This window comes from Homo sapiens, chromosome 7 (assembly GCF_000001405.40).
Source record: "Homo sapiens chromosome 7, GRCh38.p14 Primary Assembly".
Classification (NCBI taxonomy): Eukaryota; Metazoa; Chordata; class Mammalia; order Primates; family Hominidae; genus Homo; species Homo sapiens.
In genome coordinates, this window is record NC_000007.14 from 74,860,303 (window position 1) to 75,074,775 (window position 214,473).

Below are 214,473 nucleotides of genomic sequence, written 5' to 3' on the forward strand. Positions count from 1 at the left end.
GTCTCCTGAGTAGCTGGGACCACAGGCATGTGCCACCACACTCAGATAGTTCTATATTTTCAGTAGAGACAGGGTTTCACCATGTTGGCCAGGCTGGTCTCAAACTCCTGACCTCAGGTGATCCACCTGCCTTGGCCTTCCAAAGTGCTGGGATTACAGGCGTTAGCCACCATGCCCAGCCACCGCTACTGTTCTTAATGAGAGCAAATGGATTAAAAATGAAAATAAAATATTTGCTTTAAAACTGTTGTTTCCTATAAACATTTAAAATAAAAATGCTTTTAAAAGAAAAAATAAAACATTTATTTAATCTTTATCTTATTTAAAATATTCCTTTGTATATTTTATAAAGTATATATTAGTATAATAGTATATGTAAATAATTTATATGTATTTTTTCATGCTCACAAATTTTACTCATAAGAATCAATTTGGCCAGGCACAGTGGTTCACGCCTGTAATCCTAACACTTTGGGAGGCTGAGGTAGGCGGATCACAAGGTCAGGAGTTCAAGACCAGCCTGGCCAACATAGTGAAACCCTGTCTCCACTACAAATACAAAAAATTAGCTGGGTGTGGTGGCAGGTGCCTGTAATCCCAGCTACTTGGGAGGTTGAGGCAGGAGAATTGCTTGAACCCAGGAGGCAGAGGTGGCAGTGAGCGGAGATCGCACCACTGCACTCCAGCCTGGGTGACAGAGTGAGACGCCATCTCAAGAAAAAAAAAATCAATTTAAGCTCCTTTTTTTTTTTTTTTTTTTTTTGAGACAGGGTCTCATTCTGTTGCTCAGGCTGGAGTGCAGTGGCACAATCTTGGCTCACTGCAACCTCCACATCCTGGGCTCAAGCGATCCTCCCACCTCAGCCTTCCGAGTAGCTGGGATTATAGGCTAATTTTTGTATTTTTCTGTAGAGACAGGATTTTGCTATGCTGCCCAGGCTAGCCTCAAACTCCAGGGTTCAAGGTATCCACCTGCCTTGGCCTCCCAAAGTGCTGGGATTACAAGTGTGAGCCACCACGCCTGGCCAGGAATGTGTAATCAAAATAATTTGGAGACCACTGGCCTAAAAAATAGGCAGATTATGTTCTCAGGAAATGGAAGTAATTTATCTACAAGCAGAGAGTTGAATCCACTGAAGTAGATGACTGAAGCCAATCGTAACATGAGTAGTACCATGTTACGTTTCTTTTTTCTTTTCTTTTTTTTTTTTTTTTTTTTTGAGTCAGAGTCTCTCTCTGTCACCCAGGCTGTAGTGCAGTGGTGCAATCTTGGCTCATGCAATCTCCTCCTTCCGGGTTCAAGTGATTCTCCTGCCTCAGCCTGCCGAGTGGCTGTGATTACAGGTGCGCCCCACCACGCCTGGCTAATTTTTTTGTATTTTTAGTAGAAACAGGGTTTCACCATGTTGGCCAGGCTGGTCTCGAACTCCTGATCTCAAGTTGTCCACCCACCTCGGCCTCCCAAAGTGCTGGGATTACAGGCAGAGCCACCACGCTGGGCCAGTAGATACCACATTTCTGAACAGGAAGACTGAAGATTGTAAAATGAGATATCTCCTAGTTAATTTATCGCAACGAGCCTGGGAATTTAATGTAATTTCAACCAAAATCCTAGTGGGATTTTTAATGTAGCTTGTCAAGATGATTTTAAAATTTATATGAAAGTAAATGTTATGAATCGCAAAGGCATTTTTGTAAAAGAATAGACAAGAACAAAGAAGACATTTGACTAAATAAAAACCAGAACATATTATAAAGTTGCAGCCATTGAAACCTCGTCACATTAATATAAGAATAAAGCAGTAGAAATAAATAGTTTCCATAAAATTGACCTATGTATTTTTGGAAATTAACCATATGTTATAAATGGCATCTTGAATCTTCAGATAAAGCCCTTACTAGCCAATAAATTATTTTGGACAATCAGACATGCCTTTGGAAAAAATATTAATAAGTATGCTGCCTGGCATCATGCCATTCATAAAAGTCAACTCTAAACCTGAATATAGCCGGGTGCAGTGGCTCACGCCTGTAATCCCAGCACTTTGGGAAGCCGACGCGGGCAGATCACAAGGTCAGGAGTTCGAGACCAGCCTGGCCAACATGGTGAAACCCCTTCTCTACTAAAACTACAAAAATTAGCTGGGTGTGGTGGTGGGCGCCTGTAGTTCCAGCTACTCGGGAGGCTAAGGCATGAGAATCACTTGAACCCAGGCGTCGGAGGTTGCAGTGAGCCAAGATCGCGCCATTGTGCTCTAGCCTGGGTGACAAAGCGAGACTCTGTCTCAAAATAAACAAACAAATGAAACCCTGAATATAAAAAATGAAAGTAGGTCAGCCACAGTGGCTCAGGCCTGTACACTTTGGGTGGCCAAGATGGGAGGATTGCTTGAGCCCAGGAGTTTGAGACCAGACTGAACAACATGACAAAACCCTGTCTCTACAAAAAATACAAAAATTATCTTTATACCTTGGGTAATAGACATTCTTCGTTAACATGATACAGAAAACCAAAACGCTAATGAATAGGATTAATAACGCTGACTACATCAAGATAAAATTTTCTATGACAAGAGACACCATGAATTAAGTAAAAGGGGCTGGGCGTAGTGGCTTACATCTGTAATCCCAGCACTTTGGGAGGCCAAGGTGGGCAGATCACTTGAGGTCAGGAGTTCAAGACCAGCCTGGCCAACATGGTGAAACCCCATCTCTACTAAAAATACCAAAAAAATTAGCCAGGTGTGGTGGCAGGCGCCTGTGAACCCAGCTACTTGGAAGGCTGAAGCAGGAGAATCACTTGAACCTGGAAGGCGGAGGTTGCAGTGAGCCGAGGTTGAGCCACTGCACTCTAGTCCGGGCAACAGAGTGAGACTCCATCTCAAAAAAAAAAAAAAATTAAGAAAAAAGACAAGAGGCCAGGTGCAGTGGCTCATGCCTGTGGTCCCAGCACTTTGGGAGGTCAAGGTGGGCGGATCACCTGGGATCAGGAGTTCAAGACCAGCCTCAACATGGAGAAACCCCGTCTCTACTGAAAATACAAAAAAAAAAAAAATTAGCTAGGCGTGGTGGTGCATACCTGTGGTCCCAGCTACTCGGGAGGCTGAGGCAGGAGAATTGCTTCAATCTGGGAGGTGGAGGTTGCAGTGGGCCAAGATCGTGCCATTGCACTCCAGCCTGGACAACAAGAGCAAAACTCAGTCTCAAAAAAAAAAAAAAAAAGACAAGAGAAAATATTTAGACAGGTAACGAAGGGTTTTATGCAAATATATCAAGTACTCCTACAAAGTAATAAGAGACAAACAATCCAGTATGGGTGCGGTGGTGGCTCACGCCTGTAATCCCAGCACTTTGGGAGGCTGAGACGGGCGGATCACCTGAGGTCAGGAGTTCGAGACCAGCCTGGCCAACATGGTGAAACCCCGTCTCTGCTAAAAATACTAAAATTAGCCAGGCATGGTGGTGCACGCCTGCAGTCTCAGGTACTTGGGAGACTGGGACATGAGAATCACTTGAACCCATCAGGCAGAGGTTGTGGTGAGCCGAGATCGGACCACTGCACTTCAGCCTGGGCGCTGGGCCACAGAGTGAGACTCTGTCTCAAAAAAAAAAAAAAAGAGACAACCCAATAGAAACGTCACCAAGGATATGAGTAGATTTGCAATTCTCAGTAGAGGAGACGTGAAACTGTAAGATGTTCAACTCTTCCAGAGATTACAGAAATATAAAGTAAATAAAAAATGAGATATGTTTCAAGTAGCAGATTGGCAAACATTTAAAAAACGTGGGCGGGGCACAGTGGCTTATGCCTATAATCCCAGCACTTGGGGAAGCTGAGGCAGGAGGATTGCTTGAGCCCAGGAGCTGGAGTCCAGCCTGAGCAACATAGAGAGACCCCCGTCTCTGCAAAAAATTTTAGAAATGTCCAGGTGTGGTGAGGTGTGCCTGTAGTCCTAGCTACTTGGGAGGCTGAGGTAGGAGTATCACGAGAGCTGGCAAGATTGAATCTGCAGAGGCTGCAGTGAGCTACGATGGCACCACTGTACTCCAGCCTGGTTGATAGAGTGAGACCTTGTCTGGGAAAAAAAAAACCAAGTCGTGTAGCAGGGGGATACGTAAAAGCAAATCCCACTCATAATATTGAAGCACAACTTATGAAAAACAAATGGAAAACATCTATTAACATTTTAAAAATTATTTTTATTTTTTGGTCATCTCTTAGAATATGTATATTAACATGTTTATTTATTATTATTTTTTAAAATTTTTTATTTATTTTACTTTATTTTTTGAGATGGGAGTCTTGCTATGTTGCCCAAGCTGGTCTTGAACTCCTAGGCTCAAGCAATCCTCCTGCCTGGGCTTCCCAAGTAGCTACTGGCACACACCATCACACTCGGCTGATTTTTAAAAAAATTTTTTAGGGACAGAGTTTCACTATTGCCCAGGTTGGTTTCAAACTCCTGGCCTCAAGCAATCCTCCGGCCTTGACCTCCCAAAGTGTTGGGATTACAGATGTGAGCCATGACACCTGGCCAAAATAATGTTTTTTATATGGCAAGATGTATATGTGAGACTGTGGTTAAAGGAGCCTTTAGCCATACCCATATATAATATTTTTAAATTTATTATTATTATTTTTTGAGACGGAGTCTTGCTCTGTCACCCAGGCTGGAGTGCAGTGGCACAATCTTGGCTCACTGCAACCTCCACCTCCCAGGTTCAAGTGACTCTCCTGCCTCAGCCTCCCAAGTAGCTGAGATTATAGGCGCCCACCGCCACGCCCAGCTAATTATTGTATTTTTATTAGAGACTGGGTTTCACCATGTTGGCCAGGCGGGTCTCGAACTCCTGATGTAGGGTGATCTGCCCGCCTCAGCCTCCCAGAGTGTTGGGATTACAGACATAAGCCACTGCTCCCGGCCGATTTATTATTATTTTTTAACAAGGAACTGCATGATACATTAATTGTATAATTAAAGTTAATAATAATACAAATAAAAACATGTAAGTTTAGTCTGGGCACCGTGGCTCATGCCTGTTATCCCAGCACTTTGGGAGGCCAAGGCGGGTAGATCACTTGAGGTCAAGAGTTCAAGACTACCCTGGCCAACACGGTGAAACCCCCGACTCTACTAAAAATACAAAAATTAGCCGGTCGTGGTGGCAGGTCACTGTAATCCTAGCTACTTGGGAGGCTGAGGCAGGAGAATTGCTTGAATCCGGGAGGAGGAAGTTGCAGTAAGCCAAGATCCTGCCACCGCACTCCAGCCTGGCAACAGAGTGAGACTCTGTCTCAAAAACAGACAAACAAACAAATGTAAGGTTAGTTAAGTTCACTCTTTCCCAGACTAGAGAATTTCAGCTACATCAAACGTCAAAATAATTAGAATGTGTACAGGAAAATGTCATCATAGGTGGCAAAGAAATTAGCTTGGCTAACGTTAGCAGACATTTGGATACTCTGAGATAGCTGATAGTTTGACAGTAGTACCATCTTTTCCAAGCAAAAATTTGGACAGAAATGTAAGTATTTTCTAGCATAGAACCAGTCTACAAAACCAGCCAAGTTTTTTTCATGTTTGTTTGTTTGTTTGTTTGTTTTTGAGCCAGAGTCTCTCTCTGTCGCCCAGGCTGGAGAGCAGTGGCGCAATCTCGGCTCACTGCAACCTCTGTCTCCTGGGTTCAAGCATTTCTCATGCCTCAGCCTCCTGTGTACCTAGGATTAAAGGCACCTGCCACCACGACCGGCTAATTTTTTTTTGTATTTTTAGTAGAGATAGCATTTCACCGTGTTGGCCAGGCTTGTCTTGAACTCCTGACCTCAGGTGATCTACCTGCCTCGACCTCCCAAAGTGCTGGGATTACAGGCGTGAGCCACCACGCCCAGCCAGAAAAGTAAGTATTTTCTAGCACAGAAGCAGTCTACAAAACCAACCAAGTTTTGATAGCAAAATAGAAAAGCCCAGTTGTGGCTACAAATCCAGCTCTTTATTGGCCAAATAGACGTTTAGGATGTTTTAGCCTTTCATAGGAGACAGAATTGGTGGGTAAGTATTGCCACCCCGTGGCTACGATTCACATTGCAGTTTGTCCTTTTGTCTTCAAAATACTAAACCAAGGCTTGTGTCCTTTGGATATCCCCTAATAGTAAAATGTTTTAGAAATTTGAGAAACTCACATAGGGTTATTAAAATATTGACAAGTAAAAAAAATTTTAAAACCTACTATCCTATTGTCATTATGAGTTTGTAAAAGACCAGACGTTGAGCCAGGTGGGATGGCTCACGCCTGTAATTCCAGCACTTACAGAGGCCAAGGCAGGTGGATCACCTGAGGTCAGGAGGTGGATCACCTGAGGTCAGGAGTTCGAGACCAGCCGGGCCAATATAGTGAAACCCCGTCTCTACTAAAAATACAAAAATTAGCCAGGCATTGTGGTGGGTGCCTGTAATCCTAGCTATTTGGGAGGCTGAGGTAGGAGAATCACTTAGAACCCAGGAGGCAGAGGTTGTAGTGAGCCGAGACTGTGCCACTGCACTCCAGCCTTGATGAAAAAGCCAGACTTTGAAAAAACAAAAAAATCAGATGTTGAAAACCAAAAAACTAGAAAGGACATAAACTCAGATAAAAGGACAGTCCTGCTTATGAAAGGTCAGTTCAAAATTTTTCTTTTCTTTCTTTCTTTTTTTTTTTTTTTGAGACAGGGTTTGTTCTGTCACCCAGGCCGGAGTGCAGTGGTGCAAATGCAGCTCACTACAGCCTCGACCTCCCAGGCTCAAGAATCCTCCCACCTCAGTCTCCCAAGTAGCTGGGACCACAGGTGGGCTCCAACATGCCAGGCTAATTCTTAAATTTTGTATACAGACAAGGTCTTGTTATGTTGCCCAGGCTGGTCTCGAACTCCTGGGCTCAAGCAGTCCTCCTGCCTTAGCCTCCCAAAGTGCTGGGATTATAGGCATGAGCCACTCCACCCAGCTGAACTGTGTATGCATTTCGTAAATATATAAATATTCCCTATATTAACTATTAATATTAACTATATTTATAATATTTACATAATTGTCCTTTATCAATATATGTCTCAGATTTATCAACTCAAGTGCAGCCAAATTCTGTCTCTAAAAAATGAGTAAATAAATGAATAAATAGGCCGGGCACGGTGGCTCATGCCTGTAATCCCAGCACTTTGGGAGGCCGAGGCGGGTGGATCACCTGAGTTCAGGAGTTCGAGACCAGCCTGGCCAATAGGGTGGAGCCCCGTCTCTACTAAAAATACAAAACAAAATTAGCCGGGCGTGGTGGTGGGCGCCTGTAATTCCAGCTACTCAGGAGGCTGAGGCAGGAGAATCGCTTGAGCCAGGAGGTGGAGGATGCAGTGAGCTGAGGTCACGCCACTGTACTCCAGCCTGGGCAACAAAAGTGAAACTCCGTCTCAAAAAAATAAAAAATAAGGGAATAAAGACGGAGATAAGGAATAAAGGAATAGAAACGGAGATAAGTTTTTTTTGTTTTTTTGTTTTGAGATGGAGTCTCGTTCTGTCGCCCAGGCTGGAGTGCAGGGGCACGATCTCGGCTCACTGCAACCTCCGCCTCCCGGTTTCACGTGATTTTCCTGCCTCAGCCTCCTGAGTAGCTGGGATTACAGGCACACACCACCACACCCAGCTAATTTTTTGCGTATTTCTAGTAGAGACAGGGTTTCACTATGTTGGCCAGACTGGTCTCAAACTTCTGACCTCGTGATCCGCCCACCTCAGCCTTCCAAAGTGCTGGGATTACAGGCATGAGCCACCGCGCCCGGCTGGAGACAAGGTCTTGTAACAGATACTTAATGTGGGTGGTGTCGGGAGTGAGACAGTGGGAGAGTTCATGAGTAATGCTTTCCTTCACGCAGAGGCAAACTGTTTTTGGTCCTCTTTTCTGTTAGGGATTGAAAAGAACCCACTCACCAGATCAGTGTCCTGTATCATGTTTCAGAGGGTGTGTTGATCTCTTCTGGTAAAACAGATGCCATGGCTGGGCGCGGTGGCTCAGGCCTGTAATCTCAGCACTTTGGGAGGTGGAGGCGGGCAGATCACCTGAGGTCAGGAGTTGGGGACCAGTCATGGCCACCATGGTGAAATTCCGTCTCTACTAAAAATACAAAAAATTAACGGGGTGTGGTTGTGCACGCCTGTAATCCCAACTACTTGGGAGGCTGAGGCAGGAGAATTGCTTGAACCCAGGAGGCGGAGGTTGCAGTGAGTCGAGATCATGCCACCGTACTCAAGCCTGGGTGATAGAGTGAGACTCTGTCTCAAAAGACAAACAAACGAACAAAAAAACAGACGGCACGCTTGACACAGCAGCTATGAGTTGGACCATGCACTTGCCTAAATGTATGGTGGTCCCCTGTCCCCTACCACAGTCCATCTTTTTTTATTTTTTGAGACGGAGCCTCGCTCTGTCGCCAGGCTGGAGTGCAGTGGTGCGATCTCGGCTCACTGCAACCTCCGCCTCCCGGGTTCAAGCTATTCTCCTGCCTCAGCCTCCCAAGTAGCTGAGACTACAGTGCGTTCCACCACGCCCAGCTAATTTTTGTATTTTCAGTAGAAATGGGGTTTTACTATGTTGGCCAGGATGGTCTCCATCTCTTGACCTCGTGATGTGCCTGCCTTGCCCTCCCAAAATGCTGGGATTACAGGTGTGAGCCACTATGCCTGGCCAATCCATCAGTTTTTTTAGGAGCCAAACAGGTGAACTCAATGGGGAGCTACCCATTGGATAGGAATCACCACCCCTCTGAATCTTTTACATCTTTGAAGGTGGCACTAGCATCTACAATTCCATGTGGCAAACAGTGTGTGTTCTGATTGAATACTGGCTGGGTCGAGACAGGGTAAGGGGACCGATGTGAATGGCTAAGTTTATCTATCCCAAATGTGTCCTTGGGTGGCAGGGAACTTACTACCAGGCGGGTCCATAGACACATTTATTTTTACTTTTATATTTACATTTAATTTAATTTTTTTTTTTTCAGAGACAGGGTCTCACTCTGCTGTCCTGGCTGGAGTGCAGTGGTGCAATCATGGCTCACTGCAGCCTCGAACTCCTGGGCTTAAGCCATCCACCTGCCTCAGTCTCCTAAGTAGCTGGCACCACAGGTGCACACCATCACGCCGAGCTAATTTTTAAATTTTTTTGTAGAGAAAGGGTCCCACTATTTGCCCAGGCTGGTCTCGAACTCTCAAGTGATTCTCCCACCTTTGTCTTCCAAAGTGCTGGAAGACTGGGTCCGCCGCAGAGAATACATTTCATAGCCCGGCAGACTGGTGGTTTCAGTGCCTTCATGAATTTTACTCCCTGTAGTAAGAGGCTTTCCATGAGCAGTCTTGTGGTCACCACATTTTATTAGTGGGTTTTCCCCAGTCACCTTCCATAAAACAGGCCTGCACAGGCTGGGGGCGGTGGCTTATGCCTGTAATCCCAGCACTTTGGGAGGCCGAGGTGGGTGGATCACTGGAGGTCAGGAGTTCAAAACCAACCTGGCCAACATCGTGAAACCCTGTCTCTACTAAAAATACAAAAATTAGCTGGGCGTGGTGGCGTACGCCTGTGGTCCCAGCTACTCGGGAGGCTGAGACATGAGAGTCACTTGAACCCAGGCCAGAAAACAAATTTCGGTTTGTTTGTTGGTTTGTTTGTTTGTTTGTTTTTGAAATGGAGTCTTGCTCTGTCGCCCAGGCTGGAGCGCAGTGGCACGATCTCGGCTCACTGCAACCTCCACCTCCCGGGTTCAGGTGATTCTCCTGCCTCAGCCTCCCTGAGTAGCTGAGATTACAGGCATGCACCACCACGCCCAGCTAATTTTTGTTTTTTGGTGGTTTTTTTTTGGAGACTAAGTTTCGCTTTTGTTGCCCAGGCTGGAGTGCAATGGCGCAATCTCCAGGCACCGCAACCTCTGCCTCCCGGGTTCAAGCAATTCTCCTGCTTCAGCCTCCCAAGTAGCTGGGATGACAGGTATGCGCCACCATGCCTGACTAATTTTGTATTTTTAGTAGAGACAGGGTTTCACCATGTTGGTCAGGCTGGTTGCGAACTCCCAACCTCTGGCGATCTGCCCGCCTCGGCCTCCCAAAGTGCTGGGATTACAGGTGTGAGCCACTGCACCTGGCCACCTTTTTCTTTTTTTTTTTTTTTGAGACAGAGTCTTGCTCTGTCGCCAGGCTGGAGTACAGTGGCACGATCTCGGCTCACTGCAACCTCCACCTCCTGGGTTCAAGCAATTCTCCTGCCTCAGCCTCCCAAGTAGCTGGGACTAAAGGCATGCGCCACCACGCTCAGCTAATTTTTGTACTTTTAGTAGAGACGGGGTTTCACCATGTTGGCCAGAATGGTCTTGATCTCTTGACCTCGTGATCCACCCACCTTGGTCTCCCAAAGCACTCAGATTATGGGCCTGAGCCACCGTGCCCGGCCAATCTCTTTTATCTTGTTTCCAAACCAAATCATACCTGAAGACAACTTCATTCTCTTGGACAAAAGAGCACCGACCTCCAGCTGATCCTAACTCACACCTCCCACCTTCTCCATGGCTCCTGCTTAGACACCAGGACACTCAAAGCTGTGGATGCCTCGGGCCTTCCCCCATCTGCCTTTCCTGAGACTTTCAGAACCCCCAGGTCAAATTGACACCCTTACCCCCACCCCAACATAGCCCACTGGCATCAGACATGCTTTGCTGTAGTGTACACTTCTTTTTTTTCTTTTTTTTTTTTTGAGACAGAGCCTGGCTCTGTCGCCCAGGCTTGAGTGCAGTGGCACAATCTCATCTCACTGCCACCTCTGCCACCCAGGTTCAAGTGGTTCTCCTGCCTCAGCCTCCCGAGTAGCAGGAGGGATTACAGGCGTCCACCACCACGCTCGGCTAACTTTTTGTATTTTTAGTAGAGATGGGGTTTCACCATGTTGGTCAGGCTGGTCTCAAACTCCTGACCTCAAATGATCCACCTGCCTTGGCCTCCCAAAGTGCTGGGATTACAGGAGTGAGCCACTGTGCCCACCTGTACACTTCTTTTAAAGAAATAAAAATGATCAGAAACCATAAATAGGCCTGGCTTGGTGGCTCATGCTTGTAATCCCAGCACTTTGGGAGGCTGACGAGGGAGAATCCCTTGAGGCCAAGAGTCTGAGACCAGCCTGGGCAACATAGTGAGACCCTGTCTCTACAAAAAATAATAACGATAAACTAGCTAGGCATGATGGCACATGCCTGTAGTCCCAGCTACTCAGGCATGGAAGGAGGATCGCTTGAGCCCAGAAGTTCGGGCTGCAGTGAGCTATGACTAAACTGCTGCACTCTAGACTGGGCAACAGAGTGAGACCTCATCTCAAAAAAAAAAAAAAAAATTAAAGCCTTAGTTTACAGGCATATATTATCATTGCAAAGGATGACTGCAAAAGAGAGTTCTCACTGTGACCAGTCATGGGATCTTTAAAAGTTGTCATTGATAAAAGATGACAGAGTGGGAGGAAAGAAAAAGGAAAGGAGGCTGGGCGCAGTGGCTCATGCCTGTAACCCCAGCACTTTTGGAGGCCGAGGTGGGTGGATCACTTGAGGTCAGGAATTGGAGACCAGCCTGACCAACATGGTCAAACCCCCTCTCTACTAAAAATACAAAAATTAGCTGGGCGGCGTGGTGGCTGGTACCTGTAATCCCAGCTACCTCAGAGGCTGAGGCAGAAGAATCACTTGAACCTGGGAGGCAGATGTTGCAGTGAGCCGAGATTATGCCACTGCACTCCAGCCTGGCGAAAGAGCGAGACTCTGTATCAAAAAAAAATATATATATATATATTATATATATATACATATATACACATATATATATACATATCATGAAAGAAAAGAAAAAGGAGCAGCGGGGTAGGCAGTGGGGGGGTTGGCGGGGGGTTCACCATGTTAGCCAGGCTGGTCTCGAACTCCTGACCTCAGGAGATCCACCTGCCTCGGCCTCTCAAAGTGCTGGGATTACAGGCATGAGCCACCGCGCCTGGCTGAACAAGTTATTGTTGAAATAAAAATGAAAATTTCAAATCCTCAAGGAATTTGAAGATCTCTCCAAATGCATTTTCACGTCCCTGTTTTGAGAGCCATCCCTGGGAAATCACCCCCGCCCACACACAGCAAGACCCCAGGGTCCAGGACCACCTCATTGTATAACGTCCAGGACAGAGCAAGCACTTGGTAAATGCTAACAGGTGATTAAGTGAAGGAAGGAAAGATCTGGAGTGCAAGCAGGGGATGAAGACACATGCAAAACGTTGGTTCAGAAGGTGCCCCTTCCCACAGTGGAGTGGAGGAATCTCAAAGGCAGGGGTCCATGGTCCCCAGCTGGTCCGTGACTTGTTACAAATCAGGTTGTGCAGCAGGAGGTGAGTGGCAGGTGAGGGAGCATTACCGCTGGAGCTCCGTCTCTTGTCAGATCAGCGGTGGCATCAGATTCTCACGGGAGCGTGAACTCTATTGTGAACTGCGCACGTGAGGGATCTAGGTTGCATGTTCCTAATGAGAATCTAATGCCTGATGATCTGACATGGAACAGTTTCATCCCCAGACCATCTGGCTAACTCCTACCCCCAACCCCATCCCCATTCGTTGAAAAATTGTCTTTTTTGAAACTGATCCCTGGTGTCAAAAAGGTTGGGGGTGCTGGGCACAGTGGCTCACACCTGTAATCCCAGCACTTTGGGAGGCTGAGGTGGGTAGATCACTTGAGGTCAGGAGTTCAAGATTAGCCTGGCAAATATGGCAAAACCCTGTCTCTACTAAAAATACAAAAATTGGCCGGGCATGGTGGCTCACGCTTGTAATCCCAGCACTTTGGGAGGCCGAGGCAGGCGGATCACGAGGTCAGGAGATCGAGACCATCCTGGCTAACACGGTGAAGCCCTGTCTCTACTAAAAATACAAAAAATTAGCCAGGCGTGGCAGCGGGTGCCTGTAGTCCCAGCTACTCGGGAGGCTGAGGCAGGAGAATGGCGTGAACCTGGGAGGCGGAGCTTGCAGTGAGCCGAGATCTCGCCACTGCACTCCAGCCTGGGAGACAGCAAGACTCTGTCTCAAAATAAAAAAAAAAAAAAATAATAATAATAATAAAATTAGCTGGGCGTGGTGGCACATGCCTGTAATTCCAGCTACTCAGGAGGCTGAGGCAGGAGAATCACTTGAACCTCAGAGGCAGAGGCTGCAGTTAGTTGAGACTGCGCCACTGCACTCCAGCCTAGGCAAGACAGCACGACTCCATCTAAAAGAAAAAAAAAAGAAAAAAAAATGGGGACCACTGTTCTACGGGATAGAGGACAGGGAGGTGGAAGAAAGAAAGGGAGAAGTGTGAGGGGCGTTTTGTCTGCCCTGAGCTCTCTCATACTCGCAGCCCAGGGCAGGCAGGGCTGGGCTTGGAGGGTGGAATGGTCTGGGCAGAGGTCAGTCCGAAACTTCAGCCCTGGAGGGAGCTGGAGCTGGGGCTTTATCTTGCTCTCTTTCCTTACTTTAACTTAATCTTGTCTTTATTAGTTTTATAGAGATAGGGTCTCACTATGTTGCCCAGGCTGGTCTTGAACTCTTGGGCTCAGGAAATCCTTTCACCTCAGCCTCACAAAGTGCTGTGATTACAGGTATGAGCCTCTGCACCCAGCTCTTTCCTCCTTTTAAAAACAAGAAACCTGGCCAGGCACGGTGGCTCATGCCTATAATCTCAATACCTTGGGAAGCTGAGGCAGGCCGATCACTTGAGGCCAGGAGTTCGAGACCAGCCTGGCCAACATGGTGAAACCCTGTCTCTACTAAAAATTCAAAAATTAGCTGGGCATAGTGGCACATGCCTGTAATCACAGCTACTCAGGAGGCTGAGGCAGAAGAATCGCTTGAATCCAGGAGGTGGAGATTGCAGTGAGTCAGGGTCATGCCACTGCACTCCAGCCTGGGTGACAGACTGAGACCCTGTCTCAAAAAAAAAAAAAAAAAAAAAAAGCAAGCAAGCAAGCCTGAGTCACAGGGAGAGGCTTCTCCCCAGCCCCTGGGAAGCCGAAGAAGCCCTGGCCAGGCCGGCTCCCAAACTCAGGGGTCCTGCTAGGCACCTGCTGTCACTCTCACTACCGACCTGGGAGAAGGCAATGGCCCATTTATGACACTGGAGGCGAGGGCCATGCACCCCCTAAGCAGGCAGCACCTCTGGAGCCATTCTGCAGCTGGAGGTTCATTTCCTTCCTGATGTCATAGTGCTCCAAGGTGGCACAGCCAGGACGGGAGCCTAGGGAATTGTCATCCACCCTGGAGCCCTTTCCGTCTCTCAGCGGCTGTCCCAGCCCTGCACTCAGGCAATTCCTGCAGGAATCGGTGGCCCCTGGGCGTCCTGGATGGGGAACCACAGCCCCTGAGGCAGAGCAGCACAAACCCTCCAGTGGATCCCGTTCTCTTCTCCCAGGGATCAATGAAGCCCAGGGTGTGGGAGCTCAGCCTTGGTGTCCCGGCCCCTGTGGTCACACAGCAGCTATTGCTATGGGGTTGGGATGCAGGGAGGAAAAGCCCAGCGTACCCCTTTCCACCCCAGGCCCCAACTTCTCTGTATTTGTTTATTTACCTTGGAAAAGGCCCCACGGCCCAGGCAGGAAATGGGCCAATTCCAGGAGGCCGAGGCGGGGAACAAGGAGCTACATTGTGCTCGGGCGGTGGCTCCCCACCCGGGCCTGCCGGGAGCCCAGAGGTGGGGGGGTCTGCATGGGGACCGGGCGGGAAGGAGGCGTGGGGCTGAGGGGCTGCCAGTGCTCCCAGCCAGCCGGCCGGCCTGTCAAAAGGCTTCTGTGCAGGGGGTGGGATGGGGGCTGTGGCTCCCTGTCCCACCTGGGAATGAACAGAGGCTGGGCAGTGGGGGAGGCAGACGCTGGGCTGGGGCTGGCCCCCAGTGGCGACCCAGGGCCCACCTGGCACCGATCTGCCTGCCCAAGGCAGACCCTGCCCTGGGAACCCCATCTCCTTGGGCTGAGATCCCACCCTGGGGCTGGGGAATGTTCCCGCCCTCCACCTTCCTTCTGGGGTCTCAACTCCTGCCAGGCAGCTGGCCTGACCTCAGATTTCCCCTAGCCCAAGGCTATGTCATCATGGGGGCGGCCTGAGGAGGGCTGAGCTCTCCCTGACCCTAGACTCTTCTTTACTGACAGGCTAGTGTCCATATGGATGGATCATTCATTCACTCATTCATTTATTTAATACACTCCCTGTCTGTTCGATGCACACTCCCCTTCTCTCCACTTCTGGCCCCGTTTCCTCTAATCCTTCATTCCTTGGTTCCCAGAGGGTTAAATGTAGATCGATATGTCACCTCTGGCTCCAAAGGTCTCTGAAGGGCCAGGTGCGGTGGCTCAAGCCTATAATCCTAGCACTTTGGGAGGCCGAGGTGGGTGGATCACCTGAGGTAAGGAGTTCGAGACCAGCCTGGCCAACAAGGTGAAACCCCATCTCTACTAAAAACACAAAAATTAGCCAGACTTGGTGGTGGGCGCCTGTAATCCCAGCTACTCAGGAGGCTGAGGCAGGAGAATCACTTGAACCTGGGAGGCAGAGGTTGCAGTGAGCCAAGATCACACCACTGCACTCCAGCCTGGGCAACAAGAGGGAAACAAAAAAACAAAACAAACAAAAATAAATAATTTAAAAATAAGGGTCTCTGAAGACTTCCTGCTACTTTCTGGGTCCATGCCCCTCCTCTCCGTCCTCCACTTCCCACCGGGCTCTTCAGGCTCCAGCCTAGATAACACCAGGTTAAATTTTGATCTCCCGGGGACTGGGTGTCGGGAGGGAAAGGCGGGGGGAGTGTCAGAGAGGGGATGGATTTCTCCCACCACACTTGGGGAGGCCTCCGGATGGATATGTCCTTCCAGCTGATGGACCTCAGGATTGGGAGAAAGATCGGGGACAAGAGACGGGCACAACAGTCACCTGGTTTCTTTTTCTTCCTTTATTTTTTGAGACTGAGTCTCGCTGTATCACCTAGGCTAGAGTGCAGTGACACGATCTTGGCTCACTGCAACCTCCACTTCCCAGGTTCAAATGATTCTCCTGCCTCAGCCTTCTGAGTATCTGGGATTACAGGCGTGCACTGCCATACCCGACTAATTTTTGGATTTTAGTAGAGATGGGGTTTTGCCATGTTGGCCAGGCTGGTCTTGAACTCCTGACCTCAAGTGATCTGCCCACCTTGGCCTCCCAACGTGTTGGGATTACAGGTGTGAGCCACCGTGCCCAGCCACATGGTGTCTTCCGTGACAGCTCCCTCTCTGCTGAAATAGCATTTCCCACCCCCACCCATGGCATCACTCTTCTGCTGCCATTTTCATCAAAGACTGATGTCACTTGGCATGTTTTTAGGTTTTTTTCTGGTGGCTTTTATTTTTTTAATTTTAGAGATGAGGTCTCACTATGTTGCCCAGCCTAGTCTCAAATTCCTAAGCTCAAGGGATCCACCTGCCTCTATCTCCCAAAGTGCTGGGGTTACAGGCATGCACCACCACGCCTGGACCACATTGCATGCATTTTATTTAAATTTTTTTTTTTTTTTTTTAAGACGGAGTCTCATTCTGTCACCCAGGCTGAAGTGTAGTGGTGCGATCTTGGCTCACTGCAATCCCGGGTTCAAGCAATTCTCCTACCTCAGCCTCCCGAGTAGCTGGGATTACAGGCGTGAGCCACTGTGCCCGGCCTTTATTTAAGATTTGCCTCCTTAACCATTACACCTGTAATCCCAGCCCTTTGGGAGGCTGAGGTGGGCAGATCACCTGAGTTCAGGTGTTCAAGACCAGCCAGGCCAAGATGGTGAAACCACATCTCTACTAAAAATTCCAAAATTAGCCAGGCGTGGTAGCAGGCACCTGTAGTCCCAGCTAATCAGAAGGCTGAGGCAGGGGAATTGCTTGAACCTGGGAGGTGGAGGTTGCAGTGAGCCAAGATTGCACCACTGCACTCCAGCCTGGGCAGCAGAGTGAGACTGTCTCACAAAAAAAAAAAAAAGAAGTGTCAGGTGCTGGCAGAGACACTGCTTTTCCCTAATTGACCTGTTTGGTCCTCACATTAACCATATTTTACAGCTACTCTCATTTACAGATAAGGAAACTGGGCCAATGAGGAGGTGAGAAATCGCTCAAGGCTGCCAGGTACAGTGGCTCATCCCTGTAATCCCAGCACTTTGGGAGGCCAAGGGAGGAGGATTAATTGAGGCCAGGAGTTTGAGACCAGCCTAGGCAACATAATGAGACTCTGTCTCTACAAAAAATTTAAAAATTAGTGGGGTGTGGTGATGCATGTGTAGTCCCAGCTACTCCGGAGGCTGAGGTGGGAGGATCGCTTGATCCCAGGTGTCTGAGACAGTAGTGAGCTACGATTGCACCACTGCACTACAACCTCGGTGATGCAATGAGACGCTGTCTCAAAAAAAAAAAACCACACACACACAAAACAACAAAAAAACAAATTGTTCAAGGCGAGCCTGGTGTGCCAAGCCCTTGTTCTGGGCACTTGGCTTATATTATCTCCCTTAATCCTTCCCACCACCCCAAGTGCTAGATACTGGGATTAATTTAGTTGAGCTGTAATACATCAATACTGTGTGAAATGCTATGCAACATCTAAAAGGAAGACAGGTGGAGCTTTTATTTATTTTTTATTTTATTTATTTTTTGAGACGCAGTCTCGCTGCATTACCCAACCTGGAGTGCAGTGGCACAATCACAGCTCACTGTAGCCTCAACCTCCTGGGTTCAAACAATCCTCCCACCTCAGCCTCTCAAGTAGCTGGGACTACAGGCTTACACCACCAAGCTTGGCTAATTTTTTTTTTTTTTTTTTTTAGAGATGGTGTTTTGCTAAGTTGTCCACACTGATCTCAAAATCCTTTTGTTTTTGCTTTGGAATGGTCTGGAACTCCTGAGCTCAAGTGATCCTCCCACCTTGGCCTCCCAAAGGCCTGGGATTACACGTATGAGCCACCGCACCAAGCCCATGTTGAGCTTTTAAGGTATTAAAGATCCACTAGGTGAAAAAAAAGAGTGAAAGATACATATGCCATTTAAGGGAAGCACAGGAAAACTCCTATTTTGTTTATATGTGAATAGAGGCACATAGATGCCTAGAAAAGTGTCTGGGAGGGAATGAAACCAGATTGGCCACAAAAATCACCTCTGGAAAAAGGAAAAGAATGGGGACTTTCACTTTTTGCTTCATATGTTTCATGTACCTTTTTTTTTTTTTTTTTGAGATGGAGTTTCACTCTTATTGCCCAGGCTGGGGTGCAGTGGTGCGATCTCAGCTCACTGCAACCTCTGCCTCCTAGGTTCAAGCGATTCTCCTGCCTCAGCCTCCCAAGTAGCTGGGATTACAGGCATGCGCCACCACGCCCGGCTAATTTTTTGTGTTTTTAGTAGAGACGAGGTTTCTCCATGTTGGTCAGGCTGGTCTCGAACTCCTGACATCAGGTGATCTACCCACTTTGGCCTCCCAAAGTGCTGGGATTACAGGCGTGAGCCACCGCGCCCAGCTGCTTTTTCTTTTTAAAAAGTAAAATATAACAGAGAAAACTGCACAAAACAGAAGTGTTCAAATTAAATTTTTTTTTTTTTGAGACAGGGTCTTGCCCTGTTGCCCAGGCTGGAGTGCAGTGGCTCATTCATAGCTCACTGCAGCCTCAAACTCCTGGGTTCAAGCGATCCTCCCACCCCAGCCTCCTGAGTGGCTGGAAGGCCAAGGGAGGATCGCTTGAGCCCAGGAGTTTGAGGCTGTGCCACCACACGCAGCTGGTTTTTTTTTTTTTTTTTAATTTTTTGTAGAGACAGGGTCTCGCTATGTCACCCACGCTGGTCTCAAACTCACGGGCTCAAGCAATCCTCCCATCTTTGGCCTCCCAAAGTACTGAGACTACAAACATGAGCCATCTTGCCCAGCCCCTAGAACGTGTTATCAAATAAACACCGATGCAACCCTCACTCAGCTGAGAAGTAAAACATTGCCAGCCAATCCCTAAATGCTTCTGCTTGCCGCTTCCCAATCCTAACCAATGCCTTCTCCTGACAATTATGATGGTCATGTCTTTGCATTTCTCTAATGTTTCCCATCACGATCAAACTAGTTTTGTTTTGCCTGTGTCCAAACTTTGCATAAATGAGCAGCATGTGTCTGGTGGACCTGGCTTCTTCCACTCAACATTATGATAAGAAGATTGACCATTTGGTGCCCATAGCTATTGCTCTTGCATTTTCATTGCTCTATAGATTCTTACTCAACATACCTTAAAAATTTTTTTATTCTGAAATAAGAGCGGGATGCTATTAAAAAAAGAAAAAAGAAGAGAACAAAAAAGTCCTCCAGTAAATTTAAAATATGGTAGTCAAGGCCGGGCACGGTGGCTCACACCTGTAATCCCAGCACTTTGGGAGGCTGAGGTGGGTGGATCACCCGAGGTCAGGAGTTCGAGACCAGCCCGGCCAACATGGCAAAACCCTGTCTCTACGAAAAAAATACATAAATCAGCCAGGTGTGGTGGTGTGCACCCGTAATCCCAGCTACTCGGGAGGCTGAGACATGAGAATTGCTTGAGCCCGGGAGGCAGAGGTTTCGGTGAGCTGAGAACTGCCACTGCACTCCAGCCTGGGTGACAGAATGAGACTATAAAAGAAAGAAAGAGAGAAAGAGAGAGAGAAAGGAAGGAGGGAAGGGAAGGGAGGGGAGGGGAGGGGAAGGGAGGGGAGGGGAGGGGAGAGAAGGGGAAGGGAAGGGAAGGAGAAGGGAAAGGGAAGGGAAGAAAATTAGAGATTAATTCAGGAGATTCAACATCCGCCTAATAGAAATTCTAGAAAGAGGAAGTAGAGAATAGAGAGGCCAGGTGCAGTGGCTCACACCTATAATCTCAGCACTTTGGGAGGCTGAAGTAGGAGGATTGCTTAAGGCCAGGAGTTTGAGGCTGCAGTGAGCTATGATTGAGCCACTGTACTCCAGCCTGGAAAACAAAGCAAGACCTCGTCTCTAAAAGTAATAATATGCCGGGACAGTGGCTCCCCACACTTTGGGAGGCTAAGGTGGGCGGATCACTTGAGGTCAGGCTTTCGAGACCAGCCTGGCCAACATGATGAAACCCAATCTCCACTAAAAATAAAAAAATTAGCCAGGTGTGGTGCTGCACACCTGTAACCCCAGCTACCTGGGAGGAGACAGGAGAATCGCTTGAACCCGGGAGATGGAGGTTGCATGAGGTGAGATCGCCTCATTGCACTCCAGCCTGGGTGATAGAATGAGACTCTGTCTCAAAATAATAATAATAATAATAAAGTTAAATATAAATAAATAAAAGCAAATGAATATAATGAGTTTTATTCATTTGTTTTGCTGTTGTTATTGTTTTGGAGACAGAGTTTTGTTCTTGTCGCCCAGGCTGGAGTACAATGATGCGATCTGGTCTCACTGCAACCTTCGCTTCCTGGGTTCAAGCGATTCTCCTGCCTTAGTCTCCTGAGTAGCTGGGATTAGAGGCGTGTGACACCACGCCCGGGTAATTTTTGTATTTTTAGTAGAGACGGGGTTTCACCATGTTGGCCAGGCTGGTCTCGAACTCCTGACCTCAGGTGATCCACCAACCTGGGCCTCCCAAAGTGCTGGGATTACAGGTATGAGCTATCATGCCTGGCCTCATTTCTTTTAAAATCAGAAGGAAAAAATATATATAACTTTTAGGCCAAAAATGTCTTCACATATATTAATAGATTGATCTTTTCCCAATGCAACCATAAATATCATTTTTTAAAATTATTATTATTTTAGAAACAGGGTCTCACTCTGACGCCCAGGCTGAAGTGCAGTGGTATGATCTTAGCTCACTGTAGCCTCCAATTCCTGGGCTCAAGCGATCCTCCCACATCAGCTTCTTGAATGTGACCTCAGGCAGACGTCACCGTGCCCAGCTAATTTTTAATGTAATTTTATTTTTTTGGTAAAGATGGGTTCTCATTATGTTGCCCAGGCCGGTCTTGAACTCCTGGCCTCAAGTGATCCTCCTGCCTTGGCCTCCTAAGGTGCTGGTATTATAGGATTGAGCCACCAAGCCCGGCCCGAATATAATTTTTAAATTTTTTTTTTTAAGACAGAGTTTCACTCTTGTTGCCTAGGCTGGAGTGCAGTGGCACGATCTCGGCTGACCGCAACCTCCACCTCCCGGGTTCAAGCGATTCTCCTGCCTCAGCCTCCTGAGTAGCTGGGATTACAGGCATGCACCACCACACCCAAATAATTTTCTATTTTTAGTAGAGACAGGGTTTCTCCACATTGGTCAGGCTGGTCTTGAACTCCCGACCTCAGGTGATCCTCCCACCTCGGCCTCATAAAGTGCTGGGATTACAGGCATATGCCACCACGCCCGGCCTAATTTTCTAATTTTTTTTTTTAACTGAAGAAGGACCCCAGGAAGTCAAAAGTGCCTATAACCCAGGAAAGTCTAAATGAGGACAACGGAGGCTGGGCGTGGTGGCTCACTCCTGTAATCCCAGCACTTTGGGAGGCCAAGGTGGGCGGATCACCTGAGGTCAGGAGTTCGAGACCAGCCTGGCCAACATAGTGAAACCCTGTCTCTACTAAAAAACACAAAAATTAGTCGGGTGTGGTGGCGGGCACCTATGATCACAGCTTCTCAGGAGGGTGAGGCAGGAGAATCGCTTGAACCTAGGAGGCAGAGGCTGCAGTGGGCTGAGATCGCACCACTGCACTCCAGCCTGGGGGACAGAGCGAGACCCCGTCTCAAACAAACAAAACAAAACAAAATGAGGACAATGGGGCTTCCAATGGCAACTCGAGACGTTAGTTTACTCCAGAGTCATGGAGACAGTGAATGGAGTGTGTGTGTGTGTGTGTGCGTGTGCGTGAGTGAGAGAGAGAGGAAGAAGGGAGGGAGGGACGGTTACAGGAGTGTGGGAAAGTCAACAGGAAAAGGAGGGAAGGTTCGCTGTGAACTGACAGTAACTGTGACATCACAGGCATGTGCGGAGTCCCCGCCCCCCCAGGCACTGTGCCAAGGCCAGTACCTTCATGTCATGAGACCCTCTCAGCAACTCTGTAACCTTGTCCCCACCAGAATATTCCTTTCACAGCTGAGAAAACAACAGCACAGAGAGGATGAATTAAAAATTGTCTAACATGCTGGGCGCAGTGGCTCACGCCTGTAATCCCAGCACTTTGGGATGATGAGGCAGGTGGATCACAAGGTCAAGAGATCAAGACCATCCTGGCTAACACGGTGAAAACCCGTCTCTACTAAAAATACAAAAAAGTTAGCCGGGCGTGGTGGCGGGCACCTGTAGTCCCAGCTGCTCGGGAGGCTGAGGCAGGAGTTGCTGGGCACTGGACACAAGGATTTCTATCAGTGTGCTCTCCTGCACATCACCCAGGTCTGGAGTGCCAGGAGGATCAAAAACATAGAATCAAAGATTAGCCACCTTCCAACTCCAAGTTTCCCCCACCCCATGCCACCGTTCCTGCCTTGTACAAGTGAAGCAAGCAATCTCTCCTGGTTTCACCCTAGGAGGTGGAAGGTCCCTGGCCCTGGCTCCATGTGGCACGTGCTCTGGTCCTTCTCCAGCAGCAGGCTTGTCAGACCCTCCCAGTCCTTCAGCTGAGTCCCTGCACAGTCCCACAGGTTGTCTACTAAGTAAGCAGCGTGGTCGTGGAGCTGGGGAAGGAGGTGCATGGGGATTTAGTGATGGCATGTTAAAATACCCTAGGAAGTGGTTACTGATTAAATATCGCTCTCCTTCCTACAGTGTACACCCCCATCCTTCTCCATTTGTCTTTTTTTTTTTTTTTTTTGGTAGAGACAGGGTCTCACTATGTTGCCCAAGCTGGTCTCAAACTCCTGGGCTCAAAGGATCCTCCCACCTCAGCCTCCCAAAGTGCTGGGCTTACAGGCGTGAGCCACCAACCCCAGCCCACTTGTAGGTCCTATGCACAACAGCCAGAGTTCTCTCTGTGTATGTCACCTTGCTCTCCACAAAGAAGGACAGCAGAAGCTGGAAGAAAGTCCTCTGGGCGCCTGGGCTCTGGCGTTGCTCTCTTCCACCCATCGTTCTTATCTCGCACTCAGGGTAGAAAAGTCTGGTGGAATGGACACAAGGAAAGGGCTCAGCACAGGAGGAAACAAGGAGGTGTAATCATGACCACAGACGGAGGAGATGGCCCAAGGAGATGATAAAGGAAAAGGAGGTGCAGAGCTAAGGAAAGCCCCAAGGAGCTGAGAGAGGAAAAGAGACAGCAGAGAGACTTCCACGGAGATGGGGAGGCCTTAAGTAGGGCAGCAGCACATGTGGGAGAGAAACCGAGAGGGTGGTGTTAAAGAAACGTAAAAGGAGCCCCACTCACTTCCAGTACAGAAATTCACCCACAGCAGAGGCCAGGCCTCAATTAGAGGCCTACACAATGGGGTAGACGCTCTCACAGTCCACGTCCATCAGCACCCCTTCCATGTTCCTGCCCACAGAAAAGCAGAAAGAGTGTGTGAATAGGGACATTGTCTTCTGGCACAATCAAGGCTAGAAAGAAAAAGAGGCAAAAGCAACAAGGACATAACTCACAAAAAACTCCTAAGTGGAGAGTGGAAGACAAGGGAGTATGGGGAGTTAGAGAAGACAGAAATATTACCCTCTCAACATACTGCAACTCAGGAATGACCTCAGTCAACCTGCACAGATGGAAGAGTCAGCTGTGACAGGTGGAGGGAGATGACCCTGGAAGGGCAAAGGTCTGAGACACTGGCCTCCCCTCTTCCCAGGACTCACTTAAGGATAAGTATCAGTAATCTGACGGCCTCCACTGCCACACTGTACTCTCTGTCCACGATCATGGAAACCATCCAGTCCTGCAGAAAGGAGAAAGTCACTCAATATCTCATTACGCCCATTCCAAATATTCTGTTCTCTTAGAATCAGAGCCTCCTAAAGAGAGTGCCTACGTAGAGGCAGATGCTGGGATAGCCAAGACATCTTAGAGCATGAAGGGTAGAAAGATACAAGGTGGGGAAACGGGAACCACGACAAAGAGCCAAGCCAAGGAGCACCACCCGTCTCACCTTGAAGCGGCCAGTGAAGGCGTGCGGTCAGGTCCCGGTTACCGTACAGCCCTTTCAGAGCCTTCACGCACTTCACGCGGACTTCTCGGTGCTGGTGAGGAGGGAAAACCAAGAGAATGGAAATAAGACCAACCACACTCTACTCGCCCCTACTGAGCGTCCAGACTCCCCTCTCCGATCCCTCATTCTAGCTTGGGTGTCCCCTCTACTGAGGACTCTGAGATGTCAGAAACAATGAACAGCTGTCTTCATACTTAAAAAAAAAAAAGGATCACAGCAGTACTCATGATGAGAAGGATCCTTTGGCTGCCCCTTAGCACCTGCATTACCATCCATCAATAACTCTCTTCCATTGGAAAGTCTCTCTCCCCGTACCTCATGTTTTGAGTCATTTCATCTCCTGGGTATGTCTCTCTCTACCTTATCCTACCCTCCCCAGTGCTAGCGGAGTTTCAAGGTTCAGCGCCTTGATGGGTTAATCATTGGTCACTAGGTAAAATATCTCAGTGGCAGGCCCAGGAAAAGGTGAAGTGTCCTAGGACAGGAAAAAGATGAAGGAAACGGAAAGGGAAACTGACTCGAATCCCACCTTATCATGCAGAGTCCAACCAATATATTTTAAATAGCTGTCGGTGAGGAAAGACGTGCTGTAGCTTTGCATCCAACACCCAATTTCCTCAATGCAGATAGCACGGATCTCAGGAAGGACATCCCTAGACACAGACAGATAAGTCGACTCTTAGAGCCACCCTCTCTCCAAACTCACTTTCCATCCTACCAGTTAACTCCCTCTCATGGAAGAATTTATTTTCTTGAAATGCCATGTACCCCATGCCTTTCATTTCTTCCTCCCGATGTAAATACTATATATATAGTAAAATACATGTAAATATTTTTTCTCTTTTTTTTAAGGGATGGGGTCTCTTGCTGTGTTGCCCAAGCTGGCCTTGAACTCCTGGGTTCAAGTCATCTTCCCACTTTGGCCTCTCAAGTAGCTAGGACTACAAAAATGTGCCATACCCAGTTAGTAAATATTTTCTTTCTGTTACCAAACCATAAAATAGTTAAACACCAGCCTTGTACAGCCTAATTCTCCACTCCACCTGTTGCCCAGGCTGGAGTGCAGCGGCACAATCTCAGCTCACTGCAACCTCTACCTCTCGGGTTCAAGTGATTCTCCTGCCTCAGCCTCCTGAGTAGCTGGGATTACAGGTGCACCACCACGCCCAGCTACCTTTTTGTATTTTTAGTAGAGATGGGGTTTCACCATGTTGGCCAGGCTGGTCTCGAACTCCTGACCTCAAGTGATCTGCCCGTCTTGGCCTCCCAAAGTGCTGGAGTTACAGGTGTGAGCCACTGCACCCGGCCTCCATACCTCTTTTAAAAACCAATTTTGAAAGTTCATTCAGGCTGGGCATGGTGGCCAAAAATTAGCCAAGCATGGTGGCGGGTGCCTGTAGTCCCAGCTACTTGGCAGGCTGAGGCAGGAGAATCGCCTGAACCCGGGAGGCGGAGGTGCAGTGAGCCAAGATCGCGTCACTGCACTCCAGCCTGGTGACAGAGCAAGACTCCGTTTCAAATAAAAAACTAACACACTGTACTACTGCATGTAAGGTGGAAAAGACAACTGGAATTAAAATGTGCTCAGGTCCTTGTAGAAGATAAGAAATCCAGAGGAAAGCAAGCAAAGGGGGAAAAAGAAACAGAAAAGATAAAACGATTGTGCCAACTCAATACTAGGCCATAAGGCTAAGTCTCCATAAATGTCTTTTTTTTTTTTTTTTTTTTTTTTGAGACAGAGTATCACTCTGTCACCCAGGCTGGAGTGCCGTGGCACAATCTCAGCTCACTGCAACCTCCACCTCCTGGGTTCAAGCAATTCTCATGCCTCAGCCTCCCAAGTGGCTGGGATTACAGACAAATGCCACCACATGCAGCTAATTTTTGTATTTTTAGTAGAGATGGGGTTTCGCCATGTTGGCCAGGCTGGTCTCGAACTCCTGGCCTCAAGTGATCTGCCTGCCTCAGCCTCCCCAAGTGCTGGGATCACAGATGTGAGCCACTGTGCCTAGCCCCTACATAAATTTCAAACACCACATTCCCTGACTACAACACAATAAAGTTAGAAATCAAATAACGAAAATATAACTAGCAAAATTCTGTATGTTTGAAAATTTTAAATATTTTCCCAGAAACTATAAAACTACATGTTAATGTGGATAAATCTCAAACAATCTTAACTGAAATAATTAAATCACAGAAGCCTGAATAATGGATTCATTTACATAATTAAAGAACACATTCATAGTGGTAACACTATAATGAAAGATGAGAAAGATTAACGCAAAGTTCACCCTAGTGTTTACCTATGGGTAATAAGGGGACTGTGAGGTAGGGTAGAAAGAAGGTACACAAAGGATCTCTACAGCACTATTAATGTTTCATTTCTTGAGCTGGGGCTAGAGATCTGGGTGATATCTCATTTTTATTTTTTAAACTACATATACGCTTTGTACACTTCCAGATATTAGAACTTCAATAAAATTATAAAAAAAGAAACAGAGAGGGAAAAAATAATTAAGTATAATTGTCAAGATGGAGCTAAAAAATAACATGGGTGAACAAGGTGCCACCCACATCTAAGCTTCCTTCCCATGTCATGCAATGCCTCTCCTCATCTGCTCCATCAATCAATAAAGGCATAATCACTCCTGTGATACCTTTAAGAAAAGAACACGCTTTAAGAAAAGAAACGCTCTCTCGAAGCCGGGTGCGGTGGCTCACACCTGTAATCCCAGCACTTTGGGAGGCCGAGGCAGGCGGATCACCTGAGGTCAGGAGTTGGAGACCAGCCTGGCCGACATGGTGAAACCCCATCTCTACTAAAAATACAAAAATTAGCTAGGCATGGTGGCACATGCCTGTAAGCCCAGCTACTTGGGAGGCCTCAGCCTCCCAAGACCATGAGAATCGCTTGAACCCAGGAGGCAGAGGCTGCAGTGAGCTGAGACTGTGCCACTGCACTCCAGCCTGGGCAACTGTCTCAAAAAAAAAAAAAAAAAAAAAAAAGAACATGCTCTCTTATTCAAGGTTACCTTCTATCACTCCAAGGATTCACCCCATAATCTTATCTTTCTTGATATGTTACACTCACTAAAATGTTCACATCAAATCAAGTTTGTAGACACTTGTCCTTACCACCTTACAAAAAGTGAGATGGTATCAACAGAGGTAAGACACTGCTTTTACCTGCATGTCACTTTTGGCAGCTTTCGCAGCATTGAAAATATCATTGGCTGGTGGCTCTGACTGTTTCCGGCTATGACGATGTACCGCTTGGGACCCTTTCTTTGGATATTTTGCCACCTGATACACATAAAAAGATCAGAAATATGAAAAAAAGGTAACAGTGACATTAACACTTGGTTTCATCATTATCACACAAGTAGGCTTATGCTGCCAATTCCACAGCAGTCTGAGTTAGACTCAGTCCTGAAATAATTGATTTTTATATTATGAAGTTTATTAACTTTTTTCCCTTTAAAAAAAAAATTCCTTGAGTCTCCTTCCCGTATCTCTATAACCAAACATCCTTTTCTTTTCTTTTCTCTTCGAAATTTCTCTTCTTCCTATTTCCGTCCCTTAATACTTTGTAAATCTTGTCCTTTTTTGAACCATATCACCTGAACCTCTTAGGTTTTCTCTTTTTTTTGAGACGGAGTCTCGCTCTGTCGCCCAGGCTGGCGTGCAGTGGCGTGATCTCGGCTCACTGCCAGCTCTGCCCCCAGGGTTCGTGCCATTCTCCTGCCTCAGCCTCCCGAATAACTGGGCTGATTCCCCCACAAGATTCAAAAACAAAAGAAAACTGGCTGACTCACCGGCGTTGTTTTCAGTGGTCGTTTTGCTGCTTTCTTCTTCACACCGCGATTGAAGCTGTCCTCAAATCATTTTCTTGTCTTCTTGTCTATTTGTATGAATTACTGAGTTACATTCTCATTGCTACTTATTTAAGCAAAGTATTCTTAGTTTGTTAAGAACAAAGAACTACAAATTGTGTTCATTTTCTGTCCTTTCCTGTTCTTAGACTAAATTACCTGAAATACATCAAAATATATGCTGTATGCTTACCTATATCAAAACTATGTTGTTTAGGTGCCGGGCACGGTGGCTCACACCTGTAATCCAGCACTTTGGGAGTTCAAGGCGGGCGGATCGCCTGAGGTCAGGAGTTCAAGACCAGCCTGGTCAACATGGCAAAACCCCGTCTCTACTAAAAATACAAAAATTAGCCAGGTGCAGTGGACAGTGCCTGTAATCTCAGCTACTCATGAGGCTGAGGCCTGAGAATTGCTTGAACCCAGGAGGCCAAGGTGGCAGTGAGCTGAGATCATGCCACTGCACTCCAGCCTGGGTGACAGAGTGAAACTCCGTCTGAAAAAAACAAAAAAAACAAACAAACAAAAAACCTGACCATATTGTTTAGGGATACTTAGCTGACAAAATAATAGAGACAAGCATGACATAATTACCACAAAAATCAGGCCCTGGGGTGCTGGTGGGGAAGGTTTAAGTGGAAAGAATGGAGCGGTGACAATGTGTGTCAACCTAGGAGGTGGTGACCCTGGGGTTCGCTTTGTAATTCCTCAAAATGAGCATTTATGTGCTATTCACTTTTCAGAGGATAGAATTCTGAACTAAAATGTTTAAGCAGCCATACGCAAAAAAAAAAAAAAATATGGATAGATTTTTATTTTAATTAAAACATTTAAAAAATAGAGACAAGGCAGCTGGGCGTGGTGGCTCACGCCTGTAATCCCAGCAATTTGGGAGGCCGAGGCAGGCGAATCACGAGGTCAAGAGATCGAGACCATCCTGGCTAACACGGTGAAACCATGTCTCTACTAAAAATACAAAATAAAGTTAGCCAGGCGTGGTGGCGGGCGCCTGTAGTCCCAGCTACTGGGGAGGCTGAGGCAGGAGAATGGCGTGAACCCGGGAGGTGGAGCTTGCAGTGAGCCGAGATCAGGCCACTGCATTCCAGCCTGGGCGACAGAGCAAGACTCCAACTCAAAAAAAAAAAAAAAACATAGAGACAAGGGTCTTGCTATGTTGCTCAGGGTGGTCTCAAACTCTCCGGGCTCAAGCAATCCTCCCGCTTCGGTCTCCCAAGCAATCCTCCCGCTTCGGTCTCCCAAAGCGCTGAGATTCCAGGCGTGAACCACCGCGCTCGACCAGGAAAAAAAATATATATATATATAATATATAATATATTTTATAATATATTATGTCATATATTACACATAATATACAATATGTATAATACGCATAATAAAGGTATATTTAATATATATAAAGATATATATGTATATAATAATTTTTTTTTTTGAGACGGAGTTTCACTCTTGCTGCCCAGGCTCGAGTGCAATGGCTCGATCTCAGCTCACTGCAAGCTCCGCCTCCAGGGTTCAAACCATTCTCCTGCCTCAGCCTCCCGAGTAGCTGCGATTACAGGCGCCCGACACACGCCCGGCTAATTTTTGCATTTTTAGTAGACACGGGGTTTCACCATGTTGGCCAGACTGGTCTCGAACTCCTGATCTCAGGTGATCCGCCCGCCTCGGCCTCCCAAAGTGCCGGGATTACAGGCGTGAGCCACGGCGCCCGGCCTGAATAAATCTTTTAAAACATAAAAATCTGGGTGAGCCCCTGGCCGGCCGGCACAGATGCCGGGGTGGGGCCGCGAATCGGTTGGGACGCACTCTATCCGGCCTAGGGGCACCCGGGCCAGCACCCGGCCGCCGCGCGTGCGCAGTGGGCGGGGGGCCCCGCGCTCCTACCTGCAAGTGGCCAGTGCCAAGTGCTGGGCCGCCGCTCCTGCCGTGCATGTTGGGGAGCCAGTACATGCAGGTGGGCTCCACACGGAGAGGGGCGCAGACCCCGTGATAGGGCTTTACCTGGTACATCGGCATGGCGCAACCAAAGCAAGAGAGGGTGGCGCGTGCCAGACACCAACGGTCGGAAACCGCCAGACACCAACGGTCAGAAACCGCCAGACACCAACGCTCGGAAACCGCCAGACACCAACGCTCGGAATACACGCCAGACCACGACGGAGGGCGACCACCTCCCTTCTGACCCTGCTGCGGGCGTTCGGAAAAAAAAAACGCAGTCCGGTGTGCTCTGATTGGTCCAGGCTCTTTGACGTCACGGACTCGACCTTTGACAGAGCCACTAGGCGAAAAGGAGAGACGGGAAGTATTTTTTCCGCCCCGCCCGGAAAGGGTGGAGCACAACGTCGAAAGCAGCCAATGGGAGCCCAGGAGGCGGGGCGCCTGTGGGAGCCGTGGAGGGCACTTTCCCAGTCCCCGAGGCGGATCCGGTGTTGCATCCTTGGAGAGAGCTGAGAGCTGGAGGTGAGCTGGGCTCGCGGTCGCCCCTCTCGCGCGCCCTCTTTGAGAACCACGGCTTCCAACCTCCCTGGAAATGGGGGGAACATGGCCGAGGCGCGTGGCGAGGTCACCTCGTGGAGGCCCCGGAGCGGCATCCTCAGCGCCCCAGCGATCCGGTGCCCATTAGGTGCGCCTTGAAGCCGAGGCAAGCTCCTTCGGGGTGCTGGGCTGCGGGCAAAGAATTCGGCCCTGTGAAGAGTTGGGTTCGGCCTGTCTCAGGCCCTGCCCACATCCCATCACAGGGCCGTGGACTTGAAGCCGGAACGTGAAATCCCCATAGACTGAATGCATTTCCTTTCTACCTGTTCTCCCTCCCCTTTTATTTTTATTTTTATATTATTTTATTTTTAATTTTTATTTTATTTTTTTGTAGAGACGGGGATTTCGCTATGTTGCCCAAGCTGGTCTGGAACTCCGGAGCTCAAGCAGTCCGCCCGCCTTGGCCCCCCAAAGCGCTGGAATTACAGGCGTAATGCACTGTGCCTGGCCTTTTAAAAAAAAATTGAGGTTATTTTGGGGACAGTAGAGCATCCAGACATATCCTAATTTGCGTAGCTGCTCAGTTTTAAAAAATGCAATGCATTTTTACCTGTTAGGGTATGTGATTTCTGGCTGGTAAGCTACACCGAATCTTGGCTAGCACAGTTGAATTCCATGTCAGATTTGTAAACGCAAATTTGCTCTCTGCATTTAAATATATTAGATATATTTAGGTAACTACATTTAAATGTATTGAGACATTTAAATAAATTTGCCGTCTGTATCTAAATATCTGAAGTGGACCAGGTGCGGTGGCTCACACCTATAATCCCATCACTTTGGGAGGCCAAGGCAAGTGGATCATGAGGTCAGGAGTTCACGACCAGCCTGGCCAACATGGTGAAATCCCATTTCTACTAAAAATACAAAAATTAGCTGGGCGTGGTGGCAGGCGCCTGTAATCCTAGCTACTTGGGAGGCTGAGGCAGGAGAATCGCTGGAACCCAGGAGACAGAGATTGCAGTGAGCTGAGATTGCACCACTGCAGTCTAGCCTGGGTGACACAGCAAGACTCCATCTCAAAAAAAAAAAGAAAAAAAATCAGAAGTGAACCTGTAGCCTGTAGTGTGTTGCCAAATAAACTTATTTTTAGAGATACTTCTTTCCATTTTCTGTGAGGTCATCTGCAGTTTCACATGGTAGACAGACTTAGGTGAGATTCTTAGCAACATAGAATGAAGAGTAAAGAGGTTTGTTTATTTCACAAGGGTTTATTGAAGGCCTACGATGTGTTAAATGCTGTAGGAAATACCCACTGATTTCTCTTTTCATGGAGGTTTCCCGCCTTCTCTTAACGAGTGATCAATTAAACTGTTTACTGGGAACTTGCTAAGTTAATGAACACACGGGATACATTCTTTGGATGAGCAGACATTGGTTGGGCAGAGGGGCAAGAGGAGAGCAGTTTAGACAGAGACCTGCTTATACACTGTAGTGTCTAAGAGAGCTTGTGATGTTCAGGAAACAGTTGTTCACTGTGCTGCAATATAGGGGACGGCCAGTTGCGGTGGCTCACACCTGTAATCCTAGTGCTTTGGAAGGCCAAGGCGGGCAGATCACCTGAGGTCAGGAGTTAGAAACCAGCCTGGCCAACATGGTGAAACCCCATCTCTACTAAAAACACAAAAATTAGCTGAGTGTAATGGTGGATGCCTATAATCCCAGCAACTTGGGAGGCTGAGACAGGAGAATCACTTGAACTTGGGAGGTGGAGGTTGCAGTGAGCCGAGATCATGCCATTGCACTCTAGCCCAGGTGACAGGGTGAGACTCTGTCTCAAATAATAATAATAATAATAATAATAATAATAATAATAATAATAATGTAGGGGACTTGATGAAGGGAAAGGATCGGAGAGATTCTGAAAAGAAGGTAGTTTGGGGCCCAGTGATGACTAGATTTTAAGTTTCATATAGTAGGAAGTGGGGCACTAGTAATTTTTCAAGCAGAAAAATTATTTGACCAGATTCGTGATTTCAAAAATAGCTCTGGTGATAGAGTGGAGGATGGGTTGGAGCAGGGAATAAGGGGAAATGAAACCGTTATAAAACTCTTAAAGTGGGCTGGGCGTGGTGGCTCACGCCTGTAATCCCAGCACTTTGGGAGGCTGAGGCGGGCGGATCACGAAGTCAGGAGATCGAGACCATCCTGGCTAAAACGGTGAAACCCTGTCTCTACAAAAAATACAAAAAATTAGCTGGGCATGGTGGTGGGCGCCTGTAGTCCCAGCCACTCAGGAGGCTGAGGCAGGAGAATGGTGTGAACCCGGGAGGCAGAGCTTGCAGTGAGCTAAGATCGTGCCACTGCACTCCAGCCTGGGCGACAGGGCGACAGAGCAAGAATCCGTCTCAAAAAAACAAAAACAAAAAAAAAAAAACTCTTAAAACAAGTACAGCAAGAACTTTGAGGGTCTTTGCTAAGACAGCAGCTGGCAGCTTCAATTTGGAGTAGGGTATCAAAGGCAACTGTGTATAAGGAATAGTTATATAACTGGTATCCAATTTCTGAGATGATTTTGACTTAAACATTGTGTATTTCCCAGCATACTGTTGGTTTTTCTAATTATGTGGGAAATTATGTTGCTTTTACTTTTTTTTTTGCTCATTGCCCAGCCTAGCGTGCAATGCTGCAATCTCAGCTCACTGCAACCTCCGCCTCCCAGGTTTAAGTGATTCTTCTGCCTCAGCCTCCCAAATAGCTGGGATTACAGGCGCCCACCACCATGCCTGGCTAATTTTTTGTATTTTTGGTAGAGACAGGGTTTCACGACGTTGGCCAGGCTGGTCTCAAACTCCTGATCTCAAGTGATCCGCCTGCCTCTGTGTCCCAAATTGCTGGGATTACAGGCATGAGCCACCACACCGGCCATGCTTTCAGTTTTCAAGAAAGAAGACACCATTATTGCCAAAGATTTTGGTAATTTGAGAGATACAATGTATGTTTTCTCCATGTGGATACTAGATAGTAAGGATGTGTTGAATTTGAAGTGTCTATCCAGAAGTATTTTGGGTACTTGTTTAAGGATTGTAAAACAATGTTTCCATTTCTGGATATAATAAATGTATTTGTTAATATAATAAATGAATAGATTAGAACCATAAACTATTTGCAGTGTTGAGTCATTTCCCACAGTTAAAATCAGGATGAAAATATATAGCTGAATACTTGCTTTGTTTCTTGTAACTGATTTCTTTAGTACAGAACCTGCTAAGGCCATCAAACCTATTGATCGGAAGTCAGTCCATCAGATTTGCTCTGGGCAGGTGGTACTGAGTCTAAGCACTGCGGTGAAGAAGATAGTAGAAAACAGTCTGGATGCTGGTGCCACTAATATTGGTAAGTTTGGGAGAGTTTTAAGCCACAAGAAATGATCAGTGAATGTTGTTGTAGTCAAGAAACATTTGTTATTGAAATAAGACTATCAAGTGTTGATGTAGTAATAAACTATTATTTTTAAGTTAAAGTTAGCACCTATTATGTGCCTAGTACTTAGCTAGGTAGTAATAATAATAACGACAGCTTTTCTTGTGTTCTTATGGTGTGCCAGGCAGGTGTTATGCTAAGAATTGCACAGAAATATCTCATTTAATTTGCAGAATAGCTGGGCGTGGTGTCTGACGCCTGTAATCCTAGCCCTTTGAGAGGCTGAGGTGGGGGGATTGCTTGAAGCCAAGAGTTCAAGACCAACCTGGCCAACATGGGGAGACCTCGTCTCTATTAAAAAATAAAGCAGGCCGGGTGTGGTGGCTCACGCCTGTAATCCCAGCACTTTGGGAGGCCAAGGCGGGTGGATACCTGAGGTCAGGAATTCGAGACCAGCCTGTCCAAAATGGTGAAACTCTGTCTCTACTAAAAATACAAAAATTAGCCAGACCTGGTGGCAGAAGCCTGTAATCCCAGCTACTGGGGAGGCTCAGGAATGAGAATTGTTTAAATTTGGGAGGTGGAGGTTGCAGTGAACCGAGATTGTGCCACTGCACGCCAGCCTGGGGACAGAGCAAGACTCTGTCTCAAAAAAATAAAATAAAATAAAATAAAATAAATCCTGGAGTAGTGGCTCACATCTGTAATCCCAGCACTTTGGGAGGCTGAGGGGGGCTGATGCTTTGAGGTCCGGAGTTCAAGACCAGCCTAACCAACGTGGTAAAACCCTGTCTCTACTAAAAATACAAAAATTAGCCAGATGTGATGGTGCATGGCCGTAATCTCAGCTCCTCAGAAGGCTGAGGGAGGAGAATTGCTTAAACCTGGGAGGTGGAGGTTGCAGTGAGCCAAGATCGATTGTGCCACTGCATTCCAGCCTGGGTGACAAGAGCAAAAGTCCATCTCAAAAAATTAAAAAAAAAAAAAAAAGGAAAGAAAAAAAAGAAAATGACAAAATTAAAAAAAAAATTATTAATCTGCCAAATAACTTTATGAGATAGAACTTATTACCTCCATTTTACAGTTGAGGAAATTAAGGGACAGTAAATTTCCTTTTTTTGAGATTATAAAGCTAATAAAATAGAATCTAGGAAGTCTGATTCCAGAACCAGTTCTGTTTTTTTTTCTTTTTTTTTTTTTTGAGATAGAGTTTTGCTCTTGTTGCCGAGGCTGCGGTGCAATGGCACGATCTCAACTCACTGCAACCTCCACCTCCCAGGTTCAAGCGATTCTCCTGCCTCAGCCTCACAAGTAGCTGGGATTACAGGCATGCACCACCACGCCTGGCTAATTTTGTATTTTTAGTAGAGATAGAGTTTCTCTACGTTGGTCAGGCTGGTCTCGAACTACTGACCTCAGGTGATCCGCTCGCTTTGGTCTCCCAAAGTGCTGGGATTACAGGCATGAACCACTGTGCCCGGCCCCCGTTCTCCTTACTGGGTATGTTAAAATTATTTCTTTCAAAGGAAAAGGCTGGTCAAAGTGCAACGGTCTTTACAACTAATTGATCACAACCAGTTACAGATTTTTTTGTTCCTTCTCCACTCCAACTGCTTCACTTGACTAGTGTAAGGAAAAAAAAAAAAAAAGAGGAAAGAAAGAAAATGCTAAACTATTTAATCTGGGCTAGTAAATGGTCAGAAAGAACTTTATAAAAATGAAATATACAAAATGACACTAGTATGTTTAACTAAAGGTATAGTTACGACACTTAAATTTGCACGTTATAAATAATATCAATATAAAAACTGATAGCGTGGGTCCATTTTTAATAAATATATAAATATTTTAAACTTTCTAGATCTAAAGCTTAAGGACTATGGAATGGATCTCATTGAAGTTTCAGGCAATGGATGTGGGGTAGAAGAAGAAAACTTTAAAGGCTTAAGTAAGTTAACTTTCTAATCCTATTATAAAATAATTGGGCCACATGTCTTAGAATTTTGAGTAACACTGTCTTGGGAAACACAAAAACAGTTTTCTAAAGCCAGTTACTAGATATCATGTATATTTGTTGTTATAGCACTTGAGATGTCTTAGTCCTTACTTTACAGTCTCTTTCAGCTCTGAAACATCACACATCTAAGATTCAAGAGTTTGCCGACCTAACTCGGGTTGAAACTTTTGGCTTTCGGGGGGAAGCTCTGAGCTCACTTTGTGCACTGAGGTGATAAAATATTTTTATCCATTCACTTGACCCCTTAGAAAAACCTCTCTGAAAATTAATTGGAATCATTATTATTTACAATTTTCTATCTCAATATCTCAGCTTCTAGCTTCTGAATTCTGTTTTGTCTCACTGCCAATCTAAGTCCTAGTACTTCTGAAATGTGAGCAATAAATGAATGAAATGAAGCAAATAGTATTGTTTAAAAAATTGGTTACCCTTATTAAAACAGTAACTTCTCAATTTGAACAGAACATATAGATAATAAATGATAGTTACCATTGGTTTTCATTATCAATTTTTAGGGAAACATTTCACCAAAGCACTATTTAATTATAGCACAGATACTAAATTTTTATAAATGATTACATGCACACACACACACACACATATATATATACATATATATATATATATATATATATTTTTTTTTTTTTTTAGACAGAGTCGCACTCTGTCACCCAGGCTGGAGTGCAGTGGCACAGTCTCAGCTCACTGCAGTCTCTGCCTCCCAGGTTCAAGTGACTTTCGTGACTCAGCCTCCTGAAGAGCTGGGACTATAGCGTGCACCACCACTCCTGGCTAATTTTTGTATTTTTAGTAGAGATGGGGTTTTGCCATGTTGCCCAGGCTGGTCTGGAACTCCAGGCCTCAAGTGATCTGCCCTCCTTGGCCTCCCAAAGTGCTGGAATTACAGGCACGAGCCACCGCACCCTGCCCTACATATACATTTTAATTATAATATCTTTTGGATTCTTTAAAAAAATTTTTTAAAATTTTAAAAAATTCTTTAAAAAAATTCTTTTAAAAAATTTTGTTTGAAGAGTAATAACAAAACAAATCTCTATTTGAGAATCAATAAATCTTGAGATCATTTATGGTTTTGCAATTCAACCTGAAAAATGAAGTCAAAGCTTTTATCAAAACAAAGCATGTTTAGTGCTCTCTGTCTCACTGTCTTTTAGATGCCAGACCTTAGATTTTGTGATGACTCCTCAACCGTTTAGATCTCGGTTATCTCAGAGGGATCATCAGCTTTTTAAGAAAATTTTGAGAGAAAAGCAAGTGAAGAAAAGAGTAGTCAGTGCCCAACATCATGGATCTCTCACTGAACACACCATGCCTGGTATTCTCTCACAGTGATGTCACCATTTCTACCTGCCACGTATCGGCGAAGGTTGGGACTCGACTGGTGTTTGATCACGATGGGAAAATCATCCAGAAAACCCCCTACCCCCACCCCAGAGGGACCACAGTCAGCGTGAAGCAGTTATTTTCTACGCTACCTGTGCGCCATAAGGAATTTCAAAGGAATATTAAGAAGGTACAGTAAATTAATCCTGGTTTTCAAGAGTATTGGTTAATGCACATGAGCAAAAGATTTACTAAAGATGTTTATTCTTCAGTTGATTCTCTTCCCATAATTTATTGAGAAATGCTTTATTTGCATTTCTCATTAAAGACTTAACTTCAGGATGATTTACTTTTTTCTTTTTATCACATAATGTTTATTAGGACTGGGAAACATAGTGAGACTCTGTCTCTATGAAAAATTAAAAAAAAAAATTGACTGGGCATGGTGGCATGCACCTGTAGTTCCAGCTACTTGGGAGGCTGAAGTGGGAGGATCACCTGAGCTCAGGAACTTGAGACTGCAGTGAGCTATGATTGCGTCACTACACTTCAGACTGTGAGACAGAGTAAGACCCTGTCTGGAAAAATATATATACATATATATACATTTTTTTTATTTTTTATTTTTATCTTTTTTTGAGATGGAGTCTCACTTTGGCGCCCTGGCTGCAGTGCAGTGGCGCGATCTCAGTTCACTGCAACCTCCACCTGCCAAGTTCAAGCGATTCTCCTGCTTCAGCCTTCTGAGTAGCTACCATTACAGGCGCGCGCCACCACGCCCGGCTAATTTTTGTATTTTCAGTGGAGACGGGGTTCCACCATGTTGTCCAGGCTGGCCAGGCTGGTCTTGAATTCCTGCCCTCAGGTGATCCGCCCACCTCGGCCTCTCAAAGTGCTGGGATTACAGGCGTGAGCCACCATGCCTGACCTTATGTACTTATATTTTTATGAGAATATTTCTCTTGGTTTTCTGATAAATGAGTTACTGGAACCCTTATGAATTTGAATGCAAATGAAACAGCTAAATGTTATATAATTGTTGTGTTTAAAAAGCAGATTATAAAACTGTCTGTATTATATGATTACAGTTTTATAAAAACAAAACAGGCCTAAATGTGTATAGTATAAAGACTGAAGAGTCAGCACTTCCATGTTCTCAGCGGTTATCCTTGGATGTGAGATCTCATGCACTTTTTGCTCTCTTCTTTGTGCCTTTCCATTTTGCATGCGTATTTCTTATAATCTAAAAAGTTACTTAAACATATGCAGCTAAAAACTTTTTTTACTTGTAAAGCGTTTGGTGCTAATTTTAACTTTTTTTTTTAGACGGAGTCTTCTCACTCTGTCGCCCAGGCTGGAGTGCAGTGGTGTGATCTTGGCTCACTGCAACCTCCGCCTCCTGGGTTCAAGTGATTCTCCTACCTCAGCCTCCCAAGTAGCTGGGATTATAGGTGTGTGTCACCACACCCAGCTAATTTTTGTATTTTTAGTAGAGATGGGGTTTCACCATGTTGGCCAGGCTGGTCTTGCACCCCTGACCTCAAGTGATCTGCCCACCTCAGCCTCCCAAAGTGCTGGGATTACAGGCGTGAGCCACCACGCCTGGCTTTTTTTTTTAAAGCTTTTTTGTAAGTCAGCCAGCAAGAACACAGGAGGAAGTACTCAAATCTCCCTTACACAGCTGGGGGCTGTGTCAGGTTTTATAAGCATAGGGTAATGAGGTGTGATTTGATTGGATCTTGCAATAAAGTAATGCTGGGAGGTGTGATCTGACTGGATCCTGCCATGGGGTGACACCAAAACTCAATCTGATTGGATCCTGGCTCCTGCCTGGGGGTGTCTGGTTCTTAAATCGGTCCGAGCTCTTCAGGCTGAGCTCTTAGGTTCCACTCCACGGTGGCACGCGTGGTTAACCTGGGCATGCACAGGGTACATGACCTTCAACCTGCAGGTCGATGGCAATTGGAAAACAACTGACAACTTCATTACATAAAAGTTGAACTGATTCGGGTGCGGTGACTCACGCCTGTAATCCCAGCACTTTGGGAGGCCAAGGCAGGTGGATCACCTGAGGTCGAGGAGTTCAAGACCAGCCTGGCCAAAATGGTGAAACCCCGTCTCTACTAAAAATATAAATATTAGCCAGGCGTGGTGGCGCACCCTTGTAATCCCAGCTACCCCAGAGGCTGAGGCAGCAGAATGCTTGAACCTAGGACGTGGAGGTTGCAGTGAGCTGAGATCGTGCCATTGCACTCCAGCCTGGGTGACAAGAGTGAAACTCCATCAAAAAAAAAAAAAGTTGAACTAGATTTGGTCTGATGCAGTTACAGATTTACAAACCGCGTCCCACCCTCCTGCCAACACCTTCCACTCCTCATTCTTGAGGGATTAGGGATGGAGGTCATGCTTCTGTATCGACTTCATGCTGACCAGGGGCACTTAGTCCCCTAAAGTGAGAGGAATGAAACTCTTGGGCTTCTGAGTTCAGATGAGTTCTGGGGTCACCCGGAGTAGCTTGAAAGGCTGGTATTGTTGTAATACAAGCTGAAGGTGGAAGTGTTGGATCCTGGAGGACAAACAGCTCACCATCCATTTAAATAAATAGGACCAAAAAGTAACAGAACAGTGGCCACGAGGGGCCCCAACAGAGGAAGAAACCAGGTGAGGTGTGGTATAGTGGACTCGACTGCCTTCTAAATCTCAGTGGTTGTCCGGGTGCGGTGGCTCACGCCTGTAATTCCAGCAAAAGAAGAGCCGAGGCAGGGTGATCACGAGGTCAGGAGTTCAAGACCAGCCGGGCAAACATGGTGAAACCCCGTCTCTACTGAAAATACAAAAATTAGCCAGGTGTGGTGGCGTGTGCTGTAGTCCCAGCTACTAGGGAGGCTGAGGCAGGAGAATTGCTTGAACCTGGGAGGCGGAGGTTGCAGTGAGCCGAGATTGTGCCACTGCACTCCAGCCTAGGTAACAGAGCAGGACCCCATCTCAGTCAATCAATCAATCTCAGTGGTTGAACTACCCTTGATATGGTTCAGCTCTGTATCCCCAACCAAATCTCATGTCCAATTGCAATTCCCAGTGTTGAGGGAGGGACCTGGTGGGAGATGATTGGCTCATGGCGGCTGACGTCCCCCTTGCTGGTCTCGTGATAGTGAGTGAGCGCTCATGGGATCTGGTTGTTTAGAAGCATGCAGCACCTCCTGCTTCACTCTCTCTGTCTCTCCTGCTCCACCATGGCCAGAAACGTGCCTGCTTCCCCTTCGCCTTCTGCCGTGATTGTCAGTTTCTTGAGGGCTCCCCAGCCATGCTTCCTGTACAGCCTGCAAAACTGTGAGTCAATTAAACCTCTTTTCTTCATAAATTCCCCAGTTTCCAGTAGTTCTTTATAGCAGTGTGAAAACAGACTAATGGACCCTTCTGGTTGAAGGAATGTAGCCATTCTGCTTGTTTAAGTATTTCCTTTCTATTCATCTCTATTTCCCGGGAGGTGTTTATCCAAGTGCAATAGGAGATATTGGTGACTGCAGAGTCCCCTCAGTGTTCTGCTAGTAAATAGTTGAAGGTTGATCAGTGATCTCCAGCATTTTCAGTCTGGCATGGAAAAGCCCCCATGTAACTGGTAAAGGTATCAGTAAGCACCAGGAGGTATCTAAATCCACCAGGAGCCATAGGCATCATGTTGATGTCCATTTACCAGTCTTCCCTGGCAAGATTCTCTGAATTGTACTGCCTTGGCCAAAAGAGGTATGGGAGGGGCTGGGCACAGTGGCTCACGCCTGTAATCCCAGCATTTTGGGAGACCAATTCGGGTAGATCATTAGAGGTCAGGGGTTCAAGACCATCCTGGCCAACATGGTGACATTCCATCTCTACTAAAAATACAAAAAGTCAGCGGGGTTTGGTGTTGGGTGCCTGTAATCCCAGCTACTCGGGAGGCTGAGGCAGGATAATCACTTGAACCTGGGAGGAGGAGGAGGTGGCAGTGAGCTGAGATCTCGCCATTGCACTCCAGCCTGGGCAACAAGAGCGAAACTTCATCTCAAAAAATAAAACAAGAAGTCTGGGTGTGGTGGCTCGTGCCTGTAATCCCAGGACTTTGGGAGGCCAAGATGGGTGGATCATGAGGTCAGGAGTTCAAGACCAGCCTGGCCTAGATGGTGAAACCCTGTCTCGAGTAAAAATACAAATATTAGCTGGGCATGGTGGCACACACCTGTAATCTCAGCTACTCAGAAGTCTGAGACAGAAGAATTGCCAAAACCCGGGAGGGAGAGGTTGCAGTGAGCCGAGATCGCGCCACTGCACTCTAGCCTGGGCGACAGAGCAAGACTCCGTCTCGAAAGAAAGAAAGAGAAAGGAAATTCCCCAGGGAAGTACCTCGGCTTATTTCATGAAGAGGTACTGAAGGAAGCAGAGGCATGTGGAGGACTTCCCCACCTCGTGCAGCTATTTGGGCCGTGGCGTCTGAAATTTCTTATTTCAGAGTCACCCCTTTGATGACCTTGGCAGTGGACTGCAGTCATCTGTTTAGGCCTCTCCATGGCCCGTGTCAATGCCGATATTTCTGTCTGTTGCACATTTGATTTCCTTGTTGTTGGCATTTAGAAGGCCCCCTGTTTCCCAGATCACACCACGGGCATGGACCGCAGAGATTGCATCTTGTGAGTCTGTAGAAACAGTCAAGGCCTTGTCCTCTCTTAGGTCCAGAGCTCAGGTGAATGCAGATTTTCCCGGCCATCTGTGCTGAAGTCCCTGTGGGGAGGCTCCTGGCTGGTTTCCTGTAGGTAGACAGCTACACATCCTGCCCTTCATTGGCTTCTTTTCATGAAGCTCCTGCTGTCTACAAAACATGTCTCCCTTTTCTTCTTGAACCACATCTCTGTTATTGAAACTCTAGAAGTCAGCCAGGCACAGTGGCTATGCCTGTAATCCCAGCACTTTGGGAGGCCAAGGTGGGTGGATCACCTGAGGTCAGGAGTTCAAGACCAGCCTGGCCCACATGGCGAAACCCTGTCTCTAATACAAATACTAAAATTAGCCAAGCATGGTGGCCACTGCACTCCAGCCTGGGTGACAGAGCAAGACTCTGTCTCAAATAAAGAAAGAGAAAGTATCATGCTTTTCAGAGTTCTGTGGGTTGTTATGGTGAATTATCAAACCTGAGGACGTGGTGGGAACCTCCAAATTTGCAGCCAGTTGGTGAGAAGTACATGCGGTCTGTGGACACCCAAGCTTGCAGCTGCATCTGAAGCGAGGGCAGCCTAGCGGGGGCTGGTGGCCTTAACCTGTGGCATTTGATGTAACATCAGGGAGTTGACATCAGAATTACGTCACACAGGCCAGGTGCAGTGGCTCATGCTTATAATCCCAGCAATTAGAAAGGCAAGATAAGAAGATTGCTTGAGCTTGAGTCTGAGCCCACAGTGAGCTATGACCGCACCACTGCACCCCAGTCTGGGTGACAGCACAAGACCCCGACTCCAAAAATAAAAAAGAAAAATCACAAAGAATTGCATGGCAGAGTGCCTGTCTTTCACAGCTTGAACTGTTGCAGGAACTTTCTTTTTTTCTTTCTTTTTTTTTTTTTTTTTTTGTGATGGAGTCTCGCGCTTTCACCCAGGCTGGAGTGCAGTGGCGCGATCTCTGCTCACTGCAGGCTCCGCCTCCTGGGTTCACACCATTCTCCTGCCTCAGCCTCCGGAGTAGCTGGGACTACAGGCGCCTGCCACCGCGCCCAGCTAATTTTTTGTATTTTTAGCAGAGATGGGGTTTCACCGTATTAGCCAGGATGGTCTTGATCTCCTGACCTCATGATCCGCCCACCTCAGCCTCCCAAAGTGCTGGGATTACAGTCCTGAGCCACCGCGCCTGGACTTTTTTTTTTTTTTTTTTTTTTTGAGAGGGGTTGGGGAGACATATTCTCTGCTAGTGATTCTCCTGCCTGGTCTCGAACTCCTGCTGGGATCACAGGCGTGAGCCACCACGCCCAGCCACCTTTAGAGTTTTCTTACCACCTGGTTTTCCTCTCTCAATATCTTTCTCTCATTTCCTGCTTTAAAACTCTAGCTTGGGGTCTGGGCACAGTAGCTCATGCCTATAATCCCAGCACTTTGGGAGACTGAGGCGGGTGGATCACTTGAGGTCAGGAGTTTGAGACCAGCCTGGCCAACATGGTGAAACCTTGTCTCTACTATTTTTACAAAAGTTAGTCAGACGTACAGGCGGATGCCTGTAGTCCCAGCTACTTGGGAGGCTGAGGCAGGAGAATTTGCTTGAACGCGGAGGTGAAAGTTGCAGGGAGCCGAGGTTGTGCCACTGCACTCCAGCCTGGGAGACAGAGCGAGACTGTCTCCAAAACAAACAAACAAACAAAAAAACCCTGTAGCTTGGGATCAGCCTTCTCTTCTGTTGTTTTTCTTTAAAAAATAAAAATTAAAAATAGGCTTCAAGTGATCCTCCCGCCATGACCTCCAAAACTGCTGGGATTGTAGGTGTGAGCACTGCACCCAGCCGTATGTTTTTTTCTACATAAAAAACAGCACAGGATTATCTTCCAAAGCTAATAAATATGTTCAAATAAGCACAACCCCATTAAGGAAAAATGTCACTTGACAGCAAATAATCAATCCAGACCACAATATGATCACACTCACTGTGAAGGTGAGAAAAGTTCATCTTTATTATGTTTCCCCAAGAGATGCACTGCACTGTTCTCTTGAAAACACACAGCTCATGTCCTCCTTTAGAACACACATCCTCTTTAAAGTAACATACAAACATGCCAAAACAAGATAAAAAATTCCATCTGAATTCTCACATTTCAAACATACACTAAATATCAAATAAAAATTTATTTTTACAAGAATTTAGGGGAACTACCACATAGCTATAAATGTAATATATATGTTAACTAAGTATCATAGATAAAAACCATGCTCCCCTTCAGCAGCACGTGTAATAATAGATACAAAGATTGAAAGGTAAAAGATTTAGGATGAAAAGAATCCTCTCTTAAAAAGGAAAACAAAATTATATGTATGTGTATACAACAGTTATAACACCCATCACACAGCTTTGTAGAAACAGCATCTATTCAAAAATACCAGTATTTCCAAAATATTTAAAATAATATTTAAAGTAATAATAATATTTAAATAAATAAACATATTTAATAAATATTTCAATAAATAAAATAATATTTAAATAATTCTATACCCATGTTTTTCAAAATAAACCAATAAAATAGATAGTATATATTAGACGTGTTAGTATATATATCTGAGACATGTTAAAAATCACAACTGAATTCTCACAATTCAGTCACAAACCTAAACAGCAAATAAAAATTTCTATCACCAGAATTATGTTTTTTTCTGGTGGGGAACTACCAATAGCTATAAATAGAAGAGATTATTATGGAAGTATCATAGATAAAAAGAGTGCTCGCTTCAGGAGCACATATAATAATACAGAAAAAAATTTAAAGATAATAAAAGATTTAGGATAAAAAGAATTCTCACTTAAAAATGAAAAGAAAATTATCTTTAGGTATATATAACAACTATAACTCTCATCAAAAAACTCTACAGGAACAGCATGTTTTCAAAAGTACAACAATTTCCAAACTATTTGAAATAAACCTATTAATAATTCAATGGCCAACATTTTCCAAACAAACCAATAAAATGCATAGTGTGCATGAAGCTATCTGTTACAGTCTGTGGCACTCATATTTCACAAAGAATTCTGTGCCAATCTGAGCCCCTGCACTGTGCCTTCAAATGCTCCTGGACTGTGGCAACCAAGTCCATAAGAAATAGGACCTCCAGGTTCCGCCCCAGGGAGGTTGGCATTCAGCAATATAAAAAGGGAGGTGGTGCCGCAGGAAAGGGTGGAACTGGAAACACTCCTGGTTTCTTACTTTTCTCCAAGGACTCCTAGAAGTACCCCACCCCACCCCTGCTCCTTGGAGGACAACGTGATCACTGTATTCAGCTCTGTCAAGAATGGTCCAGGTTCTTCTAGATGATCTGCACAAATGGTTCCTCTCCTCCTTCCTGATGTCTGCCATTAGCATTGGAATAAAGTTCCTGCTGAAAATCCACATCTCCCCTGGGTCCGGTGTTCTGGAAGTGAGAGAGACAATGTCACACTTCAAGGAGGCAGCTCTCTAGACAGGAAGGTTATTCACGTCCCATGTCAAGTCTAGCTAGAGTTCAGAGCAATTGAGAAGTGCAATTTTATCTCCTGCCTTTCATTCTATACCCTGCTTCTGAACCATCGTGTTCAACTGTGAAACTCACACTTTGGTGACCCTGACTCCAAAACTTAATACACCCAAGGTCAGCCCCAGTGATCTGCTTCATAGCAAGGACTTTGGGTGGGTCTTCCCAGGGAGTAGGGCACCCTCAGAGAATGTGGCTTTGGACTTCATCACAGCTGGGGCCTTTTGTGTCACTTCAGATCTAAACTTGTAACCGTGCTAGATCTGTTTCTAATGTGACAACATCACGAACCACGAGTCCAGAAGCCTAATCCATAATCCTCCCTCCTCATGACAAAGTCTCATGCTCTGTGCTCAACATGGTTAGCTGCACAAGATGTAAACCAAAGCTTCACTGAACCCTCGACCCAGATCGGTAACTCAAGTGCATCAATCATAATGAACCTCCCCGAACTCAGTATTTATGATTATTTTTGAGGCAGGGTCTCACTCTGTCGCCTGGGCTGGAGTGCAGTGGCAGGATCAGGGCTCCCTGCAGCCCCGACCTCCCAGGCTCCAGCGATCCTCCCGCCTCAGCCTCCTGAGTAGTTGGGAGTAGAGATGCCTCCCACATCGCCTGGCTAATTTTTGTATTTTTGTGGAGAGGGGATCTCGCCACGTTGCCCAGGCTTGAAGCCAGATCAAGCAATTGGGTTCCTTGGATTTCCGAAATAGACCCCAATATTCTGCCTTTACCCCGGAGGATGCAGATGTACCTTCTCTCAGGCCGATGACCTCAGGCCTCCACGGTCCCTGGAGCTCTAGGAAAGGTGGGCGCGATCTCGCGCCCACACCCAGTGCTCTGGGTCATAAGCCTGGATCTGGAAAAACAAACGCGCTTTGAGAAGACGGGGACTCCCCAGGATACCCCTCTCTCCCCTCGTCCAGCCTCCAGCCCACCCGATTCCTCCCCACATCCTCCACGTCCCCAGGCCCCACCCACCTCTTCCAACTCCTCCAGGGAAACCCAAGCCCTGCAGCGCATGGAACAAAAGAAGTGGAACCGATACTTCCGGAACAAGGCTATCTGAGAGCAGTTCTTCCTGGCCCTCGGGTTCATGTAACGGCATAACTGGAACCAAAGCTCACGGAGCAAGGGTATATGAGAGCGGGTCTCCTCGTACAGGAAGTAGAAGATGTTTTGTTTGGGGGCCTCATCGTCCTCCTCCATGTCATTGGCCAGATAGCTGAGGACAGAAATCAGGTTGCTGCTCAGGGGCACCACCAGGAGAGACCTCCGGCTGAGGTCAGCTTCTCAGAGAGGAAGGTAAGGGACCGTCCCTAGCTCAGGACTGGCACCCACCCTGCAGAGAGCCATGCCTTCCTCAGGAGGGCTCTGCTGGACAGAGACCTGATCAAGGGCGTCTCCCACTCCTTCAGGATGGAGACAAAAACCCAACTGGTGACCAAGAGTGGTGGCTTATGCCTGGAATCCCAGCACACTGGGAGGCCGAAGCAGGAGGATCACTTGAGGCCAGGAGTTTGAGACAGGCCTGGGCAACATAGCAAGACCCTCGTCTCTATTAAAAATATAAAAAATACACCAGACGCGGTGGCTCATGCCTGTAATCCCAGCGCTTTGGAAGGCTGAAGCAGGTGGATTGCTTGAGACCAGGAGTTTGAGACCAGCCTGGTCAACACAGAGAAACCCCATCTATACTAAAAATACAAAAATCAGCCTGGTGCGGTGGCACACCCATTAGTCCTAGCTACTCAAGAGGCTGAAGCATAAGAATTGTGTGAACCCAGGAGGCGGAGGTTGCAGTGAGCCAAGATTGGGCCCCTCCATTCCAGCCTGAGAGACACAGCAACACTCTTGTCTTGATAAATAAATAAATAAATAAATAAATAAATAAATAAATAACTGTCCAGGTGTGGTGGTACAGCCCTGTAGTCGGAGCTAATCAAGAGGCTGAGGTGGGAGGATCGCTTGAGCCCAGGATATGGAGGCTGCGGTGAGCTATGATCTCACCACTGCACTCCAGCTTAGGGGACAGGGCAAGTCTGTCTCAAAAAAAAAAAAAGCAATTGAATACACTGATATTTTGCCAGGACCCTGCCTTCTACAGGCATCTAGTCTAATGGGACTGGGAGTAATCAGGGGAGATGACCTAATCCCAATGTCACGTTATAATAGGATGTAACTGGAGAGCTACGGGCATGCAGAAGTTGGAAGATGAGGGAAGGCATCACAGAGGCTGTGGGGTGAACCGACTTCAAGGAATGGGTCCTTCCCTTCAGAACCACATGTGTGCGGGACACCCAGACAGAAAACACAAATGCAAAGTCAAGTGGAGGGCATTTGGAAGGAGCAGTGAAGCCAAGCCAGGAAACACCAAGATGGCGAGCCAGTGTGGTTGTAGAGATTGTAGAGAGGGTGGAATTGGCACTGTGGACCCTGGCCTCGATAGAGAAAGACATCAGCTAAGGAAGTTGTTCAGGTGGGCAGTGAGGTTGTCGTGCTTTGGAAAGATGTTCAGGCTGCACTAGGAAGCCCCCTGGCTTGGGGAGAGACTCCAGGAAACCCCAGCAGGGAGCATTTGACAGTGGATTCGAGTGATGCAAGGGGGACCTGAACTGTGGCCTCTGTCATGGGAACCCGGAGGAGGCTGATGGCTTTTGCGGTTGATGTGGGAAGGAGAGAGAGAGAAGAACCGGAAACGTCTGCTTGCTGGGGGAAGTGTCATGTCCGCTCCTCCGCTCCTTTTCTTCTCCCCTTAGGAGCGGTTCATGGTTCCTTTTGTTTTTTGTTCTTTTTTTTTTTTTTTTTTTTTTTTTTTTTTGAGACGGAGTCTCATTCTGTCGCCCAGGCTGGAGTGCAGTGGTGCGATCTCGGCTCACTGCAAGCTCCGCCTCCCAGGTTCACGCCATTCTCCTCCCTCAGTCCTCAGAGTAGCTGGGACTACAGGCGCCCGCCACCACACCCGGCTAATTTTTGTATTTTTTTTTTTTTAAGTGGAGACAGGGTTTCACCATGTTAGCCAGGATGGTCTTGCTCTCCTGACCTTGTGATCCGCCCACCTCGGCCTCCCAAACTGTTGAGATTACAGGCGTGAGCCACCGCACCTGGCCTGTTTTACTCTTGTATTTGTACACTGGCATTGGAGTTTGGTTTTTTTGCCTGGTTTTTTTTTTTTTTTTTGGCTTTTTTTTTTTTTTTTTTGAGAAAAAGTCTCACTCTGTTGCCCAGGCTGGAGTGCAGTGGCTCAACCTTAGCATACTGCAACCTCCACCTCCTGGGTTCAAGGGGTTCTCTTGCCTCAGCCTCCCAAGTAGCTTGGATTACAGGTGCACACCAACATGCCCGACTGATTTTTCTATTTTTAGTAGAGACGGGGTTTTGCCATGTTGGCCAGGCTGGTCTCAAACTCCTGACCTCAGGTGATCCGCTTGCCTCAGCCTCCCAAAGTGCTGGGATTACAGGCCTGAGCCACCATGCACAGCCTGAGTTTCTTTTTAGAAATAACAGTCTAAGATACTATAATCCTGTCTTTTTTGTACACAGAGTAAAGAGGACAAATAGGTGAAAGAATAAATGAAAGGCTGGAATCCCACTTCCCCCGCTGTCCCAGGGCATTGGATATTGATGGATAGGAGGCAGCAAACCACTCACAGAGCCAGGAAGAAATGAATGCGTTGGTATTGCCAGGAGGGGAGGCCGGCCCGGCTGAAATACGCTATGACCATAGCCAGGAGATACTGATGGAGAGAAAGGAACACAGAGAGGGAGAGGTCACATCTTGGGAGAGGAAGATTGTGGAGATAGTGGAATGGGGGTCTGGGGAGGGGCTGCCCATCAGAGAAGGGACCTCAGCATTGGGGTGACTGTGCTCATGTGGAAATTGCGGGGTGGAGGGGTATTCGAAGGTCGGATGCAAATCCGAGAAGCCGGAGGAAGGGTTTTCGGTGATGCTCCCAGGATGGTGGGCTCCGATGGGATCTTTGGAGGGGGTGTGTCTAGGTCGGCTGGTGTCAGGAGGGTCTTTTGTGTGCCAGGCAGAGAACTGTCCCAAGGAGCTGAGAGTAGAGGGCCCAGGAGCTTCAGGGCTGCAGCCAGACTGTGGCCCAGGGCTCAGATCCCAAAGGACTCATAGGGGAGGCAGGGGCCACTCATTCACTCTGCAAGAGACCAGCAGAATCCTGACGGAGATGCTGACAAATCATAAAAAGACAAAGAATAGCCGGGAGTGGCAGCTCAAGCCTGTGATCCCAGTACTTTTTGAGAGGTGGAGACAGGAGGATCATGTGAGCCCAACAGTTGGAGAACAACCTGGGCAACACAGCGAGACCCTGTTTCTACGAAGGTTTCAAAAATTAGTTGAGCATGGTAGCATGTGCCTAGTCCCAGCTCCTCAGGAGGCTAAGGAAAGAGGATTGCTTGAGCCCAGGAATTAGAGTGAGCTATGATCATGCCACTGTACTCCATCCTGGGGAGCAGAGCTGGACTCTTGTCTCAGAAAAAAAAATGTGTGGGTGCCAAGACTCAAGACCATGGGAGCTGGTCAGACACAGTGCTGACGTCTGTAATCTCAGCACTTTGGGAGGCCAAGGCGGGTGGATCACCTGAGGTCAGGTGTTCGGGACCAATCTGGCCAACATGGCAAAACCCCGTCTCTACTAAAAACACAAAAATTAGCCAGGCGTGGTGGTTCATGTTTGTAATCCCAGCTGCTTGGAGGCTGAGGTGGGAGAATCGCTTGAACCCAGGAGGCATCAGCTGCAGTGAGTCAAGATCGAGACACTGCCCTTCAGCCTGGGCAACAGAGCAAGACTGTGTCTCACAAAACAAAAACAAAAACAAAAACAAAAAAAAACTGTAGGAGCATCTGGTGGGAGGTGGTGGAGGGAGAACTGTGGGTTTGGAAGCTGCGCCCTCCCCCTGGCCGTGCGTTAGAACAGGAACACAGTTACATAGAGAACAACCTTACCTTGTCCGACACCCTCAGATCTTTGTCCCAGGCCAGGAGTCTTTTAATGACAGGATCCTCTGTGATTAGAGAGCAGATGTCAGTGTGAGAAGCAGGACAGGGTTTCCGTGAGAGCAGCAGGGCAGTGAGGAGAAGTGTGCCTCCCGGGGGAAAGTCTCAGGATTGTGGCTGCGGGTGAGGTGGATGGGAGAGGGGAGAATGACTTTCACTGGGCAAGGGAGAGAGGCTCCTGCTCTGAGACTCCCCTGAGAAGAGGCCGAAGGAGGCCCTGGGTGTGAGAATCTACAGGATGTAGAGCTGGGAATCAGCCAGGACCCCCTCCAGCAGACACGGAGGGACCACTGCAGAGTCATAAAGGAATTCCCATCATTTCCTCATGAGACAGTCACACATCAGGGTGTGACCATGGCCTTGGGATCCCTCACTATGGATGGAGACACTTAGGTTTAGAAAAGTCAGTAAGAAACATTAAGTTTCAGAGGGCACAGCTGAAACCACTTTTTTGATTTTTGATTTTGTTTTTCTTTATTTGATTTTTATTTTTATTTATTTATTAATTTATTTTGAGACAGAGTCTTGCTCTGTGGGCCAGGCTGGAATGCATTGGCCTGATCTTGGCTCACTGCAACCTCTGCCTCCTGGGTTTAAGCAGTTCTCCTGTCTCAGCCTCCCGAGTAGCTGGAACTACAGGGATGAGCTACTGTGCCCAGCCTTGGTTTTTCTTTTGACGCAGAGTTTTGCTCTGTCACCCAGGCTGGAGTGCAGTGGTGCAGTCATAGCTCACTGCAGCCTCAAAGTCCTGAGTTCAAGCAATCCTCTTGCCTCAGCCTCCCAACGTGCTGGGATCTCAGGCGGGAGCCACAGCGCCTGGCCCAAAACCAAGCTTTCTTATCCCAAGCACCGACCTTTATCAAGTCTACCTAATCCTCTGTTGTCTCCTTAAGTGTCCCTCATGAGTGATCACTTCAGAGTCCTCCCGCATGGAGAGCTCACCCACTGGGGCATATTTTTCCCATTGGAAAAGTGTGGTTATTGGAAGTTTCCTCTTTAGAAAGAACAGGATTGGAGGTGCTCTCTGGGGTGTCCTCCTACCAAGCAGCCTGTTGAAGGCCTCGTAGTACTCAGGGAGCACGAGCGACACTCGCCGTCGCTTCGCCTTCATCTTGAGGCCACACAGCGTCTCCGCCACCCAGGTCTCCTCAGGCTCAGGGGCGAGCTCCTTCTCTGGCTCATCATCAGATTCATCCAAACATTCCCTCTTCCTTTTCCAGCCAAGGGACCTACGTGGGGGGCTGGGATCTACCCCAGGGGCTGAGTAAAGAAACCAGGCCACCGTGTAATGCTTCTGCAACTGATCACGTTAGACCCCGACCCCAAACCCCAAACCACTCTCCATCCTCCCCAGCCTCGCAGACTGCTGGCTTCTCCAAGCCACCTTTCTGACTTTCTCCTCTGCTCAACCCCATGTGCCACTCCTTCCCCTCCCCATTCTTCCCTCTCTCTGTCCTCAGAACACTGCCTCATATCCTTCCCTGGTCCCTGGCTCTCTGAGTCCCTCTTTTTTTTTTTTTTTGTTTCGAGACAGAATCTTGCTTTGTCACCCAGGCTGGAGTGTAGTGGTGCAATCTCAGCTCACTGCAACATGCATCTCCCGGATTCCAGTTATTCTCCTGCCTCAGCCTCTCAGGTAGCTGGGATTACAGGTGCCTGCCATAATGCCCAGCTCCATTTTGTACTTTTAATAGAGACAGGGTTTCACCATGTTGGCCAGGCTGGTCTCAAACTCCTGGCCTCAAGTGATCCGCCTGCCTTGGCTTCCCAAAGTGCTGGGATTACAAGTGTGAGCCACTGCACCCAGCCTGAATTTCTCCATTCTTCCCACACACCCTCCCCAGGTTCTCCTTCCTGACCTCTGACCCTTCTTTTTTTTCTTCTTTTTTTTTTTTTTTTTTTTTTTTTTTTTTTTTTTTTTTTTGAGATAGCATCTCACGCTGTCACCCAGACTGGAGTGCAGTAGCACGATCTCGGCTCACTGCAACCTCTTCCTCCCAGGCTCAAGTGATTCTCCTGTCTTAGCCTCCCAAGTAGCTGGGATTATAGGCACACACCACTACCGCCTGGCTAATTTTTGTACTTTTAGTAGAGATGGGGTTTCACCATGTTGGCCAGGCTGGTCTTGAACTCCTGACCTCAGGTGATCTGCCCGCCTCAGCCTCCCAAAGTGTTGGGGTTACAGGGGTGAGCCACCACGCCTGGCCCCCTTCCTTCATCTTAGTCAATCCTATGCCACCTCTTCTTCCTCCAGTCCCCTCACCTGATGGTCCCGACACTTCATCATCCACCACCTCCTGGAGGGGGTACCCTGAGGTGCTCCGCTGGGGGCTCTGCTCTTCCTGGGGCTGCGGTTGATGGCTCATCATGATCTTTCCCAAAATCTGTCCCATCTCACCAAACCTAGTCTCTGTTCTGTCCTTGGTCTTCTTCTGGACACTGCTGGGATCCAGAAGAGTGTGTTATCAATTCTCGAGGCTGGGAGAAGTCAGGAGTGGAGAACAGCTCTGAGAAGTTACTGTTGTCCAACTGAACTCCCAGGTGCCGACAGAGTCCGGTCCCTCCAATCAGGAAGGTCGGAATCTCTGATGTCATCGCTCATGCCAACCTGGCAACCAGTTTGAAAAAAAACACATGTAACTGCCAGGCTGATCTCTTGTCCTGGAGATCCTGGGTGAATGGTATCTCCTGCCACTGTCCCAACCTCAGACCACTGTCCAAAAGCATCTTCAGGGTCTCCGCATCCCTCTGTTCCCTGTCCCAGCAGAGGCTGTGTCCTCTCCACTCAAAGCTTGAAGCGTGTTGGGGTCTCCTCTTCTCTGTACATGCCCGTTTCAGAGTCCAGTCTGGTGGGAGAGGGATCAGGATGGGAAAGAAAAGTAGGGTAAGCAGAAACGATGAAACCTTACAAGAGTGAGATTATCATGTACAAGAGATCCCAGGAACATTGACTTGATGAAAAAGTCACATCAGAGCACTCAATTTGGCAGAGGTTTTCTGCCGAATGTCTACTGACATTCACTGTCCGAGATTCTGTACTGGGGGTACACGCGTCCTCTGCCCTAAGGCATCTTTGAGTCCAAGAGATACTTTGAGGACTGGAAATCATAGGAAACTGCCCATGAGTTCACACATATTTCCAATGGTGTCCCCAATTTCAGGGAGTCCACGGATCACCTAAAGCCAGCCCCTCCAGTTTGGCTAAGAAACTCTATATATCAAGTTTTGTATCATATGTATTGCTCTTAACTCAGAAAATTCCACCATTTATAGCAGTGGTTTATTTATTTATACCATTGAAGGAAATGGTTTATTTATGAATCTATATTACGGATATTCTATAAGATACTGGGTGTACAAAAAGACTAAGTCGAAAAATCTCAGCTGTGCACAGTGGCTCATGCTTGTAATCCCATCTCTTTGGGTGGCCAAGGGAGGAAGACTGCCTGAGGCCAGCAGTTCAAGACCAGTATAGGCAACATAGCAAGAGCCCATCTCTAAAACAAAACAAAACAAAACAAAACAAAATTAGCCAGGTGTCGTGGCTGGCACCTGTGTTCCAACAACTTGAGAGACTGAGGTGGCAGGAGGATTGCTTGAGCCTAGGAGTTAGGGGCTGCAGTGAGCTGTGATCGTGACACCGCACTCCAGTCTGGGCAACACAGCAAGACCTTGTGTCAAAAAAATTTTTTTAATTAAATATAAAAGAGTTTCATGACATTCAGAGACCATCCAAAGAACCTGTGGGTTCTGGCCAGGCACAGTGGCTCACGCCTGTAATCCCAGCGCTTTGGGAGGCCATAGCAGGTGGATCGCTTGAGGTCAGGAGTTTAAGAGCAGCCTGGCCAACATGGTGAAACCCCATCTCTTCTAAAAATACAAAAAATTAGTCAGGCATGGTGGTGGGTGCCTGTAATCCCAGCCACTCAGGAGGCGGGGACAGCAGAATGGCTTAAACTTGGGAGGCGGAGGTTGCAGTGAGCCAAGGTCGCACCATTGCACTCCAGCCTGGGCAACAAGAGCAAAACTACATCTCAAAAAAAAAAAACAAAAAAAAAACAAAAAGAACCTGTGGATGAGTTCCCACATGGCTTCCTAACGGGCTGCGGCTCTCCTAGGAGTCTCTCGCTCATGGGAAAGGCATAAACTGAATGCGGAAGGAAATCCCATTGCTGTGGAAGTCCCATTGTTAGGAAGCTCTGCTTTTCTGGAGTTCAAATTTGCATTCATGACGCTTTAAACCGTCAGAGCTGGGTGTGTCCTCCTACAACAAATCACTTTACTCTCTCTCTCTCCTAGTTAACAGGCTTTCAACTATTAGAACATCCATGTTCTGACCTCATTAAAATTGCTCTTTTGTGGAATGAAAAGCTCTGATTTAACCCGTCTTTAAGCCTGGTATGCATATTCCTCTCTGTTCCGGCCACCTTGTCTAGACACACTACACTGAGGCAGTGCCCATCTTAGATGATGTTGATACATTGTCAGAAAATGGGCAAACCAGGTGCGGTGGCTCACACTTGTAATCCCAGCACTTTTGGAAGCCGATGCCGACAGATAACCAGAGGTGAGGAGGTTGAGATCAGCCTGGCCAACATGGTGAAACCTGTCTGTTTTTCTGTAAAAATACAGAAACAATGAGCTGGGCGTGGGAGTGCACTTCTGTAATCCCAGCTACTTGTGGGGCTGAGGCAGGAGAATCACTTGAACCGGGAAGGTGGAGGTTCCAGTGAGCCGAGATCACGACACTACACTCCAGCCTGGGCGACAGAGTGAGACTCCGACTCAAAAAAAAAAAAAAAAAAGTGCCAGACAGCCCTGGTTTGGTCTGATATGTTCAGAAAAAAGCAAAACAGTCACCTCTCACCTTTTCTTTTCCTGCAATGATGCCGTTTAATACAACAATGGCTGTAGGTCTGCGGCAGAAATATCATTCAAGTGAAACAGAAGGGCTTTCCTGGCTGGACACAGTGGTCACTCCTGCAATCCCAACACTTTGGTTGGCTAAGGTGGGAGGATTTCTTGCGGCCAGGAGTTCGAGGCTGCAGTGAGCTGTGATCCACCACTGCATTCCAGGCTGGGCATCAGAGTGAGACCTGTCTCTAAAAAAACCCTTCACTCCCCAAATAAAGGGATTTTCAAATACCAGCCTTTCAGCATGAGGATCACATGGAGGAACATTAAGACACAGATGCTGGGACCCAGCCCTATTGATTGTAATTAAAAAACTGAGGTGAGGCCTGATTTAGCTCCATCATTGGAATCCATTCAGATTTGAAATTCTCTGAGTTGGACAGTGCAAGAGAGATCCTAAAGAAAGCAAAGTCACTGTGGACTGAAATGAGCTGACAAGGTTTTCTGAGCGTGGTGAAATATGATCTGGGCCTCGTTTGGGAGGGCTGTGGCCAGGCCTTGAGTCCGTGGCTCAGTGGGACCTTCTGAAACAGCCTCCAATCCGTGCCCCCACTTCATTTGCTAGTGGATGACCCCCTCCAGCGGCTTTGGTGCTGATGGGAATAAGTCAACCTGCAGCGGAAGTTCAGCCCAAGTTTCAGCCCAGCAGCTTCTACACACCTGTCCGTGGTCTGGTCATGCTGCCATCTCTGCGGTTCTCTGCGGAGTCGTGGTTTCTGTACCTTGAAGAGAACTTCCCCTCTGGGACCCAGAAACCCAGTGAATCCTCAGGAAAGAAGGGAATGAAATTACTGAAGACAACTCTGTGGCGGGGAGATGGAAAAGAGGCTCTCTCTCTTTTTTTTTTCCTAATATTTTGAGACAGAGTTTCGCTCTTGTCACCCAGGCTGCAGTGCAGTGGCTCCATCTCGGCTCACTGCAACCTCTGCCTCCCAGGTTCAAGCGATTCTCCTGCCTCAGCCTCCCGAGTAGCTGAGATTACAGGCACCCACCACCACTCCCGGCTAATTTTTGTATTTTAGGGTTTCGTCATGTTTGCCGGGCTGGTCTTGAACACCTGACTTCAAATGATCCACCCGCCTCTGCCTCTCAAAGTGCTGGGAATACAGGCATAAGACACTGCACCCGGCCTGTTTTTGTTTTTTAGAGACAAGGTCTCTGTTGCCTTGGCTGGGGTGCAGTGGTACAATCAGCTCTCTGTTGCCTCCTGGGCTCAAGCAATCCTCTTCTCTCAGCCTCCCAAGTAGCTGAGACTACAGGTGCATGCCTGTAGTAGATATAGCATCTTGCTCTGTTGCCCAGACTGGTCTTGAACTCTTGGTCACAAGCGATCCTCTTGCCTTGGCCTCTCAAAGTGCTGGAATTACACGCGTGAGCCATTGAGCCCAACCAGATAAGATGATCTTTAAGGGCCCTTCCCATGGTACCATATCCAAGTCAGCGAGACTGTGGCTATAGCAAGTTTAACATAACCAGATACGCTAGTATTATGGGCTGCATGGTGTGCCCCCCACCCCTAATTCATGTATTGAAGCCATGACCCTCCAGACCTTAGAGGTGACCTTATTGGAACCAGAGTCTTTACAGAGGTGATCAAGTTAAAATGAGGTCACTAGAGGCCAGGCACGGTGGCTCACACCTGTAATGCCAGCACTTCGGGAGGCCGAGGCAGGCAGATAATGAGCCCAAGAGACCGAGACCATGATGTCCAACATGGTGAAACCCTGTCTCTACTAAAAATACAAAAATTAGCCAGGCGTGGTGGTGTGGGCCTGTAGTCCCAGCTACTCAGGAGGCTGAGGCAAGAGAATCGCTTGAACCCGGAAGGCAGAGATTACAGTCAGCCAAGATCATGCCACTACACTCCAGCCTGGGTGACAGAGTGAGACTCTATCTCAAAAAAATAAAAATTAAAAAACTAAAAACCTACAGTACCGCCTTTTACATAATGCAATGGTTTGGTAAGCACATGCACCCCAGGGAGGTAGTGGCAGATTCAGTCAACCTTCCCAGCAGCGTGGAGACGCAGTCAGGCATAGCAGGTGTTGATGTGGTTTGAACCCACAGCTTGGCTCAAATCCACACTCCCCTACTTAGTACCGAGTGAAGCCACTTACCCTCTAAGTGCCTTACTTTTCTTTTCTTTTCTTTTTTCTTTTTTCGAGACAGAGTCTCGCTCTGTCACCCAGGCTGGAGTGCAGTGGCATGATCTTGGCTCACTGCAAACTTCGCCTTCCAGGTTCAAGCAATTCTCCTGCCTCAGCCTCCCAAGTAGCTGGGATTACAGGCGCCCACCACCATGCCGGGCTAATATTTGTATTTTTGATAGAGATGGGGTTTCACCGTATTGCCCAGGCTGGTCTCGAACTCCTGACCTCAAGTGATCTGTCTGCCTCGGCCTCCCAAAGTACTAGGATTAGAGGCGTGAGCCACCACACCTGGCCACTTTTCTTATCTATATTTGTTATGTGGATGACTTGTGTTAACGCAAATAAGATGCTGCTCGTCATCTTTAAAGAAAATAGGTGGCAACCTGTTATAGCAAGTCCTGTTTTTATTTGTACTTATGAGGCTTTAGTTAAACGCTAAGAATTAAAATGCACATAATAATAGACTTTACCTCACAAACTGGCTTCAATTATTCGATGAGACTTATATGTATTACTTAAATGAGGTTAAATTTAACCTTTAAAAAATGATTTATTGTGGCTGGGCACAGTGGCTCACACCTGTAATCCCAGCACTTTGGGAGGCCAAGGCAGACGGATCACTTGAGGCCAGGAGTTGAAGACCAGCCTGACCAACACGGCAAAACCCCATCTCCGCTAAAAATACAAAAATTAGCCAGGCATGGTGGTGCACACCTGTAATCCTAGCTACTCAGGAGGCTGAGACACAAGAATCGCTTGAACCCGGGAGGCAGAGGTTGCAAGGAGGTGAGATCACACCACTGCACTCCAGCCTGGGCAATAGAGTGAGGCTCTGCCTTAAAACAAAGAAAAATGATTTTGGGGGATGATGGGGTGTCACTATGTTGACCAGGCTTGTCTCAAACTCCTTGCCTCAAGCAATCCACCCACCTCAGCCTCCCAAGTAGCTGGAACTACAGGCGCATGCCACCACGCCTGGCTAATTGTGTGTGTGTGTGTGTGTGTGTGTGTGTGTGTGTGTGTGTGTGTGTGTGTGTGTGTAGAAACAAGGTCTTACTGTGTTGTTTAAGCTGCTCTCAAACTCCTGGCTGGGCTCAAGTGATCCTCCCACCTTGGCCTCCCAAAGCATTGGAATTACAGGTGTGAGCCACCTCACTGAGCCCTCCACCTTTCAGCTGAACGCAGAAAAGTACAATCTTTTAACCCAAAGCGTTCCTCACACTTAGGGTCAGGAAGAGCCCTTCATGCCCTGGAGGCAACTACTAACCCTCTGCTAAACACTCTGACTCTGGGTGTGAGAAACACACCTACTGTGCCCCACATATTTTTCCAAATACAACTTAATTTAGCCTTCACGACAACCCTGGAGTGAAGGATCATTAACTTTATTTCATAGATGTGGAAACTGAGACTCAGAGGCAGGAAATGACCTCCTTCTGGAGGCTGCAAATTCTTTGATGCTCCTTTGATCAACAGGTGGGAGCTGGCCAGAGGTGGTGGCTCACACCTATAATCCCAGCACTTTGGGAGGCCAAGGTGGGAGGATTGACTGAGGCCAGGAGTTTGAAACTAGCCTGGGCAACATAGCAAGACCTCATCTCTACAAAAAATACACAAATTAGCAGGGTGTGGTGGTGCACACCTGTAGTCGCAGCCACTCGGGAGGCTGAAGTGGTAGCATTGCTTGAGCCCAGGAGGTTGAGGCTGGAGTGAGCCATGATCAAGCCACTGCACTCCAGCCGAGGAGATGGAGATAGACCCTGTCTCAAACAACAACAAAAAAATAGGTGAGGATCAGCCAGGCATGGTGGCTCACGCCTGTAATCCTAGAACTTTGGGAGGCCAAGGTGGGAGGATTGCTTGAGGCCAGGACTTCAAGACCAGCCTGGGCAGCCTAGCAAGATCCCATCCCTTAAAAAAAAGTTTTTAGGCTGGGCATGGTCACTCATGCCTGTAATCCTAGCACTTTGGGAGGCCAAGGCAGGCGGGTTGCCTGAGCTGAGGAGTTTGAGACCAGCCTGGGCAACATGGTGAAATCCTGTCTCTACTAAAATACAAAAAATTAGCCAGGTGTGGTGTTGGGCACCTGTAATCCCAGGTACTCAGGAGGCTGAGGCAGGAGAATTGCTTGAACCCAGGAGGCAGAGGTTGCAGTGAGCCGAGAGCGCGCCACTCCACTCCAGCCTGGACAACAGAGCGAGACTCCGTCTCAAAAAAAAAATGTTTTTAATTAGCCAGCTGTGATGATGCATGCCCATGTCCCAGCTACTTGGGAGGCTGAAGCAGGAGGATTGCTTGATCCTGGGAGGTCAAGGCTGCAGTGAGCTATGATTGCGCCCCTGCACTCCAGCCTGGGCAGCGGAGGGAGACCCTGTCTGAAAATAAAAAAAGAGGTGGGGGCCTATGACCCCCCCTTTAATTTTGGCCCAACCTTAGTAACAGGATAGTCATTGAGTAGGGCAAAAGTGATGTTATGATGTTTTTCAGCCTCCAATTTACAGTCTAAAACATGTACGCGGTGGCCCTGAGCTGTTGTGTAAATGGACTCACTGCCCTGAGGCCACCATGCTGCAAGGAAGCCCAAGCTAACCCTAGGATGTGCCCTGAGACGACATGAAGACGCATCCCCAGCCAGCCTTCCACTACCCCATCCTTCACTGCCCCATTCTCACCCCCGCCCACCTCCTTACTCCCTCCACCCCTCCACCTGCCTCCAGCCAGAATTGCACAGCCAGCTACTTCCAGAATCGCTGGTCCAAAGAAATCACGACAGGCGCTAAGTTTGGGGCAATCCATTTAATGCTACTAAGTTGTGGGATGGTTTGTTTGAGCAGCCCCAGATAACAAACATTCCTTGAGGTCACATGCTAACCAAGCTGTGATTCGAACACTGCCTCTCAAATTCACGAGCAAAAGAGGGGGAATTCTGTTTGAAATGCCAAAAAGAACTCTTTCTTGCTTTTATTATTTTTAATTTATGTATAATAATTGTATGTTTATATAATAATTGTAATAATTTACGGGATACAGGTGATATTTCAATATATGTATGCAATGTGTAATGATCACATCAGGGTGATTAGCGGATTCATTTCCTCAGTTATCATTTCTTTGTGTTGGGAACATTCAAAATCTGCTCTTCTACCTATTTGAATATAGAAAATAAATTGTTTTGTTTTGTTTTTGAGAAAGAGTCTCCCTCTATTGCCCAGGCTGGAGTGCAGTGGCGCAATCTCGGCTCACTGCAACCTCTGCCTCCCAGGTTCAAGCTATTCTCCTGCCTCCGCCTCCCGAGTAGATGAGATTACAGGCACGTGCCTCCACTCCCAGCTAATTTTTGTATTCTTGGTAGAGACGGGGTTTCACCCTGTTGGCCAGCCTGGTCTAGAACTCCTGACCTCAGGTGATCCGCCTGCCTTGGCCTCCCAAGGTGCTGAGATTACACACGTGAGCCACCGTACCTGGCCTCTCCTCTCTAATTCTGAGATTAACTTTTTTAGCTACCACATGTTAACACAATCATGCGGCATTTGTCTTCTTTTTTTTTTTCATTGAGACAGGGTCTCATTCTGTCACCCAGGTTGGAGTGCAGTGATGCAATCATAGCTCACTGCAGCCTCAACCTTCTGGGCTCAAGCAATCCTTCTGCCTCAGCCTTCCTGGTAACTAGGACTGTAGGGGCACACCATCACGCCTAGCTAATTTCTTATTTTTATTTTGTGTAGGCATGGGGTTTCTCTCTGTTACCAAAGCTGGTGTCGAACTCCTGGGCTCAAGCAATCCCCCCACCTCCACAAAGTACTGGGATTACAGGCACGAGCCACCACACCCAGCCCATTTGTCTTGCTGTGCCTGACTTATTTCACTTAACATAATGGTCTCCAAGCTCACCCGTGTTCCTGCAAATGACAGAATTTCACTCTTCCAAAGATAATTTTTTTTTTTGAGATGGAGTCTTGCTCTGTCACCCAGGCTGGACTGCAGTGGCACAGTCTCAGCTCACTGCACCCTCCACCTCCCAGGTTCAAGCGATTCTCCTGCCTCAGCCTCCTGAGTAGCTGGGATTACAGACCTGCGCCACCACCCCCCGCTACTTTTTGTATTTTGTAGAGACGGGGTTTCACCATGTGGCCAGGCTGGTCTGAACCCCTGATCTCAAGCAATCCACCCGCCTCGCCCTCCCAAAGTACCAGGATTACAGATGTGAGCCACCATGTCCGGCCCCAGAGAGAATTTTTAAATCACATGGGTTGTGGGATCATGTGCCTTGGAGAGAGAAAAACCGTTAGGAAAAAAGAGTAGAAAACCAACCAACCAAACAAACAAAAAATAGCAGGAAGACAAAGGGCGTGCAGTGTGCTTTCAGTGAGGATTTACACAGGACAGAAACGGTAGGAATGGCTGTGTGGCTTTGGAATGAAAAGTAGGTTAATAGAGCTGATCAATGCACGGCGAGTCTGGATGCAGGATGCCATGAAGGATGGCTGTTTTAATGATGAGAGAGGCTGGGAGAAGGGCCGATAGGGAAACCCAGCTTTCGGGCCCAGACACTGGAGCAGCCTCCACGCTGCCATGGTCTGGAGAAAGCTATGGCAGGGTCAAGGTCTTTGACCCGTGTGCTCATCATCGGTGCCTCTGTTGGGAAGGTGGCTGCATGCTGCCAGGATAGTAGCAGGTGAGTGGCAGGCTCTGGGGTCTGCAGACCTGATTAGAAGGAGGACAGGGCAGGCCTGCTGGCTGTGCCATGACAAGGCAAATTTATAACTCTCTGACCACAAAGGAGAGTTCCACGGGGCTGAAGCCTGCGAGGGCTGAGGAGTTCATGAGATTCCCATTCAGCCAGCCCCATGGAGGGGAAGGAGGGGATGAGGGAGGCAGGGAGTGTCCTTGGCTTTTCCTCTTTTTCTTTGGGGCTGAGACTCAGCCTTCCTGGGAGGGGCTGGGAGCTGGCATTTACATTCACGGGTCTGGTCTGTTTAAAAGGACAGACTTACTGTATTGACCTCAAAATTATACCCTTGAACTTGCAGGTTCTCCACAGTTTCTTTCTTAGGGTGGGAATGGAGTTGGGTTAGAGGCATCTTTGAGATGCTGTATTAGTTTGCTCAGGCTGCTCTAACAAAATACCACAGACCAGGTGGCTTAAACAATAGAAATTTATTTTCTCATAGCTCTGGAGGCTGGAAGTCCAATATCAAGATGTTGGCAGGGGTGGTTTCTCCTGAAGCCTCTCTCCTTGGCTTGCAGATGGCCGCCTTCTTGCTGGGTTCTCACATGGTCTTTCCTCTGTGCACACACCCCTGGTGTCTCTATCTGAATATCTTAATATCCCCTTCTTCTTTTTTTTTTTTTTTTTTTTTTTTTTTTTTTTTTTTTTTGTGATGGAGTCTTACTCTGCCACCCAGGCTGGAGTGCAGAGTGTTGCAGTGGCACAATCTCAGCTCACTGCAACCTCCGCCTCCCAGGTTCAAGCGATTCTCCTGCCTCAGCCTCCCGAGTAGCTGGGATTACAGACTTGCGCCACCACCTCCCTCTAATTTTTGTATTTTTAGTAGAGACGAGGTTTCACCATCTTGGCCAGGCTGGTCTCAAACTCCTGAGCTCAAGTGATCTGCCCACCTCGGCCTCCCAAAGTGCTGGGATTACAGGCATGAGCACCATGTCCACCCATGCCTCCTCTTTTTTTAAGAGACAGTCTCACTCTGTTACCCAGGCTGGAGTGCAGTGGTGCAATCATAGCTCACTGCATCCTTGAACTCCTGGGCTCAAACAATCCTCCTGCCTCAGCCCCCTGAGTAGCTGAAACTACATGTGAATGCCACCACACCCAGCTAATTTCTTCATTGTTTGTAGAGATGTAGAGATATAGAGACAAGGATCTTGCTATGTTGCCCAGGCTGGTCTTGAACACCTGACTTCCAGCCCTCCTCCTGCCTCAACCTCCCAAATTGCTGGGATTACCAGAGTGAGCCACCTCGCCCAGCCTCCAGACCTTTTTGAATTCCAGAATTGAAGAGCAATTTTAGATCTATAATATGGTTTTTGGAGGATTGCTGAGGGACTCAGTAAGAAACAATAGTAGGGAGAGGAGAGCTTGAACTAACACTTACTGGAAGAAGACAAAGAAATCCTAGGCTGGGCGCAGTGGCTCACACCTGTAAACCCTGCACTTTGGGAGACTGAGGCAGGCAGATCACTTGAGGTCAAGAGTTCGAGACCAGCCTGGCCAACATGGTGAAACTCCATCTCTCCTAAAAATACAAAAATTATCCAGGTACAGCAGTGCATACCTGTAGTCCTAGCTACTTGGGAGGCTGAGGCAGGAGAATTGCTTGAACCCAAGAGGTGGAGGTTGCAGTGAGCCAAGATCATGCCGCTGCAATCCAGACTGGGTGACAGAGTGGTATTTTGGTATTTTGGTATTTTAGATACCAAAAAGTAAAAATTAAAATTAAATTTAAAATAAAAACATAAAAATCTGCCCAGAGGCCAGGTGTGGTGGGTATGCCGGTAATCCCAGCACTTTGGGAGGCCAAGGCAGGAAGATCACTTGAGCCCAGGCATTAGAGACCAGCCTAGGCAACATGGCGAAACCTCATCTCTACAAAAAATACAAAAATTAGCCAGGCATGGTGGCAGGCACCTGTAGTCCCAGCTACTCAGGAGGCTGAAGTGGGAGGGTGGTTTGAGCCCAGGAAGCAGAGGTTGCAGTGAGCCGAGATCTTGCCACTGCACTCCAACCTGGGCAAGAGAGCCAGACTCCATCTCACAAATACATGAATACATAATAAAATAAATAAAATATATTTTTTAAATGCCTAGAACATTCTGTTCTTCTTAGTGAGGACCGCCCTCTATTGAAACTATTTTTCCAGAGCCTAATTGGCCTGCGGAAAAGAAAATATCCAACCTCACCCACCTCCTTCCACAACTGGATAAGAGAAATACCTATTCCAGCTCCCCCAGCCTTCCTATGTAGCCTAAAGGGCAGTGGGGATGGAACTGAGAGAAATGTGTAAAAGGCACAACCCTGGGGCATAGGCTCACTGCAGACTGAGACCTGGTCTGGCTTGGTGGCTTGTGAATTATAGGTACTATTTTGACAGCAGATCTCTAGAATTTATTCACCTTATATAACAGAAACTTTGCACCCATTGAAGAACAATTCTCCATTTCCCCTCCTCCCAGCCCCTGGCAACCACCAGCCTATTCTCTGCTTCTGTGAGTTTGACTCTTTTTTTTTTTATGAGACAGAGTCTCACTCTATCTCCCAGGCTGGAGTGCAGTGGCACAATCTCGGCTCACTGCAACCACCACCTCCCAGGTTCAAGCAGTTCTCCTGCCTCAGCCTCCCAAGTAGCTGGAAATATAGGTGTGCCCCACCACGACTGGCTAATTTTTGTATTTTTAGTAGAGACAGGGTTTCACCATGTTGGCCAGGCTGGTCTCGAACTCCAGGCCTCATGTAATCCGCCCACCTTGGCCTTTCACTTAGCATAACATCCCCAAGTTCAATCATGGTGTTGCAAATGACAGGATCTCCTTATTTTTAAGGCTGAATTAAATACTCCATTGTATGTATATATCACATTTTCTTTATCCATTCATGTGCTGATGGACATTTTTTCTTGCTCCTTTAAAATAAATTCACTATCTATTAGCCTGGGCAACGTGGCAAGACCCCATGTCCACAAACAATAAAAAAGATTAGCTGGGTGTGGTGGTCTGTGCCCCATAGTCCCAGCTACTCGGGAGGCTGAGGCAGGAGGAGCACTTGAGCCTGGAAGGTGGAGGCTACAGTGAGCCATGATCACACCACTGCACTCCAGCCTGCGTGGCAGTGGTGTCTTCAAGAAAGAAATAATAAAATAAAATAATTTCATCATTTATCCCATCTAAATATGTATTCTTGAATACTATTGTTTTGCCTGGTTTTTTTTTTTTTTTTTTTTTTTTTTGAGACGGAGTCTTGCTCTGTCGCCCAGGCGGGAGTGCAGTGGTGCGATCTCGGCTTACTGCAAGCTCCGTCTCCTGGGTTCACGCCATTCTCCTGCCTCAGCCTCCTGAGTAGCTGGGACTACAGGTGCCCGCCACCACGTCCAGCTAATTTTTTGTATTTTTAGTAGAGACAGGGTTTCACCATGTTAGCCAGGATGGTCTCAATCTCCTGACCTCTTGATCCACCCACCTCGGCCTCCCAAAGTGCTGGGATTACAGGTGTGAGCCACTGCGCCCGGCCTAATTTTTGTATTTTTAATAGAGACAGGGTTTCACCATGTTGGCCAGGCTGGTCTTGAACTCCTGACCTCATGTGATCTGCCCCTGCTTAGCCTCCCAAAGTGCTGGGATTACAGGCATGAGCCACCACGCCTGGCCAGATCTTATTTGGAAATGGTATTCTGCATTGTAATTTTTGTTCTGTTTTATTTTTACATTTTCTTTTTATGACATATCTAGGATTTGCTTTAAAACATCCCAGCCAAGAAAAAGAGGGGAAGGGGAGGACAGTTTGGAGCACATTGGCAAAATCCTGATTGCTATTTAAGCTGGGCAGTGGGTCCATGGGGGTTCACTGTACTCTTCTGTCTACTTTTGTAAATGTTTAAAAATGTTTGTTGTAAAAAGTTCCTTGGTTTTCCTTATGTTTCTCCAGAGAGGAAAAAAGATGTTCAGTTTTATATCTTAAAATGTACAAGCTACCTTGTTAGAATAAAACTAAATGTGTATGCTGCTGGGCACCAGGGCTCATGCCTGTAATACCAGCACTTTGGGAGGCCAAGACAGGTGGATCACCTGAGGTCAGGAGTTCGAGACCAACCTGGCCAGCATGGTGAAACCCCCGTCTGTACTAAAAATACAAAAATTAGTCGGGAGTGGTGGTGCACTCCTGTAATCCCAGCTGCTCAGGAGGCTGAGGCAGGAAGATCACTTTAACCCGGGAGGAGAAGGTTGCAGTGAGCTGAAATCCCACCACTGCACTCCAGCCTGGGCGACACAGCAAGACTCTCTGTCAAAAAAAAAAAAAAAAAAAAAAAGCCAGGACTAGTTCATCAAGAAGCAAAATAATATGACAAACCCTACTTAAATGATTTCATCTGGTTTCAACCACTGCCAGCTGGTTTGATCCAGTTTCAGCTGGTTTCAAATGACTTCATCCAGTTTCAGCCAGGTTAATTCAGCTTCAGCTGGTTGTGAACAGTTTGTGGCTCCTTTCAACCAGTTTCAGGTGGTTTCAGCCAAAGTCATCCAATGTTGGCTGGCTCCAACTGGTTTAACTCCTGTTTCAACTGGATTCAGCTGATTTCCACTCTCCTTAAGGCTGTGCTGTCCAATTCAGTAGCTCCTAGCTACATGCAGCTCTTTACATTTAAATTGATTAAAATTAAAGGAAGGCCAAGTTCGCTGGCTCACCCTGTAATCCCAGCACTTTGGGAGGCCGAGGTGGGAGGATCACTTGAGGTCAGGAGTTCGAGACCAGCCTGGCCAACATGGTGAAACCTTGTCTCTACTAAAAATACAAAAAACATTAGCCAGGCATGGTGGTGGGTGCCCATAGTCCCAACTATTCAGGAGGCTGAGTCAGGAGAATCATTTGAACCTGGGAGGTGGAGGTTGCAGTGAGCCGAGATCACGCCACTGCACTGCAGCCTGGGCAACAGAGCAAGACTCTGTCTCAAACAAATAGATAAAATGAAATCAAAATTTCTTTTCTAGTGTTACAGGCAGAATGTTTGTGGACTCTCCAAAATTCATATGTCAAACTCCTAACTCCCAATGTGTTGGTATTTGGAGGCGAGAAGTTTGGGAGGTGATCACGTTGAGAGGAGGTTATAAGGGTGGAATTCACTTGATGGGATTAGCAGCCTTTTGAGAAGAGTCATCAGAGAGCTTGCTTCCTCTCTCCCTGTCTTGGTCCATTCTGGCACTGCTATAAAGAAAAACCTGAGACTGGGTAATTTATAAAGAAAAGAGGGGTGTTTTGTTTTGTTTTGTTTTTGGAGATGGAGTTTCGCTGTCATCACCCAGGCAAGAGTGCAATGGCACGATCTTGGCTCACTGCCACCTCCATCTCCTGGGTTCAAGCCATTCTCCTGCCTCAGCCTCCTGAGTAGCTGGATTACAGGCGTCTGCCACCACGCCCAGCAAATTTTTGTATTTTTAGTAGAGACGGGGTTTCACCATGTTGCCCAGGCTGGTCTCGAACTCATGACCTCAGGTTATCCACCCACCTTGGCCTCCCAAAGTGCTGGGATTACAGGTGCAAGCCACCACACCCAGCCAAGAAAAGAGTTTTAATTGGCTTACATTCCATGGGCTGTACAGGACGCATGATTCTGACATCTGCTCAGCTTCTGGGGAGGTCTTAGGAAACTTACAATCATGGCAGAAGGTGAAGGGGAAGCACGCACATTTCACATGGTCAGAGCAAGAAGATGAGAGAGAGGTGGGGAGGTGCTACTCACTTTTAAACAAGCAGAGCTCATGATAACCTTCTACCATGAAAACAGTACGGAGGGGATGGTGCCAGCCCATTCATGAGAAATCCGCCCCGTGATTTAATCACCTCCTACCAGGCCCCACCTCCAACACTGGGGATTACAATTTGACATGAAACCTCTTTTTTTTTCTTTTTTTGTTTTTTTTTTTTTTTGAGACACAGTTTCACTCTGTCGCCCAGGCTGGAGTGCAGTGGTGCCATCTGGGCTCACTGCAACTTCTGCCTCCCAGGTTCAAACGATTCTCCTGCTTCAGCCTCCCGAGTAACTGGGATTACAGGTGCCCACCACCACACCCAGCTAATTTTGTATTTTTAGTGGAGACAGGGTTTCACCATGTGGTCCAGGCTAATCTCGAACTCCTGGCCTCAGGTGATCCGCCCGCCTTGGCCTCTCAAAGTGCTGGGATTACAGGTGTGAGCCACTGTGCCCGGTCTCGGCATGAGATTTAAGCAGGGGACACAGAGCCAAACTATATCACTCCCCATCATGTGAGGATACAGGGAGAAGACAGCCATCCACAAACCAGGAAGTGGGCCCTCACCAGACACCAATCTGCTGGTTCCTCAATCTTGGAATTGTGAGAGAGAAATGTATGTTGTTTAAGCCACCCAGCCTATGGTTTTCTGTAACAGAAGCCCAAGTAGACTAAGATACTCAGTCACGCTGCTCACAATTCCAGTGCCTACAAGGGCCAGGACCACATGTGTTCAAGTGGCCAGCATATTGGATGGTGCATTCATAGAACATTTCCATCACCACAGATGGTCCTTCTGGGCAGCTCTGCTCTCGGGAGGAGTTCAGATGTAGAGATCATGGCAGCAAAAGTCTCTCAGAGTCAGGTGAGAGGCAAAAAGATAAGTCTGTTATTGGCTGGGTGCGGTGGTTCACACCTATAATCCCAGCACTCTGGGAGGCCGAGGCGGGCAGATCACAAGGTCAGGAGATCGAGACCATCCTGGCTAACATGGTGAAACCCTGTCTCTACTAAAAATACAAAAAATTAGCTGGACGTGGTGGCAGGCACCTGTAGTCCCAGCTATTCAGGAGGCTGAGGCAGGAGAATGGCGTGAACCCAGGAGGCGGAGCTTGCAGTGAGCCAAGATCGTGTCTCTGCACTCCAGCCTGGGCAACAGAGGGAGATTCTGTCTCAAAAAAAAAAAAAAAAAAAAAAAAGGAAGTCTGTTATTAACACCAGGAATGATCATTGTCACTTTTTTTTGAGACAGAGTTTCACTGTTGTTGCCCAGGCTGGAGTGCAGTGGCCCACTGCAACCTCCACCTCCTGGGTTCAAGTTGTTCTCCTGCCTCAGCTTCCTGTGTAGCTACAGGTGCCCACAACCACACCCAGCTAATTTTTGTATTTTTAGTAGAGATGGGGTTTCACCATGTTGGCCAGGCTGGTCTCGAACTCCTGACCTCAGGTGATCCACCCGCCTCAGCCTCCCAAAGTGCTGGGATTACAGGCGTGAGTCACGGTGTCCAGCCCATTGTCACTTTTTACTGAGCACCTGCTATCTACCAGGGAGTGTCAAATGTGTAAAAATGCTATCAGTATGCCTTCCAACAACTCTATAGGGTGGGCATTATCACCCATATTAACAGAGAAGGAAAATGAGGGTTTTTTCCTTTTTTGTTTGGTTGGTTGGTTTTGGTTTTGGTTACTGAGACAGGGTCATACTCTGTCTCCCAGGCTGGAGTACAGTGGCAAGCCTCATAGCTCACTGCAGCCTCAACCTCCCAGGCTCAAGTAATCCCCCCAAGGAGCTGGGACTACAGGCATGCACCACCATGCCTGGCTTTTTTTTTTTTTTTTTTTTAGAGGTGGAGTCTCACTATGTTGCCCAGGCTGGTCTCAAACTCCTGTTCTCAAGCGATCCTCCTGCCTCAGCCTCCCAAAGTGCTGAGGTTACAGGCGTGAGCCACTGCACCTGGCTAGGAAACTGAGTTTTTTCAGTGGTAGAGGCTCCTAGCCAGTGGCCAAGGGAAAGAGAGAGTTCTGGGTTCAGGGGCTGGCAGGAAGTTAGCAAGACACCAGGGACTCAGCTACACTGGCTGGATCTCAGAGAAGAGCAACTGCCACAGTGGGGACCTGGAGCACAAGGGGAAACTGGGGCAGCAGCTGCACCACAGGGTTGGCGGTACCTGATAAGGGAAGAGGATGACTTCCATAAGTAGGCCCACAGGTGCCCAGGGCTCCCCATACCCACTGGGTGCCAGGTCTAAAACCATGAGACCAGTACCAGCACCAACCACTCAAGGAGCTGAGACGGCTGACCCACTCTCTGCCCTGGCTAGGACTGGCCCCAGCACCCCCAGTGGGGAGGCCTCAATGATCCCAGCTGCCAGGGGCCCAGGAACACTAGCAACAGAAGAATGGCCAAAGTGACAGGGAACCCTTGAGACCCTAGAGCAGCAATGCCTGGGCCGGGCCTGATCCTTCCCACCAGCCCCCAGCCATTCCTGGCCTTCTGCCATGCTTCCTGGTTGGTCTGCAAAGTGCCTGGGGCAAATACCTTCTGGGAGAAGAGTAGAGAGGGTATCCAGGCTCCATGGGCCTCAGGATTCCTGAAGTAGGAGGCTCTGATGGGGCCACCCTGCTCTGGACAGAAATTCCCTAGCCTCAGGGACATGTTGAATCTTGTCACCCAGAGGAACCAAGTGGCTGGGTGGTAGCCCAGTGCAGTGGCTCATGCCTGTAACCTCAACACTTTGGGAGGCCAAGACAGGCAGATCACGAGGTCAAGAGATTGAGACCATCCTGGCTAATATGGTGAAACCCCGTCTCTACTAAAAATACAAAAATTAGCTGGGTGCGGTGGTGGCAGGCACCTGTAATCCCAGCTACTCGGGAGGCTGAGGCAGGAGAATCGCTTGAACCTGGGAGGCACAGGTTGCAGTGAGCTGAGATAGCGCCACTGCACTCCAGCCCGGGCAACAGAGTGAGACTCCATCTGAAAAAAAAGAAAAAGAAAAAAAAAAGAAAGAGGCTGGACAGCAAAATAAAATGGTTCCCCAGTTCAGCCTTTGGAGGTACCAACCGTCTGTTAGCAGAGCTCTAAGACCAAATGGGCTCCCACTCCAGGAACGTCCCCCTTCCCACAGGGGCTGGGGAGATGGAGTCCGGGGCTGTGCTGCCCTCTGGAGCAGCAGGTGGAGGCCAAGGCAGCCTCACTGTTCTCCGGGGCCCTGGGAAGCCATGCAGAGAGGCAGAGGTCCTTTATGTGCCAGATGAGGCTGCTGTCAAGGGACTGCAAATCTGCTTGAGGTGTGACATATCTGTTTTTAGAACAAGAACATCACATCAGGAGGAGCCGGTGGCCAGAGCTTGGGGGAAGGGGGGATCCAGGTCCAATTCCCATGTATCTAGGGCACATGTGCACAGCACTGAGGGCCACTCCAGCCCCTCCCCAGCTCTCAGAGGACCCTGCTCCCACCTGCCTTTTGCTCTGCTATCGGGCAGATGGCATTGTCTCTGCTTTGCAACTGATGAAATAGGAACTCTGGCTTCTGGGCTAGGCTGAGAGGGTGCTTGCTGCTGCCATTCCGGGCCCAGGTGAGACATTCGGTCATGAGCATCTGTAGCTCTTGCCTGAGCCTCTGAGCCTGCCAGGGCAGAGCAGAAGCAAATGCATGAAGGCCCCTCCCCCAGGGGCTGCTCTTAGCCAGTGACTGATGAAAATGGGTGTGTAAACAGCTTAGCCACATGACCCCACACAGGTGGGACAACCATGGGTTTCCACATTCTGTACTGCCTCCCAGAGGTCCCCACCAGGTTTAAGCTCAATTGCCCACACTGGTAACTGGTAACTTCCTTGATAGCACTCATTTCTTTTTTCATTCTTTTGGTGTTTTTTTAGATGGAGTTTTGCTCTTGTCACCCAAGCTGGAGTGCAGTGGTGCGATCTCAGCTCACTGCAACCTCCGCCTCCCAGATTCAAGCAATTCTCCTGCCTCACCCTCCTGGGATTACAGGCATGTGCCACCACACCTGGCTAATTTTATGTTTTTAGTAGAGAGGGAGTTTCCCCATGTTGGCCAGGCTGGTTTTGAACTCCTGACCTCAAGTGGTCTGCCCACCTCAGCTTCCCAAAGTGCTGGGATTACAGGCATGAGCCACTGCGCCTGGCCATTTCCTCTCTCTCTCTCTCTCTCTCTCTCTCTCTCTCTCTCTCTGGCTGGAGTGCAATGGTGCGATCTGGGCTTACTACAACCTCTGCCTCAAGAGTCCCTCTGCTGGGACTACAGGTGCACACCACCACGTCCAGCTAATTTTTGTGGGTTTTTTTTTGTTTTTTTGTTTTTTGTAGAGATAGGGTTTCGCCGTGTTGCCCAGGCTGGTCTCAAGCAGTCCTCCTAGGTTCAAGCAATCTTCCGGCCTCAGCCTCCCAAAGTTCTGGGCTTACAGACCTGAGCCATTGTGCCTGACTAACACCCCTTTCTTGGCAGCCTTCCTGTCCATATCTGGCCTCTCTACTCCCCTACCTGGGTTTCTGGGATGACTTGCACTTAAGTCCTTGGAGGGAACTTTAAGCAGAAGGATAGAGGAGAAAACTCAGAAATGGTGTGGGACCAGCAGCTTCCCCATTGTCTGGTCTGGAGTGGAGGTGGTCCAGGGATCCGGGGAGCCTGGCTCAAGCAGGATAGAAGTGACATCCAGGCTGGCCATCAGGGGGTGCAGTTCAGCAGCAGAGTCTCCAGGCCTGCTCACACTTGGACTGGTGCAGGATTCTCTTCTGGATAGCCTGTTTAGATTGCAGTAGGACCTGAAGACTTGAAATTGGTGTTCAGCCCTGGGAGAGGGGTCTGGCCAGGCTTGCACAGCTGGGTCCAGGCTCAGGACTGAGGTAGAAGCATAGTGTTCATCACAGCTGGAGCAAAAGTCCAGAAGAATGGACTTAACACTCCCAGTGGGTCAGAGGAGAGGCTAGCACGGGGTACAGACAAGATTCTGCAGACAGAGGCCAGAAGATTTTGTAGGCTACAAGATTCCGTAGACAGAGGCTCATGCCTATAATCCCAGCACTTTAGGAGGCCAAGGCAGGTGGATCACTTGAGGCCAGGAGTTCAAGACCAGCCTGGCCAACATGGTGAAACCCTGTCTCTACTAAAAATACAAAAATTAACCAGATGTGGTGGCGCATGCCTGTAATCCCAGCTACTCAGGAGGCTGAATCAGGAGGATCGCTTGAACCCAGGAGGCGGAGGTTGCAGTGAGCCGAGATCACAACACTGCACTGCAGCCTGGGTAACAGAGCAAGACTCTGTCTAAATAAATAAATAAATAAATAAATAAAATCATGCAGACCTCATCCCCAGGAGGCAGTCTGAAATGGCTCAGGAAAAAAAAAAAAAGCAGGTGAAATTTGTGCAGGGGGATCTCACCTGAACAAGGATCAGAAAGACAAGGGGTTGTCCCCAAACCTACCCACCCTCCTAGTGGCAGCTGGACCCTGGACCCCCTCACCACCACCAGCCTACCCCATGCTATCCATCACCGGCCAGCTCATGTCCTAAACATCTCTGCATCCCTCCTCTCTCTCCATCCACGCTGCTGCCTCACTGGTCCTGGCCACCACGGCTCTCTCAGCTAGGCTGCAGTCACTTCCAGGCTGGATTCCCCACCCCTGCCCTTGACCTTCTCCTGTCCTCTACTCCACAAGGCAGCCAGAAGAATCTGCCAATGTATCCAGTCTTCTCTTGGGCTAGAGCCTTCTGGTGGCTTCCAATCTGCACCCATCCAAGCCCTTTGTGTCAGGCACCATCTCATCTTCATAAATCCTGTTTCTATTGCCTGGAGGACTCCCCCAGCCCTAACTTCCCCTGTTCCTAAATGACATTTCACCACCCTTCAGATCTCAATGTCACTTTTGACAGAAACCTTAGCCAGGCATGATAGCACACACCTGTGGTCCCAGCTACTCTGAAGACTGAGGAGAAATGATCTCTTGAAGTCAGGAGCTGGGGGTTGCAGTGAGCTAGGATTGCACCACTGCACTCCAACCTGGACAACAGAGCAAGACCCTGTCTCTAGGCCAGGTGCAGTGGCTCACACCTGTAATCCCAGCACTTTGGGAGGCTAAGGCAGACAGATCACCTGAGGTCAGAAGTTCGAGACCAGCCTGGCCAACATTGTGAAACTCCATCTTTACTAAAAATACAAAAATTAGCCGGGTGTGGTGGCATGCACCTGTAATCCCAGCTACTTGGGAGGCTGAGGCGGGAGAATTGCTTGAACCTGGGAGGCAGAGGTTGCAGTGAGCCAAGATTGCACCACTGCACTCCAGCATAGACAATGAAGCAAGAAAAAAAAGAAAAGACCTTGTCTCTAAAAAGAGAGAGAGAGAAACCCTGCATGGACCTCCATTCATATGGCCGTTCTGTTACTAGAAGGGTCCAGACCAACACAAGAGCACTAGGAGCCAAAGATGAAATTCACAAAAGAGCAATTATGAGAAATGGGAGAAAGATGGAGGGACTGCAACATAGGGCTAATGGAAGTTTTAGAAAAACAGCAGAAAATCACAGAGAAGCAATATATGATGGACAATCAATGAGAATTTTCAAAAACTAGGCTGGGCGTTTTGGCTCATGCCTATAAACCCAGCACTTTGGGAGGCTGAAGCAAGTGGATCAACTGAGGTCAGGAGTTCCAGACCAGCCTGGCCAATATGGTGAAACCTCGTCTCTACTAAAAATACAAAAATTAGCCTGGCGTGGTGGCGTGCACCTGTAGTCCCACCTACTCAGGAGGCTAAGGCAGGAGAATCACTTGAACCCGGGAGGCAGAGGTTGCAGTGAGCCAATATTGTGCCACTGCACTCCAGACTGGATGACAGAGCAAGACTCCATCTCAAAAAAAAAAAAAAAAAAGGAAAAGAAAGAAAAAAGAACTAAAGAGTCATACAAGTCCTCAAATCAAAAACATACTCCAAGAACAAACAGCATAAATTAATATGTCTATATAGGGTTCTATCATTATTAAACCACTTAAAATCAAGGATAAAGAGGAATTTTTTTCTTTTTTTTTTCTTTTTTTGAGATAGGGTCTCACTCTGTCACCCAGGCTGGAGTGCAGTGGTGCAATCATAGCTCACTGTAGCCTCAAACTCCTGGGCTCAAGCAATTCTCCCACCTCAGACTCCCAAGTAACTGGGACTACAAGCCTGCAAGCAGGCACCACCATGCCTAGCTAATATTTGTATTTTTTTAGAGATGGGATCTTGCTATGTTGCCCAGGATGGAAATCTTTTTTGTTGTTGTTGGTTTTTTTTTTTTTTTTTTTTTTGGAGATGGAGTTTCACTCTTGTTGCCCAGGCTGGAGTGCAATGGCGCCATCTCAGCTCACTACAACCTCCACCTCCCGGGTTCAAGTAGTTCTCCTGCCTCAGCCTCCCGAGTAGTTGGGATTACAGGCATGCACCACCACGCCTGGCTTTTTTTTTTTTTTTTTTTTTTTTTTTGTATTTTTTTAGTAGAGACAGGGTTTCTCCATGTTGGTCAGGCTGGTCTCAAACTCCCAAAGTGAAGTGATCAGCCTGCCTCGGCCTCCCGGAGTGCTGGGACTACAGGCCTGAGCTACTGCGCCCAACCTCAGGATGGAAATCTTAAAAGTTACTAGGCCAGGTGCGGTGGCTCATGCCTATAATCCCAGCACTTTGGGAGGCCGATATGGGCAGATCAGCAGAGGTCAGGAGTTTGAGATTATCCTGACCAACATTGTGAAACCCTGCCTCTACTAAAAATAAAAAAAAAAAAAAAAATTAGCCAGGCATGGTGGTGTGCGCTTGTAATCCCAGCTGCTTGGGAGGCTGAGGCAGGATAATCACTTGAACCTTGGAGGCCAAGGTTGCAGTGAGCCAAGATCACGCCACTGCTCACCAGCCTGGGCAACAATCTGTGAAGAAAGAAAAAAGAGAAGAGAAGGGAAGGGAGGGGAGGGGAAGGGGGAGAGGACGGGGAAGGGGAAGGGAAGGGAAGGGAAGACAATTAAAAAAAAAAAAACAGGCAAAGAATATGAACAGGCAATTCACAGAAGGAAAACCCAAATGACCCACAAACATGAATAGATGTTCAACCACAATGACAATCAGAGAAATTGTAAAAATAAAGCAGCAACAATATATCATTTTACATTTATCAGCTAAGCAAAAGCTAAAGTCTGATAATCCCAATTATTGATGGGTGTGTAGAAAAAGGAGATTCTGACACATGCTGGTAGAGTGTCAGTTGGTATAAGCCCTTGGAGAGCAAAACAGAGATATTCACCACCCTCTTGTCCCAACCATTCCACATACTATTCTACGTAAATATCTTGCAGAGAGATTCCAGCACTAGTGCTATAGAATACATTTACAGGAATGTTTATTGCAACATTGTTTAAAACAAGAGAAAAAACAGAAACAAAGTAAACGTTCACCAACAGGAGACTGGATAAACAAAGTATAATGTATAATGGAATATGTTGTAGCAGTTAAAATAAATAAAGAAAAGCTACATGTATCATTATAGTCTACGTAGTATCAACTTGGATAAACCTCAAAAGTCATTAGTAGTGAGCAAAAAAAGCAGGTTGCAGAAGGATACATACAATATGATACCAGTTATATACAATGTTTATGGTTCAACTTTTCCAGTCTGGTTTATTGAGCTACAATTTGCATACAGTGAAATTGACTAGTCTTTGTGTACAGTTTTGTGAGTCTGGCAGAATGCATACCTTTAGGTAGACATCATCACAATCAAGATATAAAAGGGTTCCATCATTCCCCAAAATTGCACACTGCCCTATTGTAGTCAAGTCTTACCCCCACCTCACATCTCCTGTAATCATGGAGCACATGGCATTTTGAGTCTGTCTTCTTCCACTTAGCATAATGCCTTTGAGATTCATTCATGTTGTTGAGTATCTCAACAGCTTTTTTTTTAACTGCTGAATAGTAGTCTACTGTATGGATGTACCAATTTATCCATTCTGTAGTTGAAGTGCATTTGACTTGTTTGTACTTTGGGGCAATTATAAATAAACTGACCATAAATATTTGTGAACCGACTTTTGTTTGAATACAAATTTTCATTTCTCCTGGTTAAACACCTAAAAATGGGATTGCTGGGTCATGTGGTAAGTGTATGTTACATTTATTTATTTATTTATTTATTTATTTATTTATTTATTGAGACCAAGTCTCACTCTGTCGCCCAGGCTGGAGTGCAGTGGCACCTTCTCAGCTCACTATAGCTTCTGCCTCCCAGGTTCAAGTGATTCTTCTGCCTCAGCCTCCCAAGTAGGTGGGATTACAGACACCAGCCACCATGCCGGGCTAATTTTTGTATTTTTAGTAGAGATGGGGTTTCACCATGTTGGCCAGGCTGGTCTCAAACTCCTGACCTCAGGTGATCCACCTGCCTAAGCCACCCAAAGTGCTGGGATTACAGGCGTGGGCCACCATGCCCAGCTGTATGTTCACTTTAAATTTTTTTCTTCTTCTTTTTAATTTAAAATTATTTTTATTTATTTATTTTTTGCTGAGGCTAGAGTGCAGTGGCACAATCACAGTTTGCTGCAGCCTCAACCTCACAGGCTCAAGTGATCCTCCTACTTCAGCCTCCTGAGTAGCTGGGACCACAGGAACACACCACCATACCCAGCTATATATATTTTGTAGAGACAAGGTCTTACTGTGTTGCCCGGGCTGGTCTTGAACTTCTGGACTCACGCGATCCTCCTGCTTTGGCCTCCCAAAGTGCTGGGATTACAGCCATAAGCCACTGTGTTGGACTTTTTGGCCATTTTAAATTTAGTTATTTTCTTACTACTGACTTTTGAGGATTCTTTACATTCTCAATAAAAGTCCTTTATCATTTATGTGCCTTGCAAACATTTTTTCCTGGTTTGTGGTTTGTTTTTCCATTTTCATAAGAGTGTCTTTTGAAAATCAGATGTTTTTAATTTTTATGAAATCTAGTTTAGCATATGTTTTTATTTATGCTTCATGGATATAGAAGCTATATCTAAGAAACTTTTTTCCTAATCTAAGCTCACAAAGATTTTCTGCTATGTTTCCTTCGGGAAGTATTTTAATTTTGAGGTTGGATTTAGGTCTATGATCCATTTTGAAATAACTTTTGTTAAGTTGTAAGGTAGAGGTGGTCAAGGTTCTCTCTTTTTTAAAAAAAACATATGCACGACTAGTTATTCCAATATCATTTGTTGTTTGTTTGTTTGTTGTTGAGACAGAGTCTTCCTCCGTCAACCAGGCTGAATAGAGTGCAGTGGTACAATCACAGGTCACTGCAGCCTCAAACTCAAGCAATCCTCCCACCTCAGGCTCCCAAGTAGCTGGGACTACAGGCACATAGCACCACACACAGCTGCTGCTTCTTTTTTTTTAGTGACAGGGTCTTGCTATGTTGTCCAGGCTGGTCATGAACTCCTGGCCTCAAGCCATCCTCCTGCCTCAGCCTCCCAAAGTGTTGGGATTACAGGCGTGAGCAGCCATGCCCAGCTGCAACACCATTTGTTGACATGACTACCATTTATCCATTTGATTGTCTTTGCCATTTTGTAAAAACCAGCTGACCCTGAGGTGGGCAGATCGCTTGAGCCCAAGAGTTCAAGACCAGCCTGGGCAACATGTTGAAACCCTATCTCTATTATTAAAAAAAAAAAAAAAAAAAAATCAACTAACCATGTATGTGTTGGTTTATGGAGTTTCAAAACATGGTTAACAGGATAGAGCTTTTCGTGTTAGGGAGAAAGAAAGGGGAATTTAGATAGATAAAATTCTTTAATTTTTTCAAGATTTTGTTTGTTTTATTTATTTAGTTAGTTTAGTTTAGTTTTTGAGATGGAGTCTCACTCTGCTGCTCAGGGTGGAATGCAGTGGCACAATCTTGGCTCATTGCAACCTCCATCTCCTGAGTTCAGGCAGTTCTGCCTCAGCCTCCTGAGTAGCTGGGATTACAGGCATGTGCCACCACACCTGGATAATTTTTGTATTTTTAGTAGAAACAAGGTTTCACTACATTGGCCAGTCTGGTCTCAAACTCCTGACCTCAAGTGATCTGCCTGCCTCAGCCTTCCAAAGTGCTGGGATTACAGGCATAAGCCACTGCACCCAGCCTGTTTTGTTTCAATTGCAAATAAGAATTGCACATATTTATGGGGTACCTAGGGATGTTTTGATACATATGCACAGGTTGTATGTGCAACCTCACAGATGACGTTCCCCATGAAACGCTCTGAGATGGATTGAGCAAGCAGGATATTTATTAAGCAGTGCCCTTGAAGGCCAGGCACAGTGGTTTATGGCTGTAATCCCAGCACTTTGGGAAGCTGAGGATTGCTTGAGCCCAGGAATTGGAATTCAAGACCAGCCTGGGCAACATAGCAAGACCCCCACCTCCACAAAAAATAAAAAAGCTGGGCATGATGGTGCATACCTGTAGTCCTAGCTACTCAGGAGGATGAGGCAGGAGGATCACTTGAACCCAGGAGTTAAGAGGCTGCAGTGAGCCATGATTGCACCACCGCACCTCCAACCTGGGTGACAGAGCGAGACACTGTCTCTTTAAAAAAAAAAAAAAAAAAAAAAAGGTGTTCTTGAGAGCAAGAGGCCAGAAGGAAGCAGGAGCAAGCAATGGAGAAATGGTGAGAAGGTAAGCTTCCACTGAGCCCAGGAGAACAGGAGCTGAAACAGCCATTCACACTTGTCCAGGCTTGGCCAAGGTGGTTGGACCTCCACCCTTCCACAGCCATGGGATATTGGGAGAAGGAGTTCCCTGTAGTTGAGACAGTTCCTGTGGACAGCATTCACAGAGGGGCCACAAACCCTTCATGGAAGGTGGTGTGAACCATGTGCCTCTGCACTCTGCCACAGTAGGGCTGTACTTTGTGCTTTCTTTTTATTTTTCTTTTTCCTTTTTGAGACAGAATCTCACTCTTGTCACCCAGGCTGGAGTGCAATGGTGCGATCTCGGCTCACTGCAACCTCCACCTCCCAGGTTCAAGTGATTCTCCTGCCTCAGCCTCCCCAGTAGCTGGGACTACAGGTGTGCACCACCACATCTGGCTAATTTTTGTATTTTTAGTAGAGACGAGGTTTCATCATGTTGGTCAGGCTGGTCTCAAACTCCTGACCTCAAGTGATCCCCCCACCTCAGCCTCCCAAAGTGCTGGGATTACAGTCATGAGCCACCGCACCTAGCCTTACGCTTTGTGTTTTCATCTGCATCTGCCATGAATGAGGAAGAATGCCTTTTCATATTCTTGGAGGGAAGTTCTAGAGAGGGTGACCAAGTGGCTCCAGGCCTTCGTGAGACAAAAGGGAACCCCTCTGGAGCAGCCTCTAGAGTAGTGGAAGGCCAGGCAGACCTGGATCTAATTTTAGTCTTTTGTGACCTAACTCTGCACTCCGAAGGGAGTGACTCAACTCCTCTGAGCCTCAGTTTCCCTCTCATAAAATGACAGAGATTGTGATTGTAGTGGAGGATAAAAAAGGAAGGGAAGGAGATGTCCTCACTTTAATCTAAACTCTGATCCTGTCCACAGAATTTAAGGACATTTAGTCAAATTCAGAGGCCCAGCAAAGTTGTTCCCATGGGTCAGTTTGCAAGAGGGACCCAAGAGCTAGGAAGAGGCTGGGCACAGTGGCTCACACCTGCAATCCCAGCACTTTGAGAGGCCAGGGTGGGTGGATTGCTTAAGGTCAGGAATTCAAGATTAGCCTGGGCAACATAGCAAGACTCCATCTCTAAAGAAAATGAAAAAAACTAGCCAGGCATGGTGGTATGTGCCTGTAGTCCCAGCTACTCGGGAGGCTGAGGCAGCAGGATCCCTTGAATCTAGGATTTTGAGGCTGCAGTGAACTATGATCACACCACTGCACTCTAGCCTGGGTAACAGGGCAAGACCCTGTCTCAAAAAAAAAAAAAAAAAAAAAAATAGATCTGAGGACCATTGACAACATGCTGGGTTCAGTGTGGCCTCCTGAGCCTGGTTCCAGCCTTCTATCTCCTTAGGCCTGGGGTGCGGATGACGCCTTACCCACTCACTCTGTTTGGGAGTTGAACAGTAAATTAAAGTGCTTCGTTATCTCATTTGAGAGTGGCGTAAAACACTTTGGAAAGGCTGGAGCATTCACAGCAATCAAGCTCTGAAAGGTTCTCAGTTGCTGGAAGGAATATCCTCTGATAGATTGCTCTTTTCTCTGAAACGTGGCTTACATCTCATGAGCAATTCCAGCAGTGTCCACTGCAGATGTTTTTGGCATCTTCACAAAGGAGTTAAAGAGATCAGACTCGTTCCCAAGAGAGAAAAATCATCTTTGCAATGTCCAAAAAGATTCCCTGGGCACAGCTCCCTCTGCTGTGACCTGCCAAGAAATTTTGGGGCTGCTTAGGACATGGGGTCATTCTCTAGCTCCAGTATACTCACCAGTGGTCAGTCACCACCTACGCATCGTGAGTCACTCCACAAACCTTAAATGAACATCATGTTGGGGAAGGCCATGCTTCGTCTCAGCCCTGCCCTCCCTGGGCTTACCATCCAAACTTGGCCCTGTGTAAATTCTACAGGATTCACCCCTGGTTTTCCTGTCCACTGACTCAAATGACCAACATCTCAACACCTTCCTGGGGGTCAGACATGCAGAGACTTGCATTTTCGTGATCATAAAATTGAGGTACAATGTATCCAAAATAAACCTTCAGAATCTCAGACTCCAGTCCTCTCCAGAATTAGTTTCCAGATTTTTAAACATTTAATTTTATTTTTAGAGAAGGGGTCTCACTATGTTGCCCAGGCTGTTCTTGAACTGCTGGGCTCAAGCAATCCTCCCATCTCAGCCTTCCAAAGTGCTGAGATTACAAGCATGAGCCACCATGCCTGGCCACTTAAAAATAATAATAATAATAATTTCTTGCTCTGTCACCCAGGCTGGAGTGCAGTGGTGCCATCATAGCTCACAGCAGCCTCAAACTTCCAGGCTCAGGTGATCCTCCCACTTCAGCCTCCCAAGCCACTGGGGGATGACAGGTGCTCACCACTGTGCCTGGCTACTTTTTTATTTTTTCATAGGGAGAAGGTCTTGCTAGGTTGCCCAGGCTGGTCTCAAACTCCTGGGCTGAAGTGAGCCTCCCACCTTGGCCTCCCAAAATGCTGGGGTTATAGGTATGAGCCACTGTGCCATCCCAGTTTCCAGAATATTAAAGAGCTTCTGTTGGGTTAGGCTTAGGAACAGGCAAAATAATAACAACAACAATTTTCCTCTGTTGGGCACTTCCCATTGGCCAGAACTGTACTCAGAACCAACACACATCACCCAGAATCCTTATAACAACCCCAATTTATAGATGGAAAAGTTGAAGCATGGAGGTATGAGTAGCAGGGGTGTGGAGGGCCTGCAACCTCTATCTTCCACCAGGTCAACCTTTTGGTTCTTAGAAACTGTGCAGGCAGGCACGTATGTTTATTGCGGCACTATTCACAATAGCAAAGACTTGGAACCAACCCAAATGTCCATCAATAATAGACTGGATTAAGAAATCCATTTATGGATTATGCAGCCATAAAAAAGGATGAGTTCATGTCCTTTGTAGGGACATGGATGAAGCTGGAAACCATCATTCTGAGCAAACTATCGCAAGGACAGAAAACCAAACACCGCATGTTCTCACTCATAGGTGGGAATTGAACGATGAAAACACTTGGACACAGGGTGGGGAACATCACACACCAGGGCCTGTTGTGCGGTGGAGGGAGTGGGGAGGGATAGCATTAGGAGATATACCTAATGTAAATGATGAGTTAATGGGTGTAGCACACCAGCATGGCACATGTATACATATGTAACAAATCTTCACATTGTGCACATGTACCCTACAACTTAAAGTATAATAAAAAAGAAAGAAAGAAAGAAAGAAAGAAAGAAACTGTGCAGGCAGGACAGGCATAATGGCTCATACCTGTAATCCCAGAATTTTGGGAGGCTGAGGCGGGCAGCTCACTTGAGGTCAGGAGTTCAAGACCAGCCTGGCTGACATGGCGAAACCCCGTCTCTACTAAAAATACAAGAATTACCCAGGCTTGGTGGCATGCACCTGTATTTCCAGCTAGTTGAGAGGCTGAGGCAGGAGAATTGCTTGAACCCAGGAGGCGGAGGTTGCAGGGAGCCAGGATCATGCCACTGCACTGCAGCCTGGGCAACAGAAACCGCACAGGCAAGTCCTCAGCCATGGATTAAGACCAAAAAGAAAGAAAAAAAAAATGCTGAAAGGGCACAAGCTGAGGAGTGGGGAGGAGAGGAGAAGAGGCAGATGGAAGTGAGCCCAGGTGCAGAGAGAGATAGGAGGGAATGACTGAGTGGCCTCTTGTCCTGCTGCAGCCTTTCCTATGGACAGCCTGGAGCTGTCATCCTCACCATGGTGCCTAGTGTTCCCTCACTGATCTGACTCATAGGTGTTCCTTTACCACCTCTGCCTGCTCAGTCCTGGGGCAGCCCTGGGGAGACCCAAGGAAAGCTGGGTCCACGTGCACCTTTCCTCCTAACCTCCTCTAGCCTCAGTCTCCCCATCTGTAGAAAGGGCACATGAATCCCTACCTCTCCAGAGGATCAGACGCAACAATGTACCCACGGGCACCACAGAGAAGCCCTGGACACACACCCGTTTCCTTCTTTTCCTCCTTCATAAGTCAGGAAAGAGTACAGAATACAAGCCATAAAGGGAGCCTGCCCTTAAGCCAGACTGCCAAAGAATTGCTTTGTCCATGCATTCATTCATTCATTCATTCATTCATTCATTCAACAGATACTTCCTGAGCATCTACTGTGTGCCAGGAAGAGCACTGAGGCTTTCCTTTCCTAAAGGCATTCTCTTTTCTTTCTTTCCTTTTTTTTTTTTTTTTTTTTTTGAGACAGAATCTCACTCTGTTGGCCAGACTGGAGTGCAGCGGTGCAATCTTGACTCACTGCAACCTCCGCTTCCTGGGTTCAAGAGATTCTTGTGCCCCACCACTCGAGTAGCTAGGATTACAGGCATGCATTGCCATGCTTGGCTAATTTTTGTAGCTGGGACTACAGGCACCTGCCACCATGCCGGGCTAATTTTTTGTATTTTTAGTAGAGACGGGTTTTCACCAAATTAGCAAGCATGGACTCAATCTCCTGACTTCGTGATCCCCCCACCTCGGCCTCCCAAAGTGCTGAGATTACAGGCATGAGCCACCACCGCACCCGGTCTTTTTTTTTTTTTTTTTTTTTTTTTTTTTGAGATAGAGTTTTGTTCTTGTTGCCCAGGCTGGAATGCAATGGCGTGATCTCGGCTCACTTCAACCTCCACCTCCCGGGTTCAAGCAATTCTGACTCAGCCTCCCAAGTAGCTGGGATTATAGGCATGCGCCACCACACCCAGCTAATTTTTGTATTTTTAGTAGAGATGGGGTTTTACCATGTTGACCAGGCTGGTCTTGAACTCCTGACCTCATGTGATCCACCTGTCTTGGCCTCCCAAAGTGCTAGGATTACAGGAGTGAGCCACTGTGCCTGGCCTATGTCTTTCTTTCTTTCTGTTTTTAATTTATATTTGTTTGTTTGAGCCCCTCCTTTGACATCTGTTTGTTTTTGTTGTATTGTTTTTTTTTTTTTAGAGATAGGGTCTCATTCTGTCACCCAGGGTGGAGTGCAGTGGTGTGATCACAGCTCACTGCAACCTCCAATTCCTGGCCTCAAGTGATCCTCCTGCCTTAGCCTCCTGAGTAGCTGGGATGCAGGTGTGTGCTGCCACACCCAACTAATTTTTTTTAAATTTTAATATTTTCTTTTAGAGATAGAGTCTGGCTGTTTCACTCACGCTCCAGTGCAGTGGCAGGAGCATAGCTCGCTGCAACCTCAAATTCCTATGCTTAAGCAATCCTCCTGCCTCAGCCTCTTGAGTTGTTGAGGCACCTGTCATCACAACCAGCTGATTTCTTTTTTTATTATTACATTTTGTAGAGATGGGGTCTTGCTTTGTTGCCCAGGCTGGTCCTGAACTACTGGTTTCAAGTGATCCTCCCACCTCGGCCTCCCAAAGTGCTGGGATTACAGGCTTGAGCCACCACACCCGGCCTTGTCTGTTTTTTATAACCAAGCCACGGGTAACAAAAAGTCAGAAGAAAGTGTTGCCACCTCTGATGGCAAATCCCAAAAGGGGAGCTCAGATTTGTTTTGAGTGATGGTGGCATGGAACTAGAGACCTAGAAGAAGATTCAAGATCACAGGCCACCCCTTCTAGTTTACAGATAAAGAAACTGAGTCCCAGCTGGGCGTGGTGGCTCACACCTGTAATCCCAGCACTTTGAGAGGCAGAGATGGGCAGATCACCTGAGGTCAGGAGTTTGAAACCAGACTGGCCAACATGGTGAAACCCCATCTCTACTTAAAATACAAAAATTAGCCGAGCATGGTGGCTGGCACCTGTAATCCCAGCTACTTGGGAGGCTGAGGCAGGAGAATCGCTTGAATCTGGGAGGCAGAGGTTGCAATGGGCCAAGATTGCGCCATTGCACTCCAGCCTGGACAACAGCGAGACTCTATCTCAAAAAAAAAAAAAAAAAAAAAAGAAAGAGAGAAAGAAGAAACTGAGTCCCAGAGAGGAGACTGGCAGACATGAGAGCCCTGTGCCATCCCCAACCCCACCAGCTGCCACTTCTCCCAGCCTCCATTTAGTTATTTATTTGTTTGTTTGTTTGTTTATTCAATAAACTTTTTTTTTTTAGATGGAGTCTTGCTCTGTCACCTAGGCTGGAGTGCAGTGCCTCGATGTCTGCTGACTGCAACCTCCACCTCCCAGGTTCAAGTAATTCTCCCGCCTCAGCCTCCTGAGTAGCTGGGATTACAGGCATGAGCCACCACACCCAGCTACTTTTTGTATTTTTAGTAGAGACGGAGTTTCGCCATGTTGGCCAGGCTGGTCTCGAACTCCTGACCTCACCTGATTCACCCGTCTCAGCCTCCCAAAGTGCTGGGATTACAGGCATGAGCCACTGCACCCGGCCTATTCAATAAACATGTATTCAGTCTGTACCTACTGTTCTAGGGACTGTGGACAGAGCACTGAGCAAGATAGGAAAAAACCAGCATGCACTCTGGGTGAGTGTCAGCAGAGCCGGTCTCAGGGGGCATGAGCCATGCAATTACACACTCGGTTTCATGCTGTACGGTGGCCATTTTGAAATCCTTAATAATTTTTCAACAAGAGCCCTCAAGTTTCATTTTGGAACGGGCCCTGCAAATTATGTAGCCGGTCCTGTGTGTCAGGCCAAACTAGCAGATAAGGAAATGAGGCACAGAGAGGGAAATAAGTCCACCAAGGTTCACACAGGATGCAAGCCACACAGCTGGGATTGAAACCCAGGTTAGACTGGGTGCAGTGGCTCATGCCTGTAATCCCAGTACTTTGGGAGGCCAAGGTGGATGGATCATCTAAAGTCAGGAGTTCAAGACCAGCCTGACCAACACGGTAAAACTCCATCTCTACTAAAAATACAAAAATTAGCTGGGTGTGGTGTCTCACGCCTGTAATCCCAGCATTTTGGGAGGCCGAGGCGGGTGGATCACGAGGTCAGGAGATTGAGACCATCCTGGCTAACACGGTGAAACCCCGTCTCTACTAAAAATACAAAAAATTAGCCGGGCGAGGTGGCAGGTGCCTGTAGTCCAAGCTCCAAGCTACTTGGGAGGCTGAGGCAGGAGAATCGCTTGAACCTGGAAGGCAGAGGTTGCAGTAAGCCGAGATCGTGCTGCTGCACTCCAGCCTGGGCAACAGAGTGAGACTCCAAAAAAAAAAGGAAAGAAAGAAAGAGAGAGAGAAAGAAAGAGAAAGAAAGAAGAGATGAAAGAAAGAAAGAAAGAAAGAAAGAGAAAGAAAGAAGAGATGAAAGAAAGAAAGAAAGAAAGAAAGAAAGAAAGAAAGAAAGAAAGAAAGAAAAGAGAAAGAAAGAAAAGAGAAAGAAAGAAAGAAAGAGGAGGGGAGGGGAGGGAGAGGGGAAGGGAAAGGGAGGGGGAGGGGAAGGGGGAGGGGAGGGAGAGGGGAAGGGGGAGTGGAGGGCGAGGGAAAGGGGAGGGGAAGGAGAGGGGAAGGGGAGGGGAAGGAGAGGAGAAGGGGAGGGGAAGGAGAGGAGAAGGGGAGGGGAAGGAGAGGAGAAGGGGAGGGGAAGGAGAGGAGAAGGGGAGGGGAAGGAGAGGGGAAGGGGAGGGGAAGGAGAGGGGAAGGGGAGGGGAAGGGAAGGGGAAGGGAAGGGGAAGGGAAGGGGAAGGGAAGGGACCCAGGCTAACAGACTCCAGATACCAGCAGCAGCCCTTGAGCCATGTTGCCTAATTGTCCCCAAGGAGAAAACTTCCCAGGTCTTCGGAGGCAGCAAAAGCTTTCCTGGCACAGAGCTAGAAAAGAAGATTCTCATGGTGTCTCATGTGGCAGGAACTACAGGAGCTGGGGTGGGTAATCCATTTAGGCCACTTGACAAACACCTATTTTTAGGTCAACTCTGAGAATAGAAAGATGAAAAAGGAGTGGCCTCTGCCATCCTGGAGCTAAGCAACTGGTATAAGGGAAGTGACAGCCCCCATGGAATCGGACCATTTCAACTTCATGCGATGAATGACAGGTCAGGGCTTCTGGGCATGACCATAGGAATGACCACAGCTAACATTGACCATGGGCCTAATTTGTGTGCTGTTTGCTTTTTTTTTTTTTTTGAGACAGAGTCTCACTCAAGTCACCAGGCTGGATGGAGTGCAGTGGTGCAATCTCAGCTCACTGCAACCTCCGCCTCCCAGGTTCAAGCGATTCTCCTGCCTCAGCCTCCCGAGTAGCTGGGATTACAGGCGCGCACCAGCACGCCCAGCTAATTTTTGTATTTTTAGTAGAGACGGGGTTTCACCATGTTGGCCAGGATGGTCTCAATCTCTTGACCTCGTGATCCACCCACCTCACCCTCCCAAAGTGCTGAGATTACAGGCGTGAGCCACTGCGCCCAGCCATGCTGTGCGCTTTTTAGCATTTTCTTCAGTTTTTGTTGCAACCTATGAGTCAGGAACTCTTATTATGCTATTTTACCTAGGAGGAAAAGAGCATTCACAGAGATTAAACAGTGTGTTCAGGCCGGGTGTGGTGGTAATCACATCCATGACCGTAATCCCAGCACTTTGGGAGGCCAAAGCGGGAGGATTGCTTGAGTCCAGGAATTCAAGACCAGCCTGGGCAACTTAGTAAAACCTCCATCTCTTTTGTAAAAAAATAAATAATAAAATACTTTAGGAGGCCAAGGCAGGCAGATCACTTGAGGTCAGGAGTTCAAGATCAGCCTGGCCAACATGGTGAAACCCCGTCTCTACTATAAATACAAAAATTAGCTGGGTGTGGTGGCATGCGCCTGTAGTCCCAGCTACTCAGGAGGCTGAGGCAGGAGAATTGCTTGAACCTGGGAGGCAGAGGTTGCAGTGAGCTGAGATCACGCCACTGCACTCCAGCCTGGGTGACAGAGCGAGACTCTGTCAAAAAATAATAATAAAAATAATCATAAAATAAGATAAAAATATAAATAAAAAATAAACAACATGCCTAAAACCACGCAGCTAGAAGAAGGCAGTGTCAGAACTCAGCTATGTCTGACATCAGAGACCACGATTTTTTTTTTTTTTTTGAAATGGAGTCTTGCTCTTGTCACCCAGGCTGGAGTGTAATGGGACGATCTCAGCTCACTGCAACCTGCGCCTCCCAGGTTCAAGCAATTCTCCTGCCTCAGCCTCCCAAGTAGCTGGGATTACAGGCGCCCGCCACCACACCTGGCTAATTTTTGTATTTTTAGTAGAGACAAGGTTTCACCATGTTGGCCAGGCTGGTCTCGAACTCCTGACCTCATGATCTGTCCACCTCAGCCTCCCAAAGTGCTGAGATTACAGGCATGAGCCACCACGCCCCCCGGCCTTTTTTTGTTTTTGTTTGTTTGTTTGTTTTTTGTGGTTTTTTTTTTCTTTTGAGGTGGAGTCTCCCTCTGTTGCCCAGGCTGGAGTGCAGTGGCGCGATCTCGGCTCACTGCAAGCTCCATCTCCTGGGTTCACGCCATTCTCCTGCCTCAGCCTCCAGAGTAGCTGGAACTACAGGCACCCACCACCATGCCCAGCTAATTTTTTGTATTTTTTAGTAGAGACGGGGTTTCACCGTGTTAGCCAGGATGGTCTCGATCTCCTGACCTTGTGATCTGCTCGCCTAGGCCTCCCAAAGTGCTGGGATTACAGGCGTGAGCTACAGCGCCCGGCCTTTTTTTTTTTTGAGACAGTCTCTGTCGCCCAGGCTGTAGTGTAGTGGTACAATCTCCACTCACTGCAACCTCCGCCACCTAGGTTCAAGTGATCAAGTGATTTTCCTGCCTCAGCCTCCCAAGTAGCTGGGATTACAAGCATACACCACCACACCCAGCTAATTTTTGTATTTTTAGTAGAGGGGTTTTGCCATATTGGCCAGTCTGGTCTTGAACTCCTGGCTTCAAAGTGATCTGCCAGCTTGGCCTCCCAAAGTGCTGAGATTACAGGCATGAGCCACCATACCTGGCCAGAGACCATGATCTTAACGAGCATATGGCCCTGCCCCAAAGAACTGTGGACATACAGATGAGAGGCAGGTACCCCACACTGCTGGGAAAAATCACAGAAAGCTTCCCGGAGGAGGTGATGACAGAGGTGAAATAAATATGGATCTGTCAGCCTGTACAAGGGTCAGAGGCCATGAGAGAGTATGGAAGAGGGAGAGAGATCTTTCACTGGAGGGTAAAGTACTAGGCTGGGAATGGTGGCAGATGGGACCAGAGATATAAGCAAAGACCACACCACAGTGAGCCTTGAATGCCAAGTACATCAGTTATGGGTCTTAGCTGCAAGCAACAGAATCCATTCTGGTCAGTCTACATAGCAAAGAAATGAATGAATGAATTTATTTATTTATTGAGACGAATTCTTGCTCTATCGCCCAGGCTGGAGTGCAGTGGCACGATCTTGGCTCACCGCAACCTCTGCCTCCAGGGTACAAGCCATTCTCCCGCCTCAGCCTCCCGAGTAGCTGAAATTACAGGCATGTGCCACCATATCCAGCTAATTTTTGTATTTTTAGTAGAGATGGGGTTTCACCATATTGGCCAGGCTGGTCTCGAACTCCTGACCTCAAGTGATCCACCCCCCTTGGCCTCCCAAAGTGCTGGGATTACAGGTGTGAGCCACCTCACCTGGCCAGAAATTTATTTTTAATATGTCAAGTAAACTGACCAGGTGTGGTGGCTCACAACCGTCATCCCAGCTCTTTGGGAAGCCAAGGCAGGAGGATCACTTGAGGCCAGGAGTTTGAGACCAGCCTGGGCAACATAGCAAGACTCCATTTCTACCACACACACACACACACACACACACACACACACAGAGACAAAATTAGCCGGCGTGAGGCTTGAATGCCAACTGCATCAGTTATGGGTCTTAGTTGCAATCAACAGAATCCATTCTGGTCAGTTTACATAGCAGAGGAATTTATTTTTAAAACATCAAGTAAACTGGCCAAGTGTGATGGCTCCTATCAGTAATCCCAGCACTTTGGGAGTCCGAGGCGGGCAGATCACCTGAGGTCAGATCACCTGCGGTCAGGAGTTCAAGACCAGCCTAGCCAACATGGTGAAACCCTGTCTGTATTAAAAATATGGGAGGCTGAGGAGGGAGGATCACTTGAGCCCAGGAGATTGAGGCTGCAGTGAGCTATGATCACACCACTACTCTCCAGCCTGAGTGACAGAGTGAGACTGTCTCAAAGAAAATTAATTTTTTTTTGTACACTATCACAGCCAAGAAGAGCCCAAGAAGACATTACTACTAACTGTCACATGGTGTCACGGATGGGATCTTCGGACAGAAAAAGGAAATTGGGCCAGGCGCGGTGGCTCACGCCTATAATCCCATCACTTTGGGAGGCTGAGGTGGGTGGATCACCTGAGGTCGGGAGTTCAAGACCAGCCTGACCAACATGGAGAAAACCCCGTCTCTACTAAAAATACAAAATTGGCCAGGGTGGTGGCGCATGCCTGTAATCCCAGCTGCTCGGGAGGCTGAGGCAGGAGAATCACTTGAACCCGGGAGACGGAAGTTGCGGTGAGCCAAGATCGCGCCATTGCACTCCAGCCTGGGCAACAAGAGTGAAACTCCGTCTCAAAAAAAAAAAAAAAAAAGAAAGAAAAAAAAAAGAAAAGAAAAAGGAAATTGGTAAAAATTAAGGAGATCTAACTAAAGTATGGACTTAAGTTAATTACAATGTATTAATTTCAGTTCATTAACGGTAACAAATATACTATACCAGTGCAAGATGTTAATAAAAGGGGGAAATGGTACAGGATATATGCAAATCCTACTGTCTTAACAATTTTTCTGTAAATTTAAAACCATTGTAAGATGAAGAGTCTATTTTTAGAGTACTGAGTAAATTGTATGGAACTAAACACACACGCACAATTACATGTAAAACTGGTAGAACCTGGATAAGTTCAGTGGATGGTATCAAAGGCAATTTCCTGGTTGTGAGATTGTACTACAGTTTTGCAAGCTGTTACCATTGGGGGAAATTGCATGAAGGGCACGAGGGCTCTCTGGGTATTAATGTCTTACAATTGCAAGTGAATCTACAATTATCTTAAGATAACAAGCCTAATTTTATTTATTTATTTTATAGAGACAGGCTTTCACTGTATTGGCCAAATTTGTCTCAAACTCCTGGCCTCGAGCGATCCTCCCACCTTGGCCTCCCAAAGTGCGGAGATTAGACATGAGCTATATAGTACCCGGCCAAAAAGCTTAATTTTAAAACATTGAACAGAGAACAGGATCTTTTGGAAAGCTGAAGAAATAAAGTCTAGGCTTAAAGTTATAGGACCCTTACCCAGCACCATGGGGCAGAACTGTCCTGATAAGAAAATGAAGCTGTGGGCCAGGCACAGTGGCTGATGCCTGTAATCCCAGCACTTTGGGAGGCTGAGGTGGGTGGATCACTTAAGGTCAGGAGTTCGAGACCAGCCTAGCCAACATGGTGAACCCCCATCTCCGCTATACAAAAATTAGCCGGGTGTGGTGGGGGGCGCCTGTAGTCCCAGCTACTTGGGAGTCTAAGGCATGAAAATCACTTGAATCTAGGAGGCGGAGATTGCAGTGAGCTGAGATCACACCACTGAACTCCAGCCTGGGCAACAGAGCAAGACTCTGTCTCAAAAAAAAAGAGAGAGAGGGAGGGAGGGAAGGAGAGAGGGAGGGAGGGAGGAAGGAAGGAAGGAAGGAAGGAAGGAAGGAAGGAAGGAAGGAAGGAAGGAAGGAAAGAAAGAAGGAAGGAAGAAAATGAAGCTGTGGCAGCTTCCACAGCCACACCTTCTCCAGGACTTCACCTTTCTAAATGTCAAGTTGTATTTTCCCAAAATGGCTACAAAAGTAACTTCATCCAACATGCTCTTCTGCAAAGTAACTTTGTCCTCCTCCATCAAGAAGCAGGGTCTATGACCCTGTCTTAGTCTGTTTTTGTTGCTATAAAGGAATACCTGAGGCTGGGTGATTTATAAAGGCTCGTGGTTCTGCAGGCTGTACAAGAAGCATGGTGCCAGCATCTGCTGCTAGTGAGGACCGCAGGAAGCTTCCTATCATAGTGGAAGATGAAGGGGGGCCGACAAGATCACGTGGTGAGCAACAGACATGCCAGGTTCTTTCAAAGATCCAGCTCTTTGAAAGAATGAGTGAAAAGAGCAAGAATTCACTCATTACCACAGGGAGGGCACCAAGCCATTCATGAGGCATCTGCCCCCATGACCCAAACACCTCCCACTTGGCCTCATCTCCAATACTGGGGATCACATTTCAACACGAGATTTAGAGGGGACAAATATTCAGACTATATCAGCCCCCTCCCCTAACTCAAGCTGGGGTTGTACCTGTTTCAACCCAGAGAATACCATGCAGGTGACATCCCTATGATTTCTTTTTTTGTGTGTTGTTTTGAGATGGAGTCTTGCTCCGTTGCCCAGGCTGGAGTGCAGGGGCGCAACCTCGGCTCACTGCAACCTCTGCCTCCTGGGTTCAAGCAATTCTCATGCTTCAGCTCCCGAGTAGCTGAGACTGTAGACATGCACCACCACGCCTGGCTAATTTTTGTATTTTCAGTAGAGACAGAGTTTCACCATCTTGACCAGGCTGGTGTCAAACTCCTGGCCTCAAGTGATCTGCCCACCTCAGCCTCGCAAAGTGCTGGGATTATAGGCACGCACCACCACACCCAGCTAATTTTTGTATTTTTAGTAGAGACGGAGTTTCACCATGTTGGCCAGGCTGGTGTCAAACTCCTGGTCTCAAATGATCCACCCACCTCAGCCTCTCAAAGTGGTGGGATTACAGGCTTGAGCCACCGCGTCCAGCAGCCACCGCACCCAGCTTGATTTCTGAGGTTAGGTCATAAAAGGCCATGTGGCTTCCAGCTGACTTTCTTGGCACATTTGCTCTCCAGACTCTCCCTGCGATATCCTCTCTGGGAATCCAGCTGCCAAGCTGTGAGAAGCCCTAGCCCCATGGAGAGAGGCACCCGTCAACCAGGCTTCAGACACAGAGTAAAGAAGCTTCCAGGCGACCCCAGCCCCCAGGCATCCAAATCACCGCCAGCATTCAGGTCTTTCCAAGTAAAGGCCAGATACCACAGAGCAAAGACAAACTGTTCTCACAGGCCCTGTCTGAATTAGCAACCTATAGAATTTGTGAGTTCAGGCCAGGCACGGTGGCCCACACCTGTAATTCTAACACTTTGGGAGGCAGACGTGGGAGAATCACTTGAGATCAGGAGTTTGAGACCAGTCTGGGCAACATGATGAAACTCCATCTCTACCAAAAAATACAAATATTAGCCAGGTGTGGTGGTGTGTGCCTGTAGACCCAGCTACTTGTGAGGCTAAGGTGGGAGGATCGCTTGAGGCTGCAGGGAACCGTGATGACGCCACTGCACTCCAGCCTGGGTAAGAGTGAGACCCTGTCTCAAAAAAAAAAAGAATTCTCCAGCACTTTGGGAGGCCGAGGCGGGAGGATCACCTGAGATCAGGACTTCCAGACCAGCCTGGCCAACATGGTGAAACCCCGTCTCTACTAAAAATACAAAAAAAAAATTAACTGGGCATTGTGGTGTGCACCTGTAATCCCAGCTACTCGGGAGGCTGAGGCATGAGAATTGCTTGAGGCAGAGGTTGCAGTGACTGAGATTGTGCTACGGCACTCCAGCCTGGGTGATGGAGTGAGGCTTCGTCTCAAAAAAAAAAAAAAAAGAAGAATTAATGAGTTAATATAATGTCATGTCCTATTTTCCTTCCTTCCTGCTTTTTCTTTCTTCTTTCTTTCTTTCTTTCCTCTTTCTTTCTTTCTTTCTTTCTTTCTTTCTCTTTTTCTTTCTTTCTTTCTTTCTTTCTCTTTCTCTCTCTCTTTCATCTTTTCTTTCTTTCGTCTTTGTTTTCTTTCTTTGGCCTTTCCTTTCTTTCTTTTGTCTTTCTTTTCTTTCATTCTTTCTTTTTGACAGGGTCTTGCCTGGCTGCCCAGACAACAGTGCAGTGGTGCAATCACAGCTCACTGCAGCCTTGAACTCCTCAGTTCCAGTGATTCTCCTGCCTCGGCCTCCCAAGTAGTTGGGACAACAGACGTGCGCCACCATCCCCAGCTATTTTTTTAAAAAAATGTTTTAAGACAGGATCTTGCTAGTCTCAAACTCCTGGTCTCAAGCAATCCTCCCATCTCAGCCTCCCAAGTTGTTGGGATTACAGGCATGAGCCACCGTGCTTAGAGGCATAAGCCACTGCACCGGGCTATTTTGTCATTTTTCTCCACTAAGTGTGAGCTATGTAGTATACAGTAATTGTTACCAGACAAATCCCTGCTGCCTTCTCTGAAATCCCATCCATGAACCTTGTGCTCACTTCTGAACCTGAGCCATACACAGGTCTGATGTGCCTGCATCTTAGCCACAGGGAGGCTGCAGAAGCTCACCTTGTGAAGACAAAGCTTGTGACATGGGAAATCATCAAAATCTATGCCGGGCGGCCGCCATGCACAGAAGGCCACTAGGTCAGACCAAGTGTGGACTAACGGTAGCCTGTAACAGAAGAGACCTCCCCTCATCGCACCCAGCCCCATCATGATTTGAACCTCTCTAGAACCTGCCATGTTGAATTGGGTGCTGACTTCACTCTGCTATTTTTTTTTTTTTTTTTTTTTTGAGACAGAGTCTCACTCTGTCGCCCAGGCTGGAGTGCAGTGGCATGATCTCGGCTCACTGCAACCTCTGCCTCCCAGGTTTCAGCAATTCTCCTGGCTCAGCCTCCTGAGTAGCTGGGATTATAGGCGCCCGCCACAACACCAAGTTAATTTTTTTGTATTTTTAGTGGAGATGGGGTTTGGTTTCACCATGTTGGCCAGGCTGGTCTCAAACTCCTGAACTCAAGTGATCCGCCTGCCTCGACCTCCCAAAGTGCTGCCAAAATATTAGCATTTTGACCAGGCACAGTGGTTCACATCTGTAATCCCAGCACTTTGTGAGGCTGAGGCAGGCAGATCACCTGAGGTCAGGAGTTCGAGACAAGCCTGGTCAACATGGTGAAACCCCGTCTCTACCAAAAATACAAAAATTAGCTGGGCATGATGACGCGCGCCTGTAGCTCCAGCTACTCAGGAGCCTGAGGCAGGAGAATCGCTTGAACCCGGGAGGCAGAGGTTGCAATGAGCCAAGATGGTGCTGCTGCACTCCAGCCTGGGCGAGGGAGCAAGACTCCATCTCAAAAAAAAAAAAAAAAAAAAGTTGGTGCGGGGGCTCACGCCTGTAATCCCAGCACTTTGGAGGCCGAGGCGGGCAGATCACTTGAGGTCAGGGGTTCCAGACTAGCCTGGCCAACACAGTGAAACCCTGTCTCTGCTGTAAAAAAAAATTAGCTGGGCGTGGTAGCGCATGCCTGTAATCTCAGCTACTCAGGAGGCTGAGGCAGGAGAATCACTTGAACACAGGAGGCAGAGGTGGCAGTGAGCCAAGATTGCACCACTGTACTCCAGCCTGGGTGACAGAGTGAGACTCCATCTCAGAAAAAAAAAAAAAAAGTGTTTCAACATATAATCAATATTTTTAAATTATTAATAAAATACTTTGAAGTTTTTTCATAATAATCTTTGCAATCCAGGGTTCATTTTACACATGATAGCACATCTCAGTTTGGATGCTTAATTTTCATTCACAATACTCGATCTGTATTTAGAGTTCATAGATTTACATAAGTAAATTGTTTCAAAGTCCTGTGACCAATTTGTCTTCCTGGAGAATGTCCTGGTTTCAAAAATGAAAGTCTTACATCTTGAAATTCTCCTTGGTCCCAGGAAAATCAGGGCAGTTGGTCAACCTCTTCCAAACATACTTGGAGATTTTTCTTTTTTTTTTTTTTTTTTTCTTTGAGACATAGTCTCACTCACTCTGTCGCCCAGGCTGGAGTGCAGTGGCGCCATCTTGGCTCACTGCAACCGCCATCTCTCAGGTTGAGGTGATTCTCCTGCCTCAGCCTCCCTAGTAGCTGGGATTACAGGCACATGCGACCATTCCCAGCTAATTTTTTTGTAATTTTAGTAGAGACAGGATCTCACCATATTGACCAGGTTAGTCTCGAACTCTTGACCTCAAGTGATCTGCCCAACTCAAGCCCCTCAACATGCTGGGATGACAGGCGTGAGCCAGTGCACCCAGCTGGGTTTTGTTTTTTGGTTTGTACTGTGTTTGTTTTGTTTTTTTGAGATGGAATCTCACTCTATTGCCCAGGCTGGAGTCAGTGGTGCAATCTCAGCTCACTGTAACCTCCGCCTCCCAGGTTCAAGCGATTCTCCTGCCTCAGCCTCCCGAGTAGCTGAGATTACAGTCACTCACCACCATGCCCTGCTAACTTTTGTATTTTTAGTAGAGGCAGGGTTTCACCACGTGGACCAGGCTGGTCTCAAATTTCTGACATCAGGCGATCCACCTGCCTCAGCCTCCCGAAGTGCTGGGATTACAGGCATAAGCCACCGTACCTGGCCTGTTTTTTGTTTGTTTGTTTGTTTGTTTTTTGAGACAGAGTCTAGTTGCCCAGGCTGGAGTGCAATGGCGTGATCTTGGCTCACTGCCACCTCCGCTTCCCCGGTTCAAGCGATTCTCCTGCCTCAGCCCCTCAAGTAGCTGGGATTACAGGTGCATGCCACCATACCCAACTAATTTTTTTTTTGTATTTTTAGTAGAGATGGGGTTTTCACCATGTTGGCCTAGCTGGTCTCAAACTCCTGACCTCAAGTGATCTGCCTGTCTTGGCCTCCCAAAGTGCTGGGATTACAGGCATGAGCCATCATGCCTGGCCAGCAAGCAAGACATAGGGTTTATTGAGGGGACTTACAGGGTAGTCCAGACATGGCAGGTGGAACAGGAGAACCACACCTGCTTATAAAAAGCATGCAGTTGGGCCCAGCACGGTGGCTCATGCCTGTAATCCCAGCACTCTGGGAGGCCAAGGCGGGTGGATCACAAGGTCAGGAGATCGAGATCATCCCGGCTAACACAGTGAAACCCCGTCTCTACTAAAAATACAAAAAATTAGCTGGGCGTGGTGGCGGGCACCTGTAGTCCCAGCTACTCAGGAGGCTGAGGCAGGAGAATGGCATGAACCTGGGAGGCGGAGCTTGCAGTGAGCCGAGATGGCGCCACTGCACTCCAGCCTGGGTGACAGAGCAAGACTCCATCTCACAAAAAAAAAAAAGCATGCAGTTTATAGAGCATTTCCACTTAGCACCCTCCCCCTAGCACCCTCCCTCTGGCAACCTTCATTTAACCCCAAACAAAGGCCACCATCCCCTAGATGGTCCAGGGGTTCAGATGTTCCTCATAGATAAGAAATGAATCTCCGGGTTGGCCACTCCTGGATTCCTTAGCTTAGAACTTTCAACACATACTCTTCTTAGACCATGGGGTCATTTTCAAGGTATGCTGATGTTACTGTTGCCAGATGTGTTTGCCATGCATCATAGCTAACCACTAGGAAGTTCTATAAGTGAGGGAGGGCCTTAAGAACATACTCTGAGCTGGAAGTGTCAAGTTGGAGGCCCTTGACATTAGAAGCCAGAGACTGGGTACACCCACATAGTGAGAGAAGGTGAGGGCTGCGGGGATGTGTCAGCTATATCCATTGCTACCCAACAAACCATTCCAAGTCTTAATGACGAAAAATAACTTTTTTTTTTTTTTTTGTCAGAGGCAGGTTCTCACTCTGTCACCCAGGCTGGAATGCAATGGTGCAAACACGGCTCACTGCAGTCTCAACCTCCTGGGCTCAAGTGATCCTCCCACGTCAGCCTCCGAAGTAGCTGGAACTACAGGCGTGCGTCACCATGCCCAGGTAATTTTTGTATTTTTTTGTAGAGAAAGGGTTTTGCCATGTTGCCCCGCCTGGTCTTGAAGTCCTGACCTCAAGGGCTCCACCCGCCTTGGCCTCCCAAAGTGCTGGGATTACAGGTGTGAGCCACTGTGCCCAGACAACAGCTATTTTTTTTGGGGGGGCGGGGGACAGAGTCTCGCTCTGTCACCCAGGCTGGAGTGCAGTGGCGCAATCTCAGCTCACTGCAAGCTCCACCTCCTGGGTTCATGCCATTCTCCTGCCTCAGCCTCCCAAGTAGCTGGGACTACAGGTGCCCGTCACCATGCCCGGCTAATTTTTTGTATTTTCAGTAGAGACGGGGTTTCACCATGTTAGCCAGGATGGTCTCAATCTCCTAACCTTGTGATTCACCTGCCTTGGCCTCCCAAAGTGCTGGGATTACAGGCGTGAGCCATTGTGCCCAGCCAACAGCTATTTTTTATTCATCGTGTTTCTATTGGTTGGCTGGATAGTTCTGGTTTCACCTGGGCTCATGTGTGTGGCTGCACTCAGTTAGACAGTCAGATGCAAAGCCCAAGATGGTCTCGTTCACATCTTAGCATGCTCTAGTAGTTGGTGCTAGCTGTTGGCAGAGGCCTGACACAGCTGGAACACCTGGACCTCTTCATGTGATCTTTCTTGCAAGCTTCTTTACAGCGTGATGGTCTCAGGGCAGCATTCTTTCCGAGAGGGCAAGTCCCAATGCACAGGACTTAGGGAGCAGATTTGCCAATACCCCATTGGCCAAAGCCGTGAAAATCACATAGCCAGACCTAGAGTCAATCAGTGAAAGACCAGAAAAGGGCAGTGCTAAGGAACCCAAAGAGGAGGGAATTCTACCAGGACGGTGCCCATCCAACACTTGTGTTACCTTGGGAGCCAGTACCTCCTTAAATTCAGGGCCCAAAGTGCCTCAACTTGCTTCACCCCAATTCCAGCCTGAATCCTCAGGACTTGGCAACTCAGAGGTCAATTTCCTTAACACCCCAACATGAATTTCGGAAGTTAGTTTCACAGAAATCTTAAGCACCAAATACAACTGAGCGAAAGCAATTCTGCAAGTCAAAAACAAGGTGGTCTAAATTTGCAAACTTTATGGCAGTCTGGCTTGATGAAATATAAAGCCCACAATGCTTTTAAACAGTTTTGGCCAGGCACAGTGGCTCACGCCTGTAATCCCAGCATTTTGGGAGGCTGAGGCGGGCAGATCACCTGAGGCCAGGAGTTTGAGACCAGCCTTGCCAACATGGTAAAACCCCGTCTCTACTAAAAATACAAAAATTGGCTGGGCGTGGTGGCTCACACCTGTAATCCCAGCACTTTGAGAGGCCAAGGTGGGTGGATCACGAGGTCAAGAGATCAAGACCATCCTGGCCAACATGGTGAAACCTTGCCTCTACTAAAAATACAAAAATCAGCTGGCATGGTGGCACATGCCTCTAGTCCCAACTCCTCGGGAGGCTGAGGCAGAAGAATCACTTGACCCTGGGAGGAGGAGGTTGCAGTGAGCTGAGATCATGATGCTGCACTCCAGTCTGGCTACAGAGTGAGACTCTGTCTCAAAAACAAACAAAAAAATACAAAAATTAGCCGTGGGTGGTGGCGCGCGCCTGTAATCCCAGCTACTCGAGAGGCTGAGGCAGGAGAATTGCTTAAACCCAAGAGGCAGAAGTTGCAGTGAGCTGAGATCATGCCATTGCACTCTACCCTGGGTGACAGAGCAAGACCCTGTCTCAAAAAAAAAAAAAAAATATATATATATATATATATATATATATATATTTTTTTTTTTTTACCAAGACCCACAGTAAAACATACCTTTATATCAAGTTCTAGTGCACATAGGCAGACACACACAGGCACGCACCCCTTACACACATGGACAAGATTAAAGTGCCCTGGGGTATAGAAAAGATGATAGTAACCTACCCATTTTATATGCAACACTGTGTCATTTTCTAGTCTATTTAAAATTTTTTTTGTGTTTTTTTTTGCCGGGAATTTTTCCATTTTGTTGAAGAGACGATGTCACTCTGTTACTCAGGCTAGAGTCCAGTGGTACAATAATAGTTCACAGCGGCCGGGCACAGTGGTTCACGCCTATAATCCCAGCACTTTGGGAGGCCGAGGCAGGTGGATCAAGAGGTCAGGCGTTCAAGACCAGCCTGGCCAACATAGTGAAACCCCGTCTCTACTAAAATAAAAATAAAAATAATTAGCTGGGCATGGTGGCAGGCACCTGTAATCCCACCTACTTGGGAGGCTGAGGCAGGAGAAATGCTTGAACCTGGGAGGCAGAGGTTGCAGTGAGCCGAGATTGTGCCACTGCACTCCAGCCCGGGGAACAGCGTGAGACTCCATCTCAAAAAAAAAAAAAAAGAAAAGAAAGAAAGAAAAAAAAAACAATAATAGTTCACTGCAGCTCCGAACTCCTGGGCCCAAGGGATCCTCCCACCTCAGCCTCCTGAGTAACTAGGACTACAGGTGCACGCCACCACATCTAGCTAGTTTCTTATATTTTTATTTTTGTAGAGATGAGCAGTCTTGCTATGTTGCCCAGGCTGGTCTCAAACTCCCGGCCTCAAGAGATCCTCTTGCCTTGGCCTCCCAAAATGCTGAGATTACAGGCATCAGCCACTGTACCCAGCCTGTTTAATTATTTTTTTAAATAATTGCCATGCCCTGCTAAATTGATTTCACCATCCACTACATGGGTCATACACAGTCTGCAGATTGAAAAATGCTACCTTAGGCCATCCAGAGCAGAAGTCAGAAAACTAGCCAAATCTTGCCTTTAGCCTTGTTTTGTTTCACCTGCTTTTTTTTTTTTTATTGTTGTTGTTTTGTTTTTTGTGTTTTTTTTTTTTGAGGCAGAATCTCATTCTGTCGCCCAGGCTGGAGTGCAGTAGTGCAATCTTGGCTCACTGCAACCTCTGCCTCCCAGGTTCAAGTGATTCTCCTACCTCAGCCTCCCAAGTAGCTGGGATTACAGATGCACACCACCATGCCTGGCTAATTTTTGTATTTTCAGTGGAGACGGGGTTTCACCATGCTGGCCAGGCTGGTCTTGAACTCCTGTCCTTGTGATCTGCCTGCTTTGGCTTCCCAAAATGCTGGGATTATAGTTGTGAGCCACTGCACCCTGCCAGTTGTTTTTTTTTTTTTAAGAAACTGAATTTTATGCCTTCAGGCAGACTTCCCTTCACCTGTACCATTTCCAACATTTTTTTTTTTTTTTGAGATGGAGGCTCACTCTATCACCCAGGCTGGAGTGCAGTGGCGCGATCTCAGCTTACTGCAGCCTCCACCTCCTGGGTTCAAGCGATTCTCCTGCCTCAGGAGAAGGCACCACCATGCCCAGCTAATTTTTTTGTGTTTTTAGTAGAGACGAGGTTTCACCATGTTTGTCAGGCTGGTCTCAAACTCCTGACCTCAAATGATCTACCCTCCTTGGCCTCCCAAAGTGCTGGGATTACAGGCGTGAGTCACCGCGCCCAGCCACATTTCCAACTATCTGATAGCCAACTGCTTCACACATCTGTGTAATCTGTCTGGCCCCTGAATGCATTTCTGTTTGGGATTTCTGGATCTCTAGATTCTAAAGGCATAGATAGGTGCATTGATGCATTCCACAAATATTGAATGAGTGTCTCTCATAGGCCAGTCACTATTGCTGACAATGGGAACACAGCGGAGAACAGACAAAAATCACTGCCTTTGTGGAGTTGAGATTGTGTAGGGGAGAGACAGATAAGCTTTAAAAAAAAAATGCTGAGGCTGGAGGATCACTTGAGGCTGGGAGTTCGAGACTAGCCTGAACAACATAGTGAGACACCCCTCTCTACAAAAAGTAAAAAAAAAGGCCGGGTGTGGTGGCTCACGCCTGTAATCCCAGCAATTTGGGAGGCCGAGGCGGGCGGATCATGAGGTCAGGAGATCGAGACCATCCTGGCTAACACAGTGAAACCCTGTCTCTATTAAAAATACAAAAAAATTAGCCGGGTGTGGTGGCGGGCACCTGTAGTCCCAGCTACTCGGGAGGCTGAGGCAGGAGAATGGCGTGAACCTCGGAGGGGGAGGTTGCAGTGAGCCGAGATCGTGCCACTGCACTTCAGCCTGGGTGATGGAGCAAGATTCCGACTCAAAAAAAAAAAAAAAAAAGGCCAGGCATGGTGGCTTATTGGCTTATGCCTGTAATCCCAGCAGTTTGGGAGGCCGAAGTGGGTGGATCACCTGAGGTCAGGAGTTCAAGACCAGCCTAGGCAACATTGCGAAAAATACAAATATTAGCCAGCCGTGGTGGCCAGCACCTGTAATCCCAGCTAGCTGGGAGGCCAAGGCACGAGAATCGCTGAACCAAGGGGGAGGAGGTTGCAGTAAGCCAAGATCGCGCCATGGCACTCTAGCCTGGGCGACAGAGCAAGACTCCATCTCGGGGGGGAAAAAAGAAAGTTAAAAAAAAAAAAAAATTAGCCAGGCATAACTGTAGTCCCAACTGCTGGGGAAGCTGGGGTGGGAGGATCTTTTAAGCCCAGGAGTTCGAGGCTGTAGTGAGCTATGATTGCGCCCCTGCACTCCATCCTGGCCAACAGAGCAAGACCCTGTCTCTAAAAAATAAATAAATAAAAGAAAAAGAGTAAAAGAAAATAAAGTGGGAGGGGGATATGCATGCTCTAAGATCTATCTACCACAGATTACAGGCTTTTCACCCTTTTGTGGAAATGACAAAACCTAGTATGTTCCTACCTAACAGAGGAGGGCTGAGGGAAGGTGAGGGAGCACAACTGCAATTTTCCCCTGAAAGAGAGTTCTCAGCCTGCCCTGGCAGATAGATCTCACCCATCGCGTCCCCAGATTACTCTGCCAAAGGTGGAAGCACCAATCACTTTAACCCAGAACATTTCAAAACCAGACAGCCATGAAGGAGGAACCTCTGTGGTCCCGGCGCGTGGGCCCTGGGGTTGGAAGTGCCTCAGACGCACTTTACATTTTCCCCGAATTCACCCTTCGCAGTCCCCATCACCCCCTCTCCAGTGGGATAAATGGCCACCTCATTAGCTCTGCACACATGACCCTCCCGACCTGACTCCTGGTGACTATGCCTGCCTTATCTCTTTTCTCTCCTCCCTCACATTTTCCGCTGCAACAAAGCCAAACACAGCACCGTGGGGGCTTTCACGCTTCTGTGCCCTAGGACACGCTGTTCCTGCAGCCTGGAAGGCCTCTGTCCTCCATCCGCGCGCCCTCACTCTCTTGCTACGAACTCCCATTCATCCTTCAAAACCCAGCCTGAGTGTCCCCTCCCCCGGGTCACCCCCTTTGACCTGTCAATCCCCTCCCTCCGGGTCCCCAGCAAGCTTTTCGGTTTGGCTTCTCTGCACTCTCATGACCGATTGCCCTACATCTTGGCGCTCCCAGACTCGGGCCTTCTCCAGCACCGGAGTCGTCTGGTTTGCTCGCTTTACACTCCAAGCACCTAGTACCGAGCCTGACTGGGTGCCAGAGGGCGCGCCTAGGCTCAGGCTGGCTCCACCCGCCCCGTGCCTCCCCTCGGCCTTCCCCTTAGTCCTGAGGGTGCCCGCGCTCCTGCATTTCCCGTGCACCGGGCTGCCGGTAGCTCCGGCCGCCCAGCCCCCGCGGCAGCAACAGCAGCAACAGCACCGGGGGAGCCCCCCCCCAGGCGGACTACAAGTCCCGGCAGGCCGCGCGCGGGCCGCGCATGCGCAGCGGGGACCGGCGTTTGAGTGGCAAGTTGTTTGTTACAGCGAACACCAGCTGCTCCCCGCGCCGGGCGCCGCGCGCCGCTGCTCCGCCGCTCGGCCCCTCGGCTGCTGCTCCGCCGGCGCTGCCTCCCTCGCCCCGCGGCTCCCCCTTGCAACTTGGCGGGCCTCCTCCCTTTTGTCCGGCCCGGCCCGGCCGCCGCCGCCCCCCGCGCCCGGCGCCGAGCTCCCGGGTCTCCGGGCCGGCTGTCGGTGCCGGCAGGGCGCGGAGGGGGCGGGGGCCGCGGCTCGTCCCCCCGCGGATGAGCCGCCGCGGACGGGGCGCGGGCGGACGATGGAACTCCACATCCTGGAGCACCGGCTGCAAGTTGCCAGCGTCGCCAAGGAGAGTATCCCGCTGTTCACCTACGGCCTGATCAAACTTGCCTTCCTGTCCTCCAAGACCAGGTAAGCGCGCGGGGACGCGGCGCCGGCCGGGGACAGACAAAGGGGGCGCACCCCGGGCCGCTGTCCTCGCCGCCGCGCCTCGGAAAACAACTTCGGGCCCCGGGAGCGCCCCCGCCCCGCCCCCGCCGCCGCTTCGCTCGCGTCTGACAAAGCCGGAGCCGCAGGGTCCTGGCTCCCGGACCCCTCGCAACCTTCCACCCCCCGGTGCGCCACCCCCCACCTCTGTCGTCCCCCCCATCTCCCACCCCCTCCCCCATCGCAGCCCCCTCCCCGAAATCCGGGGGGCTGGGGCGGCTGCAGTGACGGATCCGTGAATGGATGAAGGAACGAACGAATGAATGAATGAAAAACAGGTGTGGGGACGAGGCCGTGGAAAAAACAAACGCCCCCATCCCCCCATCCCTCGGTTGGGCCGGCCCCGTCGCCACGGCGGGGGGAGGGATTCCGCTGAGCGCGGTTACCCAGAGCAGAAAATCATAAAATCATTAGTGGGTGTTTATCTCAAGGTGCCTACGAGGCTTGCTGCGGACGGCCTGGAATTGCGGGGGGGAAACGGGGGGTGGGCGAGGGCCAGGGAGGGGCTGCAGAGGACGTGATTCTTTCTCCTTGGGGTCCTGGAAAGGGGGTGGGGGGGTGTTTTGCCCAACCGTAGAAGGGGAGGAGCAGGCATGTTTATGCATCTGCCTTGAGGCTGGGCTTGGATGCTGCAGGGGGAAAAATAGTTGAAGGCCTTGGAAGGTAAAAGAGGGAATCACACACACACACACACACACACACACACACACTCTCTCTCTCTCTCTCTCTCTCTCTCTCTCACTTGGATTTTCCCTATGCCAGGTAAGGGTTTGACATTGTGAGCCCCGGTGGGTGCTTGCATTAGGGTTTTGTTGTTGTTGTTTAAGGAGCCTGAGCCGAGGGGAGTGTGAGTGCCAGCTAGCTGCTGTAACTTAAGTCTCATTTGCCCACCATTGTGACTGTTAAAAAGGAATGATAAAGTTGTTACTGGTTGGTTTTTCGCGGTTTGGGGCGGTGGTGGCTCTCCCTCACTGCAAAATGAATGAATACTTTTCGGGTCAAGGTTAGCGTGAAAATGACAGCCCCCTTAGGCTGCCCCCTTTGGCACTGAGCTCTAGGGACACAGGGAAATAATTCCAGCCTGTTATCTGCCTGTGAAAAGTTCTTGCTTGGAAATCTCACTTTGATGTGTGTGTCTGAGCCGGGTGCTCAGTCCGGCTATTGTTTGCGAGATGGAGCCAGACCTGCCGGTGGCATCTTGTTTACTTTCTTCTCCGGCTGCTCAGTAGGGGATGGAGATTTGAAATAGTCGCCAAGCCTCTGCCACGGAGCCTGTGCTCCCCGTTGATTGCAAAGGGTAATGATTAAACAGGTCATTTGAAAACAAAAGCCAACAGCTCGGATTCTGAACCGCGCCCCCACCCCTCACACAAAGCCCCCTCTGGCTGTTGACACCTTCAGATCCTGCTTCTGCCTGCCCTCTGCCCCCCACTCCCTAGCCGGGCTTGACGTTCCAAAGCTTGGAGGTAACAGAACAGCCTTGTTTTTCCTAGCCTTGGCCCTCAGCCCTGGGCAGCCCCCTGGCTGATTTCTCGGCCACCATTCAAATGAGAATGATGACTCAGGCTGCGGCTGTGCACAGGGCCTGGGTGCTGGAAGCGGGGGCATTTGGGGGCTTCTTAGAAAGGCAGCAAAGGGCAGGGTCCCTCAGCCCCTTTCCCTTGGTGGAGAGACTGGCCTTCTTCCAGCCCCCAACTCAGGATCCCCTTTGGGTACTCATGGATAGGCGTGTCTCTGGGGTCAAGCCCCCCTGCTGGCCTCTGGGAACACAAGAAGACCTGTCCCTCAGTGGGTCCCCCTTCCTCCCTCCTGCAGAAAGCAGCCTGTCCTGTCCCAGGCCCAGGTGACCCAGCTGACTAGTCCAGTTTCAAGATGACTCAGAGGCCAAAGGCCATCGCTGTGTTTCCATGGTCCGGCCTCAGAAGGTGCGGAACATTTGTCAAATGCCTGAGGACCTGCCACCCCATGCACTCTGAGCCCAGATCATGGCTTCAGGTCATGTGTGACCACAGCCCCCTGCCTGCCTGGCTGAGGCGAAGTCTGTCTCCTCTGGCTCACACTTCGTCCGTCTGTAAAATAGAGATAGCACTATTTGGCCCCCTCATGGACACAGAACTGCTGTGTGGATGGTGTGGGACGATTGTGGGAAATGGCTTTTTAGCAAGTGTTAATGGGTCGCAGCCTGCCGACATAGCATTTAAACTGTTTTCAATAATCAGCCATCCAGGTAGAACCCCTTAGATTGTTCCTGCAATCCCTGCCCCCAGGTGGTGACCCATAGCTCTGTCACTTCCCTCTCCAAAACCTAAGTTTAGCCCAGACTAGCACAGCATGCCCTGAGGGTCCCTGTGCCACCTGTTTACTTTTTTTTTTTTTTTTTTTTTTTTTTGAGACTGAGTTTTGCTCTTGTCCGGGCTGGAGTGCAATGGCGCCATCTCGGCTCACTGCAGCCTCCACCTCCTGGGTTCAAGTGATTCTCCTGCCTCAGCCTCCCGAGTAGCTGGGATTACAGGCATGCGCCACCACACCTGGCTAATTTGGTGTGGAGACGGGGCTTCTCCATGTTGGTCAGGCTGGTCTTGAACTCCCGACCTCAGGTGATCCACTGGCCTCGACCTCCCAAAGTGCTGGGATTACAGGCGTGAGCCACCGCGCCCGGCCCGTTTACAGTTTTGTCAGTCACTCTATAGCATCAAATCATTGACATGGCATTCGAGGCCCTTTGGGATCTAGATCCTGAATCCTCATCTTTATTTTTTTTATTTTTTATTTTTCTCTTTTAGAGACAGAGTCTTGCTCTGTCGTACAGGCTGGAGTACAGTGGCGCCATCATAGATCAATACAGCCTCCAACTCCTGGGCTCAAGCAATCCTCCCACCTCGACCTCCCAAAGTCCTGGGATTACTGCTCCTGGCCTTGAATCCTCATCTTTAGCCCTCCCCCAGCAAATACACAATTTCCCTTATTGTTCCCTACATACCTCTGTGCCTTTGTATCTACCTCTCTTCCATTTGCCTGGAATATTCTCCCCCACCCACCCCTAGTAAATTCCTATTCAGTCCTCAAGAGCTAATGATAGCGCTAATGATAGCACGCTGAAACCTTCCTGAACTTTTCCCTCCGCTCCTTAGCAGGCTTAAGTCACTTCTCTCTCGTGGAGTGGAGTTGTGGAAAGGGAATGGCATTAGGAAACATTCACTCTGTGTTGGGGTGTGGCTGGGTCCAAGGGATGCAGAGATACCTTGCCCCTTCCTCTGCCAAGCCCTAGAGCCTGGTGGAAGAGAAAGAAAGAGGCCATCATTCTACAGCAGGGTGGAGTCAGGGAAGGGCTGGTCTAGCAGGGTACCTAGAACGCCGGGTGCCTACCTGTAGGAGGTGGCACTAGATCTTAGAGCTTTTTTTTGTTTGTTTTTAAGAGATGGGGTCTCTGTTGCCCAGGCTGAAGTACAGTGGCACCATCATAGCTCACTGCAGCCTCGAACTCCTAGGCTCAAGCAATCCTCTCACCTCGGCCTCCCAAGCACCTGGGACTGCGGGTGCGCACCACCACACTCAGCTAATTTTTAAATTTCTTGTAGCGATGGGGGTCTCACTGTGTTGCCCGGGCTGGCCTTGAACTCCTGGCCTCACATGATCCTCCCACCTCAGCCTGTCAGAGGTGCGTGCGGACATAACATTTAAACTGTTACAGGCATGAGCTTACAGGCATGAGCCATTGGCCCTTAGGGCTTTTGAAGTAGGAAAGCCAGTGGCTCACATTTGGAGTTAACTAGTTGGAAGAGAGGATCTAGACCCCAGGACCCCCAGGTACGTTCTGTGTATTAGGTATTAAACCTGCTTTGCAAACCAGGAAGCTGGGGTTCAAAGATTAAGTGACTTGCTCAAGGTCAGGCAAGAAGTGATAGATCCGGGATTTAAATGTGCCAATCTGCACCTTTCTGGCACAAGCTCTGAGATTTTGCTATTGCAGGTTGCAAGAGATGCCCCCATTGAATGGTTATGTCCAGCCCTTCTGTCTACAGCACAGTGTTCTGAAAGGCTTAGGAGCACAGAACTGAAATGCTGGCCTTTCTGTATTCCTGCCTATTTGGCTTTGGTGGGCCTTTTCTTTTTTTTTTTTTTTTTTGGAGATAGGGTCTTCTTCTGTCACCCAGGCCGGAGTGCAGTGGCGTGATCACGGCTCACTGCAGCCTACACCTCCCGGGCTTGAGTGATCTGCTACCAGAGCTGTTTTCTTCTCCCAGGGATACTTGGTCCTTATCACTCCCATCTAGACGGTTACTTCCTTTTTTTTTTGAAACGGAGTCTTGCTCTGTCACCCAGGCTGGAGTGCAGTGGTGTGTTCTCAGCTCCCTGCAACCTCCACCCCAAGAAGCTGGGATCACAGGCGTGCGCCACCACGCCCGGTAAATTTTTGTATGTTTAGTAAAGACTGGGTTTCGCCATGTTTGCCAGGCTGGTGTCGAACTCCTGACCTCAAGTGATCCACCCACCTCGGCCTCCCAAAATGCTGGGATTACAGGCGAGAGCCACCGCGACCTGCTTAGACATTCTACTTCGTTAGAGCCTTAGAGCCTATCTCAGATACTTTCTTCCAGGCACCTTGCGTATTTCTCAACTTTTGCCGATAACAACATGTTATTGGCTTGTCTTTTTCTCTTACCTAGATTATCAACCTTCAAGTTTTTTGTGCATGATTTGATCCACCCCTTCCCACCACATCACCACAGTACCTACCAGTGGTGATGAGAGCTACCGTTGACTTTGCCATATTTTGCAGAGCGGTGAAGACACTAGCTTTGGAGAAGTACAATGGCAAGGTCGCACAGCTGGAAAGAAACAGAATTGGGATTTGAACCAGGTCCCGTCTCCGCTGCGTGTAGCACCCTGCTTTGTAGGCACTTAGTAAACGTCTGTTTGATGGATTTCTGACCATCAGAGTGACCCAGATTTCAACCCAAGTATTTGCCAGAGTCTCATAGGAGTGCCCTGGGGCTGGAAGATATGTCGTTGTAGAAGGCAGGATCACACCTGGTAGAAGCAGAGCCCAGCGACCCTGTCCCGGGTCTGCTGAACCAGGCCTCTGCCCAGGACCTTTGGAGGAGCATCTGGGTGTGGCTGGACTAGGCGAGGAATGTGCTTATTTATTCTCAGCATAAAGCCAGAAGGCAAGACCCTGGGTAGGTCTGTCCGATGAGCTTCCCTTGTCCTCTGTGGTAACCCTGAGGCTCTGTGACCTAGCTGAGGGCCCTCTGTGGCCCACCTCACCTTGTCTCTCCAGCCTCACCTCGAAGCTTCCAGCCACACCCTAGCGTGCCTCCAGCCTTCAGGCCTTTGTTCTTTCTGCCCAGAGTATTACTTCTTGCCTTACCCCTTTCTTCCCCGTGCATCCTTCTAGATTCCATTTCAGCTTCCCTGAGGGCACGTTGGGCTCACTCTTCTTCTGGTAGGACGGGCTTAACTCAAAACGATAAGGCCAGACCCAGTGGCTCCTGCCTATAATCCCAGCATTTTGGGAGGCTGAGGTTGGAGGATCCCTTGAAGCTAGGAGGTTGAGACCAGCCTGGGCAACAAAGCAAGACCCCATCTCCACAAAAAAAAATTTTTTAAAATAACTTTTTAAAAAATAGCCAGGCATGGCGGTGCACACCTGTCTCAGGAGGTTTGGGTGGGAGGATCACTTGAGCCCGGGAATTTGAGGCTGCAGTGAGCTATGATGGCGCCACTGCACTCCAGCCTGAGCGACAGAGACCCTGTCTCTGAAAAATAATAAAAAAAGAAGAAGAAATGTAACCAGGGGCTATCAACAAGGATGCTTTGTGGTTTTTGTTTGTTTGTTTGAGATGGAGTCTCACTTGGTCGCCCAGGCTGGAGTATAGTGGTGCAATCTCAGCTCACTGCAACCTCCGCCTCCCTGGTTCAAGCAATTCTCCTGCCTCAGCCTCTGGAGTAGCTAGGATTACAGGCACCCACCACCATGCCCGGCTAATTTTGTATTTTTAGTAGAGACGGGGTTTAGCCGTGTTACTCAGGCTGGTCTCGAACTCCTGACCTCAGGTAATCCTCCCTCCTTGGCCTCCGAGAGTGCTGAGATAACAGGCGTGAACCACTGCGCCCAGCCAGCAAGGATGCTTTGAGCTACAAACAACAGAAAGCCAGGACATAACCAATAAGAAGTTTGAACTTTGTGTGATCAGAGTTTATGGGTTGGGCTGCCCCAGGCTTGGATAACTTAAAGGCTTGATGAGGTCATCAATTTATGCTTGGCTACCCATGGCACAGAAGCATAGCCCCACTGTGATGGCTGGGGTGGCTCCGGGCATCCTGGGCAGTCAGGAGGAAACTCCATGAAGGAAGGAGCTAACCTTTCTGGGGGTACCCCTATCCCAGCACAGACTTCCTCATCTCATTGGTCAGAACTGGGTCACATGAACATGCCTCAGCCTATCACAGGCACAGGGAATGAGACCATCATGGACCAATCAGGATTCACCACTCAAGGTGGGGCCTGCCATCCGGATGGATGCTCTCCGCCACAGGGAGGTGGGGGACCCAGAAGCTGTGGGCAATGGCCATGTGCACAGTAGGACTGAGGCACTCAGTCCCGTAGCTGACCTACCTGGGACAGGCCTGGAGGCTGACTTAGGTGTGAGGGGCAGAGAGATTACTGTGCACAGACCGCTGTGTGACCCCAGATCTAGGTGGGATCCCGGTGTGCCCCATCTGCCTGGCTTACCCCAACCCCTCTGGAACCTGAACCTACTCCCAGAGTCCCCTCTGTTTTTTTATTAATATTAGTATGGAGACATCTCTTTATTTATTTATTTTGGAGACAAGCTCTGTTGCCCAGGCTGGAGTGCAGTGGCACCATCATAGCTCACTGCAGCCTCAAATTCCTGGGCTCAAGGTATCCTCCTGCCTCAGCCGCCCGAATAGCTGGGACTCCAGGCATGCAGCACCACACCTGGTTAATTTATTTTACTCTGTTTTTAGTAGAGACAAGGTCTCACTGTGTTGTCCAGACTGGTCTTGAACTCCTGGCCTCAAGCAATCCTCTCACCTCGGCCTCCCAAAGTGCTAGGATTACAGGTGTGAGCTACCATGCCTGGCTAATTTTTGTATTTTTAGTAGAGATGGGGTTTCAACATGTTGGCCAGGCTGGTCTCGAACTCCTGACCTCAGACGCTCCACCTGCCTTGGCCTCCCCAAAGTGCTGAGATTACAGGTGTGAGCCACCATGCTCAGCCAAGCAGCACCCTCCTTTTTGCCCATGAAATGCTGTTATCTTTAAATTCCATTCTAGAAAGTCCACTGGATTGGCAAAAACTACACAGGCAAGTATGCAGTAAGCATGGGCCCATGGAAACTTCCTGCTGCCTTCCTGGGCCGGATCTGCTGAATGCAGGTCTCTGGTTTGTTTTGGCCTGCACTGGGTCATTCGTGTTCCTACATGCAGGAAATCTTGCAAACGAGCCATGGTGAACACTAAAGTCTTTTGTTTTTTTTGTTTGTTTGTTTGTTTTTGAGACAGAGTCTTGCTCTGTCGCCCAGCCTGGAGTGCAATGGCGCAATCTCGGCTCACTGCAACCTTCGCCTCCCAGGTTCAAGCAATTCTCCTGCCTCAGCCTTCCGAGTAGCTGGGATTACAGGCGCATGCCACCACACCCAGCTAATTTTTGTATTTTTAGTAGAGACGGGGTTTCACCATGTTGGTCAGGCTGGTCTCGAACTCCTGACCTTGTGATCTGCCCGTCTGGGCCTCCCAAAGTGCTGGGAGGCGTGAGCCACCATGCCCGGCCAGTGAACACTAACGTCTTACGAGGTATTTATGAGAGAAAAGCTTAAAATTGCAAAAAGTCCATGCAGAGCCCTCATTCCTCGCAACACATTGGGCTGAGGCCACTGTCTAATTGCAGTTTAGGGAAAGACAGGCTAGCCCAAGGGAGTTAGAGCCCTGGGACACCTGGGCTGGAATCCCAGCACTGCTCATCCTGGCTGTGTGACCTTGGGCAAGTTGCTTGACCTCTCTGTGCTATGTTTCTTACCTGTAAAACAGAGATGATGATCATGCCTGTAACCTAAGTGGTTGTGAGGGCTTGATGAGATAAACCACGTCAAGCACTCTCAAGGGTATCTGGTCCACTAGAAGCTCCAGTAAGCTTTTTTTTTTTTTTTTTTTTTTTTTGAGACAGAGTCTTGCTCTGTTGCCCCGGCTGGAGTGCAGTGGCATGATCTCAGCTCACTGCAACCTCTGTCTCCCAGGTTCAAGCGATTCTCCTGCTTTAGTCTCCCAAGTAGCTGGGATTACAGGTCTCTACCACCATGCCTGGCTAATTTTTGTATTTTTAATAAAGACACCTGGAACTCCAAAAGTGCTGGATTACAAGTGTGAGCCACTGTACCCAGCCATTAAGCATTAACTGGGAAGGCCCTGGGGCCACTGGCCAGCACCAGTTTGTGAGGGCAGAGCCAGAAAAGCCCAGGCTTAGAAGACTACACACACACATAATCGCATCCTGATTCTGGAAAGTGGAGATGCTGTCACTGCTCTCGCAGAATTAAGCCAAGGACCTCACCTGTCATTTAGGTGTCAGGCCTCTGGCAGGGGCAGCCAAAATGCTCTAGGACCACAGAGCTGCAAGCCAGTAAGGCTTCCTAGAGGAGGCAGCACCATCTGAGCCAAGAATGGGGTGATGGCTGGCATGAGAAAATGTCAGGAGGTGCTGGGGTTAAAGCAAGATGAGCAAGCAGGGAACAGGAGTGGGTGGCTACAGATGGATCAGGGGAGGGGTATAGGTGAAGAGGGTACGGGGTGAGCCCCAGAGCCTTGCGTGTGCCCACTCAGGACAGCCATAGTCTGCTGCTGCCCAGAGAAAGGGGCTGGCTCAACCCTAGCTCCCAAATCTTTTTCCTATGCCTTTTTCCTTTTTCCTCATCTCTTTCCTGAACTATCCAGATATCTTCCTGCCTCCTGCCTCCTGCTTCTAGGGCGGCTCAAATGCTCATTGCTGCCCCATCCCTCTGGGCTGGAGGAGCAAACGCCTGGAGGCTGAAAGAGTAAGTTGTCTGCAGGGAACAAGCCACTGTCCTGTGGCGGGTGCAAATTGGTATGCTCTGTTCACTGAGAAACCCCGCAGTGTATACCTGCTGTAGGCAGGGCCTGATAGGAAGCGCGAAAGGAGTTTCTGTCCCGTGGGAGGAAAAGACGTGAGTCCTGTATGTTCTCCAGCAAAGGTAGAGGGTGAGAGGACCAGAGGCCCACACAGGGGGCATGGCTGGGAGTGCAGGGGCAGGGGGGAGTCTGGGAGGATGGAGGGACACAACTGGAGTGGGTGCTGGGTGGACTTCATGCATTCCTTCAGAAGCCCTGGCCACATCTCTGCCTTGTTGGTTTTGTTTGTTTTTTGAGACAGGGTCTCACTCTGTCACCCAAGCGGGAATGCAATGGCGTGATCTCAGCTCACTGCAACCTCTGCTTCCTGGGTTCAAGTGACTCTTGTGCCTCAGCCTCCTGAGTAGCTGGGATTACAGGCGTGCACCACCATGCCTGGCTAATTTTGTGTATTTTAATAGAGACGGGGTTTTGCCTTGTTGGCCAGGGTGGTCTCGAACTCCTGACCTCAGGTGATCCACCCACCTTGGCCTTCCAAAGTGCTGGGATTACAGGCGTGAGCCACCACTCCCGGCCTGAATCTTTCTTGATCAGATGTCTTCTGTCTATCCACTCTGGCTCTGTCTACTCCCTTCCCAACACATGCCCTATTTTAGGTAACCATGGTAGTTTTGTTTTGTTTTGTTTTGCTTTTGTTTTTGGAGATGGAGTTACACTCTGTTGCCCAGGCTGGAGTGCAGTGGCACGATCTCGGCTCACTGCAACCTCTGCCTCCTGGGTTGAAGTGATGCTCCTGCCTCAGCCTCCTGAGTAGCTGGGGTTACAAGTACCACCACCATGCTCAGCTAATTTTTTGTATTTTTAATTTAGATGGGTTTTCCCAGGTTGGACAGGCTGGTCTTGAACTCCTGACCTCAAGTGATCTGCCCGCCTTGGCCTCCCAACGTGCTGGGATTACAGGCATGAGCACTGCGCCTGGCCAACTGTGGTAGTTTTTAGATTTTTTGTACAGAGGGGGTCTCACTCTGTTGTCCACGCCGGTCTCAAACTCCTGACCTTAAGTGATCCTCCCGTCTTGGTTTCCCAAAGTGCTGGGATTACAGGCATGAGCCACTGCTCCCAGCTGCTGGTGGTTTTAAAAGCTAGGATTGGCTGGGCGCAGTGGCTCACGCCTGTAATCCCAGCACTTTGGGAGACCGAGGCGGGCGGATCACAAGGTCAGGAGATCGAGACCATCCTGGCTAACACGGTGAAACCCCGTCTCTACTAAAAATAGAAAAATTAGCCAGGCGTGGTGGCGGGCGCCTGTATTCCCAGCTACTCAGGAGGCTGAGGCAGGAGAATGGCGTGAAGCCGAGATCGCGCCACTGCATTCCAGCCTGGGCGACAGAGCCAGACTCCATGTCAAAAAAAAAAAAAAAAAAGCTGGGATACCTCCACCCCCCTCTCCTTTAAATGTCTGTCTTGGCTACTTTCTTCTAAGTCACTAGGAGATGGTAAAAGCAATACCATGAGACTTCCGAGGCTAGGGCACGAAAGGATGGCTTCTGCGTGGTGCTCCCTCTCTCCCAGATCCCTTGCTCTGTAGGAAACCAACCCCCAAGGCCTGAAGACACCCAAGCAGCCCCATGGAGAGGCCCATATGGAGAGGAACTGAGGCATCCCACCCCCAACCGGCAGAGCGGGGCTTTGAAAACAGATCCTTCCGCCCCAGGCAAGCCTTCCAATGGATTGCAGCCCCAGCCAATGCCTTGAACTGCCAAGTTCAGCCACACCTAAATTCCTAACCCATAGGAACTGTGAGAGATAATAAAAGTTTGTTGTTGTTTCAAGCCACTAAGATCTGGGGTAATTTGTTATGTAGCAACAGATAAGGAATGAAATGACCCTGCCATTTATCATTGAGATGGGAATAAACTTTTTTTAGAATAGCAGGAAGTACTTTAAATAATTACTAGATTGGCCAAGCACAGTGGCTCACGCCTGTAATCCCAGCACGCCTGTAATCCCAGCACTTCAGGCTGATCGCTTGAGCTCAGGAATTGGAGACCAGCGGAGGCAACATGGTGGGACCCCGACTCTGCAAAAAATACAGAAAAATTAGCTAGGCATGATGGCGCCTGCCTGTGATCCCAACTACTCAGGAGGCTGAGGTGGGAGGATTGCTTGAGCCTAGGAGGTAGAGGTTGCAGTCAGCCGAGATTGCACCACTGTACTCCAGCCTGGACAACATAATGAGACCCTGTCTCCTCCTCCTCCTCCTCCTCCTCCTCCTCCTCCTCCTCACCATCATCACAATAATAACAACAACAACCTGCAGACAATAGGGCAAACCTGACCATGTGATCACCCTACCTTTAGTCCAGCCAGAGAAGTCTTGTGAGTCCTTAAACCTAACACAGACACTTCTTGAGGTCGGCTTCAGCATCCTCTCCTCCAGGAAGCCACCCTGGTGCCTGGTGAGTGGCTTCCTGGGATCACCCATGCCTCAGTGTGCAGGATGAGAGGGCTGGTCCTGATCCCCTTCTGTCCTCACCCCCAGGTCCATGTCCAGGGCTTAGGACTGGTCGTCCCTTGGTGTTGACTCATCTCCCAGGGATCAAAAAAGTCAGTTGTAGCTGGGCGCAGTGGCTCACGCCTGTAATCCCAGCACCTGTGGGAGGGCCAAGCGGGTACATCGCCTGAGGTCAGTAGTTCGAGACCAGCCCGGCCAACAAGGTGAAGCCCTGACTCTACCAAAAATACAAAAATTAGCTGATGTGGTGGTGGGCGCCTGTAATCCCAGCTACTGGGGAGGCTGAGGCAGGAGAATCGCTTGAACCTGGAAGGCAGAGGTTGCAGTGAGCCGAAATCGTGCCACTACACTCCAGCCTGGGTGACAAGAGTGAAACTCCATCTCAAAAAAAAAAAAAAAAAAAACACCTTGTAAAAGGTTTAATTGGTCTCTTCTGAGCCTGCACACGGCTGGAAAGGTTTTCTCTTATAACAGATCTGCAGTATGAAAAACCAGCCCAGTTGCATCCGTTCTGGGCCAGTGGGATTCTGGGTGTCCAAGGTCCCTGTGGGCCATCCACGGTGCTAAATTGAAACTTTTTGAAAAGCATTTTTTTTTTGAGATGGAGTCTGGCTCTGTCACCCAGGCTGGAGTGGAGTGGTGAGATCTTGGCTCACTGCAAACTCTGCCTCCCGGGTTCACGCCATTCTCCTGCCTCAGCCTCCCGAGTAGCTGGGACTACAGGCACCTGCCACCACGCCTGGCTAATTTTTTTGTATTTTTAGTAGAGACAGAGTTTCACTGTGTGAGCCAGGATGGTCTCGATCTCCTGACCTTGTGATCTACCCGCCTCAGCTTCCCGAAGTGCTAGGATTACAGGCATGAGCCACCGCACCTGGCCTGAAAAAAATTCTTGAGACAGGATCTCACTGTGTCACCCAAGCTGGAGTGCAGTGATGCAATCTCAGCTCACTCCAGCCTCGATTTCTCAGGCTCCAGCAATCCTCCCTGCCTCAGCCCCACTGAGTAGCTGGGACTGCAAGCACTCGCCACTACACCCAGATAATTTTTGTTTTTTTTGTAGAGATGGGGTCTCACTATGTTGCCCAGGCTGGTCTCGAACTCCCGGGCCCAAGTAATCCTCCTGCCTCAGCCTTCCAAAGTGCTGGGATTACAGGTGTGAGCTACAGCGCCTGGCCTAAATGGAAAACTGGTGTCTAGGTGCCATATTCTCAGGCTTGCCCTCACCATAACACATTGAACATACTCCAACCTCTGAGCTAGATCTCTGCTTAAAAACCTGAGGTTTTGCTTGCACACCCCAATTTTTTTTTTTTTTTTTTGGAGACAGGGTCTTGCTGTCACCCAGGCTGGAGTGCAATGGTGCGATCTTGGCTCATTGCAACTTCCATCTCCTGGGTTCAAGCAATTCTGGTCCCTCAGCCTCCCGAGTAGCTGGGATTACATGTGCACGCCACCACGCCTGGCTAATTTTTGCATTTTTAGTAGAGACGGGGTTTCATCATGTTGCCCAGGCTGGTCTTGAACTCCTGACCTCAAGTGATCCACCAGCCTCGGCCTCCCAGAGTGCTGGGATAACAGGCATGAGCCACCGCGCCTGGCCATGCACCCACATTTACAGCAACCTTATTCACTAAGGCCTAAAGATGGAAGTGACCCAGGTGTCTACTGATGGATGAACAGATCAACAAAGTGGGATGTATTCACACAAAGGAATATTATTCAGGGGGGAAAAGGAAGGAAATTCTGACACATGCTACAACATGAATGAACCTTGAAGACATCATGCTGAGTGAAATAAACTAGTCACAAAAGAACAAATACTGCATGAGATCCCACTTGTATGAAATACCTGGTGTAGCCGGAGTCATAGAGACAGAAAGAATGGTGGTTGCCAAGAGCTGGGGAGTTGGTGTTTAGTGGGTATGGAGTTCCTGTTGGGTAAGATGAAGAGTTCTAGAGATGGATGGTGGCAATTGCTGTCCGTATTGAAAATGTGCTTAACACGATTGAATTGCACACTTAAAGATAGTTAAGATGGTAGGTTTTGTTGTGTGTATTTTACCACAATTAATAAAATTTGAGGCCAGGTGTGGTGGCTCATGCCTGTAATCCCAGCACTTTGGGAGGCTGAGGTGAGTAGATTGGTTGAGCTCACAAGTCGGAGACCAGCCTGGGCAACATGGTGAAACCTCATCTCTACAAAATATACAAAATGTAGCTGGGCATAGTGGCGTGCACCTGTGGTCTTAGCTACTCAGGAGGCTGAGGTGGAAGGATCGCTTGACCCCGGGAGGTAGAGGCTGCAGTGAGCCGAGATTGTGCCACCGTACTCCAGCCAGGCAGTAGAGCCAGACCTTGTCTCAAAAAAATAAAAATAAAAATTAATGTTTAAGATTTTATTTTATTTTAGATTCAAGAGGTACATGTGGATGTTTGTTACATGGATATATGGCATACTGGTAGGGACTGGGCCTCTAGTACGCCCATTACCCAAATAGTGAACATTGTACCCGATAAGTAATTTTTTTAACCTTCCTCCCCTTCCCAACCTCCCCTCTATTGGAATCCCCAGTGTCTGATGTTCCCATATTTTTTTTTTTTTTTTTTTTGAGACGGAGTCTTACTCTATTGCCCAGGCTGGAGTGCAGTGCAATCTCGGCTCAGTACAGCCTCTGCCACCTGGGTTCAAGTGATCCTCCTGCCTCAGCCTCCCGAGTAGCTGGGACTACAGGCATGTGCCACCACACCCAGCTAATTTTTGTATTTTTTAGTAGAGATGGGGTTTCACCATGTAGGCCAGGCTGGTCTCAAACTCCTGACCTCAGGTGATTCGCCTGCCTCGGCCTCCCAAAGGGCTGAGATCATACGCGTGAGCCGCTGCTCCCGGCCATGGCAGATCCTTCTTGAACACCCACTATGCATGAGGCCTCCGCTGGGAGTTCCCATCATTCACCCTCATAGCAGCTCTACAGGAAGGAGCTGTCTGCCCCCAAGTCACACAGTGGACAACAGCAGTTTGGGGGTCAGCCTTGGCCCCCCCACTCCGAACTCCTCGCCGCCTATGCCCTCCACTCCTTTCCACTGTTAACCCAAGATGGAAAAGCTTATGCCAAGGGTCATTTCTCAGGATATGCACATAACAGGAAAATGTGTTTTTATCCAAATTCCCACAACCCACCAGCCATGTGATCTTGGGCAACTTAGAACCTCCAAGGAGGGTCTGGCTCTGTTATCTATGCTAGAGTGCAGTGGCATGAGCATAGCTCACTGCAGCCTCAACCTTCCAGGCATAAGCAATCCTCCTGCCTCAGCCTTCCAAGTAGCTGGGACTACAGGTGTGCACCGTCATGCCCAGCTAATTTTTAAAAAAGATTTTTAGTAGCAACAGGGTCTTACTATGTTGCCCAGGCCAGTCTCAAACTCTTGAGCTCAGACAATTCTCCTGCCTTGACCTTCCAACGTGGTAGAATTATAGGCGTAAGCCACCACACCGTGGCCTGGTTTCATCTTTAAAATAGGGATAAGGTGAAGCATGGTGGCTCACACTTGTAATCCCATCACTTTGGCAGGTCGAAGCGGGAGGATTGCCTGAGCTCAGGAGTTTGAGATCAGCCTGGACAGCATAGTGAGACCCCATCTCTACCAAAAAATAACTGGAGATAACACTATCAACATCTTGGGTGGTTGTGAGAATTAAATGGGGAATTTTATGTTAGGGACTTAGTGAGGTGTTGATTACATAGTGAACCTATTATTCACAGAAATTCAATGGATGTTTTGAGGTGCCCTCTACTTGATGCAAGCCTCGGCGAGGTGGCAGTGGTGGCCTCTGTCCCCATGGCACAGATGGTCTGTTCTGCTTTGGAAGCACTGGAAGAGCACATCTGACAATTGCAGGATGGCTGGTTTTTATTGGAGGAAGGGAAGCTGTTTATTTGTTTCAGATTGGCTGAGCTGTGGGGATGCGGGAGGCTGGCAGGAGGGGAGGGGTCTATAGTAAGGAGACTGGAGAAACTCTGGGGGCCAGGCAGGCAGCCCCCTGGTAAGAGCTGCTTCTTGGAACACAAAGAGCCGTTGCGTCCTCCAGCCGGCCTTGAGGAAGGTGTGACTTCTCTGCTCCCAGCAATGTCTTGGGCACCCTTCTCTGCCCTGCACACCAGCTCTGCCTGCAGGGTGCCTGGACACTCTGGGTGTCTACTGTGTCCCCATATGGTGCTTGCAAGTCTTCCTCCCAGACTGCCCCCTGCTTCTGTGTCCCCTCCCTGGTGCACAGCACCACATCCAGCCCCCTTCCCACCCAGCCCACCCAGGTCCTGCCCACGTGACCCCCAGTCTTTCTCCAGTCGCACCTCCTCTGCACGCTGACCGCCATGTCTTGTCCTCTTTTTCTTTTTTTTTGAGACAGAGTCTTGCTCTGTCATCCCGGCTGCTGGAGTGCAATGGCGCAATCTTGGCTCACTGCAACCTCCGCCTCCCGTGTTCAAGTGATTCTCCTGCCTCAGTCCTCCCTGGGACTACAGGGGTACACCACCATGCCTGGCTAATTTTTATATTTTCAGTAGAGTCAGGGTTTCACCATGTTGGCCAGGCTGGTCTCGAACTCCTAACCTCAGGTGATCCACCCGCCTCGGCCTCCCAAAGTGCTGGGATTACAGGCGTGAGCCACCGTGCCCAGGCTGTCTGCTTCTATTCTAGCTCCCCGACTCCTGATCCCCTGACCCTGAGGCCTCAGGACGAAGGTCTCATCCCCTCCAGGCAGGCCCTCCTTGGCAGGGCAGCTTCAATTTGTATAGGAATCAAATCCATCCTGTTGGGGTTTTACCATGTTCCCCAGGCTGGTCTTGAACTCCTGGGCTCAGACAATTCTCCTACCTTGGCCTCCTAAAGTGCTGGGATTACAAGTATGAGCTACCATGCCGGGCCTATTTTTTTTTTAATAATTTTTTTTTTTTAATGTGGGAGAGTTCAAATGTGAAATCAAGGCCCGGTGCGGTGGCTCACGCCTATAATCCCAGCACTTTGGGAGGTGGAGGCAAGAGGATCGCTTGAGGCCAGGAATTCAAGACCATTTGGGGCAACATAGCCAGACCCCGTCTCTACAAGAAATTTTAAAAATTAGCCAGACGTGGTAGTGCACACCTGTAGCCCCAGCTACTCTGGAGGCTGAGACAGGAGGATCACTGGAGCCCAGGAGTTGGAGGCTGCAGTGAGCTATGCTCACACCATTGCACTCTAGCCTGGTTGACAAAGTGAGACCCAGTCTCAAGAAAAAAAAAAAAAAGTGGGAAGAAGCGTACCCCACCACACTTCTTCTTTGGGGTTAGAATTTTGGGCCTGCACTGGAATGTGGAACGCTGATAGGGGATGGGGACAGGTGGAGGTGTCAGGGGCGCCCTCAGACTCTACCCTCCTTCATTGCCTTAGAGGTGAGGCTGGGGAACGACCCTGGGGTAAGGGGTTGCCCGTGCCCACTCCCCTGCATGCAGGAGCTGGATCTCTGCTTCACTCTTCCCCTTTCCTGATGGGAACTTGCTCCTGCATTTGGCCCCTGGGCCTCTGGGTAACCTGCCCCAGCCACCCAGGGCTTGGCCCCAGGCGAGTGCATCTGTAAGGGCAGATCTCGCGGTGAATTTCCTGGGTGACTCCTTTGCACACACCCAGGCTGGACTCCCTCCACCCCCTCCCAACTGAGCAATGCTTTGGGGCTGTTTCGTCCACTAGAGCAGCACAGTCAAGAATGAGGGGGTGTATGGGCTGGGCGTGGTGGCTCACGCCTGTAATCCCAGCACTTTGGGAGGCTGAGGCAGGCGGATCACAAAGTCAGGAGTTCAAGACCAGCCTGGCTAATATGGTAAAACCCTGTCTCTACTAAAAATACAAAATTAGCCGGGTGTGGTGGTGCATGCCTGTAGTCCCAGCTACTCGGGAGGCTGAGGCAGGAGAATTGCTTGAACCCGGGAAGCGGAGGTTGCAGTGAGCAGAGATCACACCACTGCACTCCAGCCTGGGCAACAGAGTGAGACTCTGTCTCAAAAAAAAAAAGAATAAGGGGGTGACACCTCAGAGAACAAGCTGCAGGCCTGGTGTCACCTGCAGATGACAAGGCTACCGTATCCATTCCTCAAGCCAGGCCTCTGAGGAGCCCTGGTGGGTAGGGTGCTGGAGGGAGAACTCGAGCTTGCAGGCAGTAAAACGCATTTTTTTTTTTTTTTTTTTTTGGTGGCGGGGACAGAGTCTCACCCTGCCGCCCAGGCTGGAGTGCAGTGGCGCAATCTCAGCTCACTGCAAACTCTTGACTCCTGGGTTTGAGCGATTCTCCTGCCTCAGCCTCCCGAGTAGCTGGGATTACAGGTGTGCACCACCACACTCAGCTAATTTTGGCGTTTTTAGTAGAGACAGGGTTTCGCCATGTTGGCCAGGCTGGTCTCAAACTCCTGACCTTGGGTGATCAACCTGCCTCAGCCTCCCAAAGTGCTGGGATTACAGGCGTGAGCCACTATGCCCGGCCACATTTCTTTCTTCTTCTTTTTTTTTTAATCTGTGCTTTTCTCCACCCTCTTCAGACTTTGTTCTAGTCTACAATTTCCCTCCTGCAGCTTCTCTCTGATGACGTCCCCACCCAGCCCGTCAGTCCAAATTAGCCTGGTTTAACTGCGTTTGTCAGTTTCTGTAGAAGAATGAAGAAGGTGATAGCACCCACGTTATAGGGCTGTTCACGGGAGGTTGAAGTGAGATCTTACAGAGAAAGTGCTTAGCAGGTGCCCCAGGTCCAGAGTGTGGGGTTGGCTGTGAGTCGTGTGCATCTCCTGCCCTGACCCCCTCTGCAAGCTTGGTTCTTGAGTGCTTGAGTGAGGCACACTTGACCTGCTTATGTGATTCCCATGGCACCATGGTGTGGGGAATGTCTCCCAACAAGACACCTTATCAAGCGCTCTCTCTCCACTCTGCTGTTCCTACCACATATTCCCAGGCAGGTCACCCTACCTTTCTTGTTTTCTTTTGAAGACAGGGTCTCGCTCGGTCACCCAGGCCAGAGTTCAGTGGCAAAATCATAGCTCACTGCAGCTCCTGGACTCAAGGGTTCCTCCCGCCTCAGCCTCCTGAATAGCTGGGGCCGCAGGTGTGTGCCACCACACCTGGCTAATTTTTACAATATTTTGTAGAGACAGGGTTTCACTTTGTTGCCCAGGCTGGCCTCAAACTCCTGGCCTCAAACGATCCTGCCTCGGCCTCCAAAAGTGCTGTGATTTCAGACGTGAGCCACCTCACCTGGCCTGACCCGGCCTTTCTGAGCCTTCAGCCCTCATCTTTGTCTGGGGGCATTCTAAAAACCAAGGAATAGAATACCAGGGTCAGACTCAGACTTTGCGTTCAGTAGGCCATGAATACTTGGGTTTTCGCTCAGTTTCTGGGGCATTGAGACTGATAGAAGCAACTGACCCCCTTAGCTAAGGCAGGCAGGCAGGTATTGTCACCAAGAGACCCTGGAGATCAGGAGAGGTTATTTGGGGTTGGGGATCTCCAAGGAGGGGCAGGGAAGTTAGTACCATCGTCGGGCTGGAAATGGGAAGCGTTTGGCTCGTTGGAAGTGGTGAGGCTGGGGTGTGGGACCCTCGCCATGTGACCTACATGGGGTGCTCTCAGTAGAAATTGGGACCTGCCAACCATGGTTGCCTGGGAGAGTTGAAATGCTGGGTGATACAGAACAACAGGCCAGCTGCCATCTCCCCACCTTTGGGAGGGCACCCTCTGATGGTGGGTCCCTGGAGGAAGGGCCCCAGGGACCCAGGAGCCAACACCTCCCTTCCTGCTCCTCTCACTGCTGTTGATGAAGATGACAGTGAGGCTCCCCTTGACTCAGGTTCCTATGGGCCAGGCCCACCGCCATGCCCTTTGGATGCATTATCAACTCAGGTGGGTATGTGACCTCCCCCATGTCTCAGATAAGGAAACCGAGGCCCCAGAGGGTGAGGAACCTGCCCAAAGCCATCTGTATGACTTAGTCAAAGAAGCTAGCTTTGGACTCAGAAGTCTGATTTAAGAGCCACTTGGGCACAGTGGCTCACACCTGTAATCCCAGCCCTTTGGGAGGCCGAGGCAGTCAGATCACCTGAGGTCAGGAGTTCAAGACCAGCCTGGCCAATGGGGTTAGTAGAAACCCCATCTCTACTAAAAATACAAAAATTAGCTGGGTGTGATGGTGCACACCTGTAATCCCAGCTACTCAGGAGGCTGAGACATAAGAATCATTTGAACCCAAGAGGTGGAGATTGCAGTGAGCTGAGATTGAGCCACAGCACTCCATCCTGGGTGACAGAGTGAGACCCTGTCTCAATAAAAAAGAACCACTCTAGACTGTGCCACTCCTCTCTCTATGCAGGGTGGGCCAGTGAGGCTCTGAAATATGGGAGGTCTAGCCCCTTCTCAGGGCAGGTCTGGTTCTGGTCCTCGGGGCTCCCACAGAAGTAAAAGTTGAGCCCCTTTCAAGAGTCACTGTCAGGGGGTTGGGGACAATGGCTCACACTCAGCATTTTGGGAGGCTGAAGTGATGGAGTTGCTTGGGCTTAGAAGCTCGAGACCAGCCTGGGCAACATAGTGAGACCCCCATCTCTACAAAAAAATATACAAGTAGCTGGGCATGGTGATTCCTGCCTGTAGTGCCAACTATTCTGGAGGCTTAGGTGGGAGGATCACTTGAGCCTGGGAGGTTGAGGCTGCAGTAATCATGCCAGTAATCATGCACTCCAGCCTAGGGGCCAAAGATTGAGAAACAGCCTGGCTCAAAAAAAAAAAAAAAAAAAAAAAGAATCATTGTGAGGGGATCTCAGTTCTGCCCTGATCCTCTCATCCCAGCTCTGCCCTCACTAACTGTGACAGTGAGCATGTTCCATTACCCCCCAGGCCTCAGTGTCCCGTCTGCAGAGGGGCATGGCAGAACCTTCCTTAGGGTGGCCTGAGGGTTAGATGGCATCACGGACAGACCAAGCCCAGCACCGCATCTACCAGAGGTGGTTGCTCCAGATGGATACCTGGATAGCTCTTTTTTCCTTAAATCATTTTAGCCAATTTCAGCTTTCCATTTACTCCTTCAGCAGATGCTCACTGAGACACGGATTCCACCTTTATTTATTTGGATTTTTTTGAGACAGAGTCTCACTCTGTTGCCCAGGCTGGAGGGCAGTGGCATTATCTCGGCTCACTGCAACCTCCACCTTCCCGGTTCAAGCGATTCTCCTGCCTTAGCCTCCCAAGTAGCTGCAACTACAGGCGCGCACCACCAAACCCAGCTAATTTTTTTGTATTTTTAGTAGAGATGGGGTTTCGCCACGTTGGCCAGGCTGGTCTTGAACTCCTGACCTCAAGTGATCAGCCCTCCTTGGCCTTCCAAAGTGCTGGGATGACAGGCGTAAGCTGCCACACCCAGCTGGATACTGTCTTTAGAACATGCCTGTGGGGGGTGGATCACAAGGTCAGGAGTTCAAGACCAGCCTGGCCAAGATGGTGAAACCCTGTCTCTACTAAAAATACAAAAAAAGAATTAGCCAGGTGTGGTGACGGGTGCCTGTAATCCCAGCTACTCGGGAGGCTGAGGCAGAGAATTACTTGAAGCCGGGAGGTGGAGGTTATGGTGAGCCAAGATCGTGCCACTGCACTCCAGCCTGGGCAACAGAGGGAGACTCTGTCTCAAAAAAAAAAAAAAAGAAAAGAAAAGAAAAAAAAAGAACATGGCTGCAGGTCTCAGTGTTGCAGAAGGTTCCCATATCTAGAGCCCCAAGGGCCATGCACTGAGCTCAGATACTGCCTGTGGTGCTTCTGATCACCTGCCCCTTACGCCCCCTTCCGAAAATGTGGGTCTGGGAGAAGGTGGTGATTTTAAGACAGCACAGCTCCTACCTATACTGCAGGCCCTGCCCTGCACACCACGTATGTCTGGAATATCCCATGAAAAACAAATGGTTTGGCCAGGTGCAGTGGCTCACGCCTGTCATCCCAGCACTTTGGGAGGCCAAGGAGGGAGGATCACTTGAGGTCAGGAGTTGGAAACCAGCCTGAACAATGTAGTAAGACCCCCATCTTGATAAAATTTTTTAAATTTTTAAAAATTAGCCAGGTGTGGTGGCACACGCCTGTAGTCCCAGCTACTCTGGAGGGCAAGGTGGGAGAATCTCTTGAGCCCAGGAGTTTGAGGCTGGCAGTGCACTCCACCGTGGGCGACAGAGCGAGACCTTGACTTTAAATAACAACAAAAAAATTCAACCATTAGGATCTTCCCCTGTGTTTATGCTACCAAGGAGTGTTTGTTGTCTAAAGCCAGCACCGGCCGGGCGCAGTGGCTCACACCTGTAATCTCAGCACTTCGGGAGGCCAAGGTGGGCAGATCACTTGAGGTCAGGAGTTCAAGACCAGCCTGGCCAACATGGTGAAACCCCATCTCTACTAAAAATACAAAAATTATCCGGGCCTGGTGGCGGGAGCCTGTAATCTCAGCTACTCGGGAGGCTGAGGCAGGAGAATTGCTTCAACCTGGGAAGTGGAGGTTGCAGTGAGCCAAGATCACGCCTCCAGCCTGGGCAACAGAGTGAGATTCTGTCTCAAAAAGAAAAAAAAAAAAAAAAGATGCCAGGATCCCTAAATCCTCCCATAGAAGAAGGAAGGTTCTTAAGTCGCTCAAACACACACATCTGTTGGGAGGGCAGATTCTCCTGCAGTCTGGGCCTTTCTCCCGCAGAGGGCAGGGACAGGTGGCCCAAGGGAGACCAATTCAGGCAATTTGTGTGATCCAGGAAGGCCATGCCTCTGGTCTCCCGAGGGCTTGTTCATCACCCCCGTGGGGAGTCAGGCCCCTCTCACAGTGGCTAGGGAAGACAGAGACTGAGCAGTGAGAAGGTTCTGTCTGGTTTTCTTTTTTTCTTTTAATTTAATTATTTTTTTTCGAGACAGAGCACCTAGGCTGGAGTGCAGTGGCGTGATATCGGCTCACTGCAACCTCCACCTCCCAGGTTCAGGCAATTTTCCCACCTCAGCCTCCTGAGTAGCTGGGATTATAGACACGCACCACACAGCTGGCCAATTTTTGTATTTTTAGTAGAGACAGGGTTTCACCATGTTGGCTAGGCTGGTCTTGATCTCTTGACCTCAAGTGATACACCCGCTTTGGCCTCCCAAAGTGCTGGGATTATAGGTGTGAGTCACTGCGCCTGGCCTTTTTTTTTTTTTAATAATATTTTACAAAAATTGATATTAAACTGTTCTCACTCTTGGCCTCTGGCTTTCACTGCTCATTGCTCATCTGTGTCCAGAGATGGCCGATGGTCACGGGTCACTCCTTTTTTTTTTCTTTTTTGAGACGGAGTCTGGTTCTGTCACCCAGGCTGGAGTTCAGTGGTGCCATCTCGGATCACTGCAATCTCTGCCTCCCGGGTCAAGCAATTCTCCTGCCTCACCCTCCCAAGTAGCTGAGATTACAAGTGCCCGCCACCACACCCGACTTATTTATTTATTTATTTATTTTGAGACTGAGTCTCACTCTGTCGCCCAGGCTGGAGTGCAGTGGCGCGATCTTGGCTCACTGCAAGCTCCGCCTCCCGGGTTCACGCCATTCTCCTGCCTCAGCCTCCCGGGTAGCTGGGACTACAGGTGCCTGCCACTGCGCCCAGCTAATTTTTTATGTTTTTAGTAGAGACAGGGTTTCACCATGTTAGCCAGGATGGTCTTGATTTCCTGACCTCTTGTTCTGCCCACTTCGGCCTCCCAGACTACTGGGATTACAGGCGTGAGCCACCGCACCCGGCCCACGCTCCTTTTTTTTGGTGGACCTCAGGCATGCAGAATTTGATGACTCAGAATTTTTGGTTCGTGACGTACTTATTGATCCTGCTTTTACTTTATGTTTGTTTATCATTTGAATAACACTGCCCCCCACAGCGACCATGACAGTGATGGTAACTGCTGTCTGCCTACATTTATCTTTCCCTTGATTTTTGCAAAGGCTTTCATCCCATTTATATGTATGGAAAAGATACCTGGCAGCCTGCGATCTTCTGAGGCATGCTTTTTTTTTTTTTCATTCCACATTGCATTTCAAAATGCAGAAGATATTCTGTGTTTCTATTACTGTAGAATATTAGGGCATTCAGCCATAACACTGGAGGGAATTTTTCTTTTTTTTTTTTTTGAGACGGAGTCTTGCTCTGTCACCCAGGCTGGAGTGCAGTGGCGCCATCTCGGCTCACTGCAAGCTCCGCCTCCCAGGTTCATGCCATTCTCCTGCCTCAGCCTCCTGAGTAGCTGGGACTACAGGCGCCCGCCACCATGCCCGGCTAATTTTTTTGTATTTTTACAAAATTTTACGGGGTTTCACCGTGTTAGCCAGGATGGTCTCAATCTCCTGACCTCGTGATTCGCCCATCTCGGCCTCCGAAAGTGCTGGGATTACAGGCGTGAGCCACCACGCCTGGCCTTTTTTTTTTTTTTGAGACAGGATCTTGCTTTGCCCAGGCTGGAATGCAGTAGTGCAGTTATAGCTCACTGCAGCCTGGACCTCCTGGGCTCAAGCAGTCCTCCTGCCTCAGCCTCCCAAATAGCTGGGACTACAGGAGCATGCCACCATGCCTGGGTAATTTTTGTTTTGTTTTTGAGATGGAGTCTCGCTCTGTCACCCAGGCTGGAGTGCAGTGGCGCAATCATAGCTCACCACAGCCTCTACCACCCAGGCTCGAGCAATCCTCCCAACTCAGCCACCTGAGTAGCTGAGACTAACCACTGTGTCCGCCTATTTTTTTTTTTTTTTTCTGTAGAGATGGGATCTCACTATGTTGCCCAGGCTGGTCTTGAACTCCCGACTTCAAGCGATCCTCCCACCCCAGCCTCCCAGAATGTTGGGTATGGGTATGAATCACTGCACCCAGCCTGGATTAATCTCAAAAATAATTTATTGAGCAAAATAAACCAGGCAGAAAATAGGACATAATGTGTGTGTTTCCATGGATTTGAAGCACAAAACAGACACAGTGAATCCACGGCACTAGAGACTAGAGCAGTGGCTGCCTCCAGTTGTTGGGAAAGGAGCACGGAACACTTTCTGCAATGATGGGAATGTCCAGTATACTTATCAGGGTGCTGGTTAAATGGGGGATATACACTTGCCAAAAGTCATCTAATTGCCCACCTGAAAATCTGTACATTTTGTTATAGTAAGTTATGCCGCAATTGTAAACGCTGAGTTTGGGGTTAAAAAAAAATACACATCTATAAGAAACCATGACCCAAGCTCAGATTTTATCTCATTAAAAACATGTTTTGGTGCCGGGTGCGGTGGCTCACTCCTGTCATCCCAGCACTTTGGGAGGCCGAGGCGGGCAGATCACAAGGTCAGGAGATGGAGACCATCCTGGCTAACACAGTGAAACCCCGTCTCTACTAAAAATACAAAAAATTAGCCGGGCATGGTAGTGGTTGCCTGTAGTCCCAGCTACTCGGGAGGCTGAGGCAGGAGAATGGAGTGAACCCGGGAGGTGGAGCTTGCAGTGAGCCGAGATTGCGCCACTGCACTCCAGCCTGGATGGCGAGACTCTATCTCAAAAAAAAAAAACAAAAACAAAAAACAACAACAACAACAAAAAAACATGTTTTGGCTAGGTGCAGTGGCTTATACCTGTAATCCCAGCAAATTTGGCAGACCAAGGCAGGAAGATCTCTTGAGCCAGGAGTTCAGGACCAGCTTGTGCAACATAGTGAGACCCTGGTCTCTACAAAAAAATAAAAAATTAGGCTAGGTGCGGTGGCTCACGCCCATAATCCTAGCACTTTGGGAGGCCAAGGCGGGTGGATCGCTTGAGGTCAGGAGTTTGAGACCAGCCTGGCCAACATGGCAAAATCCCATCTCTACTGAAAGTACAAAAATTAGCCAGGTGTGGTGGTGGGTGCTTGTAATCCCAGCTACTCGGGAGGCTGAGGCAGGAGAATCACTTGAATGCGGGAGGCAGAGGTTGCAGGGAGCTGAGATCGTGCCACTGTACTCCAGCCTGGGTGACAGAGTGAGACCCAGTCTCAGAAATAAATAATAAAATAAGAAATTAGTTGGGTGTGGTGGCACACGCCTATAGTCCCAGCATAAATAAAATAAGAAATTAGTTGGGTGTGGCGGCATGCACCTGTAGTCCCAGCTACTCGGGCAGGAGGATCACGTAAGCCCAGGAGTTAGAGGCTGCAGTGAACTGTGATTGGTGCCATTGCACTCCAGCCTGGGTGACAGAGCAAGACCCTGTCTGGAAAAAAAAAAAAAAGGAAAAGAAAAAGAAAATGCCCTCGCACCTAACCACGAGCCACACTATAGTTGGGCGAGCTGGAAGGTGTGAGCATCTGTAGGTCCTCAGCCCATGAAGGTGCCCTGCCTGCCTGGTAGTGGGAGACGCAGTGGCCTTTATCACATTCTCCATAACTGGATATGAGGGAAGCATGGGACCGTGATCCCTGGAGGGACTGCAGGGATTGCCCACGCTAGTCATCTCACTGTACAGCTGGAGAAACTGAAGCCGGGACAAGGAGTGGGCCAAGGTTCCATAGTGAGCAGGGGATGCCCTGTCTGCCTGGCACACCACCCTCCTGTCCAGCCCCCAGTGCCCCTACCCACCCCACCCCAGGCCAGGAGCAGCCCCTGGCACCCAAGACAGGTGCAGAGTCAATCAGCAAATACTACAAGGCTCGCCCAGAACTGGGAGCTGGGGTAGCAGTGACAAAGCCTCCTTGGTCTCTGCCCACTCAGCAGCCCAGGCCAGGGTGGAGTTGGTAAACTTCAGCAGTGATCTAATGGCCAGACACCTCCCTAAGTAGGCACTGACGGTTGGAGGGGAGGTGTGGGTCGTGTTGAGGAGGGGACGTAGTGGAGCATGGTTCGTGAAGGTGTCAACCCTAAGACCTGAAGGCTGGGGAGTGGAATGAGGGTCCCGGGGGAGGATATGGCACACTAAGGAACGAGGAGGGGCCCAGCAGTGGTCACATGGGGGCTGGACAGAAACAGCCCAAATCATGGAGCTGGAAGCCATCCTGGGGCCCTTGGTATTATCGTGGAGACAGTGGGAGCCATGGGAGGTGCTTGACCCAAGGAGTGAGGTCATCACATTTGTGCTTTGAGAAGTGCCTTTGCCTCTACTGTGCAGCGTGGATGGACAGGGTCTCAGGAGACCCAGGAAGAGGCTTGGAAGATGACAGCAGGGATGAAAAAGGCTGGATTTGAGGTCCCCAAGGGGTCAATCGAAGAGGGCTTGGTGAAGGGCAGGCTGGGGGCATGGTGAATCGAGTGGCACACAGCAGGTAGACACCAGGAAGAGTCTGGGTGGGGCTCAGGGGGATGGGTCACTGCTGGAGGTGAAAGGTCTTCCCAGTTCTGGTCCTGTCTCGTGCAAAGTGTGACCTCTGGCAGATCCCATCCCTTCTCTGATCCTGGGTTTTTGTCTAAAGATGATCTATTCCATGCTAAAAGTCTTTCCCCTTAAGATGCTAATCAAGGAACTGTAGGGCCCTGTATGGTGGCTCAATCCTGTAATCCTAACTCTTCGGGAGGCAAAGGTGGGAGGATGGCTTGAGGCCAGGAATTCAAGACCAGCCTGAGCAACATCGTGAGACCCTGTCTCTACACGAAAAGATTTTTTTTTTAAGACGGAGTCTTGCTCTGTCACCCAGGCTGGAGTGCAGTGGCATGATCTCGGCTCACTGCAACCTCTGCCTCCTGGGTTCGAGCGATTCTTCTGCCTCAGCCTCCAGAGTAGCTGGGACTACAGGTGCAGGCCACCATGCCCAGCTATTTTTTGTATTTTTAGTAGAGACGGGGTTTCACCACATTGGCCAGGCTAGTCTCGAACTCCTGACCTCGTGATCTGCCCACCTCAGCCTCCCAAAGTGCTGGGATTACAGGCGTGAGCCACTGTGCCCGGCCTCAAGATTTTTTTAAATCAGCCTGGTATGGTGGTGCATGCTTGTAGTCCCAGCTACTTGGGAGGCTGAGGCAGGAGGATTGCTTGAGCCCAGGAGTGCAAGGCTGCAGTGAGCTATGATCGCACCACTGCACTCCAGCCTGGGGGAAAGAGTGGGACACTGTTTCTTAAAAAACAGAAAAGGGCCAGGTGTGGTGACTCAGGCCTGTAATCCCAGCACTTTGGGAGGCCGAGGCAGGTGGATCATGAGGTCAAGAGATCAAGACTATCCTGGCCAACATGGTGAAACTCCATCTCTTCTAAAAAATACAAAAATTAGCTGGGTGTGGTGGCACGCGCCTGTAGTCCCAGCTACTCGGGAGGCTGAGGCAGGAGAATGGCGTGAACCCAGGAGGGGGATGTTGCATGAGCAGAGATCGCGTGACTGCACTCCAGCCTGGCAACAGAGCAAGACTCCATCTCAAAAAGAGAAAAAGAAAAAGGAAGGCACATAGAGCTTCTAGAAGTCATCTACCCCCAGGATGGAATTAATTGCTCCAGAAAGAAGTGAGTTCCCCATCCCTAGGTGTATGCAAATGCAGGCTGGGCCAGTCTCTGTTCAGGATTCCAGTACTGGAGGAGGCAACAAAAATAGCTTTCCAGACTTGATTCTGGGCTTCTCCGTGCCCCACCTCTACATCTGGGTGGTTCCCTGAAGGTCCTCCTTTGTCTTTTTTTTTTTTTTTTTTTTTTTGAGAGCGAGTCTCACTGTGTCACCCAGGCTGGAGTGCAGTGGTGTGATCTCTGCTCACTGCAACATCCACCTCCTGGGTTCAAGTGATTCTCCTGCTTCAGCCTCTGGAGTAGCTGAGATTACAGGCACCTGCTACCACACCCAGCTAATGTTTGTATTTTTAGTAGAGACAGGGTTTCACCATGTTGCCCAGGCTGGTCTCGAACTCCTGGTCTCAAGTGATCCACCCGCCTCTGCCTCCCAAAGTGCTGGGATTGCAGGTGTGAGCCACCGTGCCTGGCACCCCCCTTTCTTATTTGCTGGTGAACTGGTGGTAAACTGTGCCACAGATTAAAAAAAAAAAAAAAAACACTTGTAATTCTCTTCTCTCTGCTACTTTAGCTGGTTCATAAATCAGACATCTCAGAAAAGGTTTTGCCAGGCAAGTTTACCTGGAAGTGTCTCTCCCCTGCTGCACCCTCCTTCCCCCTCTGCCTTGGGGTTTCAGGTCTGTTGCTGGAACGGGACTCTGGCTGGGCCAGGGCTCCTCGCCCAGGATGCCCGGGGAGAGGCCCCGTGTGAGGGCCTCACTCTGTGGGCTTAGGAATCCCAGAGTAAACAGATCAAGTTACCCGTGTCAGCCGGGCCGTCCACAACAGGCAGCCGCAGCGATTGAAGATGGGAATGTTCTTCTCAGAGATGACTCAGCTACTCAGCTTCTCGGCCCAGATCAGGGGCCACCCTGGGCCTCAGCTCTGCCCTGGTGCTTGGCTCCAGGCCAAGGCCAGGGTTGGGTGGTGGGGGGAACAATGGATTTTGAGAGTCAGCGACTGGTGTGCAATTCTCTTTCACCCCGTCAGGGTGAGGGCACATGTCAACAACTCTGGCAGGGCGAGGGGACCAGCTGCGACCTGGATCATCTATAGGGTGGTGGCTCAGCCTCTCTAAGCCTCAGTTTCCTCATCTGTCAAATGGGCAGCAACAACTATGTCAGAGAGTTGATGGGACAAATGAATCAACCGCCCGGGTGTGGTGGTTCATGCCTGTAATCCCAGCACTTTGGGGGGCCGAGGCGGGTGGATCATGAGATCAGGAGTTCGAGACCAGCCTGGTTAACATAGTGAAACCCCATCTCTACTAAAAAATACGAAAATTAGCCGGGCGTGGTGGCAGGCGCCTGTAATCCCAGCTACTTGGGAGGCTGAGGCAGGAGAATTGCTTGAACCTGGTAGGCAGAGGTTGCGGTGAGCCGAGATTGTGTCGCTGCACTCCAGCCTAGGCAACAAAGCAAGACTCCATCTCCAAAAAAAAAAAAAGAATCAACCAAGGTGGTTGAAGCCAGGGTGCAGGGAGAGAAGTGCAAGTCTGCAGGGAGAGCCTGGACCACGGTGGTTGGAAGCCCAGGAGTGAGCATCTGGGGACAGGGTGTAATAGGAGATGAGAGAGGACCCCTTGAGAGCTGCCTACGCTGGGGAGGAGAAGAGCAGCCACCACAGGAAGCAGAGGACTGTCAGTGTCCAAGACGTCAGAGGAGACCGTGCGGGAGATTGCAGATTCCAGGGAGGCCTTGGCCAGCCATGTGGGTCCAGGCAACAGGTCAAGGGCAGGGAGGCATGAGGGAAGACGTCATCGGGCTGGGCTCAGGGAGGTCACTGATGAACGGAGCGGGATACCCTGGAGGGCTTGAGGAGGTGGCCCAATGGCAGGGGGTCGGGGTAAGGAGGTGGCCTCAGGAGGAGATGGGGATGAAGGAAGACTCTTTTTTTTAGGACATAAGAAACTTGATCCTATTTATTGCTAAGACTAAGAAGCCAAGTATGAAACCGACAGCTCAGGGAGGTGCTTGGGAGAGTCATGAAAGGGGGAAGGAGTTTGCCAGGGTGCTGTTTTCCTGAGGCCAGAGAGAAGGGATCAGATGGGTGGACAGGTCGGGCACAGTGGCTGACACAGTGGCTCACACGTAACCCCAGGACTTTGGGAGGCCGAGGCGGGAAGATGTCTTGAGGCCAGGAGTTCGAGACCAGCCTGAGCAATATAGTGAGACCCTGTCTTTACAAAAAAATGAAAAAAAAAAAAAAGGCCGGGTGCGGTGGCTCACACTTGTAATTCCAACACTTTGGGAGGCCGTGGCGGGCGGGTCACGAGGTCAGGAGATCGAGACCATCCTGGCTAACACAGTGAAACCCTGTCTCTACTAAAAATACAAAAAATTTAGCCAGGTGTGGTGGCAGGCGCCTGTAGTCCCAGCTACTTGGGAGGCTGAGGCAGGAGAATGGCATGAACCTGGGAGGCAGAGCTTGCAGTGAGCCGAGATCACGCCACTGCGCTCCAGCCTGGGCAACAGAGCGAGACTCCATCTCAGAAAAAAAAAAAAAAAATTAGCCAGGCATGGTGGTGTGCACCTGTAGTTGCAGCAACTTGGGAAGCTGAGTTGGGAGGCTCACTTGAGCCCAGAAGTCTGAGGCTGCTGCAGTGAGCTATGATTGCACCATTGCACTCCAGCCTGGGCAACAGAGCAAGACCTTATCTCAAAAAAAAAAGATGGGCGAATGATCAGAGACTTTCTGAGAGGGTGCCCTCCCCAGTTGGTCTGTGTCTTAGGAAATCTGGGGTGTGTGTTGGGGTGCTGAGCGTGGCAGAGGGGCAGGGGTGGAAGAGGTCTGGGGGAGGGAGGGTTAAGCTCACCCAGCAATGGGTAGATGGGCCCCGGTGGCAGGAAAGGGGGATTTCTGAGCTGCATGTCTTTGCTGAGGGTGAGTTTGGGCAGGGGTCATCTAAGGATGGGGCCAGCCGAGGGGCCCCCAGGAACACCCAGCCCCACAGGCCAGCAGTACACGGTAGGGTTGGAGTGGTGGTGGCCGCAGGAGATGAGTGTGACCGGGAACCAGGGCCACTCCGAGAGTTACCATGTGACAGGACAACAACTCCAGCCCATGCCCCAGCGTGTCCCCAAAGTCCTTTAATAGCAAGGCCTCCAGAGAATGTTGCGTCCCAATTCATAGTGTCAGGGCAGGACTGCAGGTTGCTTTAGGGTCAAATATTTCCATTGTGGTCTTCAGCATGTTGACACAAAACTGTCTGCATGCTTGGAAAGGTCAGAGGTTGTGTGTCTCGGTGTGCGTTCTCAGCTCTGGTGTAAGGAACACAGAAGGTTGAATGAGCTTCTGGTTATGTCAGGGAAAGACCAGGGAAGTGTCGTGCCATTAACCAAAACCAGAAATGGATGCATGGATGCTGTTTATGAAAGCAACCACAGCATGCCTGGTGCTTTTTTTTTTTTTTTTTTTTTTTTTTTTTTGGAGACAGAATCTTACTCTGTCACCCAGGCTGGAGTGCAGTGGCGCGATCTCGGCTCACTGCAACCTTCGCCTCCCAGGTTCAAGCAATTCTTCCGCCTCAGCCTCCTGAGTAGCTGGGATTACAGGTGCCTGCCACCACGCCCGGCTAATTTTTTTGTGTGTGTTTTTAGTAGAGACGGGGTTTCACCATGTTGGCCAGGTTGGTCTCAAACTCCTGACCTCAGGTGAACCACCCCCCTCGGCCTCCCAAAGTGCTGGGATTACAGGCATGAGCCACCGCGCCCAGCCGCCTGGTGCTTTTTTAATTTTATTTTTTATTTTTGAGACAAGGTCTTACACTGTCACCTAGGTTGGAGTGCAGTGGTGCAATCATAGCTCATCACTGCAGCCTCGACCTCCTGGGCTCGAGCAATCCTCCTTCCTCAGCCTCCTGAGTAGCTGGGACTACAGGTGCATGTTACCAGGCCCTGCTAATATTTTTTTTTAGATTATTTTTTGTAGAGACAGGATCTCACTGTGTTGCCCAGGCTGGTCACCTGGTGCTTTTATCTGCAAAGGGACATTGATTCCTCACCCTGGTTCCTGAAGGCAGACAGTAGATACCCCTCTTGGAAGTTTGGGGAACAGGCTCAGGAGCTGTGTAAATATGCCCAAGACCACAGGATCGGACTGCCAACTCCAAAGCATTGCCTTTTTTTTTTTTTTTGAGACAGAGTCTTGCTAGTCCGGAGAGCAGTGGCGTGATCTTAGCTCACTGCAGCCTCGAACTCCCAGGTTCAAGCGATTCTTGTGCTTCAGCCCCCCAAGTAGCTAGGATTACAGGCATGTGCCACTATGCCAGGCTAATTTTTGTATTTTTAGTAGAGATGGGTTTTCACCATGTTGGCCAGGCTGGGCTCGAACTCCTGACCTCAAGTGATCTGCTTGCCTTGGCCTCCCCAAAGTGATGGGATTACAGGCATGAACCACTGTGCCTGACCAGGTGTTTTTGTTTTTTTTTTTTAATCATAGGTACTTGTAACTCTGTAAAAAGTCTACCCTGCCATACACAATGTCTGGGGACTTGTTTTTCAACCCACAGTGCTGTGACATTGCTGACACTTGTTTATCTCTTTGCTTAACACTGTGGATGGTTCATGTGTTGCCTGCTGGGTAATATTCTGCCATTCTTCATGTCCTCTTCTGCTGATGGGCGTCTGGGCTGTGGCCAGGTTTTTGTTACTGAGAACAGGCTGTCACGGATCCTCTTGTCTGTGTCTCCCGTTACATATCTGTAAAGGGTGGATGTCTCAGAATGGAAATGCTGAGTCATGGGGCGTATGCTACAAGTCCCCCCTGCCTTCAGAAAGCCCCCAACCCATAGAGGCAGTTCAGCCCCGGCTCGGCAGACCCCAGGCAGCTAACTCCTTTAACCCAACTAAGCTTCGGTTTTCCCGTCTGTGAAATGGGAATCATTCTACAGCACATTCATTAAGGTCACACTGATTACAGACCTCGTACCAAGCCCTGTGCTGGGCATGGCGGCCCTGGAGGAGGAGATGCAGCCTTGTCTCTTGCTCGCAAAGACAGAAATGGGGCCGGGCACGGTGGCTCACACTTGTAATCCCAGCACTTTGGGAGGCTGAGGTGGGTGGATCACCTGAGGTCAGGGGTTGGAGACCAGCCTGGCCAACATGGCGAAACCCCATCTCTACTAAAAATACAAAATTAGCGGGGCATGGTGGCACACGCCTGTAATCCCGGCTACTCGGGGAGCTGAGGCAGGAGAATCGCTTGAACATGGGAGACAGAAGTTGCAGTGAGCCGAGATCGCACCACTGCACTCCAGCCTGGGCGACAGTGAGACTCCATCTCAAAAAAAAAAAAAAAAGGCAGACAGACGTGGAAGTGATTAATCTCAGTACTATGATGGATATCACCATGGCTAGGGAGGTGATAGGCTGGTGGGGGTGAAAGGAAGTTGGGCTGGGGACCATGAGAATTGGGGAGATCCAAAATCAGTGATTATTTTGCACCAAGACCTGACAAGCAGAAGGTATACTCTTGTCTACAAGGACTGAGATCTCCTGGAGGGGAGCCTGGGTTCCTGGGGCTTTCCCCCAGATCTTTGTGATTTCTTCTGCCCTATCCGTCCCCTTTGGTAACGCTGCCTCTCCATAATCACCCTGGAATTTGCCAAACACCATCACCCACGCTGTCTGATTGGATTCTCCTGGTCGCCCGTGACACAAGCACATTTTATTTTCTATCTTTTTTTTTTGTTTTTTGAGATGGAGTCTCGCTCTGTTGCCCAGGCTGGGGTGCAGTGGCGCGATCTCAGCTCACTGCAAGCTCCACCTCCTGTGCTCACACCATTCTCCTGCCTCAGCCTCCCGAGTAGCTGGGACTACAGGCGCCCGCCACCATGCCCAGCTAATTTTTTGTATTTTTATTTTTATTTTTTTTAGTAGAGACAGGGTTTAACCGTGTTAGCCAGGATGGTCTCGATCTCCTGACCTCGTGATCCACCCGCCTCGGCTTCCCCAAGTGCTGGGATTACAAGCATGAGCCACCGCGCCCGACCTTATTTTCTATCTTAAGGCAAAATAACTCCTGTTCAGGATCGCCCTTCCAATTGCAGAACCAATTAAGGGCCTTTTTCTAAGTAAAACTTGAAAGGGCAGCTTCTAGTTGCTAAGGACAGGAGAAATGAAATGTAAATAACAGGAGAGACCCATTGAAAACCCAGGAGAAACAGATGAAAAAGCTGCAGCTGGTTAGCAGAACAAAGCTGGGCACTCACCCTCCCCCTGATTTTCCTCTGGGAAGAAAAGCCCCATGAACTGTGGCCCCGAAACACTTCTATCACTCACTGCTTTTTTTTTTTTTTTTTTTTTTTTTTTTTTTTTTTGAGACGGAATCTCGCTCTGTCTCCAAGCTGGAGTGCAGTGGCGTGATCTTGGCTCACTGCAACCCCTGCCTCCCAGATTCAAGTGATTCTCTCGCCCCAGCCTCCCGAGTAGCTGGGACTACAGGTGCACACCACCATGCCCAGCTAATTTTTGTATTTTTAGTAGAGACGGGGTTTCACCTTGTCCCGGATGGTCTTGATCTCTTGACCTTGTGATCCGCCTGCCTTGGCCTTCCAAAGTGCTGGGATTACAGGCATGAGCCACTGCGCCCGGCCACTCACTGCGTGTTTTAAAAGGCCCCTGTCAGCTGGGTGCACTGGCTCGCAACTGTAATCCCAGTACTTTGGGAGGCCGAGGCTTGGGAGGATCGCTTGAGGTCAGGAATTCGAGACCAGCCTGGGCAATATAGCAAGACCCCGTCTCCACAAACATTTAAAAATTAGCCAGCCATGGTGATGTGCATCTATAGTCCCAGCTACTCAGGAGGCTGAGGTGGGAGGATCGCTTGAGCCCAGGAGTTGGAGGCTGCAGTGAACTATGATCATGCCAGTGCACTCCAGCCTGGGTGACAGAGCAAGACACTGTCTCTAAAGGAATGAATGAATGCATGAATGCTACTATTAGCCACATCAGTAAAACATCAGCAGGGAGGCAGCCAGAAGTTGGCTGGCAGGGGCAGGGGTGGGCGGTCTCCAGAAGCAGGTGAGGCCCTGATCCCTTCATTCCCTCACTTGGATAGGCTGCAGGAGATGTGGCCAAACTCCCTCATTCCAGACAGAACGGGCCACACTTTGCAAGAAACACCCCTGTCCTTCCAGGCTGGTGCTGTAATCCCAAGTGGGCTGAGAAAGGACCTGCTTTAAGTAAGGCCCGAGAATGTTTTGTAAACAGGCGCCCATAACATCCAAGACACCTGTCTTGGGGCATGTTTGCAGAGCCTCTCTGGTTTGGGTGGGTGGGTCACTTGAGCAGTGAAGGCTCTGGGCTTGTTTCAAAACCCCGCTGGCCAGGCTCTTTTTTGTTTGTTTGTTTGTTTTTGAGATGGAGTCTCGCTCTGTCACCCAGTCTGGAGTGCAGTGGCACAATCTCGACTCAACTGCAGTCTCCACCTCCCCGGTTCAAGCAATTCTGCATCAGCCTCCCGAGTAGCTGGGACTACAGGTGTGCACCACCACACCTGGCTAATTTTTTGTATTTTTAGTAGAGGTAGAGATGGGGTTTCACCATGTTGGCCAGGCTGGTCTCGAACTCCTGACCTCAGGTGAGCCACCTGCCTCTGCCTCCCAAAGTGCTGGCATTACAGGCATGATCCACCGCACCCGGCAGGCCAGGCCGTTAATTCCAAAGGTCCTGGCTTGTTCCCAGGCAAGCTAGCAGGTGACCTTGGCAGAGTCTGGCTGACACAGGGCATGGTGACCCTGCAGGAATCAAGCCTGCATCTTTTATTTTATTTTTTTAAGACAGGATCTCACTGTGTCACCCAGCCTGGAGTGCAGTGGTGCAATCACGGCTCACTGCAACCTCCGCCTCCCAGGCCCAAGTGATCCTCCCACCTCTGCCTCCTGAGTAGCTGAGACTACAGGGGCACACCACCATGCTCAGGTAATTTTTAAATTTTTTTGTAGAGATGGAGTCTTACCATGTTGCCCAGGCTGGTCTCAAACTCCTGGGCTCAAGTGATACCCCTGCCTTGGCCTCCACAAGTGCTGAGATTACAGATGTGAGCCACTGCGCCCGGCCTCCCACCTGGAGTTTTTTAACAGCACTTAGCACCCACACTGGGTACTTTCTGGCATTTGCTCCTCTTTCCAGCTCTTTGTAGGCAGAGTACAGAGAGGCCACAAACCCCGGGGGCCCGGCATCTGGGGTGTGGACCTGGCCATGACTCATTAGAAAAGGCGGAGAGAGAATTAGAACTGGAGACCTTAGCTTCTCCAAGAGGAGGGTTAAGTCAAGGTGATACCACATGAGGGCGGACAGGGTTTGTTCTCTTTGAGGCTTCTCTGATTTTGAAGGCAAGTGTGTGGCCACAGTCCATCCTTTCGCTCAGCAATCCTTGAGTGTTGATTCCATGCCCAGCCAGTGTCAGATACAAGGTGTGTGTACGGAGGACCCTCTGTCCTTGCTTCTGAGAGCTGTGGTCTACTGAGGGAAGTAGACCCTTAAAGTATGATTTGTAATAGTTTGTGGGAAGCACTCGGCACTGTCATGCGCAGTTGGATGGGTTGTGCACTGCACAACTCTAAGGGCATACTTCACATAGGACTGTGAGATGAACTGTATCCTTGGGCTGTGATGCACCACCAGCCCAGCTGTCCACAGTGGCCTGAAAGTCATCCAATAGACATAGTGTGGGGCTGTAGGCTGTCAAAGGAGGACAACCTCTATGATGGGAGATGAGGGAAAGGAAGTGGCTGGTGTTGATCAGGCAGGGTTTTATTTTATTTTATTTTATTTTTTGAATTTTTAGTAGAGACAGGGTTTCACCATGTTGGCCAGACTGGTCTCAAACTCCCAACCTCAAGAGATCCATTCACCTCCACCTCCCAAAGTTCTGGGATTACAGGTATGAGCCACCATGCCTGGCCAGGAAAGGTTTTACCCCAGAGGAGATGTTTGAACTGAGTCTTAAAGGATGAACATGAAATCTTCAGCCAACAAAGTTGGGAGGCTATGCTGGGTAGCTGAAAGAACATTTAGGCTGGGCGAGGTGGGTCATGCCTGTAATCCCAGCACTTTGGGAGGCTGAGGCGGGTGGATCTTCTGAGGTCAGGAGTTTGAGACCAGCCTGGCCAACATGGTGAAACCCTGTCTCTGCTAAAAACTCCAAAAAATTAGCTGGATGTGGTGGCAGGCGCCTGTAATCCCAGCTACCTGGGAGGCTGAGGCTGGAGAATCTCTTGAACCCCAGAGGCAGAGGTTGCAGTGAGCCAAGATGGCACCACTGCACTCCAGCCTGGGCAACAAGAGCAAAACTTCATCTCAAATAAAAAAGAAAGAACATTCGTCACTGTTGGAGGCATGAGACTGTGGAGGCAGGGGCGTTGAGGCCAGGAGTGGAAGAGGGAGACAAGACAGGAGGGTAGTCCAGCCTTGAGTTTGCTTTGTGGGGAGTGGTGGAGAGGCGAAAACGGATCTCAGAGTGACCTTCGAGTATAGAAGACATGGGGTCCTGTGGAGTGGCTCACACCCATAATCCCAGCACTTTGGGAGGTGGAGGTGGGAGGATCACTTGAGGCCAGGAGTTCAAGACCCGCCTGGGCAACATAGCAAGATCCCATCTCTATAAAAATTTAAAAAATTAGCTGGGTGTGGTGGTGTGCACCTGTAATCCCGGGTACTTGGGAGGCTAAGGATGGCCTGCAAGGGGGTGCTGTGCTTGGACTGGGGAATGGCCAACTGCCCGGCAATAGGGGGATGACTTCAAGAAGCAAGGACAGGAGGGTTAAGCTTGATAAGACAAGAAACACAGCAGATGTAATCCAAAGGCAAAGGGGGACCTGTAGCTTGAATTAAGAAGTGGTGTGGGCTGGGCGCAGTGACTCACTCCTATAATCCGAGCACTTTGGGAGGCCAAGGCAGAAGGATCACTTGAGCTCAGGAGTGCAAGACCAGTCGGGGCAACATAGTGAGACCCTGTCTCTACAAAAAATAAAAAATTAGCCGGCTGGGCTTGGGTAATGCACGCCTGTAGTCCAAGCTAGTTGGGAGGCTGAGCTAGGAGGATTGCTTGAGCCCAGGAGGCAAGGCCACAGTGAGCCAAGATCATGCCACTGCACTCCAGCCTGGGCAACAGAGCAAGAGCCTGTCTCAAAAAAGAAAAAAAAAAAAGGCCGGGCATGGTGGCTCACGCCTATAATCCCAGCACTTTGGGAGGCCGAGGCGGGCAGATCACGAGGTCAGGAGATCGAGACCATCCTGGCTAACACGATGAAACCCTGTCTCTACTAAAAATACAAAAAATTAGTTGGGCGTGGTGGCGTGCGCCTGTAGTCTCAGCTACTCTGGAGGCTGAGGCAGGAGAATGGCGTGAACCCAGGAGGCGGAGCTTGCAGTGAGCCGAGATTGCGCCACTGCACTCAGCCTGGGTAACAGAGCGAGACTCCATCTCAAAAAAAAAACAGAAAACAACAACAACAAGGAGGTCAAGGAGAGGGAGGAGTCTGGGGGCTGACTCCTGAGGGTAGTGACCAGAGCAACGGCAGCCGGTGCCTCTGGCTAATCTGCCCTCCCCGAAGCCCACCCGTGCCAAGGTGCACATTCCGAGATGTCCCCTAGCTCAGCCCCTGGGGACAGGTCACTTCAACAACATATTTATACTCCATTTACACACAGGCCGCTGTTGCCTTCTGCTGGTGTTTATGCCCTCCGGAATAATTTGTGCGGTCTATTTCTGGAGTGTCCCTCAGAGCCGAGGGCGCCGGGAGCAAGGGCCGCGTCTGTTTGCCTCCCCGGGGCTCTCGGGCAGCTGGGCAGCCCCGCCCCACCCAGGGAGTACCAGCTCATGGCAGTCTGGTGACTGTGGGAGTCCAGGGCTCTTTCTGAGTTCCTGGGGGTCCCTAGGAAGGGTCCGGGCCTGACCAGTGATTGCCACTTACTGTGGTGATAATTTGCTGTTGTCCTCAAAGCAATTATAGATTTCACGTGTCCAGGCAATACTTGCAAATTGGATATGGGACAGGCAGGGACTGAGACGTAATTTGAAAACCGAAGAGCCAGAGGGAAATTGATGAGCGTGGGTGGTTGTTCCAGCAGAATGCCTTACGCCCCTCCCAGGGGGAGAGAGGCCACCTCATGGATGACCCTAGCACAGGCTTTTTTTTTTTTTTCCCCCCGAGATGGAGTGGCTCTGTTGCCTAGGCTGGAGTGCAGTGGCACGATCTCAGCTCACAGCAACCTCCCAGGTTCAAGTAATTCTCCTGCCTCAGCCTCCCAAGTGGCTGGGATTACAGACGCCCACCACCACGCCGGGCTAATTTTTATATTTTTAGTAGAATTGGGGTTTTGCCATGTTGGCCAGGCTGGTCTCAAACTCCTGACCTCGAGTGATCCGCCCACCTCAGCCTCCCAAAATGCTGGGATTACAGGCATGAGCCACCGCAGCAGGCCAAGCATTTTCTTTACATTCAAGTTTATCAAGGTATGACTTACATACAGCGTAATTCACAAATTCACCCCTTTTTAGCAGATAGTTCTTTGGGTTTTGACAAATTTGTATGATCTTGTGAGGTTTTTTTGTTTTTTTGAGGTGGAGTCTGAATCTAGTCACCCAGGCTGGAGTGTAGTGGCGTGATCTTGGCTCATTGCAACCTCCACCTCCCGGGTTCAAGTGAGTCTTCTGCCTCTGCCTCCCCAGTAGTTGGGATTACAGGTGCCCACTGCCACGCCTGGCTAATTTTTGCATTTTTTTGTAGAGACAGGGTTTCACCATGTTGGCCAGGCTGGTCTCGAACTCCTGACCTCAGGTGATCCAACCACCACTGCCTCGCAAAGTGCTGGGATTACAGGCGTGAGCCACCGCACCCGGCCTAAATTTATGTGAATTTATATGATCTTGTAACCACTGCCACACTCAAGAGGCCCATCCCCCCAGAATTTCCCAGTGCCCCTCTCTAGTCAGTGTCTACCCGTCCCCTGATAACTGCTAATCATTTGTCCCTATAGTTTGGCCTCTCCAGAATGTCATATGAATAGAAACATACAGTATAGAATCTTTTGAGCTTGGCTGCTTTAACTTAGCAAAATGCACTTTAGATCTACCCATGTTAATGCACGAATCAGTAGTTTATTCCTTTTAATTGCTGACCCGTATTTCCTCATGTGGACATGCCTTAGTTTATCCTCTCTCCAGTTGAAGGAAGGACATTCTTTGTCCTTTTTGTTTCCAATTTAGGAAACAAAAATTGTGTCCATTGTTGTTTCCAATTTAGGGCAAATACAAACAGGCAATATGTATTTGCACCTAAGTCTTTGTGCGGGCACCTGTTCTCACTTCTCGCGGATGAATACCCAGGAGCAGGATAGCTGAGGCTGGGTGGTCAATGTGTGCTGAACTTTATAAGAAATTGCCGGCTGGGTGCAGTGGCTTACAAATGTAATCCCAGCACTTTGGAAAGCCAAAGAGGGAGGATTGCTTGAGGACAAGAGTTCAAGACGACAACACAGCAAGACCTGATCTCTACAAAAACAACTTTAAAAACTAGCTGGACAGTCTGGGCACAGTGGCTCATGCCTATAATCCCAGCACTTTGGGATGCTGAGGCGGGTGGATCACTTGAAGTAAGGAGTTCGAGACCAGCCTGGCCAACATGGAGAAACCTTGTCTTCACTAAAAATACAAAAATTAGCCAGATGTGGTGGTGGGCGCCTGTAAGCCCAGCTACTGGGGAGGCTGAGGCAGGAAAATCACTTGAACCTGGGAGGCGGAGGTTGCAGTGAGCTGAGATCATGCCACTGCACTAGCCTCGGTGACAGGGTGAGAGACTGTCTCAAAAAATTTAGCTGGACATGGTATTGTGTGCCTGTAGTTCCAGCTACTCAGGAGACTGAGGCAGGGGGATTGCTTGAGCCCAGGCGTTCAAGGCTTCCATGAGCTGTGATTGCATCACTGCACTCCAGACTAGGTGATGGAGCAAGACCCTGACTCTAAAAAGAAGAAAGAAACTGCCAAATGAATGTTTGAAGGGCTGGGCCATTTTGTACTCCCACCAGCAGCATGAGAGAGTTCCAGTGGCTCCATATCCTTGTGAAAATTTTCAGGAATAAGTTTTGAAAAGGAGCTGGAGAGGTTCTATAGATGAGGGGGCTGCAGGGCAGCTGGCAGGAGAGGAGGCCAGGGAGAAGGGTGACCCATGGATACACCAGCCACCCCCATCCCCTGCAACACTGTCCACTCAAAGATCCCTTTTCCATTTGCATCTTTTGAGAGAGTGATACTTGCCCTTTGCCTGGTGATATGGTTTGGCTGTGTCCCACCCAAATCTCACCTTGAATTGTAATAATCCCCACGTGTCAAGGGTGGGGGCAGGTGGAGATAATTGAATCATGGGGGTGGTCTCCCTCATACTGTTCTCCTGGCAGTGAATAAGTCTCACGAGATCTGATGGTTTTATAAAGGGTAGTTCCCCTGCACATGCTCTCTTGCCTGTTGCCATGTAAGACATGCCTTAGCTCCTTCTTTGCCTTCTGTCATGATTGTGAGCACCCCCGCCCCCCCAGCCCCGCCAACCACCAACCAGCCATGTGGAACTATGAGTCCATTAAACCTTTTCCCTTTATAAATTACCCAGTCTCGGGTATGTGTTTATTAGCAGCATGAGAACAGACAAATACACCTGGGTTACTCATGGGCTTCTTTCTGTCCCAGCTCCCCTCAATGGGTGGGGGTGCAGAGCCCATGCCCGGCTTTGTGCTGGAGAGCCGGAACACCAGATAAGTGGCCAGGGGTCAGTTTCCTGCAAGCCTCTGCCTGTGCACACTTGGACTTGCCATCTCTGCCTGCAATACTCTCTAGGGTGCAGTGGGGGTGCGGTTCTGGCTAAATGGGGAACAGGGACATGGGTGTTGAGGGGATGATGACCCCCATCACCCAAGGACCAAAAGCCTAGAAGCTCAGCCCAAGGGCCACCTGGACACAGACCTGGGCACCAAAACCATGCCCAGGACCGAGGCCAGCAGGGTCAGGGTTCTGGTCCCTGTTTTTGGAGAATAGATGGTTTTGTTTTGCGGGTAGATGAGCAACATACCTCCCAGGCTGAGTGGTGCTATCAGAGATGATGTGAGGTGGGGCAGAGATCCATGTCCCAAAAATGTCACGGATGGCTGCATTCCTCTCTCTTTAGGGATGGAAAATAAACCGAGGGCTGGGCTGTCAGTCAGCTGGTGGGAATTAGGCATTTTTATGACTTGGAGCTCCAGAGTTGCTGAGGAGGAGGCCAAGTCAATGGGAGGGGAGATGGGAACAGACACCTAGAGGTTACAGTGGCAGAGCCATGGAAAAGACAGCTCCTCTGCCTGACCCACACTGGAGCCACCCTTCGGCCACTTCTTCCCTCCGAGAAAACTTGGGATCTTGGGCCCTCAGGCCTGGACACAGTCATAGGGGCTGACTGGCTCCGAGGTCCCCAAAGATTGCGGGGGTATAGTGGGGACAATCAGCATCTCTGTGCCTCTCCTGAGTGAGAACTGAGTAGGGGGACATGAAGGGAGAGATAAACAACTTACCCGCGGTCACCCCAGCAGCCTGGGGCCGGAACTCTGGGTGAACTGAGTCATCATCCCCAGGGCACGGGTGGGCAGCTGCCCCAGGGGACCTGCCTGGACTAATGAGATATTCTGTGTCTGTCCATCCATCCAGGTGCAAGTTCTTCAGTCTGACTGAGACGCCAGAGGATTACACTATCATTGTCGATGAGGAAGGATTCCTAGGTAAGTGCTTCTCTCCCTAGGGGCTCGGCTGGACCATGCCCCGAAGTCAGGGCTGGCTGCCCACCTCCTTATTTCTGTCCCCCGCCCACCTCCTTATTTCTGCCCCCACCTACCTCCTTACTTCTGCCCTCATCTGCTGGTCAGCTGGAAAAACAGCAGAGTGTATTTCCTTCTCTCCCTGGCTTCTGGAGGGTCCCCTCCCTGGGTTCTGGAGGGTCCCCTCCCCTCCTGCTCTTGAGATTGCCCTAGGAAAGACTCCTGAGTAGTAAGTAGGTACGGCGCTACCCAGCTGAGAATTAGATCAACCCAGAAGAAAAGGAACATGTTTCACTGAAACCTACAAAGTGCTTTAGAACATCTTCAGTCGGGCGCAGTGGCTCACGCTTTTAGTCTCAACACTGTGGGAGGATCACTTGAGCCCAGGAGTTTGAGACCAGCCTGGGCATAGTGAGACCCCGTCTCTACTAAAACGTTACTTTAAATTAACTGGACATGATGGCATGTTCCTGTGGTCCCAGCTACTTGAGAGACCGAGGCAGGAGGATCGTTTGAGCCCAGGAGTTGGAGGCTGCAGTGAGCTGTTATTGAACCACTGCTTTCCAGGCTGGAAGACAGAGCGAAACTCTATCTCTTAAAAATAAAAAAAATAAAGAAAAGTGTCTAGCTGGCAAGGGCACAGTTTAAGAGGACTTCCCAGAATTCAAGCAACACTTGAAGTGAACCCAGCTAAGAGTAAAGAGCCAGGCATGGTGGTGTATGCCTCTACTACCAGCTACTTGGGAGGCTGAGGTGGGAGGATTGCTTAAACCCAGGAGTTTGAGACTGTAGTGTGCCATGATCACGTCTGTGAATAGCCACTGCACTCCAGCCTGGGCAACATGATGAGAACCTGTTTTTTGTTTTTTGTTTTGAGATGGAGTCTCACTCTGTCACCCAGGCTGGAGTGCAATGGCACGATCTCGGCTCACTGCAACCTCCACCTCCCAGGTTCAAGCCATTCTCCTGCCTCAGCCTCCCAAGTAGCTGGGATTACAGGTGCCCGCCGCCACGCCCGGCTAATGTTTGTATTTTTTAGTAGAGATGGAGATTCACCCTGTTGGCCAGGATCGTCTTGATCTCCTGACCTCATGATCCACCCGCCTCGTCCTCCCAAAGTGCTGAGATTACAGGCATGAGCCACCTTGCCTGGCCTGAGAACTTTTTTTTTTTTTTTTTTTTTTTTTGAGACGGAGTCTCGCTCTATGGCCCAGGCTGGAGTGCAGTGGTGTGATCTCAGCACTGCAAGCTCCGCCTCCCAGGTTCACACCATTCTCCTGCCTCAGTCTCCCGAGTAGCTGGGACTACAGGCGCCCGCCACCACGCCCGGCTAATTTTTTGTATTTTTTAGTAGAGATGGGGTTTCACCGTGTTAACCAGGATGGTCTCGATCTCCTGACCTCGTGATCCACCCACCTCGGCCTCCCAAAATGCTGGGATTACAGGCGTGAGCCACCGCGCCCGGCCCTGAGAACCTATTTCTGAAAAAAAATTAAAATTAAAATTAAGTGGCCCCCCCCGCCCCCACCAGGTGGAAAACATTAATGGAGGGGCACTTTCCAGGCAGAGAGAACCCCATGTGTGTACAGCCACAGCTTCTAGTACTGGGGACACACTTGGCATCCCCAGGGAACTAGAGTGTGAGAAGAGAGACAGGAGGACAGGGCTTGCCTGGAAGAGGAGGGATCAGGAAAGATTCCTCCATGTGGCTGCACACACATGCGCTTCTCTGCCTGGAAAGCACCCCTCCCTTCATGGTTTCTACCTGGCATGCAGGCACTTAATTTTTTTTTTTTTTTTTTTTTTTAAGAAACAGGTTCTTGCTATGTTGCCCAGGCTGGAGTACAGTGGCTAATCACAGGTATGATCGTAGTGCATAGCAGCCTTAGACTCCTGGGCTCAAGCAATCCTCCCACCTCAGCCTCCCGAGTAGCTGAGAGTAGAGGCGTGTACTGCTGTGCCTGGCTCTAGGCTTTTTCCTGAACTCCCCTCCTATACTTTATTTGGGTTAGAAGCAGCATGGGGAGACTTCTGCAGCATGGTCCTTTCTGGGGGCTCAAAAGCGGAAGTTCCTGGTGAGCTCATGTGGTCATGGAGGACTTCCTGGAGGAGGTGATATTTTTGCTGGCCTTGTGGGGAAGGAAGAAAACATGTCAGAGGAGAGTTGAATGAGAAAGTACAGGAGCAGAAGCAAGGGCCAGGTCCAGCCTCTAAAAAAGGGGAAGACAGAGGTAGGCAGGGTAAGTTTGGATCTTATTCTTCAGGCACTGGGGAGCCACTGAAGGTTGTTGGGCTGGGTTAGGGCTGAGTTGGGGTAGAGTCTCCTGGGGTGTGTGTGTGCAGGAGAGGGAACAAGGAGTGAAGTAGGAAATTCCTGGGGGTGAGTAAGCTCTCTTCAAATAGAGGTCCTTGGGCCCAGGCTGAGACCCTCGGCTGGCCCAGGGAAGGAATTGCCCACAATCCCTCGACCCTGCCATTCCCCAGAGCCTTGTGACTTTTGAAACTGTCTTGCCCTGCCCCTCCCTGAGCCTTTCCCAGCCGCAGGTGCAGCACTGAGGAACACAGGGACCACTGGGAAAGCAGGTTTCAATTAGCCCAGCAAGGCCAGAGGCTAGCCAGCCAGCCTTACCTCTGTGACTTCAGGGTAAGGGCTTCCCTTCCAGGGTGCGTTTCCTGGTCAGCAAACCAGGCTGCTTAGAAATCTATTATTGCCCAAGAAAAAAAAAATTGAGTGGATTTGTTTTTTTGTCTCTCTCTTTTTTTTTTCTTTGAGACAGAGTCTCACTCTGTCACCCAGGCTGGAGTGCAGTGGCGTGATCTTGGCTCACTGCAACCTCCATCTCCCAGGTTCAAGCGATTCTCCTGCCTCAGCCTTCTGAGTAGTTGGGATTATAGGCACCCACCACCATGCCCGGCTAATTTTTTTGTATTTTTAGTAGAGGTGGGGTTTGGTTTCACCATGTTGGCCAGGCTGGTCTCAAACTCCTGAACTCAAGTGATCCACCTGCCTTGACCTCCCAAAGTGCTGCCAAAATATTAGCATTTTGGCCAGGCACAGTGGTTCACATCTACAATCCCAGCACTTTGTGAGGCTGAGGCAGGCAGATCACCTGAGGTCAGGAGTTCGAGACAAGCCTGGTCAACATGGTGAAACCCCGTCTCTACTAAAAATACAAAAATTACCCGGGCATGGGGACACATGCCTGTAGCTCCAGCTACTCAGGAGGCTGAGGAAGGAGAATCACCTGAACCCACGAGGCAGAGGCTGCAATGAGCCAAGATCATGCCACTGCACTCCAGCCTGGGCGATGGAGCAAGACTCCATCTCAAAAAAAAAAAAAAAAAAGTTTGAGGCCGGGCGCGGTGGCTCACGCCTATAATCCCAGCACTTTGGGAGGCCGAGGTGGGTGGATCACGAGGTCAGGAGATTGAGACCATCCTGGCTAACATGGTGAAACCCCATATCTACTAAAAATACAAAAAAAATTTGCCAGGCGTGGTGGTGGGCGCCTGTGGTCCCAGCTACTTGGGAGGCTGAGGCAGGAGAATGTCGTGAACCCGGGAGGCGGGCTTGCAGTGAGCCGAGATCACGCCACTGCACTCCAGCCTGGGCAACAGAGCTGTCTCAAAAAAAAAAAAAAAAAAACCAAAAAAAAAAGGAGTTCGAGACCAGCCTGACCAACATGGAGGAACCCCGTCTCTACTAAAAATACAAAATTAGCTGGGCGTGGTGGCGCATGCCTGTAATCCCAGCTACTCGGGAGGCCAAGGCAGGAGAATCGCTTGAACCCGGGAGGTGGAGGTTGCAGTGAGCCGAGATCGCGCCATTGCACTCCAGCCTGGGGGACAGAGTGAGACTCCGTCTTAAAAGAAAGAAAAAAAAAAAACAAGAGTAAAGACCCATTTTACAAGCGAGAAAGCAAGCAGACATTAACTTGCCCAGAGTTAGTGAGTGACAACCAAGCCAGGACGGAAAGTAGGAAATGCTCTCAAGGCGCCTCTAGCCTAAATAAGGAGAAAGTGCTGCCGGAAAGTAATGTGAGAAGATGGTATACCACCATGTGTGGCCTAGGACAGTCTGAGAAGACTCTCAGGGGGCTGTGGCAGGATTTGGGGTGGGCCTAGGGGCTGCAGTATGAGGCTAGGAGGACAACTGTACCCCTCATCTCCTTGGACGCTCTGCTTCAGAAAGAGAGTTTAGTTTTTGTTTGCTTGCTTTTCTCGAGGTAGTCTCGCTCTGTCCCCAGACTGGAGTGCAGTGGCGCGATCTCAGCTCACTGCATCCTCCACCTCCCAGGTTCAAGCGATTCTCCTGCCTCAGCCTCCTGAGTAGCTGGGATTACAGGCATGCACCACCACACCCGGCTAATTTTTTTTTGTATTTTTAGTAGAGACAGGGTTTCACCATGTTGGCAAGGCTGGTCTTGAACTCCTGACCTCAGATGATCCTCTTGCCTTGACCTCCCAAAGTGCTGGGATTACAGGCATGAACTACTGCACCTAGCCCACTGGCTAGTTTTTGGGATTTTTTGTTTTTTGTTTTTTTGTTTTGTTTTGAGATGGAGTCTCGCTCTGTTGTCCAGACTGGAGTGTAGTGGCATGATCTCAGCTCACTGCAACCTCCACCTCCTGGGTTCAAGCGATTCTCCTGCCTCAGCCTCCTGAGTAGTTGAGACTACAGGCATGCACCGCTATGCCCAGCTAATTTTTGTATTTTTAGTAGAGACAGGGTTTCACCATGTTGGCCAGGCTGGTCTCGAACTCCTGACCTCAAGTGATCCACCCGCCTCAGCCTTCCAAATTTCCAAAGTGCTGGGATTATAGGCGTGAACCACCGTGCACAGCCCACTGGCTAGTTTTTGTGTTTTTTTGTAGAGGATTCTCACTATGTTGCCTATGCTGGTCTGGAACTCCTGGCCTTAAGCAGTCCTCCCACCTTGGCCTCCCAAAGTGTTGGGATTACAGGCATGACCCCAGGAAGAAGGATGCTGGCTCTGGCATGGGGAATGAAGGCCGGTGCCCTGTCACCCCGTTCTGCAAACCTCCAGCGCTGCAAACATTGCTTCCCACCAAAGGGCCTCTTCTGCCACTCTTAACATGAGCCAGGGTGTGTGTTCACTGGCAGCTTTGATAGTTAGAAGCTAGCAGCTGGCCATGGTTCAGTGGATGCTGGGTCTTTCCTGGGAGGGCAGGGGATGGCTTGTAAATGACATGAGCCAGCAGAGTTCCTTGTTCAATGTGAACGTTCTTAAGAGATTCTTGGTCTGAGCACAGTGGCTCATGCCTGTAATCCCAGCCCTTTGGGAGGCTGAGGCAGGTAGATCGCTTGAGCCCAGGAGTTCAAGCAGGTTGGGCAACATGGCAAAGCCCCGTCTCTACAAACAATACAAAAATTAATCTGTTGTGGTGGCACATGGCTGTGGTCCCAGCTACTCGGTGGGCTGCGGTGGGAGGATCACTTGAGCCTGGGAGGTTGAGGCTGCAGTGAGCCATGATTGTACCACTGCACTCCAGCCTGGGTGATAGAGCAACACCCTGTCTCAAAAAAAGAAAAAAAGAAGGTCTTGGCTCAAATGGATGCAGTATGTCTGTGTGGCAGACAGAGGGGTTGTATATGTGTATATTCCGATTTTTTACGTGTGTGTGTGACTGAGTCTCGCTCTGTCACCCCGGTTGGAGTCCAGTGACACAATCTCTGCTCACTGCAACCTCCACCTCCCGGGTTCAAGCGATTCTCATGCCTCAGCCTCCTGAGTTGCTGGGATTACAGGCACGCACCACCACACCCGGCTACTTTTTATATTTTTAGTACAGACAAGGTTTCCCCCATGTTGGTCAGGCTGGTCTTGAACTCCTGACCTCAAGTGATCTGCCTGCCTTGGCCTCCCAAAGCACTGGGATTACAGGCATGAGCCACCGTACCCGGCCTCTTTTAAGTATTTCGTGAGCACTGTGTGCAGTGCTAGGTGTCCTGACAGATTCAGAATAACGTTAGAAGCCTCTGGGTAATGGGTAGAAGCTTAGACTTGCAGTTAGAGGGGCCCAGTGCTTATCTAGGCTCCACATCACTAGCCCTCACCCATCACAGTCCCCTTGTCTGTGAACTGGGGACAGCGGTACATCATTGTGGTCCATGCCACGCATGGCAAGGCATGGTCAGGAGGCAGTGACCGATCAAAAGGTGGAGAGGTGGCCGGGCAAGGTGGCTGACACCTGTAATCCCAGCACTTTGGGAGGCCGAGGCGGGCAGATCACTTGAGGTAAGGAGTTCGAGACCAGCCTGCCCAACATGGTGAAACCCCTTCTCTACTAAAAATACAAAAAAAAAAAAAAAAAAAAAGTAGAGCCAGGCATGGTAGTATGCACCTGTAGTCCCAGCTACTCAGGAGGCTGAGACATGAGAATCGCTTGAACCCGGGAGGCAGAGGTTGCAGTGAGCCGAGATCGCGCCGCTGCACTCCAGCCTGGGCGACAGAGTAAGACACTCTCGCTCAAAAAAAAAGGAAGCAACAGCTCTGGGTTCTTTCCCAGGCTGAGGCCGTGAGCAGGGCGGGTAGACCAATCCATCAGACAGGCTGCCTGCTCCTGGCCAGCTGCTGATTGACCTGAAATCCTCCAGCCAGCAGCAGCCGCCTCTTCCCCCACACCCACGTTTCCAGCTGGTCTCAGGCCTGGGCTTCTCCCCAAGACCACTCTGGGTCTCATCCAAACCTGCCAAGAGACTCCTAGTGGCAGAGTCTTGGTTATGTCAGCACCCCCTCAAGGTGTACACTTCACCACCTCGGAGGCTATATCAGCAGCCGCTTCCGCTGGGGAGGACAGAGCCAGGATTGGCCCCTCGGAGCCCGAAGCCTGCGGCTTTGATAAGAGACAGGCCTCCCACTGCTCAAGACTGGGGCCGCCCTTTCCCATTTCTGTGCAGCCGCCTGCCTCTCTAGCCACCCACTGGCTGACCACTGGTCCTTCTCAGCCAGCGGGACCAATGGGCTCCTTGGGCTGTGGTCACCATGGTGACCGGAGCTGGGCAGGTAGGAACAGGCATGGGCCTCACTCAATTTCCCTCCTCTCAGGCCATCTTGCCTGCCAGCAGAGCCCAGCTCGTCTTTCCCCAGGAATCTTCATCATCACAGCTGCCTTGGCTCACCCATCTTTGAGCCCCTCTCTCCCTTTTTATCGATTTATTTTTTGAGACAGGGTCTGGCTGTGTCACCTAGGCTGGAGTGCAGTGGTGCGGTCATAGCTCACTGCAGCCTTGAAATCTCAGACTCAAGCGATCCTCCCACCTCAACCTCCCAAGTGGCTGGGACCACAGGCATGTGCCACCATGCTTGGCTCATTTATTTTTTATTTTTATTTTTTTAGAGATGGGGTCTCGCTACGTTCTCCAGGCTGGTCTCAAATTCCTGGCCTCAAGCGATCCTCCTACCTTGGCCTCCCAAAGCAGTGGGAGTACGGGCATGAGCCACCGCCTCCAGCCTCAGCACCTCTCTTTTTAGCCCCCTATTTTCTTAGGGACTTGGTACTTTTCATTTAGTGCCCAAGATAGAGCCTGGGTTCTTGAGCCAGACCCGCACTGGAATCCTGGCTCTGTTACTTCCTAAGTGATCTTCGGCAAATCACTGAGCCTTCCAGGTCCAGGGTTTCTGGACCGTTGAGTGTACGGTGAGCAAAATAACCCTGCCTCGGCCAGGCGCGGTGGCTCACGATTGTAATCCCAGCCCTTTGAGAGGCCAAGGCGGGTGGATCACTTGAGGCCAGGAGTTTGAGACCAGCCGGGCCAACATGGTGAAACCCCATCTTTACTAAAAATATAAAAATTAGCCGGGCATGATGTTGGGTGCCTCTAATCCCAGCTACTCGGGAGGCCGAGGCAGGAGAATTGCTTGAACCAGGAGGCAGAGGTTGCAGTGAGCCAAGATCATGCCAATGTACTCCAGCCTGGGTGACAGAGTGAGGCTCCATCTCAAAAAAAAAAATCCTGCCTCCTTGTGGGATGCAGTGTCAGAGTTCACCTCCCTGTGCCGTGCCCCCTCCCCACTCAGGGCCTGGCACTAGGTGGGTTTATGCAGGTGCCTGGTGTTGTATGAAGAGCCCCGAATGCAGCCTGGGCTCGAGTCTGCAGCTGTGTGTGGTCACACATAGTGTGTGCCTGTGTCCCACATTCAGGGCTACTCAGGGTCTCTGTCTGCAGGACAGGGTGGAAGGGATGGCTCCAGCGTTTGGATTCTGGGTTTTCATGAGCTAGGTAAGGAGGCTTAGCAGTTGCTGCTGCTGTGGACTCCCCACCCTGCCAAAGCCAATGCCAGCCCCTGGGACTTCCAGGCTCTCAGGAGGGACATGGGTGACAGTCACTGCCCCCCATGATGCAGCCTCTTCAGGGGCCCTCCTGGAGTTGCCTCTTCTTCCAGAGAAGCCCAATGTGCAGGGCTGGCTGAAGGGGGAAGAGAAACCCCAAAGCCCCACCCAGCCTTTTCCTGGCCTCCCCTCCACCCAGAGCCTCCCTGAGAGGTATCCAGGAACCCAGTTTGAAAGCCAGTTACACATGGGACAATGGGTGTGATGGCAGCATCAGACCCACAAAAGGGTTGTAAGAACTAAAGGACATTACCCACTACTGATGCCATCGTTTTACGGCTGAGCAAACTGAGGCTCGGTGCAGATCAACCACTTGCCCACATGGCTCCTACTCTGCTAAGCTGCCGGGGATGTCCTGTGTCATCTGAGGGCCTTCCCTGCCCAGTCCTCCCAGGAAGCAGCCTTTGATTCAAATCCCATCCTGTTGAAGGCTGGGCGCAGTGGCTCACGCCTGTAATCCTAGCGCTTTGGGAGGCCAAGGCAGGAGGATCCCTTGAGATCAGGAGTTCGAGACCAGCCAGACCAACATGGGAAAATGCCATCTCTACTAAAAATACAAAAATTAGCTGGGTGTGATGGTGCATACCTATAATCTCCGCTACTCAAGAATCACTTGAACCCAGGAGGTGGAGGTTGCAATGAGCCGAGATCGCGCCACTGCACTCCAGCCTGGGTGACAGAGCAAGACTCTCTCAAAAAACAATCCCATCCGGCTGGGTGCGGTGGCTCACGCCTGTAATCCCAGCACTTGGGGAGGCTGATGCGGGCGGATCACGAGGTCAAGAGATTGAGACCATCCTGGCCAACATGGTGAAACCCTGTCTCTACTAAAAATACAAAAATTAGCTGGGCGTGGTGGCATGTGCCTGTAATCCCAGCTACTCGGGAGGCTGATGCAGGAGAATCACTTGAACCAGGAAGTCAGAGGTTGCAGTGAGCCGAGATCGCGCTACTCCAGGCACTCCAGCCGGGCGACAGAGCAAGACTGTCTCAAAAAAAAAAAATCCTGTTGGAAAGTGAGGCAAGGCACAGGGTGGAGCTGGCCCCAGAGCATCACTCTCCACCTCTGGCCTGCCTTGCCCTGCCCTTGGGTCATCTGGAACCTCAGCAGTCACAGGACTGCCTTCTGTGTCTCCCTCCAGAGCTGCCCTCCTCGGAGCACCTGAGTGTGGCAGATGCCACCTGGCTGGCCCTGAACGTGGTGTCCGGCGGTGGCAGCTTCTCCAGCTCCCAGCCCATCGGCGTGACCAAGATCGCCAAGTCAGTCATCGCCCCACTGGCTGACCAGAACATATCCGTGTTCATGCTGTCCACGTATCAGACAGACTTCATCCTGGTGAGCTGACCATCACAGACACGCCTTGCACACTCATGCCCGCCTCTGACACACTCACTCCCATCTCCCACCCCTTGCAGCCTTGCCCTTCCACGCTATTCCAGGGTGGGGGCAGAGTCTCAGGGTGAGAGGTCGGTGCCCCAGACCCACATCCCCCAGGGCCACCAGGCACACACGGCCTCAACTTCTTGCCCCTAGGTGCGCGAGCGGGACCTGCCCTTTGTCACCCACACATTGTCATCAGAGTTCACCATCCTGCGGGTCGTCAATGGCGAGACCGTGGCAGCCGAGAACCTCGGCATCACCAATGGCTTCGTGAAGCCCAAGCTGGGTGAGCTGGGGGCGGGGGTTTGTGCAGGGGAAACCTCACGAAGTTACCAGGCCCAGCCGCAGACCAGCCTTACTCTCAGCACGGGCTTCTGCCCACTGAGCATGAATGGAGTGCCAGGCAGAACGGGATGCAAAGGGCCCAGTGTGGTGGCTCATGCTTGTAATCCCAGCACTTTGGGAGGCCGAGGCAGGCAATTCACCTGAGGTCAGGAGTTTGAGACCAGCCTGACCAACATGGAGAAACCCCGTCTCTACTAAAAATACAAAATTAGCTGGGTGTGGTGGTGCATACTTGTAATTCCAGCTACTGAGGAGGCCGAGGCAGGAGAATCACTTGAACCCAGGAGGCGGAGGTTGTGGTGAGCCGAGATTGTGCCATTGCACTCCAGTCTGGGCAACAAGAACAAAACTCCATCTCAAAAAAAAAAAAATGTGATGGAAAGGTCCTAGGCAGGCCTTGCTGCCGTGTCTAGCAAGGGTGGTGGACGTGCATGCAGACAGCAATGGCCAGAGGCCACTCCTGCTGCAGCCCAGGTGTCAGGGTGGATTTCCCTGGGCAGGGACTGTGGTGCTGAAGCCTGGAACACAGGTAGGAACGGAGCCAGGTGGTGCCGGTTGGGAAGGGCATCCCAGGCAGCCAGCACAGCATGTGCAAAGGCCCAGGGGCCTGAGGGTGAGATGGAGAATCAGGACGGTGGTAATTGGTGGTAGAGGCTGGAGAAGCAGCGGTGAATGAGTCTCTTGGGGCCTGCAGCTGAGCCCTCCCCAGCCCTCTTCCCAGGCCCTGCACCCACCAGAGCTGCTGCTTTCAGTCCCAGCCTCAGTGCCTGACATCTTTGTGCTCTTACAGTCCAGAGGCCAGTCATCCACCCACTGTCCAGCCCGAGCAACAGGTTCTGTGTCACCAGCCTGGACCCTGACACGCTGCCTGCTGTTGCCACACTCCTCATGGATGTCATGTTCTACTCCAATGGGTAGGGCTGCCTTGGGCATGAGGGGTTGCAGGGTGGGCCAGGGAGAGGCATGGCTCCGCCTAGGAGTCTTAGTCTGACGGGGGAGGCTTTGCTAGGAGCTCATCTGAGGGAAGAGACACAGACCTTCCCTGGAGCTAGTCTGAGCAGAGAGACATGGACCCACCCTGGAACTAGTCTGAGGTGGGAGACATGGACCTGCCCCGGAGCTAGTCTGAGGTAGGAGACACAGACCCGCCCCAGAGCTAGTCTGATGGGGGACACATGGACCCTCCCCAGAGCTAGTCTGAGTGGGGAGACACAGACCTGTCCTGGAGCTAGTCTGAGGTAGGAGACACAGACCCACCCCGGAACTAGTTTGGGGTGGGAGACATGGACCCGCCCTGGAACTAGGCTGAGGGGGAGACACAGCTCTACCTAAAAGCCCCAGTCTCAGGGGTGAGACATCCTACCCTGGGAACCCCAAAATTTGGTGACGCCCCAAAGACTCATTGGGAGCTGTAACAAACTCCCCACTCCCCACTGAGCTCCGAGGACAGGCCCAGTCTGTTGAGGAGCTGAGAACTCAGATTTTTTTCATTTGGTGAACAACAGACATTGTGTCACTTCCTCAGCAGATTTTGTAAAGTTTAGGCCAACACGAGGTGGGGCGGGGCAGGGTCCAGCATGCTGACAGTCACCACAGCCTGTGCCCTGAGATGCAGGCAGGGGCCGGTGTAACCTGCGTGGGAGGCCGGCCGGGCCTCCAGTACTGCAAAGTGTAGCACCCGCCTTTGTGAATGCGGTGAAATCATCCCCGTGGCATAGCGAGCAGGATGAGAAGGACACTGGCCCAGGGTCACCCAGGTGGCATCAAAGCCTGGGCAGGGCCCAGCTTCCCTGGGCTGGTGTGAATGGGGCAGGGGCCACAGGGGCCCCATCTTTACCAGCTGCCTCTGGTCCCCAGAGTGAAGGACCCCATGGCCACTGGGGATGACTGCGGCCACATCCGCTTCTTCTCCTTCTCCCTCATCGAGGGCTACATCTCCCTGGTGATGGACGTGCAGACGCAGCAGAGGTGAGCCAGGCCCTGGGGTGGACGTTCAACCCAGGGTGGGCCCCAGGGTCTGGGGGGACTATGTGATGGCACATCACCCACTTTGTCTTTTATTTGTTGTTGTTTTTTTTTGATACGGGGTCTCGCTCTGTCGCCCAGGCTGGGGTGCAGTGGTGCGATCTCGGCTCAAGGCAACCTCCACCTCTCAGGTTCAAGCAATTCTCCTGCCTCAGCTGGGACTACAGGCATGTGCCACCATGCCCAGCTAATTTTTGTATTTTTAGTAAAGACAGGGTTTTGCCATGTTGGTGAGGCTGGTCTCAAGCTCCTGACCTCAGGCAATCCGCCCGCCTCAGGCGTGATTTTTTTTTTTTTTTTTTTAGACGGAGTCTCGCTCTGTCGCCCAGGCTGGAGTGCAGTGGCACTATCTCGGCTCACTGCAAGCTCCACCTCCCGGGTTCATGCCATTCTCCTGCCTCAGCCTCCCAAGTAGCTGGGACTACAGGCGCCGCCACCACGCCTGGCTAATTTTTTGTATTTTTAGTAGAGACCAGGTTTCACCATGTTAGCCAAGATGGTCTGGATCTCCTGACCTTGTGATCTGCCCGCCCCGGCCTCCCAAAGTGCTGGGATTACTGGCATGAGCCACCGCAACCAGCCTGATTTTTTTTATTTTTATTTTTGTTGAGACAGGATCTCTCTCTGTCACCCATGCTGGAGTGCAGTGGTGCAGTCTTGGCTCACTGCCACCTCTGCCTCCCAGGTTCAAGTGATCCACATGTCTCAGCCTCCTGAATAGTTGGGACTACAGGTGCCTGCCACCACACCTGGCTAATTTTTGTATTTTTATTTTATTTTTTTTTAATATTTATTTACTTTTTGAGACAGGGTCTCACTCTGTTGCCCAGGCTGGAGTGCAGTGGCGCGATCTCAGCTCACTGCAACCTCCACCTCCCAGGTTCAAGTGATTCTCCTGCCTCAGCCTCCCGAGTAGCTGGAACTACAGGCGCACACCACCATACCCTGTTTATTTTTGTATTTTTTGTAGAGACAGGGTTTTGCCATGTTGGCCAGGCTGCTCGTGAACTCCTGACCTCAAGTGATTCACCCACTTTGGCCTCCCAAAGTGCTGGGATTACCGGCGTGAGCCACCGCACCTGGCCAATTTTTGTATTTTTCGTAGAGATGGGGCTTCGCCATGCTGACCAGGCTGGTCTCCAACTCCTGACTGCATGTGATCTGCCAGTCTCGGCCTCCCAAAGTGCTGGGATTACGGGTGTGAGCCACCACGCCCTGCCACTTTGTCTCTAATAAACCCTCACCATAGCACTTCATCATAAGTAAGCTGGTCCCCCAGCTCAGAGAGGTGCAGGGGTTGTCCGAGGTCCACTGTGGGGTGGTGGCAAAGTGGGGATTTGAACCGCAGCCCCGGTGCTATTTCTCCCTCAGCTTGTGCTCTGGACCTGGGAAGAGGTGTCTAGACCAGCCTTAGCAAGGGTTTGGGGAGGGGCTTGTTACAAAGCCCAGCCTGACATCACCCTCCCCATCCGCCTCCCCTCAAGACGAGGAGGCCGCCGGGCGAATGGGTCCAGGGTGTCTGGAAGGGATTGTTTTTGGGGGGCCCTGAGGTCTGCCCAACCCTGCCTGGCCAGCCCCATGCCTCGCTCTGGCTGGTGCACCAGCACACCAAGGAGGGAGTGCAATTCACATCAGCCTCGGGGATTCTTCTCTCGCTCCTTTTGAAGGTTTCCTAGTAACTTGCTGTTCACAAGCGCATCCGGAGAGCTCTGGAAGATGGTCCGGATTGGAGGACAGCCCCTGGGGTTTGGTGAGTCCTGGGGGGATTACATGGGGAATTGAGGGAGCTGGCATTGCTGAGCCCATTCACATACGTTGTCCGCAGTGACTCGGCCCCTGCTGGGGGGTACAGATGGGGAGACTGAGGCTTGGGGAGCCTGAAATTTCTGTTGCTCACTGGTGTGTGGCAGCTGTACACAGGCCTCTTGGGGAAGTGCGGAGCAGGCTTCAATCGGAGTGCTTTTATTTTGCCCCCTCTTGAAATTTAATATGTTGCTTATTATTAGAAAATTAAGCAGCTGGGCGCGGTGGCTCGTGCTTGTAATCCCAGCACTTTGGGAGGCCGAGGTGGAAAGATCCATTGAGCCCAGGAGTTCTGTACCAGCCTGGGAAACATAGCGAGGCCCTGTCTCTACCAAAATTTTTAAAATTAGCTGGGCATGGTGGCTGGCGCCTGTAATCCCAGCTACTCAGGAGGCTGAGGCAGGAGGATTACTTGAGCCTAAGAGTTCAAGGCTACAGTGAGCCATGATCATGCCATTGTACTCCAACCTGGGTGACAGAGCAAATCTTTGCCTCTAAAAATAAAAAAAGAGGCTGGGCGAGTTAGCTCGTGCCTGTAATCCCAGGTCTTTGGGAGGCCGATGCAGGTGGATCACCTGAGGTCAGGAGTACCAGCCTGGCCAATATGACGAAACCCCATGTCTACTAACAATACAAAAAATTGGCCAGGCACAGTGGCGTGCGCCTGTAATCCCAGCTACTCAGGAGGCTGAGATGGGAGAATCGCTTGAACCCAGGAAGCAGAGGTTGCGATGAGCCAAGATCGCTCCATTGCACTCCTGCCTGGGCAACAGAGCAAGACTCTGTCTCAAAAAATAATAATAAATTTAATTTAAAAAAGAATAAATTGGGGCTGTGATAAAAATTAAAGAGAAAAAAAATCACTCCTTATTTCCACAGCTCAAAGATAATAACTGCTGGCAATTTTTTAACATGTTTTCTTCACGTAAATACATGTAATTGTCACATATCTCCCAGAGAGTCTGACACCCAACACTTTACTCCTAAATGCCTCGCCTTTTCCATCCTGGGAAGAAGCACCGGGCAAGGTGGCTTACGCCTGTAATCCCAGCACTTTGGGAGGCCGAGGCAGGAGGATCACAAGGTCAGGAGATCGAGATCATCCTGGCTAACACAGCAAAACCCTGTCTCTACTAAAAATACAAAAAATTAGCCGGTCGTGGTGGCAGGCGCCTGTAGTCCCAGCTACTTGGGAGGCTGAGGCAGGAGAATGGCATGAACCTGGGAGGCGGAGCTTGCAGCAAGCCGAGATGGCGCCACTGCACTCCAGCCTGGGCGACAGAGCGAGAGTCCACCTCAAAAAAAGAAAAAAAAAAGAAGAAACACTTTCTCCTATATAACCACAATGACAGGATTCCACAGGAGAAAATTTTCAGTCATTCCCTAAGACTTAGTCTTTCCTCTGTTTCCACAGTTGTCCAGACAACGTCTTTGGTGGATAGCATTTTTTTTTTCTTTTTGTTTTTTGTTTTTTTTTTTTTTGAGACCGGATCTTGCTCTGTTGCCCAGGCTGAAGTGCAATGGCGCAGTCTTCGCCTCCTGGGTTCAGCCTCCCAAGTAGCTGGGACTATAGGCACGTGCCACCACGCCCGGCTAATTCTTGTAGTTTTAGTAGAGATGGGGTTTCACCATGTTGGCCAGGCTGGTCTCGAACTCCTGACCTCAAGTGATCCACCCGCCTCGGCCTCCCAAAGTGCTGGGATTACAGGCGTGAGCCACCACTCCCAGCCAAGGTGCCACACTTTTAAATAGCCAGATCTCGTGAGGACTTACTGTCACGAGAACAGTACCAAGAGGATGAGGCTAAACCATTCATGAGGAATCCACCCTCATAATCCAGTCATCTTGCACCAGGCCCCACCTCCAATACTTGAGATTACAATTGGAGGATTTGGGCAGGAACACAAAGCCAAACTATTTCACTGGCCAGCGACCAGAGAAGGCTCCTGGTTGGGGGACATCTGGGTTAAGCCTTCAAGAGGGATGGCCAGTGGGAGGCCAGGCACGGTGGCTCACGCCTGTAATTCCAGCACTTTGGGATGTGGAGGTGGGTGGATCATTTGAGTACAGCAGTTCGATACCAGCCTGGCCAACATGGTGAAACCCCATCTCTACTAAAAATACAAAAAAATTAGCTGGGCATGGTGGTACACGCCTATAATCCCAGCTATTTGGGAGGCTGAGGCACGAGGATTGCTTGAACTCAGGAGGTGGAGGTTGTAGTGAAGTGAGCTCACGCCAGTGCACTCCAGCCTGGGCGATGGAGCGAGACTCCATCTCAAAAAAAATAAAAGGGATAGCAGATGGGAATTCTCTAGGAGGATGGTGGGTGCAGGGTAGGCATTGCCCACAGAGGGTAGAGGCTGAAGAGCCACACAGGCAAGGGTAGCCAGGTTACACAGAGGCTAAGGACGGTCTCTCCTGTTCTAGATGAGTGTGGCATCGTGGCCCAGATCTCAGAGCCCTTGGCTGCTGCAGACATCCCAGCCTACTACATCAGTACTTTCAAGTTTGATCATGCACTTGTGAGTGTCCAGCGCCAGACCCCTCCAGGGCAGGGCCGGGGTGGGGAAGCAGGTTCCTGGGCTCACGGGCAGGCATCTGCCTCCTCTACCCCTGCACAGGTCCCCGAAGAGAACATCAATGGTGTCATCAGTGCCCTGAAGGTCAGCCAAGCAGAGAAGCACTAGAAGGGTCTCTTCTGCTCCTCCCTGCCGCCGCCCGGGCCCAGCCCTAACCCTGAAGATTGATCTTGCAGTATTTCTCTACAGACTGGAAAATCAGCCTGGGGACCCTGAGGAAGGGGCCTCTGTGGGAGACTCCCTCGATTGCCAATCCCTCCAGGGCAGGGGCCCACGCCAAGGCCTCTCCATGCCCTCCTGCCTTCCCGGAGCCCCCCGACCCTCCAGAGAACGACCTTTCTCTTCCCTACCTCCCCCACCCCGGAAAATGCTTTCGGAGGCCCAGGGAGCTTGTGAGCTGATCCGCCTTCTCATCCGGCCTCACCCACGGCCAGGGGCAGATGCCGAGGGAAGCCGGTCCCTCCTGCGAGACACCGGTGTGCCAGCTGTCATGTCACCTTGCAGGGCTGGGGCTGGCGGGGTGGGGCCGAGTTTGGGGTGCCCTGGAGGGTTTGGGGGTGAGTACTGTGGTCACTGGTCTCTGCTTCCATCAGCTCAGGGCTGGTTCCCTCGGAGTGGAGGCCAGCGTGGCCCCCTCAGGTCATCGGGGCTGGTGAGGCTCAGACAGGAACCCAGGTGGGATCCCCGAGCTGGGAAGGACCCAGACTCCCCCTGTACCTCGCCTGCCAACCACAGGGCCTGGGCCCGACTCCCAGCAAGACTGCCAAGAGGGCCCTGTCCAGACCCTCCCCCACAAGCACTCAGTCCTTGGGGGAGGAGGGAGGGTCCCAGGAGACCCACCAGCCTGGAGCACCAGCTCCTGTCCCCTCGGCTCTCCCTGGACCCGACTTGGGCAGGTAGAGCCTCAGCTTCCCCCAGTAGGGACATCCCTGGCTTTCCAGGCCTGAGGTTTCTTAGGTGGTGTCCCACCTCCCCAACAGACAACTAGACCAGCATAGGACTCCCCGCCGTCCTCCTCCCTCCTCTGCCCCCAAGTCACCTGCCTGCCCACCCGCCCCTTGGCTGGGGGCTGTGGCATTCATGAGTACTTGACCCAGGAGGCAGCTTAACTGAGCCTTAATAGAGAAAACCATACTTTGTTTTAGTTTTTTATTTAATGTATTTGCACCCAGGGTGCTCTTGGCGGTAGTTTCTGTTTGGCAGGGATAGGACCTGTTTGAGTTCTGTCAAGGGAGCCTGGAGGCTCTGTGTCACTAAGCTGGTGCTCTGTGGCTCCAGGGACAGGCAGTGGGAATCGGGAGATGTCACAGGAGCCTGGGCCCTCTCTTCTGAAGGGAAGCTAGGAGCAGAGATCTGTTACAAGACGCTGGAGCCGCTGGCACCCCACATGGGAACTCCCACCAACCAGCTGTAGTTCTATCTGAGCACCGGAGGGGGTGAGGGAACCCGAGGGCCATGGGGAGGTGGACAGCCAGGTGGCAGGCCAGCTGAGTGGTCATGTCCAGGAGGCATGGGGTTAGCCGTGGTGTCCCTTCCAGTGGGGTGGTTTTCTGAATGAGCAGGACCAAGGGCCCCTGTGGTTTTGGCTCTGGCGGGGGTTTTTTTTTTTTTTTTTGAGATGGGAGTCTGGCTCTGTTGCCTAGGCTGGAATGCAGTGGCACGATCTTGGCTCACTACACCCTCCTCCTCCCAGGTTCAAGTGATTCTCCTGCCTCGGCCTCCCAAGTAGCTGGGATTACAGGCACGCACCACCACGTCTGGCTAGTTATTGTATTTTTTAATAGAGACGGGATTTCGTAACATTGCTCAGGCTGGTCTTGAACTCCTGAGTTAAGTGATCCGCCTGCCTCGGCCTCCCAAAATGCCGGGATTACAGGCGTGAGCCACCACACCCAGCCGAGTTGTGCTGTTTCTGTGGTCAGAGGAGAAGGGATATTTTCTAGTCCTGACAAAGTGTTCCCTGCTTCTCTGAGTGGGACCCTCTGAGCCCTGGAAGCCCACCAGAAGGAGAAGCTGTTCTTTAAAATCCTTGTGGGTGTTGAAGGCCCACCACATTAATTAGAAACCAACTTTTTTTTTTTTAAGTTAATTTGTTTTGCACAAAACTCCAGAACAAAACTCGTACATTGCTGGTCCCAAAAGGGAGGTGGCCAAGTGGGGCAGGGCTGTGGTGGAAGCCCTGAGTCCCCTTTCTGACCTTGCAAGGCCTTGATTTTCCTTTCTGTCATTTCCCCCTGACGGTGTCACTTCTCTGCCTTTCCTTCCCGCCGTGCAAGTGTGTCGGCCCCGTGACCCCAGAGTCGTGTGTCCCCTAGACTTCCTAGGACGTATCTATTGTACACACCTATAAATACCTGTGTTTTATGTTGATAGAGATATATACTGTAAATAGCATATATACTTGAGCAATATATATGTTAATATATACTGTGTGCGCAGTCCGTGGACACAGCCCCCCGCTGTGTGTGCACACGTGTATGGGCGTGATGGCCTCCACCCCGCACCGTCTGCCATACACGCGGGCACATTTGAGCCACCATATATTTTTAATTCAAGTATATAGGCAATACGATTATTACAGAAGCCGATGGGTTCCCTCAGACCTGACTTGAGAGAACAAAGCCAGCAGCTCAAAGAGCCTGTGACATGGGACGTGGGAAGGGTGCTGAGAGCCCGCTGTGGCGTGGGTCATGCCTTCTGCACCCCACTTTCCCCAGGCAAGATCCCTGGGCGCCCTTATTTGGGGGGATGTTGATCCCGAGGGAGGAGTATTTGGAATTTCTTGCTTTTAACCAGAATGCCCCCTCTCCCCTGCCCTCGCCAGCAGCCTCACCCTGAAGACCTGGGCCTGCTGAATGGGCCACACGCTGCCTGTGTCCTGCCTCCGTGGGTGGCACTTTTTACGCAGGCAGCTTCTCTGTTTTTTTTGTTTTTTGTAACCTGCAAGCTTAGAAATCTCAGGTTGTGCTCCTGGGGCTGCTCCTGGGGACTGGCCTCGTGTCATGGAGAAAAGCATGTGTGTCGGGGCGCGCTGGGGCCAGGGTATGGCTCTCCGCCCTGGCTGGCTCTGCAGGGGTGGTCCCTGTTCAAGCCCGCTCCGTGGGAGCTGCCCCCTGGGGACCCTGCTCCTCGGTCACAGGGGGCCCCTTTAGTTTTCCCATCCCCATCCTGCTCGTGTAAAGCTTGGTTTATCTTCTCGGCGTTCTGTGTGTAGCGTAGTCTTGGTTTGGTCTCCACAGCTCTTCGGGGTGGGGTGTGAGTGTGGTTTTTCCCAGGCAGGGGCCGTCTGCCCTTGTCCCCCAGCTATCTCCTGGTCTGCTGGGTGGGAGGGTCTCTCCAGGCCCCAGACCCCACTTGGAGGGGCATGTGTTTCTCAGAGGGGCTCCATCCGCAGTTGCATGGAACTCCTTACCTGTTTGCCGTCCATCCCCCGGAGGTAATCAGAGGAGTGGGCCTGTTGTCTTGGCGCTGGCGGATGGGGCAGGTGCCTGGCGGGGGAGGAAGAGGGCTCTCTATGATGTGGAATTTTTTTTTTTTTTTTTTTGAGACGGAGTCTTGCTCTGTCGCCCAGGCTGGAGTGCTGTGGCATGATCTCAGCTCACTGCAGCAACCTCCACTTCCTGGGTTCAAGCGAGTCTCCTACATTGGCCTCCCAAGTAGGTGAGATTACAGGCACTCACCACCACACGCGGCTAATTTTTGTATTTTTGGTAGAGACGGGGTTTCACCATGTTGGCCACGCTGGTCTTGAACTCCTGACCTCAAGTGATCCACCCACCTTGGCCTCCCGAAGTGCTGGGATTACAGGCATGAGCCACCGTGCCCGGCCTCATGGAATTTCTAGGGGTGAGCAGGTGACCCTGGGGCTGCCACTTGAGCTCCTGGAGTGTGTGTCTTGGCCCCTGTGTGGTTCTCCATTAAGAAAAGCTCAGATAGTCTCAACCCCACCCTCTCCCCTTGCTGCACTCAGAGTACCAGTGGGAGCTGAAGGATGGGGAGGAACAGAGCAGTGACCACCCCTCCCTGCCACTGATAAGTTCTGCCTCGTCGTGGGGCTCCCCTGGTTCCCAAGACACCCCTTCCTCCCTCAGCCCGTCGTCCTAACCCAGCAAAGATCTGGGCATTGCTGACTCTGCACCTCCTTCCTCCATGGGCATCTCCAGGACCGCCCTCCTTCAAGGGGCACTGCCCACACCACTGTCCTCAGCCCGAGGCATGCATCTGAGCTGGAGAGGCTTGCAGGCCTGACCCTGGTAGCTTCCCCTCCCCAAGATTCAGAGGCGGGGACCCAAAGCCTCACTCCAAACCACTGGCATTCTCACCTCCTCTCACCTCCAGGCACCAGGCTGCTGGTGGGAAAGGAAGGAGCTGGGGGATCAGAGGCTTCCAGTGTGGCCTCCGGAAGCAGCAGCGTAGCCAGGGTGACATTTGTTCAGCAGGAGGAGGCTTGGTCTGGAGGGGCTTGCCCCTCTGAGGTGACAGAGGATGCCCTGGAGGTCAGGAGAGAAGACTGGGAAGACAGGAAGGGCCAGGCCCCTGTTAAAGCCCAGGGCACTATTTGGTGATCTTCAAAGGTGAACACAGGCCACCTCCCACTGGCCCCCTCCTCCTGGCCACATTTTCCAGGGATACCCTGGGGAGTCCTAAGGCCACCCTGGGCCCCTTTCTGAGCCTAGAGATCTGGATGTGGTGACAACCAGGGCTTTTCCCAGCCCCAGCTAAGAGAGGGGGCTTTAGGGCAAGAGCACCTCAGCCCTGCAATGGGGGGATCTTTTTTTTTTTTTTTTTTTGAGACAGGCTGGAGTGCAGTGGTGCGATCTCGGTTCGCTGCAACCTCTGCTTCCCAGGTTCAAGTGATTCTCCTGCCTCAGCCTCCCAAGTAGCTGGGATTACAGGCACCCACCACCACGCTCGGCTAATTTTTGTATTTTTAGTAGAGACAGGGTTTCACTATGTTGGCCAGGCTGTTCTTGAACTCCTGACCTCAGGTGATCCGCCCACCTTGGCCTCCCAAAGTGCTGGGATTACAGGCATGAGATACCCCGCCTGGCCAATGGGATTTTTGACGCCACTTCCTGAGTGAAGCGCTTTGCATGGGGATGGGAAGAAGCACCCCCAACCTTCTAGTCCGCTCCGAGCAGGGCCTGGAGCATTGGAGACATTGGTTAGTGTAATAGGCAGAGCCTGAGTGAGGCCGGGGGGCTTCTCCAACAGAGAAAAGACATTGGCTTTGGGTACCATGCTGAGGGAGGGGGTTAGGCCTGGTGGGGGCCCATTCAAAGGAGGCCGGGCTCGGTGGCTTAGGCCTGTCATCCCAGCACTTTGGGAGACCAAGGTGGGAGGATAGCTTGAGGCCAAGATAGCAAGACCAACCTGGTCAACATAGCAAGACCCTGCCTCTACAAGAAAATAACGAAAGAGGCCCCAGGGAAGGAAGCCAGCCAGGAGCAGCCTGGAGCAGAGGCAGGAGCCTGAGGCCTGAGCCATGGCATCCAGGGACAGCCTGGTGGCCGAGAGAGCTTGTGGCTGTCACTATAAGGGAAGAGGAGCTATGGAAATTGGAAGTGCAGGGTGGCCTGTGTGCTAGGAGTGGGGGTGCAGGCCTAGGTGTGTTTATGCACACGTTTGTGCATGTACCTGTGAGCGTGGATGTGTTCCTATGCATTAGAGTGTGTGCGTGCACGTGTGCAGAGCCCACACCTGAGATATGGGACTGGCTCTTGGAGTATTTTGAGTTCTCAGTAGCAGTCTTGTTGTCAGGCCTTGAGTGCAGAAATGATTAGGTGAGTGAGGGCAGGACTCGAATGCAGACCCTGGCTCCAGGGGAGAGGGTGGGGCGTCTCTGGTAGGACGGCCTCACCCCACTTGTCAGAACTACTCTGGAGGGGGGCAAAGGTGTCAGGAACAGTTTGAGCAGTTCTGGCTCAGGGTCATTCATGAGGTTGCTGTTGTCTGAAATCTTAGCTAAGGATTGGAGGATGCACTTCTAAGTGAGGCCTGGCTGTAGGCAGGAGGCCTCAGTCCTTCCCCAGGTGGGCCAACCCACAGGGCTGCTTGAGTGTCTTCACAATATGGCGCTCGGCTTCCCCCCAGAGCAAGAGATTCAAGGGCCCAGGGTAAAAGCCAACGTGTTATTTTTATCCCTAGCCTCAGAATTCACACGCCGTTGCCTCCACCATGCTCTGGTTTGATACAGCCCAGCTCTGATTGGAAGGGGCTGGGGCTGCCCGTGCTGACTCTTCAAAGGCATCCCATCCTGCAGATGGTGTTCACAGGGAGAGTTTGTGGGGGCCGGCACTCCCTCATCTACTGGGGCTCATTCTGGAAGAAGGTCCAGAAGAATTGGAGACCCCTGCCCCTCACCCAAACTTTGGAGGTGGCAGGGTGAACAGCAGGCCAAGTTCAGGTCCCAAGACAGGCCAAGGCCAGTGCGGTTTCCCTTCCACTGCCTCAGTTTACCTGTATTCAGAAGACAGTCTAGGAAGAGTTGAGCAGAGTTCCCTCTAAAAGAGTAGGGAGCTGATAACAGTCCCAAGCCCTCCTCTTTCTCTATGCCAAAATCATTTCCGTTATCCTGAGATGGGGGTGAGTGGATGGATGGTGTACTGAGGGGCCTCTGCCCTGCCCAGAGCCCCCACCATCGTAGTGGGGGCAGGGGACTTCCTGCCCACAACCCCCTCCAACCCTCACCTGGCGTGCCCGGGTCACCAGCAGCAGCAGCGGCGTTCCATCGCTCCCAAGATCTGGGTGAAGGGGAGAACCTGCCATCTTATCCCTACCCCCCCGGGGCCCTCAAGCTTATTTTCTTGTTGAAGAAACACAAAACCCTCGAGATTCATGTACTGTATGTTGGAGAAAAAAAATTACCTAATGTTCCCCCAAAAAAGACAGTATATTTTGTACTTTGTAAAGTGTTAATTAAAATGAAAAAAAAAAACGATGCTGGCTGGTGGCCGTCTGGTTTTTTGCTGATCTAGCCAGAACCTGGTCTCATCTCTTTCTCCTCCACACTGTGGTCGGGGGAACACAGGCCAGGGGCTAGAGGCGGGTAGAAAAACACCCAGAATTTGAGGAAGGGCCCCCAGAGCCGGAGGGGTTGTATTAGTTACCTGGTGCTGTATAACAAGTTGCCCCCAAACTTAGCGGCTTAACATGATCATTATTTATAGGTCACATTTTCTGTGGGTCAGGAATTCAGGAAGTTTGGCTGAGTGATTCTGGCTCAGAGTCACTCATGAGGTTGCCGTTGTCTGAAATCAGCTAAGGACTGAAGGATGCACTTCTAAGTGAGGCCTGGCTGTAGGCAGGAGGCCTCAGTCCTTCCCCATGTGGGCCAACCCACGGGGCTGCTTGAGTGTCCTCACAATATGGCGCCCAGCTTCCCCCAGAGCAAGAGATTCAAGGGTCCAGGTTAGAAACCAAAGTGTTATTTTTATTCCTAGCCACATAATTCACACGCCGTTGCCTCTACCATGCTCTGGTGTGATACGGCCCAACTCTGATTTGACATGGGAGGGAACTACATAAGTGGGTGGAAACCAGGAGGTAAAGATGACTGGGGGCCATCTTGGAGGCCAGCTACTATGCCCAGCATCCCCACCCAGACCTTGGGCAGAGCCAGGCCTGGGAGTGGGGACGGTGGGGGGAAGGAGTTGGACGGGGCCTTTCTGATGGCAAGGGAAGGGTCAGGGGCTGGTTGCCTGGCCGAAGGGTCTCTGACCCAAACCTAGAGCCTTGCCATGGACATCACAGCTCCAGGTAAGTTCCAGAAGCCCAGAAGCTGATACCTCCAGATTAGATATCCTGCAGGCAGGAAAGAGGAGCACCGTGCTTCTGGCTACTGCCCTCTTGGTAGGCGGGACACTGGGGCTGTGCCAGCAAGAAAAGATGGGCTTGAGACCGGCAGGTTCTAGACTGACACCCTTCCCCTTCTCCTCTCTGAGATTTTCCATGGGGGGGTAGCTGTGAGCAGGGCAGAGCTGAAGACCCATCCCTGCCCTAGGCCCCATCAGCCCCCATCCCAACCCTGCCTCACCCTTGGCCCACAGGAAGAGAACCTGGAGACCGGGAGTGAAAATGGAAGCTGAATATTCTTCCATCACCCTGAGCCCAAGAGAGTTCTAGCTGCTGAGAAGCTTTTATGCCTGGGGTCTGAAGACAAGTCCTGTCGCTCGGGCCTTCAGATAATACCACAGGAGGGCTGGGTGCGGTGGCTCACACCTGTAATCCCAGCACTTTTGGAGGTGGAGGCGGGAGGATTACCTGAGGTCAGGAGTTCAAGACCACCCTGGTCAACATAGTGTAACCCTATCTCTACTAAAAATATAAAAATTAGTTGGGCGTGGTGGCGGGTGCCTGTAATCCCAGCTACTTGGGAGGCTGAGGCAGGAGAATGGCTTGAATCCGGGAGGTGGAGGTTGCAGTGAGCCGAGATTGTGCCACTGCACTCCAGGCTGGGCAACAGAGTGAGACTTTGTCTCAAAAAAAAAAAAAAAAAAAAAAAGATAATTCCACTGGAGCCGGAACATCCATGGGCGATCCTGACTGCCCCAAAACTCTCAAAATCATCCCCTTATGCTGGTGCTGGGGACCCACTATAGCCCCTGCACCAGGGGTCCTTCCCGGAGCATTACAAGGGATGCAGTGCTAGGATGGACCACAAAGGGGTGCTGTGCTTGGACCAGGAAATGACCAGCTGCCGGCCAATAGTAGAGGGAAGACAGAGAAGCAGGGAGGGACGGGAGAGTTAGACTTAGACAAGAAACAGCAGGTAGAATGCAAAGGCAAAGAAGGACCCGTAGTGGTAATTAAGAAGTGGGGTGGGCCAGGTGCAGTGACTCAACGCCTGTCATCCCAGCACTTTGGGAGGCCGAGGCAGGCAGGTCACAAGGTCAGGGGTTCGAGACCAGCCTGGCCAAAATGGTGAATCCCCGTCTCTACTAAAAATATAAAAATTAGCCAGGCATGGTGGCAGCCACCTGTAATCCCAGCTACTCGGGAGGCTAAGGCAGAAGAATCGCTTGAACCTGGGAGACAGAGGTTGCAGTGAGCCGAGACCACGCCATTGCACTCCAGCCTGGGCAACAGGGCGAGTCTCTATCAAAAAAAAAAAAAAAAATTAGCCGGGTGTGGTGGTGCATACCTGTAATCCCAACTACTCAGAGGCTGAGGCCAGAGGATCACTTGAGCCCAGGAGTTGGAGGCTCCAGTGAGCTATGATGACACCACTGCACTCCAGCCTGAGCAACAGAACAAGACCCTGTCTCTAAAAAGCAATAAATTAAAAAAAATTAAATTAAAAAATAAAGCAAAGGCCACAAAAGGAAAGGGCGTCATCTTTGGTCACTTTGCCGACCCTGGTTTTGTCATGTGAATTTCAGCTGACTCGGGCAGGGGAGGGAGTGTCAGATCAGCTCACATGGTGAAGAAAGCGGAAAGAAAATATGCACCGAAAGGGAATGTGTGCAATGAAATCATGGTGACAGCTGCACAACACAGTTTGCGAAAAACCACTGAGCTGTGTGCTGTAAATGGTTTTATGTTATGTGACTTATATCTTGATGTTTTAAAGAAGGAATGCGGTAGAAAAAGCAACAGGTCTGGATGCACATTGGAGGACAGCCGAGAAAGAAAGGTGATTGCAGCTGGGCGTGGTGGCTTACACCTGTGGTCCTAGCACTTTAGGAGTCCAAGGTGGGCGGATTGTCTGAGCTCAGAGGTTCAAGACCAGTCTGGGCAACACAGTGAAATCCCGTCTCTACGAAAATACAAAAAATTAGCCAAGCATGGCGGTGTGTGCCTGTAATTTCAGCTACTTGGGAGGCTGAGGCAGGAGAATCGCTTGAACCAGGGAGGCGGAGGTTGCAGTGAGCTGAGATCGCGCCACTGCACTCCAGCCTGGGCGACAGAGCGAGACTCCATCTCCAAAAACAAAACAAAACAAAAAAGGTGATTGCTCTGACGGTTCTTGGCAACTGAATGTGGAGGTCTTCGCCTTGTAAAGGTTGATAGCAGAACATCACATTTGGGATGTTTTTCCAACAGATGTCTACCCGAGCTGAGTGGGAAACTCAGGCAGCATCAGCTAGACCCAGGGCCTGGTTTGTTTGTTTTTTTCTTTAAATTTATTTGCTCACTGCAGCCTCGAACTCCTGGTCTCAAGCACTCCTCCAATCTCAGCCTCCAGAGTGGCTGTTAACTATAGGCGTGCACCACCATGTTTGGCTAATTTTTTTATTTTTTGTAGAGATAGGGGTCTTGCTATATTGCCCAGGCTGCCCTTGAACTCCTGAGCTCAAGTGATCCTCCCACCCCAGCCTCCCAAAGTGTTGGGATCACAGGCATCAGCCACTATGGGTGGGGCCCATTTCTACGTACTTGGTCATTATAAGCTCTGATGACTACTGGGCACCAAGAGGGTTCCCTAATTTATTTATTTACATTTATGTATTTATTTAGAGATGGAGTCTCGCTCTGTCACCCAGGCTGGAGTGCAGTGGAGCAATCCAAGCTCACTGCAGCCCCCAACTCCCAGTTTCAAGTGATTCTCGTGCCTCAGCCTCCCCAGTAGCTAGGACTATAGGCACACACTGCCACACCCAGCTAATTTTTATATTTTTAGTAGAGATGGGGTTTTGCCATATTGGCCAGGCTGGTCTCGAACTCATGACCTCAAGTGATCCGCCCGCCTCGGCCTCCCAAAGTACTGGGATTACAGGCATGAGCCACCGCGCCCGGCCTGGGTCCCTACTTTAGCAGCAGAAACACAAGAAAAGCAGGCAGAAAGCCTGCCATGAGCCTGCAAGGAACAGCCCAAGTTGTATGCAGGGAAATAAATATTCAGTATCTTGGAATTTACAGAGTGTGTTGTAGATTAAATGACGCAAATGTCAAAACTCAAAAAAATTAAATGAATGAGCAGCAACTCCACTCCTAGGTATACATCCATGAAAATTGAAAACTTATGTTCACACAAAAACATTCCAGAAACAAAACGCTGGGCCAATGTGAAACTTATACATGAATGTTTTGACATTATTTATAATGGTCAAAAAGTGAAACCAACCCAAATGTCCAGCAACTGATGAATAAATATGCAAAATGTTATATTATATATTAAAAAAAAAAAGCCTGGGCGAGGTGGCTCATGCCTGTAATCCCAACACTTTGGAAGGCTGAGGCAAGAGAATCATTTGAGCCCAGGAGTTCAATACCACCCTGGGCAACACAGTGAGGTCCCCCCATCTCTACAAAAAATTTTAAAAATTAGCCGGGCATGGCTTGCGTGCCTGTAATCCCAGCCACTTAGGAGGCTGAGACAGGAGGATTGCTTGAGCTCAGGAGTTCAAGGCCGCAAGGAGCTATGATCGCACCACTGTACTCCAGCCTGGGCAACAGAGCAAGACCGTCTCAAAAACTAAAAGTTTCCAGATGATTCTATGGTATAGTGTTGTACAAGCAGGGTTGAGAATGAGAACCCCAGGTTTGAGGGGTAGAATCTGCTCCAAGGAATCCCAAAGTCACTCTTTTTTTTTTTTTTTTTTTGAGATGGAGTTTTGCTCGTTTCCCAAGCTGGAGTGCAATGGTGTAATCTTGGCTCACTGCAACCTCTGCCTCCCGGGTTCAAGCAATTCTCCTGCCTCAGCCTCCCGGGTAGCTGGGATTACAGGCATGTGCCACCATGCCCGGCTAATTTTGTATTTTTAGTAGAGACGGGGTTTCTCCATGTCCATGTTGGTCAGGCTGGTCTCGAACTCCCGACCTCAGGTGACCTGCCCGCTTAGCCTCCCAAAGTGCTGAGATTTACAGGCGTGAGCCACCACACCCTGCCCAAAGTCCCTCTTATGAACATCATTGCCTTGGCTGCTCTGCAGGGCAGGTGGCAGACCAGCCACAAGACACACACCCTTGAAAGCAGGCATCCTTCTCACCACCCCATCTGCAGCTCCTGGCATACAGTACGTGCTGAGGAGCACGTGGTTTATCAATCATCTTCTTCATCTTCAATATTTTTCTCCCGGGGCCAGGTGCGGTAGCTCACGCCTGTAATCCCAGCACTTTGGGAGGCCGAGGTGGGCGGATTACATGAAGCCAGGAGTTTGAGACCAGCCTGGCCAACATGGTGAAACCCCGTCTCTACTAAAAATATTAAGACAAAAATTAGCTGGAGTTGGTGGTGCACGTCTGTAGTCCCAGCTATTCGGGAGGCTGAGGCAGGAGAATCACTTGAACCACCCAAAAGGCAGAGCTTGCAGTGAGCTGAGATCGCACCACTGCATTCCAGCCTTGGTGACAGAGTGAGACTCTGTCTCAAAAATATATATATGTAATTTTCCTCCTGGAATGCACATCAACTGCTGGAGTTGTGGAACCAGCTACCACCGTTAGCCTGAGCCTATCCAGTCTGAGGCCCCAAGGAGGGAACTCAAACGGGGCATCCTTCCGACTGGCGTGACTTCATGTGCTCCACTCTGGCCTCCTGGGATTCAGCTGCCACTTGCTACCAGAGCAAGAGTAAGATGTTTCTCCGGAAAAACAAGTGCCTCCTGGTTGGAGGTGACAACAGTATCTAGGTTTATCCATTTATTTATTTACGTATTTATTTATTTATTGAGACAGAGTCTCAATCTGTCACCCCGGCTGGAGTGCCGTGGTGTGATCTCGACTCACTGCAAACTCTGCCTCCCTGGTTCAAGCGATTCTCCTGCCTCAGCCTCCCAAGCAGCTGGGATTACAGGCATGTGCCAACATACCCAGCTAATTTTTGTATTTTTAAAAAGTAGAGACGGTGTTTCACCATGTTGGCCAAGCTGGTCTTGAACTCCTGACCTCAGGTGATCCGTCCGCCTCGGCCTCCCAAAGTGCTGGGATTACAGGCGTGAGCTACCACCACCCCTGGCCATGGTTTATATCTTTTTTTTTTTTTTTTTGGGAGACGGAGTCTCGGTCTGTCTCCCAGGCTGGAGTGCAGTGGCTCAATCTTGGCTCACTGCAACCTCCGCTTCCTGGATTCCAGCAATTCTCCTGCCTCAGCCTCCCAAGTAGCTGGGACTACAGGCACGTGCCATCACACCCAGCTAATTTTTGTAGTTTTAGTACAGATGGGGTTTCACCAGTCTCAGACTGGTCAGACTGGTCTTCAACTCCTGACCTCGTGATCAGCCCACGTCAGCCTCCCAAAGTGCTGGGATTACAGGCGTGAGCCACCACACCTGGCCATGGTTTATCCTCTTAAACATGACCACAGAGGATGCACCTCATGGTGGCCCCAAATCCAAGAAAAGCACAGCTATCAGGACTCCTAACACTGTCTCCAGCTCAGGCTTAACCCAGGCTGCTGCTGTCTCCCATGTTAAATATCGGGGCTGGTGTTTAATGAATTCGGAACCCTTGGTTGGTGCAGCAGGAGCGTCTCGGGTAGCTGCATAGTGTCCCCTGGGAGGGAGAAAGCAAGTGTGGGGTCCTGGAGGCAGGGACAGGTGCCTGGTGCACGATCACAGGCAGGACAGAGCCTGGAGCAGATGCTGCCTGGGGCGGGGCTGGGCCAGTGCCGGGTGCTGCCCTCATGGCCATCTCTGAAAGGGTCTGTCCCATCAGGTGGTTAAGCTGGGCCACTAGGTCAGTCCTGGTGCCATGGATTGCATAGAGAAGACCCCAGAACAGTTGTTTGTTTGTTTTTGAGACAGAGTCTCGCTCTGTCACCCAGACTGGAGTACAGTGGTGCAATCTTGGCTCACTGCAACCTCCGCCTCCCCAGTTCAAGCAATTCTCCCGCCTCAGCCTCCTGAGTAGCTGGGATTCCAGGCACACGCCACCATGCACGGTTAATTTTTGTATTTGTGTTTTTATTTATTTATTTTTGAGCCAGAGTCTTGCTCTGTCACCCAGGCTGGAGTGCAGTGGTGTGATCTTGGCTCACTGCAACCTCCGCTTCCCGCCTTTTTTTTTTTTTTTGGCGCGCAGACCAGTGTTCATTCCTACTCCATGGGTGGGGGCAGGAGTGCCTAGATGGGAAGTCAGACCAGGCAGGGGTGGAGGAAGTCAGACCAGGCAGGGGTGGATGGACGACAGCCTGTGAGCTGGGGCTAACTGGATCAGGGCCTGTGGGTAGTCTGGTGACTGCATCCTCAGATGCTGCAGTGGTTAGACTGGCACCCACCAGGGGGCCCTTGAGGAGCTCAGAACATGGCTGCGTGGCAAGGGAGGGTCCCTGGGAGGCAGCTCACTGAGCCTTGTGAAGCCACCTGTGCCAGTGGCAGATGACATCCTCCTGCCTCCGGGGGGAAACCCAGTCTCGGGAGAGGAATGCCTCTCCCCAAGGTCAAAGAGTGGAGTAGGGCAGGGAAGCGAAGCGATTCTCCTGCTTAAGCCTCCCGGGTAGCTGGGACAACAGGCGCGCGTCACCACGTCCGGCTAATTTTTGTATTTTCAGTGGAGATGGGGTTTTGCCATGTTGGCCAGGCGGTCTCAAACTCCTGACCTCAAGTGCTCTGCCTGTCTCGGACCCCCGAAGTGCTGGGATTACAGATGTGAGCCACTGCACCTGGCCTCCCATAACAGGTTAAGCAGCTCCCACTGCCGTCCAGGTGAAGGCCAGGCCTCCTTTAGATGCTAGTACCGGGTGGAAGGCGAGAGAAATGTGGGATTTCATAAGCGCATCCTGAGTTTTGATTCTGGCCCAGGCACGGCACTGGGCACTTGGCCTCAGAATGCAACCTGCTGGGCCGTGCCCGAGCCTTCTCTTTAGGGCATTATTTGTCAGGATTTGACTTTGTCATGCAGAGCACAGTCAGCGCAGAAGTATTTCCTGAATTAATGAAAATGTGGGCTGACCATGTATTCAAGAAACAAGTCATGACAGCATCCTATTGAGGTTGACAACCTGAGCTTGGATTAGCTGTGAAGGGTTTTCATGCCAGTGAGACCCATCTCTTCCCCGAAGAAATTAGTGTGGAGTGGCGGTCTGCATACCTGCAGGGGCGAAGAGGATGGAAAACTGGACCTACGACCCCTGCAAACTGTCCGAGGGAGATGGGGGGGAGGCCTCCTCAAGGCTGACAACCTGGACACGCTACGTCTTCCACCCGGGTGCCTCTCTGACCTTGGTTACTGACCCCATCAGAGAGAAAGGGACAGAGTTGGTGTGTATGGAGAATGGCCTGGGGACACATGGGGTTGGTACAAGGCTCACTCCATCGCGGGTGCCATTCACGTGCTCACTAAAGCGAGAGGAGACGGGAGCTTGCAAACACTGATTTTTTGCAGGAACACGATGATCAAGCCTAGCAACCGAGCTAATGGCATAGTAGGGTTTCTATGGACGTGTGTGTCAAATGCTGGGGTTGGGGGAGGGGCGGCATTAGGGAAAGAGAGGACAGACGCTGAGATGCAGGCACAGGTGACAGCTGGGGAGAAGGCTTGGTCCACAGCAGAAGAGCTCCAACCAGGAGCCCTCGTGACCCACAGAAGGCACAGCCAAGCAGCCCTCCTGGGCAGACAGAGCCCAGCTGGAAGAAAGAAAAGACAAACCGAAGGACGTCCCTGCTTCTACACTGCTTGCTATGTCCAAAGTCAAGATCATTACTGGGGCTGGACCTGGTGGCTCACGCCTGTCATCCCAGCACTTTTGGAGGCCGAGGTGGGCGGATCTCTGGAGGTCAGGAGTTCGAGACCAGCCTGGCCAACATAACAAAATTCCGTCTCTACTAAAAATACAAAAATTAGCCGGGCGTGGTAGTGCATGCCTCTAGGCCCGGCTACTCGGGAGGCTAAGGCAAGAGAATTGCTTGAACCCAGGAGGCGGAGGTTGCAGTGAGCTGAGATCATGCCACTGCACTCCAGCCTGGGCAACAGAGAGAGACTCTGTCTCAAACAAACAAACAAAAAAGATCATTACTAGATCTGTATCTTGGTTGCCATTAGGGTGGGAGGTTTATTAAAAACTCACCTTCTCCAGAGACCCTCCATCCCCCATCCTCACCTGCCATCCCGAACCCCGCCCAGTGTGACCCGGGTCTGACCTCCAGGGGCACTTACCATCTCTAGATCAATACGTGAGTTTGATCTAGGCTTGAGTTTCACTGAGGTCGGATTACCCTGCTTCACTGCAGAGGCGACTTTAGACCCAGCCCCAGTAACGGTTTCAGGAAGGAAAAATGACACACGGTTTTCAATTTCTATTTCAAGTTTATGAGAAAATTTGACTGTAATAAACCTAAGAATGGGGTTCGCAGCCCAGGTGAAGGGCCCCTCCCCTAGATATCTGAGTGGCTGGTTCTCATGGCCGCAGGTCACAGCAAGGACACTGCTGGCTGGGTGACCATTCCACTTTAAAGTGCAGCTCTAGGCCGGGCACGGTGGCTCACGCCTGTAATCCCAGCACTTTGGGAGGCCAAGGTGAGCGGATCACCTGAGGTCAGGAGTTCGAGAACAGCCTGGCCAACACGGCAAAACCCCATCTCTACTAAAAATACAAAAATTAACTGGGTGTGGTGGCAGGCACCTATAATCCCAGCTACTCGGGAGGCTGAGATAGAATTGCTTGAACCGGGAGGCGGAGGTTGCAGTGAGCCGAGATCGCGCCACTGCACTCCAGCCTGGGCGACAGAGCGAGACTCCATCTCATAACTAACTAACTAACTAACTAACTAAATAAATAAAGGGTAGCCCTCCCGAGATCCCATCCTCTCCTCCTGCTTTCTCTCAACGGCCCACAGAACCACTTCATATGCTGCTTCTCATTTTTCCCGTTTCCCTCCCTAGAATGTAAGCTTCACGGTGCGGGGATTTTTGTCACCACATGCCCCAGCATGAGGACAGTACTGGGCACCGATGGGGCACATGACAAGTATCTGTTGTGAACGCATTAAAGGAACGAGGTAAAGGCAGACAGGGCATGGGAGTCCAGCCTGTGACATGAGTACCAAGTATTTTCTCCCAACTGAACTGCGGGAGTAGAATCTGTTCAGAAAATATTTGTCAAGTATGGCTGGGTGCGGTGGCTCACACCTGTAATCCCAGCACTTTGGGGGACCGAGGCAGGCAGATCGTCTGAGGTCAGGAGTTCAAGACCAGCCTGGCCAACGTGGTGAAACCCCATCTCTACTAAAAATACAGAAAACAAATTAGCTGGGTGTGGTGGCGCACACTTGTAGTCGCAGCTACTCGGGAGGCTGAGGCAGGAGAATAATTTGAACCCAGGGGGTGGAGGTTGCAGTGAGCTGAGATCATGTTGCTGCACTCCAGCCTGGGCAACAAAGCAAGACTCTGTCTCAAAAAAAAAAAAAAAAAAAGAAAAGAAAAAGAAAATATTTGTCGAGTAGGACTGTCTTCTAAACTATTTTTCAGTTGAGCACGGTAGCTCACACCTATAATCCTAGCACTCTGGGAGGCCTAAGCAGGAGGATGGCTTGAGGCCAGGGGTTGGAGCCTAAGCAACATAGCAAGACCTTGTCTCTATAAAAAAATAAAATAAAAAGACCTCATCTCTATAAAAGTATTTTTCACTGGCTTCTGCCTCTGTATCAAAAGGCTTGTTTATAAAAGCAAAACTCTAAATGATCAAGTAAGATTTAAGAAGATCTCTTCAGAGCTTAAAAACCAAAAGGCAGAAAATAGACTTTATTCCAAGACAGATTTGTAAAAGATGTTTTTAAAGGGAAAGGCAAGTCACGCTACTAAATCAAACATTGTTCACAATTTCTGGATCTTCCTCCTCCGCCTGGCACTGCAGCTGAGCCTTGGCGGATATGCTCGGGGCCCTCGGCGCAGAGGAACTTGGCCTCGATTCTCTTCCTGAGGGGCTTCTTAACTTTTCCAAGCCAGGCAGTGAGCGTGGTGGGAGGCTGGGGCTGGTGCCTGCGGACAGCTCCAGATGGAATCCCAGGCCACGGTGCTTCTAGTGTCCCCCCAGCGAGCTTGCGGTGTGGCAGGCGGCCAGGAAGGGCCATGAGCAGGGTGGCCTGAATGAAAACCGAGGGCCGAAGCCAGCCTGACTCCCTCGCCTAAGCTGGGGCTCGGTCCGAGGCACACGCATGGCCTTGGCCAGACACAAACCAAGAGACTGCCATGACAGACAGAGCAGAAACCTCCCGAGCACTGTGTTCAAGCTAAGCTTTCCTAAGACGGGCTTCTCAGGCGAGACGTGACACCAGACACCGTCGCATGTTACTTGGAGAGAACAGAGACGTGCGGGCCACAGCGGCCCACCAAAGGCTGCCATCCAAGCTGAGTTCCGCAGGCCTCACCTGCAGCTGGAGAGGGACCTTGCCCTGATCCTCCTGGTAGGTACCCGCTAAGGGATTCAGGACAGAGCGTCACACTGCACGCAGGGTCCTCCGCCACCACCATCCAAGAACCCCGGGGGGCTGGCCACGCGCTGGCCTCTGCCAAGGAGTGCCAGTGGTTCCCGGGACGGGGCCGCCCAAGCAGGTGAGGGAGGTTTAGATGAATGACTTGGCCAGGGTCACCATGTGGTCCACGCCACATGCCACGTCCACAGGCTCCCCAGGCATCGTCACCTGAAAAATAAGATCCAGCATACCATGGGTGGGGGTGGCGCACCCGGAGGAGACAGGCGCTGGTGTTGGCCGACCCGGCCCTGCCTCTCAGTAGGAGACTCAGTAGGAGACAGCTTGTCTCAGCAGGAGACAGCTTGTCTCAGTAGGAGACAGCTTCTCTGAGCCTCGGCTCCCTACCCTCTGGGAATGGGGGCACTTAGGCCTCCCCAGCAGGTCCATCAGGACAACTGCGTGTGGTCATGAGGACAAGGCCATCCCAACTCCCTCCAGTCAATGGCAGCCATCACCATTCACATCAGCCTGAGAGGGCATGTCGGGCAGGAACATGGGCCTGTGTGCATCCCTGGAACCTGCACGCCCTACAGGGGCTGCTCCCCTCTGACCCTAACCCCACTAGGCTCCATGCCCCCAGGCCAGGTGTTCAGAGATCTCTCCTGGGAGCCACTGCTATGGCTCACTAAGAAGCTCCAGGGGCTGGGCGCTGTAGCTCACGCCCATAATCTCAGCACTTTGGGAGGCCAAGGCAGGCGGATCACGTGAGGTCAGAAGTTTGAGACCAGCCAGGCGTGGTGGCAGGCGCCTGTAATCCCAGCTACTCGGGAGGCTGAGGTGGGAGAATTGCTTGAACCCAGGAGGTAGAGGCTGCAGTGAGCCAAGATTGCACCACTACACTCCAGCCTGGGTGACAGAGCGAGACTCTGTCTCAAAAACAAGCTCCAGAAACCCTGTCTCTTGCCTTGCAGGTCCAGTCTGGGAATCAGGCCCCACTGGCCCAACATCTCCACTCATCTTACCCGTCACCCCCAGCTCCAGTCACAGGCAGGCTGCGTCCCAAGTCACGACCACCAAGCAGGGGCAGTGGCTGTGTCTCAAAGACCCTTGCCAGGAGCCCTGATCACACTGCCTGTCTGGGCTGACAACATGGCATCAGAGGACAGCCCAAGCTTCAAGGGAGCAAGAAGATGGCCTCACTGAGACATGGAGGCTCTAGCCTGTTGGAAGGGCGCCCACTGTTCTATAGCCTCGCCATGGAAACGGACACCCTCAACAACTCCAGGTGTGCCCAGGGCCATAGCCAATCCAGCTATCCAGGAAAGGGGCACTCTGCTTTCTCTTTCTTGTTTATTATGACTAGGCAGTGCATTCACATAGCTGCAAGATAAAAGGACATTCAGTGAAAAAGAAGAAAAAGCTATTAAATGATTTTTATGCCGGGCGCAGTGGCTCACACCTGTAATCCCAGCACTTTGGGAGGCTGAGGTGGACTCCACTTGAGGTCAGGAGTTCAAGACCAGCCTGGCCAACATGGTGAAACCCTGTCTCTACTAAAAATACAAAAATTATCTGGGTGTGGTGGCGCACGCCTATAACCCCAGCTACTCGGGAGGCTGAGGCAGGAGAATCGCTTGAACCTGGGAGGTGGAGGTTGCAGTGAGCTGAGATCGCACCACTGCACTCCAGCCTGGGCGACAGAGCAAGACTCTGTCTCGAAAAAAAAAAAAAAAAAAAAAAAAGTCTTTCATTACCACACCTATCACCAGCTGCCCCAGTCCCCATCTGCCTCTGAACTGAAAACTACTTTTAACTGATTTCTTATTAACTTTCCAGAGGTTTGTTTTGTTTTTGTTTTAAGAGACAGGGTCTAGGCCAGGCGCAGTGGCTCACGCCTGTAATCCCAGCACTTTGGGAGGCCGCGGTGGGCAGGAGTTTGAGACCAGCCTGGCCAACATGGTGAAACCCCGTCTCTACTAAAAATGCAAAAATTAGCTGGGCATGGTGGCAGGCGCCTGTAATCCCAGCTACTCAGGAGGCTAAAGTAGGAGAATTGCTTGAACTCAGGAGACAGAGGTTGCAGTGAGCCGAGATCACGCCATTGCACTCCAGCCTGAGCAACAGAGCAAGACTCTGGCTCAGAAACAAAAAAGAGGCAGAGTCTCACTTTGTTGCCCAGGCTGGAGTCTAGTGGTGCAATCACTGCAGGCTTAACCTCCTGGGCTCAAGTGATTTTCCCGCCTTAGCCTCCCAAGTAGCTGGGACTACAGGCACGTGCCACCATGCCTGGCTAATTTTGTTTGTTTGTTTGTAGAGACAGAGGTCTCACTATGTTGCCGAGGCTGGATTATAGAGACACAATCATAGCTCGCACTACAATGTCGAACTCCTGGGCTCAAGCTATCCTCCCACCTCACCCTCCCAAGTAGCTAGGACTACTGGCATGCACCACTATGCTCAGCTTATTTTTGTATTTTTTGTAGAGACAGGGTCTTGCCATGTTGCCCAGGCTGGTCTCGAACTCCTGGGCTCAAGTGATTCTCCTGCTTCAGCCTCCCGAAGTGCTGGGATTCCAGGTGTGATCCCCAGGCCTGGCCTTCCAGAGGTTCTTTATGCAAAGAAGCAGATATGCATCTCTCTTTTTTTTTTTTTTGAGACGGAGTCTCGCTCTGTCACCAGGCTAGAGTGCAGTGGCGCAATCTCAGTTCACTGCAACCTCCGACTCCCTGGTTCAAGCGATTCTCCTGCCTCAGCCTCCCAAGTAGCTGGGATTACAGGCATGCAGTACCATGCCCAGCTAATTTTTGTATTTTTCGTAGAGATGGGGTTTCACCATGTTGGCTAGGATGGTCTTGATCTTCTGACCTCGTGAGCCACCTGCCTTGGCCTCCCAAAGCGCTGGGATTACAGGCGTGAGCCGCTGCACCTGGCCTTCTCTTCCTTTCTTAAGTGCCAACTGCAAAGAAAGTGACCCTGCCTGGCTTGGCCGGAAGACCCCTGCCAGGATGCTGGCACTTGATCTACTGACCAGATCCGAATTCGACCACCCTCCCCTGGTGGCAGCATGCAGCCAGGTGGTGTGACAGCTGGAAAGGGGATCTGTCACAGTCTGTGGAGTTTACCGAGCTTAAGAGGGAAACCGCCTAATCCAGATGGCCTGGCCCTAAAAGCCGAGAGGCGGCAGGCGCCGACCCCGGAGCTTTGCACCTACGCCAGGAGACAAGACCATTAGGGACTCCTGGCCACAGCAGATGGATGCTAGAAACCAAGTCATGCTGTCATCCCCCAGCCCTGTCCCTAAACAAATGAATGTCTTTAGCAGAACCTATTACAGGAATCACTAAACAAACAAGAACGGGGCCCAGTGAATCGCAAAGGCACGTCGATGCAGAAAGCCTGAGAGGCTGGCCGGAGAAGAAAACAGGCTGCCTCTGCAGGGACTGGGCCCCGACCGCCTCTTAGCAACCTCCCCAGCCATTAGGGAGCACTTTATTTACCTTTCCCGGGACAGTGCGCTTCCTCACGGCTGCACTTAAGCCCCCAGGTCCTTGCTCCCCGAGGGCTCTGGCCATTCAAGCCCAAAGCAAAGGAAGCCACGATGGTCTCTGCTGCGGGTGGCCTGGGCAGCAAGGGCCCGGCTCCTGGGAGCCAGCCCTAGGGACCAGCGGGAGGCTCCCCAAGGTTCCAGCTCCCCCTGGCGGACAATCTCACACGGTCTCTGAACTGAGTCCAAGAGGAGACTGCCCTCAGCCATGTTTTATTTTTGTCCTAGGCAAGGTTAAATGGCGTTTTTCTTCTAAGCCAATTTACACTCACAACTCCGCTGCTGAGGGAAACAGTTCCAAAAACCAGAACCATATTTAGCCTTGGTGACTCTCTTAAAAGTCTCAGCAGAATCCATTTAGGAACATCCCTATCCACAATTACAAGTTGCTAAAACGAACGCCCACCAGGTGAAAGACGGGGGTGCGGGAAGAAGGAACCCTGGGCGGTGAGTCCTTCGTGGGGACAAGAGAGCCAGAGAAAGGGAGACTACTCCGGCGCCCAGCTCTGCAGTTCAATGGCACCAGCTTTTCTATTTTTTTTTTTTCAATGAGACGGAGTCTCGCTCTGTCACCCAGGCTGGAGTGCAGTGGCACGATCTCGGCTCACTGCAACCTCCGCCTCCCAAGTTCAAGCAATTCTCCTGCCTCAGCCCCCCAAGTAGCTGGGATTACAGGCATGCGCCACCACACCTGGCTAATATTTGTATTTTTAGTGGAGACAGGGTTTCACCATGTTGGCCAAGCTGGTCCCAAACTCCTGACCTCGTGATCCGCCCGCCTCGGCACCCCCAAAGTGCTGGGATTACAGGCGTGAGCCACTGCGCCCGGCCGCTTTTGTATTTTTAAATTTTTGTTTAGAGACAAGGTCTTGTTCTGTTGCCCCCGGCTGGAGCGCAGTGGTGTGATCATAGCTCACTGCAGCTTCCAACTCCTGGGCTCAAGTGATCCTCCTGCCTCAGCCTCCCAGGGAGCTGGGATTACAGGCACACGCCACTGCACCTGGGTCATTTGTTTTTTGTAGAGATGGAGTCTCACTATGTTGCCCAGGCTGGTCTTGAACTCCTGGCCTCAAGCAATCCTTTCGCGTCAGCCTCTCAAAGCGCTGGGATTATAGGCGTTGAGTTACCATGCCTGGCCTGTGCCCGGCTTTTAACTTGTACTCCTCTCCTGCATTGTGAGAACCACCTAGGTGGGTACATACACAGATGAATAAATAAAATTATATATATATATTTTTTGGAGACAGAGTATCACTCTGTCGCCCAGGCTGGAGTGCAGTGGCGCAATCTCGGCTCACTGCAACCTCCGCCTCCTAGGTTCAAGTGATTCTCCTGCTCAGACTTCTGAGTAGCTGGGATTACAGGCGTGCACCCCCACGCCTGGCTAATTTTTGTATTTTTAGTAGAGACGGGGTTTCGCCATGTTGGTCAGGCTGGTATCGAACTCCTGACCCCATGATCTGCCCATCTTGGCCTCCCAAAGTGCTGGGATTATAGAGATGAGCCATAGCGCCTGGCCAATAATTAAAAAAAAAAAAAAAAAAAAAAAAAGAACCACCGGCCAGGAGCAGTGGCTCACACCTGTAATCCCAGCACTTTGGGAGGCCGAGGCAGGTGGATCACCTGAGGTGAGGAGTTTGAGACCAGCCTGGGCAACATGGTGAAACCTCATCTCTACTAAAAATACAAAAATTAGCCAGGCATGGTGGCACATGCCTGTAATCCCAGCTACTGGGGAGGCTGAGGCAAGAGAATCGCTTGAACCCGGGAGGCGGAGGTTGCAGTGAGCCCAGATTGTGCCACTGTACTCCAACCTGGGTGACAAAGCAGGACATCGCCTCAAAAAAAAAAAAAAAAAAAAAGAACCACCACCTAAGACCCAGGGCTATGGAAGGAGTCGTATAAGCGAGGCTAGAAGTCAGCGAGCTCCCCAGCTTGTGTCTCCAGACCCCACCGGTCCTGACCTGCAGGGCCCACGGGGAGGGGAAGCACCGTCTACAGGCAGAGTCGCAAGTTCAAATTATACCCAATGAGCTCAGGGGCCGTGAGACCTGGGGCAAGCCCCTTCGCTCCTGACTTCCGTGTCCCCGTGTGCACACTGTGGAGGGAGAAACCCCACCCTCAAGGTGTCTGGAGGATGAGAGAGAATGGACATCACGTGCCCAGCACGCTGTCCATGCCCTGCCCTCCCCCGAAGCCAGGCTGGAATGTTTGTCTGTGGAAAGCCAGGGCGCTCCCTGGGGGATGAGGGGTGAAGGCCACTCCACACCCCCTCGCTGCCTGCTGTAGGTCTGTGGCACTCCCCCTTAGGTCAGAGGGTCTTGGAAGGCCAGACAACGCCTGGTCAAATGTTCCGTGCCACTGCGTGCTGCCTTCTCTCCACACCAGCTTCAGGCTCGCCCAGGGAGGTGGGTGGCCGTGGAAAGACCATTGTCTTAAAAGTCAGATGTAACTGAGTCCAAATCCTGGCTCTGACTCCAACTTAGATATGTGACCCTGGGAAACCACTGAACCTCTCTGAGGGATGAGTCTCAACGTGTAGCAAAAAAACATGTCCTGGAAAGTTTCTGGAAGCAGAGGTTTGAATCAGGTGGCTCAGATGTCACCTCCCGGGCCCACATACTCAGAAAAGGCCAAATTCTGCAAGTCTAAGAATAACTAGTTGGTACCAGTGTATGAGCTACAAGTAAAGTTTTACTCTTTTTTTCTCTTCTTTTCTGGAATACTTTTTAAATGATGTAATATATCCCCTACGGAAGATTAATTTGAACATAGTTGTTTTAAAGAATAAAGATCACCCAAGCCAGTGACTCACCCCTGTAGTTCCAACATTTTGTGAGGCCAAGGTGGGAAGACCACTTGAGGCAGAAGTTTGAGACCAGCCTGGGCAACATAGGAAGACCTCATCTCTCAAATAAATAAAATAAAACAAATAAATATAAATAATAAAATAAGCCGTGTGTGGTGGCACATGCCTGTAATCTCAGCTATTCCAGAGGCTGAAGCAAGAGGATCACTTGAGACCAGGAGGTTGAGATCAACACATAAGACCCCGTCTCTTAAAAAAAAAACGAAAAAAAAATTATTTGGGTGTGGTGCTGGCACATGCCTGTCATCCCATCCCACATCTCAGTTACTTGTGGGGCTGAGGCAGGAGGATAGCTTGAGCCTGGGAGTTTGAGGCTGCAGTGAGTGTGATCACACCATACTCCAGCCTGGGCGACAAAGCAAGACCCTGTTTTCAAAAAAAAAAAAAAATCCTGGGCAACACGGCAAGACCCCATCTCTACAAAAAATACAAAAATTAGCAAGGTGTGGTTGTGCAAGCCTGTAATCCCAGCTACTCGGGAGGCTGAGATAGGAGGATCACTTGAACCTGGGAGACAGAGGCTGCAGTGAGCCGAGATCCTGTCACCACACTCCAGCTTGGGTGACAGAGCAAGACCCTGTCTAAAAGAACAAACAAACAAAACAAAGAAAAGAAAAATCACTTGTAATTTTTTTTTTAAGTGAGTCATCAGAAGGGACTGGACTCTCCCACCCCAATCCAAAGAGGACAGGGGTCGAGGCCACTCCGTGCACAAACCCTTAGGGGCTCCCTGAATGTGCAAGAGGAAGGACAATGGTTTGGCGCCAAATGCCGCCGTCACGGGGACAGGCTGGGGTGCTCTTTTCCCAAAGGCACAAATGTGTTTAAAAAGCAAATGATAGCCAGGCGTCGTGGCATGCACCTGTAATCCCAGCTACCAGGGAGGCTGAGGAAGGAGAATCACTTGAACCCGGAAGGTGGAGGTTTCAGTGAGCTGAGATCATGCCACTGCACTCAAGCCTGGGCAACAGAGCAAGACTCCATCTCAAAACAATAATAATAAAATAAAAATAAAAATAAAAAGCAAATGACCAGAAGGACACTTGGTGTGTGGCGAGCCAGGGCAAGTGACCCAGATGGAATGTCAACGGGATCGGGCTCCGGCCACTCCCTGCCCGCACAGGGACCAGCGCTTTGCACATGCCCTTATGGCAGGGGCAACGTGACCTGAGTCAAATCTCAGGCTGATCACTCTGATTTGAAGGAAATGAGGGCGGGGGGCAGACCCTCGTCAGCGTTCTTTCACCCAAAACCCGGCTGCTTTAACTGTTTCCCAAGTTCCCCCCTCAGAAGGAAGTCCTTTTCGAAAGAAAGGGCAAAGTGAGAGAAGAGAGGAGTCAGTGAGAAAGCAAGTGGGCATGTAGATGACTGATGCTCACATTATCTGAGCCACACCCACTGCCCGACTCTCTGTTCCTCACACCGGCAGTTTCCAGGCTCAGGAGAAAGCCGGCAAGCCCCACCACCTTGGGAACAACTCTATTATACAAACAGCTTTCCAACAAGGCTAAAGTCGCCCGGGCGTGATGGGTCATGCCTGTAATCCCAGCACTTTGGGAAGCTGAGGGAGGCAGATTGCTTGAAGCCGGAAGTTTGAGACCAGCCTGGGCAACATAGTGAGACTCCCATCTCTACTAAAAATAAAAAAATTTGTCAGGTGTGGTGGTGTACGCCTGTGGTCCCAGCTATTCAGGAGGCTGAGGTGGGAGGATCACCTGAGCCCAGGAAGGTCAAGGCTGCAGTGAGCTGTGATCACATCACTGCAATCCAGCCTGAGTGATAAAAGTGAGACCCTGTCTCATAATAAGCAAAAACAAAAAAACAAAGTTAAAGTCTCCATTTCAACTTGCTTTCTCAGAGCCTCCACCGATAGTCTTGGAAAAAATATATATATATATATATTTAATATATATAAACGTATAATATAAATGTATTATATATGTATATATATTTATATGTGTGTGTGTATATATACACACATATATACACACACATATAAATACATACATATATATATACACACATATATACACACACACACACATATATATACACACACACATATATATACACACATATATATATACACACATATATATATACACATTTCTTTTGCAAGTCCTTTGTTTTTTTTTGAGACACAGTCTCCCTCTGTTGCCCAGGCTGGAGTGCAGCAGCGTCTGATCTTGGCTCACTGCAACCTCTGCCTCCCGGGTTCAAGTGATTTCCTGCCTCAGCCTCCCAAGTAGCTGGGATTACAGGCGTGTGCCACCATGCCTGGCTAATTTTTGTATTTTTAATAGACATGGGGTTTCATCATGTTGGTCAGACTGGTCTCGAACTCCTGACCTTGTGATCCACCCACCTGGGCCTCCCCAAGCGCTGGGATTACAGGTGTGAGACACCACACCTGGTGCAAGTCCTTTTTAAAAACGCTTTTCACAATTTCAAAACAAATTAAAATCCAACCTTCTGATAAAATACACCCATATGCACACTGCACACACATGTATGTACTCACAGGCACACACACACAAAGCACGCATGCACACCAGTCTCTATGCAGAGACTATCTCTGGAAAGGAACATAAAGAAATCAGGACCAGTGGCTGCCTCTGGAACAAAAACTGGGTGGTGGGAGACTCATTTTCCATAGTGCATTTTTTTGTACCATGAACATATGTTTCATGTTCAAAAAACCCCAAAAACCTCCTTTTTTAGAATGCCTTAAAGAACTGACTTAGTAAACAACACTAAGGTAAACTACAATTTTAGAATGAGCGTCTCTTCCCCTGTAATTCTGGAAGGAGCCTTTTTGTCTAATTGCATACTACCGCCCCTAAGGAAGCGACTTTATTTTTTCACTTCATAGCTGCGGTTGGGCCATCTAAATATTAAACATCCTGCTTTCTTTTAAATTCATTGTGAAGCATTCCCCCACATGGGCTTCTGTAAACAGCTTCTAGCGTGCCAACTTCATCCAATATCTCCCCCTCTCCGGAGCCTCATGGCACCCTACCAGAGCCTTTGCACCATCGTGCCTCTGTTTCCCCGATCCACCCCAAGGATGGCCTCCGACAGGGCTTCTTATAGGACTGGATGCTTGAGTGGGCTACTCCCTCCAACCTCCCAGTCAGTGGGCCGGGATGGGTTGACCCAGCTCCTGCACCCCAAGAAGCCTGGTGTCACTCCCCCACGCATCACACCATGCAGATGCACCACGGGTATCTCATGGGTGTCACCACAGAGTGTGCAATGACATAGCATGCCGCGCTGCAGGAGTGCAGCCAGGACCCGGAAGGGGGAGCAGGTCCCATGGCCCTCGTCCTGGCCCATCTGCACGCGAGGTGTCTGCAGTGACGTCAGGTGACTCTACTCTTAGCATCCATTCTCAAGACCTCCCCGGCCAGCCTTACCCTCCATGGGAAATACTGGTCCTCCAGGCGACCGATTCCCAGGCACCCTCGGATGTTCTTGCCCCATACAAACAGCTCTCCTTTGTCTGCAAAGGGAGGAAAACAGGGGTTGGTTGGGACTGTGTGAAGAACAAGTCTCCAAGGAGAGGATGGGTCATGAGAACAGGCTTTCTAGAACCAGATACCTACAGAGCCCACTGTTCAGCTTTTACCAGGCGTTCATGCTTTCTTTGAAGGCAAAAGTAAGGGTCTGAGATGCTGTCCCCATATCGAAAACACATCCACGGCCAGGACTTCTGCTGCATCCACCCACGTGGGAGATGAGCACTCAAATGAAGATGGGGCAGGGGGCAGTGCACGGGGCTGGGGGTGATGCATGGAGCTGGGGTCTGGGGGTGGTGCACGGGGCTGGGGGTGGTGCATGGAGCTGGGGTCTGGGGGTGGTGGACAGGGCTGGGGGTGGTGCATGGAGCTGGGGTCTGGGGGTGGTGGACAGGGCTGGGGGTAGTGCATGGAGTTGGGGTCTGGGGGTGGTGGACAGGTCTGGGGGTGGTGCATGGAGCTGGGGTCTGGGGGTGGTGCACGGGGCTGGAGGTCACTGATGCACACGGCCCACTCTGCTCACCCCTTGTGCCCCGCCCACAATCGTGTGCCACCAAACTCTGCCTTCCACAAATCCTGGCGACACCCTGGGCTTCCTGATTTGACAGTGAAAAGTAAGACAATTTGTCATTCCTGGATTGATTGTCCATATCTTGGGAGCATTCAGCCACAGGGCATCTAATGACCAAGTGCCTGCTTGTGCTGGGTCTAGGTCTGTGTTCCAGGAGCTGGGGACTGGCCAGAGACGGAACAGACAGATGATTTTAATATATGTTTACAAACTGTAAAAACTGTCATGAAGAAAAAGTACAAGATGCTGTTTAAGAGGTCAACCCAGGAGATGGCCTCTCCTAGCCCGGCCTTCAGGTGGGACTCTGTCTGCACCAGCTGGGGCACTCCTGGGCCCATGTCACCATCAGCTGTTGGGCAAAAGGCTTGGGTCATGGGAGGCAGAGGAAGTGACATGGAAAAGCCAGGACTACAAGACCTGGGGCTGATGAAGTACGGAATAATTACAAGCTGTCTTAGGCCCCTGATCTAAGCATGCCCCTTGTTCTCCACACTCAGACCTTAGATAGTTTTTGTGTGTGTGTGTTTGTTTGCTTTTGAGACAGGGTCTCACTCTGCTGCCCAGGCTGCGACGCAGTGGCACAAACATAGCTCACTGCAGCCTTGAACTCTCAAACTCAAGCAGTCCTTCCACCTCAGCCTCCAGAGTAGCTGGGACTACAGGCGCACACCACCACACCCAGCTAATTTCTGTATTTTTTGTAGAAAAGGGATCTCACTATGTTGCCTAGGCTAGTCTCGAACTCCTGGGCTTTGAGGGATCCTCTCATCTTGGCCTCCCAAAGTGCTGGGATTACAAGCATGAGCCACTGCACCCAGCTAGCCCTTAGGTGTTTAATAGAACAATTCGGCCTGGCTCCCCAAAATGCTAGCAGACCACAGGATAAACCAACCAACTCTAATTCCCAGATGGCTATCTGCAAATGCCAGGCACACAGGCAGGAAGACAGCTAGGCTCTGTCTACCAACAGGCAGTAACTCACCCTTAGAAGGAGGCCTGTTAAGTCTCGGGGAGAAATCCAGAAAGGAATTTCATTTCGCTGTGACCTGAAATGGCTACATGGCATGAGGGCAAATAGAAAAGCCTCTGCTCTAGTCAAATGCTTCACACAGATTTCTAAACATGTGTCTCTGCCCATAGTTGAGGCCTTAAGAACTTTCTGGAAAGTAGATATTTGTTTCCCCCAAAATTAGTCCATACGACTCTTATTTATCAAATCAAAATAGCTTTAAGAATTCATGACACTGAATTAGCCGGGCGTGGTGGTGTGTGCCTGTAATCCCAGCTACTTGGGAGGCTGAGGCAGGAGAATCGTTTGAACTCGGGAGGCGGAGGTTGCAGTGAGCCAAGATCGCGCCATTGCACTCCAGCCTGGGCAACAAGAGTGAGACTCCAACTCAAAAAAAAAGAATTCATGAGACCTACACTCAGCTGCAAATGCAAGTGGCCACTCTGGCTGGGCAGTGGCCAGGAATTCTCTGGCTTAGTCATGACCACTGCCACTTCAGTGCTTCAGCCTAGAGCCAGATAAAACTCCAGCTGGCAGCCATAACAACCCAGGCCTGCCTGTTTGACGGCCTCTGGAGCCTGGAATTCAGACAATAAGTGAATAGCAGTTAGGACCCTGGTACAGAGGGTGAGCATCTGGGACAGGCCCCACGTGGGAATGAGGCCAGAGAACTCAACCAAAGATGACACCAACTGACTGTCCCGGCCTGGATGTTTAAAAAGAAAACAATTACTTGCCATGAGATGAAAAGATTCTTTTAATTGCAAGGAAATAACTAATTTACTTGAGAATCACAGAATGAAATTAATTCAGGACAGTTTTACTATTCGAGTCAACTAAAGAGCAGCAAATTGAACCCACGGTAACTGTGGTGGAGTAAGAGATGTAACCAAGAAAAGGACACATTCCTTACCCTTACCCTGCAGGGTAAGCGGATATTCTGTGGCTTTGTAATCTGGCAGGCCTTTGGGAAAAACCTCCATTTTGCTCTCCCCTTTCATCATTCTCTACCCCGGCACTTTGGAGAAATCGGTAGATTTACCTCCGTGAAACCACGGGACAGTCTGACAAATCGGCCTTTTGCCATCCCATATCCTGGGTCAGATCAGGGTCTGGGCTCGGCCAGGGAATGGGATTAAGCCCCACACATTCACTTCCTAATCACCCACCCATGGATCCGCCAAGCCTCTGCTGGTTTCCTCCAGCACCCGACGTACTAGCAATGCCCCTTCCTACCACCGACGGGTGCTCTCTTGAGAAAATGCACGTTCACGTTAGCCTACCCACAAACCAAACGAACCAAAATTAAAACTCCAGGGGGGGAAAACAAGACATTATACAACCTCGAGGCAAACAACTTCTGGCTTAGCCCTTGCTTGAGTTATCAGTACAAAGGCGCCGTTCTGTTGGATGGGTGGAACCTGAGAGCTGCCCGCAGTTTGGGGTTGAACTGGAGACAGAGAACCTCTGCTGGGCTCACACCAGGGCCACCGGGCTTGGTAACTTACTGGTCAGTGCAGCAAAGTGGCTGAGTCCACATCGGATGCGGGAAACCTGGATTTCTGGGTTGAACTCCGTCAAGCCAAAGAGAGTGGGTGGAATCATTTCAGGGACGGCACTTTCCACTAGGTTTGGACCTTTCCCAAGAATTCCATAGCCCCAGACAAAAACATGTCCTTCTCCTACATTACAGTAAAAACAAGGGTCAGTAAGTCCATCCAAGTAAGAACCTCCCTCACCAGAAACTCAAACTACACCACCAAGGTTTATGACATCCACACGGTTTTTTTTTGTTTTTTTTTTGTTTTGTTTTTTTCCTCCTTGCTTGGCAAGAACATGCAGACAGAGATTTAGAATAATAATTCTCTCTCCCCTGCTTAAATTCTTGCTGGGGGAGTCTGTCTCGCCAGCTCTCCTGGCTCAGAACACAAACTTCCCACATCTTGAGGGTTAGTAACCTGGAAGGGACGAGCGTATAAATCATCCAGAAAACCCATACGAATACCAGAGAATTGGAGGATGTTTTCTCCCCCTAATGACAGCTCTGTGTTTCACACTGATCAGAAGGCCAAACACATCAACAATGTCTGGCCAGATTCTTAAAACTCTTAGAAATGATGTTTTGGTTATAGAAAGTTTAATATTCATCAGTGGTGCCAGATATTTCATCGTTATCCAAAGCTGAAGGCTGTTCTCCCATCTGCCTTTGATTTTTTGGCTGGAGAAGGCAGAGCTGGAGTCTCTCTGGCCCAGGCTAAGGGAGGGGAATGAAGTAGTTCGCTCTCCACTCCAGAGGTTTGCTCTAGGATGACTCAGCTCTGTGGCCATGTATCTACAGATAAATCGCAGACTATTCGCTTTTTGTTAAGAACTTCATTCACACCCTGTAATGCCATCTTCTAATCCAATGCCATCTTCCCATGGCCATAGTCCCTTCCTTTTTTGAAACAGGGTCTCACCGTGTTGCCCAGTGCAGTGGCATGATCATAGCTCACTGCAGCTCGAACTCCTGGGCTCAAGGGACCTTTCTGCCTCAGCCTTCTGAGTAGCTGGGACTACAGGTGTGCACCACCATGCCCAGCTAATTTTTCATTTTTTCTTTTTCTATTGAGACAGAGTCATCCAGGCTGGAGTGCAGTGGCGCAATCTCGGCTCACTACAACCTCTGCCTCCTGGGTCCAAGCAATCCTCCCACCTTAGCCTTCCAAGTACTAGGATTACAAGCATGTACCACCATGTCTGGCTAATTTTTCTATTTTTAGTAGAGTCAGGGTTTCACCACGTTGGCCAGGCTGGTCTTGAACTCCTGACCTCAGGTGATCTGCCTGCCTTGGCCTCCCAAAGTGCTGAGATTACAGGTGTGAGCCACCACACCCAGCCTTCCAGCTAATTTCTCCATTTTTTGGTAGAGACAGGGTCTCGTTATGTTGTCCAGGCTGGTCTGGAACTCCTGGCCTCAAGCAATCCTCCTGCATCAGTTCCCCAAAGTGCTGGGATTACAGATGTGAGCCACCGCGCCCAGCCATGTTACCCTCCTAAGGCTAAGGTCTACGGCCTGCAAATCCAATGGACACTGACCACTCCCTATGTAATCTACCTACAGCTTCCCAATGAGCCACCGGAAAGAAGGTCTCACCGTTTAACACTGCACAGCCCGTGCCACCGCATGCAGCCTGTCGCACCTTCCCCACTCCTGAGAAGTGTAAGCAGCGGGGCACATTCACCTGAACCAAAGAAAGGAGCCACACTGTTAGGAAAGCAAGCCAGTAAGGACCGGGAAGTGTTCTGGTCTTAGGTACAGAGTAGCTGAGTCCTAGTTCATTCATTCACTCCACAGATACTTCCTGAACATCACATGCCAAGCATCATACTAGGTGCTGGGGTAGAATGGGAAGCAAAAGAGGCCCAGTTTCCACCCTCAGAGAGTTCTAGTCTAGTGGACGAGGCAGATGTCAACCAAAATTAACATAAAATGACATTTGTGGCCGGGTGTGGTGGCTCACGCCTGTAATCCTAGCACTCTGGGAGGCGGAGGCAGGTGGATCACTTGAGGTCAGGAGTTCGAGACCAGCCTGGCCAACATGGTGAAACCCTGTCTCTATTAAAAATACAAAAGTTAGCTGGGCGTGGTGGCAAGTGCCTGTAGTCCCAGCTACTCGGGGGGCTGAGCCAGGAGAATTGCTTGTACCCAGGAGGTGGAGGTGGTATTTTTGTATTTTTTTTTAGTAGAGACGGGGTTTCACCAGGTTGGCCAGGCTGGTCTCGAACTCCTGACCTCAGGTGATCTGCCTGCCTTGGCCTCCCAAAGCGCTGGGATTACAGGCGTGAGCCACCACGCCCAGCCTATTTGCTCTTTTTTTTCGAGACAGAGTCTTGCTCTGTCACCCAGGCTGGAATGTGGTGGCACGATCTCAGCTCACTGCAATCTGCAAGCGATTCAATTCTCATGCCTCAGCCTCCCCAGTACCTGGGATTACAGGCATGCACCACCACACCTGGCTAATTTTTGTATTTTTTTGGTAGAGATGGGGTTTTGCCATGTTGCCCAGGCTGGTCCTGAACTCCTGACCTCAAGCCATCTGCCTGTCTCGGCCTTCCAAAGTGCTGGGATTACAGGTGTGAGCCACCACACCCGGCCCCTTAACACTTTAATGTTTCCAAACCTCCCAGCACCACGCTGTCGGCGACTGCATACCTGTGTGGAGTCAGTGACAGAGGCCAGCTGCAGGTACTCCGAGTTTCCCCAACCAAAAAGTCCTCCGTCGGCGGACACGGCCAGGCAGCAATCACCGTAGGTGGCAACTTGGATAACGTTCACTCCCGCCAGGTCTCCACCCAGCTTGGTGGGCGAGCTGGTGATATTGTAGTGACCCAGACCTAACACAGTGGAAAATACAGATTTTTAATTATTCGCTCTTTTAACAAACACATAGGCAGACTTACTATATGCCAAGTGCAGTTTTAAGCACTTAACAAGTATCAGCTCAGAAATCCCAGTCTGGGGCTGGGTGCAGTGGCTCACGCCTGTAATCCCACCACTTTCAGAGGCTGAGATGGGCAGATCACTTGAGGTCAGGAGTTCGAGATCAGCCTGGTCAACATGGCGAAACCCTGTCTCTACTTAAAAAAAAAAAAAAAAATTACAAAAAAATTATTAGGGCATAATGGTACATGCCTGTAATCTCAGCTACTCAGAAGGCTGAGGCACAAGAATCACTTGAACCTAGGAGGTGGAGGTTCCAGTTAAGCCAAGATCACACCACTGCACTCCAGCCTTGGCAAGAATGAGACTCTCAAAAAAAAAAAAAAAAGAAAAAAAAAGAAAAGAAAGAAAGAAAAGAAACCCTAATCTGCTTAGTTGCATGCTCATACAACTTTTTTTTTTTTTTTGAGACGGTCTCACTCTGTTCCTCTGGCTGCAGCGCAGTGGTGCGATCTCGGCTCACTGCAATCTCCAGCTCCTGGGTTCAAGCAGTTCTTTAATTCTTGTGCCTCAGCCTCCCAAGTAGCTGAGATTACAGGCACGCACCACCACAGCCGGCTAATTTTTGTATTTTTCACAGAGATGCGGTTTCGTCATGTTGGCAAGGCTGGCCTCAAAACCCCTGACCTCAGGTGATCCGCCTGCCTCAGCTTCCCAAAGTGCTGGGATTATAGGCGTGAGCCACTGCGCCTGGTCTAAAATTTTTTTATATTGAAATAGAGACAGCATCTCACTATGTTGCCCAGGCTGGTATCGAACTCCTGGGCTCAAGCAATCCTCCTGCCTCAGCCTCCCAAAGTGCTTAGATTACAGGTGTGAGCCACCTGCCTGATCACAACAAGCAATTTCTAATGCACTGGTGGTCTTGCTAAAAGTAAAGAAAATCTCTAAGAGCCCATGCCATCCCCAACACCACTCCCAAAAAACAGGGAACTTAAAATGGCATGGTTAACAATAAGCAGAGAGGCTGGGCACAGTGGGTTCATGCCATTCTCCCGCCTCAGCCTCCTGAGTAGCTGGGACTACAGGCGCCCGCCACCATGCCCAGCCAATTTTTTTTGTATTTTTTAGTAGAGATGGGTTTTACCGTGTCAGCCAGGATGGTCTCGATCTCTTGACCTCGTGATCCACCTGCCTAGGCCTCCCAAAGTGCTGGGATTACAGGCATGAGCCACCGCGCCCGGCCCCGATCTTTTTACTGTCTCCATAGTTTGTCTTTTTCAGAATGCCATATAGCTAGAATCCTATAGTATGTAGCCTTTTCAGATAGGCTTCTTTTAATCAGTATCATGCATTTAAGTTTCCTCCATGCCTTTCCATGGGTTGGCAGCTTATTGCTTTTTAGTGCTAAATAACAAACTTTACATTGTCTGGATGCACCACGGTTGATCCATTCACCTGCTGAGGAATAGGCCCCTTTAAGGACCCTGGATGAAGGCAAGAGTCTACAGTTCAGTGCTCTGCCTTGGGCTGCTGGCCAGGGGTTACCCCCATACCAAGTGCCAATAATGACATTTGCCTTTGGGCAGGTCCTGCCTGTCCTTTTCTCTGCAGTTTGTGTTTGTTTGTTTTTGAGACAGAGTCTTGCTCTGTTGTCCAGGCTGGAGTGCAATGGCGCGATCTTGGCTCACAGCAACCTCCGCCTCCCGGGTTCAAGCCATTCTCCTGCCTCAGCCTTCCTAGTAGCTGGGATTACAGCCGTGTGCCACCACACCCAGCTAATTTTTGTATTTTTAGTAGAGATGGGGTTTCGCCATGGTGGCCAAGCTGGTCTCAAACTCCTGACCTCAAGTGATCCGCCCACCTCGGCCTCCCAAAGTGCTGGGATTACAGGTGTGAGCCACTGCACCCAGCCTTCTCTCAGTTCATTTCTATGGGAGCCAGGGCTGAGGGGAATGGAAGGGATGCAAAAAAAAAGTATTACAGCAGGGCACAGTGGCTCCTGCCTGGAATCCCAGCCCACCAAGAGGCCACAGCAGGCAGACTGCTTAAGGTCAGGAGTTCAAGACCAGCCTGGGCAACATGGCGAAACCCTGTTGTTACAAAAAATTAGCTGGGCTTGGTGGCTCACACCTGTTGTCCCAGCTACTCTGGAGACTGTGGTGGGAGGATCACCTGAGCCTGGGAGTTTGAGACTGCAGTGAGATGTGATCGCGCCACTGCACTCCAGCTTGGGCGATGGAGCCAAGAATAGTGTTCCTCAGAAAGTGATAAGAGGTAAGAGCTGAATTAAGGAAGAAGGGTTCTAGCCCATAAATGCCCTACAGCTCACAGCTCCACATGACACGGGCTGAGAAGTTTCACGACCCCAGTGCATGAAAAGAACTCTACCTGTTTGCCCATCAGCACCCCATCCACAAGAATAGACTTCTCCTTTATCCGTCAGGAACAGACTATGATCCTGACCACAGGCGACCTAGCAGACAAACAGAGGTAAGGGGGATGAGAGGAAATACTTAGAACCCTGGTGTCCTCATCCAAAGAAGGACCAGCACCATCGCCTGCCGCTCCTGGGCACCTGGAGCATGGTCCAGGCAGACTGCTCCATGCTCATCTTACTCCTTCTCAATCTACCAGTCTCCCACTGCATTGAAACTGCTCTTGTTAAAGTAAAATGCAGATCTCCAAAGGGGCAAATCCAAGAGCTCTGCCATCCATCCCACGCCATCTCCAAAGAACCACCCCTTCTCCATAACCCTTCTCCTCCCAGCCCTCTCTTCTACTTTCACAGCTTCCAGCCTTGCTCACACACTCAGCCTCTACTTCAGACCCTTTGCTGTTGGGATCTCTCTCCAGGGTGTGTCTCCTGCCCTCCTCTCTCCTCACTCCTCATGCTACCCTGGGAGATGGGAGCCATTCTCAATGCTTAACTGTGGCCTCTGCACTGTGATCTCTGGTCTCAACAACTCTCCTCAGTTCCAAACTCATTTTTCTAACTGCCTAAAGAAAAGCACCATCTATTGAACAATTTTTACACCAGGCATTGTGTTAAGTCAATAACCAAAACCACCTAGTAAGAAACTGAATCTCAGCTGGGCACAGTGACTCACTCCTGTAATCCCAACACGTTGAGAGGCCAAGGCAGGTGGATCACTTGAGGTCAGGAGTTCAAGACCAGCCTGGCCAACATGGTGAAACCCCATCTCTACTAAAAATACAAAAATTAGCCAGGTATGGTGGCACATGCCTGTAATCCCAGCAACTCGGGAGTCTGAGGCACGAGAATCGCTTGAACCCAGGAGGCAGAGGTTGCTCTGAGCTGAGATTGTGCCACTGCACTAAAATAAAAAAAAAGAAAAAGAAACTATCTTGGAGATGTCTGGTAACTTGCACAAAGTCACTCAGTCTAATAGGTGAAGGAGGCCTGACATGGTGGCTTAACCCATAATCCCAACAGTTTGGGCAGCCAAGGCGGGAGGATGGCTTGAGGCCAAGAGTTTGAGACCAGCCTGGCCAGCACAGTGAGAATCTGTCTCTTTAAAATAATTAGCCGAGGATGGTGATGCACACCTGTAGACCCAGCTACACAGGGGGCTGAGGCAAGATCACTTGAGCCCAAGAGTTCAAGGCTGCAGTGAGCTATGATCGTGCCACTGCATTCCAGCCTAGGCAACAGAATGAGACCCTGCCTCTAAAAAATTTCCAAATAAAACCAAAAAGCCAGCCGTATCACAGTATGATTAGTGCTGTGGTGTTCTAAGCCAGCTGTATTTTGCTCTCCATTTTATTCTCATCCCCAGAATAGTGCCTGGCTCATGGTAGGTACCTATCATAAATATTTCAATGCACATATGCATGAATACAGCAAGTGCTGTGATACTTTTGCCTCAGCCTCCCCAGAGGCTGACGTTACAGGTGTGAGCCACCACATCCGGCCTCAGTTAGCTTTTTAACTTGTTCACTCACTAGAGTGTCATCCCCAAAAATCTGTTTTTTTTTGAGACAGAGTCTTGCTCTGTCATCCAGGCTGGAGTGCAGTGGTGCAATCTCTCAGCTCATTGCAGCCTCCACCTCCCAGGTTCAAGCAATTCCTGTGCCTCAGCCTCCTGAGTAGCTGGGATTACAGGCATGTGCCACCACACCCGGCTAATTTTTGTATTTTTAGTAAAGACGGGGTTTCACCATGTTGGCCAGGGTGGTCTGGAACTCCTGACTTCAGGTGATCCACCTGTCTCGGCCTCCCAAAGTGCTGGCATTACAGGTATAGCCACCACACCCGGCCCCAAAATCTTATTAAACTTTGTATCCCTAGAATCTAGCATAAATCCTGGCCTATAGTAAGTAGGCTACAATTTTTACTAAAATAATTTAATTCAGAAAATCCCCCTAACAAATTTGCCATCACCCTACCCAAATCTCAACTTTTCAAAAGCACCCCAGGAACACAACAAGCAGCTCTCGGCCCATCTCTCTTACCTGGACCACCTGGCCATCGAAGTCCTGCATCCTGTGGACTCTGTGACTTTCACTACAGCCAGGAACAAATTGGGAAGAAGCAAGGGATGCGGTCATGACAAGCACTGTGCAGCCCTTTCCCTGTCACCCCAACTGATGGCCCGTCCCCTCCGCTCACACAGTAACTGTTGGGGTAACTCTCAAGGTCAAATCTTAGGTCGAGTCAGGCCTGGTCATGAAAGTAAAGCCAAACAAAATCCTAGGTGATTTTAACACATGGCCAAAGTTGAGAGTGGTGTTAAGGCCCTCCAACAACATACAAGGAACTAGAGGGAAGTGTTTTTAAACACTAAAATGAAAAGAACTCACCGGGCGCGGTGGGTCACGCCTGTAATTCCAGCACTTTTAGAGGCCGAGGTGGGCGGATCACTTGAGGTCAGGAGTTTGAAACCAGCCTGGCCAACATGAAGAAACCCCATCTCTACTAAAAATACAAAAAATTAGCCAAGTGCGGTGGCGGACGCCTGTAATCCCAGCTATTCGGGAGGCTGATACATGAGAATCGCTTGAACTTGGGAGGCGGAGGTTGCAGTGAGCCTAGATCTCACCACTGCACTCCAGCCTGTGTAACACAGTGAGACTCCACCTCAAACAAACAAACAAAAAATAAATAAAAATAAAATGAAAAAAATGAAATAAAAATAAAATGAATAAAGGGGAATGTTTAAAAATCAATTTGGTAAAATAAAAACTTAATTTGTAAAAATTCATCCTAAGAGGGCAGGACGTGGGGGCTCATGCCTGTAATCCCAGCACTTTGGGAGGCCAAGGCAGGCAGATCATGAGGTCAAGAGATGGAAACCATTCTGGCCAATATGGTGAAACCCCCTCTCTACTAAAACTACAAAAATTAGCCGGGCCTGCTGGCACGTGCCTATAGTCCCAGCTACTCAGGAGGCTGAGGCAGGAGAATCACTTGAACCTGGGAGGCAGAGGTTGCAGTGAGCCGAGATTGCGCCTCTGCACTCTGGCCTGGCGACAGAGCAAGAGTCCATCTCAAAAAAAAAAAAAAAAAATTTATCCGGAGGTTTTACACATTAAAACCAATGCTCATGCCCCCTCTTCTCCCACCAAGCTAACACATGGCGCTCAACCTGAAACAGACAGCACTCCCCCAGCTTTCTGCTGAGTTCTCACGGCCCCCTCTCAGGCATGCCTCTGACCGCCCCGCGGGTTTACCACAGTCATCTCCCTAGAAATGTTTTGACACTTAACTCAACATGGGGAAGGGTAGGCCTTTTAGGAACTCACCTGTAAATTTCATTTTCGACCACCTTTCTTCCACATTGCCCATAAGAATTGTTTCCCATGCTGAAGACTAAAAATAACACCACCAATCAAATCAGTTCTGCAGGTTTGTGGGATCCTAGAATGTGAGGACTGGAAGGGGTCTCGCTGGTGGTCCCGTCCTGGTTACTCACCCCCACCCCCCAACTGCCCCTGGGTTTCCTTCTCCAACTTTCTCAGGCTCTGCAGAAACTCACAAGGGGCATGGGGGAATCTAGACCCGCCTTCCCCTCCTGGCCCTAGATCCACTTCTTGGGAATTCCACCTTCTGAGGCTAGAACCGGACTCCCCACACCTGTCACCAGGCTGCCCTTAACACCAATCCCCTCTAGAAAGAGCCCCTAAATGCAGCGCCTCTGCCCTGTCTGGGAAGTGAGGAGCGCCTCTGCCCAGTCGTCAACTGTCTGGGAAGTGGGGAGCACTTCTGCCTGGCCACTGCCCCATCTGGGAAGTGAGAAGCACCTCTGCCCAGCCGCTGTGCAACCTTCCAAGTGTGAAGTGACAGCCTTGTGTGTGATCTTTCCCATCTTCCCCAAGTTTGCATTTTCGACATTAACGTTTACTTTTTAATTAAAAAAAAAAAAAAAGAAAGAGCTCCTAAATGCCACCTCCGCCTTCTCCTACAGAGCACACTCAGCCAGAAAATGAAATTTGAGGCTAGGCACAGTGGCTCATGACTGTAATCTCAGCTTTTTGGGAGGCCAAGGCAGGTGGATCACTTGAGGTCAGGAGTTCGAGGCCAGACTGGCAAACATGGTGAAACCCTGTCTCTACTAAAAATACAAAAATTAGCCAAGCACAGTGGTGGGTGCCTGTAGTCCCAGCTACTCGGGAAACTGAGGCAGGAGAATCACCTGAACCCAGGAGGTAGAGGCTGCAGTGAGCTGAGATCGTGCCACTGCACTCCAGCCTGGGTGGCAGAGCAAGACTCCGTCTCAGATAAAAAAAAAGAAAAATGAAATGTGAAAAATGTGATCACATTGACCTTTCCCTGGAAAAACCCCGTTTCTAAAAAGAGGCCATGTTACCCAGGGGCCCGGACTCTGAAAGCCCCCAACTACTTAGAGTATGTGTTAGCAAATAGGCTTCTTTCAATTCCAATAGAAAAAGCCACTTCCGGCCGGGCATAGTGGGTCACGTCTATAATCCCAGCACTTTGGGAGACCGAGGTGGGCGGATCACCTGAGGTCAGGTGTTCAAGACCAGCCTGGCCAATGTGGTGAAACCCCGTCTCTACAAAAAATACAAAAATTAGCCAGGCGTGGTGGCAGGCACCTGTAATCCCAGCTACTCGGGAGGCTGAGGCAGGAGAATTGCTTGAACCTGGGAGGCAGAGGTTGCAGTGAGCCAAAATCACACCAGTGCACTCCAGCCTGGGCAGCACAGCGAGACTCTGTCTCAAAAAAAAAAAAAAGAAAAAGCCACGTCTACACACCACCCAGCTCAGGGACTTCATAGCAAATGGATCAGGCTGCCTTGTGTGCAGTTACATTTATAAATACATGTGATTTTCCAAGAACCAGAGAGCAGAGCACATAAGAATCAACAAGGTGGCCAGGTGCAGTGGCTCACGCCTGTAATCCCAGCACTTTGGGAGGCTAAGGCGGGCGGATCACGAGGTCAGGAGATTGAGACCATCCTGGCTAACATGGTGAAACCCCGTCTCTACTAAAAATACAAAAAATTAGCTGGATGTGGTGGCGGGCACCTGTAGTCCCAGCTACTACTCAGGAGGCTGAGGCAGGAGAATGGCGTGAACCCAGGAGGTGGAGCTTGCAGTGAGCCGAGATTACACCACTGCACTCCAGCCTGGGCGACAGAGCGAGACTTCATCTCAAAAAAATAATAAATAAATAAAAATAAATAAAGAATCAACAAGGTTTGTCCAGCTGTCTTGAGCAATCCCACTGATCTGCTCAGGAAATACCACATTTCACTCATTAGATGTGGCTCAATCGATCAAGCCACTCAGGCCTGATTTGAGGCTCCAGTTCACAGTGAAATGGTCCCTGCACTCTTCCATCACCCTTCAATAGGTCAACTCACCTCCTTCCCTGTCAGTCAACACAAGAGAGTGAGCTCGGCCGCAGGAGACCTGCAGCACCCGTGTCTCCTGAGGTCTGTCCAGAGGCAGGGAGACGGGTGAGGGCTCCAACACATACTCGTAGCCCCTCGCTGGAAAAGACACAGGACACTGATTGAGGCATGCATTTCTACCACTGGAAATCATACTGTCCAACTCCACGCTACTACACTGGAAAAAAGAGAGTCGGAGGTAGGAAAGACTCATCAAGACAGGTAAGTTAGGCGCAGAGCAAGGACCAGAAGCCCAACTCCCAGCCCATGGCATGGGCTGTCTCTATTACATAATGCGGGTTCCAGAAAAGCATACTTGGTCTTCTGGCTGGGCGCAGTGGCTCATGCCTGTAATCCCAGCACTTTGGGAGGCCGAAGCGGGCAGATCACCTGAGGTCAGGAGTTCGAGACTAGCCTGGCCAAAATGGTGAACCCCATCTCTATTTAAAATACAAAAATTAGCCGGGCATGGTGGCGGGCGCCTCTAATCCCAGCTACTCGGGAGGCTGAGGCAGAAGAACTGCTTGAACCCGGAAGGCGGAGGTTGCAGTGAGCTGAGATTGCGCCATTGCACTTCAGCCTGGGGGACAAGAGCGAGACTTCATCTGGAAAAAAAAAAAAAATGCATACTTCGTCTTCTTATTAAAGAAATCTTGGCCGGGCAGTGGCTCATGCCTGTAATCCCAGCGCTTTGGGAGGCCAAGGCAGGCGGATCACTTGAGGTCAGGAGTTTGATACCCACCTGGCCAACAAGGTGAAACCCCCGTCTCTACTAAAAATACAAAATTAGCCAGACGTGATGGTGGACGCCTGTAGTCCCAGCTACTTAGGAGGCTGAGGCAGGAGAACTGCTTGAACCCAGGAGGCGGAGGTTGCCAGTGAGCCAAGATTGCACCACTGCACTCCAGCCTTCTGGGAGACAGAGCGAGACACTGTTTTAAAAAAAAAATACAAAAATACAAAAATCAGCCAAGCATCATGGTGCATGCCTGTTGGTCCCAGCTACTTGGGAGGCTGAGGTGGGAGGATCACTTCCAGCTACTTTGGAGGCTGAGATGGGAGGATCACTTGGGCCAGGGAGGTTAAGGCTGCAGTGAGCAGTGATCATGACACTGCACTCCAGCATGGGTGACAGGGCAAGACCCTGTCTCCCCTTACCCCCCCAAAAAATTAAACTGTTGGAATTTGCTTCAAATTTATTGAGGGGGAAGGTGGGAAAAATGAAGAAAACGAGACTGGCATGAGTTGATGATGCCTGAAGCTGGTGATGCCACATCATACTACTCTGCACACTTCTGTAAGTCTAAAATTGCTCTGAATAAAAGGTATAAAAAATGTAACGCGGGCCGGGCACGGTGGGTCACGCCTGTAATCCCACCACTTTGGGAGGCCGAGGCAGGTGGATCACCTGAGGTCGGGAGCTTGAGACCAGCCTGACCAACGTGGAGAAACCCCATCTCTACTAAAAATACAAAATTAGCCAGGCATGGTGGCACATGCCTGTAAATCCCAGCTACCTGGAAAGCTGAGGCAAGCGAATTGCTTAAATCCAGGAGGAGGAGGCTGCGGTCAGCCAAGATCACGCCATTGCACTCCAGCCTGGGCAACGAGAGTGAAACTCTGACTCAAAAAAAAAAAAAAAAAAGTAATGTAACATCTTACAGCTAATAAAGACTTCTATACTGACTTATAAAAGACATCTGATATATAGGTCGGGCATGGTGGCTCACACCTGTAATCCCAGCACTCTGGGAGGCCAAGGCAGGTGGACCACTTGAGGTCAGGAGTTCAACACCAACCTGGCCAACGTGGTGAAACCCCCGTCTCTACTAAAATCCCCAAATTAGCCAGGTGTGATGGCGGGCGCCTGTAGTACCAGCTACTCAGGAGGCCGAGGCAACAGAATCACCTGAACCCAGGAGGTGGAGGTTGCAGTGAGCTGAGATCATGCCACTGCACTCCAGCCTGGGCGACAGCAAGACTCCATCTCAAACAAACAAACAAAAAAGATATCTGATACAAAATAAATGAAAAAAGACAGAAAACAAAATATATGCTATGTATGTAAAAATGTATTTGTCTGTGAACAAGGGAACAGGAAAAAACAAAAATGAAAGGTTTGTCCAGTATGTACTTCTGGGTAATTTCCTATGTTATTTTATATTTATTTATTTATTTATCTTTTATTTATTTTGAGACGGAGTCTTGCCCTGTCGCCCAGGCTGGAGGGCAGTGGTGCGATCTCGGCTCACTGCAACCTCTGCCTCCCAGTTCAAGCGATTCTCCTGCCCCAGCCTCCCGAATAGCTGGGATTACAGGCGCGCGCCTCCATGCCCAGCTAATTTTTGCATTTTTAGTAGAGACGGGGTTTCACCATGTTGGTCAGGCTGGTCTCAAACTTCTGATCTCGTGATCCACCCGCCTCGGCCTCCCAAAGTGCTGGGATTACAGGCGTGAGCCACTGCGCCTGGCATTTCCTCTCTATTTTAGGAACTCTTTCTTTTTTCTTTTTTTTAAGAGACATGATCTTGCTCTGTTGCCCAGGCTGGAGTGCGGTGGCGCAATCACCGCTCACTGCAGCCTCAAACTCCTGGGCTCAAGCAATCCTCCTACCTCAGCCTCTGGAGTAACTAGGATTATAGGTGCATGCCACCATGCTCAGCTAATTCTTTTTCGTTTTTCATTTCTTTTTTTTAGAGACAGAGTCTCGCTATGTTGCCCAGCGTGGTCTGGAACTCCAGGCCTCAAGCAATCCCTCCCATCTCGGCCTCCCAAAGTGCTGGGATTACAGGCGTGAGCCCCTGTGCCTGGCCAAGGAAATATTTCTTACTGTTCTCACAGTAATTTTTAGCTAATGTCTACTTTTCTGTTTGTTTGTTTGTTTGTTTAGGACAGTCTCACTCTGTCACCCAAGCTGGAGTGTAGTGGCATGATCTCGACTCACTGCAACCTCCACCTCCCAGGTTCAAGAGATTCTTGTGCCTCAGCCTCCGAAGTAGCTGGGACTATACAGGTGCGTGCCACCATGCCCGGCTAATTTTTTATATTTTTAGTAGAGACGGGGTTTCACCATGTTGGCCAGGCTGGTCTCGAACTCCTGGCCTCAAGTGATCTGCCCTCCTCGGCTTCCCAAAGTGCTGGGATTACAGGCTGCCCTCCTCGGCTTCCCAAAGTGCTGGGACTACAGGCGTGAGGCACCACGCCCAGCCAGGCTAATGTCTACTTTTTAAAATGCCATTATAAGTTATTTCTAACATTTTTACAATCCAAGGCTCAAACATTTGGAATAAAGCCTCCATGTTAACGATTTCAATGCTTTTTCCCTCCAAAACATATTCTAGGCACTGCAGAGTACTTCACGCTGTCTGTCTCCAAGCCAGGAAAAAAAGGTCATCTCTTTTAGGCCACAAAAGAACATCTTTACTTATCTGCAAATGCCAGGTGCTTGCCTTTTGCCTGAGGGTTCAACATTGTTACCAAAGAGGCTAAAAAATAACCTAGCCCAGATGGTTTCAAACAACATCCCTTTAAGTCTTCCTCTATTTCTTTGCTATTTCTTTGTTTATGTAACCATGTTCTTGAACACCAAAGGGAGGGCTGGGCGCTGTGCCTCATGCCTGTAATCACAGCACTTTGGGAGGCTGAGGAGGGTGGATCACCTGAGCTCAGGAGTTCGAGACCAGCCTGGTGAACATAGTGAAACCCCAACTCTACTAAAAATGCAAAAATTAGGCAGGCATGGTGGCATGTGCCTGTAATCCCAGCTACTCGGGAGGCTGAGGCAGGAGAATCACTTGAACCCGGGAGGTGGAGGTTGCAGTGAGCCAGGATCTCGCCACTGCACTCTAGCCTGGCAACAGACTGAGACTCTGTCTCAAAAAAAATACAAAAAAAGAGCTTTCTCAGACCAATCCCGGCAAAGAGGAGACAAGGTAGGGATGCTCACTTTTATCTTTCCGGCTCCTGTGAAATCCAAGCTGAGAATCTTTGTTGAGTCCCATCCCCCAGACTTTCGTAACATCCGCAGTCTTAGAGGACAGCAGTGTGAATCCATAGCCGCAAGCAGCAGATGAAATCTGAAAAGCAGTTCCCACAAAGCATGAACTGATTTATAATGTCAAGTTTGTTCAGTAGTAAATGACAGGTTATTTATCAAATCCAAGAACACATACTATTTACGGGGGTTTTGTTTTTGTTTTTGAGACAGTCTCACTCTGTTGCCCAGGCTGGAGTGCAGTGGCGCAATCTCGGCTCACTGCAATCTCCATCTCCCAGGTTCAAGCCTCCCAAGTAGCTGGGACTACAGGTGTGCACACCACGTCTGGCTAACTTCTGTATTTTTAGTAGAGACAGAATTTCACTATGTTGGCCCAGGTGATCTCAAATTCCCGGCCTCAAGTGATCTGTCCGCCTTGGCTTCCCAAGGTGCTGGGACTATATGCGTCAGCCACCGTGCCTGGCCCAAGAACACATATTATTAAGACAGCAACTAGCATTTATTGAGCATTTACTATATGTTTGATAAGTATTATCTCATTTAATCTTTATAATCACTCTATGAAGGGTGATTTACACATAGACCATAAATATAGTCTATTTATGGTCTATGTCAGCTTACCACTAGGTATTACCATCCCCATTCACCAAGATCAAGACACTATCTAGCAGCAGCCGAGTACGGTGGCTCACACCTGTAATCCCAGCACTTTGGGAGGCTGAGGCAGGCAGATCACTTGAGGTCAGGAGTTTGAGACCCGCTTTGGCCAACATGGTGAAACCCCATCTCTACTAAAAATACAAAAATTAGCTAGGCATGGTGGCGTGCGCCTGTAATCTCAGCTACTCGGGAGGCAGGAGAAGTGCTTGAACCTGGGAGGCAGAGGTTGCAGTGAGCCAAGATGGCGCCACTGCATTCCAGCCTGGGTGACAGAATAAGACTCTGTCTCAAAAACAAAACAAAACAAAACAAAACAAAAAACACCACCATCTCTTAGCGCGGTAGGTAAGTTGACAGATCTCCTTAGTTTTGAATCCTGGCCCCATCCTTACCAACTGTGTGATCTGAGATAGATTACTTTACCTCTATATCTGTTTCTCCTTCTCTAAAAAGTAAAGATGATAATAGTACCATCTCTCTCACTAAGCTGTTGTGAAGACTAAACGAGTTAATATAGCTAAAGCCCTTATAGGGAATAGTACCCATCTCAAGGTAAGAGCTATATTTTGAGCCTAGGCAACAAAGTGACAACCTGTCTCTATGAAAAAATCAAAATTTAAGCTTGGTCCCAGCTACATGGGAGGCTGAAGCAGGAGGATCACTTGAATCCAGGAGGTCGAGGCTGCAGTGACCCATGATCACGCCACTGTACTCCAGCCTGGGCAACAGAGCCAGATCAAAAAAAAAAAACAAACCTATATTTTGTACTCTATTTTGTATTTTAAATTTATACATATACATATACATATACATATATATATATATATATATATATATATATGGAGAGAGAGAGAGACAGAGAGATGAGTTCTCACTGTGTTACCCAGGCTGGTCTCAAACTCTTGAACTCAAATGATCCTCCTGCCTTGGCCTCCCAAAGTGCTGAAATTACAGGCATGAGCTACCGCACCTGGCCTATATTGTATGCTTTTTGTTGTTGTTGTTTAGTTTTTGTTATTGCTTTTGTTATTATATTTTCTATTTCTTATTGCTGTTAGCAGTAGTATAAGGCAGATGAGAAAGTGTGGCTTCTAAAGGTTGAGTAACTTGACTGCATGCTTTTCACTGACACTACACCGTTACGTACTCAGGCTATTACCATGAAAAGGAAAACTCAGTACTACAGCTACTGTGAATTTAACACAGTGACAACCCCAAGGTCTTTGTTGGGTGTTTTAACTACACTCTCATCAATCCTCCCTTCACTGACCCGATGAGAAAACCGGGGCTTCCAGTGAGGTTGGATATAGACCAAAGATGGTTTGATTTTAAAATCAATCCTCTTTCAGCCAGGCACAGTGGCTCACGCCTGTAATCCCAGCACTTTGGGAGGCCAAGGCGGGCGGATCGCTTGAGTTCAGTTCAAGACCAGTCTAGCAAACATGGCGAAACCCCATCTCTACTAAAAATACAAAAATTTGCCGGGCTAGGTGGCAGGACGATCTCTTGAGCCCAGGAGGTCGAGGCTGCAGTGAGCTATGATGACACCACTGCACTCCAGCCTGAGCGACAGAGCGAGACCCTGTCTCTAAAAAATAAATTAAAACAAAAAAATCCCCTTTCTGAGTTGTTCATTGAAACACCTCAGCTGGTATACATTTTCAATGGACTTTTGAATTTTGCTTTCCTAACATCAGAACTCCTGCAGTCACGCTGGCCTGAGTGAGAATTCCACCGCATATAAACAGCTAGCAGCGGTGGGGCCTCGGGCCTCAACCTCTCTGGGCCTCCCCTTCCTTCCCTGTAATTGGGAATAACTGTCGACTCACTGGGTGCTAAGCGAATGACACGACCCGGCACAACATCTGGCACTGCCACCCAATAAATGTTGATGGCCACCCCTAACGCCTTCCCCTCCTGGGCTTGCAGCCAGCTCGAGGGTCGTCCTGCCGGAAGTCTGTCCACCCAGAGGAGCCAACTTCTTGAAGAGAGCCGAACAGGTCGAGGGAGGCCGGGAGCGCGGAAGAGAGAGAAGGAGAGAAGGAGGAAGCCGCGGCCTGCACCTTTTGGTCCAGCTCCAGGCGATAGGGCACGGGCTGGATCCTGCGGCGCGGTCGGGCGCCGGCGCGGGGCCCGGGCCCGGAGCTGGGCACCACAAAGGAAGGCACGCCCAGCGCCCCCGAGAAGCTGAAGCCCCACACGAAGACGCGATCGGCGCGGGCAGCGCGCTCGCCCACGTACTGGACCACGGGCACCTCCGCCTCGGCTTCTGCCGCTTCGCGCCGGCTCCGGGAGCGCCCGGCCGCCGTCCAGTGCCCTCGCCCCAGCCCCGGCCCGCTCAGCCGCCGCCCCAGCCGAGCCCCAGCCACCAACGCCACCAGCGCCATCCTCCGTTCCGCGCCTCAGCAGCCTCTGGGCGCCGCCATCTTGCGTGACCCTTAACACCAGTCCTCGCCGGAAGAGGCTACGGCCACTTTTACTCCTGGTTGAAGGCAAAGGCGCTGACGGCAGCCCAAGGCTCAGGGAGGCGTGGCGTGGCGATGGTGAGGGGCGGGGTTAGGGGCGGGATTAGGATTCTTGTCCCTTAGCGAAACTGCGTGTCCTGTTTTGCTCCCTTGCTATTGCCCCGCGACATTTCTTACCTGGCCTTGCTGCAGCCGTCTCCGCTCCGGTCTGCTCCCACGCCGCCCCAGGCCGTCCTCCAGCGACAGCGAGCTGGAGTGGACGATTCCCTGCTGCCTTCGCATCCCCTGCCCAGGTCCCCTCAAACCTATCGACAGGCTCACTGCAACCTCCCCCTCCTGGGTTCAAGTGACTCTCGTGTCTCAGCCTCCCGAGTAGCTGGGACCACAGGCGTACGCCACCACGCCCGGCTAATTTTTGTATTTTTAGTAGAGACAGGGTTTCACGATGTTGGCCAGGTTGGTTTTGAACTCCTGACCTCCAGTGATCCACCCACCTCGGCCTCCCAAAGTGCTGGGATTACAGGCATAAGCCACCGCCCCCAGCCTGTGCAGGCCTGTTTTATGGAAGATGACTGGGGAAAACCCACTAATAAAATGTGGTGACCACAAGACTGCTCATGGAAAGCCTCTTACTACAGGGAGTAAAATTCATGAAGGCACTGAAACCACCAGTCTCCCGGGCTATGAAATGTATTCTCTGCGGCGGACCCAGTCTTCCAGCACTTTGGAAGACAAAGGTGGGAGAATCACTTGAGAGTTCGAGACCAGCCTGGGCAAATAGTGGGACCCTTTCTCTACAAAAAAATTTAAAAATTAGCTCGGCGTGATGGTGTGCACCTGTGGTGCCAGCTACTTAGGAGACTGAGGCAGGTGGATGGCTTAAGCCCAGGAGTTCGAGGCTGCAGTGAGCCATGATTGCACCACTGCACTCCAGCCAGGACAGCAGAGTGAGACCCTGTC

General features: G+C 49.9%; 3 protein-coding genes, 2 long non-coding RNA genes and 2 pseudogenes across 13 annotated transcripts, besides 8 other annotated features; 4 read left to right on the forward strand and 3 right to left on the reverse strand.

Moving 5' to 3' along the window:
• Positions 1–8,925: part of a biological region, named in NCBI's record as "Williams-Beuren syndrome medial block B recombination region", that runs on past the window's edge. NCBI's record gives its function as "recombination_partner: LOC106029311 | LOC106029313".
• Positions 1–8,925: part of a non allelic homologous recombination region, noted in NCBI's record as "sub-region SSN11-SSN13, recombines with sub-region SSN11'-SSN13' within the WBS telomeric block B recombination region", that runs on past the window's edge. NCBI's record gives the evidence for it as "EXISTENCE:restriction fragment detection evidence [ECO:0001124][PMID:12796854]".
• Positions 15,659–22,895, forward strand: LOC124901673 (uncharacterized). The gene is made up of 2 exons (XR_007060384.1): positions 15,659–18,329; positions 21,800–22,895. It is a non-coding gene; the product is annotated as an uncharacterized LOC124901673 (long non-coding RNA).
• STAG3L2 (STAG3 cohesin complex component like 2 (pseudogene)) lies at positions 21,688–30,310 on the reverse strand (annotated as a pseudogene). The gene is made up of 8 exons (NR_040584.2): positions 30,086–30,310; positions 28,010–28,095; positions 27,381–27,497; positions 24,132–24,222; positions 23,842–23,921; positions 23,426–23,533; positions 23,047–23,161; positions 21,688–22,739 (listed from the first exon to the last, which is right to left on the reverse strand). The product of NR_040584.2 is annotated as an STAG3 cohesin complex component like 2 (pseudogene) (transcript).
• Positions 30,311–30,465: 155 nt separating this feature from the next.
• PMS2P5 (PMS1 homolog 2, mismatch repair system component pseudogene 5) lies at positions 30,466–60,836 on the forward strand (annotated as a pseudogene). Of its 3 annotated transcripts, NR_027775.2 has the most exons (7): positions 30,466–30,544; positions 33,816–33,955; positions 35,844–35,930; positions 36,107–36,209; positions 37,350–37,533; positions 40,585–40,673; positions 45,276–45,923. The product of NR_027775.2 is annotated as a PMS1 homolog 2, mismatch repair system component pseudogene 5, transcript variant 1 (transcript). The 3 variants fall into 3 exon arrangements; NR_027776.2 differs by lacking the exon at positions 36,107–36,209; NR_027777.2 differs by lacking the exons at positions 35,844–35,930; positions 36,107–36,209; positions 40,585–40,673; positions 45,276–45,923 and adding an exon at positions 60,137–60,836.
• Positions 43,987–54,776, reverse strand: SPDYE12 (speedy/RINGO cell cycle regulator family member E12). 2 transcript variants are annotated; one of them, NM_001382555.2, is made up of 8 exons: positions 54,655–54,776; positions 52,849–53,431; positions 51,627–51,845; positions 50,535–50,593; positions 49,220–49,305; positions 46,550–46,793; positions 46,323–46,427; positions 43,987–45,469 (listed from the first exon to the last, which is right to left on the reverse strand). In NM_001382555.2, the coding sequence occupies exons 2-7, from the start codon at positions 52,976–52,978 to the stop codon at positions 46,368–46,370; spliced, it is 798 nt and encodes a 265-aa protein (NP_001369484.1). In that variant the 5' UTR covers positions 52,979–53,431; positions 54,655–54,776; the 3' UTR covers positions 43,987–45,469; positions 46,323–46,367. The 2 variants fall into 2 exon arrangements, with proteins under 2 accessions (NP_001369484.1, XP_047275634.1); XM_047419678.1 differs by lacking the exon at positions 54,655–54,776 and having other exon boundaries at positions 43,999–46,427.
• Positions 60,837–87,434: 26,598 nt separating the features above from the next.
• LOC105375352 (uncharacterized) lies at positions 87,435–93,007 on the forward strand. The gene is made up of 3 exons (XR_001745244.2): positions 87,435–87,617; positions 91,004–91,135; positions 92,774–93,007. It is a non-coding gene; the product is annotated as an uncharacterized LOC105375352 (long non-coding RNA).
• Positions 104,141–104,250: a silencer, noted in NCBI's record as "silent region_18289". NCBI's record gives its function as "represses an Ori minimal core promoter by ATAC-STARR-seq in GM12878 lymphoblastoid cells {active_cell/tissue: GM12878}" and the evidence as "EXISTENCE:reporter gene assay evidence [ECO:0000049][PMID:35858748]".
• On the forward strand, positions 104,403–171,226 carry CASTOR2 (cytosolic arginine sensor for mTORC1 subunit 2). Its single transcript, NM_001145064.3, has 9 exons — positions 104,403–104,796; positions 147,692–147,762; positions 157,296–157,489; positions 157,688–157,820; positions 158,670–158,793; positions 159,737–159,847; positions 161,572–161,654; positions 164,138–164,232; positions 164,332–171,226. Exons 1-9 carry the CDS (start codon positions 104,684–104,686, stop codon positions 164,395–164,397), a joined length of 990 nt encoding a protein of 329 aa, NP_001138536.1. The 5' UTR covers positions 104,403–104,683; the 3' UTR covers positions 164,398–171,226.
• Positions 113,466–114,000: an enhancer, noted in NCBI's record as "H3K27ac hESC enhancer chr7:74387918-74388452 (GRCh37/hg19 assembly coordinates)". NCBI's record gives its function as "activates a minimal SCP1, AML or CMV promoter by ChIP-STARR-seq in primed H9 embryonic stem cells {active_cell/tissue: H9 hESC(primed)}" and the evidence as "EXISTENCE:reporter gene assay evidence [ECO:0000049][PMID:30033119]".
• Positions 133,664–134,284: an enhancer, noted in NCBI's record as "H3K27ac-H3K4me1 hESC enhancer chr7:74408133-74408753 (GRCh37/hg19 assembly coordinates)". NCBI's record gives its function as "activates a minimal SCP1, AML or CMV promoter by ChIP-STARR-seq in naive H9 embryonic stem cells {active_cell/tissue: H9 hESC(naive)}" and the evidence as "EXISTENCE:reporter gene assay evidence [ECO:0000049][PMID:30033119]".
• Positions 134,477–134,982: an enhancer, noted in NCBI's record as "H3K27ac-H3K4me1 hESC enhancer chr7:74836976-74837481 (GRCh37/hg19 assembly coordinates)". NCBI's record gives its function as "activates a minimal SCP1, AML or CMV promoter by ChIP-STARR-seq in naive H9 embryonic stem cells {active_cell/tissue: H9 hESC(naive)}" and the evidence as "EXISTENCE:reporter gene assay evidence [ECO:0000049][PMID:30033119]".
• RCC1L (RCC1 like) lies at positions 166,817–213,500 on the reverse strand. 4 transcript variants are annotated; one of them, NM_148842.3, is made up of 11 exons: positions 213,112–213,500; positions 210,338–210,467; positions 206,362–206,490; positions 204,280–204,346; positions 202,990–203,041; positions 200,905–200,989; positions 198,286–198,467; positions 197,227–197,314; positions 195,599–195,772; positions 192,409–192,494; positions 166,817–167,777 (listed from the first exon to the last, which is right to left on the reverse strand). In NM_148842.3, exons 1-11 carry the CDS (start codon positions 213,433–213,435, stop codon positions 167,730–167,732), a joined length of 1,365 nt encoding a protein of 454 aa, NP_683682.1. In that variant the 5' UTR covers positions 213,436–213,500; the 3' UTR covers positions 166,817–167,729. The 4 variants fall into 4 exon arrangements, with proteins under 4 accessions (NP_683682.1, NP_110425.2, NP_001350376.1 ...); NM_030798.5 differs by lacking the exon at positions 166,817–167,777 and adding an exon at positions 181,881–182,807; NM_001363447.2 differs by lacking the exon at positions 166,817–167,777 and adding an exon at positions 181,881–182,807 and having other exon boundaries at positions 212,878–213,500.
• Positions 185,597–186,096: an enhancer, noted in NCBI's record as "H3K4me1 hESC enhancer chr7:74785909-74786408 (GRCh37/hg19 assembly coordinates)". NCBI's record gives its function as "activates a minimal SCP1, AML or CMV promoter by ChIP-STARR-seq in primed H9 embryonic stem cells {active_cell/tissue: H9 hESC(primed)}" and the evidence as "EXISTENCE:reporter gene assay evidence [ECO:0000049][PMID:30033119]".
• Positions 213,186–213,405: a silencer, noted in NCBI's record as "silent region_18290". NCBI's record gives its function as "represses an Ori minimal core promoter by ATAC-STARR-seq in GM12878 lymphoblastoid cells {active_cell/tissue: GM12878}" and the evidence as "EXISTENCE:reporter gene assay evidence [ECO:0000049][PMID:35858748]".

Coding starts and splice junctions, on each gene's coding strand:
- SPDYE12 (NM_001382555.2), bottom strand. CDS start 52,978: ATGGGACAGATTTTGGGAAAGATCATGATGAGCCATCAACCGCAGCCC. Junction 49,306..50,534: donor ATCTGAGGGTGTCGGACAAG/GTAAGGTTGTTC, acceptor TCTCTCCATCAG/TATCTCCTGGCTATGGTCAT. Junction 46,428..46,549: donor CCCTGGAGGAGTTGGAAGAG/GTGGGTGGGGCC, acceptor TTGTTTTTCCAG/ATCCAGGCTTATGACCCAGA.
- CASTOR2 (NM_001145064.3), top strand. CDS start 104,684: ATGGAACTCCACATCCTGGAGCACCGGCTGCAAGTTGCCAGCGTCGCC. Junction 147,763..157,295: donor CGATGAGGAAGGATTCCTAG/GTAAGTGCTTCT, acceptor GTCTCCCTCCAG/AGCTGCCCTCCTCGGAGCAC. Junction 158,794..159,736: donor GTCATGTTCTACTCCAATGG/GTAGGGCTGCCT, acceptor TCTGGTCCCCAG/AGTGAAGGACCCCATGGCCA.
- RCC1L (NM_030798.5), bottom strand. CDS start 213,435: ATGGCGCTGGTGGCGTTGGTGGCTGGGGCTCGGCTGGGGCGGCGGCTG. Junction 206,491..210,337: donor CAGGAGCCGGAAAGATAAAA/GTGAGCATCCCT, acceptor TGTCTTTTCCAG/CGAGGGGCTACGAGTATGTG. Junction 195,773..197,226: donor GGGCTGTGCAGTGTTAAACG/GTGAGACCTTCT, acceptor ACTGTAATGTAG/GAGAAGGACATGTTTTTGTC.